Source organism: Eptesicus fuscus, chromosome 23, assembly GCF_027574615.1.
Source record: "Eptesicus fuscus isolate TK198812 chromosome 23, DD_ASM_mEF_20220401, whole genome shotgun sequence".
Taxonomy (NCBI): domain Eukaryota; kingdom Metazoa; phylum Chordata; class Mammalia; order Chiroptera; family Vespertilionidae; genus Eptesicus; species Eptesicus fuscus.
The window spans coordinates 1,412,839-1,662,079 of record NC_072495.1 but is presented as its reverse complement, the minus strand read 5'-3'; the positions used below and the strand labels follow the sequence as shown (position 1 = coordinate 1,662,079).

Genomic DNA, 249,241 nt, shown 5'->3' with positions numbered 1-249,241 from the left:
TTTCATGCACAGTCCCTGGCCTCCAGGCGTGCACAGTCAGGTGGGGAGGCAGGTGGATAGGACTGAAGGATGCGGTGGCCATACTAAGCGTATAGGAGAGGAGCGCTAGGCCAGCCCGGAGTTCAGCAGTTTACCGGCGCGTGAGAGAAATGCTCACCTGTCCGAATTCAAATAATGGACCCAGAGACAGAAGTGTGGCAAAAAGGAGACCTTGAATGCGTTCTTGCAAATGCCGGTGTCGGGTTGAACAGGCACACGGAGCAGATGGAAGGGTCCCAGGTTTGATTCTAGTCAAGGGCATGTGCCTGGGTTGCAGGCTCCATCCCCAGTAGGGGGCATGCAAGAGGCAGTCAATCAATGATTCTCTCTCATCATTGATGTTTCTATCTCTCTCTCCCTGTCCCTTCCTCTCTGAAACCAACCAATCAATCCTATCTAATAAAAGGGTAATATGAAAATTAACCGTCACTCCGCTACAAAGATGGCGGCGCCCATAGTGGCCAGGGTGGGACGCTGGCATCGTAGCCCCGGCAACAAGGCCAGCTTCCCAAGCCAGGCTGTGGAGGGAGAGAGAGCCTCTGGGCAGTGGGCACACGCCAGGGGTGGGGGCGGCTTGCAGACAGGGCTCGGCAGCGAGCGAGCAGCGGAGAGTGTGGTGGGGAGTGTGGTGGCCCGGCTGCCAGGAGGCCGACTTTCAGCTGCTGGGGCCTGCGCTGAGGCGACTGGTGGTGCGGCCAACTGCGGGGGCACGTCCGAGGCTGGGGCACTGGGAGACATGGGATGGCAGCCCAGGAGGCGATGCCCATAGGATCTGGCTGCCGCCGCCGCTGCCTCCTACGAGATGTATCCTAGCCTAGGTGTGTGGGAAGCGGGTTCAGGAACCTCTCCCTTTGCCGCGCCCAGAGCCCAGGCCTGCCAGCGCCCCAGAGGAGACCCCCGCCAGGATCCGGAGGCATGGTTGGCCTCCAAACCGCGGTAGGCCATTAGCTCAGGCCGGCCAGCACCCCAGAGGAGACCCCTGCCAGGATTGGGGTCATGGCCAGCCTTCAAACTGTGGTGGCCCCTAGCCCAAGGAGGCCTCCTGGCCGAGGATGCCCGAGTCTGTTCTTGACCTAGGGCCGGGCTCTCCCCGCAAGGGACTCAGAAGCCGCCAGAGTCTAACTGTCAGTCTCTGGGAGTGCATCCACTGTTCACCAAAAAGTAGGGCCATCAAAACATTCAGTCTCAGTGCAGGCACAGGTCCGTGGCTGACGGGGTGGAGGCCAGACCAAAACAAAACAGCAGAAACACCCTGCCCACCTGGGCGAGTGCACTTGCGGTCCACGTGGCCTGGGCAGTGTAGAAAGCGCTACCTTCTCCCGGGGCCTGTGCTGGCACCGCTGCCTCGCTCACCCTCAAGCCTCCCCGAGTCCTGACAGGGAAGTGTGTGGGGCATTCTGCAGGAGTTGTGCCGTTGTGGGTGCTTTTGCCCAAAGACACACTTTGGGATGAATTCGGAGCCACATCTCACTTCCCACGAGACTGAAAGAACCATGTGAAAGGATTTTGACAAAAGCTTTCCACATCTCTGTTTATTCTTTTGAATCCATAAAACGACCTTGAAAAAAGCATTCGGGCCACCTAAGAAAGAATGCACTTTCTGGCCAGAGCACGCAGGATTCTTTTGCCCAACAGGTTAAAGGGAGCAGAGCTGGCACAGTGGGAATGGCCCTGGTGCCCTATGAGGAGACCGGGGGAATGGGGTTGCAGAAATTCCACAAGCCTCTTGCCACCTTCTCCTTCGCAAACCACACCATCCAGATCCACCAGGACTGGAGGCAACTGGGAATCACAGCCGTGATTTGGGACATGGTAAGCAAATCTTGAGGGGCCTCTGAAAACATCTGCAATTGATTATAAGACTGGTCTTTATTTAAAAAGAAATAAAAGAACAGCTTTGTTGAGATATAACCCATATACTGTACATGTCACCTAAAGTGTACAATGAACTGATTTTTTAAAGTAAATTCAGAGTGATACAACCATCACCATGCTCAATTTTTAAATATCTTCACGACCCATCCCCTCCAAAAAAAACTTCTACCCACTGGAATCACTTTCCTGATCATCTTCCCCAAAATAGACTGCACTTTAAAGGTGGGTAAAGGAAAGTTGAGGGAAGTTAAAATACTGCACAAAGGATATTGTAAGATGACAAAGCCCAAAGTGACGATCATGTGTTTTCTTTAAAATAAAATTTTTTTTAAATTTATTTCAGAGAGAAAGGGAGAGGGAGAGAGAGATAGAAACATCAATGATAAGAATCACTGATCAGCCCTAACTGGTTTGGCTCAGTGGATAGAGCGTCAGCCTGTGGACTGAAAGGTCCCAGGTTTGATTCCAGTCAAGGGCATGTACCTTGTTTGCGGGCACATCCCCAGTGTGTGCAGGAGGCAGCTGATCGATGTTTCTCTCTCATCAGATGTTTCAAACTCTCTATCCCTCTCCCTTCCTCTCTGTAAAAAATCAATAAAATATATATATTTTAAAAAGAATCACTGATCAGCTGCCTCTCATAGGCCCCCTACTGGGGATGGAGCCCACAACCCAGGCATGTGCCCCTGACCAGAATCAAACCTGGGACCCTTCAGTCCACAGGCTGATGCTCTCTCCATTAAGCCAAACCAGCCAGGGCCATGTGTTTTCTTTAAGTTCTGCGTGGTTGTAATGGTCCCCAAATCTATACTAATAAAAGGGTAATATGCTAATTAGAGTGGTTGTCTTCCGGACATCCTTCCAGACAAAGCCGCAGGGGCTGCAAGAGCTGAGGCTCAGGCCAGCAGTGGCAGCAGCAGCGGCATAATGGGGGCGGTGCCCCCAGAGGGAGGCCAGACTGGGGGCCAAGGCACAGGCAGTTTGGGGTGATCAGGCCGATAGGGGAGGGCAGTTGGGGGCTATTGGGCAAGCAGGAGAGGGCAGATGGGGGTGATCAGGCTGGCAGGGGAGCAAGGTAGAGGCGATCAGGTCGGCAGGCAGTGGGGTTAGGGGCAATCAGGCAGGCAGGCAGGTGAGTGGTTAGGAGCCAGCAGTTCCGGATTGTGAGAGGGATGTCCAACTTCCGGCAGTCGGAAGTTGGGCATCCCCTGAGGGATCCCAGATTGGAGAGGGTGCAGACTGGGCTGAGGGGCACCCCCCCACCAGTGCATGAATTTCGTGCACCAGGCCTCTAGTCCTACCTAATAAAAGAGAAACATGCAAATTGACTGTACCTCAGCCATGCCCACCAGCCAATCAGGAGCAAGTATGCAAATTAATCCAACCAAGATGGTGGTGGCTACGGAGTTTCAGCAAGCAGGAGGCTTGGGTTGTCCCCGGCGATGGAGGAAGCCAAGCTTCCCGACCGCCCTGGCCTGCCCTGGCCTCCACTCAAGGCTACAAAGTTTCAATTATAGAAGATAAATAAATCCCAGATACCAGGGCCTATGCTTGGATCACCGGGGGGGCATGGCTGGCCTTCATACCACCATAGGCCCCTCACCTAGGCCACCCCAAGGGAACCCCCACCCTGATCCAGGACACCCTTCAGGGTAAACCAGCTGGCCCCCACCCGTGCACCAGGCCTCTATCCTATCTAATAAAAGAGTAATATGCAAATTGACTGTCACACAAGATGGCTGCCCCCATGTGGTTAAAGATGGTTGCCCCCATGTGGACACAAGATGGCTGCCACAAGATGGCCAGCAGGGGAGGGCAGTTGGGAGGGACCAGGCCTGCAAGGGAGGGCAGTTGGGGGTGATCAAGCCTGCAGGGAGGGCAGTTAGGGGTGACCAGGCTGGCAGGGGAGGGCAGTTGGGGGTGACTAGGCCTGCATGGGAGAGCAGTTGGGGGGGACCAGGCCAGCAGGGGAGGGCAGTTAGGGGCAATCGGGCTGGCAGGGGATCAGTTAAGCATCGATCAGGCTGGCAGGGGAGTGGTTAGGGGTGATCAGGCTGGCAGGCAGAAGCGGTTAGGGGCAATCAGGAAGGCAGGCAGGTGAGTAGTTGGGAGCCAGCAGTCCTGGGTTGTGAGAGGGGTCCCAGATTGGAGAGGGTGCAGGCTGGGCTGAGGGACACACCCCTAGTATATGTGTGTGTGTATATATATATCTATCTCAATTAGGTCACTTTTTACAGAAATACTTTTGCATGTTATGCATTTAACAAGTCACCTTTACTGTAAAGATTAAAATGATGGGAAGTAAGATGCCCAGAAAACCTGGGCAGAACGGCTGCTTCCCATTGTAGATGTCCCAGCGGCTCAGCCTCAGGTTAGCTGCCCACTGCCTGCTGCCCAGACTCAGGGTGAAGTTGGAGGGAGCCCTGCTTCAGCCTGAACGCCCGCTGTCTTCCCTGGCAGCAGTCCCCCTACGCCCCCACCCCTCCCCCGCGGTTAAGAGCGTGCAGAGCGTTTGCCAGGCTGGGACTGCCTGGGATGACACCGCCATTTGCAAAGTGAAGAGTCTTTCCGAAGACAATGGAAAACCCACTCGGCCCCGCGGGGGAGAACCTGGCCCCTGATTAGCAGAGCAGGTGTGCTTAGCGGGAACTTCTCACGCAGCGGCAGCGGGCGCCGCCTGGATGCCGCTGAGTCTGGGGCATCCCACACACCCACCCTCCCCTGCCTTCCCTCCGAGACTCCACACTCTGTTCCATGCTTCCAAGTCTCTGGATCCACACCGTTCATCAGTTTATTTTGTTAATTAGATTCTATACATGAGTGAGATCATGGGATACTTGTCTTTCTCCGACTTATTTCACTTAGCATGATACTCTCCAGGTCCCTCCCTGATGACTCAAAGAGTAAGAGATTCTTCTTTTTTCACTGCTGCATAGTATTCCACGGTGTAAATGTACCACAGCTTTTTTATCCACTCATCTGCTGATGGGCACTTGGGCTGAAAAATCTGAATCCTTACATTTTCCTGAATAGGCAAGAGAGAACAGCAATGGTTGGGCCTCCATTCACCCCATGGAGGTGCTCTAACATCATTGAAGGTGACTTAAGCCAGAACGGCTGAGTCTGTTACTGAATGCTGATGCTATACCACTGAGGGTGACATAAAGAGAGCAGACCTCTGCATTCATGCTGCTTCTGAACTCTGACTCAGAGAGAATGGTCTCCCTCCTGAAAGGGTGAAGGGCCATTCATAGGTGGGAGCAGCTGTGGATGCTTTACATGACCTCAAACCTCGAGCCCCTGCTCTCCCAACAGGAGCACCGCTGACGTGGCTGAACTCTAAACAGTTCTGTCTGATGCATCAGGGACAATAAGAGAAGAACTGGAAAAAGGAATTATTTTCAACAATAGAAAGTATTCTTAGAACTACAGGCCTATGAGTTTATAATAAGACCAAGCAATATAAACAAAGAGATTAAAAAAAAATGTTTGTGGGCAATTTGAAGAGAAAAAGTTGATCTTTAGAAAGAGGCTTGCCCTAGCTGCTTTGGCTCAGTGGAGAGAGTGTCAGCCTGTGGACTGAAGGGTCCCGGGTTCAACCTGTGGACTGAAGTGTCAGCCTGTGGACTGAGGGGTCAAGGGCACATGCCTGGGTTGTAAGCTCGACCCCCAGGAGGGGGCGTGCAGAGGCAGCCGATCAATGATTCTCTCTCATCATTGATGTTTCTATCTCTCTCTTCCTCTCCCTTCCTCTCTGAAATCAATAAAAATATATTTTTTAAAAAAGAAAGAGGCCTAACAAAGATTACCACAAAAAAAGTAAAGGTAGAAATTGCAAATGACTCTCCAAAATCTCTTCTTCCCCTTTTTCCATAGTAACAGAAACTTCAGCAAAGCTGCTGGATACTATATCAGTTTCCTGTTATGACTGCAAAGAAGGCCACACACTGAGTGCCTACATCAACACAGATTTGTTATTTTACAGTTTGGAGGCTAAACGTCCGAAACCATCAGGTCTGTCTCTGCAGGAGTCTCCCAGGGGAGATCCGCTCCGTGCCTTCCCTGGGTGGCTATAGAGACTGCCACACTCATTGGCTCGGGGCCCTTTTCATCTTCAAAGCCACCAGCATGGCATCTTGAATGTGCCTCTCTCTCTCTCAGTGACCTCTGCTTCCATCCTCTGCCTTCTGATTTCCCGCTTCACTCTTAAAAGAGCCTCTGTGATTTCATCGGACTCACTGAAATTATAAGGACAATCTCCTCATCCCAATATTCTTAACTTAAAGTCATCTGAAAGGCCCTTTTGCTGCATAAGGTGACACATTCGCAGGTTCCAGAGGTTAGAACATGGGTCTCCTGCAAGAGAGGGAGCGGGCATTATTCAGTCCACCTGAGCTACCAAAAGTAAAAGCAAAACTTCCCAGCCTCCCTTGCAGCTAGGTTTAGGGCGTGTGAACCAGGTCTGGCAATGGATATGAGAAAAAGTGAAGTATATCCTGTCTGAGGCATGCCCTGAAATGAAGATGCATGTTATTTGCTAAAATCCGAACGATCATGTTTAAACAAGGCAGACAGAATTATATCCCACTTAATACATTATTCTTGGAGACCAGGGAATTATAATTGACAGAGTACCATATTTTTCCATGTATAAGATTTCCCCATGTATAAGACGGTCCCCACTTATCCAAACCAAAATTAAGAAATGAATATTTTAAACATTTTGCTGGTTTTCCTCTCAAGGCCTTCTTCTTTTTTTGGCATCTTAAGGAGTTGTTCTTCCTGTTTTCTCCACTGTCTGATTGTACACTCAGTGGGAGGAGGTCCAAATTGTCTCTCTGCAGCTCTATGTCCATGCTCTTTTGCATAGCTGATTACATTCAGTTTGAGTTTTGCAGAGTAAGACCATCACTTACCAGGATTTATCTTTTTATTTTTTGACACCTTTATGGGCTCAGAAAGCTCGGTCCCTGTTGCAGCTGCACATTCTCCACCTCCACCTCCACCTTCAATTATGGCATCAGCTGACATCAGTAACAATAAGGCTCGTGGTTGGAGGAAGCCTGTTTGACAAAGTATGAGCAGCTACTCACCCATGCGGCTCCCTCCTCAGCTGACTTTTGTATATAAGATGCCCCTCGATTTTCAGTCTAACAATTAAAAAAAATATAGCGTCTTATACATGGAAAAATATAGTATTTGGGGACTTCAGCAGCATTTATCAAAATCTATGATTTTCCTGTGCTCAAGATAGAAAAATACCCATGGTGTGGGGAAGTGGGTTTTTGATATCTAAATCCAGCCTACCACCAGGAATGTTCAGGGCCTACTCAAGAAGGCAAATAATCCTTTCCACTAATATTTACAGGGTAAAATAAGATTGTTGTTAGAGTAATAAATTTGACAGTAAAATAGTAGTCAAGTTTTCAGGCTAATTTAAATTGGCTAATTGAAACAAGTGAATATTCTAGAAAAATTAATAGTACTGGACAAAAAGCAGTTCCTAAAGTGTTAACTAAATTTTTATTGGTAGTTCATCTCATGATAAAATTGCATAACATGTAATGAACCTAAAGCAGTCATATTATAGTGCAAAAAATTAAAATTTAAAAGCTATCAAGACTACATTATAAAATTTTCAAAAGCCTCCTAATATTTAAAACAAAAAAGGGTGGGATAGTAGAAGAATATCATGTAAGGAAAAATATCCTGTAAGTAAATTACATCTAGAAAATTTGTACTTTAGAAAATTAATTGTAATGCTAAAAGCAAGACACCCATGAAAAACACACATGGTGTCAAAACAAGCCAGAAGAAAATCATTTGGGCAAAAAATGAAAAAGGATCCCAAGTCAAATTTATAGAAAATATTCCTTTATTAACTTTTGGTCAAGAATATGTTTGTATATTTTCAGAAAACAACTCCGAGACCATGTGGATTCCAGCAACAGAGAGGAATCAACAGGACTACTCAAGCCATAAAGACAGAAGAGAAGCAGTCCAGAGATGGAAGACACTGACGTCACCTTGCCATACTAGCAGTCAGCAGCTGTGCGTCACTGCAGGTTGCCCAGGACCAAACCAGAGAGTGTCGGACCTGCATTACCACCATTTGACCACCATCCAGAACTGAAATATCATTGCTGACAAGTGCACATAAGGAACTGTTAGACATTGAAATTGGGTCTCAAAAGAACTGTTGGCCCAGAAAGAAACTCACTACAGACTGATTCATTTGCCTTTCAGCATAACCATTATTGCTTTTCTCATTTTTGGTTCTTATAATTGTATTTCTAATAGCACATGATCTCACTCATCTAGGGGAAATGATAAACAACATAGACTGATGAACAAGAACAGACCCAGAAACAAGGAGGCATCGATCAGACTGTCGGGCCTCAGAGGGAGGGTAGAGGAGGGTGGGGATATAGGGGAGAGATCAACCAAAGGACTTGTGTGCATGCATATGAGCCTAACCAGTGGTTAAGGACAACAGGGGGGTGGGGGCATGCGTGGAGAGGGGTGTGGGATGGGAATGGGGGGATGAGGACAAATACGTGATACCTTAATCAATAAAGAAATTTAAAAAAATAAAATAAAGATAGAAAAATATGAATCAAAGCCAATAGTTAGGTGGGTTTATAATTTACAGATTAATGGGTTGGTATTGATCTCTACAGAGTTTTATTTTTGTTTTTGTTAATCCTCACCCAAGGATATTTTTCCCATTCATTTTTAGAGAGTAGAGACAGAAATATCTATGTGAGAGAGACACATTGATTGGTTGCCTCCCACACACTCCCTGACCTAACCAGCACTGGGGATGGAGCCTGCAACTGAGGTTCATGCCCTTGACTGGAATTGAACCCTGACCCTTCAGGCTATGGGCTGACACTCTATCCACTGAGCCAAACCAGTCAGGGCTACAGGGAAGTCTTAATGTTATGACCTTGTTATAACATTAAGGTCATACAGTCCAGGCTCCGCACGGGTCAGAACACAGCTGAAATGTGCAGCCTTCTCTCGAGGACCTCACTATGGAGACTGAGGCTATGGGACAGGTTGGGGACAGCAACGAAGAGTGAAGGACATCAAACCACATCATAGAAGGAAGAGGGGAAGCAGCAATAAAGGTATGAAAGGCCCTTCAGACATTTACTGACTTTTTTTGAATCCTCACCCAAGGATACTTTCCCATTGATTTTTAGAGAAAGTAGAAGAGAGAGGGAAAGACAGAGAGAAACATTGATTGGTTGCCTCCTGCACTAGCCCTGACCATTGCCCAGACTAGGGAGGAGCCTGCAACCAAGGTATGTGCCCTTGACTGGAAGTGAAACTGGGACCCTTCGGTCCACAGGCTGACGCTCTATCCACTGAGCCAAACCGGCTAGGGCTTTACCGAATGTTCATTAGGTATAAGGCACAATGCTAAGTGGCATGGGGTAGAAAGGATGAGAAGGACACATTTATTTGTCCTGTCCTCATAGTGGATAAAAAGCTTTTATGTAAATACTAGAGGCCCGGTGCACGAATTCGTGTACGGGTTGGGTCCCTCGACCTGGCCGGCAATCAAGGCCTATCGAGGGACTGGCCAGCTGGGGGGAGAAACCCTGGGAGGTTGGCCAGCTGGCCCCCTGATCAGGGCCTATCGGGAGTACTGGCCAGCAGGGGGGAAGGATTGCAGGAGGTTGGCTGGCTGGTTGGGGGGTTGACCAGCCAGGGGGAGGGACCATGGGAGGTTGGCCAGCCGAGGGGAGGGGCCGCGGGATGTTGGCTGGCTGGAGGGTGGGGCTATCGAAGGTTGGCCAACTGGCCCCCCCATTGGGGCTGCTGGGGAGGGGCCCGCTGGGCATGGGGGGGAGAAGGGACCGTGGGAGGTTGGCCAGCAGGGGGCGGGAGGGGCCACAGGAGGTTGGCCGACTTGGGGAAGGGCCCATGGGAGGTTGGCTGTGGGAGCGCACTGACCACCAGGGGGAAGCTCCTGCATTGAGCGTCTGCCCCCTGGTGGTCAGTGGGTGTCATAGCAACTGGTCAACCAGTCATTCAGGTCGTTTGGTCGTAATGGTCGCTTAGGCTTTTATATATATAGATTTACAAGGTTACCCACCATAGACTTTGCTTGCAGAGTGGCCAAATAAAAACCTTATTTTATATGCATTCTTTTGTTTGTTTCTATTTTGTTTATATTTTCTTGCTCTAGCACGAAGTTCTTTATCCATCTTGGTAGCTGAGGACTTGTCAGAAGGTATTGGAAACCTGCTTTCCTCTGGCAAGAAATCAGCTGTTTTTCTAGAAATTGGGTCCTCTCCACATGGACGTTCCAGGCCACCATCAACCATAAAGCTCTGTATGGGAACATTAGGCCCATTTATGTTTTTTTAAAAGTGAATAAAGAAGAATAAGGGCTTTTGAGAGTGAGGCAAAAAAAGGGAATGGGTAGGAAACAGAAGAGAAGATAGGAAAAGGTGTACTGAACTGGGATGTCTGTCCTGAGAGTCAGACCAGTTGGACCATGACCCAGAGACCCAGGGACATGGGCCCCAGGAAGCAACATGGGGAGAAGTTTGATCATGAGTGTCTGAGCCCCGAGACCTCAGCTCCGAAGCCCCCATCATCACGAGCGCAAGGCTGGCCCTGTCTGCACTCAAGGGCCTCTCCTGAAAACCCTCACCCTCACTCTCGGTGCCCCTGGGGAATGAGAGGGCAGCCTTGGTGCTCTCGGTGTGACCTAGGGCGCGTTGCTACACTCTGAGCCGGTGCAAGCGGTGGGTAACCCTGATGCCAATGATTACAGCACAGGGATGGCGTGGGCTCCCAGCGAGTGGCGTGTGCACCAGCCCTGAGGGAGCGCCAGCCTTGTGGGCTGGAATGTCATTCAGGTTCCCTGCATGGGTGGGCTCTGGAGAAGTGTCCCACTCTGTCTTTCTTTTTTTTTTAAATATATTTTTTAAAAAAGAGGCCAGCACTGGAGGGGGTGTCCCTCAGCCCGGCTTGCCCCCTCTCACAGTCCGGGAGCCCTCAGGGGTGGGAGGCAACCCAGCAATCAGCACCCCATCACACCTCTGCTGCTGCCACTGTTGGCAGCACAAGCCTCGGCTGGCCATGGTTACCTGAGCCTTGGGCAGCCCTGGGCAGCTGGGCAGCTGCCATCTGAGGCTTGCCTGCACCTTGTGCTGGCCCTGGGTGGCTGGAGGGCTGAGGGGACTGGGGGGCTCTGTAGGCAGGTACACAGAGTCAGGCCTGGCTTTGCCATGCACCTGCCACCCTGGTGGGGCTGAGGGGACTGGACTGTGGGCACCGCCATCTTTGAGGGCGGGGCAGTCAATTAGCATATTCCCTCCTTATTGGCTGTGGGCACCACCATCTTTGAGGGCAGGGCAGTCAATTAGCATATTCCCTCCTTATTGGCTGTGGGCGCTGCCATCTTTGAGGGCAGGGAAGTCAATTAGCATATTCCCTTCTTATTGGCTATGGGCACCACCATCTTTGAGGGCGGGGCAGTCAATTAGCATATTCCCTCTTTATTAGATAGGATTGATTTCAGAGAGGAAAGAAGAGGGAGAGATAGAAACATCAGCGATGAGAGAGAATCATTGACTGGCTGCCTCCTGCACGCCCCCTTCTGGGGATTGAGCCCACAACCTGAGCATGTGCCCATGACCAGAATGGAACCTGGGACCCTTCAGTCCTCAGGCCGAGTCTCTATCCACTGAACCACACCAGCCAGGGCTGACTTCTGTCTTTCTATGTCTGACTCTTAGAATGTTCAGAACAGTTTCCAGCTGGACAGCACTCTGTCCTCCAGCCCTTCTGTGCCTCCCTGGCCTCAGAACCAGCTGCGTTTCTCTGGGCCCGGGATCCCAGCCTTCCTGGTCGGCCCCCTGTGGCAGGTAAACTGCAGACTGTAGGCAACTGACCAATGCCGTTAGGATGAAGACCCACTAGAGACCATCACAAAGTACTTCGCAGCCTGATGTGGTGGCTCAGTGGCTGAGCATCAAACTACGAACTAGGAGGCCCGAGGTTGTTCCCGGTCAAGGCACATGCCTGGGTTGTGGGCTCGATCCCCAGTAGAAGGCATGTAGGAGGCAGCCGATCAATGATTCACTCTCATCACTGATATTTCTCTCTCTCTCTCCCTTCCTCTCTGAAAATCAATAGATAGATAGATAGATAGATAGATCGATCGATCGATAGATAGATAGATAGATAGATAGATAGATAGATAGATAGATAGATAGATGATAGATCGATAGATAGATTTTTAAAAGAACTTCACAGGAAGAAGAGAATGACCTCCTCCTGGTCCCCAGCTCAGGGCGCAGGTACTCTGCTTCGCTGGTAGACTCCGGGATGGGTGACAAATGGGGCGTGATCTTCCCACCAAGGCCCGCTCAGAGGCCTGCCCCAAGCGGGGCTGCTCAGGAACAGAGCTCATCAACAGAATGAGAAAAATTACCATCTCTTCCAGAAAAAATGTCAAGTGATCTTAATGGCGTTTCCCAGTGTCCGGGTTTCATACTGAGTCCTAAGTTCCACAAACACAGCCTCACCCACTCCCACGAGTTGGGTGCTGCTGGGTGAGGGGCCTCCACGTGTCCCGCAAAGGGGCGCTGCAGTGAGGGGCTCTCCAGGGATGGCAGCGTCCCGGGTTAAGGTGGAAGTGGGATTGGAACCCAGGCTTTGTCTGATTCCACAGCGCATGCTCTCTCCACGATGTGTCTCCAGGAATAGAGTCACAGCAGCAAAGAGAGAAAGGTCTGGGTAGGAGTTAATTTTCCATGTTATCTAACCCATCACCGTCCCTGCCACCCCTTCTGCCACTTCGAAGCATGGTGACGGGAGAGGCCTTACATCAGCCGGCTGGCCTGCCCGTTCGGCATAACACACAGCTACGGACATCCCCGAACATACATTGCCTCCACGTGATTGGTACTTGGTGCAAAACCCACCCTCCCACACAACCTGCAGCAAGCCTGAGTGGAGCAGTTCACACAGGGGCAGCGTCCACTGTCCGTCTGAAGGATCTGACTGCGCTCCGCCCCAGGGGCTGGGAGAGGTGTGGATGGCTGTCAATACCTCAATCTCTGCCTGGCACAGGGAGGAGTTGGACCCCCGGCAAAGGGCAGCAAAGATAACAGTCCCGCTCTTATATGAGCCCCCGTGTCCCGCTCCTCGCAAGGGAGAACCAGGCACAGCACTCAATCCAGGGCCCCGCACACACAGAGAAGCCAGGTGAGGACTCACTGAAGCACGAGGACTAATTAGGCACCCCTAGCACGTGGAGCAAACCGAACCACAGGGCCCAGACTCCCTAACCCTGAGCCCAGAGCCAAGCACGGAGACAGGCCGGAGAGCCGGAAAACCAGGCCATGGGAAGCTACGGCTGCCGTAGCGTCGCTGCCATGTGCCACCATCCTGACCTTCCTCGCTGCCTCAGCTCACTCAGGCGCCGCATGGAGAGTCTGGATCGGGTGATCGCTGAGGTTTCTATCATTTGGGTCTTATGATGTAACATATCATTTTTAGGGGAAATAAAAGACAATTTCTGACCAAGAAAAGGACCTTTTTCCATGAGCTAAAGCAATTTAGGGAATTGGATCTAAATTGCTTCTCATTCAAATTTCTGAGTTTTTTTAAGCAAACTGGCAGAAATGAAGGTTTTTAAAATCAAGAACAAAAATTAAGTTATTTCACAAAATTAGAGCCATATTCTGAGAGGCACATTAATAATGGAGCAAAAGTACTGAATAAATAGCACTAACTTCGTCACTCCATAATAATAAGACACCAACAGGGTGATTACACTGATCTCCCTGACACATTCAACTCCATACCTAACGCAGTGTCATATTGTGTAAAAAATGCTATCCTCCCCTATTTATTTATTTACTAGAGGCCTGGTGCACAAAATTCATGCACGGGGGGGGGGGGGGCAGTGTCCCTTAGCCCTGCCTGCACCCTCTCCAATCTGGGACCCCTCGAAGGATGTCCTACTGCCGGTTTACAGGGATCAGGCCTAAACTGGTAGTCGGACATCCCTCTTGCAATCTGGGACTGCTGGCTCCTAACAGCTCACCTGCCTGCCTGCCAGCCTGTTCACCCCCAAATGGCCCCCCTGCCAGCCTGATCACCCCAACTGCCCCCCGTGCCAGTGTGCTCATTCCCAACTGCCCCCTACCAGCCTGCTCGCCCCCAACTGCCCCCCTACCAGCCTGCTTGCCCCCAACTGCCCCCTTGCTGGCCTGACAGCATGTTCATCATGCCCCACCCCCGCTGTCCTGATCACCTCCAACTGACCCCCACTGATGACCTGCTCACCCCCAACTGGCCCCCCTGCTGGTCTGCTTACCCCTAACAGCCCCACCCCCCACCAGCCTGATCACTCACAACTGCCGTCCCAACCTGGCCTGATCACCCACAACTGCCGTCCCATCCTGGCCTGATCACCCACAACTGCCCTCTCCTCTTGGCCTCTAACCACCTCTACCTCAGCCCCACCACCATGGCTTTGTCCAGAAGAACATCTGGAAGGTCTCCTGGAAGGTCTCCCAGTCTAATTAGCATATTACCCTTTTATTAGTATAGATAGAGGCCTGGTGCACGGGTGGGGGCCAGCTGGTTTGCCCTGAAGGGTGTCCCGGGCAAGGGGCCTGTGATGGTTTTCAGGCTGGCCATGCCCCCATAGGGTGAGGGTCCCTGCTTGGGGGGCATGGCCAGCCTGCGTGAGGGGCTGAGGGCTGTTTGCAGGCTGGCCAAGCTCCCCAGCAGGGACCCTCACCCCATGGGGGTGTGGCCAGCCTGGGTGAGGGGCTTTTTTTCTTTTTTTTCTTTTTCAGCGCCTCCTTGAGTGGAGGTCAGGGCTGGCTGGAAGCAGGTATCTGGGATTCATTTATCTTCTATAATTGAAACTTTGTAGCCTTGAGCAGAGGCCAGGGCCAGCCAAGGCAGGCGGGAAGCTTGGCTTCCTCCATCGCTGGTGGCAACCCAAGCCTCCTGCTTGCTCCAGCTCCATGGCCGCTGCCATCTTGGTTGGGTTAATTTTCATACTCGTTCCTGATTGGCTGGTGGGTGTAGTGGAGTGATGGTTAATTTGCATGTTTCTCTTTCATTAGTGTAGATTTTTAAATTTTTAGAGGGAGAGTAAGGGAGAAGGAGAGAGAGAGAAACATCAATGTGAAAGCCAAACATCAATTGGCCCCTGACCTGGAATTCAACCAGCAACCTTTCAGGGCATGGGACCACGCCCAACCAACTGAGCCACACGGCCAGGGTGGTACCTTCCCCTTCTTGTTCTGCAATGTTAGGTAATGACACTAACAGAACCCACTTGGCATAAGCTTGAGAGTGTAATCTTTCACTGATCTCACTCCACACCTGTCAGTAGTGTCATTCAGTGAGCATGTCCGGGCTTGGTGCTGAAGTAATGGAAACGAATGAGGTGGGGGAAGTTAATGGCCAGTCACGCCAACATGGCAGCATATCAACCAAAGGCCTGTTCTCCTCTCAGACAGAGCCCAGCTCTCACCCCACACAGAGCTTCCCCTCTCTCGCCAGCTGCACCCTCCCTCCAGCTGCAGAGACCCTGAAGGGTGAAGAATCTGGGAGGTGACACCCTTCACAAGTCCTCACACCACAACCTCGGAGTCTCTTCTTGAGTGCAGGCCTGCTTCACGTTTGGTGCGCTTTCTTGCCTTTCTCTTTGTGACACGGACATGCATTTGTTTTATTCACAAAACAGCCTGGTTTCCTAGAGCAATGCAAACAGCATGTTCATCAGCCAGAAGCTGGCCATGCCACAAGGCCCAGGCTGGGGCCCCCGCCGCAGGGGACCAGGCAAAGAAGCCCCAGGCCGGGAAAGGACTCACTCTCTCAGCGGGAAGCAGCGTGGTCGTGATCCGAACTGTGAAGACACGGGCTCCCCAGGTCTCGACGAATAAGCACACGGAACACGGAACTTCCATTTTTGCAAAATCATTGTGGCGGGGCAGGGGGGGGGGTCCCAGTGTGGGGACTGTGGGTGTGGCCCCTGGCCGGCCGGGTGGGGTCTGCTCCTCCCCCTCTGAGAGCTCCTCCAGGGGGCTCTGCCCACGCGGTGGACACAGAGGGGCGCCCACCGTCTCTGTACAGACATGGGGGGCTCCCCGTGAACATGCGCTGGTTCACGGGAGAGACTCGGGGGTTTAGTGAGGGTGGATTACAACAGTGCTTCCTGGTACCCGATTCCGAAGGGTCACGGGAAACTCACGCTCTCTGCACAGAACTCACCTCCGCACAGGCCGCACGCCGGCCGGCTGCCGTCCCCCTGACTGAGTCATGGTTGGCTGATTCTTGTTGAGCCCTGACCGGGGATCGCACCTGCAGCCTTGGTGTCTCAGGACGACGCTCTAACCAACTGAGCCACCCGGCCGGGCTCCAAACTGACTTTTGTGTGACTTCTGAACCAGTTCTAAAGTAAATGCAGTAAACGGAGGGAGCTAGAAATGTCCCCCCTTCCGAAGTGCCCGAATCGGTGAGCAATGACAGTAGTATCTTGAGAATGAGTGCGCATTTCTGCCAGGGTAACCGGCGGCCAAGTTCATTTTCATGCAGTCTCACACTTATGGTTTCAAGGTCTTGAACATTTTTTCTGTTTTCCAGGTCTGAGTTGATGGCAGAGTAAGAATTAGGCTCCCCCCCCCCCACCCCCCGTGGCTAATTTGCAAGATGCCTACAGACAGGAATAACAAAGCGCACTCTGCCAAGGAGAGACTATCTCTCAAAGGGGGCCACATTGCCCTCCCTCCCAACCAGCCTCGCTCCCTCCAGTGTTGCTATAGTGATGGGCAACCTGCCACTCCAGCCCTTCAGCCCGAGTCCAAGGGAAATCGCACGCAGTGGGTGTTGCTGTTCAGAGGCACAGACACGGAGGTAACTGCCCAAGGAGCGCACGCGCTTTGACAAAACTGGGTCTCCACCTTCCCGACTGGGAACCAGCTCCGGGACCTTGGGACTCCCCAGGTGTGGGTCCCGGCGCAGCCTAAGCGCCTGGTGGTCTGACTACCGAAATCCTCTCATCATTTAAATTCAAAAAGGCCTCTGGCCAGAGGAGCCTGGAGCAGACTGAGGAATCGCAGAGGGGGTGGGGTGGGGAGAGATTAACCAAAGAACGTACATGCACATCTGTACATGCACATCTGCATAACCAGTGGACGCAGACAACAGTGTGGTGAGGGGGCGGGGCGGGGAGTGCAGGGTGGAGGGAGTCAGTGGGGGAAAAGGGACATTTGTAATGGTTCCATCAATAAAGATACATTTGTTAAAGCCCTCTGCCCCGAGCTGAGCCCCGGAGACTGGCCCCGCCCACAACCAGCTGGCACTCAGGTGCCAAGTGTTCACTGGCCCCACCTCCGGGGTGGCAGCAACAGTCAGGACCCCCCACCCCCACTCTGCACCCCGCCCCCGCCCCCGCTTCCGGCCGGTGCAACCTCTGTGGCATGGAGTCTATGCCGTTGTTAGTGTTGCAGCAACAGAGGAGATGCTGGAGCTGTGCGCGTATTTCACCGCAGCGAGAGTGTCAACAAGCTGGCCACTTCCGCTTCCTGCCCGTCCTCCCTGCGAAGCCACACGAGGCCGGCGCTCCTGCTCCTGCTGGCAGCTCGGCTCCTGCTCGCGCTCACCAGGCCCGGTTCCTGGCTCAGCTTGGCCTCCTGGACAGACCGCTTCCGCTCTCTGCTCTGGGCGCTATAAAGACGCACGAGGCTGGACGAGGTCGCTGTCCCCGTGTTCAAAGCACTGCCTACACGAGCTAAGACATGGAAACGACCTAAGAACCCTCATGGGTGAATGCATTAAGAAGGGCGGTTCACATGTCACTGGGACACAACGCCCCGAAAAGAGATGGAGAGGCTGCCACTGTGACCACAGGGATGGGCCTGAGGGCCTGGTGCCAAGTGAAATGAGTCAGAGGGAGACATGCTGCATGGGGTCACTGACCTGTGCATTCGGAAAAAAAGGTCAGATCTGTGTTATCCAGGGAGGGGCGGGGGATTGGATGAGGGTGGTGGAAGGTACAAATTTCCAGTTATGGATAAACACTGGGATGCAATGCGCACTGTGCTGACTATTGTTAGCTCTGCTGCCCGGCTGTTCAGAGTAGATCCTAAGGGTTCATCACAAAGAACAATAAATTCCCGCTCGTGTGTCTATACGAGATGAGGGACATTCGCTAAGCCTATTGTGGCAATCATTCCACAATATGTATGTCAAGTCACCACGCTGCACACCGTACACGTACCCAGGGCCACGTGTCCATTTGTGTAGATGTGGATGTGAACAACACTAACTAAAAAAAAAAAAAAAAGGACTTGGCTTGAGTCTCATCTCTCACATCTGGTTGAAAGAAAATGGAAAGTGAGTTCAGAAAAACCTCACTACGGCCTGTTCTAAGTCACTGACGCAGCTCCCAGCGTGCGCTCCCCTTCCTAGCTGTGGGTCACAGACTTAGACCCCCACTCCTGCTCGGCGCCTGCGTCACCTTGGCTTGCAACTCTGAGGATTGAGCAAGAAGGACCCATATTCTGGTTCTCACAGCACTGTTTCTCAAAGCAAGGGTTTCCCCACACAGCCACACGCCCTGAGAGAGGAGGAGAGGATGGAGAAACGAGTTCCTCGTTGGTGCTGAATGTATCTGACATGGCTTTAGTCTATGTAGACTAAGTTACCCAGCAGAGAAGACTAAAACTTCAGCATAACTTGCTACGCTTTTGTTCCTAGCATTTTCTTTGGACCAACCACGTCTTCATGTTTCAACATACTGGATGGCCTACTGTGCTTGCCCCTCAGTGAGAATGAAGCCATTGCCCACTCTCTTCAGTGAACAGTTGCTTCTTGACTCACCACGTCCCCTCATCAGTGTCCCCATAGAGCAGTGGTCCCCAACCTTCCTAACGCCGCGGCCCTTTAACACAGCTCCTCACGTTGTGGTGACCCCCAACCATAACATTATTTTCGTTGCTACTTCATAACTGTAATTTTGCTACTGTGATGAATCGTAATGTAAATATCTGTGTTTTCCGATGGTCTTAGGCTCTACAGCAGCGGCTCTCAACCTGTGGGTCGCAACAGGGTCGCCTAAGACCATCGGAAAGCACAGATATTTACATTATGATTCATAACAGTAGCAACATTACAGTTATGAAGTAGCAACGAAAATAATGTTATGGTTGGGGGTCACCACAACATGAGGAGCTGTGTTAAAGGGCCGCGGCGTTAGGAAGGTTGGGAACCACTGGTGTAGATGGTTTTAGAGTGCATGGCTATAGCTACCTGAGAAAATCAGACACAGAGCAGACGCCAGTCCCTTTAAAATCCTCATGCAGTTTCTGCATCCTTCTGCTACCACTAAAAGTTTTGGTATAAATGGACCTTATGCTCATCCACTAATGATAAAACACGAGTAGGGCGTGACAGGGGCTGACATAGAACGTGGGGACCAGCTACAGCCGTAAGGAACAGTCCTCATGCTCTGCGAGCGGCGACTGCTGTTCTGATGGAAGAAGGCACCTTCTGACCTGGCTGGGAGCAGCCGGGGACCTGGGAGCTCACCTGGAGACGCAGCCTTCCTCCCCATCGGGAGCTGCGCATGATCACGGAAAGATGAACGACTCGCTGCAGAACCCAGAGCCGCCAGCCCTTTGGGGACCCCCCACCCCCAGCCTTTGCATATCACCAGCCCTTTGGAGACCCCAGCCCTTGCATATCTCTACGCTCGTTGAGGGTCCCCAGCCCTTTGTGTACCAGCAGAGCTTTGCCAATCACCAGCCTGCTCACCTGTAAACTGCCCATTTGGCATAGCCTTTGAACACTCTCCCACGCAGTCTTGTCCTTGCACCAATATAAGCAGCGGCTTATGGGGGGCGGAGCAGAGGTTTGTGGGTGACCTGCTGCCCTCCACGCTGCCCGCAGGGTTGGAATGAACGCGCGTATGAGCCACCCCTGCCTCTGCTTGTTGGCTCGAGGAGTGACAGGAGCGCAGACCCCTGGGCTGTCTGGTTCCGGGAGGACTTGGCTGGACCCGATGAGCAGGTCCTGGCGGCAGACGTTGGAGACCTTGGAGCAGGCACTGAAGGTGCTGTGGGCGCCTCTCCCCAGATAACCGGAAATAATGGGAAGAGTTGGTCCGTTTGAGCTGGCTGGAGCATCCCGAACCCAGGGGAAGGGCACCGTGCTTTAGACAATGTCTCCTGGGACACGGCAGAGTGCTGCTGAAGAGCACGGGCTTCGGAGTCAAGCAGACCTGGAAATGAAACCCCGTTCTGTCCCTCACTAGCTGTGACGCCTTGGGCGCGCTACGTAATCTCTGGTTTAATGAAGACTAACAAGATTAATGGACACAACGTGTTTAGCATAGAACCCGGCACCGAGGTGCTCCGTAAAGATCAGTTTCTGCATTTGGGCTTGCGTTTTAGTCATCCCTCTCTCTCAGCCCCCTGCCTGGCACCGTGCAGGCCCGTTCTCAGGAGCCTGGACCTCTCTCCTCTCCAGCCTCAAGCTGTAACTCTCGCTGGCGGTCAGTCACTGAGAGCAGCAACGCGGCGCCCACAGGAGACTGTCACCACGCCATCTCCTCCGTTCCCTCACCTCATGTACAACCTGCTGACAGCTTGACTATTTCTCTTCACTGTTCCAGTTGGAACCACATGTCTGAAGAACTAAATCTTTGCCCTGGCTGGTTTGGCTCAGTGGATAGAGCGTTGGCCTATGGACGGAAGGGTCCCGGGTTTGATTCCCTTCAAGGGCACATGCCTGAGTTGTGGGCTCGATCGATCCCCAGTAGGGGGCATGCAGGATGTAGCCGATCAATGATTCTCTCTTATCTTTGATGTTTCTATCTCTCTCTCCCTCTCCCTTTCCTCTCTGAAATCAATTAAAAAAAAAAAAAAAGAGTTAAGTCTTTGAGGTGGAAGGAACCTTGGCGCCATTTCGCCTGCGGTAAATGCTGTGCCACAGGCAAACCTGGGGTGGGCATGGACCCCTCCTGTGGGGAGCCGTGCTTACCGGGCCTCGCTGGTGCAGAGGGCTCTGCAGAACCTTCGGGGAGGGGCGGAAGTGGATGGGAAGTGGCGGGAGGAGGTTTAGCAAAGGAAAGGTTCAAACACCCACGTCCCTAAGGGACTGAAACAGGGACTGGCCGAGGCCGAGGGCGTGGGTGTCAGAAGGGAAGTAGAGATAAGGCTAGATAGGGAAAGAAGTTCAGAAAAGAAAAACAAACAAAAACACGGTAAAATACTTTAAAGTGTTGGTAGCATACATTTCGCTATCTCTTTTCTTATCTAACTTCCTTACGTCGTTTCCAAGGCAAATTGTCCTATCTTCATCTTCTGAGCACCTCCTGGGAAGAAGATGAAGATGAAGGCAGGTATTGCCTATAGTTCTATCCTACATATCAAGGACTTAAAACATGACGTTTTAAAATGACGTAAACTGAACCTTCAGCCACAGTATCTCTGACAAGTGTTTAGTTGAACTTGGATACTTCCAATGTGAAGGAGCATAATACTGGAAGAGGCAACTCATTTTATCCTTTCGTTCATTTATTGAGTTTACTTTAAGTTGAGGTATAATCACATAGAGTAAAATGCACAGACCTTACCTGTACTTTGATGAGTTTTGACAAACTGTCTGTGTATTTGAAAACGGCCAGCACACCCAAAACGTCCCCGTGCGGCCGTTCCGCCCTCCCCGCCCTCCCAGGCGCCCGCAGTTCTGATTTCTGTCCCCGGGGTTAATGCGCCGCTTCCTGCCTTCACGTGAGTGCAGTCACTCGGTGTGTGTATTCTTCTGTGCCTGGCTTTTTCACAGAACAATTCTTTTGAGATTCATCTGTGCTGCTGTATGTCTTAATAGTTTGTTCCTCTTTATTGCGGTGTGAATATACCTCAATTTGTGTATCCATTCTCTCATTGGCAAATGTCTACATTGTTTTCAAAGTCTGGAACTTAGAAGTAAAGCCATATTCTTATATAATATCTTTTGTAGGCATATGATTTTTTTTTTTTAACTTCTGGATCACCAGATAGGTAAATATTTATAAGAAAATGCCAATTGTCTAAACTGGCTGTATCATTTTGTACTTTCACCAGGAATGTTTAAGAGATCCAGTTGCTCCACAAACTTTCCAACATTTGGCATTGTTAGAATTGAACATTTTTAACTCTTCTAGTGTGTGTAGTGGGGTCATGTCCCATTGTGGTTTTAATTTGCATTTCCCTACTGACCAACGATGATGAGCATCTTTTTTATGTACTTACTAGAGGCCCAGTGCACGAATTCGTGCAGGGGTGGGGTCCGGCCAGCTCCGCCCGCCCCCCCCTAGCCCCATGGGGGCCCATTGGGCCGGCCCAGCCCAGGGGAGGGGCCGCCCCCCAATTGGGCCAGTTGGCCAGCCACAGTGCGTGTCATAGTGACCGGTTGTTTCGGTGTTCCGGTCGCTTGGCTTTTATATATATAGTTGGCCAAGTAAGTGGAGTGTTTGTCCAGTGCTTTGCCTATTTAAAATATTGTCTTTTTGCCTGGCCAGCATGGTTCAGTGGTTGAGTGTCCACCTATGAACTAGGAGGTCACAGTTCGATTCCCAGTCAGGGCACATGCCTGGGTTTCGAGCTCTATCCCCAGTGGGGGTGTGCAGGAGGCAGCCAATCAATGATTCTCTCTCATCATTAATGTTTCTATCTCTTTCTCCCTTCCTCTCTGAGATCAATAATAACATATTTTAAAAATAAATAAATAAAAATTAAAATATTTTCTTTTTATTATTGAACTGTAGACGGTCTTTCTGTATTCTGTTTATGAGTTCTTTGTCAGAAATACACAGGGTAGGCAAAAGTAGGTTTACAATTTTGAGTATGCAAAACACAGAATATATTATTTGCATGACAACCGTAAACCTGCTTTTTCCCACTCCTGTATATTTCTCTCAGTCTGTGGCTTGCTTATTCATTCTATTAACAATATCCGTTGATAGTCATAATTTTTAATTTTAATAAAATATATTGAATCAATTTTTTTATTTTATTGTTACTTGTGTGTTTATGTGTGTCCTTCCTAAGAAATCTCTGCCTGCTCCAATCTGCAAAGAGATCCTCCTCCATTTTCTTCTAGAAGTTTACAGTTTAACGTTACATTTAGGTTTATGGTTTATCTCAAGTTCACTATTGTATGTGAGGCAGAGTAGAGCTGGGCACACCTGGAGTTCCATCTAGGGGCTTTTCAAATGCCACCTCCTCCACACAAATCCCACTCAGGCTGAAAGGGCATATTTTGAAGAAGAAAAGACCTCGTCATCACTCCACCACTTAGGGAATTCCAAGGGTTTCTGTGCCAGAAATGAGATGCAGGCCAAGTATAGAATATTTATGATGAGTTAGAAGAGTTTACATAGCTCTCCTGCTCCACTGATGATGGAAGCTTCTCCTTATTCGCGATTGCTATATTGTCTGTAATTTACTTTAAACACTTCAATGTAAACAATGTCAGGTACTTGTGCATCAAGTTACTTTAGTTAATGTGGGGGTTACTAGTATACAGTCAGCATCTAAGGTCCCTGTTGGCTTCATGCCCGGAGTGTGAATGGCATCCAAAGGGTCCCTGTGGGCTCACGCTCTGAGTGTGGTCAGTGTCTGAAGCACTTGGCAGGAATCCAGCTGCAGAGGTGTTGGCTGCACGGAGAACTTGCCATCTCATTATCTGAATCTGGATCAGATGATGCATGAAACCACCCATTAGAAACCACTGGTGAAACCAGTGCTGCTGTGGATGAAAAGGGGCCACATTCTAACCCTGACCAGCTGGGGAGGCTGCATAGCAGCTGCACACACTCAGAGACCCGCAGTAACCACAGCGGATGCTCTGAAATGAAACTGTTCTAACTGAAAGCAGTTGTGGTGGGGAGTCATGTTCTCGGCCAAATAAAGATCAATCTTCACCTTAAGGGAGTCTGTTATCTTTTTTTGCACCTACCCTAACATATCTGACAACATACCTTTGGCATATCAAGCTAATTTCCCTTTTTCTGGACTCCTCAGAGCACAGGTCCGCATCAGAGCAGAGACCACAAATCCCCTTGTTAACATAAAACACCATTGAAACCTGTAAAGAATTTTGTGAGTTTATTTGAGCAAAACTGCCAGGAAGCAGAACCTCAATGAATTGAGCTAATGCTCTGGAGAATGGTGAGTTACATCTGTATTTATACATTGCAATCAAAGGAGGGACATAGGTGGGTTACATGAAATTCATTGGTGATAGACTAGAGAGGCGGGAGAAAGCAAAGCGGGGAACCCCTGGGATTGGATAAAAAGTAAAATGATGGACACATACTTAGGTGGGTGCAGGAACAATTAACATGATAATGAAGGAATTTGTGGTATCTGTCCTGGCGCCCACCACATTAGGTTGTGCCCCAGGGGCTCCAGAAAAAGGGAAGTTACCAGTTACCCAGACATTTCAAGGGTATGTTATCATAGATGCAAAAAGACAGACAGGCTCAGTTAAGGTGAAGGTTCACCTTGTCAGGGAAGATACCAGCCTAGGACGTAACTGCCCCCATCGCTGCCTTTAGTTAAAGTTTATTTCAGACCACCCTTTGTGGTGACTTTAGGTCTCTGAGTTGGCAAGACCACCATGCAGGCCTCCCCTGAGCCTGTCAGGTCAGCACGGGGCCCCTTTAGTCCACACCCTCATCACTATTGTTAAATTCATTGTTGGCTGTTAACTAACCTGCACCCACCTATGGAGAAGAAGTGTCTACTCGTGTTACTTTTTATCCAATCCCAGAGGTTTCCTCACTTTGCTTTCTTCCACCTCCTGATCTATCACCAATGGGTTTCAGGTAACCCTTCCGCCCTCCTCTGATCGTAATGTATAGAACCAGGTGAAAACTGCCATTCCCTGGAGCATTTTCTCAGTCCATTGAGGTTTTGCTTCCCGGCAATTGTCAACAGTTTGGTTCAAATAAACTCATAACAAATTCTCTACAGGTTTGAACAGTTCTTTTTTTTTTTTTTTTCTTATATATTTTATTGATTTTTTACAGAGAAGAAGAGAGAGGGATAGAGAGTTAGAAACATCGATCAGCTGCCTCTTGCACACCCCCTACTGGGGATGTGCCCGAAACCAAGGTACATTCCCTTGACCGGAATCGAACCTGGGACCCTTGAGTCCGCAGGCCGACGCTCTATCCACTAAGCCAAACCGGTTTCTGCCGGTTTGAACAGTTCTTAACGCTGACACTGCTTAAGAAAGGAGGGTGGCGACGGAAGCTTGCATGGACAAGCTATAGACTCCAGCAAAGGGCAGGCTGCCTTCTCCTCCAGAACTGTGCTCAGGCGGCCTCCTCCGTCTTCGGTCCTTCTGCTTAGTGGAGAGCCTTGTTGCCTGATACCTGGAGTTGGTGGATCCCTGGGCTCAGAACACTGCTGCTCCGTCCTGCGCTCATGTTTTCTGCGGATTCTGGGTGAAGTAAAGGCCTGGGAGCAGGCCTGACCTAAGCTCCCAGGAAAAGGCTTGTATCTGCCTCGCTGCCTGTTTCTAAGACACGTTCTGTGAGTGACAGAGCCAGATTTGAGGTTTTATATCAACACTAGAGGCCCACTGCATGAAATTCGTGCAGGGGAGCAGGGGTCCCTCAGCCCAGCCTACATCCTCTCGCGATCTGGGATTGGGCCTAAACCGGCAGTCGGACATCCCTCTTGCAATCCGGGACCCCTGGCTCCTAACCGCTCGCCTGCCTGCCTGATAGCCCTTAACCGCTTGCCTGGCTGCCTGATTTCGCCCCTAAAACTCAAGCTTCTTCTTTTTAATATTTATATTTCTTCTTTTTTTTATTTTAAAAGTCAAGCTTCTTGAGAACATGAGGCGTTTAACATTATTCCATATTTCCTACAGAGAGCCAAGCATGGTAAACACAGCAAATACTTAATACTTATGGGCTTCTATACAAACACTCACCAACCAGGAACGCTTTAATAGGCAGTCCCCAAACACCTGAACTGGAACACCTAAAGCAGAGCGCTCAGATTTCAGGCACCAGGTGCTGTTAGCAGGATTTCTATCCCAAATGAGCTCTGATTCTGAGCTCTCGACAGTCTGGACAAACTGCCCTTCACTGTCCCCAAAGTTTCTTATTCGTCACTATCCCATTTTCCTTTTTTTTTTTTTTTTTTAGTTCAATGTTTTATATCCACATCAGTACCAACGTACCATACAAAACCCACCTGCCAGCCTAGCTGGGCGGGCAGGAGGGGGTCCATGGCAGCGTAGAAAACCGGGGTTCTTGTCCCAAAAGAGGAGAAAATGGGTTTACAGTCAAGGAAGCAAAGTCAGAGCCCAACATGATCAAGGAGAAGCCTTGAAGCTGCATTGAGCGGGGGTGCTGTGGGCAGCGTGCGTCTCGGCTGGCCCAGCAGCACCCGCAGCAGCCTCGGCTCCTGGGAAGCCTGGGGTCAGACAGGGCCCGCTCTTGAGGTTATTTTTTATAATTTTGCTTTTGGGGGAGGAGGGCTTCTGGGCAGCAGCTCCATGTGGGGGTAACCGGTGCGGGTTTCACTTCAGGGTTTGGAGGGGAAGTTGGGTCTGTGGGGCGGACCACCCGGCCCCAAATGTCACAGCTGAGGTTCTTGGAAGTGGCCCAGCGAAGTTCCTTCCTGCCCTGACCCAGGTCTATGGCTTAAAAATCAGGGCACCAGGCTGGGGCTGAGCACCCAGGGGCCAACTCAGCAGGTACAGGCAGGGGGAGCTGGGGGAACTGCAGGAACTGGTGGGGGCAGCCAGAGCCAGGGGAGGGCAGTGCCCATGGGGAAAGGGGGCATGGGGTGGAGGAGGTATGTCCTGTAACAGAGACTTAGAGGTAGAGAGACTCAGAGAGACAGAGAGGACAGAGATGGGGATAGAGTGACAGGAAGAGAGAGACTCAGAGAAAGCAAGAGAGAAAGATTCACAAAGAAGAGAGAGAGACAGACAGACAGACGGAGTCCTGCTCTGGATGAGTCAGAGGGCTGTGAGGGGGTGCGGGGCCCCAGGGCTCGCACGGGATGTGCAGTGTGACGGTGAGGGCATCGTTCTGTTGCAGGAGGAGGTGTGCTGGTGACGCAGCACCAGCTCCTCAGGGACCCGTACAGGCTGTCAGGCTCCGCAAAACCCAAGCCAGCGGCCGAGCGGTGACACAGGGCTTGGTATGGCCGTCCGGCGCCACGGAGCAGGCACGCAGCCCCGCTGGCTGCTCTCCCGGGAGGAAGGTCCCTCCGCTGGCGCTCAGCATTTCCTCAGCCCGCGGCTGATCTGCCCACACACCAGGTTCGTGCCTGCAGGTCGGGAAGGCCGTCCGCACCCTCCACCAGAGCATTCCGGTCTTCAGGCTCATTTGTGATCCCAACTGGTAGGCTTTCTCCTGCCCGGCGCCCGTCCGGGTGAGCCAGACCAGGGCCTGGCCTCGGTCCCGTGCAGCTGCGTGAGGCCTGGCTTCAGGCTGTGCGTGCTCACCGTCTCCCGGCTGTCCGAGGCCTGTGTCCGCGGCTCCTGTTCCCGCTTCGTGCGAGCGGCTCTCGGACCTCCGCGCTGTGAGACGTGCGCCGCTCTGAGTCAGCGGGGTCCTCTGCACCCCGTTCCCAAGGCCCTCACGGGCAGCTCCAGGTGCTCCTGTGCACGACCCCGAGTCGGCCCTGCTCCTCCAAGACCCGGATGGCTGCACTGAAGCTCCGACGGCTGCGCCCCCTCTGCAGTTCCCGGAGGCGCGTGCGCACCCCTCGGGGAGCTGGTCGTCCTCGCGGCTCTTGTCCTCCGCTTCAAACCGAGGTAACAAAGGAAACCTTTAATTCTCATCTTCCTCGCTGCAAGGGAGCAGCAAACCTCAATGGACATAATTTCCCGCCGGAAGTCACGTCCAAATACTGTCAGACTGAGGGCTACAGGGCTGACTATGCGCATGTGCAATAGCAGGCTCGTGTTCTGGCCTCGGCGCCGGCGTCCCCCACGATCCCACGATCCCACAGTCCTCTGGCCGCCACTTCCGGTCTCTAGCTCCTCCTCCAGTGGCGTCCACTTCCGGTCTCTAGCTCCTCGTCCAGGGGCGTCTCCTTCAGGGGCATCGCAAGCCCCGGGCCTCTGGTTGGAGAGGGTGTTGCTGTTCTTTGGCTTCATTGCTGTTTACTGTTTGGGATCAGGAAGTGTGGGGAGCAGTGCGGCCGCCGAGAACAGGGGTCCCAGGCGCCCTCGTGAAACCGCCGCCCTGCAGCCCACGCCCTGGTCCGCCATGAGGAGGGTCTGTGCTGAGCCCTTGCCATCGGACCTTCCTCTTCCTCCCCCAGCTCACTCCACACCTGCCCCGGCCACCACCCCAACCCGCAGACCCTTAAGACCTTCCCCTATTTCTTCAACCTGCCCCCATCAAACTCGCACCCTATGGCGTTCCTACGGGCGCCCATGACCACTCGGTGGGGGCGAGGCCAGCCTGGGCGAGGGCCGTGGTCGTTATGGGAGCTGGCTTTTTATATATGTAGGTGTCACGGGGTCGTGAGGTCAAAGGGCATATACAAACCTGAATAAAAACCTGGAAGTTGCTGAATGGCCAAAATGATTTCACAACAATATCTCTGACCTGAGCTTTCCGCAGTAACAGTAGGTATCGCTGCATGAACACGTTTTACTGCCAAGGTTTGGTCCAAACCCTTGTCATGCGTAACCATTTAGTGCTCTGACCTGCAGAGGTGGGCGTTCATCACAGGTGAGGGAGGTCAGGCTCTGAGCAGGCGTGTGAGCTGGTCCGGGCACCTCTGGGCTGCAACCTGTGGGAGTTGGCTCCTGGGAGTCAAGCAATGCCTCCCGCCTCTCCATACAGCTCCCGGGGCAGGTTGAGCCAAATCAGCCGCTTGCCCCATTTACGTGATGAAATATGTTCCTGGAAAGATTAAAGCAGGAGGTGGAAGGGGGTGGGGCTTGAACCTGACTGTAGTGGGCAGGAAAGCACGCACACAGTGGGTGCTCCTCTGATGGGAGGTGGCTAACGCAGACGGGGGTGGGGGGTTAGGGGGCTAGGGAGGTGAGGGAATGAGGGGTGGAGGTGGGGAGGATGGGCAGGCACCGTGCTTGGCAGACTGTGCAGTATCCCATGGTGTCATTATCTCAGAATAGAGGCCTTTTAGAATTAGGAATAGTCTTGCCCTGGCCGGTTTGGCTCTGTGGATAGAGCATCGGCCTGCAGACTGAAGGGTCCCAGGTTTGAGTCGGGTCAAGGGCATGCACCTCGGTTGTAGGCTCCTCCCTGGCTGAGGCCGCTGGCTGGGCACGTGCAAAAGGCAACCAATTGATGTGTTTCTCTCACATGGATGTTTCTATCTTTCTCTCTCCCACTCTCTCTAAAATCAACGGAAAAATATCCTCGGGGGAGGATTAAAAAAAAAAAGAATAGTCTTAATTTGCTCTTTTTCGGGAGTTCATTTACACATGAATGCAAAGAAAATTTATACACAAAATTCCCTGCCGATTTAGTATTTAGGTTATTGTTTACATCGCCACTGAGCGGGAGAAGGCGTCCCGGGCCAGCTCAGGCTGCTGGGAGGCTGCCGCCGGCACTGCTGCCAACGCCGTGAGCACCGACCTGCCTCTGAGTAGTCCAAACCCTACTCGCTGGTTCAGCACTCTACTTGGTGAGAAGGATTTGATAAAGTTTGTTTACGCTCAGAAAATTTATTCCTTCATCACGACCTCATCAGAAGCACTTGTCGCTGTGAGTCTGGTGGGATGATGGTCTGAACAGGTGTGAGTTCAGCTGATGGCACGAAGGACAGTTTGTGCGATGGGTGAGAAATGGCAGACAGGGAGGGAGACGGCCTGAGAGCGGCCAGCCCTGTCCCCAGGTGCCTGCAGGTGCTGTGCAGGCCGCGGGGGAGCTGGCCCCGGGAAGTGCTGACGGAGGAAGCGGGGTGCCGGCTGCCTTGTGCACAGCCTGGTCGGCCACCCTGCACCAGGCTCTGGCAGGAACTGAACGCGCTCTCTGTTCAGGGTTCGGCTCTCCCCACGCCGAGCCCTTTGCCTTCCTGCTTCCTGGGCCACCGCCCTCCCTGCTTGCTCCCTGCTCCACCTCGCCTCCACCCTCTACTTTGAAGCCTTATCTCCTTCTCCTCAGACAGGTAAGCCGACCCCCTGCTCCAGGCACAGCTCCCCTCCAGGGCCTGCTTCGCACCCCTGACCCACCTAACGCGCTCCCAGGTCGTTTCTGTGGAAAGTTCTCTCTGTTTCACCCCCATAAACCCATGGAGTATCTTTTTTTTTTTTTTATAAGATAAACTGGGGCATATCATAAATGCTGCGTCTATTTTAGCAAAACTTGATTTGAATCAGGAAGCACCAAACTGGCTGGGAGTGCTCCCCAGAGAGGAGCCAGGGGAGACACTTCTGTAGAAAAAGGTGAAAGCAAAGGAAAGGAAGTCTGGTTGGCTGCAGCGTAAAGCTTGGTTGGCTGCTTGCGACTGGGTTTGCTTAGGTTTTGGTTCGCTTAGGGCCACCGTGCAGTGGAGCCGGTTGAGGCTAATGCCTCCTGTGTAACGACTTGAGCGTTGTCCTCGCACACGCCTGCTGTCCTAGTTGACCTGCGGCCACTGCGGGCTCTTAGCCTCACGCAGGAAGGGAGGGGATGGGAGCGCACCGCGCAGTGCAGGAGGGTTCTTCGTGAGACGGGCAGAGTGGCCCTTCTCATGCCCTGGGGCTCTCCTCTTTAACTGAGGCTCATCCAACCGTGGGGCAGGGCCTCCAGTGAGGGGGAGGAACACTCAGGATTTTCCCACAGGAAGGGGTGGAGACTTCTCAAAAGAGCCCTGGAGGCCATGTTGTGTCCTTATATGGGCTTTCCATTTCTGATTATGGCAGCGTGGAGTGTGTGGTTAGTATGCTAATATATTACAACTAGAGGCCCCAGGCATGAAAATTCATGCAAAAGTAGGCCTTCCTTCCCCCTGGTTGCTGGCACCGGCTTCCCTCTAGCACCCGGGACCCAGGCTTCCCTCCCCCGGCTGCCCACAGGCACCCAGGACCTGGGCTGCTTCCCTCCTCCAGCCACCTGGCTTCACTCTGCCCTGGCTTGGTCAGGAAGGACGTCCAGAAGACGTCTGGTCTAATTAGCATATTACCCTTTTATTATTATAGACTAGAGGCCCGGTGCATGAAATTTGTGCACTGGGGAGGGTGTCCCTCAGCCCAGCCTGCACCCTCTCCAATCTGGGACCCCGTGGGGGATGTCCAACTGCAGGTTTAGGCCTGGGATCGGGCCTAAACCTGCAGTTGGACATCCCTCTCACAATCCGGGACCACTGGCTCCTAACCGCTCGCCTGCCTGCCTGATTGCCACCTAACTGCTCCTCTGCCGGCCTGATGGCCCGACTACCCTCCCCTGCTGGCCTGATCACCCCCAAGGCTTTTATTAATATAGATATGACCCTTCACAGAAAATTTTACTAACCCTGCTTTACAATAAGGGCTTGATGATTGAATCATTGGGACCAGACACCAAGATTTCCTTTCTTGCCCTAGCTGGTTTAGCTCAGCGGATAGAACGTCAGCCTGTGGACTGAAGGGACCCAGGTTCGATTCCGGCCGGGGGCACATGCCTGGGTTGCGAGCTCAATCTCCAGTAGGGGGCGTGCAGGAGGCAACCAATCAGTGATTCTCTCTCATCGTTGATGTTTCTATTTCTCTCCCCCTCTCTCTTCCTCTCTAAAATCAATAAAATATATTTTAAAAAATTTCCTTTCTTTGAATAGTGGAGGGAATAATTATCTTGTCTTTAAGTTGCCCTGAAATTAAAATGAGATAATAACTTTGAAAAGTATAAAAGCACCATATAAAGACAACTGTCTTTTTCATGTACTGAAAAGACAATAAAGTGATAAAATGAAAAACACTATTTTTATTCTCCCCCTTCCTTCCTTTACAGCCTTTATTTAAACTTTGAAATTTATAAAACTTTCACTCCAATTTTCATTCAATATTATTTTGTATTGGTTTCAGGTTTTATATTAGTTACAGAATAGTGGTTAGACAATCATATACTTTACAAAGTGTTCCCCGATATTTCCAGCACCCACCTGGCATCATACCATCATTACAACACTATTGACTATATTCCCTATTTAAGTGACAATGGGTTTACAGGTTCCTTTCAGTCTTTCTTTTGTGTTGCTTGTCCTTCCTTTTCTTTCTCAATTCTTCCCTCATTTTCTTTATATAGTATCTCAATTGGCCCTCAAAGCTCAGTGAAGGCACTGGGACACGCTTCATCCATTTTACAGACCAGGAAACTGAGGCCAATGCCAGTTGGCTGTGGAACTTGACTCAGCACACAGGAAGCCCTCAGAGCCATGCTCTTTGCGCTTCCTAAGGGGCAGCGGCCCAGCAAACAGAACAAACCTTCCAGTCAGGCTTCCCAGCCTCTTTCTCAAGCATCTCTTCATTGCGGATGCTCCACATTCTTTCCTCTCCCCGTCCCCTGCCCCCCATTCTTTACTGCCCCCCCTTCTCCGAAGCAGGTGGGAGGCTTCCCACTCACTGCCTAGGCATGCTCTGCCATGGGGCAGGGCACCGCGGGCTTGCTTTTGGGTCAAGTTGCCTCTGAAGTGGGAAGGCCTCCGGGCGAGGCTGGTTAGCAGTGGGAGCTTCTCTGAATCATGTCAGTCAGTCCAGTACCCTGCAGTGCAGCACCCCTCCACTGAGGTGGCACCGCCCCTCAACCCCCGCCTCAGGGCTGCAGGTCCTTGCCCCTCCCCCTGGACGTCCTTTCATGCCCTTGATCCCTGACCGGACCCCTCCTCCCCCGCCCCCCCCCCCCGTCTTGGGGCCACTGCAGAACCTCTCTCTCTGCAGGCCAGGCAGATCCCTGCCCGCCGGGCCCCTGCCCCGGCCCGAGCTCCCTCCAGTGCACCCCGCCTTGCCCGGTTTTTGCCTTTGATCTGTGGCATTGGTGACAGCACACTCCTAGCAAGCCTGGTACCCAGAGGGCACAGGGTCCGTTCTTTGCCCAGATGCTAGAGGTTGCAGTAGCGTTTGCAGATGTCGCCCAGAGCCTGCTGGCGAAGGCAGCGCCTGTGTGGGGTGTCCTCATAGAGGGATGGCGAGGCGCTGCTCGGCGCCCCTTGGAACACCCGCCTCCTGGCCAGCCGCTTTGCCAGAGCTGTGGCACTCGCCCTGGAGCCGCCCCTCAGGCAGCCCCGCAGTCCTGTTCACAGGCCTCACGGGAGCGGCTAAGCAGGTCCAGCCGGGCCTCCCTGGGGCGGCGATGTTCCCGGGGCCCCATGGGAGTGGCTAGGCAGGCCCGCTGCCCCTCCCGGGGCCTGCAATGGACCCGGACCCTGTGGGTGGCGTCTGGCGCTGCCAACACCGCCTCCCCGGGCCTTGATGGACTGGTACCACGTGGTCAGTGTCTGGCGCTGCCCTACCGGCCTCCCCCGGCCCCCGATGGGCCCGGACCCCCAGGGGCGGGCCATGGCACTGCCCGCCCCGCCTGCATATGCAAATTTACCCTCCATCTTTGATGGGTTAATTTGCATACTCACTCCTGATTGGCTGGTGGGTGTGGCTTGTGGGCATAGTGTAGGTATGGTCAATTTGCATGCTTCTCTTTTATTAGTGTAGATTAGAGGCCCAGTGCATGAATTCATGATGGGTGGGGTCTCTGGGGTGGCCTGCAGAGATTGGGCCCCAGCTCGCGTCCCCCGCTTTGCAGCCCTGCAGCCCCACCTGGCACCCTGCCTTGGCCTGGCGCGGCCCACTCACCTGCTCCACCATCCCGCCACTGTCCCACTCTCATTGGGGCCCATCGGGGCTGGCAGCGCCTCCACTGCGGCCTGCTGCCAGCGCTGCATCGCCAACACCTGCCATGTTCCTCCCTGCCCCCTGGTGGTCAGCGCATGTCACAAGGAGCAGTCAAACTCCTGGTAGCACCATCGCCCGAGGGGATAATTTGCACATTAGGCTTTTATTATATAGGATGAGTGTATAGTGAGGCCAGGGGTCACCCAAAGATTTAGTTGCCATAGTTTCCATATTGGATCAAGCTGATCTTCTGCAGATTCTAAGCCATAAACCAGTTGGAGGTTGGTCTTGCTATCTCCTTTATTGTCTTTGTAGCCCTTATCTGTTTCACCACATACATCAGAAATACTCACTTCTTGCCTGGCTGGTGTGGCTCAGTGGTTGAGCGTCGACCTATGGACCAGGAGGTCTCAGTTGGATTCCCAGTCAGAGCACATGCCGGGTTGCGGGCTTCATCCCCAGTGAGGGATGCCCAGGAGGCAGCCAATCGATGATCCTCTCTCATCACTGATGTTTCTGTCTCTCTCTCCCTCTCTCCCTCTCTCTGAAGTCAATAATAACACACTAAAACAAACAAAAAAGATGACTCACTTCTTGGCCAGGCTGACTCACCTAATGCTGACAGGGCCTCGGCTGTCTTTCTAGCAGCCTTTGACGTAAGCCTGGAGGGGCTGTTTTCTCCCAGGAGCAGTAATTCAAAGTGTTCTTCCTTACAGAGCCAGCAGCGCACGGATGTGAGTAGTGGAGGTGGGGGTAATTCTACCCCTGCCCCCAAGCTGTTTATTTCAATTCAACAGGATATAATCTATTAAGTGCAAGACAGGGAAATAGATCCAAAGACCTAATTATAATTTAGAAAAGGAAGTAGGTACCAAAATAGTTGCTATAATGGAAGTCAGGACATGATCATATCAAGACAGACATAAATCAGGGTTACAGGGCTGTGGGTTGTTGAGGGGAATCAGGGCAGGATCATGAAGTGGCCTTTTAGCTGATGGGTTAGACAGTGGTGGCCGGAGGGGCAGCGTTTTTAACCTGTTTTTCCTGGTGCAGAGAAATGAAGAAGAAAAACCCCAGGTCCCTGTGCGAGTGCACTGCAGAGGGTGGGCCAGAGCCGGCCGGCACACCCAACAGCCCACGCGCGCCTCGGGCGTCTGCGGAGCTAGTCTCTCCGGTGGAGTTGGGTCCACGCGGCTTGGGGTGCCCCTCAGCACGCTGGTGCTTGAAGGTGTGTCAGCCAGTTCTGCACTGCAAAGGCTCACAGGGAAGGCACATACGAAGCTGATATGTAATTTCCAGGGAGTCACAGAATCCCAGTCCACATCAGAGGAAGGAGATAATCTCCTCGTGACCTTCAGCAAACCCGTCTGTGGGCAGGGCATTTGTTCTGGCATCTGCATAACAATAACCAACTCTCAGGTTCCCCTTCACACACCGGCAGGCCGCGGTGCGCTGTTAGACAGTCCAGAAGTCCTGTTTCTGAGAAGCAAGGCTAGACACCAGGTGAGCAGTGGGCCAGCCTTGCACCTCACAGTAATGGCACCCAGGTCCCCATTGAAAATTGAAAACAATCCCTCAGGTTGTCTTCTAGAAAGTGCGGACAACAGGACTGCCTCATGGCGCTGTCACATACTCCCTCTTGTGCATCGCACCTCCACAGGCACCGGGCAGGGACCGTGCCCCAGGGGAGGAGGAAGCGGGAGCAAGCTGTGAAGAGCGAGGGCCTGGGCCCCCACCCGTCTTCCGGCCCGGCCCTGGTGCTCGCTGTCCCGCTGCTCCCGCACCTGAAATACCAGCTTCTCCCCCCTCTTCCCCGGGAGGCATCAGATACGGCAGAGAAAGCCAGGAGACCTGGGTGTGAGTCACCTGACCACGTCACGTGACCATCCTTTCCGCACCTTCATTCTCGGAATGTGCGACAGACGTGTCGGGGATGGCCGCGTTGGCCACTGCAAAGGCTCGCGGTGAGATGGAGTCTGTAGGTGACACAGTTAAATGTTATGCATATGCACATCACTGCTGTGCAAAAGGACTATTTCCAGAACCTTCTCTTTGAAATTCAAGAGATGATAAATTGCTTAATCTAAGTTCTGGGTGCATATGTGTTTTAAACCTCATAAATTACCCCAGACTTTGCCTTAACTAAAGGAATTTTTGGCAATAGCAGAAGAAATGTAAGGGGGCAGAAATAGAATGCTGGAACCAGCTAGTAGTGTAAGAAATATTACTCATGCCCTGTCAACCATGATGGTTTTGTTCTGAGTAAAGGAGGCACTCTACCTGGCCGGAGCTGACCTGGAGACGCAGCCTTCCTCCCCATTTGGAGCCGCCTGTCACCATGGAAAGATGGGCAACTTGGCTGCAGAAACCGGATTCGCCAGCCCTTTGAAGACCCCAGCCCGTTTTGCACACCCGCAGGCCTTTGCAGACCTCCGCCGGCTTACCTGTTAACTGATTCCCCAGGTAACCCCAGCCCTTCATACACTCAGCCCTTTGACGACCCCTAGCCTTTTGCATATCTGTGAACTGCCCTGTTGCCTACTTTCCTTTGTCCTTCTACCCAGTATAAGCAGCCGGCTTACGGTGGGGCAGAGCAGATGTTTGTGGACAACCTGCTGCTCTCCCCCGCTGCCAGCAGGATTGGGGTCAAGGCTTACAGTGATTCAACCCTGTCTCTGCTCACAAGTCGTGACCGGCAGCCGGACCCATTGTTTGTCCCGTCACAGGAAGAGCTATTTCTTGGGCAGGAGGGCATTTCTCTCGTCCCCTGGCTGGTGAGCTGAGTGGGAGTCACTTGACTGAAGTGATGTAGAAAGGGAATGAGTCCCCACTTCAACGCTGGAAGGTCCCTTTCCTGGTTCGGGGACTCAGAGTCTAGCTTGGAAAGGAGTGGCGCAGGGCAGTGAGGTAAGAAAAGTTCTGAAATTCAACTACATTGGCCCCTTAACCCTCACCACAAGGCAAATGGGGGTGGAGCCCCCCCCCATCATTCATGTTCATACATTCTATGAATATCACGGAGGACCCACCATGCGCCAGGATTATGCTGGCACTGGGGACACAGACCTGGGTCAGACAATCCGGCTGCTGCCCTCCTGCTGCTTGTAGTTGAGGAGGAAGATGAGGCTAAACAGGTAATGTGACCAGAGAGTATCCAAGAAGGCAGGGGCCCAGAGCCTCAGCGGCAGGAGGTGTGAGCTGGGCCAGTGAAGGAGGCCTCGTGGAGCCTGAACAGGGGCAGAAGGCAGGCCAGGGCTGGAGGAGAGTGAGCAGACACCCAGCATCGGGGAAGCTCACAAAAGGAGAGAGAACAGAGAGAAGTCCAGTTAGGCTCTGGGGGTCCCCCTGCCCCCCTTCTCTTCGTGGCTGGTCTTGTTGCTATTTTAAACGTGACTCTGTCTGGATAAACACGTGGGACCTTGTGGCCCCCGGGGGATTTCCTCCTACCCTCACCTCCAGCCCCAGCTTAGCCAGGCTGAGGATGGGCAGGAGGACGGAGAAGGGCGTTCAGTGGGACTGGCTCAGACTTGCTCATTGCCAGCTGTGAGTGTAGGACTGCGCTCCTCTGCTTGTTGAGTTTCCTCGTGATGCAGGGCAGCATCGAGAGCAAGGCCCTGCAGGTTGGCGCAGAGGGGGATGGTGTACCGCCTCTGTCTTCGCCCCCACCCAACTTGGATGTTATTTTGGAGGAAGTAGAGGTTTGTTTACGCCCCAGAGATCCGGCTTTGAGGTAGGAGGAACACCCTACGAATTGCACAATTCAGCTCTGACCCCGTCCTGGGAGGCCTCTTCTGTGGCTGCTCCCATCTTACGCCCAGGAGGGGCCTCGAAGGCGGTGGGGGATGATCAGGGCTCAGATCTCTTTTCATTTCACACAGGAAGAAGCCAATGCCCAGGGGTAACCAGCACAACAATCACGCAGAAACTTGGTTGCAAAATTAGGACTAGAATTCATGTCTCCAATGCCAGCTGCATGCAATACTCCTGTCTGGGGCCTTCACAGTTGGCGCTGCGATTTCAGCTCCCCCCATTTTCTCCTGATACTCTCAGGAATTCCGTGCCATCGTGCCATAGGGAGGGATTAAGATCCTTATTTTGCAAATGAAAAAACAGACCCAGAGAGGTTATTTGGCCAAGTCTCCAAGTCAGAAAGTGGACCTTTCTGAGGCAAAACTCAGTGTGCTTTCCACCACGCCTGCGGGTGGACAGAGGCACACGGCTCAGGGTCTGCAGATCACCCGCCTGGAGTGGCTGGGGAGGTAGACAGCGGTCACAGAGGAAGGCTTTCCGCCAGTCCATCACCCTGACCGCGCATTCTCGCCGGTTCAGAATCACCACCAGCAAGTAGCGGGCCTGCACGCAAACATCTGAACCTCAAGCAGCCAGCAGTCTGGGTGGTCAGCCCCCCCCTCCCCCCGAATCCACGCTCCAGGCAGGTGTTTTCTGCAGGGTCGCTGAGGCTGGCTTTTGTAGAGAAGGTTCTCGTGAAGCACACGCCACAAAGCAATGCCTGAGTATCTGTCGGGTCTCCCTGCTCAGCCGCGGCCCCGTTCTCCCTTGGCTGGCGTGGCGGCTGCAGGTGTCTTCGCTGCGGGTCTCGGGAGGCCACAGCCCACTCTTGGGGAACTGATGCTGACTAGACACGCGCTCTCCCTGGGGAGGAGCTGGCAGGGGGTCAGCGGCTTCCTCAGAGGATGAGCAGCTTGTGTGGAGGGGAGAACTGGGTGGTTCTGAGGTTGTGCTGAGACGGAGAGAAAAACGGGGAGAAAAGCGGGGACTGCAGAACCTGAGGCAGGACTCCCGCACGTCTGGCACGGGGTGTGGGGGGGGGGGGGGCAGGAAGCTGGATTAGGGCGGTGGGAAAGGCTCTCTGTCCTGGGCAGGTTGTCACTGGGGTGCTGGGTGGGGCAGGCAGCTCTGCTTGCTCACTGGGGAGAAGGGTAGGAGTCGAGCTGCTGTGGTTCATTGAGTGTGAGGAGCGATTGGGAGGAACTGACCAGGCCCTCCTCCCTCTAGACCCAGGGCTCCCGCAGCTATGGAAGTCATCTCCCTGCAGCCTGCCCCGCTGTCTTCCGCCTCATTCAGAGCCGGGCTCTGGGCTCAGGGCCCAGGGCACCACGGATCCAGGTCCAGGGCACAGGGAACCACAGGGATCCAGGTCCAGGGCCCAGGGAACCACAGGGACCCGTGCCCAGGGCCCAGGGCAGCAGGATGAAACCACAGTGGATAGGCTGTGGTTATTCCCACAAACCTGCAAACATTCTTGATCTGGGCTGAGCCTCCGCAGTTGCAGCCGCCGTTTTATCTCCTGAGGTTGAGGGTCTGGATCTTTGAGCTGAATTTCGGGTTAGTTTGAAGGGTGTACTCCCCATTTCTTGGGTGCCTGCCCCTCCTGCCTCCAGCGGCAAGCCTTACAGCCCTGGCTGCAGGCCGAGGGACCGGGGTTCGCCTGTGCCCACTGGGCTCTGCGCTTGCTCTCCTGGAGGGTGGCGAGCCGGCCCCCTGCGTGTGGCTGTGGCCACAGGACATGCTGGGCCCGGAGGCGCTGACAGTTTCCGAGGGGGCGGCCTCAGTGGCCGCTCCTGTGCGCTCCGTGTCCTCCAGCTCATGCTCTTGGGCCAAGACCCTCAGGGTCGGTGGGGCTGCCGCCGGGGCCCTGGCGGGGGCGGGGCGGGGCGGGGCGGGGGCTGTGCGGTCGCAAAGGAGACGGTGACCGGGCGGCCTGGGCACGACCCCGCGCAGGCACATGCGCCCCGAGGTGGAGCTGGGACTGCGGCGGGGAGTCGGCCAGGTGCGTGCGGCGGGGAGGGCGCACCCCGCGAGCCTCGCAGCCTCGACCTCCCGGTCCCTCGCGGCCTGACTCCCCACCTCCGCCGGGCGGGGCCGCGGGCGCCGGGAGGCCGCGGGCGGGAAGGTGCACGCGGGACGCGGCGGCGGCTTCTCACGTGACAGCGCCGCCCGGGAGCGGGCGGAGGCGGGGGCGGGGGCGGGCGCGGGGCGCGGGGGGGCGGGGCCGGGGCCGGGGCGGCCGCGCTCCCGCTCGCGCTGCGCATTCTCTCCGGGCGGCGGCGCCCCCCGCGCAGCGCGAACATGGCGTCCCCGAGCCGCCGGCAGCCGCGCCTCCTCCGCGTCCTGCTCGCCCCGCTGGCCCTGCTCGCGCTGCTGCCGCCGCCGGCTCCGGGCGCGGCGGGGACGCACACGCTGCCCGGCCGCACGCCCCGGGCCCAGGACCGCGGCTTCCTCGTGGTGCGGGCCGACCCGCGGGAGCTGCGGCCGCGGGCGCTTCGGGAGCCGCTGCGCAGGAGACGGAGCGCCGCGCCGCAGCCGGAGCCCATCCAGGTGTACGGACAGGTGAGCCCGCCCCGCGCCACCCCGCGCAGCAGCCCCCGGCGCGGCCCCGGGGAGCCCCTGGCTTGCACTCGTTCCCCACCCCTCCCGCCCCCAGGAGCACCCCCTCATCTCCCTTCTTCCCGTCGGTTTTGGCAAACGGCTTCCAGGCAGCTGGGTGCGCGTTCCGCAGGGAGAGCGGTGGGCGGGGGGCGGGGGTGCCCTCATTTTGCGTGGGGCGGGGGTGGGCCTCCTGACGGGGCACCCGTGGGCCGTGCGGGCGAGCAGCCGCGGTTGGCGCAGAAGAGCGCGATGCGGGGATTTCCACTCGTTCTGACCGCAGTTTAGGTGAGCAAACCGCAAAGCGGGACCGCAGATGCAGCCCAGGGACACTGTGCGTGAGCGTGTGCGTGTGTGCGTGTGTGCGTGTGTGCGTGTGCGTGTGTGCGTGTGTGTGTGTGTACGTGTGTGTGTGTGAGCGTGTGTGTGTGAGCGTGTGTGTGTGTGTGTGTGAGTGTGTGCGTGTGTGTGTGTGAGCGTGTGTGTGTGTGTGTGCGTGAGCGTGTGTGTGTGTAGTGTGTGCGTGTGTGTGTGCGTGTAAGTGTAAGCTGCTAATCCACCCCACCTCCCTTCAACACATCTGACTTTATTTTGGATGCGACTGTCCCTCATGACCTGAAAGACTGCAAACGTGCTGAGCATCCTTCTGTGATCTGCTTGTACCCAGGCAGGGGGGTGTTAGATCACGAATAACAGGAATTTCACTTTCATGGCCAGACTTCACGCTAGAAGTTGCAGACCGAGTGTGTGGGTTAGTATCCGCATTGGAAACATTAATTGGACTGTGTTATTGCTTCTCGAGACTCCCCAGCCTGCGGTTAAGATTGACATCAACAAAACTAGAAGGTCAGTGGGGAGAAAAGGTGGGACCGTTGGAGGCAGTAAACAGCACGATTTCCACAGTCAAACTGTCCCCTTTTAAATAACAATTAAAAAATCAGTCTGAATTTTGCCTCTCTTCACCGATTTTTCTTTAGCCATTTCTTCAGGAAATAGAGTTAAACATCCAATCCTTGGAGCCATCCGTGGAAGAACCTTATAAACAAACCATCTCACCCTATTGTGTCATCTGAATTTCCTAAATTAAATAGATTGCAGTGACATTGGCTAACCCTCCTGTGTCATTGTGTTGAGGAAGAAACCAAACCCGGGCAGGTGAAGTGACCAGTCCGAGGTCACAGGGCCAGGCTGCCTGCCGGGACTTGTGTCTGCGTGGTCTGACTTTAGGGGGCCAAACAGTTGCCCTGACGTTATGTGAAGCTTCTTACGTGCCTCCTTTTAACTCGTGTGCGTTGGGCCATGAAGGGGGGAGGGATGGTGGTGAGGGGGTGGGAGCATTTGACTTCCGTCTGCTGTCAGCCCCGGGGACCGTGGTGTGTGCCAGCGGGCAGGTCAGAGCCCCCCCCCCCCGCTGAAACGTGTGTGTTGTGAAATCAGCAAGGTCCGTGCTCTCAGCAGAGATGCCAGCATCCTGATGGAGGGGATGGAGGGGGTGGGAGTGGGGTTCCCTGTTCATTGAGTCTCCCCAGTCAGCTCTCGGGGGGCCTGGAGTGGACGTGGGTGCAGGGGGTGAGGATGGGGAGCAGTCCCTCCCTGAGCTCGGTCTGCTGCAGCGATAGTTTTGGTGGAGGGCAGAGCTTTCCGGTCCCAGAAATATGCACACAGGTGCGCGCGCCCCCCCCCCCCCCCCCCGCCCCGCGTGTGGTTTGTGAACGCTCATTGGGGCAAGGTAACGATGAACTGTGCTCCCAAACCCAGGGCTCTTACTGCAGCCAGGCAGGTGAGTCCGTTCCGGTTGGAGGACGGAGAGCCCGCGGCCCAGCACGGAAAGAGGAAGTCCGCCCAGAGCAGGGCCGGGCAGCGCTGCCGTTCCCCGCGGACCGTCTCCGGGCCCTGCTCTCTGATGCCCGCCGTGCATTTGGGTGGTTAGGGGCTGGGCCGGGTGGAAGGAGGAAGCCCTGGTGCTGGGCTTTCTGCCGCGAGGACCCCTGTGCAGGCCCTCGGCTCTGAGCACAGGGATGGTGACCGCAGGGCTGGCCCCCCCGGGCGCTCTGGGGGAACTCACCCTGGTGGAATGCCCTTTCCGGCGAGGGTGACCTTTGCGGTGTCCTCGGACACACCTGGTTTGTAGCTGTCCGTGCTGTTGTGAAAAGCGCTGCCTTCACTGTTGCGAGGTCGGTGTGGACTGTAAACACGTGCCCACCCTGCGTCTAGCCCTCAGCCAGGTCCCACTCGTACCCCTCCCTTAACTTTCAGACCTGGGAGTTCAGAGTTGCCCGTAGTGTTGCTGGAATTGAGTGTGGCTCCAGAGAGGGGCGTGCAGATGGGGAGGGAGCGTTCATCCTGCTTTCAGGGACCTTACAATTGAAGGAGATAAAGCAGATGTGATAAGGCACGTGACTGCAAACCGGAACAAGAAAACGTGGCGCAGTGACTCCTCACAGCTCTACGGCGGGTTGTTTGCTGTGGGAGGGCATGGGGGGTGGCGTGATAAGGGGTCAGTGGGCTCCAGTACTCTGTAGGTTCTGACCTCTGACCTTGGATGAGGTTGAGGCTATCCGGTAGCACAGATTCAGGCTGGAAACAGGAGCCCTAGCCCAGTGGTCGGCAAACTCATTAGTCAACAGAGCCAAATATCAACAGGACAACGATTGAAACTTCTTTTGAGAGCCCAGTTTTTTAAACTTAAACTTCTTCTAACGCCACTTCTTCAAAATAGACTCGCCCAGGCCATGGTATTTTGTGGAAGAGCCACACTCAAGGGGCCAAAGAGCCGCATGTGACTCGCGAGCCGCGGTTTGCCGGCCACTGGCCTAGGCCACCAGCTCCTGGGAGGAGGGAGGCGGGCTTTGCCGGGGGGCCCTGGGTGTAGTCAGTTCTTTTTCTCTGGCTCCACGAACCGGTGGAGTTGAGCCCCTTCTTACAAAGGCCAAGTCCAAGAAAGGGTTCCGTAATTCTTGCCGCACGGAGTCTCTTCTTGGTTTCATGTCGGCTCCGTGCCTCTGTGCTCTCCTCCCGCCTTCCCCTCTGCCCGCACTGGTCTTCCCATTCCGTCCTTCCACACCCGGCAGCTCAGGCTCCGAGGGGAGAGCTCCTTGAGCTCAGCCGCAGCCTCACCAGCCTCGCCTTATGCTGGTTTAACGCTCATCTCCGTGTTTGCTCCGTGGCTGGCTCAGCCGTTCTCTCCTCTGTGTCCGGCTCCTGGGGGCCCTTCAGGAATGGGGGTGGGCCTGCTGCACACCGGGAGAAGACAGCCTGGGTGTAGGCAGCACACCGAGTTCTGGGACGCGTTTCCCAGGAGGGCCCAGTGGAGACGGATGGGGGGTTGGCGCACTTGCCGGGGCGGGCGCGGTGGAGCCCGTTCTTCCTGTGCGATCCGGGGTTCTTTAGAGCGATGAGCTGGGATTCTGTGGCACAGTACCCTCTCTTAGGGGTCCTGTGGTTTGCTAATGTACTGTCCCAGGGAAAAAGCCTTTGGAATGAAGCTCAAAGCCTAACAGGATTTACAGGTTTATTTTCCTGCCAGTGAGTTCTCTCTTTCTAATTCCAGGGAGTATTCCGTGTCCTGATTTGAGGCTGAAAACCAAGTGTCTGTTACAGCACAAGTCCTGGGACAAAGAGCCTCCTTTGGGTGGCGTTCTGCGGAGCTTTGGATCTCTTTGGCGTAGATTCTTGCCCGATACACTTGCCTGGGGAAGAATTGGTTGGTGGGTTCTGAAGTCAGATGTTTGACCTCATGCTTCTAGAAGATGAGAAGGCAAAGCGTTTGCTGTTTCCAGTTGACTTCCAAGCAGGTGCAGAGTTGCCGGGCGTGTTGGGTCGGCTCGATAAGGGATGTGACCTTGAAAAACGTCCTGGTTCCGTTTGGCATCTCTTCTTGCACGCAGCTCAGTGTCTGGCCGCTGCGGAGCTCATTAATTGCTTGCTTGTTTTGGGGTATGTGGGTGGGTAGAGGCTTTAAGATGTGGAGAGAATGGGAGGAAGGGGGACAGGGATGGAGAATTAAAGGGATAAAATGAAGGGTCATCCAGGAGAGCCGTTCCCGAGAGATGCAGAGCTCAGAGGTGCAGGACATCAGAATATAGAGATCGTGGATATTGGTGTGTGTTTTTTAAAAATATATTTTTATTGACTTCACAGGGGAAGGGAGAGGGAGAGAGAGAGAGAAATATCAATGATGAGAGAGAATCATTGGTTGGCTGCCTCCTGCACAGCCCCTACTGGGGATCAGGCCCTTGACCCCCTTGGGCATGTGCCCTTGACCGGACCCTTCGGTCTGCAGGCTGACACTCTACCCACCGAGCCAGACCAGCTAGGGCTGGATATCGGTCCTAGTTCATGTTGTTTCCAGGAACGCTTTCCTTGTAGGGCGTGGACTGGAGTTGACAGTGCGCTCACTGCGGTGCTTGGTGCCCGAGGCCACGGAAGCAGGTCCCAGTAGCAGCGAACACCGGAAGCAAAAGACGGATGTTGTTGGGACATCTCATTGTCACGTTTTGGTCTGTTTCTCCTTAGAGATGGAAGCCACCTTTGTGCTGTTACTGCCTAACAGTCCAGTAATCTGAAGAGATGGCCAAAAAATAAGCTCTTTGCCTTTGGCATGTATTTATTTAGTCTTTAAAACGAAACACACCAATTTACTTTCTAATTAAATTTTGCTTAGACAAGTATTAAAATGAGTTTGCATTTTTGAGCAACTGGTATGTGAAATGGCTGGCATAAACAGAAGCTAGCTTGGAGCTTAGAATTTTTGATAGGTCAGATGCAGACAATTGACTGCCTAACAGTGAATTAAGCTGAGGTATTAGCCTGACCTTTCCTCCATTTTTGAACATCAGTGGAAACGGAAGCGGGCTCCTCCATGTGGGCTTGCCTGTTTGGGAGGAGGACTTTTCCGGAAGTGGTCGGCTGCAGCGGTGAGGCGTCCTCTTTGGTGGTGAGCACAGACCCTCCTGACGGTTCTCTGGAACACCAGGATACCCCCGCACGTGGCATATTTAGGCCAGCCACACGGAGGCAAAAACCAATTTCCTTCCGTTGAAAATGAGCCACAGTTAATTTCGACCTGGTTGACTGGCTTATTGAGCTGTGAGCGTTGGGCCTTTCAGAAGGGGCGTGGGCGGCCTTCAGCATGGAGGCGGGAAGGAGGCCGCTGTAAACCAGAGAGAGTAGGCGGCTGGTGACAGGTCAGGATTTGGGTTTCACTCTGCTATTGTGAAACCCTCAGGCTTTTTTATTATTTTTTTTATTGTAATATAGGAATGTGCATTTCTTTTTTGGGGGGAGAGGGTGTGGGGGTTTCCATGAAGATAGGACTTGACAGCGATCACCATAGTGAGTCAGAAAGGTTTACAGAGTCTGTTCCCTGTGGGAACCGCTCTCCGCAGTGGTCTGTGGCCCCGCTCGGTGCCCGGAGCTGGGAGACGCCCTGGCCGTGATGGAGCTCCCCGCGGAGCACTTTCTTTATTCCTCCTCTGAGGACCTTTTTCCGTTGAATTTTAGGGCGAGGGGAAGAGAGAGGGAAAGACAGAGAGAAACATCCATGTGAGAGAAACGTCGATGGGTTGCCTCCTGCATGACCCCTGACCAGGGCCCGGGCCGGGGAGGAGCCTACAACCGAGATACGTGCCCTTGACTGGAATCGAACCCGGGACCCTTTGGTCGCAGGCCAATGCTCTGTCCACTGAGCCAAGCCGGCCGGGGCCCAGCAGAGGCTTTTAGACACCTGTGGCCAGTTTGTGCACTACCAACAGGTGGCGGTTGAGCCCTTGAAAAGTGGCTGGTATGATTGAAAAACGGAATTTATTTTATTTCATTTAACTTTGTCCAACGTGAATGTAAGCTTAAGTAGCCACGTGCAGCTCTGTCCAGTGTCCGAGGCTCGGGAGCTCTTACCGGCTGTGGGAGGGCTCTTCCAGTGGAGGACAGCCCCTGCCCCCGAAGGCCCGGATCGATCGGTCAAGGGCACCTACCTCGGCGCAGGCTCCTCCTGGCCCGGGCCCTGGTCAGAGACAAGCACAGGAGCTGCATTTGTCCGACCACAAACGGAGGGAAACAGCGGGTTTTGGGTGGCCAGCTCCTCAGGGTATTAGAATGAGGGCTGCCGTCTAACCGGGTTCTGGGGGCTGCTGCCTGCTAGCCGATGGCGGGAGTCGGTCTCTCTCTCCTGGGCAGGGATGCTTCGGGGCTGAGGATGGCACGGGGTGGGGTGCTGGTCTTAGGGGTGCTGTGCACAGCTGCTCCCCCCCAGCAGGGCCTTGGGCGGTGACAGCTGACGGCTGTGACGCACTTCTGACGGGGCCTCTCGTGGTCTTTGCGGAGATGCTGGGAGAGCCGCAGGCCTGTCGAGCCCGGAGAGAGTGGGCAGTGGGGCCTCCCCGCGCCCCGTTTGCCCTGGGCTTGTTGCCCGGCCTCCCCGAGCTGGGTCTGTCCTTCCTCTCCGCAGCCCGGACGGCTGGCGTGGGGACCACCACTGGCCTGTCTCCGCCGCCCTTCACTCGGTGCCGTGGCCGTGACAGCCGCGGGCTCGCGCTCGGAGCACTGGACCTGCCCCAGGAGTTCCCCAGCCCCTTGCAGCAGGTTAGCAACACGCTCCGGATTCTCGGAAAGGCAGGCCGCTGTGCTCAGAGCCCCGACCTGAGTGGCAGACACGCAGTAGAGGTGTATGTGTGTCAGACGCTCTTCCTGCTGTGGAGGGCCGACGTGCTGGGTATGATCCCTCTCCGTTTTAAATGAAGAAAGTAACGAACGGGGCTTCTGTTAGCGAGAGGAGAGACCAGTCTATTGAGTGGAAACCCACTTCCCCCGAATAACTTGCGAGTCAGATGGGGAATAAGCGCGGGTTTGAGCCCTAAGAGGGTCCTGACGGATTTTCATGTTAGTTGGTGCCCTGGTGAGAGCCGGTCCACCTTGCTGAGCTGCGGAGCTGAGTGGTGTCATGAGGAAACTTTTAACTCTTAGGAAACCTTTGTGCCTAGAAACACTAGGGGAAAGCTGGGATGATCTCACTGAATGGGGAGGCCCAGTGCTAAAAGGCCAGGGTGGGGCCTGTCACTGGGAGACTCGGGGGGGGGGTGGCTGTGAGATGAGCCGTGTGTGAGGCCGAGGCCCAGGTGGTCAGGGCCCCTCTTGCTCTGTCAGCCCAGGGACCTGCGAGAGAGCTGCCCGCGGCCTGCCCGTGGGGCCTGGCGAGGGGCTGGGCCGGCTGCCCAGGAGCCGAGAGGAGCCCGCAGTGCAGGGCATGGGACGGAGGGAGGCGGGCGAGTGGCCTGTGAAACGCCAGCATGTCGGGAAGAGACTTGGATGTTTAGTCCTGAGCTCAGTACGTGAGCACGAGACTCTGCCCCTGTCTGTGCACAGGGCTCCCTACGTTCCCTGGCTGAGCGAGAGAGATCGCGGCTAACTGGGCACGTGGCGCTGAGCTCGGCGAGGTGTGCCCTGCTGGGCATGGTCCTGCGGGGTAAGGCCTTGCATCGCGGGAGGAGAAGAGTTACGGGTGGAGGTGGAGAGCTGGACGGAGGTACACGGTCACGGACACAGGGCAGGGAGGTAAGCCAGGAGCCAGCGGGAGGGGACCTGAGCTGGGCTTGACCTGAGCTGGGCTTGACCCGGGCCCGCAGGGTCCGACCTGCCATTGCTCTCCGCGTCCAACCCTGCTGGGCTCAGGGCGCCTTTCTGTGGAGCCGTTTCGTGAAGAATGGCTTACTTTGCTGTGAAGAATACACCATTAACGACCGGGAATGGTGTGTGAGCATTTTGAGGTCCATGACACGTATGTACGGATGGCATCTTGTGATAGTCTGTGCCGTGGGAGGGTGCAGAAGAGTTATCGCTGCTCCTCTCAGCGGGTCCCGGCGGCTGAGGAGGGGAACGTGCCCTCGCCAGCGTCACGCAGCCAGTAAGGCATCGAGACCGACCCCAGCCGGGCCGCTGTCCACCGGCGCGTTTGCCTCCGTTCCCGTCCGGTGCGAGCTCTGCTTTCAGCCAGGGGTCCCCGGCCTTTTTGCTGTAAAAGGGACTCCTTCTCCTTTACAGCATGGAGCTCTCACTTCATGTCACCCTCTTCTTGGTGCTGCTGGCCACGCTCCTTCCTGCTAACTTCCCAGATGTGACAAGTGCCCAGCCCTCCTGGCTCCTGGCGCTGCTCTGCCCCACCCCCACGCCCCTGTTTTCCTAACTCCCAGCTTGGAGTCTGCTAAATATTTATGAGGGAAAGGGGAGCGAGGTAGCAGAGCCAAAGAGGAGAGTTGGGAAAGTCGATGTTCCGGAACCTTCCTAAAGAGCTCCTAGAAGTAGCTTGTGTGTGGTTCGTAGGTGAACCCTCACTTAACACTAGCGCTGGCCCAGGTGCTCGGCAGCGGTTAGCACGGGGTGGGGTGGGGTGGGGTGGGGTGGGGAGGGGTGGGGTGGGGCGGGGTGGGGTGGGGTGGGGCGGGGCGGGGCGGGGTGGGGTGGGGTGGGCCGGGGTGGGGGGGGTGGGGCGGGGCGGGGTGGGGTGGGGTGGGGTGGGGGGGCGGGGTGGGGGGGTGGGGCGGGGCGGGGTGGGGTGGGGTGGGGTGGGCCGGGGTGGGGGGGTGGGGCGGGGTGGGGTGGGGTGGGGCGGGGCGGGGTGGGGGGGGCGGGGCGGGGTGGGGTGGGGTGGGGTGGGCCGGGGTGGGGGGGTGGGGGGGGGTGGGGGGGTGGGGTGGGGGGGGTGGGGCGGGGTGGGGGGGCGGGGCGGGGCGGGGGGGGGTGGGGTGGGGCGGGGGGGGGTGGGGTGGGGCGGGGCGGGGCGGGGTGCCTGCCCTGGCCCCGGGTTGATGCAGGGGCACCGCCCGCTCTGATTGTCTGTGGCTCAGCTTCATCTGCGGGAGGCGGGAGGCGGGCAGATGTGCCGGGTGCTCCCCTGAGCCTGTCGTCTTACCAACGGGTCCCTGGAGGGTGGTTATTTTCGTGACACAGTCCTTCCACAGGTCCCTTTTAGTGGGAGCCCCGCTCCCGGAGCACAGAGCTGTTTGCGAATGACAGTGGGCTCACGGAGGCCGCGCACACGGAAGTGGGTGCACGTAGATTCTGCCGCCGGCATCGTAAGTCAGCGGGAACAGCTCATGGCCCTCGGGTAAAGGGAACCCAGGGTTATCTCCTTTATAAAACCATGAGCTCGCTTTCCCCCTGAAAAGCGATCATGATTTTAGTTAAGGAGATTGTAGTGAAATGCCAAGTTTTTAAGCCGAAGGTCCTCATCTGTGAGATGGGCAGCCACGTTTATCAGCGAAGCAGGTCCTGAGCTCCGTGGGCGAAGGGTCTCGAGCAAACACAAGGAGTGAGTGAGCAAACACAGGAGGTGCCGCGAGCAGGGCGGTGTGAGGCAGCTCTCACCTAGACTCGGCCTCCCTCAGGGCGGGCTCCAGGCAGGCTGGCGAGCTCACTAAACTGAGAACAGTCTTTTTAAAAAACATATTTTTAAAATTGATTTCAGAGAGGAAGGGAGAGTGAGAGAGAGAGAGAGAGAGAGAGAGAGAGAGCTAGAAACATCAATGATGAGGGAGAATCATTGACTGGCTGCCTCCTGCACGCCCCACACTGGGGACCGAGTCTGCAACCCAGGCCTGTGCCCTGACTGGGAATCGAACCGTTGATCTCCTGGTTTTTAGGTCGACGCTCGGAGGGCCATTTGCACGCCTAGCATTTAGGTCATGCAAACGGGTGGTTGGAGAGAGCCTTGTTATTCTCGGGCCTCAGGACTCGGGGCCTGTCCTGAAGCCCAGGGCCTTGCCGCCGCCTGCAGGGACAGGACGCCTGCTGCATGTTGCGCTGTCCGCAGTGCGTTTTACAGAGGCCGCTTTGTGTCTCACTGGCAGTGAGGCCGAGGGGGAGCCAGGCGGCCTGCTTGTCCTCCCAGGACTGTGTTCTGGGAAGAAGCTGTGTCGGAGTGACGAGGATGAGGGTGGTGTCTTTGACCAATTTGAAAGAGTTGATGGCAGAAGAAGTGAATAGAGACGAAATGGGACCCATTCCGTATTCTGGATGAGCCTCAGTGACTGCACTGCGGTTTTATTGTGAGTTTCTCATTACCGTCAGATTTGCAGCACTCATTTCCCCCGGAAGGACTCTGTGCACTTTCGACAGGTGAGAAATGGTTCAAGACCCCCAGTGGCCCTGGCTGGTTTGGCTCAGTGGATAGAGTGTTGGCCTGGGACTGAAGGGTCCTGGGTTCGATTTTGGTCAAGGGCACGTGCCCAGGGTTGCGGGCTCGATCCCCAGTAGGCTACGTGCAGGAGGCAGCTGATGAGTGATTCTCTCTCATCATTGATGTTTCTATCCCCCTCTCCTCCCTTCTTCTCTAAAATAAATAAAAAACATGTTAAAAAGAAAAAGAGCCCCAGTGGGTGCCTGGCACCTAGTGGGCCTCATTGGGTGTGCGGTCAGGAGGGGACACGCGAGCAGTCAGCCTTCACACCGCTCTTGTCCCCTTTCACTGCGACAGCCCAGGGCGGGGCTGGAGCCATCTGCCGCTCCGATGCCCGGGCACGCGTGGCCGGGGACAGCGATGGCGAGGTGTCAGCGTGGGTGGTGACTGCTGTGACTGGCGGCGGACACTGCCTCCCGGCCCGAGGCCGTCCCCAGTGGGACGGGGCCTGGGGCCCGGGGAGCCAGGCCTGCAGGCTGCTGGGCTCTGCAGAGCGGCTGACGGGGGTGACCCGTGGCCTTGGCAGGACCGGCCCTCAGCCTGCTCCCCCGGACTCCGTGCGCTGCGTCACTGGGGGGTTTGAAGGATCCACGGGAGATGAGAGAAGCCGTTCCTAAGGGCGCTCCTCGGTACTGGGTCAGCACGTGAGCCGGTCTGTTCTTTCTAGGCCATAAGTGGAGCCTTTTAAAAGGAGCTGAGTTTCACGTGACCGCTCTGAAGAGCTCAGTCAGCAGCGTTTAGGACGTTCACGGTGCTGCGCAGCCACCGCCTCTGTCCAGTCCTGAACCTTTTCATCCAGGACAAACCCTTTCCCGGGGAAGTCATCCTGCGCCCCGGCCTGTGGCAGCCCCAGGATGCCGTCCATCGCCATGGGCCTCCCGGCCTGGGCAGTTCACGTAAACACTACCATGCAGTACGGCAGCTTCTGTGTCTAAATAGGGGTTTGCGGGTTCCCACTGGGCTTGGATCAGGAGTGATAGAGTTTTAACAGCTACCAAAGACAGCTGCCCCCACGAGGAGTCCTCTGCCGCCCTCAAGGGGAGCCCCGGGTCCTGCCGGTAGGAAGGGGAGTGGGCCAGATCCATTGCTCCCCAGGTAAACTGCATAGGAGACATGCAGGGTGTCTCTGAAAATACTGGTTCCTTGCTCCAGTCATGGGGTTCTGAATGAGTGGGTCTGGGGCGATTCTGCAGCCATGTTCGGGACCCCTGGACCAGGTGACCTGTGCGGCCTGATCTCCCCTCCTCAGCCACCGTAAGCCTAGCGGAGGCCTGAAGCGCCCCGGATGCCTCCGGCGATTGTGCGTGACGTGGCTTCTGTGTACAGGACTTCCTGTGCTGCGATTGTGCTGTGCTTGCCTCTAGGGGCGGCGCTGGGCCCTCCCCGCTGCCTGTACAGCTCCAGGCCACCGTCTCGGCATCGAGCGCCAGCTACGCGCTGTGAGCTGGAGATCGCAGGGGCGTGTGCTGCCCGCCTGGGGTTGCTGTGATAATTGACTGCACATCAAGGCTACCTCCCTGCGAAAGCCACCGCCCACCCTCCCCTTCTGGCTGTGGGACCTGAGTGAGCAGGTGGTCTGGAGGCCTCAGCTGCTGAGGGAGGCCTTAGGAGAGCCGGCGGGGCGGGGGGTGGGTGTGGGGAGAGAGGGGGGGGCGCGGGGAGGGCAGTCCCTGGGGAGGGAGAAGGAATCATACAAATCCCAACCACCAGGAAGGGAGGGACCTGTCCATGTGCTACAGGTGTCACTGCTGGCGGCTGCCCTGGGGGTGGGTTCCTGCTCACTGTCCATGGCGAGCATCTCCACTTCCTTTTTCCCCTGGGCAGGGGCAGGAGTGGGGGTGGGGGCAGGAGTGGGGGTGGGGGCAGGAGTGGGGGCGGGGGCAGGAGTGGGGGCGGGGGCAGGAGTGGGGGTGGGGGCAGGGGCAGGAGTGGGGGTGGGGGCAGGGGCAGGAGTGGGGGTGGGGGCAGGAGTGGGGGTGGGGGCAGGAGTGGGGGTGGGGGCGGGAGTGGGGGCGGGGGCGGGAGTGGGGGCGGGGGGCGGGAGCGGGGGCGGGGGCGGGAGCGGGGGCGGGGGCGGGGGCGGGGGCGGGGCGGGGGCGGGGGCAGGAGCGGGGGCAGGGGCAGGGGCAGGGGCGGGGGCGGGGGCGGGGGCGGGGGCGGGGGCGGGGGCGGGGGCGGGGCAGGGGCAGGAGTGGGGGCGGGGGCAGGAGTGGGGGTGGGGCAGGAGTGGGGGCAGGGGAGATGGGGGGGAGTCAGGGGAGGCCAGAGAACAACGCGGGTCTTCGCTGCCTGCCTGCCACCTCCCCTCCCCTCAGTGGCCTCAGGCTGCCCGACTCCTGTGGCTGACGATGGCTTTTGCCGGGGGCTGGGCACCTGGAGGGTTAGCCATGACTCAGCCAGAGGCTGGGTGGCTCAGCAGGGACTTCCTCACCCAGGAGCTGCCCTGCTGACATGTTGCCAAGGGGAGGAGCTCAGCTGTCGGTGTGCGTTGCCCAGTGGCCGGGATAAGCGTTCCTTGCCAGCGATTTCTTTCCTCCCTGCTGGGCTGCCCTTTCCAGTCTGTTAGGAATAAAAGGGACACATGATAAAATGAGGATCATTTTTATTGACTGGGGGGTATAAAATTTATTGTGTGCATGTGTTTTTTCCTTTAATCTTTATTGTTGAAAGTATTGCGTAGGCCCTCCTTTCCCCCCCCATTAACCCCTTCCAGCCCACTCCCCCCCCCCCGGCCCTCACCACCCCCGTGTCTGTGTCCACGGGTTAGGCACATGTGCACACAAGTTCCGTGGTCCATCTCTCCACCGCCGGGCTTCCTTTGGGACGCGCCCTTGGAGGGTCCGATGTCCTTGTCCTTTGCGCCCCCACTCGCCCTGTAGGATTGGGGGGGCCCCAGGAATCTCACGCTCTGAGTAGAAAGGCTCAGCACGTCCTGTTCAGACCCCTTTCCCACTCTGGTGGCTGCTGGCCTTGTGACCGGCAGAGTCACTTGGTGGTCACCTGCCGGAGGGACTGTTCCGAGGTGTCCCACGTCGAACCTTGGTGGGCGTTCCCACCCAGACCCCCGATGAGCTTGGACGGCTGTTCTAGGCCGCATCCGTTATTGTGCAGATGTTTGCGCACTTCTCTGGTGTTACCCTCTGGTTCTAAGGGGGTGGAGGGTGTTTTTGGGGGAGACTTTGGGCCTGAGACTAGGCTCCTGATCCCCAGATTCTCCAGAGGCCAGGGCTGGAGGAGAAGGGAAGGGAAGGCCGCGGGGATTCTCTTGGCTCCTTTCTCGCTGTGCATTTCGGGTTAAAAGATGTACTTATTTCTATTCTTACGTGTTGGTTTCCGGTGTGCGGCTTAGTGGTTAGACAGCTGTACACTTTACCCAGTGTCCCCTCGGTAGCCCCGTGCCCGCCGGCTCCGTCCATGGTTATCACAGTGTTATCGACCGGGTTTCCTAAGCTTCACTGTCTTCCTGGGACTGTTCGGCACCTGCCACTCGGTGCTTCTGTCCCTTCCCCTCTGTCACCCAGAGCTCTGAGCCCCCACCACCAGTTCTCTGTGCCGCTGAGTCTGTCCAGTTCCATGTGGTCATTTATTTCTTCCTTCGACCACGTGAGTAAGTGAGACCGCGCAGTGTTCGTCCTCCCTGCCTGACTGCCCTCGGCACAGCCCTCTCTGGGAGTGGACGGTCAGGGTCGTTCTCTCCGTGGCTGAGCCGTGGCTGCCGGGTGTGCCGTGTCCGGGACGGGCGCTCGGCGGCCCCTCGGCGTGGCTGCTGCCCCGCAGGTCCTCCCAGCAGCGCCGCGGCTGCTTCGGGCCGCCCCAGAGGGGACTCGCCGGGCGGTAAGGCTACTTATTTCTACTGTTTACTCACGTTTCTCTGTCGATGCCCGGACTTCCCTGAGCAGGAGCATTTTGGAATTGACGTATTTTCCTACAACGGGTCCTTTTCATCTGTTTTCCAAGAGTTTGGATGCAGGTGCTGAGGACCCGGAGGGAGTGTCATGGTGAGCCACTCTCCCACCTGGGGTGTCCGAGAGCTTCCACGCCAGGGGGCTTCCTCCTGCCCCGGACTTCCCCCTACCCCCTGGCGTGGAAGCTCTCGGACACCCCAGGTGTAGGGGGCGTAGGGCGAGGAGTGGGGGAAGGCCCTGCGAAGGAGGGTTCGCTGGAGCTTTGAGGGAAGCCTCTGAAGGCAGCCCGCAGGGGCCGGCTGGGCGGCGGTCAGGGCAGGGGTGGGATGTGCAGGCCGCAGGGGCCGCGCTGGGCGGCGGTCAGGGCAGGGGTGGGATGTGCAGGCCGCAGGGGCCGTGTGGGCGGCGGGCAGGGCAGGGGTGGGGTGTGCAGGCCGCAGGGGCCGTGTGGGCGGCGGTCAGGGCAGTGGTGGGGTGTGCAGGCCGCAGGGGCCGTGTGGGCAGCGGTCAGGGCAGTGGTGGGGTGTGCAGGCCGCAGGGGCCGTGTGGGCGGCGGTCAGGGCAGTGGTGGGATGTGCAGGCCGCAGGGGCCGCGCTGGGCGGCGGTCAGGGCAGGGGTGGGGTGTGCAGGCCGCAGGGGCCGCGCTGGGCGGCGGTCAGGGCAGTGATGGGATGTGCAGGCCGGAGGGGCCGTGTGGGCGGCGGTCAGGGCAGGGGTGGGATGTGCAGGCCGCAGGGGCCGTGTGGGCGGCGGTCAGGGCAGGGGTGGGATGTGCAGGCCGCAGGGGCAGAGGCTGCCCGGAGCCCAGAGCGGACTTCCTCCTGCCCCGGCCTGAGATGCGGGGGTCGCAGAGCCCAGGATCGGCCTCTCCCCGGCTTGCTCAGCAGGAGGGGCCCAGCTCCTGTTTCTGGGCGTTTGTCCCGATTGTGAGTGTTGACAGCAGCTCTCAGGATTTCTGTTAGTGTGGCGATCCGTGTGTTCTTCACACAGACGGCGAAACGGAGTACCCTCAGGGGTTCTAAAATGGCACGGAATAGGAAAGGTGCCCAAGAGACATGAAAACATGCTCCGAGTCACTGATCATCTGAGATGCAAATCCAAACGACAGTGAGCTATCACCTCACACCTGTCGGAAGGCTGCCACCAACAAATCAACCAGCAAGTGCCGGCGAGGATGCGGAGAAAAAGGAAGCCTCGTGCACTGCTGGTGGGAATGCAGACTGGTGCAGCCACTGTGGAGAACAGTATGGAGCTTCCTCAAAAAACTGAAAATGGAGCTGCCCTTTGACCCAGTGATCCCACTTCTGGGAATATATCCTAAGAAAACAGAAACCCCAATCAGAAAGGATATATGCACCCCTATGTTCATAGCAGCACAACTTACCATAGCTAAGACTTGGAAACAGCCTAGGTGCCCGTCAGCAGATGAGTGGATCAGAAAACGGTGGTACATCTACACAATGGAATACTAGAACTTTTACCATTTCCAACAGCAGGATGGACCTGGCGAGCATTATGCTGAGTGAAATAGGCCAGTCAGAGAACGATAAATATCACATGATCTCACTCATGTGGAATCTAGTGAACCAAATAAACGTGATCAAAAATAGACCCAGGGTGGAGAGGAGAGCTCTGGGCCTTATCCCACTAAGGCCCGCCCTCCACGGCGCTGCCCCGGAGCGGCGGCCAAGAGCGCCCACCACCCAGGCCTTTGGAGGCCCAGAGCCAAGACCTGCGGCCCAGGCCCCGCTCTGTGTCAGGGCCCGGCGGGAGGTGGAGACAGATGGTCTACCTGAACCTTCAGACTGTCCGCTGTTGCTGGCCTCACTGCTCCTGGACCCCAGGTCCGCTGTCCTGGATGCGGAAGATGGTCAGTGTCCAGTGCCCGGGTGTCAGCTGTCCGGTGACTGCTCGCGCCGGGATGCTTGTCTTCCTCTTGAGCTCGATCCCGACAGCCCATGGGATGAGACGTGGTGTCCTGAGAGGATGTCTCTGCCGACGAGCGCCTGATTGTCTAGAGCAGTCTGATCCGCCCAGGACCAGATCCCTGTCTTCTGTCCCCACTTGAGTCTGAATGTCCACGGACAGACTCGGACGGCCCGTGCCGGCTGTCTGTCCTCGATGGGACCCAGAATGTCCAGAGCTGGCTCCTGCCTGGCCCGGGCAGACCCAGGGTGCTTTCCGGAAGCAGGCCCTGATCGTCTCTGAATCTTCAGTGTCCTTTGCTATCGCTGTTCTGATCAGTGCTGGACCCTAGGTTTCTGGCTGTTTTATCACTAGAGGTGTAACGGTCATACTTCTTTTGTGACTTTCTGTTGTTCTGACCTGTAGATCTCTCTGTTGTTCAACTTTCCTCTGTTGAATTTAACTCTTAAATTATCAGTATTTTTGTTTTTACCCAATTGATTGTCCTTTTTCCTGTGTTTTTTTTCACGTGCATATAAGTCACTGTGTCTTGTTTTATTCAGTTTTGCACACCGTGATCCCGTGTTTTCATAGCTGATTTCATCATCTTTGCCTCTGTTTCCCGATTGGGCTGACACTTGACTGTCGCCTTCTTCCTTGCGCTTCAGTAGAATTTGACCTACTTTTCTCTTTTCCCTTTTGTCGTGATTCCCCCCCATTTGTGTCTCTGTGTCTGCAAGTAGGGGTGTCACCTTTTTTATTTTTTTCTTTCAGAGCTAGATCCAGGCCTTTCCCTCTTCCTCTTGGGCTCTTGGATCTTGCTTTCTCCCTCCCATCACTCTGAATGCCTGGACTTTCCCTCATCCTCCTCCTCCTCCTCCGCCTCCTCTTTTCCTGTATGTCATGTTCTCCGTGTTTCTTTAGGTGTCCCTTCTTTTTCTGCTTTGGTCTGATGCTTGGAAATTCGTCTCATTTAGGGTCATAGTAGGCTTCAGCCAACTTGAATGCCATCAGAAAGAATTCTTCCAAGTCTAATTTCTGGTTGTGGTCCATGTCAAAGCTATCCATGAAGACGTCGGCAGTGTCTGGGTCAGCTGGATTCTGTGCAGAAGATACACGGAAGGGAGGGCCATGAGGCAGACTCACGTGGTCAAATAAATAATCCAAAGTCAACTTAGGGAATGTGAATTTTTGCTACTTAAATTGACACCAAATCAGGTGTTCTTTGCTTAATATAGTTTAGTTTATTGTGACTCTGCAGAAAATTAGAGGTAATAGAGGAAAAGAAAGAAATGTTAAATACATGTGGTGACATGAAAAAATTTGTTGGCCAAGTTCCTCTTTTCCTACTTCAAATATCAAAATATTATAAAGCCAATAATTGAACTATCTTTTAAACATACTATCTTAATGTTCATTATGTAGGAAGAATATGGTGAAGGTCTAACTAATTGGTATTTATTTCTTTGTCATTAAATATTCATATTATTATCCTTCAAAAGAAAAATAGACCCTGGGCCCTAGCTGGTTTGGCATTTGGACTGAAAGGTCCTGGTTCCGATTCTGGTCAAGGGCACATGCTCAGGTTGTAGGCTTGATTCTCAGTGGGGGACATGGAGGAGGTGGCTGATCAGTGATTCTCTCTCATCATTGATGTTTCTGTCTCTCCCTCTCTGAAATCAATTAAAAAAAATATATATGTATGTGTGTATATATATGTGTATGTATATGTGTGTGTGTGTGTGTGTGTGTATACACACACATACACACACACACACTCACACTGAGTGGCCAGATTATTATGATCTCTGAACGTATAATAATCTGGCCACTCAGTGTGTGTGTGTGTGTGTGTGTGTGTGTGTGTGTGTCTGTATGTATTAGAGGCCCGGTGTATGAATTCGTGCATGGGTGGGGGTCCAGCCAGCCTGGCCAGGGGGAGGGGACATGGGCGGTTGGCCGGCCTGCCTGCTGGTCGAACTCCTGGTCGAGGGGACAATTTGCATATTAGCCTTTTATTATATAGGATATACACTGAGTGGCCAGATGATTATGCGTTCAGAGATCATAATAACCTGGCCACTCAGTGTATATAAAAAGACCCAGAGTCATAGAAGCATGAACAGACGGTTGAACGACAGAGGGAAGGCAGGGAGGCTGGGTGGGAAGAGATCAACCAGTGAACTTGTGGGCATATATGCATCACCTGTGGACACAGACAAAGGGGTGGTGAGGACCTGGGGGGAGAGGACAGGAGCGACTGGAAGAGGTTAATGGGAAAAAGGAGGACCTATGCAATACTTTCAACAAGAAAGATTTAAAAAACAACAACAGTAATGGATTAGTTTTCCATTAGCAGGAACTGTCTAAAGGAAGTGTTCTTTATTCTGGGAGTGTATGTTTCCTCAGGTTTCGGGGATACAGTGTCCTTTGTTTAAGAGTGATGGTGATTACAGAGGGCGCGTGCATGGCTGGGGGCGGGTTAGGAGCATACCTGATGACTCCGAGAAGCTCAGCTGCAGCGTGCCTCCCAGTTATGAGGCCTGAAGAGCGAGGGCACTGATTAGCAGAGGCTCTCCGCTCAGGGACGTGGCCCCTACCTCGGGTGCTGCCCCTCCGGGACGCCAGGGTCCTGAAGGCAGCTTGGGGATAGGAGGAAAGCAGGACCGAATGGGGCGGGGACACCTGACACCTTTCCTCACATTCCAAGGCTGAAGCTCAGTCTCGGGTTCACACCCCAACGCGGGTTCACACATACTGGCCATAGCTATTTCACAACCCAGCGCAGATTTCACACCCACTGCCAGTTCACACCCCACGGCCAGGTTCACACCCACTGCCCATTCACACCCACCGCTGGTTCACATCCCACTGCCAGTTCACACCAACCGCCAGGTTCACACTCAGTGCTAGTTCATACCCACTGCTGGTTCACACCTCACTGCCAGGTTCACACCCACTGCCAGTTTATACCCACTGCCAGTTCACACCAACTTCCAGGTTCACACCCCATTGCCAGTTCACACCCACTGCCCATTCACACCACCACTGGTTCACGTCCCAATGCTAATTCATACCCACTGCTGGTTCACACCTCACTGCCAGGTTCACACCCACTGCCAGTTTATATCCACTGCCAGTTCACACCAACTTCCAGGTTCACATCAACTTCCAGGTTCACACCCCACTGCCAGTTCACACCAACTCCCAGGTTCACACCCTACTGCCAGATTCACACCTCATGCCAGTTCACACCAATTGCCAGGTTCACACCCACTGCCAGGTTCACACCAACTGCCAGTTTATATCCACTGCCAGTTCACACCAACTTCCAGGTTCACACCAACTGCCAGATTCACACCTCATGCCAGTTCCCACCAATTGCCAGGTTCACACCCACTGCCAGGTTCACACCAACTGCTAGTTTCACACCCATTGTCAGTTCACACCCATTGCTGGTTCACACCCCACTGCCATTTCACACCAACTGCCAGGTTCACACCCCACTGCTGGTTCACACCCACTGCCACAGCTGTGTTCCACCCCACTCAGCCTGCTATGTCCTCAGGAAGCATGGAAACAGCAGTTGAGTTATGCTCTGGCACAGTGGCTGTTTCTGTTCTTATCCTATCTAATAAAAGAGTAATATGCAAATTACCATCACCCACAAGCCACGCCCACCAGGATATACAAATTAACCCAGCCAAGATGGCTGCGGCCATGGAGCGAGCAGGAGGCTTGGGTTTCCACGGCAATGGAGGAAGCCAAACTTTTTGCACACCCTGGCTGGCCCAGGCCTCTACTCAAGGCTACAAAGTTTTAATTATAGAAGATAAATAAATCCCAACAAAAATGGCTGCAGCCATGGAGCAAGCAAGAGGCTTGGCTCTGCTCAAGGCTACAAAGTTTCAATTATAGAAGATAAATTAATCCCAGATACCAGGGCCTCCGCTTGGGTCGCCGGGGGGCATGGCTGGCCTGCAAACCACCACAGGCCCCTCGCCCAGGCCACCCCATGACCCAAGGGAGCCCCCCTGATCTGGGACGCCCTTCAGGACACCCTTCACGGCCTCCACCCATGCACCAGGCCTCTATCGTCCTATCTAATAAAAGAGTAATATGCAAATTGACCATCATTCCAACACACAAGATGTCTGCCCTTATGTGGTCAAAGATCCTGTCCCCATGTGGACACAAGATGGCCGCCACAAGATGGCCAGCAGGGGAGGGCAGTTGGGAGGGACCAGGCCTGCAAGGGAGGGAAGTTGGGGGCGACCAAGCCTGCAGGGAAGGGCAGTTAGGGGGCGACCAGGCCTGCAGGGGAGGGCAGTTAGGGGTGACCAGGCCGGCAGGGGAGGGCAGTTAGGGGCAATCAGGCTGGCAGGGAGTGGTTAGGGGGTGATCAGGCTGGCAGGCAGAAGTGGTTAGGGGCAATCAGGAAGGCAGGCAGGCGAGCAGTTGGGAGCCAGCAGTCCTGAGGGATGTCCGACTGCCCATTTAGGCCCAATCCTTGGATCGGGCCTAAACGGGCAGTCGGACATCCCTTGAGGAGTCCCATATTGGAGAGGGTGTAGGCTGGGCTGAGGGACATCCCCCCCCCCTGCACAAATTTCGTGCACTGGGCCTCTAGCCTTTCATAAAAGGAGTGGCCATCAACCTCCTGTTGGCCTTTCTAATTTACTTTCATTTTACTGGTTTACAAAATTCCGAAGCATGGGAACGACTGCTAGCAAAACTCCAAAGGCCATTTCTTTGGAGTCCTGGGAAATAGTTCCTTATTTGGGACACTTCAGACCTCTCTGAATAAAACTGCTGTTTTAATGACCATTTTCGCGTTTGCCCTCGCTGTGAGCTGAGGATGAGCCGTGCCCCCGGGGGCCCAGGAAACACTCGTTCAAACGAAGGTTTGAAAGCACCTTTCTGGCCTGTGCTCTTTCTGGACGGGGAAGAGGTTCCCGTGTTTTGGAGCGCGTGTCCCGTGTGTGGAGTGAGGGTGAGAGGGACCAGATGGGTTTCACAAATCAATGAGAGCCCGAGACCTTTGCAGTTCTGTTACATTACGAAGAGCAGAGGACTGGAGTTCTTGGGGAAGCTGAGTGTGGTGGAATCTGTGTGTGGGGGGGAGAAATAGGCCACCCCCTCCCCGCCCGGTGCTCCAGATACAAGGATCGTAGTCGTTTCTGAGTGACAGGCGGCGTGACGTCACGGCCCTAATTGCTGTGTTGTTTTGTCTCTCAGGTGAGTCTGAATGATTCCCACAACCAGATGGTGGTGCACTGGGCCGGAGAGAAGAGCAACGTGATTGTGGCCTTGGCCCGAGACAGCCTGGCCTTGGCCCGACCCCGGAGCAGCGACGTAAGTCTCGGTGTTTCTCGGGCTTCCTCTTCCTCTGTGCCGCCAGCCAGCATGTCCCTTTGGGACCTGCCAGGGTTCTCGTTCCAGAAAACAGCGGGTCATTGGAGAATGGATGGCATGAGTTACATCCAGAGAAGATAATCCAGAAAATAATAAATGCCCCCTATTTGTTGACCACAGGGTCATGCAGTCAATTGCCAGCAGATCATGTGACATGAGATTACTCTTGCGAGGCGACAGGGTGCGGTCTGGTGGTCGTGTCTGTTCAGGATGCCGGAGTGCCTTCCGGGCAGAGTGTAGGTCTGCTCACAGCCGGGGAGAGCTCATGGCCCTTCCGTCCTCATTCTCCCAACACCTTACAGTTGGGTGCACTGTTCAATCAGATTTGCTCATATTTTTTAAATTTTTATTTTTAAAATTTTTTCCTTTTGTTAATCCTCACCTGAGGGTGCTTTCCCATTGATTTTTAGAGAGAGTGGAAGGAAGGGGGAGAGCCAGAGAGAGAGACGTCGACGTGAGAGACACACACTGATTGGTTGTCTTCCACACGCCAGGGATTGAGCCTGCAACCAACACACGTGCCCTTGACCAGAATTGAACCTGGGACCCTTCCGTCCCAGGGCCGATGCTCTATCCACTGAGCCACACCGGCCGGGGTGATTTGCTCACGTTCTTATTCCCATAGTTGCCTTACACCAGGCGTCCTCAAACTACGGCCCGCGGGCCACATGCAGGTGTTTTTGCCATTTTGTTTTTTTTATTTCAAAATAAGATATGTGCAGTGTGCATAGGAATTTGTTCATAGTTTTTTTAAACTATAGTCCGGCCCTCCAACGGTCTGAGGGACGGTGAACTGGCCCCCGTTTAAAAGGTTTGAGGACCCCTGGCTTACACAGTGCTTAGCAGGTAGGTGCTGTGAAGACCCAAGACCAAGCGCCACGCACGCGCAGTCGTGCGGGAGGCGCGGGGGACGGGCAGGCCGACACTGTCTCCAAGCTGACGGCGTCCTTTGCCGCCACCGAGAACATGGTCTCCTCCATCTTTGTTGGAGTGCACGCCCGCTGGGGCAGTAAGCCATTTGTCCTCTCCGTGGAGCTGCAGGTTCCGGAAACACCCCTGAAACCCAGTCTGAACGTGTGACTGCCCTTGGCCTCGGTGTCCGGGACGCTGGGGCGCGGAAAGGACTTTGCGAGCTGGAGCAGAAAGACTGCCCGGGCCGAAGCGCTCTGGATGCCGAGCGGGAAGCAGGAGCAGGGCCCCGTGTTGCCAGATCTTCCGAAGTTTCGGGAGAAGCTCAGAGATCCGGATTTTTACGTGAAAACTGCTGATTCTTATAGTTGGCACCTAATGTGTAGTTCTTCACACAACCTGTAAGCCACGTAAAACGCATGAGGCCAGCTGGCCCTGGGCCTCCCGGCTGTGCCTCTGCTCCAGACTCCCCCTCGCGGGTCAGGGCGGCGGCGGCGTGGGGGGCGGCGTGGGGGACAGGTGTTCTGGCCAGAGGACGCCTCCTGGGGACGAGCCAGCATGTCACGTTAGCCTGAGCACACAGTCGCCATGCCTGAGTCTAGGTTTGGTTCTGTGAGGTCCCTCATGTGTCCACTCTCTGAGTTGGATGTGCTCTTGGGGGTGGGGGAGGGGCGCCTGGAGGAGCCCCAGGAGCTGTTTCCCAGTGGAATCGGGGGACCTGCGGGCAGGGAGGGACCAATGCCCAGGCGTGTCGGTGGGGGGTCGGAGCAGGAGTCCGTGAACGCCTGGACCTGACAGCCACTCTGGGTGTGGTGGCTGCAGCAGGCGAGCCTCGTGGGGCCATCCCTTTAGCCTGTTTACAGATGCGACGGGTGTGAAGCCCAGTCACAGCGTGCCCACGCCCTCTGGCCCGTGGGGGTCAGCACAGTCTCTGCCACAGACGTCGCCTCCGAGCGCAGGACATGGCTCTGTGCCCTGCTGTGCTGAGAAAATCCTCCTTGGAGAATTTTTGTTGTTAATCCTCACCTACGGATATTTTCCCCATTGATTTTTAGAGAGGAAGAGAGAGAGAGAGAGAGAGGAGAGAGAGAGAGAGAGAGAGAGAGAGAGAGAGAGAGAGAGAGAGAGAGAGAACATCTATGTGAAAGAGACACATCTATTGGTTGCCTCCTGCACACACCTGGACCAGGGCTGGGGATCAAACCTGCAACCCAGGTATATGCCCTTGACCAGGAATCAAACCGGAGACCCCTAGGTGCGAGGGCTCACGCTCTAACCACTGAGCACACCAGCCAGGGGTTTCTTAGAGTTTTTATGCAATCAAAATTTTTTGCCTAGATAGTATTTTCTTGTGAGATAGGTAAAGACCTTCACGTTGTTGTATGGTTTTGCTGGACAAACAGGAAATAGAGATACTCAGTGACTCCCATGAGGTTACCCTGCATGTCTGGGAGGTTTGGGGCTAATGAGAGTTGATACTTGCCATGTGAGGATGTAGTGTTGCTACGGGTGACCCGCTGGCCCGGGTTCCAGCACTGGGAGTCCCCAATGGGACCACCCTCCGTCCCAGGTGAGCCAGGGTGGTTGGTCACCGTGGTGTTGCCAGTCCCCAGCCCGGTTCTTCTTCTGTCTGAATATTTGAGTGTATCTGGGAGGAACCATGGGACATGTGAAGCAATACACTGTTCTGGAATGAAGGGTACCAAGAATAAGTGGGTAGGAAATTACTGCTCGGGGATCTACACTAATAAAAGAGAAAGATGCAAATTGACCGTACCTTTGAGATGCCCACCAGCCAATCAGGAGTGAGTATGCAAATTAACACAACAAAGATGGCAGGTTAATTTGCATACACAGGCGCTGAGCCACCGGGGCGGGACGCTTGTGTTGTTGCCATGGCGACGACACAGGCGTTCCGCACCACCCCAGCCACTCCGGGCCTCTGGGCAGCGTGGGAAGGCGGAAAGGCGGCTCTGGGCCGGAGTGAAGGTGGTGCTGGCAGCCAGGGGAAGGAAGGCCCATGAATCTTCGTGCATCGAGCCTCTAGTAATAAATACGGAGGGCGTGTGCACAATCTGCATTAAGGAATTGGCAGATGAAATTGAGATGTTCTGATGTGAAAAGTTAATGCAAAAATGAACGATGGCTCAGGCAGGAGCTGGTGTCAGATAGTGACAGTCACATCTCCTCTGGAGGAGCCTGGGGTGAGGCCGGCGGCGCCCGGGGAAGGGAGCCGTGAGCTGGGATGGCCAGCGTGTGCACATTCAGAACAGAAAGGGGCTGGGCCTGGGGCTGGGATGGAAGCTTTGCTATTAAACCAGGAAATCGGTGGGGGAACATGACCTTTTTCTGTAACACTTACCCGTTCTGACTAAGTGATGGTTAACATCACGGTGAACTGTCAGGCTTGCTTTCACCCACTGGTTATGCTCAGTATGTGTCACGTTGCACAGGCAGTGAAGTCCAGGTACAGGATGTCAGACGGCCCACCTGCCATCCTTACCTGAGGTGGAGCCCCTGGTCACCTGTGTTACTTCCGCAGGTGCCTCCTCTGCTGAGCCCGCCGTCTTCCCGGGAGGTGATTTCACAGCTGCACTTGGTCGCAGGGTCGTGGTGGGAGCCGCCTGAGCCCCTAGGGCAGTGATGGGCAACCTTTCGAGCTCGGTGTGTCAAACTTGGCCAAAAAACTGAGCATAACTCGGGTAGTGTGTCACTTTGAGGAAAAAACTAACTCCAAGACTCTAGTCGCAAATGTTTCATCCTCAGCATGCGGCCGCGTGTCATCAGAGATGGCTACGCGTGTCAGTGCTGACACGCGTGTCATAGGTTCGCCATCACTGTCCTGTGGGAAGGCGTTGGGATGGGACCCGCCGTGAGCGCTCAGCGAGCAGCCTCCTGGGTTCTCACTGCGGGGGCTCCCCTGGGCTCACCACGCCGGCTTCACCTCCCAGCACCGCATTTCCATCGCGGTGGGCGCCTCTGTGGAGACCACGAGGAGTTGTCCGTCTTCTGGAATGTTGTAGCACAGACTTCCCAGCGGGGGGTGAGGCGTTGGGTGACCTTTTGGGGACATTTCCACAGACGGGAAAACGCTCTCTCAGTCCCTCCCCAGACCACCGCGCTCTGCCTCCATGCGGTTTGTCAAACACGGACTCGGCCTGCGGAGCCGCTTACACGGTTTCACTCGCCTGGCTTCCTCTCCAGGGACTGTCTCCCCCAGGCTCCCGCCCCCGGGCCAGGCAGGCGCCCCGCTTCTCCTCTGGGTCATCCTGTCACACCCGGAACCATGGGCAGAGCAGGCAGGAGCCGCACAGGATCGAGGCAGGACGTCCGGAAGGGCCGGCTCTTCCCGCCACGTTTCTCACCCGCTCTTTCCCTCCCGCTTCCCTGTCCCAGGTGTACGTGTCCTACGACTACGGGAAATCGTTCCAGAAAATCTCCGAGAAGCTGAACTTCGGTGCGGGGAACGGCAGCGAGGCGGTGATCGCCCAGTTCTACCACAGCCCCGCGGACAACCGGCGGGTGAGGAGGCCGGCTGGAGTCCCGGGCTGCGCTTCGGGGAGAGCCTGCACTGGGGCGGGCGGGCCCTTTGTCGTCTTTGCAGCGTGACTGGTGGCCGGTGACGCTTTTTCCGTTTCCCTGGGAGTTTGACAGAGTCCAGTGCTCAGGTGGAACCAACATCCCCAAGCCGGCCAGGTGCCGGCCGGGCAGGGTCCAGGCCAACCGTGGCTGTGACGGCACAGAAAACCGGCCAGCTGGTAACTGGGGGCTCCTAGGTGCCAAAAGGGTTACCAGTCCCCAGGCCTTCTCTTGCAGTCTAATCTAGACTGGCAGCTGCGTGCTCTTCCTGGCATCACCAGTGCATGTGTGTGTGCGTGTAGGTGTGCGTGTGCACTTGTGCGTGTATGCATGTGCGTGCGTGTGCGTGTGTGCACCCTCCTCCCTCCAGCCTGTCCTGGTGCAGAGGTCACCAAGGCAGTAGATGGTGCTCTGTCTCCTGATCCGCCTTCCCAACTGGTCTGCTGCTTGTTTCTGCAGAAGACCCCCCCCCGCCCCGTCCCCCACCACAGTGTGACGTGGCGGAGGTTGCCCTGGCCCCAAGGGAGGCAGGAGGAGGGGAGAGGACGGTGCAGGAGTCTGCCCCCCCACAAGTTGTATTTGCTGCTTTCGTCCCCACTGCCCTGATCCCTCGCTCTTTTCCAGGTAGGATGGCTGCTCTCAGGATGCTCCTCTTCCCGCCCCGAAAGGGGACCAGGGCGGGAGACGCCCAGGGGTCCCCCAGTGCCTGCGGCCGGCTGCCTGTGCTGTGGGCAGAGGTGGTATTGAAAGTATTTAGCCGCTGGGTTGGCACTGACCAGTCAGACCTGCCTGATGTGGGAGCTGGTCCTGAGGGCCGCCCTGCGGTGGGCAATAACCCCTTAGCTGCTGGGCTCGGGAGAGGTCTTGGGGAAGAGGCCAGCCCACGGCAGCTTTGGGAGGAACACCCACAGGTTTCAGGGAGGTGAGGTACGGAAGCAATTTTTAAAAATATATTTGTATTGATTTCAGAGAAGAAGAGAGAGGGAGAGAGAGAGAGAAACATCGATGATGAGAGAGATTCATTGATTGGCTGCCTCCTGCACGCCCCACACTGGTTACAGCTCAGCCCTGTGCTGTCAGCCCTGCTTAATCTCAAAGTGGAGTGGCCAACACGCCTCTTGCCTAACTTCTTACCTCCCTGCAGGTGACAGGACACCCCTCCCCCCTTACCTCCCTGCAGGTGACAGGACACCCCTCCCCCCTTACCTCCCTGCAGGTGACAGGACACACCCCTCCCCCTTACCTACCTGCAGGTGACAGCACACCCCTCCCCCCTTACCTCCCTGCAGGTGACAGGACACCCCTCCTCTTACCTACCTGCAGGTGACAGGACACCCCTCCCCCCTTACCTCTCTGCAGGTGACAGCACACCCCTCCCCCTTACCTACCTGCAGGTGACAGCACACCCCTCCCCCTTACCTCCCTGCAGGTGACAGGACACCCCTCCCCCCTTACCTCCCTGCAGGTGACAGGACACCCCTCCCCCCTTACCTCCCTGCAGGTGACAGGACACCCCTCCCCCCTTACCTCCCTGCAGGTGACAGGACACCCCCCTTACCTCCCTGCAGGTGACAGGACACCCCTCCCCCCTTACCTCCCTGCAGGTGACAGGACACCCCTCCCCCCTTACCTCCCTGCAGGTGACAGCACACCCCTCCCCCCTTACCTCCCTGCAGGTGACAGGACACCCCCCTTACCTACCTGCAGGTGACAGGACACCCCTCCCCCCTTACCTCCCTGCAGGTGACAGGACACCCCCCTTACCTCCCTGCAGGTGACAGGACACCCCCCTTACCTACCTGCAGGTGACAGGACACCCCTCCCCCTTACCTACCTGCAGGTAACAGGACACCCCTCCCCCTTACCTCCCTGCAGGTGACAGGACACCCCTCCCCCTTACCTCCCTGCAGATGACAGGACACCCCTCCTCTTACCTACCTGCAGGTGACAGGACACCCCTCCCCCCTTACCTACCTGCAGGTGACAGGACACCCCTCCCCCTTACCTCCCTGCAGGTGACAGGACACCCCTCCCCCCTTACCTACCTGCAGGTGACAGGACACCCCTCCCCCCTTACCTACCTGCAGGTGACAGGACACCCCTCCCCCCTTACCTACCTGCAGGTGACAGGACACCCCTCCCCCTTACCTACCTGCAGGTGACAGGACACCCCTCCTCTTACCTCCCTGCAGGTGACAGGACACCCCTCCCCTTACCTCCCTGCAGGTGACAGGACACCCCTCCCCTTACCTACCTGCAGGTGACAGGACACCCCTCCCCTTACCTACCTGCAGGTGACAGGACACCCCTCCCCCTTACCTACCTGCAGGTGACAGGACACCCCTCCCCTTACCTCCCTGCAGGTGACAGGACACCCCTCCCCTTACCTCCCTGCAGGTGACAGGACACCCCTCCCCCCTTACCTCCCTGCAGGTGACAGGACACCCCTCCCCTTACCTACCTGCAGGTGACAGGACACCCCTCCTCTTACCTCCCTGCAGGTGACAGGACACCCCTCCCCCCTTACCTCCCTGCAGGTGACAGGACACCCCTCCCCCCTTACCTCCCTGCAGGTGACAGCACACCCCTCCCCCTTACCTCCCTGCAGGTGACAGCACACCCCTCCCCCTTACCTCCCTGCAGGTGACAGCACACCCCTCCCCCTTACCTCCCTGCAGGTGACAGGACACCCCTCCCCCTTACCTACCTGCAGGTGACAGCACACCCCTCCTCTTACCTCCCTGCAGGTGACAGGACACCCCTCCCCCCTTACCTACCTGCAGGTGACAGGACACCCCTCCTCTTACCTACCTGCAGGTGACAGGACACCCCTCCCCCCTTACCTCCCTGCAGGTGACAGCACACCCCTCCCCCTTACCTCCCTGCAGGTGACAGCACACCCCTCCCCCTTACCTACCTGCAGGTGACAGGACACCCCTCCTCTTACCTCCCTGCAGGTGACAGGACACCCCTCCCCCCTTACCTACCTGCAGGTGACAGGACACCCCTCCCCTTACCTCCCTGCAGGTGACAGGACACCCCTCCCCTTACCTACCTGCAGGTGACAGGACAATGCCAGGCAGGTGACTGGGACTCACAGCACCTCTTGTGAGTTGGCGCCCTGCCCAGGGTGCAGCTGACCTCGGTGTCCTTCTCCCGGGGGGTCGATCTGTGTGCCCCCTGCCTCCCCAGAATGGAATGGCACTGGATGACGCAGCGTGCCAGATTGGACCTGTTGTGCTGTTCTTACACGTTGTCCCAGACCTAACACTGGCTCATGCTGTGGCCCTGACACCATCTCTCCGTCACTCTAGAGCCTTCCTTTCAGCTCACCTGTCCCTCCTCACTTCCCGCCACAGGGCACAGGTGTCCGGGGCAGGTGCGTCTTCCACCCTTCTTGGCGTGGGCTGTGGCGAGCGGCTGCTGAGCCACAGGTCGGGGTGGCCAGAAGTCAGGCGGGATGATGTCATGGGTTTGCGGGGAGGTTTAGTGCAGGGAGAGGTGAGGGCCTTTTTGAGCATTAAGTCTGGAGAAGGAGCAAGGCAGGGGCCACGACGCTGGGCATGGAGGTGCAGGGTATGAGGTGCTGCGGGTGAGGGAGCAGCATGCGTACAGCTCTGGGTGCAGGGCGCGTGGCGCTGGGTGCAGGGCGCTGGGTGCAGGGCGCGCGGCGCTGGGTGCAGGGCGCGCGGCGCTGGGTGCAGGGCGCTGGGTGCAGGGCGCTGGGTGCAGGGCGTGCCGAGATTTCTCAGGTGGAGCTGGACGGGCTGGGAGCTGCTGGGAGTGAGAAGGGGCCGCCTTCTTGGCGAACTAGGGACAGAGGCCTGGGCTGGGGCAGGCTGCGGCTCTCTCCCGGCTCCCAGTTCCCCAGGGAGGCTGGTGCCCTCCTAGACTTCTCAGGAAGGAAAGGACGACTCTCCTTTGGGGGTTAGTTTTGTTACTTTTGCTCCTGTGTCTTGGAAGGCAGTTTGCTCCCAGACACATCCCAGAAGACTGGCGTGTGCTGTCCACAGCGCACGTGTGTGGCCGGTCAGGAGGCTGTCACAGAGTAGGCTCCGAAATGGTTGAAATGACCGTCAGCATCTGCTCTGCAAAGTGAGTGTCACAAAGGGCGGAGGAGAGGTGTGAGGGGGTGTGCCTGGAGTGGAAAGCAGGTCCTGGTTTGGGGCCAGCTCTGTCAGGTGACAGGCCGTGTGGGCGTGAGGACGTGGCTGTGTGGTGAGGACGTGGCTGTGTGGTGAGGGCATGGCTGTGTGGCAGATGAGTGTGGCTGTGTGGTGAGGGTGCGGCTGTGTGGTATGTGGGCATGGCTGTGTGGTGAGGGTGCGGCTGTGTGGCATGTGGGCGAGGCTGTGTGGTGAGGAGTGGCCGTACGGTGAGGAGCGGCCGTACGGTGAGGAGCGGGTGTGCAGTGAGGAGCGGGTGTGCGGTGAGGAGCGGGTGTGCGGTGAGGAGCGGGTGTGCGGTGAGGAGCGGGTGTGCGGTGAGGAGCGGGTGTGCGGTGAGGAGCGGGTGTGCGGTGAGGAGCGGGTGTGCGGTGAGGAGCGGGTGTGCGGTGAGGAGCGGGTGTGCGGTGAGGAGCGGGTGTGCGGTGAGGAGCGGGTGTGCGGTGAGGAGCGGCCGTGCGGTGAGGAGCGGCCGGGCGGTGAGGAGCGGCCGGGCGGTGAGGAGCGGCCGGGCGGGTGAGGAGCGGCCGGGCGGTGAGGAGCGGCCGGGCGGTGAGGAGCGGCCGTGCGGTGAGGAGTGGCTGTGGGGCGGGTGAGCTGTGGGCGGGTGAGCTGTGGGCGGGTGAGCTGTGGGCGGGTGAGCTGTGGCAGGTGAGCTGTGGCAGGTGAGCTGTGGGCAGGTGGGTGTGGGCAGGTGGGTGTGGGCAGGTGAGCTGTTGCAGGTGAGCTGTGGGCGGGTGAGCTGTGGGCAGGTGGGCGTGGGCAGGTGAGCTGTGGGCAGGTGGGTGTGAGCAGGTGAGCTGTGGGCAGGTGAGCTGTGGGCAAGTGAGCTGTGGGCAGGTGGGCGTGGGCAGGTGAGCTGTGGGCAGGTGGGTGTGAGCAGGTGAGCTGTGGGCAGGTGAGCTGTGGGCAGGTGAGCTGTGGGCAGGTGAGCTGTGGGCAGGTGGGCGTGGGCAGGTGAGCTGTGGGCAGGTGGGTGTGAGCAGGTGAGCTGTGGGCAGGTGAGCTGTGGGCAGGTGGGTGTGAGCAGGTGAGCTGTGGCAGGTGAGCTGTGGCAGGTGAGCTGTGGGCAGGTGGGTGTGAGCAGGTGAGCTGTGGGCAGGTGAGCTGTGGGCAGGTGGGTGTGAGCAGGTGAGCTGTGGCAGGTGAGCTGTGGCAGGTGAGCTGTTGGCAGGTGGGTGTGAGCAGGTGAGCTGTGGGCAGGTGAGCTGTGGGCAGGTGGGTGTGGGCAAGTGAGCTGTGGCAGGTGAGCTGTGGCAGGTGAGCTGTGGGCAGGTGGGCGTGGGCAGGTGAGCTGTGGGCAGGTGGGTGTGAGCAGGTGAGCTGTGGGCAGGTGAGCTGTGGGCAGGTGGGTGTGAGCAGGTGGGGTGTGAGCAGGTGAGCTGTGGCAGGTGAGCTGTGGCAGGTGAGCTGTGGGCAGGTGGGTGTGAGCAGGTGAGCTGTGGGCAGGTGAGCTGTGGGCAGGTGGGTGTGAGCAGGTGAGCTGTGGGCAGGTGAGCTGTGGGCAGGTGGGTGTGAGCAGGTGGGGTGTGAGCAGGTGAGCTGTGGCAGGTGAGCTGTGGCAGGTGAGCTGTGGGCAGGTGGGTGTGAGCAGGTGAGCTGTGGGCAGGTGAGCTGTGGGCAGGTGAGCTGTGGGCAGGTGGGTGTGGGCAAGTGAGCTGTGGCAGGTGAGCTGTGGCAGGTGAGCTGTGGGCAGGTGAGCTATGGGCAGGTGGGTGTGAGCAGGTGAGCTGTGGCAGGTGAGCTGTGGGCAGGTGGGTGTGAGCAGGTGAGCTGTGGCAGGTGAGCTGTGGCAGGTGAGCTGTGGGCAGGTGGGTGTGAGCAGGTGAGCTGTGGGCAGGTGAGCTGTGGGCAGGTGAGCTGTGGGCAGGTGGGTGTGGGCAAGTGAGCTGTGGGCAGGTGAGCTGTGGGCAGGTGGGTGTGAGCAGGTGAGCTGTGGCAGGTGAGCTGTGGCAGGTGAGCTGTTGGCAGGTGGGTGTGAGCAGGTGAGCTGTGGGCAGGTGAGCTGTGGGCAGGTGGGTGTGGGCAGGTGAGCTCTGGGCAGGTGGGTGTGGGCAAGTGAGCTGTGGCAGGTGAGCTGTGGCAGGTGAGCTGTGGGCAGGTGGGTGTGAGCAGGTGAGCTGTGGGCAGGTGGGTGTGAGCAGGTGAGCTGTGGCAGGTGAGCTGTGGGCAGGTGAGCTGTGGGCAGGTGGGTGTGAGCAGGTGAGCTGTGGGCAGGTGAGCTGTGGGCAGGTGGGTGCGGGCAAGTGAGCTGTGGCAGGTGAGCTGTGGCAGGTGAGCTGTGGGCAGGTGGGTGTGAGCAGGTGAGCTGTGGGCAGGTGAGCTGTGGGCAGGTGGGCGTGGGCAGGTGAGCTGTGGCAGGTGAGCTGTGGCAGGTGAGCTGTGGCAGGTGAGCTGTGGGCAGGTGGGTGTGGGCAGGTGGGTGTGGGCAGGTGAGCTGTGGGCAGGTGAGCTGTGGCAGGTGAGCTGTGGGCAGGTGGGTGTGGGCAGGTGAGCTGTGGGCAGGTGAGCTGTGGGCAGGTGAGCTGTGGGCAGGTGGGTGTGGGCAGGTGAGCTTGGGCAGGTGAGCTGTGGGCAGGTGGGTGTGGGCAGGTGAGCTGTGGGCAGGTGAGCTGTGGGCTGGTGAGCTGTGGGCAGGTGAGCTGTGGGCAGGTGGGTGTGGGCAGGTGAGCTGTGGGCAGGTGAGCTGTGGGCTGGTGAGCTGTGGGCAGGTGGGTGTGGGCAGGTGGGTGTGAGCAGGTGAGCTGTGGGCAGGTGAGCTGTGGGCAGGTGGGTGGGCAGGTGGGTGTGGGCAGGTGAGCTGTGGGCAGGTGAGCTGTGGGCAGGTGGGTGTGGGCAGGTGGGTGTGGGCAGGTGAGCTGTTGCAGGTGAGCTGTGGCAGGTGAGCTGTGGGCAGGTGAGCTGTGGGCAGGTGAGCTGTGGGCAGGTGGGCGTGGGCAGGTGGGCGTGGGCAGGTGGGCGTGGGCAGGTGGGCGTGGGCAGGTGGGCTGGAGTCTGTTCTTTGCGGTGCCTACAGTCCTACTTCCTCCTCCTCTGTCTGCGTTGCCAGGTGCAGCCCCGGTGCCTGCAGGTTCCCGGCCTCAGAGCACAGTCGGGCCGGGTCTAAACACACCCTGAGCGCACAGTCAGGCCTCAGGGCCTCGGCCAAGCAGTGGTCCTGGGTGAGCGGCCAAGGCCGTCCCCGGCCCCTGCCTCCCGGAGGTGTGCGCCTTCGTCTTGTTTCCTCCTGTCATTGCTCCCGCGGGAGGGCGGCTCCTCAGCCCACGAGGAGGTAGTTCTGTTGCTTTCCTTGCTGTCTTCCCAGAGGTGTTTGTGGATTCAGAGGCGAGGCCTGAGCTGGCGGGTGTAGGCAGGGCTGGGCACTGGGTGACTGAGGCCGGGACCTGCCCCTGCGGAGAGGTCAGCTGGCAGGACTGCGGGTGTGGGTGCAGGAGGCCTGAGCCGGGAAGAACCGGCGCTGCCATGCAGAGCAGACGGCGGTGCAGACGGCGGTGCTTCCTCCCACAGACGTGGAGGATGGGGCTGCTCACAGCTCGGAAGCCGCGCTGAGTGACGCGTGGGCCCTGCCGGTGGAGCGGGGGTGGGCGCAGGAGAGCCGGCACGTAGGTTAGAATGGAAGCTGCAGGCCGACTGGAGCGAGCTGGTGGGAGCCCTGGGGGGGGGAGAGGCGAGGGCGGACTCCAGAGTGCAGCGTGGCCTGCAGGCCGCAGGGGGTGCTGCTGGGGTGGAGGGGCGCAGTGAGGTGCCTGGGGAAGGTACCCCAGGCTCCTGTCTGAAAATGGAGAGCTTGCTTTTTGCCTTGAAGACTGTAGGGAGCTCTAGCTGGTGTGGCTCAGTGGATAGAGCATCCTCCTGTGGACTGAAGGGTCCCGGGTTCCATTCCAGCCAAGGGCACGCGCCCAGATTGCGGGCTCAATCCCCAGTAGTGGGCGTGTAGGAGGCAGCCAATCAGTCATTCTCTCTCATCATTGATGTTTCTCTCTCTCTCTCCCTTCCTCTCTGAAACCAATAAAAATATTTTAAAAAAGGAAAAGGACTGTGGGGCGCTGGGGGAGTCTTTGAGGAGGGACGTCACTGGGAATAGGTTCTCAGGGAAACGTGGGCCCTGGAAACCTGCAGGAGGCTGGAGGGGAAGACGGAGGAGTCGACACGTGTGGGAATGCAGCACCAAGCTGCTGGTTCTCAGCCCGAACACCCCCTCTCCGTGCTGCTCATCCCCTGGTCTCAGGAGGCCCGAGGCGAATGCCCCACGCTGCCTCCAGCCGGGCCGTGGGCCGTGGGCCGCACTGGGAGCTGAGAGACAGACGCGGGCTGTGACCGCTGCGTTAACGGCAGACAGAGCAGGGTCAGTGCTGGTGGGGGCGTGGGCTGAAGCAGGCAGAGGCGTTCACCCTCCGCTCTGCTTGTGAGCTGCGCTGGGAGAAGGTGTCGTGCGACTAGAATCCAGGACACGGAGCGAGAATTGGGCTTTGGGGGCGGTGTCGGAGAATTCCATTTTCATGGTGACATACCTGGCACGGCAGAGTGGAGATGCTGAGGAGACAGGGTTTGGCGCGAGGCTCCCGTGAGAAGTCGGGGTAGGCGGTGTATTGGAAAGTCGGGGAGGCAGCGGTGAAGCTGTGGGGAAGGATTAGCCGAGGTGTCGGCCGAGGCTGAGAGAGGGTGGAGCGTGGACCAGGACAGAAGAGCCAGCAACGTGAGTTGGGGTCAGAGGTGGTGAGGGCTGGTGATGGGAGTGGAGGTAAGACGCGTTTCCAGAAAAAGGAGGGGTTACGAGGAAGGCACGTACCTGAGTCCCATAATCCGACCTGAGACTGTGCATCGCGTTCAGGAGGTGCTGCCCTTTCGGCGGAAGCAGAGGGGAGGCGGGTGGACTGTTAAGAGAGGTGAACGCGCCCACTCCTGGGTCCCCTTGGGGCTGACTTCTCGAAGCTTCAGTGACCTCGTTATACAGAGGCGACAGAATCACCGCTGGAGACCGAGTAGCTGGGCGTGCTCGGTGCCCCGCTGAGCGAGGCCTGCAGAGCCCAGCGCGGTGCCTGGCAGAGCAGAGGCTCGCGCCCACGGCAGCTCTGTGACCGGGTGCAGGTTCGCCGGCTCTAAAACAGGAACCGCAGGAAGCGTGGGAGAAACTTGGAGCCTCGGACCCCTCCCCAGTCTCCACGATGGTTCCGGAGCGGGAGGATGGGCGGCGTTATTTCTAAGGAGCGCTTTTCTGCAGAACCTGATGACGGTGCTCATAGGGTCCTCCGGTGGTTCCGATCCGGTGGTTCCGATCCGGTGTGTGCTTAGCGCAGCGCTTCCTCTCAGAGCTTTGCCGGCCTCGAGAGGGAGCTTCCCTGGCTTCTGCGGGGCTGGAGTTTATGCTGGAGGAGGCACAGGGAGGGCCATGAGGAACACCTTCCTGCAAGCCAGCAGCTGAGGCCAGCCTGGGGAGAGGGTGCACAGGGACAGGAGCAGGAACGTATGGGAACGGCGTGGGGAGGAGGCCGGCGTGGGGAGGAGGCCGGCGTGGGGAGGAGGCCGGCGTGGGGAGGAGGCCGGCGTGGGGAGGAGGCCGGCGTGGGGAGGGGGGCCGGCGTGGGGAGGGGGCCGGCGTGGGGAGGGGGGCCGGCGTGGGGAGGAGGCCGGCGTGGGGAGGAGGCCGGCGTGGGGAGGAGGCCGGCGTGGGGAGGAGGCCGGCGTGGGGAGGGGGGCCGGCGTGGGGAGGGGGCGTGGCGTGGGGAGGGGGCCGGCGTGGGGAGGAGGGCCGGCGTGGGGAGGGGGCGTGGTGTGGGGAGGGGGGCCGGCGTGGGGAGGGGGCCGGCGTGGGGGCGTGGGGAGGAGGCCGGCGTGGGGAGGGGGCCGGCGTGGGGAGGGGGCCGGCGTGGGGAGGGGGGCCGGCGTGGGGAGGGGGCCGGCGTGGGGAGGGGGGCCGGCGTGGGGAGGGGGGCCGGCGTGGGGGCGTGGGGAGGAGGCCGGCGTGGGGAGGGGGCCGGCGTGGGGAGGGGGCCGGCGTGGGGAGGGGGGCCGGCGTGGGGAGGGGGCCGGCGTGGGGAGGGGGGCCGGCGTGGGGAGGGGGCCGGCGTGGGGGCGTGGGGAGGGGGCCGGCGTGGGGAGGGGGCCGGCGTGGGGAGGGGGGCGCGGCGTGGGGAGGGGGGCCGGCGTGGGGAGGGGGCGCGGCGTGGGGAGGGGGCGTGGCGTGGGGAGGGGGCCGGCGTGGGGAGGGGGCCGGCGTGGGGAGGGGGCCGGCGTGGTGCTCAGAGGCCTCTGAGCCGGGCTCTGCACCAGCTGGAAGCATGTAGGGACCGGTTAGCACTGACTCCGTGGGGTTGTGGTTTCTAGGGCTTCAGTGACTGGTTCCCTGCTCTAGTTTCGGGTTCACAGTGTCCCCTGAGCCCCTTGTGCTCCTGGGAGCAGGGTGCCATCCAGCCCCTGTGGGTCCCGCCTGCTGCCGTGTGAGTTTTCAGCCTTCTTTTTACTTATTTTTTTAATTTTAAACTAGAGGCCGGTGCATGAAAATTCATGCACTGGAGGGGGTCCCTCAGCCCGGCCTGCCCCCTCTCACAGTCCAGGAGCCCTCAGGGGCAGGAGGTGACCCGGCGATCAGGGGAAGGTGACACCCCATCACACCTCTGCTGCTGCCACTGCTGGCAGCACAAGCCTCGGGCGGCCCTGGTTACCTGAGCCTCGGGCGGCCCTGGGCGGCTGGGCAGCCGCCATCCGAGGATTGCCTGCGCCTCAGGCTGGCCCTGGGTGGCCGGGGGGCTGAGGGGACTGGGCGCTGCCATCTTGTGGCTGTGGGCGCCGCCATATTTGTGAGGGTGTGATGGGCAATGAGCACATTCCCTCTTTATTGGATGGGATTCTTTAGTGTTGAAAGTATTACATATGCCACTGGTGCAGCCACTGTGGAGAACAGTATGGCGTTTCCTCAAAAATCTAAAAATGGAACTCCCATTGGACCCAGTGATCCCACTTCTAGGAACATATCCCAAGAAACCAGAAACGCCAGTCAGAAAGGACATGTGCGCCGTGTTCGTAGAGGCACAGTTCACCACGGCTGAGATTTGGGAACAGCCCAGGTGCCCCTCAGCAGACGAGGGGTAAAAACTGTGGTCCATCTCCACAATGGAGTATACGCAGCCGTATTTTTTATTTTCTAACCGTTAGTCCAGGCTCGCACGAACTGCTGTCAAACCCACGCTATGTTGTTCTCCTCTCCTCTCTGCCTGGGACTTGGAATGTTCTCTCTGACAGCCTTGCCTGCCCTTCAAGGCCCAACTCTTACACGGCGTCATTTCTGGTCTTGCAGACGGTAACCGATCGTAACCTCCGCTCTCCTAGGATGCACCACGTCCTCAGTCTCACCTCCCCTGACTTAGAGTCAGCGTGGGCCTGCGTGCCCCCCCCCCACGTAGATCCCGGGCCACCCACAGAAGGGCCTGTGTTTTCGCCGTGGCACCCCGTGTCTGGTCCCTGGTGAATACTCAGGTGCACGTTTGTCAAACCGTCGCCTCACTCCTTCCCCTCGAAGCTGCCTAGGCTGCAGTCCTTCTCTCGCTCAGAGCGTCACTCGGCTGTGCGGGAGCCGGAGGTGCGGCCCGGCTCCATGGAGCTCCTTCCTGCCGTGTCTCCCAGGCCTGTGCACCCATGCCCGCAGGTGTTAGCGCTCCCTCGCCTGGCATGGTGGGCAGAGGCTGGAGCTGGTTTCCCCGAGGGTGTGGCTTTCCTGGAAGGCGTGCCAGAGACAAGTCCCAGCTGTGTGCTGCCAGTCAGAGGGCAGGACTTCCTGTCTTGGCTCTCCGTACATCTTTCGATTGTGGCCGAGTGGTTCACCAGAGAGAGAATGGCTGTGTCATCTGAAAAAAACTAGGCTTGACTATGAGAGAAATGCTCACCTGTCCGAGTTAAAATAACGGACTTGGAGACAGAAGTGTGGCGAAAACGAGACCTTTAATACGTTCTTGCAAGAGCGGGAGTGGGGACAGGCCAGGAGCAGTGATCACAGGCTGTTATCTGGAGGCTGTGAGTCCCTCCTCCGGCTCCTCATTGGCTGAGCTCCAGGGGGTCACCTGTTCCCTCCTAGGTCGCCTAGGTCCGCTCTCTCCCATTGGGCCATTTAAAAGAACGGGCTGAGGCCTTTTCCAGTTGCCTCCCCCTCCCCCTGTCTCCTTGAGGTGGGCACCTCGGGAGTTTCCTCCATGATGCTGGCCACGCCCACAGTTCTTGGTTCTCACATCCTCTACCTCCTCCCCACGTCCTGTTTGCCCTGGGGACGCAGTGACCGCTCCCATCCAAAGCTGGCCCTGCTGGAGGGCCCACAGCGGCCCACTTCCCACAGAGGGCCATTCTCTGGTTAAATGCAAGCTCTGTCTGGCTCGCCCGCCCGCCCCGCACCCGTGCCTTTGCTGAGGCATTCTGGGCGTGCACCTGCCTCCCCCAGTGCGGGAGAGGGTGCGAGCGGGAGGGGGGTGAGCCCTGCAGGCCTGGGCACTGCGCTGGGGCGGTAGGCCGTGTGCCGGGCGCTCCCTGCGGGAGGGTGTGGGCGGCTGCCGGCCGCTCTAGCTGCCTCCTTCCTCTGCAGTACATCTTCGCAGACGCGTACGCCCAGTACCTCTGGATCACGTTCGACTTCTGCAACACCATCCGAGGCTTTTCCATCCCGTTCCGGGCAGCCGACCTCCTCCTGCACAGCAAGGCCTCCGACCTCCTCCTGGGCTTCGACCGGTCTCACCCCAACAAGCAGGTGAGAGTGTCCGGAACTGGCGGGGGGGTGGAGGGGGGCTCCGCCAGGTCCCCCTCCTGCCTGGCCTGTGGACTGCGTGCCCTCCCTCGGCCCTTCCCTCCTTCGCCCTCAAGCTCAGCCTCGGTAGCTGTGGTGCTCTCCCTGGTTCCCGAGTGCGACGCCCTTCTCGGGTGGGCTGGAGCCTTTGTCCGCCTCAGAGAGCTGTGCTGGCCCGCCTGCCGCGTTTCTGTTGTGCCCCCCCGCCCCCCGCCTTACACACTGCCGCTGCCCGCCGCGTACCTGGATCTACCGCACACATTCGTATTCTCTTCTGGTGTGCGGGTGCCTCTGCACGTGACGTAACTGTGGCGCTTCCCTCTGTAAGCCGGCTTGCGGGGGGGGGGGGGGGGCGAGGGGGAACGAGCGGAGCAGCACACATTTCGAGGCTGAAGCTGGCCGAGCTGTGACGCGTGGTCTGGCGTAGCCCGCGAGCCCAGCCGATCCCGGGGACTGGATCTAGGAGAAGTTTTGAATGGCGTGGCGCAGAACAAGCTTGGAACAGTTCTTCTTCTTTGCCGTGGTTTAGCCAGAACGGGATCTGTTAGCTTCGGGTGCGCAGGGGCCTCGGCGTGGGCGGGCTCAGTTCACCGTGGGCGGGTGTTGCTCTCTGCCTCCTGCTTCTCACCGCGTGGCTGCCAGGCCAGAGGAGCCCGCGGGTGGGCAGGCTGCTCGCTCAGAGCCGCACCCTCCCCGTGTGTTCAGCGGTGCTCAGTCCTTTCTGATCCTGCACTTGGCCAGCATCCTTTCCATCGCCTTCACTGCTGTGGCCGTTGTGCAGTTTTGTTTTGTTTTTTTAATTAATTAGTTAATGAATTTATGTATTTTAATCCCCACCTGAGGATGTTTTTTCGTTGGTTTTAGAGAGCAGAAGAGAGAGGGAGAGACAGAGAGGAACATCGATGTGAGAGAAACACATCGATTGGTTGCCTCCTGCACGTGGGCTTGGGCCGGGGAGGAGCCTGCAACTGAGGCACATGCCCTTGACTGGAATCGAACCCGGGACCCCTCGGTCCGCAGGCTGATGCTTGTGTACTGAGCCACACCGGCTGGGGCTCGTTGTATAGTTTTAAGGACTCTTTCCCAGGCGAGAAGCGCCAAGCTTAGTCCTCTGGTTTTTACCGTTACCGAGGGCTGGTCTTGAGGAAATAGGGCTTCTGATCAGCACAGATGGAAGGCAGGTCCCAGTCCTTTCCTTCCGGTTTCTGTGGAGACCTTGGTAACGACGGAGGAAACAGAGGTGCGGTGGGCCCCCTTCAGGCTGGCCCCGGAGCGACGCGCTGGCCGTGGGGGCCTGGGGCCAGCCTTGGGGGCCCGGCGCTGTCCCCACAGCAGCCAGCCTCTCCGGTGGGCTTCGGTGGGTTTGGCAGAGCCGCTCCGGTCATGCCCCTTCGCGCCTCACAGCCACTCTGTCCCCTTGGTCTTGCAGCTGTGGAAGTCGGACGATTTTGGCCAGACCTGGATCCTGATTCAGGAGCATGTGAAGTCCTTCTCTTGGTGAGTCCCGTCAGCTAAGCACTTTGAACGCCATCCTCTCCTTCCCCAGTTCAGCTCCCGCGCGGGGCACACCTCCCTCCCTGACACGTGGAGCCTGTGGCCGGCGGTGCCCTCTCCAGAGGGAGTGTGGCCGGCGGTGCCCTCTCCAGAGGGAGTGTGGCCGGCGGTGCCCTCTCCAGAGGGAGTGTGGCCGGCGGTGCCCTCTCCAGACGGAGTGTGGCCGGCGGTGCCCTCTCCAGAGGGAGTGTGGCCGGCGGTGCCCTCTCCAGACGGAGTGTGGCCGGCGGTGCCCTCTCCAGAAGGGAGTGTGGCCGGCGGTGCCCTCTCCAGAGGGAGTGTGGCCGGCGGTGCCCTCTCCAGAGGGAGTGTGGCCGGCGGTGCCCTCTCCAGAGGGAGTGTGGCCGGCGGTGCCCTCTCCAGACGGGGTGTGGCCGGCGGTGCCCTCTCCAGAGGGAGTGTGGCCGGCGGTGCCCTCTCCAGACGGAGTGTGGCCGGCGGTGCCCTCTCCAGAGGGAGTGTGGCCGGCGGTGCCCTCTCCAGAGGGAGTGTGGCCGGCGGTGCCCTCTCCAGAGGGAGTGTGGCCGGCGGTGCCCTCTCCGGACGGAGTGTGGCCGGCGGTGCCCTCTCCAGACGGAGTGTGGCCGGCGGTGGGCGAGGAGTGGAGGCTCTCGAGGCTTCGGGCTCCTGCGCCCTCAGTCCCCCAGGGAGCGTGGGGCTCTTAGCGCTCTCGGCGGAGGGAAGGTTTCTGAAGACGCTCACTTTTAGGGCATCGCCTCAGAAGGGCGGAGTTTTCTCTACATGAGACCAATTCATTTGTTCGTTCATAGCAGTGTTTGAATGTCCGCTGATTGTAAAACATGCCGAATATGCTTGAGGGTGACTAATTTATGGATAAACTTGTTAAGGAGATTGCAGTTTAGGAGGTAAGGAAAGATTTTTTAAAAATCTTTAAAAAATTATCGATTGATTTTAGAGAGACGGAGAGAAACATCCATTTGTTGTCCCACTTTTTTACGCCTTGATGGGTTGATTCTTGTATGTGCCCTGACCTGGCTCGAACCCGCCTCCTTGGCAGATAGGGAAGACGCTCTAACACTGAGCGCCTGGCCAGGGCGGGAGACCATGTTTGCACCTGACACACATGAAGCTCAGAGATCGCGGGGGAGGAGGGGCCTGTTCTTTGCGGATGGGCGCTCGTGGACAGAACCGGTCGCAGGCAGCAGGTGGGGGGGGCATTGTGGGGTGCAGGAACAGAATGGCCAGAGCGGAGGCGAGATGACGCGGTGCTGGGGTGCAAAACGCTGAGCTATTTTGGGGCTGTGTGTGGAGTAGAGTTGGAGAGGAATTTGGAGAGGAATTTGGACGGATTCTGAAGCGATGGGAGCCTTTGTGGGTCGCTGAGAAGGAAGGTGACATCGACAGGCTTTTGAAGTACATTTGTTTCCAGTCGTCGTTGCTTTTGGTCTTTTTCTGTTACAGGGTCATTGGGTAAAAGATAGATAGATGTATATATATATATATGTATATTTATTGATCTCAGAGAGGAAGGGCGAGGGAGAGAGAGAGAGAAATAGCAATGATGAGAGAGAACCATTGATTGGCTGCCTCCTGCATGACCCCCCTCCCACCTCCAGTGATTGAGCCCGCAACCTGGGCTCATGCCCGGACCGAGACTTGAACGGCAGCCCCCTGGTTCATAGGTTGGCCTCAGCCGCTGAGCCACGCTGGCTGGGCACGTGGTATATACTCTTGACAGGTGTGCAGGCGGGCACGTAGGACGGAGTCCCAGGGGCACGGACCTGTTCATACACAGCAAGCTTGGTATCTCTCCAATACACTCGTGATCTTCCCCTCAAGACCCGACCCAGCCGTGGTCCTCCCCAGTTCAGTGTCGAGTTGCTCAGCCCAAAACCTTTGTGTCCTCATTGAGTCCAAGTTTCTTTCCTACTTCCCATCCCGCCGACCAGGAGTCCCCAGGGCTCCCCCTTCAGCGTGTGGCCGGGATTCCCTGCTCCCTGCTCGCTCCGCGGCCACGGCCACCGCTGCTGCCGCCTGCTGCCCTGCGGCCCCTCCGCAGCCAATGCTCCGCACAGAGCCAGGTCCGTCCTGTTCCTCTGCTTCGAACCCTCGTGCCATCCTCGCTTCCCTCGGGGCAGATGCCAGGGCACGCGCCCACCACACGCGCGTGGCACTTACTTTCTCTGCCCTGAGCGCTCTTCCTAAAGGGAGGCGGACGGCCGGCTCCCCGATCATCCCAGGCGGCTCAGACCTCCCCTCCTCCAGGAGGCCTGTCCGCAGGTCCCATCGCCATGGCAGCTGCTCTGCTGGTTCCCGCTGCTGTCCCCTGCGGGCTCCCCGCGCGGCCCCGAGGCTGTGACTGGGCTTTTACCTGTCTTGCTCTCTGTAGTAGAAAAAAGCTACACAAGGGCAGGACTTTTGTCAGTTTGGGGCATTGGCATAGCCCCAGTGAATGAAGCTGTGAAATCATAACGTTAGTGGAGATTGCCACATTTCCTATAGAAAGTCTCAAATTTCAGCAGCATAGAACTGTGCCTCTCTCCACGCCTGTGTGTTGGGAAAGAAATGCTGTCTCAGTGTAGTTTCCATTTGCACTTTTCTGGTTATGAATGATTTTGAACATCTTTTACCCTTCTTTAGGTTCATTTTTATATATTTTTTGTGACACGTCTGTTCATGCCATTTGCCCTTTGACTATCGGATTCATCATTGTTTGATTATTGGTTACCAGGAGCTCTTTATATATTTGAGATTAGTTCTTTGTGATATGAGATAGATTGTGTGTATTTATATATTCCAGTATGTCATTCCTTTTAATTTTTAAATGTATTTTTATAGATTTCAGAGAGGAAGGAAGGGGAGGGGGAGAGAGAGAAACATCAATGATGAAAGAGAATCATTGATTGGCTGCCTCCTGCACGCCCCACGCTAGGGGTCGAGCCTGCAACCTGGGCATGTGCCCTTGACCAGAATCGAACCCGGGACCCTTCAGTCCACAGGTCATCACTCTATCCAGAGCCAGACTGGCTAGGGCCGTCTTCTCACGTCTAGTTTTATCTTCATTAGACGTAGCGGCCCAGCAGGAGGGGAGGTACAGCTGTGTTCCTCCCCCCAGGACGTGTGAGCAGGGGTGTCTGCGCGCTTCCCTAGAGCTGCGGCCAGTGCAGAGGGCACCCCGAGCCTCGAGCTGCCTTGGCAGAGGCGGCTGTGCCGGCCATTGGTCATTCTCCTCGGGCAGAGGTCGTGGAGTCTCAGTGAACTAGAACCCCAGCCTCGTCTGAGTGCACCTCCATCAAGGAGCACCCTCAGCTTTCGGGGACTTGACTGAATCTTAAAGGGACAGGCGGCTCTTTCACTTGTTCGAGGCGCCATGTGGTCAGAGGGAACACCGGCTGGATTAGTAAACAGAGGTGCTCTGTGCCTGGGAGTTGGTGTGTGGAGTCTGCCTGCCTGCAGACACGCAGGTCGTTAGGGGAAGGGACGGCTCAGCTCAGTCAGATGCGTGACGGTGTCAGGGCATTTCAGGCCGTTGGGAGGGTTCCCCCGGGCTCCCCACAGGAAGGGCCAGTGCGATCCAACCCCTTGGAGCAGCAGGAGAGCTGGAAACCTACCTCGTGCGCCCAGAGCTGGAGGCTGGCAGGTGGGACCGGGCGGCGCTGTGGGGGGGCCGGGTCCCCAGGGAGCAGCACTGAAGGGCTGTAAGGGGCCCAGGGAGCGGGGGGAGGCCGGGCAGGGCTGGTGACCGCGCGGAGGTGGAGCTAGAGCGCGGCGTGGGCTTTCCCGATGAGGGCGCCCCGAGGAAGCAGGTGTGAGTGAATGTAAGGAGGGGGCTAGGGCTGCAGGACACTAACTCGTAGGGGAGGCTCTCAGGAACGGGAGGTCCTTGTGTGCGTTACAGAACGGAAGCCGCAGCTTTGCTGCTCCATTTCGGGGCTGCCGTGGCCAGGACTGAACAGCAGAGGTGAGCTGTTCGCAGACTCAGTCAAGGTCCCTTCCTCTCTGCCTTTTAAAAATATCCCGCAGCCTCATGCTCGTTTGCATATCGTCTAGAGCAGAGGAGGTGCTTGAACCAGTGCTTCCAATCGTGGAAAAGGAGAGAGCAGGCTGCCCCTCACTGCACAGAGCCTCCCCCGTTAGGACCAAACCCTGGCCTCTCCAGGGACCCTGCCCTCCCGGTTACGGGGCCAAAGGCCTCCCTGTGCAAAGAGGCTCTTCCATTCTCCTGTTCTTAGCTCCTTTCTCTCTTCCTCCCCAACTTTCCCTTCCCTTCCCTTCCCTTCCCTTCCCTTCCCTTCCCTTCCCTTCCCTTCCTTTCCCGCTCCTCTCTTCTGCCTTCCCTTCCATTCTTTTTTCTTTCTTTCTTTTTTCCTGTTAATCCTTGCCTGAGGATATTTTTCCATTGATTTTTAGGGAGAGCAGAAGAGAGAAAGACAGGAATATCAATGTGAGAGAAACACATCGATGGGTTGCCTCCTGCACGAGCCCAGACCGGGCAGACCAGGGCCGGGCCAGGGAGGAGCCTGCAGCTGAGGTACGTGCCCTTGACTGGAATCAAACCGGGACCCTTCGGTCCGCAGGCCGATGCTCTATCCACTGAGCCAAACCGGCCAGGCCATTCTGTTGTCTTTAGAATATGCTCTTGGCAGTGCATCTTGAAACTTTGAGTTTGGTGTCCTAACCTTCATTATCCGAGCTCTGGGCGCATGGAGGAACTCCAGGCACGTGTGCGTGAGCTCTGCCTTCCTCACCTCTGCGGGGTCTCCCAGTTCTCGCTCCTGCTTGGTGCGGGTCTGCCTGCCTTGGTGGGTGGGAGCCGGGGCAGGTGGGTCCCCTCGGCTGCTGTTGGGGCTGCATTTGGGGAACAGCAGTGCGAGGTTCTCCAAGGACCTTGTACTGCTCCCAGTTGGAACAGCCCCTGGAATTATGGCCTGTAGACTCAGTGCAGCAATGACCAGTGCAGGGAGGAGCCCCGTGGGGTAAAAAGAAACACAAGACTTGGTTTTAAAGGCGCTTGTGCTCTCTAGGAAGCTCAGAAACGCAGTGTGGGGACCACCATGCATTGTAACATAGTCTGTTCAGTGTTGAATAATGTAAGAAGCAGGACTAAGGAGTAAGGGGACTGATTCAGAACCCATCCAACCAACGCAGTTTCCTACGTTTGTTTGAACACATATAAAATGAATTAAACCACTTGAAACCCGGCGCCGGGGAGACGCGGTGCGCTCTGGGGAGACGCGGTGTGTGCTGGGGAGACACAGTGCGCGTGCGCGCTGGGAGTGGGAAGCGAGCATGGGTAAGGCTTCCTGCAAGGGAGGCTTGGACTTGGCCCGGAAGGTGAGGGAGACTTAGAGGGGCAGATCAGAGTGTGGGAAGGCCTCCCTGCAGGGGGTGCAGAGCTGACAGAAGTACGGGGGGCGGGGGGGTGGGACGCACCCCGTTTCTGGAGGTCAGTGTGCGCAGAGGTGTGAGGGAGACGCGGGGCAGGAGTGCGTCTCACCGGTGCGGCCGCAGTGGCCTGAGCAGGGGGCGGGGGGGATTGGAAGGACGGGCCTCACCGGGTCCTCCTGTGGTTCCTCCTGATCATCCTTCCGAGGACGCAGCGCCCTGGCAGACTCCTCCGTTCCTCCGAGGTTTGTCACGAGGCCAGACGGTGCTGACAGCCTCGAGCCGGACTTCCTGATTCCCGAGCACCCGGCCTTCACCCCCTTCCCCACGCTGCGAGGCGCGGGAGCAGCCGGGGAAGTGTCCGCAGCACTTCCTGGTCCCGGGTGGCGGGCCTGCTCTGCCTGCCGCCTCCGATGACACGGAAGTGACCAGGACACTGTTCTCTTCCAGGGGCATCGATCCCTACGACGAGCCGAACACCCTGTACGTGGAGCGGCACGAGCCCTCCGGCTACTCCACAGTTCTGCGCAGCACGGACTTCTTCCAGTCCCGGGAGGGCCAGGAGGTGGTCCTGGAGGCAGTGAGGGACTTCCAGCTGCGGGACAAGTATCTGTTTGCCACCAAGGTGGTGGTAAGTCGCAGGTGCCGAGGGAGGAACTGCTCGGACTGTCCCCCTGAGGCTTGGCGTTCGGCGGGAGGCGGGTGAGCTCGCACCAGCAGGGCTGGGCCGCAGGGGGCGGGGGGGGGGGTATGGGGGGCGCCGGACCGGCCCGTGCTGCAGAGACGGACCCTCCCGGAGCGGGTGGAGGTCCCGGGGCTGGAGCCGTGGAGAAGCTCCGAGTTGGTGGTTTTCCATGCATCCTCGGCAAACACACGTTTCGTTGAAATCCAATGAGAAGAACTCAGAGAGGAGGGCGCGCTCAGTGGCGTGTTGCTTTAATTCCACTGCCTGGTTTCCTGTCCGTCAGGCCGATTCCTCTGAGGTTTGGACCCAGTTAAGTTACATGGCTCACAGAATGTGAGGCAGTGGCCGGTGAGAGTTAATGCTCTAAGGAAAGCAGGAATTAAGCTTTCGGCTGTTAGTAAGTAGCTTACCTCCCAGACTTTGGGAAAATTTCCCCTTGCTCTGATGGGTTGGAGCCAGATGCTGAGATGGAGCGTTTGCTCGTCTAACAGCTTAATTACTCAGCAGGACTTGCCTTGCTGCTGCATCAAGCTGCAAGTCGCCACTAGCCTGCCCTGTGTCCGGGAGAGGACAGGCCCCGCTGAGAGCGAGGGCCTGCGTCCGGGGGGCAGCCAGTGGCCGGTGCCGGGGCTCTGAGGCCTCGGGTAACGGGGCGGCTGCTCTGCTTCCCGTCGCTGTTCCCCTCGGGGGCAGTGAGGTTGAGGTTTCCCTCCAGGTCCTCCTCTATGAGATTGCAGCTGGCCAGGCGGAAGCAGGTCAAAGCCCTTGCGATTCTGGGCGGAGAGAGGCCTCCCCAACAGGGAATGAGGGCGTCAGGTTGGAGTGAGGAGAGAAGATGTGGGTGGCTGGATGCAGGAGGGGTTCCCCACTGCATACCTTGGGAAATGTTTTCTTAAATAATGTATTTTTATTGATCTCAGAGAGGAAGGGAGAGGAGAGAGAGATAGAAACATCAGTGACGAGAGAGAATCATTGATCAGCTGCCTCCTGCACGCCTCACACTGGGGATGGAGCCCGCAACCTGGGCCTGTGCCCTGACCGGGAATTGAACCTTGGCCTCCTGGTTCGTAGGTTGATGCTCAACCACTGAGCCATGCTGGTAGGACTTTGGAATTTACACATATTATTCTGGGAACTATTTTCTTATTCAGGTAATCCGCTACATTTTTAATAGGTCCATCACTTCCTTACTGGTCCCACACTGAGTACAGACTATTAACATGGTTTTTAGGGTGCCATTTTGAAGAAGCAGTCTTTTATATTTCTCCCCTGGCTTTGTTAAAACAAAGGACTTTTCACGCTTGTTCAGTGGTGGTTTGAATACGTGGGAAGCGTCAGAGGTGACACGGTGTCTGTGAGCCTGCTCTCCACACGGTGCTCAGGGGCAGCAGCGAGCACAGCTCCGGTGAGGAGACAGGTGTGCTCCCTGTTCCATGGGAAGATGGAATCCATAATGCACAGCGGTGAGCAGTCCAGGAGGCAGCCGCCCAGCCCGCAGGGAGTCTGCTGGCCACGCGTGTGAGGGTGTCACATGAGGTGTCTCCCTCTCAGAAGTGCACCACCGCAGAAAGCCTCCGTGCTGCTCGCCCTTTCCTCAGTCACCGAGGGTGCACAGGGCGGCCCCGCCCTAGCAAAACGAATGAGTGCGTGTGCACGTGCTTACAGGATCCTGGGCCATTTAAAGCCCCAGGGAGAGGCCCCAATCCGATTCAGCTGCTGGTTTTGTAGTTAAATGAACGAACCTAGGGAGATGTAGTGATTTCCTCTTAACTGGTGTTTTACACTGATTTTCATGGCTCCAGCCGTGGTTTCATATCTGCAGAGCACGATGGGACATGGTCAGCGTCCATGGTAGAGGGGAATACTCTCTACCAAAAAACCCAAACAGACACCATAAAATATTAAAAGACGGGAAAATGGAATCAATGGAAATTTCCCCCATTCTTGGTACCAGTTAAGGCCTGTAAGTCCCGTGTCCTTACAATCTGGAGTGGGCCTGGGGCGGAGGAGAGAACATGGTTGTGTGCCTGGTGCGTGCTGAGCTCGCCCGGCGGTGGTGTGGGCTGGAAGCTCTGCCCACCTGTCTCCGGCCTCGCCCCACGGCCTCCCTCTCTCTGCTTACGCGGGGTGGGCGGCCCTCCCCAAGCCCCCGCCCCCACCTCACGGCAGCGTCCTCCGCCGCCAGCACCGGAGGCCCAGGCTCGGCCCAGGCTCTTTGCTGATCCGGCTCGGAGAAAGCTGAGCCGACGCTGCGAGCGGCATGTCTGTGCAGCCGCGCTGCTGGGTGCTTCAGGTGGAACCCGGGGTCCCACGCCTCTGGCCCCGTTGCACGTGTCTGAGGGGCTGAAGCAGCACCGTGACGGGCCTCCTCTTCCTCGGCAGCATCTCCCGGGCCGCCCGCAGCTGCCGTCCGTGCAGCTCTGGGTCTCCTTCGGCCGGAAGCCCATGCGAGCAGCCCAGTTTGTCACCAGACATCCCATCAACGTAAGTGGGCTCTGGAGGGCTGGGCAGAAGGGTCGCTGCTCCCTGCAGGCCAGCACGGGTGCTGTGGGGTGTCCTGTCAGGTGGACATCTGACCAGCTCCCCGAGTCACTTTCCAGAAAGGTCTCGAGAGCCGTTGTGCTCTGGGCAGGGGGTGGGTTTCTTCTCCTGCGTTTGCTGTGAGTGGGAGAGGGCACGCGGGCAGAGGCCGGGCCGTGCCCACGGACAGCCGCGCTTACTCAGTGCCTGCTGGGTACACACCCTGGGTTCAGAGGTGTCAGTGCGGGCCCTGCCGTTCCGGTGCAGCGGGCGAGAAGCCCCGGGACCACGTGCCGTCAGAGGCCGTGCGTGGTGCGTAGCGTCGCTCGGAAAGGTCGGGCTGAGTTGTCAGAGAAGTGGCCGCCGGGGAGCCGTCGGCGTGGAGGGCTGGGGCTCCGGGGTGTCTGGTGGGAGCACTGCTGCTCCTGGCTTCCTAGGCCAGCTCCCTGCAGCCGCCTGGGAGAGAAAGGGAAGGTCGTTCATGGTCATCTGGGCTGCGTTTTGCACTGCGGGTAGGTCTAGGGGAAAGAGGGCGGCCCCGTTAACTAAAAGAGGGTTTAGGTCACGTATGGCGTTCGTGACCCATTTTCCAGTGAGACCCCTTCCAGCGGCAGAGCGGCCTCCGGGTCCCCGGGGAGGAGAAGCCTCTGCCGGGCTGGGGGGCGTTCGCTCTGTGGGCCCAGGAGGGGACGTCGCCCGCGGCCGCTCGCGCTGCGAGGTCATTGGGCCTGGCCCTGCCAACATGGTGAGCTCACTGAAGGTTTGGCCGAGGACAGCAGGCCAGTCTTCAAGGTGACGAGAGGGATGCCGCCATGTTAAATGCAGAGGAGGGAGGAAGCAGCACTTGGTTAAGGACCCGCTGCGGGAGGCACAGCTGTGGGTTCGGAGGGTTAGGGTTTGGGGGAGGGAAGCTCCCGGCGGCTCCGGGGGAGGGAGCGCCCGGACGTGCGCGGCTGACGCCTTCTTCCCCTTCGTCCCAGGAGTATTACGTGGCGGACGCCTCCGAGGACCAGGTGTTCGTGTGTGTCAGCCACAGCAACAACCGCACGGACGTGTACATCTCCGAGGCCGAGGGGCTGCGCTTCTCCCTGTCGCTGGAGAACGTGCTCTACTACAGCCCGGCGGGCGCCGGCGGCGACACGCTGGTCAGGTGAGGGCCGAGTCCTGCCCTTCTGAGAGCCAGGCCCCTTCTGAGAGCCACAGGGCCCTTCTGAGAGCCACAGGCCCCTTCTGAGAGCCACAGGCCCCCTTCTGAGAGCCACAGGCCCCTTCTGAGAGCCACAGGCCCCCTTCTGAGAGCCACAGGCCCCTTCTGAGAGCCACAGGCCCCTTCTGAGAGCCAGGCCCCTTCTGAGAGCCACAGGACCCCTTCTGAGAGCCACAGGACCCCCTTCTGAGAGCCACAGGGCCCTTCTGAGAGCCACAGGCCCCCTTCTGAGAGCCACAGGACCCCCTTCTGAGAGCCACAGGCCCCTTCTGAGAGCCACAGGACCCTTCTGAGAGCCACAGGACCCCTTCTGAGAGCCACAGGACCCCCTTCTGAGAGCCACAGGGCCCTTCTGAGAGCCACAGGCCCCCTTCTGAGAGCCACAGGCCCCCTTCTGAGAGCCACAGGACCCCCTTCTGAGAGCCACAGGCCCCTTCTGAGAGCCACAGGCCCTTCTGAGAGCCACAGGACCCCTTCTGAGAGCCACAGGACCCCCTTCTGAGAGCCACAGGCCCCTTCTGAGAGCCCCAGGCCCCTTCTGAGAGCCACAGGCCCCGTCTGAGAGCCACAGGACCCCCTTCTGAGAGCCACAGGCCCCTTCTGAGAGCCACAGGCCCTTCTGAGAGCCACAGGCCCCTTCTGAGAGCCACAGGACCCCCTTCTGAGAGCCACAGGACCCCCTTCTGAGAGCCACAGGCCCCCTTCTGAGAGCCACAGGCCCCCTTCTGAGAGCCACAGGACCCTTCTGAGAGCCACAGGCCCCCTTCTGAGAGCCACAGGCCCGTTCTGAGAGCCCCAGGCCCCTTATGAGAGCCACAGGACCGGCCTCTCGTTGGTTTCCAGCCATAGCTGCACATTTGCACTCAGTTGGGGTGTTTCCACCCCCCCCCCCTCCGGCTCACGGTCCCAGCTAGTTTGACTGGTTTGGGGGGGGGGGGGGGGGCGCGTCCCGGGTGATGTCAGCTGATGCCAGGCTAGCACCGCGGCTGTAGGCGCCATTCAGTGTCTGAGACCCTGTCCGCCCCTCACTCAGCCCTTGTTGAGGTGTCCGGTTTTGTGTGAGGTATTGTTCTGTCTATGGAAGGACACTAACGTCATTGATCCTTTATCAGTAAACCACCTGGTGAGTTGATGGTTCTGCAATGACGGGCTCTCTGGGCTTCGGAAGGCCCTGGGGCTGGGGGTCGGCCGTGGTGCGTGGGCGCACCGATCCGAGTGCCACCAGGTCACTTGCTCTCCTTCGTCCTGTGACAGCCAGAATTCGGGGAGATGCCCGACTGATTCGGGTCCCCTCTGCTCTTGGAAAGTGTCCTCGGGTGAAGCTGACGACCAGTCTGCGGGGGGGTCTGGCTGTGGCCCCGGGTCAGAGGGCACGTCCCGCTGTCCACGTCCACTGTCCCTCCCGGCTGGCAGCTCATTTAGTCAGCAGTTCATTCAAGGCAGGGACACTGCTGCCCCGAGCAGACCCGGTTTTAGGTCCAGCAGCGAGGTCCCTGTGCGGGGAACTCCTGGCCTCCTGAGGAGGAGACGGAATAGAAACAGATTGGTCACGTGCCTGGCCCTGGTGAGTGCTGACGAACAGGAGAGGGTTACGTGGGTATCATCTCATATTGGCGGATCCTGGAAGTCTGCTCCGGAGGTCACGGTTAGCAGTGCCTGAGTTACAGGAGGAGGGAGCCAGGCAGACACCTGGCCTGAGATGCGGCCACAGGGACTAGCAGGAACCTTGACTAACTGGGGCTCTGTGGTTTATGTGAGGATTGGTGAGGAGGCCGGGAGGCGCAGACTGAAGGAGGGAGAGAGAACCCCCGAGGATCAGAGGCAGCAGGGCCTTAAAGGGGACGGAAGACATTTAATTTTTTCCTTCTTAGTAGAATGCAGGGTTTTGAGCAGAAGGTGGACATTATTTTACCATTTAAAAATTGTGAATTGCATTATATAAAGAAAAGTGCATTCCACAGAAATGGACAGCAATGGAACCCTTCATGAGTTTGCATGCCATCCTTTTGTGGGGGCCGTGCTAATCTCAGTATTTCCAATTTTTGCGTGTCTGCTGCTAAAGTGACTGATAATAGGAACGGTCACATTCTGGCCATTTGCTAATAGGTTTGCTGACAGATTGGATGAGAGAAGGAGGAGTCCAGAGGCCACAATCCAATGTGACTGGATCGTGCAACTTAAAACGGCTAAAGTTGATGTTATTTAAGCAGAAGCATCCTGAGGAGCGGACGTCACGCCGCCGCTGTTCGTTTTCTCTGTAGGTATTTTGCGAGTGAGCCGTTTGCTGACTTCCACCGCGTGGAAGGGCTGCAGGGCGTCTACATCGCCACCCTGGTGAGCGGCTCCCTGAAGGAGGAGGACATGAGATCAGTCATCACCTTTGACAAAGGGGGCACCTGGGAGTTCCTCCAGCCTCCGGCTGTCACGGGATACGGAGAAAAAATCGATTGTGAGGTACGGATGCGTTCATCTCAGTTGGCCTTTTACTGCAAAGCGTTATCTGTCGTTCTACACGTACAGTTCCCAAAGTCCGTACGAGGCACACTGAGGTGCCGTCACGGACACACGGGGCACCTCGGACAGGGGGAGCCTGAGGAGCCTCTGTGATCCTGGACAGCGAGCTGCTGGCCCGTGAGCTACTGTCCCAGCGTTGGCTCACACCGCAGTTCCTCGGATGACGTCATACCTCTGACACTGAGTTCTCAGCAGTTGAGGTGATGGAGGGGAGGCGAGGAAATGAAGTGGAGGGCCAGCAGGCTCACACATCCCATTATGACGTGCCTGTGGGCATTTAGGAATGAAATGGAAGTCTCATGCTTGCTTTTGCTGTTTCTGTAGAGCACTGTTACTCGATCTGCTCTGAGCTCTTAGGACCTGTGCTATTGGCATTTCTTCTGGCTGATTCGTGCTGTCAGACGTGACTGAGGCACCGTGGTGCTTTGCACCAGGAACATCTGTCAGCCTCTCCCATCGGAAGTTATTTCTATAGAATTTCTTTGAAAATCCCTCTCTGCATATAATTTAGGGTTGTATGACTTTATCTGTGGCTTCGTCAGAAAAGTTAAGGGTACTGAAATGCATTATTTGGTCCCATTAAATAGTCCCGTGTACCAGCAACTCCTTTCTTTTCCCGCAAAAGAACAGGTATGGTCCCTGGCTCTGTCCAGTCATCGCATCTCTGTTCATCTCACGTACGGGACCCAGGGTGTGAAGTGGGCAGACAGAGGGGCTCAGACAAAAACAAGTAGTACTGATTTTTGGAGAAATTGTAACATCTTAGTGAGACAGTTACTTGGTCTTTTGGGTTATTGAATTTTGTTTGTCTGTGGTTAAACACATACTGTATCTGTGGTCCTGGGGAAAACTTCTTGGGACATTTTGCTAAAAAAAGGTACTTCCTGATTTATCTTCTGATTTGCACCAACTCTTGACTGAACACTTCACATCTAACTTTGCACAGAGGCAGGAAAACAGTACATGCAGACCCTCATTTTCTCAGCAGTGTCTTTGAGATCTCTGAGCTGGGCACGAGTCGGATGTGAATGGGGCAGGGTTTTTTAGCATGTGGCGGGTCTAAGCCTGGTTATAGAGAATCAGTGGCATTGTTAAGAGTCAGCTTCCTGTGTCATGGACTGGTCACTTTACGAATGAACTGTATGATGTTACTCGGCTTTTAGTTTCTCCTTCTGATTTTAGGTGGTGAAAGAAAAGGAGAAAGGTGGAAGAGGTTGGCAGATATTTCTTTGGGACCCAACTCGATTTGCTATGGTTTTCACTTGCCTAACTGTGATGCTAGCCAGATGGATATTTGTTAGTGATCCCTTTATTATAAAAATTGGTATATCCCGCAAACCAGGTCACAGTTTTGACCGTCCGTTAGCACCCACAGAGTGATCCTGTCCAGAACACATCTGATAACCGTTTCTGGCCAAGAGCGTCAGGCATGCCCTACGGCAGAGGCCTTGTCTGCAGAACCTAAGCCTGCAGCGCAAGTGCTGCAGGTCAGTTTGAAGAACTTGAAGTCTCCGGTGAAATCTGTAGGCGATGTGCTTTGTACAGATGTGGCACTCTTGAAACATTTGTTGTGGCTACTTCGGTGCCGCGACTCATGCCGTGTACGTGGGACTCACAGGAGAATCCCTGGGACGTGGAGAGATTGGTGGCTCTCCCGTCTCCTTGAGCTGATGCTGATTTCAGGTTGCTGTTTTGCTGAGTCCCAGTGGACTTTTCAGCACTTTTCTCCTCTCCAGTGAGAGGCACCTGCGGGCTCAGCAGGTCCTGCCGTGGGTGCGGTGTGGGGCAGCGGCTGGCACTGGCGTCCTTGGGGCCAGGCCCCTTCCTCTGCCTCGGGCTGCAGGGCCCACTCCCAGGCTCCGGTGTCTCGGGAGACGTAGGCTTCGCGCACTTGCTGACAGAGCCCGGAACTTGTGTTTGTAGCTGTCCCGGGGCTGTTCCCTGCACCTGGCCCAGCGGCTCAGCCAGCTGCTCAGCCTCCAGCTGCGGAGGATGCCCATCCTGTCCAAGGAGTCGGCTCCTGGTCTCATTATTGCCACCGGTAAGTGTGCTCTGCCTGTTCTGCCCGGGTAAGCGGCTGCTCACGTGCAGCCGACTGCATGGTGGCCACCGACATCTGCCGCAGTGACTGCTGTTCTGTGGGCTTACGACATTCTTAGTTGCTGGATCCTACTCAGAATTTCTGGTTGGACGGGTGTTGGTCACCTGACATGTTCCTGAAGTAAAAAGTCATTGTTCCTCCTGTGTTTCAGGCTCAGTGGGGAAGAACTTGGCCAGCAAGATGAGCGTGTACGTCTCCAGCAGCGCGGGCGCCCGGTGGCGCGAGGTCAGGCCACCTCGGGTCTTGTGTGAGCATGTGCACTGAGCCAGCATGTCAGGGACACGCATGCTTGTGGTGCAGGCACCCATCCCACCTGTGATGATAAACAGAGGAACACCTGGGCCACCCACGAGGGGCAGCCGCCTGATCTGTACCACCCCTTGTAGTGCGCTTGTGATTCTGCAAAAACGCTACTTTGAATCAAAACAGACTGGCCCTGGCTGGTGTGGCTCAGTGGACAGAGCGTCAGCCTGCGGACTGAAGAGTCCCGGGTTCGATTCCAGTGAAGGGCATATGCCCGGGTTGCGGGCTCGATCCCCAGTAGGGGGCGTGCAAGAGGCAGCCAATCAATGATTCTCATCATTGATGTTTCTCTCTCTCTATCTCTCCCTTCCTCTCTGAGATCAATAAAACGATATTAAAAAACAAAACAGACTTAAAGAAACAAATGTTCTAAGGCAGTGGTCGGCAAACTGCGGCTCGCGAGCCACATGCGGCTCGTTGGCCCCTTGAGTGTGGCTCTTCCACAAAATTCCACGACCTGGGCGAGTCTATTTTGAAGAAGTGGTGTTAGAAGAAGTTTAAGTTGAAAAAATTGGGCTCTCAAAAGAAATTTTAATCGTTGTACTGTTGATATTTGGCTCTGTTGACTAATGTGTTTGCCGACTACTGTTCTAAAGTTATAAGTTCCCTGAGCACAAGGCAATGTCCGTTTTGCTCGCTTTAAAAAATATACTTTTATTGATTTCAGAGAGGAAGGGAGATGGGGAGAGAGAGAGAGAAACATCAGTGATAGAGAGAATCATCGATCGGCTGCCTCCTCCACACCCCCACACGGGGGATTGAGCCCGTACCCCAGGCATGTGCCCTTGATCGGAATCGAACCCGGGACTCTTCAGTCCTCAGGCCGACACTATCCACTGAGCCACACCAGCCAGGGCTGCTCACGTTTTTGTCCCGGGGCCTCGCAGTGACTGGCAGGGTGTGGGCGTTCAGTAAACAGCTCCCGATCCGTTGGGAAACGATCATGCGGTTGCGGTGTGTCAGGCCCACGCCTCCTGATTTACCACTTTGGTGTATCGTTGGCGTTGAAATCGAGCCTCGTCACTGAGCGTGCTCGGCAGGTGCTGGCTCCGCGTTCTGTGAGGAAGCCGGCTTTGCCTGCGGCTGGTGTCGTTAACCTGTGTCCTTAGTGCTGGCGATACCACTCTGAGGGCACAGCTAGTTCTCTGGTCCTTGGACTTTGGGGATTCCCAGACGTGTAAACAGGAAGCTCTTCACCAGCTGCCTGACGCACAAGGGCCAGGGGCGGGCCTCTGCTCTCATCCGGTGGGGTTGCTTTCCGAGGCGCCCTGCTGCACGTGGGATAGGGAGGGAGGGGAGCCCCCAGAACGCAGTCAAAGCCTCGGTCAGAGCGCCGCCTGCAGGCTGAGCGTGATGTCCGGAGGGATGTGGAGCTCTCAGAAGAGCTCACGCATAGGTCCCATCCTCATGGCACTGCTTATTGGGAATGCCGTGTGCACGTTCATATTTAGACATGCAATCCTATGTAATAAAAGCCCAACACGCAAATCGACCAAATGGTGAAACAACTGGTCGCTGTGATGCGCACTGACCACCAGGGAGCAGATGCTCAACACAGGAACTGCCCCCTGGTGGTCAGTGCACTCCCACAAGGGGAGCACCGCTCAGCCAGAAGCCTGGCTCACGGCTGGTGAGCGCAGCGGCGGTGGTGGGAGCCTCTCCCGCCTCCACGGCAGCGCTAAGGCGCAGCGAGCAGGCAGGCGGTAAGGTGCGAGGGGTCCCGGGCTGCGAGAGGGTGCAGGCAGGGCTGAGGGACCCCCGCCCCAGTGTACGAATTTTGTGCACCGGGCCTCTAGTATATAGATTGTCATACAGCCCCCCATTGCTTGGCTTTTCAGTTACAGAGAACTGCCACACACCTCACCTCTAGCTGACAGGTTGGAGACCGGACACTACCTGTGTGTGTGTGTGTGTGTGTGCTGTGTACATGTGTGCATGCACATAGATGTGTCTGAGTGCGCGTGTGGCATGCATGCGTGTGTGTGTTGTGTGCATTCTGCTCGTCACTCCCCGCAGTGATGTCAGTGCTGTCCTCCTCCCAGGCGCTGCCCGGCCCGCACTACTACACCTGGGGCGACCACGGCGGCATCATCGTGGCCATCGCCCAGGGCATGGAAACCAACGAGCTGAAGTAAGTGTCTGAGGAAGCTTCTCTTTTAACCCGCACTGTCCTCCCAGAGCATCCGAGTCTGGTGATAACCGGCCTCTCGGCCGCACTGGGTGTGACAGCACAGCTGTGACGTGAAGAAACCACTGAGCTCGCTTTCACACAATCGGAGTAATGACCTGCCCGTCCCAGCTCCCGGGCGCCACGAGGAATAATGAGATAATCTCACTGATGTGAAAAGCTACAGCTCCATTACGTATAAGTCCCTCATGATTCACAGTACACTGCCGACCCTTCACACTGCTTTCCACTGCCCCGTGTGTCGCACAGACGGACATTACTCCCGCAGCCACTGACAATTAGTACTCACGATCCGTGAGCAATGATTTTAGGGTCCATGCAAAGTGATGGCCAGTTGACTTGTAGTCATACATTTGGTTTTAGGGGGGACAGTTGGGGTTAACCACATCATTTGACAGACGGGAAACCGAGGCTCAGCGACATAACATGACTTGCCCAGCGTCTCCCGTTCATTAGCGACAGGGAGACTGGCACTCTGGTCTTTAAATCATGTTCTACGCTCTTCAGTATGTTGCTCCGAAAAGCAAAAATGTCGGGAGTTTGAAACTTCTGGCCCCTGAAGTCTGATTTTATCAAGACCAGTCCTTGGATGCTTTTGTCCCCGAGGACGGGAGTGCATTCTGTCCGCATTCGGTGGGGAACTGGCCTCACTGCGCTGCTCTGCGGAGCACCATGCGGGGAATCCCGGGGGGGGGGGGGGGGGGGGGGCGTCGTGCCCGTCATGCTCAGTGCGGGGAGGAGAGCCTGCTAGAAGCAGGGCCGGCACTGCGAGCGGCAGATGGGCCCCCTGTGGTGAATGTGGCGTGTGCCGAGCAGCCCAGCCTTGGGGCAGAGAGAGCCGGGTCCCAGTGCCGGGCGTGGCCCACACGGTCCCGGGCCGTGGGCACTGCCCACAGAGAGGCTGTGTGCGCGGCACTTGGTATCTACTTTCCGATGGCACTTGCTCAGATGAGGCGGCCACAGAGCGCACTTCTCCCCACACGTAGCTGCCCTGTATCTACCATCACCTTATCAGCTCCCTCCCACCCATTCAGCAAGCACGGGTCCTGGGAGGCAGCGTGTCCAGCGATGAGTAGGCTCTTCCCCAGGTCTGAAGGAGCTCCTACTGTGTGTGGTGTTGGGCAACGACTGAGAGAAACAGAGTAGGGCCGTAGTCTGGCTTCCTAGGAACACTTATCCTTCCCGTGGCCGGCAGACCGTGGTCGGTGCCAGGGGTTCGGAGTGAAGCTTCTACAGGTTCCATTTGCACTCCAAGCTGGCTTCCCCGAGTGGTCATGAGACTCCTGTCCCCACCTCCCGCCGGGGCTCAGGGAGCAGGGTCCTGGCGGCACCAGCTGGCGCTAGATGTGACCAGGAAAACCGGTGGCGGGCGCCACTGCCTCCCGGACACGTGGAAGGGGCTCGCTGTGGAGTGTGGGGACCACGGACACGGTAGCGTTGCTCTGTTTGGATGGGCCATGGAGGTGTCAGTGTGTGTGGGTTAGGTATTTGCAGATAGGATGCCTCTATGGACAGGTGCACGTGTCCCAGATATCAGTCTGAGCGTGGCCTGACTGGGTGGCCACCTGGCACTGACTCGGTCTGTTGCTCCCAGTTCTTTTGCTTCTCCCGCGGCTCTGCTTTGCCCTGGTGCTGCGTGCGGGCAGCTTGCTCAGCTGAGACGCAGGAAGTAACATGGAGTCAGTGCACATCCTCAGACCACGTCGCCATCCCAGGCATGCGCGATGGCTGCTGGCCCCCTGGATGCCAGAGGCGTCCGAGGCTCCAGGACTCCTGAGCCGGGCCTCCTCCACAGCCATCGCTCGCTCCTGAGTTTCACAGCGTTTATCGGCCGTCTCATTAATTTGCCATTGGCCACCAACTGACTCCTTTTGTCAGTTCCTTTTAATTACATGCCCAAATCCTTATTCATTCGCACAAGGAATACCATGACCGTGACGGTCAGTGGTCAGGGCCCACGCTGGAACGGGGCCTATTCTGTTAGGCAGAGTCTCAGGACAGTTACACCAGCACTTGTTGAACGTCTGTAATGAGCCAGGTGTTCTAGGTACCAAGGATACGAGGGTGCGGGAGGCATCGTTGGGAGCTTCCTGTGTCCACCGTGACTGTTGTGCTTTGAGCCAGCTGGATGGAGAAAGAGGCTAGATGAAGGGAATGCGTTTTTGTGGTTTTTTTTTTAAAAAATACGTTTTTATTGATTTCAGAGAGGGAGGGAGAGATAGAAACATCAAAGATGAGAGAGATCATTGATCGGCTGCCTCCTGCACGCCCCCTACTGGGGATTGAACCCACAACCTGGGCATGTGCCCTGACTGGGAATCAACCGTGACCTCCTGGTTCATAGGTCAGTGCTCACCCACGGAGCCACGCCAGCCGGGCAGAAAGGGCCTGTTTTGAAAGGAAGCTTTCTGACCCAAAGCCTTAGGGAGGACGCAGAGTAACATCAGAAACTACTAAGGTTCAGTGGGGACACCGCCCCAGGTGATTGCTGTGTTCTTTGAATCACCCGTGTCTCTCTCTTCCTGGGGAGCACAGGTAACTAAGAGTGCCTGTGGCTTGTTTCAGCTTCTGCCCGGTTCTCCCTGAGGCTGTGACCTTTGTCAGTGTGAACTGAAATTGAGACAAAAAGTGGGTGCTTTGTTTTGCTCGTGTGGACACGTCTGAAACGGTAAATCAGAGCCCGTTGGGGGATTCGCTCCCTCCCCGCGCAGCACGCTGCCAGGACTGCTCAGGGCAGGCTTCCTGCCCACAGAGGACTGTCTGCGCACTGACCCCGAGGACCCGGGCGGGCTGCTGACTCGGTCGTGAAGGACGCATCGGTGTCCGGGCGCCTGGCAGGGGGCTGCGCTGTTGGTGGCCACTGAGAATGCTTTGTACTTGCACAAGCGCCACCCTCCTCCCGGCGGCTTCCGGTTGGGAAAGGTTCCCTCTGGGAGCCCAGCGAGGGCACTGGGGAGGCCACCGAGCACAGTTTGGACTGAGGTCTGGAGGCAGCGCTGCAGCTTCCGGGTGTAGGAGGCAGTGGTTAACGGTTGACGTGGTTACGCTTCCTGGGAGAGCTGCAGGGAGCCCCGCACCCCTCCTCTCACCCTCATGTGGTTCTCCACCGCTGAGTTAGGAAGGGGCAGCGTTCTTCCCCTCTGCACTGTGGTTGGCATCGTTGTATTGTCTGTGTAACTAGCCCGTTCCCTCTGCAGATCTGAGAGCTCTGCCTGCCTTCTTGTTCTCACGCGGCTCACTGACCAATGGGTCCCGCTCGTGGGCACTAGGTGTCTTGTTTTGGGTTGAGATCAAACCATCCATCAGCACACGGGATTTGTTTGTTTCCCTGGCCGTGAATGTATTTAACTGTGTGGTCCACGAAGATTCTCCTAAAAAATAATGTCCGTCATTACCCTGCTTCAGAAGTGGCGACGGGTTCGATTCCTGGTGAGGGTACATGCCCAGGTTGTGGGTTTGATCTCTGGTCGGGGTGCGTACAGTAGGCAGCTGATGGGAGGCAGCTGATGGATGTTTCTCTCTCACATCCATGTTTTGATGCGATCTCTCTTCCTCGCCCTCTCTTCCTTGTCTCTAAAATCAATGAAAGTGCTAAAAGTGGTACTAAGACTTGCTCTAGGTTGAGAGACTGAAGAGGTGTAACAGCCCAGGGCAATGAGTAATCCTTGACTGAATCCTGAACTGGAAAAAGAAAGTAGCTACAATAATACGGAACCAAGGAAAAATGAATAGTCTGTAAGTAACACTGAGTTCGTGTGAGTCTTCTTAGATGTGATACCTGAGCACGTCACGTGGTGCAGGAGCCTGAGGAGTCAACTTACTCCCATGTCAGCCTCAGAATTATCTCAAACCGAAAGCATACCCGCCCGACGAGGAATTCTCTTCAGACGATCTGCCAAGAGGAGACCAGTCCGTCCCTCTCGACATTCTCGTGTTGCCCTGCAAACCGCTGAGTGGTTTAGCGCGTAGCCTTCTCGCAGAAGCACCAGTTCTGGTAATCTCAGTATGAGAGGAAGTGATGATGCCATGAACAGATTTATGTCAAGGATTAAGATCCTGAGTGAGTAATTCTGAAATCTCAGAAACATGTGAAAAGTGAAAGGAAAGTTTTGTATATAATTGGGACCTAAGAGGAACCGCAGTATCTTTGTGATTCTAATGAAAGATCTAATTGAGTGGTTTCTCATGTTGAACCTCTCACCAGCTTCCTGGGTGATGAAGCAAATAGGCACATTTTCTCCTCCTCCTTTTCAGTCCTCCTATGTAACAAAAGCCTAATATGCAAATTGTCCCCTTGACCGCTCGCTATGACGTGCGCTGACCACCAGGGGGTGGCGTGGAACATGGCAGGCATCGGCGATGCTGCGCTAGCAGCGGGTGGCAGTGGAGGTGCTGCCAGCTCCAATGGGCCCCAATGAGAGCAGGACTGCGGCGGGATGGTGGAGCAGGTGAGCGGGCGGCACTAGGCCAAGGTGGGTGCAAGAGGGGCCCAATCACCCTGCAGATGGTGACCAGTGGAGGCAGTGGGGGTGGGGCCACTGCCCGGCTCCCAGGCACTGAGGGAGCCAGGCGGGAGCCCAGTCACCCCACAGATGGGGCCTGATGACTCAGATGGAGGGGGACACGTGGGGGCCTGGAGGCCCAGGTGCTGCCCAGGGCCCAGAGGTCAACTGGCACCTGCCCTGCCACCCCAGACGCTCACACTTCAATTGCCAGCCAGGCCTAGGGACCGCACCCATGCACGAATTTCGTGCACCAGGCCTCTAGTATAAGTGATAATTTAAAGTCATTACAGCCTGGCCGGCGTGGCTCAGTGGCTGAGCATTGACCTATGAACCAGGAGGTCATGGTTCGATTCCAGCCAAGGGCACATGCCCAGGTTGTGGGCTAGATCCCCAGTGTGGGGCTTGCAGGAGGCAGTCAATCAATGATTCTCTCATCATTGATGTTTCTCTTTCTTTATCCCTCTCCCTTCCTCTCTGAAATCAATAAAAATATATTTTAAAAAGTAAAAGTAAGTAAAATTGTTATAATTACTTGGATGCTGCTCCGTTTCTCAAGGGCTCACTTTTTCATCCTGATGTAGTCCGCCTTGGAGACCTTCCTCCTCATATACTTTCCCTCCAACTTTTTAGTCTTTAGGACCTCAGGAAAAGGTGAAAGAATTACAGAAACATCACTCACGTAACTTCACCTAGGATCACCAATGGCAAATTTTCTCAACTTCCGTCTGTCACCCATCTATTTATCTAGCCTGTCTGTCTGTCTGTCTGTCAATCCATACTTCTCCAATCCATAAAGGTATTTTTCCATACAGTCAGCATGCCATTGTCACATACAAGGAAGTTCACATGACCTCGGTGTTACTTGTAGACTATGGCTCCATATTATAGCTACTTACTTTTTCCAGCCCAGGACTCAGTCAGGGGTTACTCCTTGCATTTGGCTGTTACGCCTCTTAACCTATAGCAAACCCTCTCCCTTTCCTGTTTGTTTTTCATGACCTTGATTTTTTTTTTTTTTGAAGACTCCAGACCAGTTGTCATGTGGAGTGTCCCGAGTTGCGGGTTTATTGCATAGAATAGCACATAGATGACTGTTGTCCTTAGTGCTTTATTGGCAGCACACAGTGTCAGGTTGTCCTGCTGTTAGTGATGCCAAGTTTGGAGAAGGTTGTGATTCTTACAAGGTCCACTGTAAAGTTTTTATTCATGGGGAGCTCTCCCTGTCCTCACTGGTTGCTGGTAAGTGGGCTTCTTGGGATGTCCTGAGAAAAAGAAGTTCCTGAGACTTGCATGGGAGAGTGAGTGGCACTTATTTGCATGGAGTTCAATCCATGGGTTTCCAGGGTTCCATTTCCCTTCGTCCTGCCCTAGAGGAAGCGTAGCTGTGGCTTCAGCAGAGCTGGGATTAAAGCTGTTGCCCAGAGGTTCCGGAACATTCCGTGTCTGCACAGAAGCGGGAAAGACAGCATCAGGCTGGCTTAGCCTGTGTTCCCCACTGCAGTCCGCCCGTCCAGTGTGTGTGGTCTGCAGGATCAGATGGGCCAAGAGAGCGAGCACCTTTCTCTAGGGGACTGTATTCCCAAATGTCCGCAGGCTGCATTGGCCTTGCCTTGCGTAGCCAGTGATTTCTGCTCCGAGGTGTGACTGATCGGCACCTTCCCTACGTCACCCCAACTCGGCTTTGTGGAGCCCCTTCCCCCCGTGGCCTGCAGGGAGTGGACAGCAGTTCCCTGGGGAGGGTGAAATAGCAGCTTGTAGGTTCTGGCCTTCCCTTCGCTCCTTCCTGCTCTCACTGCGGCTCGTCACAATGGTTTCAGATTACATTTCCCTGTTTGGAGCGAACGATGCATCTGTGGGTGACACCTTCACACCATGGGAACATCCGGTCCCCAGCTCGTTTCACCCGGTGATTTGAGCATCTAATGATGATTTCGTCTGAAGCAGTGATTACACTTTGGGTTACAGAATGGCCAGTTTCTCATTCTGTCATTGTTTTCAACATTTCCTCCTCCCTTCTCTCCCAGTGTTTGTGCCATTTAGATCCCTGGGCTCTGTCTTCAGTCAGTGCGTTCTCTGCCATCACCGTTTTTCTTCTTTATGTTCACATCAGTGCCCCGCTGCACGATTCGTGCACATTGAAAGGAAATTAATCAGAAGGTGGCCGGCGGGGCGGGACTGGGTGAGACGGGCCGGTCACGCCCTGGAGTCAACCTCCTGTGGTCCCTCCCCAGCCAGTTGCACCTGGGGTGGCGCTACGGCTCGAAGGGCGTCTGCGGAGTGAGCGGGGTCCCTCCGACAGGTGGGGTCCCTCAGCCTGGCCTGCGGGGATTGGGCTGAAACCAGCTCTCCGACATCCCGAGGGGTCCCAGAGTGTGAGAGGGCGCTCTGCAAAGTTGCTGTCCTACAGGGTGCGGAAAGCAAACGCAAGTGTGCAGTAACCAGATTCGGGGTGACAGTGCAACAACATAACCCACGGCCAAAGGTGGAATCACGCAGCCCGCGAGGAATCGGGCTCCCTCCTCTCTGGTTCCGGGGTGTGTCACCCGAGAGCCGCTGCTGCCTCAGTCACTGCAGCTTGGCAGCTCCTGCGATGAGCGTCTGCCCCCTGGTGGTCAGTGTGCATCATACCTACCAGCCGGTCAGCCGGTCGGGTGGTCGCTTAGCCTTTAATATATATAGGTTTTCCTAAATTCAGCCGGTGGGGCCCCATCGAGCTGGCTCCTGTGTCCTCGGTGCTGACTGCATTGTCGCTGCGCGCGTCCTTGCTCTCTGGCACAGCCGGACACTCTGCTCTAGCCGGGACCCCTGCCTCTCCGGCAGCGCTGGCTCCTGTCACGGTGAGTATGGCCGGGAGCCCGGCCCCTGCCCTGAGACGCTAACCGCCAGGTCCTCTCGTTGCCTTTGGGCAGATACAGCACCAACGAGGGGGAGACCTGGCAGACGTCCGTCTTCTCCAGGAAGCCCGTGTTCGTGTACGGGCTCCTCACGGAGCCCGGCGAGAGGAGCACCGTCTTCACCATCTTTGGTTCCGACACGGAGAATGCGCACAGCTGGCTGATCCTCCAGGTCAACGCCACTGACGCCCTGGGTGAGCCCGCCTCTGCAGCCTGCTCGGGGCGTGTTTACTGGCCAGAGCCCCCGCTTCGGCGCTCTGTCCTCAGAGGGTTTGTGACTGTTTGAATGAGGTGGGCACATACACAATATGTGAGTGAGAAATATACGGCTGTTTCTTGGGCAATTATTATTATTTGAATCCTCACTCAATATTTTTCCATTGATTTTTAGGGAGAGTGGAAGAGAGAGGGAAAGACAGAGAGAAACATTGATGTGAGAGAAACACATCGGTTGGTTGCCTCCTGCACGTGCCCTGACCAGGGCCCGGGCCAGGGATGAGCCTACAGCTGAGGTACTTGCCCTTGACCAGAATCAAACCCGGGACCCTTTGGTCCTCAGGCTGACGCTCTCTCCACTGAGCCAAACCCACTAGGGCTCGGGCAGTTCTTAATGTGGGTCCGTGTGCTATTCTTTGATTCCTCATTTTGTTGTGGTCATTAGCACATAGTGGCTTTAGGTATACCTGTACTGAATATGAATGAATGAGTGATTTAATGAATGAATTAATGAATGGAAAACATTCTTTCAAATGAGCGGTTTGACAAATTTACCCGTAAGGGCTGTGCGAAAGGAGTGCCCACGGCGGCAGGCCTCGCCGTGTCTGGGCCCTCAGCGCGATCTGCTGGTCTAGGCAGAGAGAAGTGACTCGTTCCTCCCTGTCCCTTCCCTCTCCTCCTCCTCTGCTTGGCTGATGTGGTCTCAGCTGCGGGGATGCCCCCAGGCCTCCCATTCAGCCTCCACCAGGTCTTCCATGTTTCAGGATCCAATGGGCTTGGCTGCCAATAACGGGAAGCCTTCTCCCCCCCCCCCCCCCCCCCGCCCCCGCCTGTGTCGGAGCGTTGCGTGCGATCTGCCTTGAGTTACAAATTTGTGTCTCCCCTCGGTGTCTGCCGTTTCCCGTCAGCTACATCGTAAGGTCCTTAGAACCAGGGCCTGTCCCCTGCATCTTCACTCCTCATGAGCTACACAGTCTGACCGCCCTCCAGGCGGAAGAGCTTCACACGTACTTGCTGGTTTGAATGGAACTGAACGGACAGTCCATTTTCAGGCAGCATCGAATCTCACCGCGGACACGCATATATAAGAACGACATGAAGTACCAATGTTGACATAGGTTGGCTCTGGAATTCCTGTGGAACCCACTCTGCCTACATTTTGAGTGAATGCAGGCAGATTAAGTGATCGTCCAGGTTGGCTTATCTTTCTCAGCCTCCTTCACAAAGACCCTGTGCCTGCCAAGCAGTGACAGAAAGACCTGCATTGCTCTCCGGCCATGCTGCCTCGTGTGCCCACACCGGCCCGGAGGCAGGCAGGGCCCTGTGCTCCTGAAGATCGATCTGCACGGACTCAGCCTTTTCCCAGCTCCTTAGGAGATAGACCCTCCAGGTAGCTGACTCACCAGGACCCAGAGAGAGAGGACCAAACAAAGTCAGAAACGAAAGGGGTGAAGTGACAGCTGACCCCAAGAAATACAGAGGAGAGTAAAAACATATTATGAAAGACTTTATTCCAACAAATGGGACAACCTGGACGAAATGGACATATTCCTAGAAAAATGCAACCTTTCAAAACTCAATCAGGAAGAATCTGACAACCTGAATGGGCCGATAACTACTGATGAAATTGAAGCCATAATCACAAAACTCCCAGCAAACAAAAGTCCTGCTCTGGACGGCTTCACAGGGAGTTTTACTGAACGTTCCAAGAAGAAGTAACACCTCTTCTCCTCAAACTATTCCAGAAAATTCAAGAGGAAGGAACACTTCCAAGCTCTTTCTATGAGGCCAGCATTACTGTAATTCCAAAACCAGATAAAGATACTAAAAAGAAAGAGAACTATAGGCCAATATCTTTGATGAACATATAGAGGGAAAGACAGAGAGAAACATCAATGCATTAAAAAGTTCATACACCATGACCAAGTGGGACTTATTCCAGGGATGCAAGGCTGATACAATATTTGCAAATCAATAAATGTAACATATCACATAAATAGATTGCAAGACAAAAATCACATGATCATATCAAATTGATGCAGAAAAAGCTTTGACAAAATCCACCACCCATTTTTGATAAAAACTCTCAGCAAAGTGGGAATCAAGGGATCATCTCAACATGATAAAGGCCATATATGACAAATCTACAGCCAACATCATACTCAATGGGCAAAAACCAAAATCATTTCCCCTTAGAGCAGGATCAAGACAGGGATGCCCACTTTCACCATTCTGGTTCAAAATAGTACTAGAAATCCTAGCCATAGTGATCAGACAAAAAGAAGAAATAAAAGGTACCCAAATTGGAAAGGAGGAAGTAAAACTCATTCACAGATGTACATAGAAAACTCCATAAAAAAATCACTAGATTAATAAATTAATTTGGCAACATATTTGGATACAATATTAACACCCAGAAATCTATGGCATTTTTACACACCAATAATGAACTCTCAGAAAAAGAAACAAAAACAAAAAAATCACATTCACCATTGCAACAAAAAAATTAAGATACTTAGGAATAAACTTAACCAAGGAGGTAAAAGACCTGTACTCGGAAAACTACAGGATATTGAAAAAAGAGATAGAGGAAGATATAATAACTAGAAGAATGTACCGTGTTCATGTATTAGTAGAATCAACATCATTAAAATATCCATACTACCCAAAGCAATCTATACGTTCAATGCAATTCCTATTAAAATACCAATGACATATTTGACAGACCTAGAACAAACACTCCAAAAATTTATATGGACCCAAAAAAGACCCCAAATAGACACAGCAATCTTGAGAAAGAAAAACAAGGAAGAATAACAATACCAGACATCAAGTTATACTACAAAGCCACTGTACCCAGAACAGCCTGGTACTGGCACAAGAGCAGGCACATAGACCAATGGAACAACAGGGAACCCAGGAATTGACCCAAGCCATTACGCTCAGTTAATATTTGACAAAGGAGGCAAGAGCATACAATGGAGTCAAGACAGTCTTTTCAGTAAATGGTGGTGGGAAAATTGGACAGATACATGCAAAAAAATGAAACTAGACCACTAACTTACACCATATACAAAAATAAACTCAAAATGGATAAAAGACCTAAATGTAAGTCATTAAACCATAAAAATCCTAGAAGAACCCATAGGGAACAAAATCTCAGACATCTCTCATAGCAACACGTTTACAGATACATCTTCTAGGGCCGTGGTTGGCAAACTGCGGCTCGCGAGCCACATGCGGCTCTTTGGCCCTTGAGTGTGGCTCTTCTACAAAATACCACGGCCTGTGAGAGTCTATTTTGAAGAAGAGGCATTAGAAGAAGTTTAAGTTTAAAAAATTGGGCTCTCAAAAGAAATTTCAATCGTTGTACTGTTGATATTTGGCTCTGTTGACTAATGAGTTTGCTGACCACTGTCCTAGGGCAACGGAAACTAAGGAGGAAATAAACAAATGGGACTACATCAAAATAAAAAGCTTCGGCACAGCGAAAGAAACCATCAACAAAAGGAAAAGGGAGCCCACTGTATGGGATAGTACATTTGCCAATGATATATCCAATAAGGGGTTAATCTCTAAAATATATAGGGAACTCTAAAAGGAAGACAATCCAATTGAAAAATGGGCAAAGAACTTAAATATACACATCTCCAAACTGGACATACAGATGGCCTAGAGACATATGAAAAAATGCTCAGTCACTGATCATCGGAGAGATGCAAATCAAAATGACAAGGCGGTATCATCTCACACCTGACAGAATGGCTATCATCAACAAATCAACCAATGACAAGTGCTGGCGAGGATGTGGAGAAAAAGGAACCCTCGTGCACTGCTGGTGGGAATGCAGACTGGTGCAGCCACTGTGGAAGACAGTATGGCATTTCCTCCAAAATTAAAAATGGAACTTCCCAGTGATCCCACTTCTAGGACGGACTATATCCTAAGAAATCAGAAAACCAATCAGAAAGGATATATGCCCCCCTGTGTTCATAGCAGCACAGTTTATCATAGCTAAGATCTGGAAACAGCCTGGTGCCCATCAGCAGACGAGTGGGTAAAAAACGGATACATCTACACAACGGAATACTATGCTGCAATAAAAAAGGAACTTTTACCATTTGCAACAGCATGGTTAGACCTGGAGAGCATCATGCTGAGCGAAATAAGCCAGTCAGAGAAAGACAAGTATCACATGATCTCACTCATATGTGGAATCTATGAACAACATAAACTGATGAACAAAATAGATCCAGAGGCAGAGAAGCATGGAGCAGACTAGTGATCCTCGGAAGGAAGGCTGGGGCTGGGCGGGGCCGGGGTGGGAAGAGATCAACCCAAGAACGTGTGCATATCCACGACCCATGGACACGCACAATAGTGTGGGGAAGGCCTGGGGTGGGGGGACAGGAAGGGTCAGTGGGGCGGGGAGGGGACATATGTAACACTTGTGACAGTAAAGAGGAGAGGAGACCCTCTGGTACCTGTTCCTGAAGGGACTGGAGCGGTGGGAGCGTCCACGTGCTCAGGGTCTAAGATGGCGGCCCAGCAGGCGGAGCCTCCCGCCTCCTCCCCGGACCCGAGTGGAATCAGGACGACAGCACAGAACAGTCCGCCGGACAGAGTGCCGGGACCCAGGGGGACAGAAGAAGCCGCCTGGAGCCTGGGAACGCCCAGCGGCTGAGAACACGGAGGCCAGCTCAGTGCTCACCCCCGTGCTGGGCTCCCCAGCTGGAGCCCTGGTGCCGGGAGGAGGACCCGGATGACGCCCCTGAGCCCGAGGACATCCGCTGCTCGCCTAGAGGGCAGGACTCGCACCCGGGCTCCAGCGAGACAGCAGCCCGGCAGGACCCGAGCCGCACAGGGGAGACTGGCTTTCAGATGCGGGCCATCTTCTCTTCACGCCATGACCAGCCTCCCTCCACGCGCCACACCTTCCCGTCATAACCTGAGGACCCCTGCTGGCCTCCCCGGGAGGACCCCGAGATCCCACCCACCACACCGTCCTCAGACCCCAGGGGGTGGCGCTGACCTTGGAGAGACCCAGAGTGAGTTTGAATCCGTGTTAACCTGGTGAGCACCACTCGCCCCCCTGGAGACTCATGGGAGCCTCTCACACGACTCGAGTGTCGTCAGCCATTTCTGTGGCAGAGCCTGACCAGCAGCTGCGGAGGGAGGCCGCAGGCGGAGGCGGGTCTTGGGGTGCCCTGGGTCTTAGGCCGACCTGCCCAGGCTCGGTGCTGGGGGACGTCTGCCTTACTCACTTGGCCCCTCCCATGCCCACTCTGGCCAGCAGAGGCAGCCACCAACTGTGGGACAATTTGTGGCTCTTACCGGGCTGGTCAGACAGCATCTGACCTTGAGCTGCCTGAAGTCCCTCCCAAGAGGCCCCAGAACCCACACACGGTTGCGGGGATGAGACCCCGTGGGAGCAGGTCCTCTCAGCAGTCTGAGGCCAGTCTGCCCACGGACTGGCAACAGCAGTGAAAGCCCGCCCTCCCCGGCGGCCACACAACCCGCAGGAGGAGCCTTCCTGAGCCCCCAGCCCAAGGACTCCCGCTGCAGCCCCCTCCCCGGCGGCCACAGCGGGCCACCCTCACCGGCGGCCACAGCGGGCCACCCTCACCGGGCCACCCTCCCCGGCGGCCACAGGGGGCCACCCTCCCCGGCGGCCACAGCGGGCCACCCTCCCCGGCGGCCACAGCGGGCCACCCTCTCCGGCGGCCACAGCGGGCCACCCTCCCCGGCGGCCACAGCGGGCCACCCTCCCCGGCGGCCACAGCGGGCCACTCTCCCCGGGCGGCCACAGGGGGCCACCCTCCCCGGCGGCCACAGCGGGCCACCCTCCCCGGCGGCCACAGGGGGCCACCCTCCCCGGCGGCCACAGCGGGCCACCCTCCCCGGCGGCCACAGCGGGCCACCGGCCTCGGACACACCCAGGGCACCAGGAACCCTGGGGGCGGGGGGGGGGGGGTTAGGTCCCATGGAGGCAGACAGGCTCCCAGAGGCGGTGCGGACGCTGGTCCTGAGGATGCTCAGGAAGCTCCGTGGGGAACGCCCGCGGGGGCCTCCGCAGACTGAGCCTCAGGGCGGGACCCTAGGGAAGCCCGTCACACACAGGGCCCGCGGGGCTGCCTCCAGCTCCTCGCGAACATCCGTGTTCCGGGGGCCGCTTTCCTTTGTGTGGGGGCCACCCCGCCCGACAGGCTGGCCAGGGGCTTGGGACGGCCCCGGGCGGGGGCCTGGGCAGGGGCTGCCGGGCGGCAGGGCGGGGACCTCCCGGGCAGCGGCTCATGCTGTGTCCTCCGCAGGGGTCCCCTGCACCGAGAACGACTACAAGCTGTGGTCCCCGTCCGACGAGAGGGGCAGCCAGTGCCTGCTGGGCCACAAGACGGTCTTCAAGCGCCGGACGCCCCACGCCACGTGCTTCAACGGCGAAGACTTCGACCGGCCCGTGGTGGTGGCCAACTGCTCCTGCACCCGCGCCGACTACGAGTGGTGGGTGCCCGCGCCGCCTGGGGTGGAGGGTGCTGCCTGCTCGGCCGTGTGGGTCGGGAGCCGGCGTGGCCCTTGCCCTGAGGAGAGGAAGGAGCCACAGGAAGCAGATAGTGACGGAGCACCTTTCGTGGCGGCCGTGCCCGGCACTTCTTCCTCGGCTCGTCCCTCAGCTGCAGGGACGGTGATGTGGGCGGAGCGCTCCACCCGGGGATGGCAGCCACCATTCCGCAGGGGCACTCGGCTTGTGTCCGTGTGGGCGCCCCAAATGGCACGTACTGGGGGCCACGGGGGCAACTCCTGGTTCCTAGGAGCCCTGCTCTAGAGGGAGTTTCTTTCCTTATTTGAAACGTGGGAATGTTAGCGTGCACACACGCGCGCGCACACACACACACACACGCTAGTTCTTGAGCAGAGCATGGAGGACTGTTGAGAATGCAGGTGCGGAGCAGTGACACGCACACAGTAACTAACGGGGTGGAGCTGCTGGCCTGGGGGGCACCTCCATTGTGAGTACAGGTGGGAAGGAGGAGACGGGATGGCTGCTGGGCAGAGAACTTCTGGGGGAAGCCTCGTGGGCGATGGCCTTCGGGAAGGCCCAGATGTGAGGGCAGGAGCGTTCTGAGAGGAGGGCGCAGCAGCGTGGGGGCAGGGAGGTCGCTGGGGCTCTTGCTGGGTGTCTGGTTGGCGGGAGCGGGGCGGGGACGCGGGGGCGGTGTCAGTGCGTGGAGATGAGCCGAGAGCAGGAGGTGTCTGAAGGCTCCGCAGAGAGCTGAGGTCGGAGCCCTGAGGCAGGCGCTCGGGTCTGTGACCCGCACCAGGTCCGCACGGAGCAGCAGGCCTGTCCGCTGAGCTCGGATACTGAACTCAAACAGCTGACTCATGTTCCAGCAGCTGCTGAGGCCCAAGGAAACGCACAGCCTGGAGCCGGACACCCAGGTGCCTCTGGTCCAAGGTTGGATCAGGCCGTCCAGGGGATGCTTTAGGCCTTGCAGCCCGTGGTCTCTGCAGCTGCTCGCCCGGGTCTGGGCAGCAGGAACAGGGCCCGGTGGGTAGGCGTGGAGGGACCCAGTAAGTTCTCTTTACTGAAACAGCTGCCACCCTGGGCACGCCTCTGCGGACCAGGCTTCTGAGACTGACTGTGCGCATGGGTCGCCGGGGTCACGCTAACGTGCGAGGCTGACTCCCGAGTGGGCACCTCATGCAGCCGTGGCGATTCGGACGCTGCCTCCCCACACCCGCTCTGGGAGCAGGGGCTTTGGGCAGCCCAGACGCACATTCCCTTCGACAGCGTGTGGTCCCAGTAGCGTGGACGCTCCATAGCACCCCAAGCTGGGTGGTGCCCCCATGCTGCCAGGGCAGTGCCCACTGGCCTCTGATTAACCTGTAGCTGATCCGAGAGCCTTGCTGGCCTGAGTGAGTGGTCCCCTGACTGTAGAGGCCCTAGTCAGGGAGAGGGCCCTCTCTCTCTCCTCTATCCCCACGAAGTACTTAAAACGCAAACAAAACAACAAAAATACGCCGGGCAATCTAACAAATCTGACTTTTTCACTGTTATTTTTTCACTGGATGGTCACTGTTGGCCTTTTCTCTAAAATCCGCCACCAGGCAGCAACTCCAGAAACCAGGTCCCAGGGGCTGGGGGGCTGTCAGCCCTGGCCTGGCTCTCCTGGTCCATACGCCCACCACACCGACCAGAGACCCCGGGTGCTGAGTATTACAGACCAGGAAAGCCACCGCCCCTGCGCCCATGGAGTAGGGCTTCGGGCCAAGTGAGACCGTGAGGGTGAGGGTGAGGGTGATGGCCCGCGACAGCGCTAAAGGGAGTGCGGGTCTCGGCCGTCCGGCTGCTGTGCATCCCTCTGTCCGCTCGCTGCAGCTGCAGGGGAGGCACCCGCGCCCGCTGTGCGGACCTTGCGGTTGTGTGGCCCTGGACGTGGCAGTGGCCAGTGCGACGGCCTGAAGGTGGACCGCAGGAGAGGGAGTGAGAGCAGGTGACTGGTGGGATCTGCCGTCAGTGCAGCTCCCGAGTGGCACCTGCACTGGAGCGAGAGGTTGCTTCTGAGCCCTTCAGCTGCCCCCCTGCCCCTCCCCCCTCCGGAGGCCCCACCACTGGCCCACAGTGCCCTGGCTCAGGGTATGGCTTCTTTTATGTCTTTTTATAAATGCAAAAAGGTGGTTATCAAAGTATAGCAGACTCTTGTACATCTTTACGTTTCCCCACGTTGTCAAGAAGTGTGGCTTTCGAACTCCTGACGCAGCTCCTGGGCACACATGCATTTCTAGTCTGACCCGGTGCCCACACATCTTTGTACATGTAGATGCATGCACACACGTGACTGAAACAAGTTTTGTGAGGTGCCAGCCCCTGGTGAGTGGGCTGCGTTTTGCAGCCTTCTGTGTTTTAAGGGAGTGCGGGAGCTGCGGGGTGGGGAAACCCGCCTGGCAAGGGAGCTTGGCCGTTGGGAGACGAAACAGGAATGAGCTAACGCTGCAGCCAGCCCCCAGAAGGTGTACAGCAGCCCCTCAGTCAGAGGGTCTGCTTTCATGAGTAAGCCCTGCCTGGCACAGTAATAAACGTTTTCCTGAGCAATTCTGTAGGAAGGGCTACGTGTGAATTCTGGCAGGATACACAGACCACTGCCCGCACCTGGTCAGTGTTTTTCACGTAGTAGCTGTGTACGAAGTGTTTGTTGGACCGAACAGAGCAAACGAAGCCTTTCGGGAGAGCGAGCAGCTGGAAGTGCCTCTGAGTTTCCAGTCACGGTTTGGGCGGGGCCTGGACACGCGTGTGGCGAAACTGCCTCCCCTGGGAGTCCTTCAGTGCAGCCGGGAGAAGTCACGCTCCGGCAGAGCCTCGGCAAGAGCGAGACCCGCTTCCCTCTGCTCCCGGAGCGGGTGGGGTGGAGGCGGCATGGCCCCACGTGGCGGGGGGTCTCGAAGACCAAGGCGCTGGGTCCTGAAGGACAGGAGGGACACCGGTGATGCTGGGTAGTATGTGGACATGACCTTAAATAACATGGGTTTTAAAAAAGGGGGACATTTATTAACTCCTCTCTCTTTTTAATCCTCACCCGAGGATATTTCCATTGATGTTTAGAGAGGAAGAGAGAGGGAGAGAGGGAGAGAGAGAGAAACATTCATGTGAGAGAAGTGCATCGATGGTTTGCCTCCTGCATGAGCCTTGACCAGGGCCCTGGCCAGGAAGGAGCCTGCAACTGAGGTACGTGCCCTCGACCGGAATTGTATCTGGGACCTTCGGTCCGCAGGCCCACGCTCTACCCCCTGAGCCACACTGACCAGGCCTACTCTCTCTCCGAAGTCTCCCCGTCGTGTCCAGAAGGCGCACTAGGTGCTCGTGCTCTGAACGTTCGCTCTCCTTCCCGCGGCGAGCGGCAGGCGCAGTCTTCGGGTGGGTGCGGGATCTAGCTAACGTTCTGCTATTCTGTCTGGAGCATAATGATCGCGTTGGTTTTATCTCCTCGTGGCACGTGATAGTGGTTTACGATTCTGGTTCTGATGTAAAGGTCTGGAACGTGTCAGTGCAGAGCTGTGCGCAGTCTGTAACGGGGCGTGGAAGGAGCCCGTGATGCCGGTGCAGGCGGCGTGCGGGAGGCGCAGCGTCGGCCCTGAGGTGCAAACCGCGGCCGTGACCAGCCCTCGTTGCCTTTCAGTGACTTCGGCTTCAAGATGAGTGAAGACCTGCTGCTGGAAGTCTGCGTGCCCGACCCCGAGTTCTCTGAGCAGTCCTATTCCCCTCCTGCGCCCTGCCCTGCCGGCTCCACTTACAGGAGAACCAGAGGGTGCGTCTCACAGCGGCTGCAGCTCGGGGACTTGGGGTCCGCACTGGGTCTGAGAGCCCCGGGTGCCTTTCGTACTGGAAATGCCAGACTCCTCGGCGAGCAGGTGTCTTTATTTTTTTTTACTCCTCATCTGAGGATATTTTTCCATTCATTTTTAGAGAGAGTGTGAGAGAGCAGGAAAGAGAGAGAGAAACATCGATTGGTCGCCTCCTGTACTCGCCCGACCAGGGACCGGGCTGGGGAGGTACGTGCCCTGGACCAGAATCTGACCCGGTCCCTTTGGTCTGCAGGCCGATGCTCTATCCACTGAGCAAACTGGCTAGGGCTGGCAAGCAGGTTTCAAGTAGCTCGGGCAATATTTAACGTTAGGATGTTTGCAAACTCTTCCATCCGCAGTGAGAGAAAAAGGCAAGTCTGTAAGTTCCTCCACAACTTTACTTGTATCTGAAGTCATACATTTAGCACGCACATCGTCAGAGGAGCTTGTGGGGAAATGGGTGTAAAAGCTGTGCAGGATAGCACCAGTTGGTCTGAGCTGCTTCCTGATTCCGGCAGCGCTGGGCCTGACCTGAGGGATCCATGGGAAATGAGCAGGTGAACCCTGCTGTGCATGCTGGGAATGCGTTCCAGTCACAGAGCCTTTTTTAAAAAACATATTTTTATTGATTTCAGAGGGGAAGGGAGAATCATTGATCGGCTGCTTCCTGCACGCCCCCTACTGGGGATCGAGCCCACAACCCAGGCATGTGCCCTGACCGGAATCATTCCCCAGACCCTTCAGTCCGCAGGCCGACGCTCCATCCACGGAGCACCCCGGCCAGGGCTACAGAGCCCGCACGGCTGTTCTCTGACGTGTCTCACCTCTTGCTCTTGGGGTTGGGGGGACAGCTATCGGAAGATTTCCGGGGACACGTGCAGTGGAGGGGACGTCGAAGCGCGACTGGAGGGGGAGCTGGTCCCGTGCCCCGTGGCAGGTAAGAGGTGGCGCTTCCCTTGGCTTCTTGAGCCGTCGTTGGGACGTGGTGGTGATCTCGCAGCCTGTCCTGGGTCATCGAGAAAGAATGGCGTTAACGTTTCTCAGCGCTCCCTAAACCTGATCCAAACTCAGCTTATAGTACCCGTATGACTTCACAGGAATGAGAAGTGTTTTTGAAGGAAATCCCCTGTGTTCGTGGAGAAACGCTCACTCAGCACCCGCGGTGGTCCAGGGGGCCTGCCAGTGGTGCCCGGTCTCTTGTTCTTGATCTGCTTGGCAGAGCTGATGGGAAAGAGGCTTTTGCGGAAGTAGCTAGTGGTCTACCTTATTTTTGTGTTACTTATTATAAATAATACTAGTAGCCCTGCGCACGAATCCATGCGCCAGTAGCTCGCTGCCGCCCTCCAGTAGCTCTCCACCCATTGCCCTGCCCTCCTGTAGCTCCTCCCCTCTCACCGCCCCTCCCCCCCCATAGCTTGCTGCCCTGCCTCCTCCTGTAGCTCGCTGCCCCACCCTCCTGCTGATCCGTGATCCAGTCGTTACACGGTCGGTCATTACGCTTCACGGCGTAACGACCATTTGCTTATTACATCTTTATTAGATAGGATTGTAGTGGAATTTTACACATTTCAGTGTGCTTTTCCATGTGTTGTCATTTTAACTCCTGAAACATAATTAGCTCCGTTTTTTAAAAATGTGAGGAGGCCTGTTCAGAGGAGAGGATGGAATGACTTCCTTGAAGGCCACACAGCTGGTCAGTGAAGCAGAGAAGCACGCTCAGCTTCAAGGGAATGTGCTTCCTGTGAGCGCATGCGTGCTAACTAAGGAAATGGAGTGTGTGCACACGCTATACATGTGTTCCAACATGTTTAAGTCGATTTAGTGGTGATGGCACACGTTGAGGTATTTGTAGTAGAACACGAAGTTGTCCCTTTGCAAGGTGCTCATCTGAGCATCATTCCCCCTCGCTCTTCCCGGCTCTCATTCATGGGAAGCTTCCTCATTGGCCCTGAGCCCTGCCTCCTGCTCAGGCCTTGGGGAGGGCGATGATGGGCCTGGCTCCACCCGCAGGTGGACGCTAACTGAGCAGCCAAGAGTCCAAGCGAGTCCCGAGAGAAGCCGGTGTCCGCGCCAGCAGGGAGCGTGGCCTCTCGTTGGCTCACTGCTCGCCTGCTCGCCCTGTGTTTTGCACGCTTAGCTCCTTGGGCCTCTGACAGTCTTCCATCCTTGCCAGCGCTCAGCACGCCTCCCTGTGGAGACGGGGAGGACCAGGCTGCTGGGCCGCAGCAGCTCACTGGGGCTTCAGTGATTGCTCCGGGGGGCTGGAGTCGCACTTCTGTAATAAACGTTCCTGAGTAATTCAGCAAGGGGCCAAACTGCGTTTAAAGCCCTTTAACTGGTAGGAAAGCTGTTTTCTTTTCTGATGGAGGAGAGGCTAGAACAGGGAGTGAGGCGGACACATCTTCCTCGCAGCGGAGGCCTCCTCACAGCTGTTTGTTTTGATAAGTCTGGGGCTGAAGGCAGGCTTGTGCCAAGAAAGGAAGAGGGTGTAGGACTGATGGGACCCCACAGCGCTGCAAAGGTGAGGCACCTGGGCACCTGGAAGGCTTCCAAAATGAAGTCCATTTTCCCTTTATGGTACGAGTGCTGTAAGAGCACAGGTGGCTGCCCTGTGCCCGTGCTGGGACTGGCCGGCACCCTGTCCTTTCCTAAGGGAAGTTTCCATGGAAGGGCTGCGCTCCCAGAGCTTCCCTGGACACGGGCTCCACCGAGGCTTAGTGAGAGCAGGAAAACCAGCGCAGCAGTCAGGCTTGTGGGTGTTCGAGGGGGGCGTGGGGTCGAGGCTCGCTGCAGTGGCTCTGTTCTCCCCTGCGCAGCTTCGGGGAGTCCCTGGCTCTGGTGACATTTAGGGGCTCAGCTGTCTCCTCCTGACCGCCCTTCCCTGGGAATGTTTTCCTGAAAACCGGAAGGAGAAATTGGTTGTCATGCGGTGGCAGCTTAGATACTCGAGAAGTGAAGTGAGACCCGAGGAAAAGAGGCGAACTTGCCTTTATTAGAGTTGCAGGCAGATCCATGTCGGTGCATTATCTGTGTGGAAGCCTCTGTGAGGCTAGTGCGTGTTGCTCATCGAGGGAATGGAGTGGGGGGAAGGGGGCGGGGGGGGAGGGAATGGAGTGGGGGGAAGGGAGCGGGGGTGGGAAGGGGGCAGGGGGGAAGGGAGTGGGGAGGGAATGGAATGAGGGGGAAGCGAGCGGGGCGGGGAGCAGAGGGGAAGGGGATGGGGAGGGGAAGAAGGTGGGGAGGGAATGGAGTGGGGGGGAAGGGAGGGGGGAAGGAGCGGAGGGGAAGGGGAGGGGGGGGGAAGGGGTGGGGGGGGGGAGGGGCGGGGGGGAGGGAATGGGGGGCCACCAGGAACCGTGCAGACGTGCAGCAAAGGGACTCGGGTTTGCACGTGGGCCGTCGCAGCGCCTTGTCCAGGAGGGCGCGGGCAGGGCCTGAGCGTGTGCTCGCTCCCCTCCCTGCGAGGAACCCGATGTGTGCCAGGCTGTTCCCGACTGGGGGAGAGGGAGACACTAGCTTTTTATTTTTTTCAAATACATTTTTATTGATTTTAGAGAGGGGGAGAGAGAGAGAGAGAGAGAGAGAGAGAGAGAGAGAGAGAGAGAGAGACATCAGTGATGAGAGAGACTCATTGATTGGCTGTCTCCTGCACACCCACACTGGGGATTGAGCCAGAAACCTGGGCATGTGCCCTGAACCCAGGACCTCAGTCTGCAGGCAGGCTCTCTGTCCACTGAGCCACACCAACCGGGGCAGAGGCACGAGCTCTTTAGTGACTTCTGGGACGTGAAGCAAACCTCCTGGGGATTCCCGGCCTCTCCATAGCTTGAACATGGCCCCGTGAGTGTCTGCTTACCGCAGAGCGCGGTGTGGGGGACGCTGTGGACAGCACCGCGGCCCGGGCCTCGGATCGGAGCTTATCAGTCGTGGCCATGGGTGAATCACTTGACCTCGCTGCTCTCCGTTTTCTGATTTGTAAAACTGTGTTAATAGTAGGCCTTTCATTAGACAGTTGTGTGGATTAAATGATGCCTGGTGCACAGTCTGTAGGTTGTGGATAAGTACTTGTTAAAGAAATAGAGTTTATGATGATTGCGTCGTAAAACATTGTCGGTAGTGAAGCACAAATGTGTTATTATTGTCTCAGAAATAGAGTGGGGCGGTGAGGTTGCCTCATGCCGTGGTGAACAATACGTAGCAGGTGAGCTAGCGGTTGGCGAGCCTGGCTGCACGTCTTCAGTGGCGAGCGGCTGTGGCCCCTGATGGCGGGCCGCGTGCTGACGGTGCCGGTCCTTGTCAAGTGTGACTGACGGCCTGAGGCTGCGCTCGGCCTTTGGGTGGTGAGCCTGCCCCCTGCGGGGTCCAGATTAAAAACAAGGAACCGCTGGAAGGTCATGGGAGTTTGTCACCTGCCCGAGCGGGAGGTGAGCTCCAGTCCACGTCCGCGGCGCCTGTGCTCGGGGGGGACCCCCGTGGGCCCGCGTGCCAGTGGCTGAGGTGTGGGCCCCGGCCGGAGGCGGAGACCGCTCACCCCGCCTGTGGTCTGTGCAGAGGAGAACGAGTTCATCCTGTTCGCCACGCGCAAGTCCATCCACCGCTACGACCTGGCCTCCGGCGCCACCGAGCAGCTGCCGCTCGCTGGCCTGCGGGCCGCCGTCGCCCTGGACTTCGACTACGCGCGCAACTGCTTGTACTGGTCCGACCTGGCCTTGGACCTCATCCAGGTGAGTGGGCCCGGCCGGCTGGGGGCCGTGCTCGCACCCGCCCGACAGATACACTTCTTTCCGAGTGGCCGGAGGAGGGGGGAGCAGAGGGTTCAGTCTGCCCACCTCGGGGCTGACGGACGCAGCGCTGACCGGGAGCCCCAACAAGGCCTTTCCTGCTGGGGAGACTGGAGGACGCCGGTGCAGACTGGGGTCCCTGGGCTCGTGGTGGTTATGTACTCGCCCACGGTGGCGTTCTGCGCAGTGAGGACGGAGCAGGCTGTGCCGGCCCCCAGGCCACAGAGAGGCGGGCCTGAAGCCTGCATTTCCAAGCAGAGCTGTTTGATCTTCAGTCCTTTTAGAAAAGCGAGTTCCACGAGTTTTATCTGGACTTCCAACCCACAGAGATCTCATGGGGCTCGGGCGTTTGACGGGTGGGCGCGGGTGGCGGCTGAGTGTCTCCCAACAATAGCACCTGATGGCCTCGAGCCTCTCAAGGGAGAGAAACTGTGAAAAGCAGACAGGGGCTTAAAGGTACTGCCAGCCCGGGGTTGCTGATCTGAAAAGCAGACACCGCACGCCCCGGGTCCCGGCTGCGGGCGGCGCGGCATCGCTCAGCAGTCCGCCCAGGATCACAGACTCCTGCAGGGTTCCATGCTGCTCGTTCCTCTGCTTCGCACAGGAAGCGTCCACTCTAGAAAGCCATCACTTAACACCCGCCGTTTTCATCAGGAGAGCTCACGGGTGCAGAGCCTCATCCTCCCCGGCCGGCAGGCCCGCTGAGGGAGGGTGTCCGTCCGTGGGACTCGCTGGGCAGGAGGTCCCTGCGCATTCACAGAATTGCTGCTTCTTCCCTCGCCAGCGCCTCTGTCTGAACGGGAGCTCCGGGCAGGAGGTGATCATCAGCTCCGGCTTGGAGACCGTGGAGGCCTTGGCCTTTGACCCCCTCAGCCAGCTGCTCTACTGGGTGGACGCCGGCTTGAAGAAGATTGAGGTATGTGTGTCCCCTGGCCTAACGCAGCGGGTAGGACTCCGGCCAGATGGGACAGAGACGGGGCCAGGGGGCCATGTTTTACTGGAATTCCCAGACCCCCGAGGATGGGCGCTGGGCCTCGAGAGGAAGGCGAGGGCTGGTCGCGGAGCGGCTGCTCTCTGCTGTGAGGGTCCCGCACCCAGAACCCGGGCACCTGCCAAACGCCTCCTGAGGTGCCTGAGAGGCTGCATTCGGTAGAGGAAACAGAGCAGTCACGACGACAATAATAGTATCGTAGCATTATTATGACTATTTTTAACATTTTTATTGATTTCAGAGAGGAAGGAAGAGGGAGAGAAACATCAATGAGAGAAACATTGATTGGCTGCCTCCTGCATGCCCCCTACTGGGGATCAAGCCCGTAACCTGGGCATGTGCACCGGAATTGAACCTGAGACCCTTCAGTCCACAATCCCACGCTCTGTCCCCTGAGCCAAATTGGCTAGGGCTGTAGCATTATTATATGCTCCGCCATCGGCACTCGGACAGCATGGTGGTCGGTCATGGCGGTCGGTTAGAGGAATAATGACAGCAGCATTGTCATCGTCACCAGGGCGATGAGGCTCGCACTGTGCCCGCCCCTGCGGGAGCCACCTGGCAGGACTGACTCAACAACCCAGCACGGTGGCTCTCCTCGTTCCCCTCACCTCCTGTCCGCGCTCAGCTGCCCGGGCACATGGAGCTCCGCAGTGGCCGCTGAGTGCCCCGTCAGCCTCCAGGTGCGGGTGCTGCTGGCCTGGACCTGCCTCTGCTCTTACTCCCTGTGGAGGGTGGGCGTGGGGCCAGGGGAAGCAGGTAGACACAGCCCAGGGAGGCTGAAGACATGAGCCACAGGTGAGGGTCGGCCTGGGCCCCTGCATTCCCGTGGCCGAGGGACTTTGGCGTCAGGTCCATCCGTCCATCGCCATTGGCAAACGCAGTGCTTTCCGAGTGCGTGGCGCCTGCCGGCGCAGCTTCGCCTTTGGACGACACAGCGGAGGCGAGGCATGTAGGCTCGGGTGAAGGATGGAGTTTATTTTTGTTGTTTATCTTTTATTTTTTAAATATGTTTTTATTGGTTTCAGAGAGGAAGGGAGAGAGAGATAGAAACATCAATGATGAGAATCATTGATCGGCTGTTTCCTGTCGCCCACACCGGGGATCGAGCCAGCAGCCCAGGCACATGCCCTTGACCGGAATCGAACCTGCAACCCTTCAGTCTGCAGGCCCATGCTCTATCCACTGAGCCAGCCAGTGAGGGCTGAAGGATAGAGTTTAGTGGAGAGGCAACAGAATGAGGACATGGGCCAGCCCTTTCTGTGGCGGTGCGTGCTGCAGTGGGGTGCACAGCGGGGGGCAGAGGAGGTCGGGGACGCACAGCGGGGGGCAGAGGAGGTTGGGGACGCACAGCGGGGGGCAGAGGAGGTTGGGGACGCACAGCGAGAACATCGGACAGGCAGTGGGCAGGCACTATGTTGCTTCTCCACTCGTGTGACCACGAGTCCATTACGTTGCTTCTCCACAAGCCCTGACCAGGGCCCAGGCCAGGGAGGAGTCTGCAACCAAGTAGGTGCCCTTGACCGGAATCGAACCTGCGACCCTGCGGTCTGCAGGCCAAGGCTCTATCCACGGAGCCCAGCCGGCCAGGGCTGCTGCTGGTGGTGTTCGTGTCTCTCTCCTTTGTGGTGCGTGGCCCGTGCTCTCTGGCAGCAGGACGCAGGCAGAGCCGTGCTCACACTCGCTCAGGCACTGCTGGTGCAAACTGGTGTAAAACCAGAGCCCCGTGAGCAGGGTGTTCAGAAGCCGTGGAGGGAGGGGCCTGAGGTGAGCCTGAAGGAAAGACAGGCTTTGGTTAGAGAGCGGAGGACGGGCAGGGCGATGGCGGAGGCCGGTCAGGGAGCGGGGGTGGGGGGGGGACAGGCCTGCTGACGTCGCGGGAACTGAAGGAGAAGCCTGTGGAGACGTCACTGCAAGGCTGTGGCACGGCGACTTGGCTCTGTGGACGCGTGGCGCCGGGCGCCGGGGACCTGGGCAGCAGGCGGGCTGAATAAGTAAACACAGGAGTGCCGTGCACATCGCGTGCCTGGGCGCGGGGCCAGGGTGTTGGTGCCTCCGCCAGAGCGTGCGTGTCGGGAGCCAGAGGAAAGGCCATTCTGACTGGAAAAGGGGAGGATGTCCCAGGTCCGCCCGGAGCGGAGCGGAGCGGGCGGCCTCGAGGGGCCGGTCTGCAGGCAGCAGCTGGTCGGAGGCTGCAGCAGCTCTGACCCATCTCGGCCCTTTTCTCTTCCTTGGTGTCTGTCAGGTAGCTCATCCGGATGGCGACTTCCGACTCACCATCGTCAATTCCTCTGTGCTCGATCGGCCCCGCGCTCTGGCCCTCGTGCCCCAGGAGGGGTAAGTGTGGCCCCGTGGAAGACGGTGTGAGTCCCAGGCTGCAGCGGACAGACTCACGGAAATGCAAATTGCTGGGCAAAAGCTGCTTCTCAGGACTGTGGTTGTAGTAAGCTGTTAACTGAGTTTTGAAACCATAGTCTTTGTCAGGTAACTTTTCACCAGCAGGCATCCAAATTTCTTAGACATCCAGATGTCTCACATCTGTGGGAACTTTCTCCAACAAAAGGTAATATTAAGGCCCGGCCAGCATGACTCAGTGGTTGCGCATCGACCTATGAACCAGGAGGTCACAGTTTGATTCCCTGTCAGGACACATGCCAGGTTGCAGACTCGATCCCCAGTGTGGGGAGTGCAGGAGGCAGCTGATTGATGATTCTCTCTCATCATTGATGTTTCTCTCTCTTCCTCTCTGAAATCAATAAAAACATATTAAGAAAAGATAATATTAACCCTTTGCACTCGCTTGCTTTTTTCTCGATTCCTTTATTCTACTCGGGATTTAATTTTTTAAATACCCCAGATTTTACAAAGCGCAGCAGTAGAATAAAAAACTGGAGTTTCTTTTCATACAAACTTACTTATTTGGATTTTTTTATATTTCAAATTATTGATACATTCAATAACCATCACACTCGACATCCGAGTGCAAAAGGTTAAAGCTTCTCTGTAGACATAGTTAGGTCTGATTGGATAGTGTGAGGATTCGTTTTCTTTTAATACCACACACACATTTATTGTAGCATTTTTTATTTTTTTAAATTTATCTTTATTGTTGAGAGTATTACAGACGTCCCCCCATGTTACCCTCATTGCTGCCTCCACCAGCTCCTGCCCCACCCCTGCCTTCACCACATGTTGTCTGTGTCCATGGGCAATGTGTTTCTTGTACGGTGCAAACATTTAAAGAATATCCTCGGATGAGAATGAACAACAACAAACATCTGGAAGTTATGCACTTGATTTAAAAGAGAAGAGAAGTTTATGAAGTGAACAATACTTGTTTCTCCTTTCTCACTATTAACTCTTCACCTCACATTCCTAGGGGTTAGTAGTTAGTTGTGTCTCGTTCAGAATTTTTTAACCCATGTACAAGCACATATCTTTAAAACACTCAGACACATACACGTATTTGCCAAATAGAGTACTAAGATATGTATTGTACTGTTCTGCATATGTTAATTTTTTAAAATTAATTATAGAGAGGAAGGGAGAGGGAGAGAAAGATAGAAACATCAGTGATAAGAGAGAATCATTGCTTGGCTGCCTCCTGCATGTCCCACACTGGGGATTGAGCCCACAACCCAGGCATGTGCCCTGACTGGGAATCTAACCATGACCTTCTGATTCATAGGTCGACGCTCAACCACTGAGCCATGCCGACCGGGCCATATATTAAAAGTTTAAAATGTTTTGAAGAGGGTTTCATATGAGTACCTATAGACTTTAGGCTGCATAATTTTCTTTTGTATGTATCATAATGTACCATATTTTCCGGCGTATAAGACGACTGGGCGTATAAGACGACCCCCAACTTTTCCAGTTAAAATGTAGAGTTTAGGATATACCTGCCCTATAAGATGACACCCGGCGTATAAGACGTCCCCCGACTTTTGAGAAGATTTTCCCGGGTTAAAAAGTCGTCTTATATGCCGGAAAATATGGTATTACTTTTTCTACAGATTAAAATACATATATGTATACACACACAAAAATACATACATGTTTTATTTAAAAAACTAGTGGCCCGGTGCACGAAATTCATGCACGGGGGTGGGTGTGTCCCTCAGCCTGGCCTGCACCCTCTCCAATCTGGGACCCCTCGGGGGATGTCCAACTGCGGTTTAGGCCCGATCCCACAGGCAGTCGGACATCCCTCTCACAATCCGGGACTGCTGGCTCCTAACCGCTCACCTGCCTGCCTGCCTGCTTGCCTGATTGCCCCAACCACTCTGTATGCCGGCCTGCTCGCCCCCACCTGCCCTCCCCCCCCCGCCAGCCTGATCACCCCCAACTGCTCCCCCCCACCTGATCACCCACAACTGCTGTCCCATACTGGACTGAACACCCACAACTGCCCTCCCCTCTTGGCCCCTAACCGCCTCTACCTCGGCCCCGCCACCATGGCTTTGTCCAGAAGAACATCCGGAAGGTCTCCTGGAAGGTCTCCCAGTCTAATTAGCATATTACCCTTTTATTAGTATAGATAGAGGCCTGGTGCATGGGTGGGGGCTGGCTGGTTTGCTCTGAAGGGTGTCCTGGATCAGGGTGGGGGTTCCCTTGGGGGGCGGGACGGCCTGGGTGAGGGGCCTGTGGTGGTTTGCAGGCCGGCCATGCCCCCATGGGGTGAGGGTCCCCACTGGGGGGGGGGGCATGGCCAGCCTGGGTGAGGGGCTGAGGGCCGTTTTCATGCCAGCCACACCCCTTTCAGGGTGGGGGTCCCCACTGGGGTGCCTGGCCAGCCTAGGTGAGGGGCTGAGGGCCAAGCCTCCTGCCCACTCCGGCTGGCTCCATGGCCACCGCCATCTTTGTCCCGCTAATTTGCATATTCCCTGCTGATTGGCTGTGGGCATTGCTGAGTGATGGTCAATTACCATATTTCTCTTATTAGTATAGATTATTTTTGCTAGTATGAACAGTCTTTGCTACGATGACCATCTTTTTTATGTTATCTTTGCATTACTTGATTATATACATAGAAAACGCCCAGTACAGGAACTTGTGGGTCAAGGAATGAAATGGTTTTGGTATTCTGATTACATATTGTGATAATAAGGCTGAAATAACCCACTGGTGGGAGGGCCTCCCCCCGGGGAGCAGGGCTGGTGACACGTGCTCTCTGGTTGGACAGAACTGGTGACACGTGCTCTCTGGTTGGACAGGGTGATGCTCTGGACCGACTGGGGAGACCTGAGGCCGGGCATTTACCGGAGCAACATGGACGGCTCTGCTGTGCGCCCCCTAGTGTCAGAGGACGTGAAGTGGCCCAATGGCATCTCCGTGGATGAGCAGTGGGTCTACTGGACGGACGCCTACCTGGACTGCATCGAGCGGGTCTCCCTCCACGGCCAGCGGCGCTCAGTCCTCCTGAGCGGCCTCCCGCACCCCTACGCCATCGCCGTCTTCAAGGTGGGGCTGCCTCGCGGCCCGCCCTGTCCCAGGGTGTGAGCACACTGCTGTGACGATCGGGCTGGGTTTGCAGAGCGGCTAGTCCAACTTCCGGAAGAGAGCTCATTTCCAGACTTGAGGCTGTTTGTTTCAGCCCATGGGTGCCCGTCCCTGGTTTCAGCTATGGCCTGCGGCTCCGGGAAGCTTTGCCCGGCCTCTCTGTGGCCCCCAAGGAGCCTGTGCCTGGGGGGGGGGCCGGCCACCCCGCTTGGCTCTGTGGAAGGAAAGGTTCTCCCAACGTGGAGAAGCAGATTTCAAAGGGAAGGGGTGGGCTTGTGGGCAGGCGTGAGTGCGGACCGAGTAGTCTCGTTGGGGCAGTGCCTCGGTGCGGGTGGGGCTGCGGTTCGGGTGAACTCGCGTGGCGTGGGGTCCAGAGGAGCCGGCGGCGGCCAGTGCCCGCCGTGTCCCTCCCCGGCAGCTCTCTTCGCCGGGGCCCGGAGGGAAGCCCAGAGCCACACTAAAGAGCCGATGTTTTCTTTTCAGAACGACCTCTACTGGGACGACTGGTCACAGCTCAGCATCTTCCGAGCCTCCAAGCAGGGCGGGTCGCAGGTGGCGCTGCTGGCCAGCCAGCTCCCGGGGCTGATGGACATGAAGGTTTTCTACAAGGGGAAGGCTGCTGGTAAGGCCTCTCCTCCCTCATCTTGGTGGTGGGTCCCAGAAAAGGGCTGGTGCTGCAGCCTCTGCCCCAGCAGCTCCGTAGCCTCAGCCAGAATCAGTCAGCCACAGCCAGTCTCAGCCAGTCTCAGCCAGCCACAGCCAGTCTCAGCCAGAATCAGTCAGGCACAGCCAGTCTCAGCCAGCCACAGCCAGTCTCAGCCAGTCTCAGCCAGTCTCAGCCAGCCACAGCCAGTCTCAGCCAGCCACAGCCAGTCTCAGCCAGAATCAGTCAGGCACAGCCAGTGTTAGCCAGCCACCGCCAGTCTCAACCAGCCACAGCCAGTCTCAGCCAGAATCAGTCAGCCACAGCCAGTGTTAGCCAGCCACCTCCAGTGTGATCCAGCCACAGCCAGTCTCAGCCAGTCTCAGCTAGCCACAGCCAGTCTCAGCCAGCCACCATCAGTGTTATCTAGCCACAGCCAGTCTCAGCCAGTCTCAGCTAGCCACAGCCAGTCTCAGCCAGAATCAGTCAGCCACAGCCATTGTTAGCCAGCCACCTCCAGTGTGATCCAGCCACAGCCAGTCTCAGCCAGCCACCATCAGTGTTATCTAGCCACAGCCAGTCTCAGCCAGTCTCAGCCTGCCACAGCCAGTGTTACCTAGCCACAGCCAGTCTCAGCCAGCCACAACCAGTTCAGCCATCTCAACCAGTCACAGCCAGTATTATCTAGCCACAGCCAGTCTCAGCCAGTCACAGCCAGTCTCAGCCAGCCACAGCCAGTGTTATCCAGCCACAGCCAGTGTTATCCAGCCACAGCCAGTGTTACCCAGCCACAGCCAGTCTCAGTGGCAGGCACATTGTTCACTTCTTCCTGACGGCATCGTGATTCCTATCCTAATGAGACACAAGCAGCTGGAAGAGGCATGTGTTGCCTGCCCGGAGTGCTGGTGATTGGTAGGTAATTACAGCCTCCCCTGCTTTCGTCCCCTCACTGAGAGGACATGCAGGAGGGGCCCTGCATGTGCTTCGTTCCTGCCTCACACTTGTCCCAGGGGCCACACCACCCCGCACACCCAACCAGGGCTGCGCCGTTTCCCGGGCCGGGCTGCGCTGGGGGTGCAGGCAGTGCTGCTTCCTGGCAGGATCCCCTCTGGGCCTCGTGGCTCAGACGAGCACGCATCTGCCGTGGTTCGAGGTGCAGCTCTGTGATGACTCGCTGTGTGCCCACCAAGAAACGCCAACCCCCAGGATGAACATTCTCTCTTCGTTTTGCTCAGTGGTTTTACCGGTGCCTGGCACTTCGTAGGTGCCCACTTCATGTGTGTTGGAAGAAGAAGGGATGGGAAGGAGGTGCAGTCAGTAGCTTTCTTAAAGATGGTTGGCTGTGGCTTCTGAGCTGCTCGGAGGCTCTGGCCTCCCGTCCTGGCAGCGAGGCCGCTCTGTGGAAAGCTGCCCTGTCCCAGATGCCTTCCCTCTGTTGACGTCCTCCGCGCACGGTGGGCACTAAGGGGAGAGGTCAGGCTCTCCGAGGACAGCCCGTTCAGGAAGCGCCGCCTCGGCCGCAGGGTTAGGCGGCCCCGGGTCGGCTGACTCCCTGGCAGGACACACTGCCGGGCTCCGGTTTGAATTAGAATGCGCCATTGTCCTGCCGGCTTGGCAGGCCGTGCTGAGAGAAAACTGACAAAGGGAAGTAATACGGTTAGAGATACCATGACCCTCCTGGGGCCAAGGAGGGCGCATGAGAACTGTAAGTCAATATTGTTATGTCCTCACGGCCGACCTGCGCGGGCAGGGCTGGAACAGGATCCGTGGAAGATTCGGGAGTGACATCTTAGAGAGGAATTGGTTTTCCCAGACGCCCCTGGCAGCCCAAGAGCTGAGTTTGGTTCCAGTTCTGCCACTCGGTGGAGAGGCCACGTTTGTTAGAGGAGGTACCTGGCCTGAACTGGGGCGATGAAGGGCTCAGCTCCCAGATCGTGACTGGGCTCTCGGGGCCTTGGCGAGGATACCAGCCCGCTGACCACCATCTCTCGGTTCCCGCCTGGCCCAGGAGGCTGGCCTGCATCTTGACGAGTCCCTGGGAGCGTGCGCGTCCCCGTGAGCACAGGCCGCTCCTGAAACACTGTGGTCAGCCGAACCGCAGGCCTGGCCCTCACGCCCGTGTTGGCAGGTCGCTTCCTCCCAGCTGACCTGCGGCCACACTTCCAGGGAAGGGAAATCGTGGCTGGCTGCTGCCTCCCGGGACCTCCTGCCGCAGTCCTGGGCTGGGATCTCTCCGACAGGCCAGTGTGGGTTAGTTACATCGAGGCTTTTGCCAGGGCATCTGGCTGCCGGCACAGCTCACGTGCAGTGGGGTGTCGCCTGGTCTTGAGCTTGCCCGCTCGAGCCTGCCTGCCCCTTTGGACGCTGAGTATTGCAGATTCCTGGTCTGGGTGACAATCCTTGGTGCCAGGCAGTCTGTTGTTTTTGTTGTCTGCTCTTGACACGTGGAGGACTCCCTGTGAGTGTAAAGTAAAGATGATGATAATAACTACATCTATTAAGGCATTGTGATGTCATAATGTGAGAAATGCTCACCTGTCTGAATTCAAATAACAGACTCAGAGACGGAAGTATGGCGAAACGAGACTTTAATGCTCTCTCGAGAGTGGGTGTCCGTCTGGTCGTACAGGCTCACCTGGGGCAGCGTGCACAGCCCATTTACTCAGTCCCTCCTCCGGCTCCTCATTGGCTGAGCACCAGGGGGTCACCTGTTCCCTCCTAGGTCGCCTAGGTCCGCTCTCTCCCATTGGGCCATTTAAAAGAACGGGCTGAGGCCTTTTCCAGTTGCCTCCCCCTCCCCCTGTCTCCTTGAGGTGGGCACCTCGGGACTTTCCTCCATGATGCCGGCCACGCCCACCGTTCTTGGTTCTCACATCCTCTCCCTCCTCCCCACGTTCTGTTTGCCCTGGGGACTCAGTGACCGCTCCCATCCAAAGCTGGCCCTGCTGGAGGGACCTCAGAGGCCCACTTCCCACAAAAAGCACCCATCAATGTGCTTGATGGGCGGTGTGACCTCAGTTCGTCTTCCCCAAATCCATGTGTCCTGTCCACATCTCCCTGTTGTGGACGAGGACAGGAAAGTCGGGCTGAGGAACTCTGCACTGCGTGCTGAGTAAGTGCTAAGAATCTGAACTGCGGCTGCGCTGACTTCGCTCGGCTGCCGCTGTCGCCCCCGAAGCCACCAGGCCCTCCTGGGACACGGCTGACTTCGAAGCTTCATTGGTTCTTGTCTGTGATGGAACTTTGTTGATTTGGAACTTTTGTCAGTTTGAGCTATTTGCTTTGCGACAGATGCATTTTTCATCTTTACACCTGGCTGATTTGTGCGTAGTGTTGCTGGAATTCGTTCTTCACAGAGTCTTTCTTCCTTAAGCAGCTTACTTTGCGAGGCTGTTGATGTGTTTAGTTGGTGCTGCAATGAGCTAACGTCTGTGGGAGCCCTTGGAGTTCTTCTCAGAGCCTGCAGGAAGCGCATGCTTTTAACTGTGTATAATGAGGGCAGGTATGTGTCATGGGGTGGGTTTGAGTTCAGTAGATAACTAAATAAGATGGTATGTTTGGCTCCAAACTGGCTCTTACAGGCCCAAGGTTCGTGTGCCTGGTGCTGCAAAAGCCAGTGTTGAGTAAGTCAGTGTTTGGAGCAGGCAGAGGTGTATTGATTGAGAAGGCCTTGCTAGCGGAGGCGGGAGAACTGATTCTCACATCCTTCTTAGAAAGACTGGGCTCCGTCCTCTCTTACTGTTAAGGGACAGGAGGGGGGCACGGCGAGGGGCGCTTGCTGGCCAGGGCGGCCAGACCCAGGGGTGGAGGGGAAATGTGGGCTTCCCAGGCCCTTTGTTCCAGCCGCAGGGACGTCTGTGAGTCTGAGGACAGTCGTCACTTGTGCTGTTGCCTCGCGGCGGAGCTGACAGGGGCTGCTCTGGTCCGTCAGCCTCTCGCAGCAGGTGCAGCCTGCAGGCCGTCTGAGGGAGGGAGCGTTGCAGTCCAGTACCTTCTGGAAGAACTTTCCAAAGAGGAAGTCAGGGAATGTTCTGACTCTGACAGACATCACAGGGCTGTGTTTGGTCTCCTAAGGGGACCCCTTCACATTGGGGTGGTGCCCTTCCTGCTCCCCATTCTCCCACACAGACTGGCCCCGTGGGAGGGCCAGGCTCGTGCTTTGTTGAACTGCACCCTGCCCTGCAGGCTCCCCCTGGCACGTGACCCTGTTCTCTGCACGCGCTCTGTCCCAGCCCCGCACTCCTGCCCCGCCTGCCTCTTGGGGTCAGTGACCTGGTCAGCATGGTTTGGGGTTGACCCTAAGACTGGTTTCATGCGTCTCTGCCCAGCCCGGGCTCCTGAACGCTGCATCCGGTGCTGGGCTCTGTGCCTTTGGCTATTGCCTCTTTGCATAGGAGCGTTTGCTGTGTGTGGAAATGTTAGTATTTTATAGACACAACCCTGTGAAAATATCCTGTGACCGAGTGTTCTCCAAACATCCGATTGTTGTTCAGTTTCTTGGCCTGTTGAGTGAGGCGTCCTCTTCTGTTACAGGATAGGAGAGGGGCTCGTCTCCCCCGTCTGGTGGAACTGGGGTTCTTGGGGTCCCACTGGAACGAGTATTTCAGGGGCCCCGGGGCGTGAGCAGGGCAGAAAGCTGTGTTTCCGTGGGACGGGCCCTGGGTTCCCAAAGCCCCACCTCCCTTCGTCCCGTCATAGACGTGCAGCTGGGCGGCAGCAGAGCGAGCAGCAGGGCCCCTGTCCGGGGGGTCTTGCCCTGTGGGAGCCGGGTCCAGCCCAGCACCCGCTGGCTCAGCTTGTGTCCCCGCAGGCCACCGTCCATTGCGTGTGGGGTCCGCATGGCCACATGGCTGTGGAGGCAACACAGGCAGGAGCCAAACCAGGGGGCGTAGGAGCCAAAAGCCACGCAGGGCGTGAGCTCAGAGCCTGGGAGCGAAGTCCTTGGTCAGGGCTCCTCTTCTCTCCCAAGTGCGCTCGGCGGGCGGGGCCGCACCCGCTCCGGCCAGCCAGGTCTGTCCCGGAGCGACCGACACGCCGGCACTTCCCTGGCACCGGCATGTGGCCCCGGGGCGGGCAGAGCTGCGGCTGGTGAAGCTGCCCAGGGACACGGCTGAGGGTCTGGCTTTCCCGGCTCCTTTCCCGCGAGGAGCGGCGAGCGGACGGCAGCGGCGTCACCGTGAACACCAAGCCGGGCTGTCCTGGTGGAGTGGTTACCCGAGTGGCACTCCCGCCGCAGCCGTGGCCCCTGAGGACGGGACGGCTCCCTGTGGACGGGGCGGCTCCCTCCCTGTGGACGGGGCGGGTCCCTCCCTGTGGACGGGGCGGGTCCCTCCCTGTGGACGGGGCGGCTCCCTCCCTGTGGACGGGGCGGCTCCCTCCCTGTGGACGGGGCGGCTCCCTGAGGACGGGGCGGCTCCCTCCCTGAGGACGGGGCGGCTCCCTGAGGACGGGGCGGCTCCCTCCCTGAGGATGGGGCGGCTCCCTGAGGACGGGGCGGCTCCCTCCCTGAGGACGGGGCGGCTCCCTGAGGACGGGGCGGCTCCCTCCCTGAGGACGGGGCGGCTCCCTGAGGACGGGGCGGCTCCCTCCCTGAGGACGGGGCGGCTCCCTGAGGACGGGGCGGCTCCCTCCCTGAGGACGGGGCGGCTCCCTGAGGACGGGGCGGCTCCCTCCCTGTGGACGGGGCGGCTCCCTGAGGACGGGGCGGCTCCCTGTGGACGGGGCGGCTCCCTCCCTGTGGACGGGGCGGCTCCCTCCCTGTGGACGGGGCGGCTCCCTGAGGATGGGGCGGCTCCCTGTGGACGGGGCGGCTCCCTCCCTGTGGACGGGGCGGCTCCCTGAGGATGGGGCGGCTCCCTGTGGACGGGGCGGCTCCCTCCCTGTGGACGGGGCGGCTCCCTCCCTGTGGACGGGGCGGCTCCCTGAGGATGGGGCGGCTCCCTGTGGACGGGGCGGCTCCCTCCCTGTGGATGGGGCGGCTCCCTCCCTGTGGACGGGGCGGCTCCCTCCCTGTGGACGGGGCGGCTCCCTGAGGACGGGGCGGCTCCCTGAGGACGGGGCGGCTCCCTGAGGACGGGGCGGCTCCCTCCCTGAGGACGGGGCGGCTCCCTGAGGACGGGGCGGCTCCCTCCCTGTGGACGGGGCGGCTCCCTCCCTGTGGACGGGGCGGCTCCCTGAGGACGGGGCGGCTCCCTCCCTGTGGACGGGGCGGCTCCCTGAGGACGGGGCGGCTCCCTCCCTGAGGACGGGGCGGCTCCCTGAGGACGGGGCGGCTCCCTGTGGACGGGGCGGCTCCCTCCCTGTGGACGGGGCGGCTCCCTCCCTGAGGACGGGGCGGCTCCCTGAGGACGGGGCGGCTCCCTCCCTGAGGACGGGGCGGCTCCCTGAGGACGGGGCGGCTCCCTGTGGACGGGGCGGCTCCCTCCCTGAGGACGGGGCGGCTCCCTCCCTGTGGACGGGGCGGCTCCCTCCCTGAGGACGGGGCGGCTCCCTGAGGACGGGGCGGCTCCCTCCCTGAGGACGGGGCGGCTCCCTGTGGACGGGGCGGCTCCCTCCCTGAGGACGGGGCGGCTCCCTCCCTGTGGACGGGGCGGCTCCCTCCCTGAGGACGGGGCGGCTCCCTGTGGATGGGGCGGCTCCCTCCCTGTGGACGGGGCGGCTCCCTCCCTGTGGACGGGGCGGCTCCCTCCCTGTGGACGGGGCGGCTCCCTGTGGATGGGGCGGCTCCCTGTGGACGGGGCGGCTCCCTCCCTGTGGACGGGGCGGCTCCCTGTGGATGGGGCGGCTCCCTCCCTGTGGACGGGGCGGCTCCCTCCCTGTGGACGGGGCGGGTCCCTCCCTGTGGACGGGGCGGGTCCCTCCCTGTGGACGGGGCGGCTCCCTCCCTGTGGACGGGGCGGCTCCCTCCCTGTGGACGGGGCGGCGCGGCTGGGGTCTGGCACGGCGGCCGTGGCGGCTGTTCTGTGTGGTGCCTCAGCCGTTGGGGTGTGAGGTTATTTGGGGGCGCTGTGGAACGCTCACCCTGTGGATTTCCCTCCGAGGGGGGTGTTTTCTGTTTGTAGCGTCTTGTAACCCGTGGGCCTGAGCTCCGGGCGATGGCGGTGTTTATTTGGTGTGGGGTGCCGTTCGCACGGGTAAGGCGCCCACCACCCAGGGGCAGTGAGGGCCCGGTGAGCCCATCTCCCGGCCGGAGGGCGTCGCGGCGGAAGGGCCTGGGTGCGGGGAAGCGGCTCCTCACCGCTGAGCTTCCTCAGAGGCTCACGCTCGTTCCTTCCGTGTTGGCGCTGGCTGGCCCCACGGTCCGGCCCACGCTGCTGCTCACGGCGTGCCCGTCGCTGCACAGGGCTCACGCCTCCTCTGGCTTCCGCATCCCCGGAAAGAGCTGCCCTGGGGAGTACCTAGTGCATCCTGTTCACCGTCTCCTCTCCGCCAGGGAGGCTTAGGGACTCCACCCGCCGCCCTCAGAGAGCCGCGGCAGGAAGTGGGGAAACAACCGGGGATGGACGCACAGGAATGGTCTGCGTGTGGATTGGTGGTGTGGCAGGCAGCGCCAGTGAGGCCTGTGACAGGCTCCTCCCCCTCCCCCTATCCCTCTCCCCTGCCTCTCCCCTCCCCCTCCCCCGCCTTTCTCCTCCCTCATCTTCCTCCCCTGCCTCTCCCCTCCCCCATCTTCCTCCCCTCCCCCTCCCCCGCCTCTCCCCTCCCCGTCTCCCCCCTGCTCTCCCCTCCTTCTCCTTGGCCTCTCCCCTCCCCCTCTCCCCGCCTCCTCTCTCTCCCACCTCCCCTGATTCTCCCCTTCCCCCCCCCTCCCCCCCCCCCCCCCCCCCGCCTCTTCCAGGTCCCTGGTGCTGTCCAGCCCGGACTCCCTCCTCTGCATCCCCCGAGTTTGTCTGCGCCGCTCTGGCCTCCAAGGTTGGGCTCGCCCTGCACCACCGGACACCCGCCCAAAGGACTTGCCTCCCGCTGAGCTCCCCGGTCCCCGTGGGTGGCCGTCAGCATCCCATTCTGAGTCCCGGGAGAGACCAGCTCCTCGGGGACTCTGATCTGCGAGGCTGCGTGTGGGCAGGGGCTTCCGAGGGCTCTGAGCAGAGGGGTCCTCCCAGGAGGGCCCAGCTCGGCCACTCGCCTCTCAGCCTCGCGCGGTGGAGTCTGCGGAGGGGGAGCTGCTGGCGGCCTGCGGGTGTGTGACCTGTATCCCTGCCTCTGCCTCCTCCAGGGAGCAACGCCTGTGTGCCCCGGCCCTGCAGCCTGCTGTGCCTGCCCAGGGCCAACGGCAGCAGGACCTGCCGGTGTCCAGAGGGGGTGCCGGCCACCGAGCTCCAGGCCGGGGACCTGCGGTGCGAGTGCCCCGCGGGCTATCAGCTGAAGAACAACTCCTGCGTGAAAGAAGGTACGCGCCTTCCCTTCCTCCCCCTCCCGTCCCCTTCCTCCCCCGCCCCCCCCCCCCCCGCCCCCTTTCCTCCCCTTGTGCCCTGTGCTCTCTGTTCCCTGATGTCTTTGAGTTCTTGAAATGCCCTCGGTGGAAACAGCACCACTCAGCGCCTGCACGCACCTGGCTCAGGGTCCACCTGGGATTTCAGTCCTCATTCAGGACAGCCCTGAGCTGTGACTTAAAAACTAGAGGCCTGGTGCACAAAACCGTGCAAGGGGCTCGGCCCTCGCAGCCACAGCGGCTTGCCTCAGCCCTTGCAGCCCCAGCTTAATCCGGAAGGTCATCCAGAAGGATGTCTGGAAGGTCGTTTAACTGACCAGTCTAATTAGCATATTACGCTTTTATTATTATAGATAAGAGCTTGTGCTTTGGTTTAATGTTGTGAGAAATGCTCACCTGTCCGAGTTAAAATAACGGACTTGGAGACAGAAGTGTGGCGCAAACGAGACCTTTAATACGTTCTTGCAAGAGCGGGAGTGGGGACAGGCCAGGAGCAGTGATCACAGGCTGTTATCTGGAGGCTGTGAGTCCCTCCTCCGGCTCCTCATTGGCTGAGCTCCAGGGGGTCACCTGTTCCCTCCTAGGTCGCCTAGGTCTGCTCTCTCCCATTGGGCCATTTAAAAGAACGGGCTGAGGCCTTTTCCAGTTGCCTCCCCCTCCCCCTGTCTCCTTGAGGTGGGCACCTCGGGAGTTTCCTCCATGATGCCGGCCACGCCCACCGTTCTTGGTTCTCACATCCTCTCCCTCCTCCCCACGTCCTGTTTGCCCTGGGGACGCAGTGACCGCTCCCACCCAAAGCTGGCCCTGCTGGAGGGCCCACAGAGGCCCACTTCCCACAATGCCATGTGGCAGGCCCTTGAGGCTGCCTTTCTCTGGTCTGGCCACTTGCTGTCCTCGCTCATCCCTCACCCACGCTCTCCAGCTTCCTTAAGGGGACCGACTGGATTGGGAGAAAGAACTGGTTTGACTCCCCCTCCCTCACCCCACCCACCGCCTGAAGTGCCCTGAGCTTCCGGCTCAGTGCCTCAGGGCCTGGCGCCCCTGTTTCCCGGTGCGGCCAGTGGCTGCTGCAGCCTCCCCCCTCTCACCCTTTGAATTTGAATGCACAGATCCTGAACTTTTTCCTGTCTAATTTTACCCTCCCCACTTCCCTGGTCCTCAGCCTCTGTTTCTGCCCGCGAGGTGAGTCCTGGGGGCCTTGCTGGGAAGCACCCAGTTCAAGGCCCGAGTTTCCTCTTCCTTGGGCTCCAGGCTCTTTGCTTTGTGAGGTACCCCTCCCCCCCCCGCCCCCACAGCCGCTTAGTGAGGTCACCTCTGGTCTCTGAGAAAGACAAATGGAGGAGGACGAGCCTCCCTTCAGGCTCAGGAAGCTCTTCCAGGCTCTGGAGGGCGTTTGGGAAGAGTTGACACCAAGTCCCGGGAGAAGGGTCCAGGCTCTGTGTCCCGTTAGAACACCCGTGGTCCCCAGACTGAGGCCGGTGGTCACGGGTTCTGGACCTCACTAAACAACGTGCTTTTTGTGGAGGGTCACACTGCTTGCTTTAAAGAAAAACCCTCACGGCTTGTAAGGAAAGCCTTTATAACACACTTGGTTGGTAAATTGAATGCGTGTAACTACATAGGGTACATGTAGCCATGGAGACATGGAGCACGTGTGTTTGAATACCGTGCAGATGCCGTGTGTGCAGGAGTAATTAGTGTTCTGACATCGGTATATGGTTTCTCTCCCACGAGGCCCAGTTGGTGTCATCACTGTCCTTGTTCACCATCGGGCCCGCTGCACAGCCCCTCCTGGCCTCTCCTTGAGGTGTGACTGGACGAGCGAAGAGGCCAGCGAGGCCCCGACCTGCGTGCCCCTCCCTCCTGCTTTACCCCCAGGCATGCCACTGAGGAAGAGAAATGGACTCGGAGAGAAGGGCCGGTCCCTGAGTGGGAGTAACCCTGGCTTTGTTTCTCCCGCCTCCCGCCCACAGAGAGCGCCTGTCTCCGCAGCCAGCATCGCTGCAGCAACGGGAACTGCATCAGCAGCGTCTGGCGGTGTGACTTTGACAACGACTGCGGAGACCTGAGCGACGAGAGGAACTGCCGTGAGTCCCTGCGGGCCGAGTTCTGAGACGTTAGGCGTTTCCTGTTACACAGAAGGCTGCTCAGCTCCTGGGTGGGACTGGCCATCTAGGGCAGTGATTGTCGATCTTGTTCAGCTCATAGCACCACAAACTAAACCAAAAGACTGTGTTTTGCTGACCTGACAAAAGCAGCTGTAATTTGGATTCATTCACACCGTGCCGGGTGGCTGTGTGTTGGCTGTTGTTGTGTTTTTGTTGGACAGTCTAAGGGAAGAGAGGCCGGTGCCCCTGACTGACAGGTAGTGTGTGCTGTAAAAATGCCTTTGGCATACCGGCCGAGAATCGCTGGTGCAGGGTGCTGGCTCGCCCGTCATGGGTGGTGATGCATGTAAGCCATCCAGAGAACACACCTTTGTATACCCAACTAGATACGTATTGTTATTTAAAACAGACCCGCACGTATCAGTTGACTCCATCGTTGTAAGAGGTTACAGATAAGCATCACGTGGCGGAAGGCAGGAGTCGGGCAAGCTGGTGGCGGGCAGTGACCAGGTGGCGCCTGGATCTGTGAGCTCGATGCTCGCCTTTTTGGAGGTGGGCCAGGTGCCACCACAGGCAGCGGGTGCTGGCTGCCTGGGCTCCGGCGCCATGTGCCATCCCAGTGTGGTCTGGCAGGTGGGGACGTTGGTGTGTGTGCACATACGTGTCGTCTTTGGACAGTGTAAGTTCTACGGCCTCCCCGCTGAAGTATCCGATTCTGTTGAGCAGGGTTTACAGACAGATTTAGCCTCTTTAGTCAGTTGTTGGTAGCTTTGCCCTCTGTAGTCAGTAAAATGTTCACACCTTCCTCAACAGTATTTACGGAAGACCTTGTTCCGTCTCTGTATGGGGCCCAGGGGCTACTGGGAGCTGGATGGGCACCGTTTCAAGTCTGAAGGGGAATTATAAAGCAAGCAGCCTGCCCTGGCTGGTTTGGCTCAGTGGATAGAGCGTCAGCCTACGGACCGAAGGGTCCTGGGTTCGATTTCGGTCAAGGGCACATACCTTGGTTGTAGGCTCCCCGCTGGGCCAGGCCCTGGTCGGGCCTCGTGCAGGAGATAATCAATCGATGTGTTTCTCTCACATAAATGTTTCTCTCTCTCTTCCACTCTCTCTAAAAAAAAATCAATGGAAAAATATCCTCGGATGAGGATTAAAAATAAGTAAATAAATAAATGAGCAGCCAGCTGCCCTGGAGAGATGAATGTGAGGACGGGGAGCATGGGGCACCCAGGTCAAACTTGGGTAGGTCCTCCCACAGAGCTGCAGGTGAGCAGAGGTGACGCGAGCGTAGGTGGGGGAGCAGCAGGGATGAAAGCTGCAGGGCAGAGTGGATGTGGCCTGGCCTGGGAACGGGGGGTCGCAGAGACCTGGCCGGGAGCCTGGGCCGGGGCGTGTGTGGGGCTGGAGCAGCAGGCGGTGAGAGCTCGCCGGAGGGAGGGGACCGTCGGAGGGACGGAGGGACATTCCCTCTGGAGAAGTGAGCCGCGGGCAGAGGAATCGAGGGGAAGGACCAGCGCTGGGACCCGGCAGCGCATGGTCACTGTTCTGAGGAGGGTGCTGGCGGCTCTGGCTCTGTGTCACCTGGTCTCTGGCAGGTGTGCACGGCGGGCATCCACTGCAGAGGCCGTGCTGGTTCCCAGCCGCTCCGGGACGCAGTTTGAGAAGCAGGGAGCGCCCCACACTGCTCCCCCTGCAGGTCGGGCACACAGACCAGGCTCCCGGAGCAGCCCGGCCTCGGGGCACGCCTTGCACACAGATCAGGAGAGCACCAAAGGCCGACTTCGGGGAGCACTAGCTCTGCCTGTGGTTTCTGTTCTGCAAACCGGCACTGAGAACCCCCTCTCCCTCCAGAGGCTCAGGAAGGTCTGATGTCTGTGGGGGAGGAGCCAGAGCGCCTTAAAAAATGACAATAAACTCAGCAGCATCTGAGCTGAGCTGGAGCGGAGTCTGTCAGAGCAGGGGGAGGGCCTGCTCCCCAGAACCTGCACCCTGCAGGCACATTGCCGCCCTGATGCGGCGCCGTGGAGGCAGAGGGAGGGGGGTTTTGTGACCCGTGTCCGGGAGCAGGGACTCCTCCTGGGTCTCCGTGGAGGCAGAGGGAGGAGGGTTTTGTGACCCTGGGTCTCTGGGCTGTGGTTCTGGCTGCGTAGACTAGTAGGTCTCTTGGGCTCCGGTTTTGAGAGAAAGACCTCCCGGCCTCTTCAGGGGCGCTGCCTCCGCCAGCCCGAGCTCTGCCACCAGGGAGGGTGCAGCGGGCCCGGGTCCTGTTGGTGAGAAGGTCCGCCTGGTGACCTTCCCGGGCCTGAGACTTGCTTCCCACTGGGCTCAGCCCAACCAGTGAGGTGGGTGCGGGCTGAGGAGCAGGGAGCGGAGCCTCTGCCGTCTGCTTCCCCACTGAGGAGGCGGAGAGCAGCCGAGGGCACGAGGACCCACTGGGAGGTTAGGGAGGCCTCCTGCCCACTGCGGGGGGGGGGGGGGGGGGGGGAGGAGGAGTGCCGGAGGGAGCCGGGGAGGGGCTGCAGCGCGCCGCCCTCCCTCAAACAGCTCCTGTTTGGGCTGTGTCGGGAGCTCGGGGTTAGATGTGCAGCCCCCCAGCCTTGGCATCGTGGCATGTGCCCTGCCTCCCACCACACGCTCCGTCACAGAGAAGACATGGAGCCTCAAGTGAGAGTGCCGGGCCGTCCACCGCGGCGCTGCCACAGCTTTTCACCTCATGGCGTTCCCCCCCCACCCCCCGCCCCTCCCCGAGAGCGCCCCTCCCCAGGCCTTTCCTGCAGGCTCTGCTCCCAGGGGCTGTGCTCCAGCCGAGACAATTGCTGTTTAAAGGGGGAAGCTAATTCCGTCTCACTGAGGCCGAGGGCACAGGGATGGTGAGGGGAGCAGTGACGTTATGTTTCACCCCATTTGGTGCCTCTGACCCACACGTTTTCTCACCCACCATCATGGGGAGGCCGCGGGGGGGTATTGTCTTCGTTTAACAGGCGAGGGCGGGAGCCAGGCTGACCCGCGTGCCTCTTCTCCTGTTGTTGGGCATCCTCCCCAGGATCTTCCCTCTGACTTTTAGGGAGAGAGGGAGGAGGGCGAGACAGAGGAAGCCTCCACGTGAGAGAAACACATCAGTGGGTTGCCTCCTGCACGCACCCGACCAGGCCCGGCCAGCCTGCAACTGAAGTACGTGCCCTTGACCGGAATCGAGCCCGGGACCTTCGGTCTGCGCGCCGATACTCTATCCACTGAGCCACACCGGCCAGGGCTGCCTTTCCCCCCTTCACTGTGGAGCGACAGAGGCTCGGGGTCACAGTGAACTCTTGGGGGCGGCGGAGCCAGGGGTGACACCCGACTTGACTGCAGAGCCCGTCGCTGCTGCAGATCCCACCTCCCCTCGTCCTGTGTGCACAGGCGGAGGGGCAGCTCCCGGGGTTTTCTCGGTAAAGGACTTCCGGCCACTTCCTTGGGCACCTCCCATCTGAGGGGTCTCGGAGGTACCCCGCCCGTCACTTGCTCTCCCAGCCAGACGCGCCCGGACGCCGTGGTGGTGAACACGGGCTCCCGGGCGCTTCCTCCCTGAAACTCCCCTCCCAGCGGGCGCTGGTGTTCGGGGAGTGAACGCACCGGTGAGTGTGTCCTCTCTCTCTGTCTCAGCCACCACCGTCTGTGACCCGGAGACGCAGTTCCGCTGCCAGGAGTCGGGGACCTGCGTCCCGCTCTCCTACAAATGCGACCTGGAGGACGACTGTGGCGACAACAGTGACGAGAGCCGCTGTGGTGAGGGACGGAGGCCGGGGCTGCTGGGAGGCCGCCGGGGATCTGACAGCCACGTGGGAGTAGAGGCCCCGCGGCCGGACCCGCCGTGCACGCAGCGGGCCGGGCTGGCTCTGGCGCAGCGCCCGGCTCACCGCGCAGGGTGCCGTGCGTGTGGCCGCAGCAGTGAGGGGGGTTCTGAGCGAGCCCAGGGCTGGTCAGAGCCCAGCAGATGCCACGCCTCCGGGCGGCTGGGAGGTGAGCCTCCTGAGGACACAGATCCGCACCTTTGTCAGCTGTGTTATTTTCTTTTTATTTACGTTTTATTTATTTCAGAGAGGAAGGCAGAGGGGGAGAGAGCCAGTCCGGGGGCCGAGCTTGCATCCGCAGGGCCTGCTCAGCAGCAGGTGCCGCCTCACAGGGACTGAGGCTCCTGTCTGCCTCTCAGCGCGTTTTGGGGTGAATTACACACATTTTTCCATCTTTGTAGAAACATGAAGTTCCAGAGCAGTCTTTGGGATGCACACTGTTTCCCCTTCATCCCGCCACCTCCTCCTCCACACGAGGGGTTCAGTGCGGGGAGTTTTGCTCTGGGGGGAAGGAAGCTGTGTGGTTGCATTGCTGGCGGCCTCTCCCTCCCTCCTGGCACGTGTTTGACCATTGAAGCCACAGCAGCGTCAGATCCCCGCCCCGTTAGCGGGTCCTCAACCGCCGGAGGGCGGGGGCCACGGACCCTCTGCAGGCCCAGCCTCTTCGTGCGTCACCAGCGAGGCCGCCACCCTGGGCCAGAGGCTTGGCTGCTTCTGTTGTTGAAGCTGTTCTAAAATTCCATTTCTTTTTTAAATGTGTGTTTATTGATTTCAGAGAGGGGGAGAGAGAGATGAACGTAAGAGAGAATCATCAATCGGCTGCCTCCTGCACGCCCCACACTGGAGGTTGAGGCCGCATCCCGGACATGTGCCCTGACCAGGAATCGAACCCGGGACCTCCTGGTTCACAGGTCGACGCTCAACCACTGAGCCACGCTGGCCGGGCTAAAATTCCATTTCCAGGCGCTGCTTCACTGCTGTGCTCAGGACACCGACCCGGCGGCGTAGCCTCCTTCCAGGGCCTGGCGGGCCTGCTGCCCCCTCCCTCCGGCACAGCCGCAGCCAAGCAGCAGCCCCGCCCCCTCTGTGGGCAGCGTCAGCACTGACCCTCCCCGAGCTGAGCGCCCTCAGGACTGTTCATTGCTCCTTTTCTGGGCCACAGGCTCCGTCTCTGGAAGCTTCTGTGTCTTTAAAGTTCTGCTTTGTGGGCAGCGGGGGGTGCTTCCCATCCTCCCCCCAACAGGCGTTGGAACAGGTTTGTCAGGTGCACGGAGCCGGTGGCCGGCTCTTCCCCAGAGGCAGGCGGTGAGGGGCCTCCTCGTTCTCGCCTGCCGCCGGCCGTCGGGGGCTGGGTGCGCTGTGACCCCCGGACTCCGCAGCCGGGCCGGACCCGCGCTGTCCTCACACCTGGCTTCACCCGCAGAGACGCACCAGTGCCGGGACGACGAGTACAACTGCAGCTCGGGCCTGTGCATCCGCGCCTCCTGGGTGTGCGACGGCGACAATGACTGCAGGGACTGGTCCGACGAAGCCAACTGCACGGGTGAGTGTCCGCACGCGGTCCTGGGCCCTGCTCCGCTCGTCTTGGAGCCCTGCGGGGGCCCAGATACCACCCGCTCAGTGCTCTCCACAGCGGGCCGGCCGCCGCAGGACGCATGCAGATCAGCCGTGTCCTGCAGTGAGGGCGTCTCGCTGCGAATGGTGCTCAGTGAACGGAACGTGTCCCGAGTGACACGGCGTTGGGTTGTGTGCTGGCTCAGGCTGCGCTTCCTTTAGGGCCAGCAGCTCACAGCCGGCCCCTCATTGGGGGCCAAGTGTGGGGGCACTGAAGTGGCTCCTGTTTCTGAATCTCGGTGCATCGGGGTTCCCCGACATTGAGAACCTAAACGGTGCTTGCATCTCTTTGGGGTGAGAGTTCATTAAACATGAACTTGGAGACAGCACGTGTGTCAGCGGGAGGCTGACGGTGTGGTGTGAGGTCGAGGTGCTGTCCTCATTCTGCTGAGTAAGGGTTCCTCCTGTGGATTGCACAGCTGTTGTGGCTGGCGGAGTGCATGGAGGCGTGTGCAGCACGGTGGATGGGGGAGAGCAGGTTGGGGAAGTTGTGGAGGAGTGAAAAAGTACTTCATTGCCTCGTGGGGATTTTCCCCGCACCCAGCGCGCAGCTGTCCTTCAGTCCACCTCGGCGCCCTCCGTCCCGTGGCCGCGCTTCCACACCGCTTCCCGACGACTCGCCTTCCTCGCCGCCCATTGTCGGAAGTGGGTGTGAGCTCGTTGAGACGTGTGGCCTGTCACTTCACTGCCCCACCAAGTCAGCTGTGCTGAGCCCAAGATCACAGGTCAGGGCAGCTGACCTGCCGACCCCAGCTGCTCTCGGTCTGTGCGGGCCGTGCTCCTTGCTCTTCCTCTCCCCCCTCTGCTTCCCACCCCTCTGGCCGGTTTGACCTTGAACACTTGACTTGTGTGCTGTTACTGCTGCTCTCCGTGTGTGCTTCGCCCGCTCCCTCTGGCCCGGACCTGCCCGGCTTCAGCATGCTTTCGTCCTGACTGCACGCAGTGCCCACACTTACACGTTAAACACTGACTACTTAGTGTTTTGTTTCACAGTTCAGAAGCCTGGAGTCAGTGGTTCTTGCTGTTTCCTAGTAACAACTTCCTCAGGGCACCTCCCTGTGCTCCGGGTACCTTCGCTCTGTGAGCAGCGCTCCCCTGGCCGGCAGTGTAGCGGAGCGGGAGCTCTTAAGGTTTCGTTGGTGCAGTTGCGCCTTCGCTTCACTCGCGAGCCTGGCTGCAGTCCCTTTCCATGGCGTCTCCCGGCGCTCTGTTGGCTCCCGGCCTCCTCCGGGCTGACGTCAGTCCTGGTGCGTTACCTGCTGAGCAGTGATCGGCACCGTGTCCCGGTTCTCGGCAGCGTTTTATCTCGTGTGCGTGTGGTGGGCCGGCTGTTGTGATGCAGTGTCGCTGCCGCGCTGTGGAACCTTCCTCGGCTGGTTTCTTTCTAAAGTGGGAGGGTTTGCCGTTTTCCTTGGTCCTGGACATGGCAGCCTCGTCCTCGCGGCTGTGTCTCCCGCTCGCTCAGGGCTCGTCCCGTGGCCGCAGCCGGACTCCCTTCTGCCGCTCACGCCTCCGGGGCCTGTGCTGTCACTTCATTTCCTTTCTCAGATTTCCCTTCTAGCTCAGCCGTTCTCTTCCGCTACACCTCATCTGCTCTCCCACACCTCAGCGGAGCTGTTTTTACTTCCTGTCTTCCGTCTCCAGAATGTCTGTCCGATTCTCGTTAGATAGAACCTGACCTTTGTTTGTCCGCGCCCTCGATGCTCTGTGTTGATCCTAGCGTGTGGCCCGGCTCACGCCCCGGGGGTGCGGGTTTGTAGCCATGAGGCGCGGCTCCCGCATCGCAGCAGTCAGGGTGCCCGCCTGCGGTTCCTGGGACGGGGTTGCGGAGCCCGTGCTGAGTGTGGGACAGCGGCCTCCGGGAGGAGCGCGGAGTGTTCTGATTTCACGACTGTGACTCCTCAGCTCTCCCAGTCGTTCCGTCACCGTCATCTTGCCGTGCGAAGGATTGTTCTTGACCCTCCCCGCAGTCCTTAGTCTGTATCAAAGCCAGTCCCCTCACCCTTACCTTCAAAGAAGTTACGAACTGAGCACACCCGGTGTACCGGGCCCTCGGTCTCGGGGAGCTCGGGGTTCCTCGGAAGACGGAGAGGCAGGAAGGAGCGTCCCGGCGCGCGGGATCGTGCGGACCGTCAGGCTCTGCGCTCGGCCTCGGTGGGGTCTGGCGGGCTCCACTCGCCGCTCAGAATTCCTGCCTGGAGACTCCGAGAGCCCTCCAGAGTGTTTCAGTTCGACATGAAGCGCGTGGGCCGAATGCAGCGAATAGTCCAGTGGAAATGAGCTCCGGCGAGTGTCCGTGAGCATGAGCGAGGCTTTGTTTAAGGGCTGTCAGACCTGGAAAGCCAGCAAATCAAGATGTTTCCAGGCAGCGGCTGTTCCCGGGGCAAAAGCTCCTGTAACGTGCATGCCACACGTACCCCTCTTAGCAGAGGGAGGTCGTTGTAAAGACCTGCAGTGGACTCCGGGTGCGAAGTCGGATCCTGAGGCGTGTGTGGCCTGGTGTGCATGCCGTCAGGCACAGCGTGACCTTCAGAGCGGTGAGGAGGCAGGTACGGCCACCTGGCGGGAAAGGTCAGGCTTGTGTTTCAGACGATTGCAGACCGTAGCCCAGCTCCAGGAGGCGTTCTCGAGGGCATGGGACCCATCTCCCAGCCGTGGGTAGTGTGTTACGCACCATCTCGCCTGGATGAATGGCCGCCGTTTGCGCCCCACGGCCTGTGTGTTGGTTGGTTTCTTTGCCTCCTCCCGTTGTGAACGTCCTAGCCGGTAGTTAAACCGGCAGCAAGCCCGTCCGGCTCGGTTAGGCTGTTCGATGCCCGTGGCAAAGGGGCGGGCCTGGCCGCCGCAGGAAGGGGCAGACAGGAGCACTGGCGGAGGGGCAAGTAGGGGTGCTGGTCGGGTTTAAGGCCGAGAGCGTACATTTGACCCAGGCTTTTTTAAAGTTTATATATTCTTATTGACTTCAGAGAGGAAGGAGAGGGAGAGAGAGAGAGAAACATCAGTGATGAGAGAGAACCATGGGTCAGCTTCCTCCTGCACGCCCCCTGCTGGGGGTCTGCAGCCCAGGCGTGTGCCCCTGGCCGGACTGAAACACGGACCGATGCTCTGTCCATTGAGCCAGGCCTTGCCCAGGGCTCGGAGCTGTTCCTGAGTGACGTCCTGTGGCGCAGTCCACGCGGGCCCAGGAGGTGTCCGCGGACCACGCGCCCGCCGGCCCTGCCTCTGCTCTGCGGTGGCTGCGGGGGGTGCCGGGCATCCTGGTTGCCGGGCAGACGTTGTCTCGACGGTCCCGGTTCTGGGGCTCACTCGCCTTGTGATTTTGGAAAATCTCTTATGCTTTTTGGACGTGAGGTTTCCACGTTTGGAATTGGGTAGTTTATTGAGAATTCTAAAGTCACGGCCCTTCCGAGTGGACAGGTCCTTGGATGGCAGGACAGCGGATGACACACCCTGGAGGGTGCTGGGGGTCCGGCCGGGCTCCTGACACCGCGGGAGTCTCCGGGCGGCGGAGCCGGCAGGAGCGAGGGGTTTACGTGGGAAGTAAAGTAGCGAGGACGAGTGGAAGCGCGGGCTCGGGCCCTGGGCAGCCTGGCCTGTGTCTCAACCTCTGCGCCCCGTTCAGTGGCAGCAGGGAATGCCACTCCCCCTGGTGGTGGGAGCGCAGGCTGGTAGCAGGTACGTCTGCTGGTGTAGCACTGGGGTCCCACCGCCTCAGCTCGCCGCCCTGCAGGAGGCTGCGCCCGCCCCTCCCTTCAGGCCCCAGGCAGCCCCCTCCTGGGCAGCTCCTGGCGGTCGAGGGTCGAGGGGGAGCGAGAGGAGGGTGCTGACTGCTCTCTCTCCTCATTGCCGGCAGCCGTCTACCACACCTGTGAGGCGTCCAACTTCCAGTGTCGCAACGGGCACTGCATCCCCCGGCGCTGGGCCTGCGACGGGGACCTGGACTGCCAGGATGGCTCCGACGAGGACCCCGTCAGCTGCGGTGAGTATGCACGCCAGTCCCTCCTGCGTGTCTCTAGCATCCACCGCTCAGGGAGAGGCAGGACATGAGCACTGCCCTGCTGTGCCCGGGCGCCCACGCCAACTGCTAAGTGTGCCCACACTGACAGCTAAGTGTGCCCACCTGACAGCTAAGTGTGTCCACGCCGACAGCTAAGTGTGCCCACCTGACAGCTAAGTGTGTCCACCTGACAGCTAAGTGTGCCCACGCTGACAGCTAAGTGTGTCCACGCCGACAGCTAAGTGTGCCCACGCTGACAGCTAAGTGTGCCCACCTGACAGCTAAGTGTGCCCACCTGACAGCTAAGTGTGCCCACCTGACAGCTAAGTGCCGTAGGACACACGGGTGTGGTGCAGCCAGTCCCGCAGGCACCTGGCGCACGGCTTTCTGTGCGGCTTTGAAGGACGCAGTGGAAGTAGCTGGTACTTTGTGACTCGGGCTTCTCTGCTGCGGCCTCAGAATGGCTCACTGGCCCCAAATAGACCTTTCTCCGTATAATTGACGTAAAAAGAATCCCGAGATGGCCAACCGCCTTCACCACAGAAACTCCCACAGAATGGCTGCCACAAAAGCACGAACAGAGAATGCTGCTTGACACCAGGGTGTCCAGGCGCCCGCCCTGCCTCCGCCCGCCGTCTGCAGAAGCCTCCCGTGCTGCCTCGGCTCCGGTGCTCATAGAATTCTTGGCTTCCGGACAGTTGTCCAGCACCAGCGGGGTCCGCTGGCCTGACTGGCACTGTTTTCCCCGAGCTACTTGCCTCGGACCGCGCAGGTTCAGGGCTCAGTCCTGCAAGCCCCCTACCCCCCACTTTAGTGCCGGTCCCAACCCCAGCTTCCCCTCCTCTCCTGCGCAAAGCTGTGAGCCTGGGCTCCCAGGATCCCTGCCTGGGTTTGGTCATTTGCTGAAACGTCTCACAGACCTCAGAGAAACACTGGTTATCATGGAAGGGGTGACGGAGGGTGGAGGCGAGTGTTGGATGGAAGAGGGGCACGGGGCAGGCGTGGGAAGGCGGGCAGAGCTCTGTGCCTCGCCCCAGCCCCCAGCCCACCAGCGCTCAGCAGCCTGGACGCCTCTGAGGCCTAGACTCTGGGTTCTATGGAATCTTCACCACACGGCCCACCTGGCGCTCTCCCCGTCTCCATCCTTCTCTCCTCCTGGAGCAGGGTGGTGGGTGGCCCCGACTCTCTCCCGTGGCTTCCTGATGTTGTCCAGGAGCCGCCCAGTGTGATCTAAGAATAGGACACTCGTGTCACCCAGGAAAATGCAAGGGTTTTAGTAGCTCTGTGCCAGCAACCAGAGGCAGAGACCAGTGTATATATTCCCACTATAGGCCCGGTGCATGAAACTCGTGCACAGGATGGGGCGGGGGCGGGATCCCTCAGCCCGGCCTGCACTCTCTCCAATCTGGGACCCCTCAGGGGATGTCTGACTCGCAATCCAGGACCACTGGCTCCTAACCACTCACCTGCTTGCCTGCCTAATGCCCCAAACTGCCCTCCCCTGCAGGCCATCTTGGGTCCACATGGGGGGGCCATCTTTGACCACATGGGGGCGGCCATCTTTGTGTTAGAGTGATGGTCAGTTTGCATATTACTTCTTTATTATATGGGATTATTTACACCGTACGCTCCAAATCCCCATGGAATGGGAGTTGTCTACACGTTGTTGCGTGTCTGTGTTTCTGCCGTGAGCACTCTGATGGCAGAGGTGTGTCCCGCTGTGTCACTGTAGCTCACTTAGCTGCACCGGGTGGACTTCAGGTGTGTTCGGTGTCACACTGGTTTGCACAGTGAAACTGCTTATGTCCTTGGAAACCAAGGTGTATTTTTCCTTTGAGATGTAGCCGTCCCTTAGTCTCGCAGGGGTGGTCCCAGGACACCAGGACTGTGGCTGCTGCAGGTCCCCAGCCTCAGCGCCCCCTCGTTCGGGCGTCTCCAGGTGGTCTGGTAGGGTCCACGTTTTCACTGGTCCCGTGTTCTCGATAGCGTTTCCAGGCGTTATTTCCAAGTCGTCATACTGACAAGCATGTCCATCCATGATGTGCTGTGTTCCCTGTTGCCCTCGGCATCACCTTGACCCTTTGCTTTCACAAGCTTCACGCGTGGGAGTCATCTCATGTCGTCTTAATTCTATACTCTTCTTACCTGTGACTATGTCTCCATCTGCGGTGCTCGTTAGCTGTGTCTGTTTGATGTCTTCCAAGTAATTTCTTAGGAATGATTACTTTTCACAGGATTAAAGCATATTTTCTTTTTTTTTTTTTAATCTGCACCTGAGGATTTTTTTTTTTCATTGATTTATTGATTTTTAGAGAGAGTGGAAGAGAGAGGGAAAGACAGAGAGAAACATCGATGTGAGAGAAACATATAGATTGGTTGCTTCCTGCAGGCTCCCCGACCAGGATCCAGGCCGGGGAGGAGCCTGCAACCGAGGTACATGCCCTTGACTGGTATCGAACCCGGGACCCTTTGGTCCGTAGGCCGACGCTCTATCCACTGAGCCAACCGGCCAGGGCTTAAAGCACGTTTTCCTGCCTTACACCTGACCCTCCTGGTGCGGGCCACCGCGGCTGTGCGCCTGGCCACCGGGGACCTGCTGGCGTGGCTCTGCTCGGGAAGCTGACCTGGGCTGGATTCGGTGCTGAGGCGGAAACCCACGTTTCTGAACGTTTCTGGGACACACTATCCAAAAGGGCTTTGGCTTAGAATGCATGAAGAATTCAGAGTGAGTGACGTAAGAGAACTTTCAGAACCAGGGTTTCTAATCAGGAGTTAGTTTTCTTTTCTCTTCACGGAAGCCTTTACTTTTTAAACAATACGCACTTGAGTTTCTTGAGTGGGTAACACGCTCACATGGTTTGAAATGGGGAAATAGTGACGCTATGCAGTGAACACTTCCTGCCGGCTCCCACCCTGTGCGCCCAGGACACCGCACCGTGGGCCTCACACAGTCCGAGCACACGTGCACGGTCAGGTCTGTGCACATCCTGCTGGCTGTTCCACGAGGGGTGTGCTCGCCTGTCGTCCGCACCTTGTTCTTCACACACCTGTCCCCAGGCCATATTTTCACCGCGTTCCTTCACCTCTTCATGGTCAGGGCCCCTGGGGCACACGAGGGGGGCTCCGTCCAGGCCAGGGTCTCGGTGAAGGGCGGTGCTGACCTTGTTTTTCCCTGTGGGGGCAGGCCCCGTTTCTCCAGGCAGCTCTGCTGGTCACCGCGCACACACCTGTCACTGTGAGGGCGCGTGGCCAGCTGCCCTCGGGGCGGGCCAATCCGGGCCTCGCGGCGCTGCGTTTCCTCATGGCCGCGCTCTTTCCATTCCAGAGAAGCGGTGCAACGGCTTCCGCTGCCCCAACGGCACCTGCCTCCCCGCCAGCAAGCACTGCGACGGGCTGCGGGACTGCGCCGACGGCTCCGACGAGCAGCGCTGCGGTGAGTGTGCCTGCCCGCCCGCCCGGGGAGCGCCGGGGGTGGGTGTGAAGAGGGCACCCCTCGGACGGATCTCCGTGGTACCTACGTTGCCCCCGACTGTGGGGGAAGCAGTCTCCCGAGAAGCAGAGCCACTGGAGGTGCATTAGGTGAAGGGTGATGAAGGCTGGCGAGTCAGAGCCTGCGGGCGGCTGGGGGGGTGCCCGGGTGGCCTCTGCTCTGGGCTCCCATCTCCGGTCTCTTCTTGTAAGAACACTGTTCCTGCCTGGCCGGTGTGGCTCAGTGGTTGAGCATCTCACCTACGAACCAGGAGGTCACGGTTCAATTCCCCGTCAGGGCACACGCCCAAGTGGTGGGTTCCATCCCCAGTGGGGCATGCGAGAGGCAGCCGATCAATGATTCTCTCTCATCGTTGATGTTTCTCTCTCTCGCCCTCTCCCTTCCTCTCTAAAAACCAATAAAAATGTATTTAAAAAAAGAAAGCAAAAATAATACTGGTCCTATTGGATCTAAGCTCTGCCCTGGCCCCTTTAGCACCCATCTGCCTCTTTTAACTGTATTTACTTGATTTACCTTATTGCCCCTTTAAAGGCCTGTCTCCAAATACAGTCCCATGGGGAGTGCGGGCTTCAGCGTACGCGTGGGGGGCGGGGTACAGTTTAGTCGGACACGGGGCCCTCCCAGCAGCGTGCCAGCCCCGGGTGGGTCACTGTTGCACTAACAGTGACGGGGGTCCTGGGCCTGGATGTCAGACAGCTTTGGATTTCGGCTTTGGCTCCGCCTCCTCCGCCTACCGAACACTTGCTGGCACGGCTGCCGCCGTTTTCCCATTGGAAAGCAGGACAGAAACCTCATCGTATTGTCTGGAGACTCAGTCCTGGCCTTTTGCATCAGGGGCTCGGGTCAGGGCTTGCCATAAACCACGTGCTCAGTACATGGTGGCCCTCGCTGCTGCTCCCCGGGGGCACTTGTGCCAGGTGCGCTGGCCCGGGGCCCGTGAGCGCCCACCCCGTGCTCAGGACCCCTCCTCCGGCCCCTTTCAGAGCCGCTCTGCACCCGCTTCATGGACTTCGTGTGCAAGAACCGCCAGCAGTGCCTGTTCCACTCCATGGTGTGTGACGGGGTCGTGCAGTGCCGGGACGGCTCGGACGAGGACGCCGCCTTCGCAGGCTGCTGTGAGTGGCGGGCCCTGGGGTCGGGGTCCCCGTGGTGAGGTGCTGCTTCTGGTCACAGATCTGACTTTACATTTCCAGTCTTGCATTTCCTTTTTTATTTTCAACATTTTAATATATTTTATTGATTTCAGAGAGGAAGGGAGAGGGAAAGAGAGAGAGAAACATCAATGATGAGAGAGAATCATTGATCGGCTGCCTCTTGCACACCCCCTACTGGGGATTGAGCCCACAACCTGGGCATGTGCCCTTGACTGGAATTGACAGGCCGATGCTCTATCCACTGAGCCAAACCAGCTAGGGCCGGTCTTGCATTTTCTGAGGAAGACACGTTTCCTGCTTCAGGAGTCATGCTTATAGCTGCTGGTGCACACACAGGAGAGAGGGGGCGTGGCCGGGGTCTGACGGGCCCTCCTGCCCATCCCTGGAGGCCTCGCCTGCTCGTGGCTTCACGGCTCTTGTCCCATGTGGCACAGTGTGCCAGCCTTCCTGCCTGTCTCCTGGGGCCGAGGGTGTCCCGAGCAGGCAGAGTCTGGTGTCTGCTGGGCCACCCTGCGGGACGGCCCCACAGGAAGTGCGTGCAGCATTAGTCGGCGTGGGCGGCCCCAGTGAGGCACCACGGGCTGCGGCTTCCACGTCAGAAACGCCTTTCCTCCGGCTCGGGAGCCGGGACTCAGGCTCAGAGTGTTGGCAGGTTTGCTCTCCTCCGAGGCCTGGCTCCTCGACGTGTAGGCGCCCATTGTCTCCGGGTTCTCACGTGGTCTCCCTGTGCCTGTCTGTCCCCGTCTCCTCCCCTGCCAGTCACATTGAGTCCGAGTTTCACCCTAATCACCTCACCTTAACTTCAGGCCTTATCTACAGCCCTGGCCGGTGTGGCTCAGTGGATAGAACGTCGGCCTGGACTGAAGGGTCCCAGGTTCGAGTCTGGTCAAGGGCACCTACCTTGATTGCAGGCTCCTCCCCAGCCCGGGCCCTGGCCAGGGTGTGTACAGGAGGCAACCAATCAATGTGTTTTTCTCACATCGATATTTCTCTCTGTCTTTCCCTCTCTCTTCCACTCTCCCTAAAAACCAATGGAAAAATATCCTTGGGTGAGGATTAACCAAAAAAATAATAATAATCATCCTATCTAATAAAGAGGGAATATGCTAATGGACCCTCATGCCTCTCAAAGATGGCGGCACCCACAGACAATAAGGAGGAAGTATGCTAATTGACTGCCCCGCCCTCAAAGATGGCAGTGCCCACAGCCAATATGGAGGGAATATGCTAATTGAATGCCCCGCCCTCAAAGATGGCGGTGCCCACAGCCAATAAGGAGGGAATAGGCTAATTGATTGCCATACCCTCCAAGATGGCGGTGCCCACAGCCAATAAGGAGGGAATAGGCTAATTGATTGCCATACCCTCAAAGATGACGGTGCCCACAGCCACAAGATGGTGACGCCCAGTCCCTTCAGCCCCGCCAGGGTGTCAGGTGCATGGCAAGGCGGGCCCGGCTGCTCCGCACGCCTGCCTCCGGGGTCCCCCAGTCCCTTCAGCCCCCCAGCTGCCCAGGGCCACCCGAGGCTCAGGTAACCATGGCCGGCCGAGGCTTGTGCTGCCGGCAGTGGCAGCAGCAGAGGTGTGATGGGGTGTCACCTTCCCCTGATCACTGGGTCGCCTCCCACCCCTGAGGGCTCCCGGACTGTGAGAGGAGGCAGGCCGGGCTGAGGGACCCCCCGTCCCGTGCATGAATTTTCATACACCGGGCCTCTAGTCCTCTGTAATAAAATGGTAATATGCAAATTAACCATCACTCCGCTACATAAGCCATGCCCACCAGCCAAGCCACGCCCACCAGCCAATCAGGGTGAGTATGCAAATTAACCCCAATCCAAGATGGCTACAGCCACAGAGAGCAAGGTTTCCCAGGTAACAGAGGAAGCCAAGCTTTACATAGCCATTGCAGGCCTAAGCCTCCACTCAAGCTACAAAGTTTCAATTATAGAAGGTAAACAAATTCAAACAAATGGCAGCAGAATGGAGCTTGAGAGAGCAGGCCAGGGTTGCTGGCGGCAACAGGGGAAGCAAAGCTTTCTGCACACCCTGGCAGGGCTCACCCACTTAAGGCTACAAAGTTTCAGTTGTAGAAGGTGAATTAACTGCCACAGAAATGGCTGCCGCCGCAGAGGGAGCAGCAGGCTTGGCTCCACTCCAGGCTACAAAGTTTCAATTGTAGAAGGAAAATAAATTCCAGATACCAGGGCCTCCCCTTGGGTCGCCAGGGGGCGTGGCCGGCCTGCAAACCACCACAGGCCCCTCGCTCAGGCCGCCCCAGCCCCAAGGGAACCCCCACCCTTATCTGTGACACCCTTCAGGGCAAACCAGCTGGCCCCCACCCGTGTACCAGGCCTCTATCCTATCTAATAAAAGAGTAATATGCAGATTGATCATCACTGCAACACACAATATAGCTGCCCCCATGTGGTCAAAGATCCTGCCCCCATGTGGACACAAGATGGCCACTACAAGATGGCCAGCAGGAGAGGGAAGTTGGGAGGCACCTGGCCTGCAAGGGAGGGCAGTTGAGAGGGACCAGGCTTGCAAGGGAGGGCAGTTGGAGGTGATCAACCCTGCAGGAGAGGGCAGTTAGGGGTGACCAGGCTGGCAGAGGAGGGAAGTTAGGGGCAAACAGGCTGGCAGGGGAGCAGTTAAGCACCAACCAGGCTGGCAGCGGAGTGGTTAGGGGGTGATCAGGCTGGCAGGCAGAAGCGGTTAGGGGCAATCAGGAAGGCAGGCAGGCAAGCAGTTGGGAGCCAGCAGTCCTGGATTGTGAGAGGGATGTCCGACTGCCCTTGAGGGGTCCCAGATTGGAGAGGGTACAGGCTGGGCTGAGGGACAACCCCCCGCCGTGCACGAATTTCGTGCAACAGGCTTCTAGTATATAATAAGAGCCTATCCTATTGAATAAAAGAGTGATATGCAAATTGACCATCACTCCAACACAAGATGGCTGCCCCCATGTGGTCAAAGATGGCCACCCCCATGCGGACACAAGATGGTCACCACAAGATGACCAGCAGGGGAGGGCAGTTGTGGGTGTTCAGGCCAGCAGGGGAGGACAGTTGGGAGGGACCAGGCCTGCAAGGGAGGGCAGTTGGAGGTGATCAGGCGTGCAGGGGAGGACAGTTGGGGGGGAACCCAGGCCTGCAGGGGAGGGAAGTTAGTGGTGAACTGGGCTGGCAGAGGAGGGTAGTTGGGGGAGACCAGGCCTGCAGGGAAGGGCAGTTGGGGGAGACCAGGCCGGCAGGGGAGGGCAGTTAGGGGCGACCAGGCTGGCAAGGGAGGGCAGTTAGGGGCGACCAGGCTGGCAAGGGAGGGCAGTTAGGGGTGACCAGGCCAGCAGGGGTGGGCAGTTAAGGGCAATTGGGCTGGCAGGGGAGCAGTTAGGTGACGATCAGGCTGGCAGGGGAGTGGTTAGGGGGTGATCAGGCTGGCAGGCAGAAGCAGTTAGAGGCAATCAGGCAGGCAGGTAGGTGAGCATTTGGGAGCCAGCAGTCCTAGATTGTGAGAGGGATGTCCTAGATTGGAGAGGGTGCAGGCTGGGCTGAGGGACACACACCCCCACCACCGTGCACGAATTTCATGCACCGGGCCTCTAGCGTATAATAAGAACCTAATATGCTAAGTGTCCGACTGTTCAACCAGTCGCTATGATATGCACTGACCACTAGAGGGCAGATGCTCTGACCAGTAGGTTAGCTTGCTGCTGGGGTCCGGCTGATGGGGACTGAGTGAGATGGGCCAGACACGCCCTGGGGCCCTCCCACGGTCCCTCCCTGGCCCTGACCATGCACCGGTGAGGTCCCTCGGCCTGGCCTGTACCCTCTTGCAATCTGGGACTCTTCAGGGAATGTCAAAGAGCCCGTTTCGCCTGATCCCCACAGGCCAGTCCGAGGGACCCCACTGGTGCACAAATCCATGCACCAGGCCTCTAGTAAATAAATAAGGACCTTATCTCAAATTCTGTGTTACGGGGGATGCCTTCTCCACTGACCCGCTTTCAGGACTTCTCCAGCGAGTCTCTGGATGGAGACTTTCCCTCTTCCTCTTGCCGCAGCTGCGTCACTAGGAACTCTTCGGTGACGAGGTAGCCAGGATCTCACGGGCGTTTGTCTCTTGTCCAGCCCAAGACCCCGAGTTCCACAAGGATTGTGACGACTTCAGTTTCCAGTGTCAGAACGGTGTGTGCATCAGCGTGGTCTGGAAGTGCGACGGCATGGACGACTGCGGCGACTACTCGGACGAGGCCAGCTGTGGGGGGGCCGCAGGTCCGTGTCCTCTCGCGCCTGCTCGGGGGCCGCGGCCCCTGCGGTCGAGGAGGGTCCCTCACTAGCGCCCTTGCACCCCACCTTTGCTGCCTCCTCCCTCAGCAGTATTTGAATCTTGAATCTCCATGTAGGAAACTGAGTGTGAACTGGCCCTGACCCCAGCAGGGTGAGAGGTGGCTTACTCCATGTCACTCTGAGTCGGGGACGGGCGCTCTGTATAGCGTGGTAGGGAAGGCATGAGAGGTAAATATTTCGGAGGAGGCTTCCCTCTGCTCCTACAGGTTGTTGAACCCGTGGAACAGCACCCGTTACCGTCGTGTTATCCTGGGAGCAAGGCCATTCCCTTGGTAAAGGGTTAAGGTTAAACACTCGGTGTCATTTACAAGATACGTAGACGTGTGGGTCAGAGACCCCTGAGTCGGGTCCGGGAAGGCGGGCTCTGACTGAGTGTGTCACCCACTGGGTCCCAGAAGCTGCCTAATGCACCGGTGGCAGGCGGCTGCCCTGGATGCGGTGTGGAGGCGGCTGTGTGTATGTCACAGCTTCACGTTCGTGCTGGTGCGGGGCCCACACCGATGCTGTGTTTTCCCCAGAAAACCCCACCGAAGCCCCCAACTGCTCCCGCCACTTCCAGTTCCGGTGTGAGAACGGCCGCTGCATCCCCAGCCGGTGGAGGTGTGACCGCGAGAACGACTGCGGGGACTGGTCCGACGAGGAGGCCTGTGCAGGTAGGCGGTCCCGGCGCTGCCCACAGCGGCCTCGGAGGGGCCCGACCCCTGTCATGACTCCGGGGGGGAGAGGGTGTAGCTCACTGAGTTCTGTCCCTTCCTATTTGGGGTACTGGAGTGGCTGCTGCCTCTGTTTCGGGGCTGCGCATCCCACCGCTCGCAGGTGCGGGCAGGACGCCGGGGCCTGCAGACCAGCAGCTTGGTCTTTCCTCGGCGCCGTCAATTCCCAGCCTCACCAGAGCCTGCGTGTTAGCAAGGCCTTCAGGGGCCACGTGCCTCGGGCCACGTGCCCAGTGCCTCAGTCCACGTCCACCCAGGTGCCTGGTGCCTCAGTCCACGTCCACCCAGGTGCCCGGTGCCTCAGTCCACGTCCACCCAGGTGCCCGGTGCCTCAGTCCACGTCCACCCAGGTGCCCGGTGCCTCAGTCCACATCCACCCAGGTGCCCGGTGCCTCAGTCCACGTCCACCCACGTGCCCAGTGCCTCAGTCCACGTCCACCCAGGTGCCCAGTGCCTCAGTCCACGTCCACCCAGGTGCCCGGTGCCTCAGTCCACGTCCACCCAGGTGCCCGGTGCCTCAGTCCACGTCCACCCAGGTGCCCGGTGCCTCAGTCCACGTCCACCCAGGTGCCCGGTGCCTCAGTCCACGTCCACCCAGGTGCCCAGTGCCTCAGTCCACATCCACCCAGGTGCCCGGTGCCTCAGTCCACGTCCACCCAGGTGCCCGGTGCCTCAGTCCACGTCCACCCAGGTGCCCGGTGCCTCAGTCCACGTCCACCCAGGTGCCCGGTGCCTCAGTCCACGTCCACCCAGGTGCCCGGTGCCTCAGTCCACGTCCACCCAGGTGCCCGGTGCCTCAGTCCACGTCCACCCACGTGCCCAGTGCCTCAGTTCCACGTCCACCCAGGTGCCCGGTGCCTCAGTCCACGTCCACCCAGGTGCCCGGTGCCTCAGTCCACGTCCACCCAGGTGCCCGGTGCCTCAGTCCACGTCCACCCAGGTGCCCGGTGCCTCAGTCCACGTCCACCCAGGTGCCCGGTGCCTCAGTCCACGTCCACCCAGGTGCCCGGTGCCTCAGTCCACGTCCACCCAGGTGCCCGGTGCTCAGGGCCCTGGAGCCATGTGCCTGTGCCACGTGCCACATGCCTCGGCGCGTGGGGAGGCACTGATGGGGAGTGCGTGCCGTCCCGTTTGTTTTGGGTTTTCTTGCCCCTAAGCCCGGCCTCTGGTGGCTGTGGTGGGTGGAATTAACCAGAACAGTGGTCGGCCCCCACCTGTGCGTCTGAGTCACGTTCCTTTCGAAGCAGACGCACCGGTGTGATCAGCTCAGATCAGACACAGCATGAGGCGGCTGCTGCGGAAAGGAAAGGCACACAGGGCGGTGATGAGATGAGCTGCGTCTCGGACCCTCGCTGGGCCCGGGGCTGGGCGGTGCGGCTGAAGCGGGCGTCCACACGAGCTGGGGACCCATTTTGGTCTCAGATTGACCTTCTTGTAATTCTTTTGTTTTTCTTGGTATTTCCTCAGATTCCCACATTCTTCCCTCCCCCACTCCCGGGCCCTCCACATGTCCACCCAATTACTTCCGCTGCAGCGGCGGGGCCTGCGTGATGGACATCTGGGTGTGCGACGGCTACCGGGACTGCGCGGACGGCTCAGACGAGGAAGCCTGCCCTCCGCCTGGTGAGTGCAGCGCCGTCTGCCCGGCTCCTGCCGTGAGGGGAGGACCTCCGGTCACTCTGATACCTGCTCTGTGGGGAGGACCTCCGGTCACTCTGGTACCTGCTCTGTGGGGAGGACCTCCGGTCACTGTGGTACCTGTTCTGTGGGGAGGACCTCCGGTCACTCTGGTACCTGCTCTGTGGGGAGGACCTCCGGTCACTCTGGTACCTGTTCTGTGGGGAGGACCTCCGGTCACTCTGGTACCTGTTCTGTGGGGAGGACCTCCGGTCACTGTGGTACCTGCTCTGTGGGGAGGACCTCCGGTCACTCTGGTACCTGCTCCGTGGGGAGGACCTCCGGTCACTGTGGTACCTGCTCCGTGGGGAGGACCTCCGGTCACTGTGGTACCTGTTCTGTGGGGAGGACCTCCGGTCACTCTGGTACCTGCTCTGTGGGGAGGACCTCCGGTCACTCTGGTACCTGTTCTGTGGGGAGGACCTCCGGTCACTCTGGTACCTGCTCCGTGGGGAGGACCTCCGGTCACTCTGGTACCTGTTCTGTGGGGAGGACCTCCGGTCACTGTGGTACCTGTTCTGTGGGGAGGACCTCCGGTCACCGTGGTACCTGTTCTGTGGGGAGGACCTCCGGTCACCCTGGTACCTGTTCTGTGGGGAGGACCTCCGGTCACCGTGGTACCTGCTCTGTGGGGAGGACCTCCGGTCACTCTGGTACCTGCTCTGTGGGGAGGACCTCCGGTCACTGTGGTACCTGTTCTGTGGGGAGGACCTCCGGTCACTGTGGTACCTGTCTGTGGGGAGGACCTCCGGTCACTCTGGTACCTGTTCTGTGGGGAGGACCTCCGGTCACTGTGGTACCTGTTCTGTGGGGAGGACCTCCGGTCACTCTGGTACCTGTTCTGTGGGGAGGACCTCCGGTCACTGTGGTACGTGTTCTGTGGGGAGGACCTCCGGTCACTCTGGTACCTGCTCTGTGGGGAGGACCTCCGGTCACTCTGGTACCTGCTCTGTGGGGAGGACCTCCGGTCACTGTGGTACCTGTTCTGTGGGGAGGACCTCCGGTCACTGTGGTACCTGTTCTGTGGGGAGGACCTCCGGTCACTGTGGTACCTGCTCTGTGGGGAGGACCTCCGGTCACTGTGGTACCTGCTCTGTGGGGAGGACCTCCGGTCACTCTGGTACCTGCTCTGTGGGGAGGACCTCCGGTCACTCTGGTACCTGCTCCGTGGGGAGGACCTCCGGTCACTGTGGTACCTGTTCTGTGGGGAGGACCTCCGGTCACTGTGGTACCTGCTCTGTGGGGAGGACCTCCGGTCACTGTGGTACCTGCTCTGTGGGGAGGACCTCCGGTCACTGTGGTACCTGCTCTGTGGGGAGGACCTCCGGTCACTGTGGTACCTGCTCTGTGGGGAGGACCTCCGGTCACCCTGGTACCTGCTCTGTGGGGAGGACCTCCGGTCACTCTGGTACCTGCTCTGTGGGGAGGACCTCCGGTCACTGTGGTACCTGTTCTGTGGGGAGGACCTCCGGTCACTGTGGTACCTGCTCTGTGGGGAGGACCTCCGGTCACTGTGGTACCTGCTCCGTGGGGAGGACCTCCGGTCACTGTGGTACCTGTTCTGTGGGGAGGACCTCCGGTCACTGTGGTACCTGCTCTGTGGGGAGGACCTCCGGTCACTGTGGTACCTGCTCTGTGGGGAGGACCTCCGGTCACTGTGGTACCTGCTCTGTGGGGAGGACCTCCGGTCACCCTGGTACCTGCTCTGTGGGGAGGACCTCCGGTCACTCTGGCACCTGCTCCGTGGGGAGGACCTCCGGTCACTGTGGTACCTGCTCTGTGGGGAGGACCTCCGGTCACCCTGGTACCTGCTCTGTGGGGAGGACCTCCGGTCACTCTGGTACCTGCTCCGTGGGGAGGACCTCCGGTCACTGTGGTACCTGCTCTGTGGGGAGGACCTCCGGTCACTCTGGTACCTGCTCTGTGGGGAGGACCTCCGGTCACTCTGGTACCTGTTCTGTGGGGAGGACCTCCGGTCACTCTGGCACCTGCTCCGTGGGGAGGACCTCCGGTCACTGTGGTACCTGTTCTGTGGGGAGGACCTCCGGTCACTGTGGTACCTGTTCCGTGGGGAGGACCTCCGGTCACTCTGGTGCCTGTTCTGTGGGGAGGACCTCCGGTCACTCTGGTACCTGCCGTGTGGGGAGGACCTCCGGTCACCCTGGTACCTGTTCTGTGGGGAGGACCTCCGGTCACTCTGGTACCTGCTCCGTGGGGAGGACCTCCTGTCACTGTGGTACCTGCTCTGTGGGGAGGACCTCCGGTCACCCTGGTACCTGTTCTGTGGGGAGGACCTCCGGTCACTCTGGTACCTGTTCTGTGGGGAGGACCTCCGGTCACTCTGGTACCTGCTCCGTGGGGAGGACCTCCGGTCACTGTGGTACCTGTTCTGTGGGGAGGACCTCCGGTCACTCTGGTACCTGTTCCGTGGGGAGGACCTCCGGTCACTCTGGTACCTGTTCTGTGGGGAGGACCTCCGGTCACTGTGGTACCTGCTCTGTGGGGAGGACCTCCGGTCACTCTGGTACCTGTTCTGTGGGGAGGACCTCCGGTCACTCTGGTACCTGCTCCGTGGGGAGGACCTCCGGTCACTCTGGTACCTGTTCTGTGGGGAGGACCTCCGGTCACTGTGGTACCTGCTCTGTGGGGAGGACCTCCGGTCACTCTGGTATCTGTTCTGTGGGGAGGACCTCCGGTCACTCTGGCACCTGTTCTGTGGGGAGGACCTCCGGTCACTCTGGTACCTGTTCTGTGGGGAGGACCTCTGGTCACTCTGGTACCTGCTCTGTAGGGAGGACCTCCGGTCACTCTGGTACCTGTTCTGTGGGGAGGACCTCCGGTCACTCTGGTACCTGTTCTGTGGGGAGGACCTCCGGTCACTCTGGTACGTGTTCTGTGGGGAGGACCTCCGGTCACTCTGGTATCTGTTCTGTGGGGAGGACCTCCGGTCACTCTGGTACCTGCTCTGTGGGGAGGACCTCCGGTCACTCTGGTACCTGTTCTGTGGGGAGGACCTCCGGTCACTGTGGTACCTGTTCTGTGGGGAGGACCTCCGGTCACTCTGGTACCTGCTCTGTGGGGAGGACCTCCGGTCACTCTGGTACCTGATCTGTGGGGAGGACCTCCGGTCACTCTGGTACCTGGTCCGTGTGGGGAGGACTTCTGGGTCATCCTGGCACCGCAGGGCCAGGCTGGTGCCCGCTCTCTGGGACTTGAGCTCAGAGGCCCGGCTGCTCCTCACTCCAGAGCAGGGGGACTCGTGGGAACTGGGGACTGGGGTGTCGCGTCTCCTATCAGTGCTCTCTGATCGTCCTGCGAGAGGGGGCGGCTTCCCCGAGTCCCACCCGCTGCGTTGGGCACCTTCGCTCTCTTCCCTGGACTGACATGGGAAGCAGGGCCGTGTTGGTGTGAGCGGGCCAGGTTCCCTGCTTGTGGGTGGCTCTCCCTCCAAAATGCGGGGAGCACTGCCATCTAGTGGCCGGACCAGAGGTGGCTGGTTGTGTGCAGGGGCCCTGCTGCTGGAGGCTGGGGTGCAGGAGACCCCGTGGGGCGCGCCCTTAGCTGCATCCAGAGGCACGGGGCCCTTCCGGCTCAGTTATCCTCAGGGTTGTTGGCCAGGCGTTGGTTGGCACACTCCTCGGCTGGCCCTCGGCTTTCCTCCTCCCAGAGGAGGTCCCCGCCGCTGCCCGCCCCAGTTGAAGGCATCAGCGCTTCCTTCTGTCCTCGGTCCTGGGCTAGACCGGCCCGAGCAGTCCGGTCACTTCTCACACCCGTGCTGGGCCGCTGCGGCTCTGCGCCTGCTCTCTGCGTCCTTCAGCGGGTTGGCTTGTCAGAGTCCTCTGTCCTCTTGACCTTGGGGGACAAGGTTCCCCACTTCCCTCCGGTGACGCCCACCGCCCAGCACCGACAGGGCGTGGGTTTCACAGCCGGGGAGACGGGGACGTGGTCAGAGTTTCTCCGAGCGGCCCCAGCTCACCTGCGACGGCATCCCGTGTGGTGGCCGTAAAGGCACAGGCTCGGTTCCAGGTGAGCCGGGAGCTCACATATGCTCCCGGGTCACTGAGAGGGATTCCTCCTTCCAGCAGGCGGGGGGCGCTCTCCCTTGCCAGCCCCTCCTCACGGGCCTTCACTGAGCCTTTACATGATGTCCCTCTCTTTCCCAGCCTCAAACAAGTACCTTCTGATTCTTTTTTTTTTAAATTTCTTTATTGAGAAAGGTATTACATATGTGTCCTAACCCCCCATTCCCCCCCAACCCCCCTCATGCCCTCACCCCCCTGGTGTCTGTGTCCATTGGTTAGGCCTATATGCATGCAGACAAGTCCTTTGGTTGATCTCTTTCCCCGCCTCCCCAGCACTCCCCAGCCTCCCGCTGAGGTTTGACGTCTGCTCGGTGTTACTGCCTCTGTGTGTATCTTTTTCATCCGGTTACAAGACCTCCTTTTGTGACTGATCGGCTGGCCGTTGCTTCCTACACATTTAATGTGTGTGAATACCTCTTCCCATAGCGACGCGTGTGCCTGTGTGTGGGGTCACGCATACTAAGTTGACTCCACCACTGTGCGTATCACAATAATAGGCAAATAATTAGGTGTCCCATACGTGCTTCTCAGATTAAAACTGATCGTAAAAACCCCAAAACAAAATAAAACACTTTAATCTCCGCTTCCCCCCAAGGCCCGCCTCCCTTTTCACACTTGATTACCTTCCCTTAGAAGTGTATTTGGACGTTCAATTCGGATGAGAGGCTAACAGACTCTAGCGTTCCGACCGGTCCCGTGGAGGAGCAGGCTCCCGTGTGGCTATGCCCTTCGGCGTTGGTCCGGATTGGTGTGTTCAGTGCACACTCAGCTCGGTGGTGTCGCAGGCTGTCGACGTCCCCGCGTGGGACAGTCGCCTGCTGGTTCCTCTCGCCTTGCGGTGTATTTCCCCGGAAGCCACACACTGATGTGAGATTGTGCCCTCCCTGTACTAGAACCTTCTAAAGGCTCCCTGTGGTCCAATGTGAGAGCCAGGACTTCCTGTGACCGAGCTTGTTAGCCTCATTGTGCCACTCTTCTCCTCATACGTGTTTCAGCAGAGTTCCTTGAAAATCAGTTAAAACTAAGAAGACACGTATGTAAAAGTTTAATGATTGCTGTGTTGTTTGTCTGTTAGCTGGGTTATTTTGTACCATTTGCTAGTGCTTTCCACCTGTCAGTAGCCTCTCAATAATTTCCCAAAAGTCAGCACATCAGATGATCCTCAGCTCCAGTGGGCCTGGCACTCCCCCTCGCCCCTCTGGGTCTCTCTCCTCCCACCTGGGTCTCCCCCTCCCCCACCTGGGCCTCCCCCTTCCCCACCTGGGTCTCCCTCAGCTGGGCCTCTTCCTCCTCCCACCTGGGTCTCCTTCCACCTGGGCCTCCCCCTCCCCGACTTGGGCCTCTCTTTTGGGCAGCATGCCCAACTCTGGGACTTCACTGCCCTCCTGGGAATGCTCTTTGACTTTTCCCTGATTTAGATGCTCTGTTTTCTGGATCGTGTGTCCTGCTTTTTCTTGGTTCACTCCCTTGTTTTGCTGAAGCACACCCTCCAGTAGCTTTGTCAGGTGAATGTGATGGTACAGGAGCCACGGACACAGTGAGAAACGCCTCAGTGTTTTTCTCTGTTGAGTTTTGCTGTGTGAATTCATTCTGGTTGCCCTCTGCCCGGGACACAGGTGTACCTTCTCTGTGCTGTTACTTCTCCGTCACCCTGAGGACTCACTTTTCCTCCTTGGTGTTGGAGTTCCAGTTTTCTATCCCAGGATGAGATGCCGATTTCAGGCTTTTTGAGGATCCTGTGAGGTGGATCTAGCTGGTTCTCAGCTTCCTCCCTGGCAGCTTAGGAGAGGCTGCGGCCTTCTTGGTCTCCAGGCGCCCATCACTGGCTGTCCGCTTCCCAGCTCTCAAAACCGGGCTGCTCTTGTCTTTTTTCGGGTCCTGTGAGAGAGCAAAATGAGATGCCTGTGTCTAGTCAGTGTCTTTTCCAGAACTCACATGGTCTCTGGTCCTTGTAGTAATTCCTAAAACGCCGTAAGCTCTCAATACCTGGAATTGGTTACTGTTGCTGGCCAGCTCCCTCCATTCTAAAAGGTAAATTGTAAAAATCTCTTTTTCTAGCCAATGTTACTGCTGCCTCCGTGCCCACCCAGCTTGGGCAGTGTGACCGGTTTGAGTTCGAGTGCCACCAGCCAAGGAAGTGCATCCCCAACTGGAAGCGCTGTGATGGCCATCGCGATTGTCCAGGAGGCCAGGACGAGGCCGGCTGCCGTGAGTTGGGAGGGGCTCAGCCCAGGGCGGGGTTCTGGAAGCATGACCTCCCATTACCTGTGTCCTTTGTCTGACCTTGTCATGTTGGTATCATCTCTACTATAGGATAGGAAAATTAAGCTTCAGAGAGGTTACACCGTCAGTAACAGACTGGAGTATTTATTTAGTTTTGGGTACAAAGTTATCTGTTTATTATTATTTTAATTGATTTCAGAGAGGAAGGGAGAGGGAGAGAGAGATAGAAACATCAATGATGAGAGAGAATCATTGATTGGCTGCCTCTTTCACGCCCCCTACTGGGGATCGAGCCCACAACCCTGGCATGTACCATTGACCAGAATCAAACCTAGGACCCTTCAGTCCACAGGCTGATGCTCTATCCACTGAGCCAAACCAGCCAGGGCCAAAGTTGTTATCTTTTTATCATGTCTTATTGGAAGTTCTTATCCGGTGAGTACTCCAAAATAACACGGAGAAATTAGATAAGGATTAGGATAAAATTTTACATTTCATTAGAAGAACAAACAAAGTGTATACCATTGGGACATTAAGATAACAGGTCAGATTTAACCCACACTGAGCTGAGGAATTAATCCCAATAAGATGGAAAATAGTTAACAACAAGGAATTGGAATAGGACCTTCCTCCTGGGTGAGATTAACTCTGGACTGGTATTCATCTTTAAATAAGTTTAGCCTGTTTTAAACCTGCCTGTTCTTAAGGATGTTGCTTAGTTAAGGATCTTAAAATCCAGATGTGCTCTCCGGTGAGGCTGTGGGACTCGCTGATCTGGGAGCCGTGAGAGGAGGAAATGAGACGGGTGTGGCCTGACTGCGCTCAGAGGCGCGGCCCGAGCACCCCGCGCCCTGTTCTGCGTGCCCGTCAATTACGTGTTTAATCGTCAGGTCAGCCTTTCCAACCTAAAACCTATGCTTTCCCACTTTCAAAATGTCGAGGCATGCTTCATGAACTCGACATCTCCCAGCGTCACTGCTCGGCTGTGGGTGTGTGCTATGACATGCTTACCATGTGGGATCATTCTGCGATGGGACCTTGGACTTTTCCAGCCAGTCCTCTCCTGAGCAGAGTTCTCCCCTGCCTGTCTGTAAAATGACACTCCCCCCACCGCACCACGCTCGTACTGTTACTCTCTTTGTGTTTCTTTGTAGCTCTTATTACTACTAGTATCCGGAGTAACGTATTTGTTTGCTTCTTTGCTCTCTCTCAATAGAAGATAAGCTCTTTGAGGGTAGGTCCTGGGTCTGTTTTACACATCACCTCTTCATCTTAAACAGTCCCTGATTCATCGGGAGACGTCCATGAATGTTCGTTGGATGGAGAGATGGGTGGATAGGTTATGGGTGGGTAGATGGATAATGGGTGAGTGGATGGATGGATGGATGGATGGGTGGGTTAGTGGTGGGTAGATGGATGGGTGGGTGGATGGATGGATGGCTGGATGGATCGGTGGATCGGTGGCTGGGTTAGTGGCGGGTAGATGGATGGATGGATGGGTGGCTGGGTTAATGGTGGGTGGATGGATGGTGGGATGGATGGGTGGATGGATGGATGGATGGATGGATGGATCGGTGGCTGGGTTAGTGGCGGGTAGATGGATGGATGGATGGATGGATGGGTGGCTGGGTTAATGGTGGGTGGATGGATGGGTGGATGGATGGATGAATGGATGGATCGGTGGCTGGGTTAGTGCTGGGTAGATGGATGGATGGATGGATGGATGGGTGGCTGGGTTAGTGGTGGGTAGATGGATGGGTGGATGGATGGATGGATGGATCGGTGGCTGGGTTAGTGGTGGGTAGATGGATGGGTGGATGGATGGGTGGATGGATGGATGGGTGGCTGGGTTAATGGTGGGTAGATGGATGGCTGGGTGGCTGGGTTAGTGGTGGGTGGATGGATGGATGGGTGGCTGGGTTAGTGGTGGGTGGATGGATGGGTGGATGGCTGGGTGGCTGGGTTAGTGGTGGGTGGATGGATGGGTGGATGGCTGGGTTAGTGGTGGGTGGATGGATGGCTGGGTGGCTGGGTTAGTGGTGGGTGGATGGATGGGTGGATGGCTGGGTTAGTGGTGGGTGGATGGATGGCTGGGTGGCTGGGTTAGTGGTGGGTGGGTGGATGGATGGTAGAAGGATGAATGAGACGTTACAGCAGTGGTTCTCGGGCCTTTTCTAAACACTCCAGTGCAGTGTTATCCGTAACAGCTTCCTTCCCACCTCCCCAAGGAGAACCACCTCCATCTCAGCACGTGACACCCACATCGGAAGGGGACTTTCCGGGAGATGGGGATTGTAGTTTGTAATAAGCCTCCCAAGTGGTTTTGATATTTCCCTTCTCTCACTGAGAATTAGAGGGTCTTTTTAAATCTATTTAACTGAAGTCTGGACTTCCTAGAGACATGCGTAGATGGCTTAGTTCTTCTTTCACATGAGCACTCATCAGCTGAAGACAGTGCTGTAGCGTTTTATCTTCTCCCCCAGCCCCTGTGCCCTTTCCTCTCCAGTTACATTCCCTGGGTGCTCATCCATCCTCGACTCGCGTGTGAGCATCACCCAGGTCCTGCCGGCATCTCGGAGCAGATGCAGTGCTTCCAGTAGGAGACAGCGTCCCCTGTCCGTGTTCTAGAACCGAAGTCCCTCCCCCCGGCTAATTCTGACGAATTGCTGTGGAGCTGGTGAACACTGCACATGCTCAGCTCCCTGTGTCTGCCTTGGGGGGGGGGGGGGGTAGGACTTTGTGATCTTTAGAAGCCCCAGAAGGATCTGTTAAGAATCTGTCTATCAATTCTCTGCTCTCGGATTCTACATGCTTACTGATCTCTGGTACTTTCTGGTGGTATCGGGAGAGCCATCGCCTGGAACACAGTGCATTTTGCATGGGGCGGGGGGCGGGGCGGGGAGAGGAGCTGGGAGGGGTTGGTCTTGAGTCCCGATAGAGAAATGAGAATGTGAACGCGGGAACCCAGTAGTCTCGCCACGTGCAGAGGATCGAGTGTGTGAAACAGTCACACAAACCTGACATCTCAGAAAGCACAGTTGCTTCCTGTAGTTGTGGGTCAGAAGTCGGACGTAGGTTTTCCTGACAAAACCAGCAGGTGGGCAGGGCTGGTTCTCGGGCGGCGGCAGGAGAGATTGGTTCCTTGCTGTTCCTCCTGTCTGACCAGCGGGTCCGTCTCAGGTGCTGCTTCTGACCTCACTCTCCCCGCTGAGCGCAGTCTGGAGGGTCTCTCAGGGCCTGCACGGTCGGATTGCCCTCCCCCCCGCCCCGCCCCCGCATGATCCCGGATGCGCTTCTTACGTCAGGGCCATTAACTCAATCACGCCTGTGACCTTCGGCGTGCCTCACAGATAACAATGTGGACATCTCTGGCTGGAGGAGCAGGAGGATTGTAGGGCCTCCTCCTGGTGGGTGGGTTCTGACGCCTCCCGTCCAGCTGGGCAGGCCCCTGGGCGTCTAGAATGAAGGCTGAACCGCTGCACCTGGGTCAGCCCAGACTCACCTGGGCAGGAGGTTTACCGCTTTTCCGTAGCCTTCCTCCTCTTCTCCCTTTCTAGAATCATCTGCTCTTCCGTGGTCACTGGTGCTTTTTAGAGCCTGATGCAGCTCACCTCTCCTTTAGAGCTGAGAGAATCTGGTTGTGGTTCGTAGTCACGTCACTCAGTGACTGTGAGCGCTCTTTCATTTTCTGGTAAATACTTTGAAACCGATACAGTTAAACTACCACACAGTGAGGGTGTGCCTGTCATGTTGTGATCATCTCGTTATTGTCAGCATGACTCACACCGGAAATCAGTGTGTCATTCCCACTGCCAGCCGGTACAGAAAGAGCGATTACTGTCGGCATCCTGCCAGCCAGGGCTGCGCCGGGCACTGGCGTCTCTCCGGAAGTAACCCTGATCTGGGGCTGCAGCTGGGAAGAGGCCAACGTGGGAGGAGGCTCCCTCACCTGAGAAACGGGCTCAATGACTGCAGGTTTGGGAGGCTAGGGAGAGAGCCCTTAACCAGTTAACTGCCACGGTATTTTGAATTAAATTTAAAAAGGTCCTCCGCTTGTGTCTGTAGATGCTTATGGCCTACAGATGGTTAAGCATCCTGACCTGCTGCTGCCCCTAGATCCTGGGAGACAGGACTGATGGAATTGTCACCCGGTTTTATCGACGGGAACTGAGCTCGGTGCTGTCCGGTGGTTTGCCGCAGATCGAGCAGAGCCGGGACGAGCCCAGTGTGCCCCCGGGCTCCGTGTGTCCCGGAGCCGATGCCAGTGCCCGTCAGAACCAGGCCCCGTGGTGCCTGCTCAGCCACCGCTCATCCTCGGGGCGTGTTCTTTCAGCGTGCAAACCCTGTTCCTACACCTGACAGACCTTCACACAGCATGGCCCCCTGTGTTGCAGCCACACGCGGTGCCCTGACCTGTGCGAGCGGCGAGTTCCCATGCGCGGACGGCGAGGCCTGCCTGCAACCCTTGGAGCGCTGCGATGGCTTCCTGGACTGTGCGGATGAGAGCGACGAGCAGGCCTGCAATGGTGAGTGCCCCAGCCTGGTCTCCCCCTTCACCCTCCTTCCCCATCCCTCCCCCCAGGGCCCAGCCTCGTCCCCCGGCCCAGCCTCGTCCCTTGGGGCAGCTAGAGAGAACCCTCTGAGTTTGTCCTCAGTCTGAACCAGCCCCTGGCATGACTCCAGCTCCCCATGCCTGTGGGAAAGCTCCCAGCTCCCCATGCCTGTGGGAAAGGCTCCCAGTTCCCCATGCCTGTGGGAAAGGCTCCCAGCTCCCCATGCCTGTGGGAAGGCTCCCAGCTCCCCATGCCTGTGGGAATGCCCCAGCTCCCCATGCCTGTGGGAATGCTCCCAGCTCCTCATGCCTGTGGGAAGGCTCCCAGCTCCTCATGCCTGTGGGAAAGGCTCCCAGCTCCTCATGCCTGTGGGAAAAGCTCCTCATGCCTGTGGGAAAGGCTCCCCATGCCTGTGGGAAAAGCTCCCCATGCCTGTGGGAAAGGCTCCCCATGCCTGTGGGAAAGGCTCCCCATGCCTGTGGGAAGGCTCTCAGCTCCTCATGCCTGTGGGAAAAGCTCCTCATGCCTATGGGAAAGGCTCCCCATGCCTGTGGGAAGGCTCTCAGCTCCTCATGCCTGTGGGAAAGGCTCCCCATGCCTGTGGGAAAAGCTCCCCATGCCTGTGGGAAAAGCTCCCCATGCCTGTGGGAAAGGCTCCCCATGCCTGTGGGAAGGCTCTCAGCTCCTCATGCCTGTGGGAAAAGCTCCCCATGCCTGTGGGAAAGGCTCCCAGCTCCCCATGCCTGTGGGAAAGGCTCCCAGCTCCCCATGCCTGTGGGAAAGGCTCCCCATGCCTGTGGGAAAGGCTCCCCATGCCTGTGGGAATGCCGCAGCTCCTCATGCCTGTGGGAAAGGCTCCCAGCTCCTCATGCCTGTGGGAAAGGCTCCCCATGCCTGTGGGAATGCTCCCAGCTCCCCATGCCTGTGGGAAAGGCTCCCAGCTCCCCATGCCTGTGGGAAAGGCTCCCCATGCCTGTGGGAAAGGCTCCCAGCTCCCCATGCCTGTGGGAAAGGCTCCCCATGCCTGTGGGAATGCCCCAGCTCCCCATGCCTGTGGGAAAGGCTCCCAGCTCCTCATGCCTGTGGGAAAAGCTCCCCATGCCTGTGGGAATGCCCCAGCTCCTCATGCCTGTGGGAAAAGCTCCCCATGCCTGTGGGAATGCCCCAGCTCCCCATGCCTGTGGGAATGCTCCCAGCTCCTCATGCCTGTGGGAAAGGCTCCCAGCTCCCCATGCCTGTGGGAATGCCCCAGCTCCCCATGCCTGTGGGAATGCCCCAGCTCCTCATGCCTGTGGGAAAGGCTCCCAGCTCCCCATGCCTGTGGGAAAGGCTCCCAGCTCCCCATGCCTGTGGGAAAAGCTCCCAGCTCCCCATGCCTATGGGAAAGGCTCCCAGCTCCCCATGCCTGTGGGAAAGGCTCACAGCTCCCCATGCCTGTGGGAAAAGCTCCCCATGCCTGTGGGAAAGGCTCCCCATGCCTGTGGGAAGGCTCTCAATTCCTCATGCCTGTGGGAAAAGCTCCTCATGCCTATGGGAAAGGCTCCCCATGCCTGTGGGAAAGGCTCCCCATGCCTGTGGGAAAGGCTCCCCATGCCTGTGGGAAAAGCTCCCCATGCCTGTGGGAAAAGCTCCTCATGCCTGTGGGAAAGGCTCCCCATGCCTGTGGGAAAAGCTCCCCATGCCTGTGGGAAAGGCTCCCCATGCCTGTGGGAAAGGCTCTCAGCTCCCCATGCCTGTGGGAAAGGCTCCCCATGCCTGTGGGAAGGCTCTCAGCTCCTCATGCCTGTGGGAAAGGCTCCCCATGCCTGTGGGAAAGGCTCCCCATACCTGTGGGAAAGGCTGGTCTTGAGCCTGTTTTCCTGGCTCCCCACCCCAGGCTGCTGCACCGTTGCTTCCACAGGGCCTGGCACTTCTGTCTGGAATGAATTGAGTAGTTGCCTCAGGCCCTTCGGCACCACACAGAGCACGCAGACTGGGTGGCTTACAAACAGCAGGCATTTAGTTTTCAGTCTGGAGGTTGAGAGTCCAAGACCCAGGTGCTAGCAGGTTCCCTGTCCATCTCCTGGTTCCCACTGAGTCCTCGGGGAGGTGACGAGGGAGCTCTCTAGGTCTCCTGCGGATACTCAGCTCATTCATGTGGCTCCAGCCTCATGACCTAACCCTCCCAAGGCCCGACCCGCTGAACCATCCTGGGGTTAGTGTCCAGCACGTGAGTTCTGAGGGAACACGTTTCGTCTGCAGCGGCAGCAGCCCTGCTGCGACACAGCCTGTACCCCAGCCCCCTCTATTGAGAAGTGGCTTTAAATGAGTGTAGACAAGGAGGGGACAGCTAGGAAGCCCGGGGGGTGGGGCTGCATAGGAAGGGCTCCTCTGTTGTCTCGGGCATCCTTAAGGTGACCGTGTGGCCTGGCCCTCTAGGTCATGGAGGTCTGTCCACATCAGGAGTCTCTGGACTCTTCTGATGTCCCAGAAGGTGTGAGATCTCCTCCCTGTGTCTCTTATCTCCAGATAAACTGACTGTGTACAAGGTGCAGAACCTGCAGTGGACAGCTGACTTCTCCGGGGACGTAACTTTGACCTGGATGCGGCCCAAGAAGATGCCCTCTGCTTCCTGCGTGTACAATGTCTACTACAGGTGGGTCCTCCCCGCCTCCGCGCCCTGTCTCCTGCGCGTAGAAAGCAGCTCTGCGCTGTGCAGGGAAGGGCTCTGTTCACGGCGTGGACATGTCGCCGCCCCGCCTCCGTGTGACCTCCCTCTGTCTGTTGGCCAGGGTGGTGGGGGAGAGCCTCTGGAAGACCCTGGAGACCCACAGCAACAAAACCAGCACGAGGCTCCGCGTCCTGAAGCCGGACACCACGTACCAGGTGAAGGTGCAGGTGCAGTGCCTGAGCAAGGTGCACGGCACCAACGACGTCCTGACGCTGCGGACCCCCGAGGGGCGTAAGTGCTGCCGAGTCTGCGCCCGACAGGCCTGGCGTGGCGTCTCGGTTTCCTGGGGGTCCTCAGGGCGGGCGCGGGGCCACATGCCTCAGGCGGAGATGCAGGGCGGGTGCTCTGCAGTCCGGCCTACGTTGCTGGACATTTATTCTTCCCTTTAAATGTATTTTCCTGATTTCAGAGAGGAAGGGAGAGAGAGACATCAGTGGTGAGAGAGAATCATTGATCGGCTGCCTCCTACATGCCCCTGCTGGGGACCAAGCCCGCAACCTGGGCATGTGCCCTTGACCGGAATCAAACCCAGGACCCTTGAATCCACAGGCCAGTGCTCTATCCACTGAGCCAAACTGGCCAGAGTGGACATTTATCCTTATCATGTCACATAATTAGCTTACGAAGGTGCGTTCAGATTCTGCCCACCACTGCCCTGTTGTGCATTTCTTACCGAGTCTGTGTCTGCCTCTGTCTTCAGGGGTTTCCCAGTGCTGCACTTAAGAGCTCATCGTCATTAAAACACGAGGCATGTCAGAGATGTGTGGCTCAGTGGTAAAGACACTGCCCGACACGCATGTGTCCGAGGCTCCTGCTTCCACAGCTCGTGAGCTCTGTTTGCAGCTGCCACGAGGACCTTGTGTGAACGCTTAACATTTACCGTGTTCAGGGGGCCTGGCGTTGAGCCGCTGATAGAGTCCGCGGGGAAGCCAAGTGGAGAAGGTGCCCCTCAGACCCTCAGGAGGCCCCGTGTGCCTCGGCCACTCGGGAGGTCATGACAGTGCAGGCCGAGCAGCGGGGCCTGGATTGGGGTTCCTGGGTGGAGTGCCCCGAGGTTCCCAGCTAAGGCGATTGGTTCAACCCAAACCAAAAGCGGGGGCTTTGGAAGCCTTGCTGGGGTCTTTCCCAAGGGGTTCATCACGGGGAGGCCCTGGGAGGTGGGGAGACCCGGTGGGGGAGGCTCGGCCCTCGTGGGCACAAGCCTAGTGAGCCACGAGCAGGCCGAGACCCGCCGCCGGCCGTGCACGCTGAGGGACAGGCTTCCTGTCGTTGGGGACCCGCAGCAGCCTGCCCGGTGGAGAGGTCCCAGGCCGGTCCAGACCCTTCCTCGTCCTGTGTGAAGCTCAGGGACGCCCCCAGGGGCCGGTGTGCAGACGTGTTTAACCCCTGCCTCTCTCCTAGTGCCCGACGCCCCTCGGAACCTCCAGCTGTCCCTGCCCCGGGACGAGGAAGGAGCGATTGTGGGCCGCTGGGCCCCTCCCGCCCACAGCCAGGGCCTCGTGCGCGAGTACATTGTGAGTGCCCCCTGGGCGCCTTGCGAGCAGCTGTGTCTTCTGTGTGACGGATTCGGTGTGATGTGACCTCTCAAGATGGTCATCCCTTAGGGCGGCCCCACCTCCCCGTCTGCTCCCTGGTCCCTGTCAGGGTGCCCGCCCTGTGACGACCTTCTGCCAACACATCTCTTCGCACGGCAGGTGGAGTACAGCAGGAGCGGTTCCAGGGCGTGGGCCTCCCAGAGGGCCGCCAGCAACGCCACGGAGATCAGGAACGTGCTGGTCGGCGCTCAGTACACCGTCAGGGTGAGCGGCGCCCCTCCCGCCGGGGCTCGGGCCGGGCCGTGGGGAGGCGCCCGGCTGGCCTTCCTGAGACCTTCGTTCCCGGCCCCGCCCTGGCGTTGCTGTTTCTCTCTGTCTCTGACCGGCGTCGGGTCCCAGAGAACTTGAAGTCAGACTCCCCTCAGGGCCGAGGGCCCCGGGTAGCGCTGCTCTGCCCGATCCTCTGCTAGCTCTCCGCTCGTGCGCTTCTGCACGACCTCTCCTCGCCTGTGGCAGCCTCGGGGCCTGCAGAGCTGTGCGAGGCCTCTGCAGACGGATGCTGTGAAGTTCGTATAAAGCACGCTGTCAGTGTCCCCAGCAGAAAAGAGAGATTTTGTGCAAACATGATGTGCATGCACAGACTCCCTCACACTGTAAGGCTCAGGGTCCGTTTTCACATATATGCACGTGTGCATGTATGGGGGCACACACTCACTCGCTTGCTCCTCAGGAAAACCTGGCTTCATCGTCACAGTCACGTCCCGACCTCAGTGCTCGCGGCTCCTTCCCCCGGGCCCCCCGCCCCCGCCTCTTTCCCTCTTCTTTCAGGTGCGGGGCCTCCGAGTGTCCTGGCCCCTGTCTGTGCCTGTGACACCCACTGCCAGGCCTCTCTCCTTGGCCCCCTGGGAGTCTGGCTGTGGCCGCGGCCTATGTTTCATGCCGAGTTCACTCTGTTGGAACAGGTGGCTGCGGTGACGAGCCGTGGAATAGGAAACTGGAGCGACTCCAAATCCATCACCACCACACGGGAGAAAGGTAGGTGGTTCCAGGTCGGCAGATTCAGGGAAGAGAGCGCCTGCAGAGGCAGCTCAGTGCCTGGGGATTGGGGGGCGGGATTCAAGCATCACACGGCCTTTCCTCCGACACGGCGGTGCGCCTGGGTGACGGGAGTGCATGCCTCCTCTGGGAGCTGGCGCTTCTTAGGATGGGGGTTTGCAGAGGCCGCCAGGCCTGGCCGGCTGCGTTTATGCCGACACCCCAAACAGAAGGCACCCTCCTCTACCCAAGGGGACGACCTTGTATACATGTCCGCCTGGCGCTGGGCCGTGTCCCGGCAGCTCCTCCGACGTGCAGGTGCCCGTGTCCAGCCAGGAGCTGGTAGGGACAGCCGCTGCCCTCATCCAGCTGGCCCCTCAGCACACCTGTAGGCACAGGTGAGGGACTGCAAGGAGGCCGCGTCACGTGTCACCTAGTCGGTGCCAGCGGAGGGGAGCCTGACCCGCTGCCCCACGCCTGTGCCGGAGCCGCCGTGAACCGCGGCAGCGAGACGGGGCCTGTGGCCTGCGTGCTGGGGGCCGGCACGCCCTCTGGCGTGTGTGCCTTGTGAGGGCAGAGGCCGCTCTGCTTCCTCTGATCTGCGCTGGCCCCGAGCAGGAACTAGGAGAAGGCTGAGGAGAGGGGACGGAGCCCGGAGACGGCTGAGGAGAGGGGACGGAGCCAGGAGACGGCTGAGGAGAGGGGACGGAGCCCGGAGACGGCTGAGGAGAGGGGACGGAGCCCGGAGACGGCTGAGGAGAGGGGACGGAGCCCGGAGACGGCTGAGGAGAGGGGACGGAACCCGGAGACGGCTGATGAGAGGGGACGGAACCCGGAGAAGGCTGATGAGAGGGGACGGGGCCCGGAGACGGCTGAGGAGAGGGGACGGAGCCCGGAGACGGCTGAGGAGAGGGGAAGGGGCCCGGAGACTGCTGAGGAGAGGGGACGGAGCCAGGAGAAGGCTGAGGAGAGGGGACGGAGCCAGGAGAAGGCTGAGGAGAGGGGACGGAGCCGGGAGACGGCTGATGGGAGGGGACGGAGCCCGGAGACGGCTGAGGAGAGGGGACGGGGCCAGGAGAAGGCTGAGGAGAGGGGACGGAGCCCGGAGACGGCTGAGGAGAGGGGATGGAGCCCGGAGACGGCTGAGGAGAGGGGACGGAACCCGGAGACGGCTGAGGAGAGGGGACGGAACCCGGAGACGGCTGAGGAGAGGGGACGGAACCCGGAGAAGGCTGATGAGAGGGGACGGGGCCCGGAGACGGCTGAGGAGAGGGGACGGAGCCCGGAGACGGCTGAGGAGAGGGGAAGGGGCCCGGAGACTGCTGAGGAGAGGGGACGGAGTCCGGAGACAGCTGAGGAGAGGGGACGGGGCCCGGAGACGGCTGAGGAGAGGGGACGGGGCCCGGAGACGGCTGAGGAGAGGGGACGGGGCCCGGAGACGGCTGAGGAGAGGGGACGGGGCCCGGAGACGGCTGAGGAGAGGGGACGGAACCTGTAGACGGCTGAGGAGAGGGGACGGAACCCGGAGACGGCTGAGGAGAGGGGACGGAACCCGGAGACGGCTGAGGAGAGGGGACGGAACCTGTAGACGGCTGAGGAGAGGGGACGGAACCTGTAGACGGCTGAGGAGAGGGGACGGAACCCGGAGACGGCTGAGGAGAGGGGACGGAGCCCGGAGACGGCTGAGGAGAGGGGATGGAGCCCGGAGACGGCTGAGGAGAGGGGACGGAACCCGGAGACGGCTGAGGAGAGGGGCAGGAACCCGGAGACGGCTGAGGAGAGGGGACGGAACCTGGAGACGGCTGAGGAGAGGGGACGGAGCCCGGAGACGGCTGAGGAGAGGGGACGGAACCAGGAGACGGCTGAGGAGAGGGGACGGAGCCCGGAGACGGCTGAGGAGAGGGGACGGAACCCGGAGACGGCTGAGGAGAGGGGACGGGGCCCGGAGACGGCTGATGAGAGGGGACGGAACCCGGAGACGGCTGATGAGAGGGGACGGAGCCCGGAGACGGCTGAGGAGAGGGGACGGAACCAGGAGACGGCTGAGGAGAGGGGACGGAACCCGGAGACGGCTGAGGAGAGGGGACGGAACCCGGAGACGGCTGAGGAGAGGGGACGGAACCCGGAGATGGCTGAGGAGAGGGGCAGGAACCTGTAGACGGCTGAGGAGAGGGGACGGAGCCCGGAGACGGCTGATGAGAGGGGACGGAACCCGGAGACGGCTGAGGAGAGGGGACGGAACCCGGAGACGGCTGATGAGAGGGGACGGAACCCGGAGACGGCTGATGAGAGGGGACGGAGCCCGGAGACGGCTGATGAGAGGGGACGGAACCCGGAGACGGCTGAGGAGAGGGGACGGAACCCGGAGACGGCTGAGGAGAGGGGACGGGGCCCGGAGACGGCTGAGGAGAGGGGACGGAGCCCGGAGACGGCTGAGGAGAGGGGACGGAGCCCGGAGACGGCTGAGGAGAGGGGACGGAACCCGGAGACGGCTGATGAGAGGGGACGGAACCCGGAGACGGCTGAGGAGAGGGGACGGAACCCGGAGACGGCTGAGGAGAGGGGACGGAGCCCGGAGACGGCTGAGGAGAGGGGACGGAACCCGGAGACGGCTGAGGAGAGGGGACGGAACCCGGAGACCGCTGAGGAGAGAGGATGGAGCCCGGAGACGGCTGAGGAGAGGGGACGGAACCCGGAGACGGCTGAGGAGAGGGGACGGGGCCCGGAGACGGCTGAGGAGAGGGGACGGAGCCCGGAGACGGCTGAGGAGAGGGGATGGAGCCCGGAGACGGCTGAGGAGAGGGGACGGAGCCCGGAGACGGCTGAGGAGAGGGGACGGAGCCCGGAGACGGCTGAGGAGAGGGGACGGGGCCCGGAAAGCGCTGAGGAGAGGGGCAGGAAGCGATGAAGTGGAGGCCTGCGCACGGATGGGGCAGAGGCGGCTCCCCGGATGTTGCCGTGGCGCCGGGGCTTTTGCTGATGGACTTGTGGGCGTGGACGTGCAGTCAGGGGGTCGCATAGAATGTGCTAGGGTTCCCTACCTTCGCCTGAACCTGTGAGAGGCCGGCTCCGGGTCCGAAGAGTCCCTGTCCGGTCGAGATCCGGCTGGGAGGCAGCCCGATCCAGTGGAGGCTCCGGAGCAGGCGCTGCGGGGCCTGGAGAAAGGGGGCTTCAGGTGGCGGCGTTTCCTTGCACAGAGCAGGGTCGGACCAGGGCTGACTGGATGCCCTACAACAGGGACTTGGGAAGGTCAACGGTCCCACGCCTTGAACTCCCGGGCACAGTCACATCTGCCTTTGCTTCTCGTAACGTCCTCCTGCACGACTTTGAGGACCTGGGCTCCCGGCCCGTGTTCTGGTTCGGGGACGTGCAGGAGGCAGCCATGTACTGAGTCAGAAGCACTGGTTGTGAAAGATGTAATGGTAAGAAGGTGAAGGTCCTGGCCGGCTTGGCTCAGTGGGTAGAGCATCGGCCTGCAGACTGAAGGGTCCCAGGTCCGATTCCTGGTCCAGGGCACGTACCTCGGTTGCAGGCTCCTCCCCAGTCCGGGCGTGTGCAGGAGGGAACCCATCGATGTGTTTCTCTCACATCAGGATTTCTCTCTGTCTCTCCCACTCTCTGAACGTCAGAGGGAAAGCATCCTCAGGAGGAGGACTAAGAGAAAAGAAGACGGAGGGAAATAGTGCGTCGTCCAGAGCACCAAGTTAGTGGTGGGATGTGGGGTGAATAGGAAGTGAGGGAAGCCGTGTTCAGCAACACTTTTTGTGGCCTGAGAACCGCTTTGTTCTTTGATGTGAATCGATCTCTGATTCTCATTGACCACGGGCCTGACGGAGCACCTGCTGTAGCTGAGGGCCGTGTCCGCAGCGGTGCCTGCAGCACGGTGGGCACGCAGGGAGCGGCCCCCGGCCCTGCCGCCTGGCGGTGTTCCTTCCCCCGGCTGCTTCCTCCAGCCCGGCGTCATTAACGGCTGGTGATCTGGGAACGCCAGGCTCTGCCGGCTCTGCCAGCAGGTGGTGTCCCTCCGGAGTGTCTCCGCGGCTCCAGAGGAAGGTGCTGAGACTGCCTGCCCCGCGCACCCCTGAGCCCCAGGTCGGGCAGGAGCCCGGCAGCTGGTCCGGGACGTGGAGGCCAGGCTCCCACGGGGGCTTCGCCGGAAAGGAGAGGGGGTGTCGAGAGCTAGACCCTCCGGCGTCTGCGGGATGCCCGGCCTCTGGGGTGTCGATCGCCTCTCAGGCTCTGGCTGTGGACGATGAGCGGCTTCTCCTGGTTAACGTCGGAGCGGGAGGTTGGACTCGGGTTCGCCAGACTCTGGACCAGGTTCTTTCCGTTTGCCACAGCTGCTGTTTGTTCTGCTGTCGTCCTCCCAGAGGGACGAGGCCCCGGGGTCGTTGTTCGTGCCAGTGAAGGGGCGCCGTGGCCTCTGCCCGGGGGGTGGGGGGCGGCTCGGGTTGTTGGGCATCGACATAAAGGAACTTTCCCGCTCGGCGGCGTAGCTGCCAGGAGAGCTAAGGGCGCCCCGTTAGCAGTGGTCGCCGGTGCCCGGGACCCCGCAGCCTCGGGGGCGGGGTGAGAGGCGGACGCGGTACCAGCAGCCCAGGAGGCGGCCTCTCTCCTCCACCGGAGGGTGGCGTGGTCTCGGTGGAGACGGTTCATCCTGCGTCCTCACTCTGCCGTCTCTGTTGGACTCTTGCAGTGGTCCCGCCTCCGGACATCCGCATCGACGGCTGCACGGAGAGTTCTGTGAGCTTCACCCTGGCCATGCCGAGCGACGTCCAGGTAACGCGGGCACTCCGGCTGCCGGCGGGCGAGGGCCCAGTGCCACGAGGGAACAGAGAGGGACCTGGGCCCGCAGGTCACTCCCCCATGGAGAGCCTGAGCCTGCCCCGGGAGGAGGCGCCTCACCCACGTCATGTCCTTCAGTGGCTCACGGCCCAGGGCCCACAGACCGGTGCTGACAGGAGCAGCCGCAGTGTCGGCGCCTTGGGTTTCCTGGTGCTGGTGCTGGTGCTGGTGCTGGTGCTGGTACAAGGGCTCCACCGTGGACACATCTTCCGAGAGTCAGCTGCTTGCAAGCACATCCACCACTCCACCCCTCCCCCTCCCCCTCCCCCTCCCATCTCCCCCTCCCTCCCCCATCACCCCCTCCCTCCCCCATCACCCCTCCCCCTCCCATCACCCCTCCTCCCCCCCCCCTCCCCCTCCCATCCCCCTCCCCCTCCCACCCCCCCTCCCCCTCCCACCACCCCCTCCCCCTCCCACCCCCCTCCCCCTCCCATCTCCCCCCTCCCATCTCCCCCACCCTACCCCATCACCCCTCCCCCTCCCATCACATCCCCTCCCTCTCCCATCACCCCCTCCCCCTCCCATCACCCCTCCCCCTCCCATCACCCCCCATCCCTCTCCCATTACCCCCTCCCTCTCCCATCACCCCCTCCCTCTCCCATCACCCTCTCCCTCCCCCATCACCCCCCGTCCCTCTCCCATCACCCCGTTCCTCCGCTCACCCTACCCGCACGGCCACTCCCCATAGTCATTGCGCCCCAGGTTCTCGGGTTCTTTCTTGCCTGTTGCTCCTCACATCATCCTGTCTGAGAAGTGTGGGGGGGACAGATAGCGGGACAGACAGACGGAAGCCTCAGTCTCTGCCGTTCACTGCGCTGCAGCTCGCTGTCAAGCCCTCCTCCCGAGATGGCCGGTGCAAGAAACAGCCTCACGTGGAGCTTGTCCGTCTCTCTTTGGTCTTGAAACGTTCTTGTTGTTGGTTGTCTCGTATTTAGAGGTCTTAGGGCAGCTTCTCCACGAGCCCAGGACCTGGAGAAGCTCGGCCTCCCTGCGCCTGGGCACGCTCGCTCCTGGGAGCACCGAGGTCTACCCAGACCTCTTGGCCTTGTCTGCAAGGACCAGCTCGCGTCACGTGTCTTTCATTACCAGGACCTTTTCCGATCCCCTCCTGCCTTTATGCATTGGTTCCTGTCCGTTTATCTGCTCAGCTTTGGCTTTACTCAGTGTGCACTTCACACAGTAAGAGGCCTCCCACCGGCTTTGGAACGGGGAGAGCACAAGCAGAATTCGTGCCAAGGCCAAGGGGACGGCCGCCCTCCGGGAAGGTGGCAGCCAGCGCCGCAGGCGGGTGCCTTCTCGTTTGGGGGCTCGGGGGCTCCCCTGTTGGTGACCTGGTTCTTGGTCGTGGCAGGTGAATGGCTACGTGGTGAACCTCTTTTGGGCATTTGACACTCACAGACAAGAGAAGAGGACTTTGAACTTTCGAGGGAGCATGTCCCACAAAGGTAACCCCTCGGAGCTGGGCTGAGCGGAGGCGTGGGCTAGGCCGTGTTTCCTGCAGCAGAGCCGTGAGGGACGCGTGGGAGAGCGTGTGCACGGGGCCTCCGTTCGGGGGGCAGTGAGGACACTGGAGTGACTCCGACTCCAGGGAGGGATCCACAAGCCCCTCTGCCCTAGGGGCTCTTAAGGGAGGTTGGAGACTGAAAAGGAAAGTCACGGGAGTGAAGCCAGATGAACCTCGTGCAGATGCTGTTTAGTTCCAGGGAAAGAGCTCCGACATTAGTCCCCGTCTCCCTCCTGCTTTCACTTGCTCTTCTTGGCTGACACGAGGTGCGAAGGGCCTGGGGCATAGCCGTGTGCAGTTTCTATGGGCCGAGTGAACGAGGACAGGCCGGGCTGAGGAAGGAAGGGCATCGTCTTACTCCCGACATCGTGTGAATTCCGAGTCTCAGTAAAACGCTCATGTTTGAAAATGGGCTCGAGGAGAGGTTTTTTTTTTAATCCTCCCCAAGGATATTTTTCCCTGGGTTTTTAGAGACAGTGGGAGAGAGAGGGAAAGACAGAGAGAAACATTGATGTGAGAGAAACATGTTGATGGGTTGCCTCCTACACAAGCCCTGACCAGGGCCCGGGCTGGGGAGGAGCCTGCAACCGAGGTTCGTGCCCTTGACCAGAATCGAACCCGGGGCCCCTCAGTCCACAGGCCGACACCCTATCCACTGAGCCAGACCAGCCAGGGCTCCAGGGAAGATTTAGATCCTGTCAGGGAAGACCCCCAGGACGAAGGCTGCCTGTGGGTCCTGGGGAGGGCGTGGGGGCATCCTCCCCCCCCCCCCGGCCTGTTTGCAGAGCTGTCGGTCTGCCTGGTTCCTCGCGGCTGACCCAGGACGGTCTGTGTGGGGGAGGGGAAAGCTGCCCAGGAGGCTGCAGAGAATGAAAGTGATGTCGGCACCTACTGTGCGCAGGCGCTTGCTTGCCTCGGGCGCGGGGGTAGTGGGGGCGGGCGAGGGGGTGTTACGTGACCCCAGTCACCAGTCTGTGGCTGGTTTAGTTCACTGGTGAGAGAACAAGGTCCGGAGCCGCAGTAATTCCCTCATCTTTCTACTTCCGGAGCCCCGGGCTCAGGCCTGCGCACACAGGAGTCAGCAGGTCGGCAGGAAGGCTCGGCCGCCTGGGGGCGCGGAGGGCCGGCTGGATGCTGGCATCACGCCGAGCAGTCCCAGCATTCTCTTCAGAAGTGCTGCTCGGCTCTCTCGCTAAAGAAGCGGGCTCAGGGAGTCTGACCGCTGGAGTCTAGGCACGCCCTGCGCGCTGCAGCTCCGGTCCCGCTGCGCTCCGTCAGACGCGGCCGCCTACGGAGAAAGGGCCCGCTCGTGGCAGGACGTTTGGAACACAAGGCCGTGTAGTGACAACTCGAACTTCCCGAGAGTTCACTCCCCAGGAAAACCACCTGAAACTTCAGACGCCTCCTAGATGAAGAGTGATCCTTTCTCACTTAACGTACAGCGGCAAAGAGTGTTCCCTTCTCATTAGATATCCTTGGAACAGCTTGGAGGGGCTCCGTAATAGTTGGTGGAACATGCATGACGTGTGTGGCAGCACATGATTTCATGATGGCCCATCCCTGGGCCATCGATTGTGCGCAGTCTTTCTGCTCTAATAAACACGGTCCTGAACGTGTTGGTTGGGGCCCCTCGCTGAGTCCGTGGGAAAGCTGGGTTGAAGGTTAGGCTACTTGTAGGCTCATTAAGAAGTAACTCTGGATGCTTCTGTGCAGTCACGGAAGCCCGCCGCCTGTGGGTCTCCCTGAAACAGAAAGGACGTGCCTGGCAGGACACAGGTTCTCGACTCCCACCCCGCTCCCTCCCGTTTCCCGCTCCTGTTTCCACAGTGAGCAACCTGACGGCTCAGACATCGTACGAGATCTCCGCCTGGGCCAGGACCGGCCTCGGGGACAGTCCCCTGGCATTCGAGCACGTCGTGACCAAAGGAGTCCGCCCGCCGGCTCCCAGCCTCAAAGCCAAAGCCCTTAACCAGACCGCGGTGGAGTGCGCCTGGACGGGGCCCCGGGATGTGGTGAGTGAGCCAGGAGTGCGCACCCCGATTCCAGCTCGGGGACAGCCCTGGGCTCTCCCCCAGTGAGTGTGCACCCCCTGATGCTAGGTCTCGGGCCGCCCTGGGCTCTCTGCTCTGTTGCCGTTTCATCCTCTCTCACCCCAAGCTCGGCTCCCCTCCCGGCCAGCTCTGGGTTACCTGGAGGCACCCGCTGTCCCAGCCCAGCATCCCTTTCTCCCCGCGGCCTGGCCCCGAGAGGAAGGGCCTTGCTGTGCGGAGCGTGCGTGGGAAGAGCTGCTCCAGTTCCTGGGACTCCCCTGGGCCCAGGTGGAGGCATGGTGACACATTTCCATCCCCTTCCCCCAGGTGACCCACCCCAGGCCGCCTTCTCTGCGTGGTCCTCCGGATTGTGCCCCCCCCCATTCCAGCGTCCCCACTGCACGTGAATGCTGGCCTCTGTGCTTTGTTCTTACACGTGCGCTGTGATCCGCTGTGATCCCACCTCTCTCCAGTGTGGCCTTCCCTAAGTGTGAGGGGGCTCTTCCCAGGGCTGTGCCCTCGCCTGCCGAGTCCTCCCTCCTGCTCTGCGTCAAATCCCGCTCTCGGCTCCTTGGTCTCTTACCTCGGGGCTCCGGGAACATTTCCAGTTGGTTCCATATGGAGTGATGTTTCATTAGCGACTGCTTGATCCCATTTGATGCTTTCTCTCTTCTTCTTTAAAGATGCATTTATTGATATCAGAGGTGAAGAGAGAGAGAGAGAGAGAGAGAGAGAGAGAGAGAGAAACATCAGTGATGAGAGAGAATCATTGATTGGCTGCCTCCTGCAGGCCCCACACTGGGGACCGAGCCTGGGGCATGTGCCCTGATGTGGAATCGAACCGTGACCTCCCGGTTCATACTAGTAGGTCGAAGCTCAACCCCTGAGCCAAGCCGGCCGGGCTATTGGATGCTTTCTAGCGGTTCTCTAACCTCCTTGAGGAGTTTGCAAGCTCCTTGCAGGGAAGCAGTGTTTTCCGGGTTTGCCGAGTGGAAGAGGACGGGGAGCTAAGTCTGACATTGAGAATTAGGGCGTCCTCAGTGACGGCGGAGGGCGCACGGCCTGCGGCTTGTCTTCCGTGGGTGTCCGTGTGCACGGGGTGCGGGGCTGATTCCTGGGGACGGAACAAAGTCTGCAGGTACCTGAAGCTCAGCCATGAAGAAGGAAGGGAACAGGTGACTGAGTGCCCACCGGTGCCGGGCACCACGGACCGCACACGCCTCCTCCCCCTGCCTCCTGTCAGCAGCTCGGGGAACGTGCTCCTTTTCCCAGTGAGGAGGGGGCCTGACTGAGGACTGGCCGGCGTGGGAGCTCTCGGGAGCGGGAGACAGGGTCCGGCTGGTTTCATAGCCCGTCTCCTGTGGCTGCCGAACCCAGTGCCGGGCGGGCGGGGCGGGGACAGGAATGCCCAGCCGTCCCAGGGCCCCCTTCACCTCGAGGTGGGCTCTGCTTACAAAGGGCCTTGTTTCCGGTACACCCCCGAGGGACGCCCTGGTCACCCAGCTGCCCCCGTGCTGGCTGATGCGCGGGGCGCTGGGGCAGGGCCTGGCTCTCTGGTCCCGGAATTGGGCCCAGGTAGGCTACTCGCCTTCTCTTGCTGAGGGAGCTTCGGAGGGCGAGGGCCCGGACCCAGGTACCTGTGGAGGCCATCACCTCCTTTGCTGTCCCCAGGACTCGGGCATCTCCCTCATTGTGCCCACCCCTGTGCTGAGCCGGCCTCTCACACTTGGCCTTGGCTCCTGGACCCTTTTCCCCCCCGCGGTGCCCCCGGGATGGCCCTCCCCCCGCGGTGCCCCCGGGATGGCCCTCCCCCCGCGGTGCCCCCGGGATGGCCCTCCCCCCGCGGTGCCCCCGGGATGGCCCTCCCCCCCGCGGTGCCCCCGGGATGGCCCTCCCCCCGCGGTGCCCCCGGGATGGCCCTCCCCCCGCGGTGCCCCCGGGATGGCCCTCCCCCCCCCCCCCCGTGCCCCCGGGATGGCCCTCCCCCTCCCCCCGCGGTGCTCCCGGGCTGGCCCTTCCCCCCCCCCCCGTGCCCCCGGGATGGCCCTCCCCCCGCGCTGCCCCCGGGATGGCCCTCCCCCCGCGGTGCCCCCGGGATGGCCCTCCCCCCGCGGTGCCCCCGGGATGGCCCTCCCCGGGTGGTGGTCAAAGGCTCGTCCTCACTGCGCTCAGGCCCGTTCTGGCCTCCTCCTCCCGTCTCATGCTTGGAGCCCCTCATTTTCTTGGTCCCACTCTATTCATAATTGCTTTCCAGCCCCTTGGAGCCCCTGATTCTTTCTCTCCTCACTGTTGTGGGGTCGAACCCTGGAGTCAGAATAAGACCACCGGAGGCTGCTGATTGATTAAAAAAGCAGGCGAGGATTTATTGAGCTGGCCAGGACGGCCGCGGGGCACCACACGCAGGCGGCCACCCTCACGACCGCGCTGTCCCAGGTGCAGGCAGTCCTTTTAAAGGTCCAAACCACAAGAATTTTCCTTTGTTCTAAATGCTAAATTCTAAATTCTGGACATTGGAATGCAGACTTATCTTGCGAAAGCAGATTGTACAAAAGCAGGACTGAGCAGGGTTAATGACCTCTAAAGGTAGTCGACTCCTGGAGCCACTGAGTCAGTGGGAATCCATCTCCTGTGGTTCTGGTCCACGGGCACAGGAAAATGACCTTTGTGAGGTGGGATGGATTAATGTGAGTTTCCAGGCCTCAATCTGGAGCTGAGGTAACTACCCTATTGTTTAAGCAAGTGAGTGAGTGCAGAAGCCAGAAGAGCAGGGTTAAAATTTAAACAGCAGTTTTTACCGAAGTATAGTTGCTACCATATTTCACTCACCTCGAGTCTGTCCGCCTCGGGACTCCCGGCTCTCCCCTCCCTGTCCTGGCTGCAGGCGGTGCCAGAGGAACATGCTGAGCTGCTGGGATGGGAGGGACCCTTGCATAGCTTGATGGCTCCCTCCCCTGGCTGCCCTGACCTTCCCGTTCCCTCTTTTCCCGCTGAAGAAACCGCTCTTAGAGACCATGCTTTGTGGCTTTACTTACAAAGAAGCGTACTTGGCACCTCCCACTATCAGCTCCCAGCTCCCACTCCCGCCCCTCACATTCTCCCTTCCCCGCTGTAACTCTGTCCCTTTCCTGCGTGTATCAGTGAGGGTCCCGCTGCACAGGATGGACGTGGAATGTCACGTGGCCGTAAACCTTCCTGTTCCGTCCCAAGTCCAGCCACCCTGGCTTCCGCAGCAGCAGCCTGGTTTGATCCCATCTCCCCCCCAGCCTGCAACCTCCTCCCACCTCCCCCCAGCCTGCAAGCCCCCACCTCCCCCCAGCCTGCAAGCTCCTCCCACCTCCCCCCCAGCCTGCAAGCTCCTCCCACTTCCCCCCCAGCCTGCAAGCTCCTCCCACCTCCCCCCCAGCCTGCAAGCTCCTCCCACCTCCACCCAGCCTGCAAGCTCCTCCCACCTCCCCCCCAGCCTGCAAGCTCCTCCCACCTCCCCCCAGCCTGCAAGCTCCCACCTCCCCCCCAGCCTGCAAGCCCCCACCTCCCCCCAGCCTGCAAGCCCCCACCTCCCCCCAGCCTGCAAGCTCCTCCCACCTCCCCCCAGCCTGCAAGCCCCCACCTCCCCCCAGCCTGCAAGCTCCCACCTCCCCCCCAGCCTGCAACCTCCTCCCACCTCCCCCCCAGCCTGCAAGCTCCCACCTCCACCCAGCCTGCAAGCTCCCACCTCCCTCGGTGTCCACTGGGCGGCCACATTCCTGCTGCACCTGGTAGAGGGCTGCGGCTCCCTCTGAGAGCTCCTGACTCTGTTGGCAGCTTGCTGCTTACCGGCTTTCCCTCTGCCTCTGTGAGGACGGAGCCCGCGCCTCCTTTACCTCCGGTGCAAGTACGGTGCGCGGCCCAGGTGCCTTCGCCGTAAACGCTCATGAAATGGACGTGCAGTGAAGACTGCTCTCGGCTCTGTGACCTGGTCCCAGGGTCTGCGTTAGGATTTCAAGGGAACGAACGGTACGGTAGGTCCTGGCCACGGAGCTGACGCCCCTCCTGTTCTCCTTCTGTCAGGTGTACGGCATCTTCTATGCCACGTCCTTCCTTGACCTCTATCGGAACCCGAAGAGCCTGACGACTCTGCTCCACAACATGACAGTCATTGTCGGGAGGGACGAGCAGTACTTGTTTCTGGTGGGTGTCCCGTGCCAGAACGTCCAGGGGGTTTCTCTGTACGGGATGGTTGAGTTCCCAGGCTCCCAGCTCAGACCAGGCCTGGGGCGCTGAGGTGAGGTCCAGGGCCCGGTGTGACGGGGATTGGCCTCGGGCACATGAGTTGAGCTCATGATGGAGCCACAGGAGGATGAGCCACAGGAGGATGAGCACTCGGCGAGCAGCCACAGCAACTGATGAAGCCCCTTGTCGCATTCTCCTTATAGGAATTTAGCCTGCATGCTCTTCCACGTGTGCCGTGCTGTTAGCCTGCATGCTGTTCCACGCGTGCCATGCTCTTAGCCTGCATGCTCTTCCACGCGTGCCGTGCTCTTAGCCTGCATGCTGTTCCACGCGTGCCATGCTCTTAGCCTGCATGCTCTTCCACACGTGCCGTGCTCTTAGCCTGCATGCTCTTCCACGCGTGCCGTGCTCTTAGCCTGCATGCTCTTCCACGCGTGCCGTGCTGTTAGCCTGCATGCTGTTCCACGCGTGCCGTGCTCTTAGCCTGCATGCTCTTCCACGCGTGCCGTGCTCTTAGCCTGCATGCTCTTCCACGCGTGCCGTGCTGTTAGCCTGCATGCTCTTCCACGCGTGCCGTGCTGTTAGCCTGCATGCTCTTCCACACGTGCCGTGCTGTTAGCCTGCATGCTCTTCCACGCGTGCCATGCTGGTAGCCTGCATGCTCTTCCACGCGTGCCATGCTGTTAGCCTATATGCTTTTCCATGTGTGCCATGCTATTAGCCGACATGCTTTTCCACATGTGCCATGCTCTTAGCCTACATGCTTTTATACGTGTGCCAAGATATATGGAAAAGATGTGTAACATACTATTGCTTGTGATAGCAAAGTATTTGAAACAAATGTCTATCAAGGAAAGACTGTCTTATTAAGTGAAAGATGCTAAGAACATGGCGTGTAAAAACATTTTTAGAAAAGTTGGTTACATATACACACATGCACAGAAGTCTGTATCTATGCACACACCAATATCTGTGTTTCTATATGAGCACATGTCTGTACACATACACATAAGACGTTTCTGGAAGGGAGTACACAGCTGCTCCTCTGAGGAGATAAAGCAGACGCTCAGGGTACGTGGGAAATGGGTTCACGTCGTGTCTCTTCCTGTGACACTGCATTTTGGTTGTGCACGTGTGTCACTGTTTTGTTGGGAAATGAGTGGCTGGCGATGGCTGAGGGCACGTGGTGTCGGCCGCAGGTCCGCGTGGTGGTGCCTTACCAAGGGCCGTGCTCGGACTCGGTGGTGGTGCGGACGATCCCGGACAGCAGGCTCCCGCCCCGCCACCTGCACACGGTGCGCACGGGCAAGACGTCGGCCGTGATGAAGTGGGAGGCCCCTTATGACGCCCCTGACCAGGACTTGGTGAGCGCGCGGCCCGGAGCCCTGGCTGTTCCCCCGGAGCGTGGTGGGGGCGGGTGAGGGCGAGGGCGCCGTCCTGGGCAGGCCGCAGAGGCCGCCTTTCTGTCTCACCGAGGATGGGGTGGTTATGGGGCCTCTGCTTATTGTCACCGCCCTCATCGCCAGCTGTGATCCTGGCCGACCCTCCCTTCTCTGCCTTCTCCCTCTCCTTCCCTGGCCTCCCAACGCGGGCTGGCAGACAGAGGCCTGCCGGCCGGGCCAGCTCTCACCTGGTTTTGAAAATGGTGTGATTAGAACCCAAGTGTGCCATCGTCTGCGAGTGACCTCGGCGCTGTTGCGCTGCGCAGTGCGGGGTCGAGCCTGTGGCGCTGACCGTCTGCCTTCACAGCCCCGCTGTGTCCTCACGGCCCCACACACACGTGTGCTGTCCCTGATCTAAACGGAGAGGCACCGAATCCGGAAAAACTCCTGTTTCCTCTTGCCCGCTGCCCTCACCTCCGTGCCTCTGCCCTGCCCGCCCCGTCCAGGGGCACTTAAAGCGTGGCGGCTCGGATCTTCTTGTCTGTGGCTCCTCCCTGCGGAGTGAGTTTCTGCGCTCACTGCCTGTCCCCGTCCGTGCGTGCGAGAAGCAGCGTGCGGGGAAGCTTCCTGTCCTGTCCTCGCCGCCTCCCTCAGGCCTCCCGTGAGCACCTGGGCGCCCCAGAGGTGGACGCAGCCGCCCGCACCCACCCGGGCTCGCCTTGCCGGTGCCTGTACTGCTGCTGCCACGGCGCATACGGCTTCCCCTCAAATGGCTTTTTGAAAAAATATATATTTTTTTATTTCAGAGAGAGACAGAAACGTCAATGATGAGAATCACTGATTGGCTGCCTCCGTCACAGCCCCTTCTGGGGATCAAGCCCACAGCTCGGGCATGTGCCCTTGACCTGAATCAAATCTGGGACCTTTCCGTCTGCAGGCCAGCGCTCTGTCCACTGAGCCAGGCCGGCCAGGGCTAGAGTTGCTTTTGGGGTTGAAGTGTAATTCTGTGCACAGTCCGGGGATTGAATACTTGTTGTGAGATTGGGTCCAGCCACCAGCGGGCTCCCAAAGAGCAGCGTCAGACTGCTGAGGGTCACAGCCACCGACACGGCGCGTCACCGGGGAAAGGCCACGTTTCCGTGTACCTTCCCTTGTCCAGCTGTATGCAGTTGCAGTCAGAGACCTAATAAGAAAGAGCGACAGGAGCTACAAGGTGACGTCCCGGAACAGCACCGTGGAGTTCACCCTGAACAAGTTGGAGCCCGGGGGCAAATACCACGTCGTCGTGCAGCTGGGGAACATGAGCAAAGATGCCAGTGTGAGAGTCACCACAGGTGAGCGGGAGGGCCACCGCGGGGGGCGCCGCGGGCGCTTCTGAGGGGCTGGCAGACGCTGCCCACAGGGTCCACGCGGTGCGAGGCCTCGCCGGCTGCAGCGAGACAGCTGGCGCTGGGAGCTGGGAGCGGCCGTCCATTCCATATACTCTCTCTCTCTCTCTCTCCCCCTCTCTCTCCCCCTCTCTCCTCCTCTCTCTCTCTCTGAATCTGTGCTGCTGGTGTTGACGCTTCTAGGGAAATAGAGGGGAAATGCCCAAGACAGTTAGGAACTAAAATGGAGCATTCTCCACTGAAGCCAGGCATCGCCAGGGGCCTGGATGCAGCCACCTGGTTCCTGGTGGCAGTGTGACGGGTAGAAACGGGGGGAGCCCAGCGCCGGGCAGTCAGCGAAGGGGCCTTCCTGCCAGGGGGCTGCGCCGCAGTCCGGTCGCGTTCGGACAGCAGGGCGGAGCTGGGTCCCTGGCCACGGCCGCGTTGGCACTGACGGCCCAGAGCAGGGGCCTGGCCGTGCTCTTCTGGGCGGAGGGAGCGCCCTTGCCCTCGCCCTCGCCGGGCTGGGCTCCCCTTCTGGCTCAGGACCGAGGAGAGCAGGCCGGCCAGCAGGAGCCCAGGGCAGCCCCTCCCCGCCCTCCAGCCTGCTGCCTGGTCTGGCTCCCGGGTGGAAGGGCTCCTGTGGTGGACACGGGCCACGTTTCCGGGCTGAAAGCGATGCCAGCTCCAGGGTGTCTGCCCTGTGCCCTGTAGGCTATGCACTAAGCAGTGCACGTGTTTATTTCCTCCTCAAGCGAATCAGTCCTTCCGGTGAGCGTCTTCAAGCTCCATTTGACGTAAGAAAACGGCAGCTCAAGCAGACGGCCACTAACTGCATCCTGTTTCCTCGTTTTTTCAGTGTCGCTGTCAGCACCTGATGCCTTAAAAATCATCACGGAAAATGACCACGTCCTTCTGTTTTGGAAAAGTCTAGCTTTGAAGGAGAAGTATTTCCAGGAGAACAGGGTGAGCCCCCCTCCTCAGTGCCGGACAGCGGGCTGCGAGGCCGTGCTGGGCGTTCCCGCTGTTCCCGCTGTTCCCGCTGTTCCCCGCTGTTCCCCCGCTGTTCCCCGCTGTTCCCCCGCTGTTCCCCGCTGTCCCCGCTGTTCCCCCGCTGTTCCCGCTATTCCCCGCTGTTCCCCTCTGTTCCCGCGTTCCCCCGCTGTTCCCTGCTGTCCCCGCTGTTCCCCTCTGTTCCCACTGTTCCCCCGCTGTTCCCCGCTGATCCCCGCTGTTCCCCCGCTGTTCCCCGCTGTTCCCCGCTGTTCCCGCTGTTCCCCGGTGTTCCCCCGCTGTTCCCGCTGTTCCCCGCTGTTCCCCGCTGTTCCCCGCTGTTCCCCCGCTGTTCCCGCTGTTCCCCCGCTGTTCCCGCTGTTCCCCGCTGTTCCCCGCTGTTCCCCGCTGTTCCCCGCTGTTCCCCCGCTGTTCCCCACTGTTCCCCGCTGTTCCCCCGCTGTTCCCCGCTGTTCCCCCGCTGTTCCCCGCTGTTCCCGCTGTTCCCCGCTGTTCCCCTCTGTTCCCGCTGTTCCCCCGCTGTTCCCCGCTGTTCCCCGCTGTTCCCCGCTGTTCCCCCGCTGTTCCCCGCTGTTCCCCCGCTGTTCCCGCTGTTCCCGCTGTTCCCCGCTGTTCCCCGCTGTTCCCGCTGTTCCCCGCTGTTCCCCGCTGTTCCCCGCTGTTCCCCGCTGTTCCCCCGCTGTTCCCGCTGTTCCCCGCGGTTCCCCGCTGTTCCCCCGCTGTTCCCGCTGTTCCCCCGCTGTTCCCCCGCTGTTCCCGCTGTTCCCCGCTGTTCCCCGCTGTTCCCCGCTGTTCCCCCGCTGTTCCCCGCTGTTCCCGCTGTTCCCCGCTGTTCCCCGCTGTTCCCCCGCTGTTCCCGCTGTTCCCGCGGTTCCCCGCTGTTCCCCGCTGTTCCCCGCTGTTCCCCGCTGTTCCCCGCTGTTCCCGCTGTTCCCCGCTGTTCCCACTGTTCCCCGGTGTTCCCCCGCTGTTCCCCGGTGTTCCCCGCTGTTCCCCGCTGTTCCCCGCTGTTCCCCAGCTGCTCCCGCTGATCCCCGCTGTTCCCCGCTGTTCCCCGCTGATCCCCGCTGTTCCCCGCTGTTCCCCGCTGTTCCCGCTGTTCCCCGCTGTTCCCCCGCTGTTCCCCCGCTGTTCCCCCGCTGTTCCCCGCTGTTCCCCGCTGTTCCCCCGCTGTTCCCCGCTGTTCCCCCGCTGTTCCCCGCTGTTCCCCGCTGTTCACCGCTGTTCCCCGCTGTTCCCCCGCTGTTCCCCGCTGTCCCCGCTGTTCCCCCGCTGTTCCCCGCTGTTCCCCCGCTGTTCCCGCTCTTCCCCGCGGTTCCCCGCGGTTCCCCGCGGTTCCCCGCTGTTCCCCGCTGTTCCCCGCGGTTCCCCCCTGTTCCCCCGCTGATCCCCGCTGATCCCCGCTGTTCCCGCTGTTCCCCCGCTGTTCCCCGCTGTTCCCCCGCTGTTCCCGCTGTTCCCCGCTGTTCCCCCGCTGTTCCCCGCTGTTCCCGCTGTTCCCCGCTGTTCCCCGCTGTTCCCCCGCTGTTCCCCGCTGATCCCCGCTGTTCCCCCGCTGTTCCCGCTCTTCCCCGCGGTTCCCCGCTGTTCCCCGCTGTTCCCCGCTGTTCCCCGCTGTTCCCCGCTGTTCCCCGCTGTTCCCTGCTGTTCCCCGCGGTTCCCCGCACGCAGCAGTGAGGGAAGCATCTCGGCAGGGCGTGGGCGTGGGTGTGGGGCTGGGACCGCTTCTGCGGGTGCTGCCTGGTGACGTGCTGACACTTCCTGGAGGATACGCGTCTCCTTGCTGGGCCTTCCTTCCCAGGCTGCGCCCTGCTGGGCTTCCTGGCGCGGCCGCCCCACAGTCCGCCCAGCGCTGGGTCCCAGCTGCTCCCCCCCGCCCCTCCCGGCCTCTCGGCAGCTTCCTCCAGTGAAGGTCAGGGGAGCAGAGGCACCTGAAGGTCGTCTGTCTCGTCGGAGACCGGTTACTCCGCTCCAGCAGGCGGGAGCGGGGCCGTGTTGGGGCCCGAGGAGGGCAGGCCGTCGCCGGCAGAGCCTGAGCGTCGCAGACGAACGCCCGGGCGGCCTGGCGGCCGGTGTGCCGAGGCCCAGGTTCTGGACAGGCACAGCGTCAGGGCGGAAGCGAAGCTGAATTACAGCGGGGACGTCCTCACGGCCCCACAGCGGCTGTGCAGGGCTAGTCCACGGGCACATAAAGAACGCTCTCCGAGCACCTCCAGCAGAAATACCGACGTTGAGAAGGGCACCGGAGAGAAGTGAAAGGCCCGGCAGCGGGTTAAGCACAGGAGAAAGGTTCAGCCTCTCCAGTGACCTAAGCAACAAAGGCTGCTCTTCCTCCGACGGGCAGAGTGGGGGAGGGGCTCCCCGCGGGGGAGGGGCCGTTAGCCCCCGGAAGTGAGTCGGGTCAGCCTCCTGGGTCACAGGTTAAAGCATTAAGTGTTCGCCCTCTGACCCAGCAGTTCTTTCCTCTCCTCTGCCCAGGGCCATTGGATATTTATGACATCACCCGCAGGCCACACAAAATTACCACCTTAGAAATTAGCCTGCTGTATGTTTTTTACAGTATATTTTTATGATTTTATTTATTTTTTTAAAAATATATTTTATTGATTTTTTACAGAGAGGAAGAGAGAGGGATAGAGAGTTAGAAACATCGATGAGAGAGAAACATCGATCAGCTGCCTCCTGCACACCCCGTACTGGGGATGTGCCCGCAACCAAGGTACATGCCCTTGACTGGAATCGAACCCGGGATCCTTGAGTCCACAGGCCGACGCTCTATCAACTGAGCCAAACCGGTTTCGGCTATTTTTATGATTTTAGAGAGGAAGGGAGAGGGAGAGAGATGGAAACATCAGTGGTGAGAGAGAATCAGTTGGGGACCAAGCCCTCAACCCGGGCCTGGGCCCTGGCCAGGAGTCGAACTGGGACGTCCTGATTCACAGGTCGATGCTCAACCGCTGAGCCACGCCGGCTGTATTTGGTCAGACAGTTAATTCCCTCACCCTCTGCCCGGGCAGGGCCAGACCACGTGACTTCGCCGGCCTTGTCCGGCGGGGCAGTGCCCCCTGCGCTCTAAGGAGACTGACGCGTTCTCACGCGAGGCGCAGGGCAGTTTGTGTTTGAGCGAGGAGACCTGCGCCCCCCAGGAGGCCTGCCCAATAGGGCGTGGGTGGCGGGTGCTGTGACATTCACGTCTTTTCTCTACGCCTTTGTGGACTGCGCACGAGCTGCCCGGATCCTCGGTAGAACGTGAGGAACGCCGGGGCGTGCAGAGGACTGGCGTTAGGGGCTTGGTTGGCGGTGGCTGTCACCGGGCCCTCCTGGTGGCAGGAGCCCCGCTTCTCGGCTGGGGCTGCAGCTCAGCCGCCCAGCCCGGTGGCTCTGGCCCGAGCCCTGCACGTCCTCCCTCCCCTGACGTAGAGCTCCCCGAGTAGACAGGTCAGGGCCAGGAGACTGAGGATGCAGTGGGGCCCGCACGGGGGTCTGTTTGGAGCCCAGGCATGTGGGCCAGGGCTGTCCCAGTTGGGATGTTTCCAGCACAGGAGTCGGCCCGTGTCAGTCGCAAGCTTGCTTGTTTCATCCGCCTGCAGAAGCCCTCTCCACACCAAGGCCGGCCCGATCCGGCCCCATCCAACCCGGGGAGGGACCGCGGGAGGGCTCCAGGGCATGTCCAGCCCGTCTCAGTCGGGACTGTCTGGCTCAGTCCCGATCCATCGGCTGGACCCCAGCAGCAAGCTAGCCTACCAGTCGGAGCATCTGCCCCCTGGTGGTCAGTGCATGTCATCGCGAGCGGTTGAGTGGCCTTAGCATATCATTAGCATATTACGCTTTGATTGGTTGAACGGGCGACTGGACACTTAGCATATTAGGCTTTTATTATATAGGATTAGCAGATCCCTTTCCAGCCGCTCGCACTGAATTGTCCAGGTTCTCAGTGGCACGAACATTGCCTGAGACGAGGGGGCTCTGCCAGCGCCTTGGTGTGGCCAGGGTGCCTGTGACGTGGCTGCGGTCGGGCCGCACTGAGGGTGTGGGTGACGCTTGGGAGGGGAAGTGCCTGTTCTCTGGATCCCGGATCCCGGAGGTGACGCAGAGAGCTCCCGTGGGATACCCGGGCGCTCGGACACCTGTGAGCGCGGAGGGCGGGGACACGCCAGGCGCGCAGCCTTCCTCAGCCTCCTGCCCCGCTGTCGGTCCCCAGGGCTACGAGATACACGCGTTCGATAACTCCCTGAACACCACGGCTTACCTCGGGAACACGACCGACACTTTCTTCAAAGTCTCCAACCTGAAGCTGGGTCACAACTACACGTTCACCGTGCGAGCCAGCTGCCTCCTGGGCAGCCAGCTGTGCGGGGAGCCGGCCGTGCTGCTCTTCGACGACTTGGGCTCAGGTCAGTCTGCTTCCAGTTCCCGCCGCGTTCTGGGAAATGCACTAAGCACGTAGCAGCTGATGAAAAGGTGCTTTTCTAAGATACTGACCCTCTCGCTCCAAAGAAAATCAGTGAACTGCCGTTTAACCGGCACTGACTTGTCTGTGCGCACCCTGAGCAGGCGAGGCGTGGGAGCGGCAGGTGTAAGACCACATGCTGAGCGTCGCCCGGGTGCGTTAAGAGGAGGCTCTGTCTGGGGACAGTGGTTAGGAACAGAGCCTTTGAGCCTGGCACTTCCTCCCGTTTAAGGGAGACCGAGATGTGGGGACACCGTTGTGAGGACCCTGCCGCTGCCTCTGTGAACCTGGTTCGCCCTCTCAGTCTGCACCCTGCCCTTGGCTCTCTGCCCTTGGCTCCCTTATCCTGCCCCTTCCACCTGCTGCCCCCCGGACTGCCCCAGCCGTGAGCCACCCCAATGGCCACCTCACAGTTGGGGTTAGGTTGCCACCCATGATGTACGGTCCTTTTTTTTTTTTTTTTGCTAAGTTAACAGTGAAAGAAATTAAAGACACAAATCTGAATTGTTAGATTTGACTGCAGACCCTGCCCCAGGCCTGTCTCTGAGAGACCCTGTAGGGGAATCCCTGGGCAGCTGCCCGTTCTGCCCGAGGCCCAGGCCTCCCCTGCTCCGGGGCAGCCCCAGCCGAGCGGGCTCCGGTCCCACATCCTGCGGCCCTCAGACGCCCTGAGGTTTGTTTCTGAGATAAACAGGCTGGCCCTCGCCAGGGCCTGGCCCTCCCGCCTTCTGCATCTCGGGCGCCCACAGCCCGAGACTGCACTTCTGTAGCGCACCAGAAACCCATCGGACCAGAACCCCCAAAGGTATAATTTTGATTTGTTCGCACCGGATGGCGGCGGTTGTGTTGGCTGTTGCCATTTTTTTGGCAATCTAAGGGAGCAGGGTCAGCGCCCCGACGGCGCCCGATGGCGTGGCCAGGGGGTGCGTGTGGTGCCGGTTCTCAGGGCACAGCAGCGGCGATCGCTGCCCCAGAGCCGTGACGCCGGCGTGAAGCCAGTGTGTGTTGAGGGCGATGGGAAGGGGCACGTGGTCAGGCGGACACTCACGTGGCTGTGCAGAGAGCTGTAAACGTGAAGTACGGAAAGGCGCCCGCCCTCTCGGCGTAAGGAAACCCCGTCAGCTCCCTGGGCTGCTGAGGCTGTGCTGCAGGCAGCAGCGCGTCCGTGTGGCTCCCGGAGCTGCGGGCAGCGCAGCTGGGGATCTGGTGCAGGCGGGGGAGGAACCGCAGTCCGGCTCACTGGCACTAAGCACGTGGCTCCCACACGGTCTGACCCCGTGTCCTCGGCGAGTGCCCCTGGGTGAGCAATAGCGGAGGAACCAGTGGAGATGCCCAGCCAAGGTCTCCCTTCAGAGAGACCCGAATAACCACACGGTGTGGTTAGGAGTCTCGTGTAATTGCCGTGTTTGCATGCACAGGGCTGTGGTCTGTCCGCTCAGGCAGGGAGCCGTGGCCGCGGCAGGGGTCTGCACGGGCGTGGCAGGCCCGTTCTGCGTGGGGGGCGCGGAGGGCTGCCCGCTCCGGCCCCGGCCCCGGCCCTCACCTGGGAGGCTGACGACTGCCTTGCAGGTGGCGACGTGTCAGCACTGCAGGCTGCCAGGGCCCCCGACGTGGCGGCCGTGGTGGTGCCCATCCTGGTCCTGGTCCTGCTGAGCCTGGGCGTCGGCTTCGCCGTCCTGTATGCCAAGCACCGGCGGCTGCAGGGCAGCTTCACCGCCTTCGCCAACAGCCACTACAGCTCCCGGCTGGGCTCGGCCGTCTTCTCCTCCGGCGACGACCTGGGTACGTGGCCCTTCCCCCGGGCGGGGCGGCCCCCGGGGGGCCTTGGTCAGGGAGCACCGACCTGAGCCCATCTTCCGGCTCCAGAGACGCGGTGTTGACCGCGACCCCACTGCTCCGGGGAGAGTGCCCGGCCCTCGTGCGGGCGCCGGCTGCGGCGGCCCGGGGAGCGCTGCTGGGCTGCCAGGCTGCCAGTTCCAGCCCCTCATCCTGAGACCAGTCAAGATAGAGTCTGCTTTCACCCTGGCCAGTGTGGCTCAGTGGATAGAGCATCGGCCTGCGGACTGAAGGGTCCCGGGTTCGATTCCGGTCAAGGGCATGGACCTCCGTTACAGGCTCCTCCCCGGCAGGGCCCTGGTCAGAGCACGTGCAGGAGGCAGCCCATCGATGTGTTCCTCTCACATCGGTGTTTCTCTGTCTTGACCTTTCCACTCTCCCTAAACTCAGTGGGACACATCCTCGGGGAGGATTAAAAGGAGAGAAAGTCAGGCTTCCATCGTGCTGTTTCCCGCCCTGACGGTTAGTGGGCCTCGCCGGCCGGTCCTCTGTGTGCTGGTGGCCTGTAGCCGGGAAACGAGGCGTGTCCCAACTAAAAACGGCTGCACACTCGCCGCACCGAGCGCTCAGCGAGCTGGTGGCGCTGACTGATGAAGTGGGTGGGGGGCCTCCCCCATCTTGGGCCTCTCCAGACCCGGGTTGTGGGAGCTGAGTGTGCACAGCCCTTGTTCTGTGCACGGTTCTGGTTTGTCTGCAAAGACACTGATGCGCTCCCAGCCCCGATCACTGCTCTTCCTCCGCCGGCCGCTCACTGCCTTTCCCGCTGTGAGGCCTTGGGCGCCCCTGCGGCAGGAGGAGCCAGCCACTGCGGTGCTGCCGGCAGGGGGCAGGGGCAGGGGCAGGGAGCAGGGGCAGGGGGCAGGGGGCCGGGGGCAGGGGGCAGGAGGCAGGGGCAGGGGGCAGGGGCAGGGGCAGGGGCAGGGGGCAGGGGCAGGGGGCAGGGGGCAGGGGCCGGGGGCAGGGGGCAGGGGCAGGGGGCAGGGGCAGGGGGCAGGGGGCAGGGGCAGGGAATGCACTGGACAGCCCCCAGGGTCACACCTGGGTCCTGGGAGGGTGTTGGGCTGGGAAGCTGTCCTCCAAACACTCAGCCTCCCCTCCTTCCCTAAAGCCGCGGGCTGGGGGGAGGCCGCGCAGTCAGCTCACGGTGCGGACAGGGTGTGGGTAGCTCCACGGGCCAGCACCAGGACCTGTGAGTAGGGAGTAAGACGCTCCTTCCCAAGCGATCGCTTTACTCACCTGGTTCGGCCCGGCTGTTCTGAGAAGGAGCTTGGCCACCTGCTGATGGGGAGGTGACTCCTCAGAGCAAGCTGGGCTGGGCTTCCGCGTTGGTGGCTGTGCCCGGGGCTGGGGCTTGTGATAGTGGGGGCGGGCGGGGGCGGGGCACGAGGGGACGGAGGGGCACGGTGGCGGGAGGCTGGGCGGACGCAGTGCGCTGCGACTCACCGCTGGCTGTTCTGCTTTAGGGGAGGATGATGAAGACACGCCGATGATAACGGGATTTTCCGACGACGTCCCCATGGTGATAGCCTGAAAGCGCCCGACCTCGCGAGAAACCAAACGGTGTAAATATTTTATCTGATAAAGAGAGTGGATGGTTTATTTTAAAAGATGCACTTTGAGTTGCAATATGTTATTTTTCTATGGGCCAAAATCAAACAGACTGAAAAGGAAAGAAAGGAATGAATGAACTTTGTGGTAATCAGCTGTGAACGTCACACCGGGTGGCTGCAGCCCCGGACGGCTTTGCCGGTGTTGGCGTCGGCTGGCCGGCTCCGCTGCTGGTGTGCGGTTGCCTGGGGATACCTTGTGGAGTAAATCCCATTCGTTTATTTTTCTAAGACACATAACACACTCAATAAACGTGTCAGGAGCGTGGCGGGCGGAGTCCCTCCTCCCGGAAAGGAAGCTCCGGGTTTTGAATTTTGTTTGGGTTTGGCGTGTGGGCGTGTTGGTGGGAAGGTTCTGTTACGTCTCTCTGTGAATTTACTGGGGCTCTGCGTGAGGCGAGGAGCCACGGTGGGAGGGGCCGGAGCAGAGCCAGTTTGGTTCCCTGCGTCACAGGCGGGGCCCCGGGCGCCGGAGGCCTCGCCCCTCCCGCCACGAGCAGCAGCGCCGCGTGCTGAGCCCGTCGTGCCGCCCGCCTCGCTCCATCCGTGCCGGTGGGGCTGCCAGAGCCTCGAGGACACCACGTGGGACACACGGCTGGGTCGTCGCCGCAAAAGCCGCCCGTGCGGGAGAGCGCGGCTCCGTGCGCGTCCTCGGTGTTTGCGGTTCTGTGCGTCGGGCCGCTCGCCGTCCAGGTTTACACTGACGTCTGCGGTCACTTTGAGCTGGGCCAGGGCCTTCTCCTTTCCCTCTCCCCCTTCCCTGCCCCGTCTCTGCCGTGTGAAGGGGATTGGAGACCTGGGAGGCCCGTGATTGGAGGCCGGTCACTGCCATCCGGCAGCGGCCGCGCTGCCCTGTGAAACGCGGGGCTGTTCTCCTCCGGGCGCCACCCCGTCTCCAGATCGTGGCGGCTCGGTAGGTGTGGGGACCATTGCGGGCGGGCCACCCCTAGCTGGGATGTCGTGGGGACTCCTGGGCGGGAGCCCACACCGACCCCCCCTCCCCGGGGCAGGAGCCGCCGCCCAGGGGCCCTCGCACCCCAGCTCCATCAACACCTCCTCTCAGTGCAGGCACCCCTGTCCCACGAGTGTTGCTTTCTTTTAACCAAAACAGTCATCCCTGGGTTATAACAGACTCCTTCTATTAGGAATTGTTTGGAAAACAAAGAGCAGGTGAAAGTGTAGTTTAAAAACACACAGGGTGGGGCAAAAGTAGGGTTACAGCTGTTCCTCTGGGAAACTCCAGTAATTAAGTAATGACGGATCGCGAGCTGTTCCCGCAGCCGAGCCCGCCTTCGCCGCGCCGTGTGTGTGATCTGGAGGAGTTTTCTCTCTTTCCTTTGTTATTTTTTAAAGATTGGCGTTTCTTTCGTTTCCTTAACTTAATCTTGAAGTTGTTCAGACCTGCAAGCCCCAGCCCCCCGGCCCCCAGCCCCCCAGCCCCCCGGCCCCTCTAATCCCCCTGAGTAGCGGCAAGGTCAGCGGTGTCCGCACCATCCAGCGGAGCTGCTTCCAGCTGCCGCGAAAGGCTCTGCGACTCAGTGGTCCCGCGGGCCGGCCTTCACCGGCTCCAGGCGCCGGAGGGAGCTCCGAGGGCCCGTCTGCGGACCAGCGCCTCGGGGAGCCTGCCCTCCGTGCGGGGAGCAGGGGCGGGGGGGCGGGGGGGGGGCTGCGCGGTCAGAGGAAAGCGGCCTTGGGGCCGGACTGTTTCACGCAGAGCGGAGCTGAGTTCCCGCAGACAGCTCGCCGGCAGCCGCGTGCCAGTGTCTGTTCTCAGGAGCATCTGAAGGTGCACGCTTCCCTCCCTCCGCACGGCTTTGGGGTGGGGGGGTGTGGGGGGGACACGTGCTGTCTGTAGGGCCAGAGGTGGAGTGAGTGGGAGACGGAAGCCAAAGCTGTGGGCGCCTTGGAGGGGCCAGGCCGCTGTCTGCACTGGCCCAGTCGGAGCCCTGGCTGTCGGACCCCGTTGGAGATGCCACCTGAAGGTTCGCCGTGAAGGGAAGAGGGTTATCCTCCCAGGGCCTCTGAGAACTTTCTAGAAGTGCACTGTGAACTGCCAAGGACCGCTAACGCGCCACTGGCCCTCGGCAGGCAGTGAGTGTGCGCACATCTCTGGACGCTGCCTGCCTCTGCCCTGAGCCTCCTGAGACCTGGGCTCCTGCAGACACGCCAGAGCCCGTCCCCGGGTCCCGGGAGGAGCCGCGCGGTGCAGCCTGCTTCCCGGCCCCCGGGGAGCGCGGGGGCCACGGGCCGCCCGGCCAGCGAGGGCACGGCAGGCCGCGTGGAAACGCCGCCTTGGGAAGAGGGGTTCGGGGCTCCCCTCTGGGCGGTGGTGCGAGGGGCACACGACCACGTCCTCCGCCCGTTGGGGGTGCTCCCCTGGGTTAGGCTCCGCTTGGTCTTGGGAGGGTCTGGGCGAGTGATGGTGTGCGAGGCCCTCATCCCGGAGACCAGCACCACTTCCTGTCCGTCGCGGCCTCCGGGCGGAGCCCCCCCCCCTCCCCGCCAGGCCCCGGGGGCCCCTGCAGAGGTCTTTCTGCTCCTGCCGGGGGTGGGAGGTCCTTGAGGGAGAGCCACGGTCACAGGAGCAGACGAATGCCACCTCCACACGGTGCCAGGCATCCCCTCGAGGAGGCAGGGCCTCGCCTTGGGCGGGAGGGCGGCTGCCTGGGGCCGTGTCTGCGTTGAGCAGTGCGTTTCCCTCGCACAGGAGACTCTGTGCCGGCCGCTGGGAGCCGGGACGGTGGGCGGGCTCAGGGCTGCGGGAAGAGGCTGCGGTTTGGCACTGACCTGAGCGCCATGTTGGGGGCTAGATCAGCTCACGCGGAGTCAGGCTGTGCGCCCAGGGGCCAGGTGCTCAGGTAGCCACTGCCATTTCCATTAAGGACTCTGGTTACGAATTAGGAACTTTAGGCAAAATCAAGTCTTTGCAGCAAAAAGGTCTGTTCTGCTCTTACAGTGAAGCCCGGGCGCTCGCTTCCAGGGTGAAGAGGCCTTCATGACGTCAGCGGCCTTGATCGGCTTCCAAACCTCTGACTGCTGAAGGTCTTACTATATTGTTGCACAGTTTTAAGATAATTTTTGTCTCAATATCAACTTTTTTCAATGAATAAAAATTGAACTGGGTCACGAAAACGCCTGTTTGAAAATCTCCGCTGCCGGTGTCCGGGGCTCTGGCCTGGGTCAGGGTGTTCGCCTCACCGATGAGGCAGCGCTACCCCGCGGCTGACCAGCGGTCTCGGGTGGCGGCTCCGTGAAGAGTACGTGCCCCTGGGGCGCTGAGGGACGGGAGAGGCTGGGGGGCGGTGGAGGGACGACGTGTGGGGAGGGTCCCTCTGAGCTGTGGCTCCGTTTGCTAAGAGAGGCATGGAGAAGGCAGTTTTCACACCTGGAGAGGGAACGGGAGGGAGGGCGTGAGGAGCCGCGTGTCCAGGAGGCTCTGGGGGGGGGGCCAGGCGGGGAGGTCCCAAGAGCGCGCACTGGCCTCTGCTTGCCAGCGGCCGATCAATCGATCGATCAGCAAATGAACCTCCGAGTCAGGAGGCAAGTGTGGGCCTGGGGGCGGGCAGGTGCTGCTGGTTCCACAGACCTCCCGGTGCTGCTGGCGTTGGAATGTTGAGCCCGAATGAGACTGAAATGTCATCCCACCAAAAAAGAAGACAGCATACACGTGGGCGTAAGAGTATAAGGCAGACGCAGAAGACGGGCTGCAGATATGGTTGTCACATGAAGCTTGTTGGTCTGATGATAGCCTGACCAGCCAAGAAGGACGAGTCTGAACTCCTAAGGAACAGGGTGCAGGGCGGGGGCCGAACGATGGCTAAGGGTGAGGTGATGGATGTGTGTGTGTCTGTGTGATGGGGTGGGAAGACATGAAGGAGATGGAAGGAGCTTGTTATATGTTACTGTATGACTTTTACTGTTCCTCACGGCTGCAAAGTTTGATGCTACATTGAACAGATTAGGGTGAAGGACACATTTCCACAATGTCGCAAACTTTCTGAATGAGGGCCCGACTGAGTTAGTCCTTTGGGGCTCACACTTCCTAAAATGTATTCCAAGTTCAAGTGAGCTTTTTTTCCACACAAAGACGTGGGGCAGAAGTGGCTCTGATCATCCCCCTGAGAGAGGACCCAAAACAGAGCAGAGTCGGCCCTTCCCTGGAGACACTCCCCTGGAGGCAGAGCTCCCGCTGGACATGCCATCGCACCCAGAAATAGACTGTCACTCATCACCCAGAAACTTCTAAATGAGGGTTTATTTCCACAGATTCTTGGACAATCCTTGATTCTTAATAAAACCTGTTGGTGTAAGGGAACAAAATTGCCACCCCAAAATATACCTCTGGCATATTGATTATTTTTAATTAAGGTTACTTAATAAAAAGCTAGTGCATGAAGGACATTCTGACCTGCTTGTCCCCTTGAAGGGAGGAAATAAACCTTTCTTTCCCACACCAGGAGATAGAGGGACAGGGAATTCAGGACTATGTAAACACACTCTGCTCAGCTTTTTCACCAATTAGTACATAAGCCTACGTTTCTTTGCCTTGTCAGTCCTTCACAAATTTATTTTTTAATGTCTCTTACAGTGCTCAAGCTATGGATGGTACTGAACTGGCACTTAGTGTTGGATAATGAACACTTTCTCCATTTCAACTGGGCAGGGAACATGTTAAATGGGGAAACAGTATTCTTAAGTTTTAAATTGCATCACATGGCTATGCCAGAGCTAGAGGGTATAAAATGTGGGTTGTATGTGAATAGCTGCTTATTGGAATTTCTTACACATGTCTGCAGTCTCTAGGCTAAAGGGATATCAAGTAGGGAGAAGGAAAATGCTTAGATACAAGGCAGTGCCTGAAGAAATTAAAGATTAATGTCAAGTCTCAAGGTTTAGGCTGGCAAGATTCAAAACTCCTTGTTCAATAAAACACCTGCTTCATGCATCCTAGAGCAACATTCATTCACGAAGTTCTTATTTAGCACTTCCTCTGTGCTAGGTCCTATATTAGCCATTAGAAGAATAACATAGAATAAACCAGATACAATTCTTGGCCTCTGGAGCAACTTAGAATAAAACATCAGGTTGTAAGGCCATTTTGAATATTATTTATATGTTTAAATGATTTTATAGAAAAGGAAACAGGCTAAGGATGTTAAGTGACTTGCCTAAGAGCTCATCATCCACTCGGTGAATGAATCCGTGTGAACTCTAGAAGCTTGAAGTCAAGCTTGTGCTAGTGGACCCCATTATTACACAGGGGAGAGGTTGGGGCGCCAATTGGGTTTTGAGCCTAAGCCAGAGGTCCAGTTCACTTTGAAGAGATTCCTACTTCCGGTGGAAGAGTGTGTCAGTGAATAGAGTTCAAGATGTCAGCAGAGTAGGTAGAAGTTACACTCGCCTCCTCCCAGGACTATGTCAGAGTAGTGGGTAAAATACAGAACAACCACCCTGAAGGACCATCTGAAGACTAGCTGAACAGGAGTCTTAAAGCTAAGGATTTACAGAGGAACCTGTGTCAAGACTAGTAGGAAGGGCAGAGATGTGAGAAGGGCTGGCCCCACACCCCGATGCAGAGGGATATCTCAGCTTAGCATATCCCCACCCTCCACCCCTGGAGTAACAAGGGGTCTCGGGCCCAAAACAGGCTCCCTTGCCTGGAGCACTAGATCCAGGAAGAGGAGACCGCACAGTATCTGGCTGTGAAAATCAGGGATGCCATTTGCCCTGGTGAGAAGGGGGCTGGCTCTCTTGAAGGGCCTGTGGACAGAAGTCAGGCCACAACAACAGGAGGGCTCACAACCCTCACAGGGGACATTCCAGGAGCACCTAGCTGAAGTGGCCAGTGAGACTGTGCCACTGAGCCCCACAAGACACCTCTGCATAAGGATACCATGCCCAGATGGGGAGACAGTAAATCTTCCTAATCCACAGAAACAAATACAGAGCCGTAGCCTAGATAGGAAGACACACACAAAGGCCCCAAGAAAATAATGAGAAATCACACACACACACACACACACACACACACACCCCAAATGAAATGGAGGTTTTCAAGCACGCTACCAGATACAGAGTTCAGAACAATGGTTCTAAAGATACTAAAGAAACGGGGCAGATGAACCCAGAAGTTAAACAAATAGGAAGCATGAAAAGGACACGGAAAACATTAATACCTGAAGTAAATAATATACTAGAAGGAAACAACAGCAGGTTTGAGGAAACAACTGAATCAGCAATTTGGGGGACAAGATAGCAGAAAACATCTAAGCATAGCAGGGAAAAGAAAAAATATTTTTTAAAAATGAAGAAAATCTAAGGCACCTCTGGGACAACATCAAGTGTAACAACATCCACATATCCACATCGTAGGAGTACCAGGGGGAAAAGGGGAAGAACAAGGAATCAAGACTCTATTTGAAGACATAATGGGAAAATTTGCTAACCTAGTGAAGGAAAAAGACACACAACTTCAGGGAGAACAGAGTCTCAAACAAAATGAACCCAACACAACCCTGACCAGGTGGCTCAGTTGGTTGGAGCTTCATCCCATACACCAAAAGGTGGTGAGTTCAAGCCACAGTCAGAGCACATGTGGGAGGCAACTGATGGATGTTTCTCACATCAATGTTTCCCTCTTTCAAATCAATAAATATATCCTTGGGTGGAGAGAGGAAAAAAAGATGAACCCAATGAGGCCCACACCAAGACATTATAATCAAAATGACAAAGATTAAAGACAAATAGAGAATCTTAAAAGTAGCATGAGAATGACAGTTAGTTGCATACAAGGGAACTCCCATAAGACTGTCAGCTGATTTCTCAACAGAAACATTTCAGGCCAAAAGAAATTGTCATGAACTATTCAAAGTGATGAAAAACAAGGACCAGAAACCAAGACTTCTCTACTAAGACTATCATTTAAAATTGAAGCAGAAATAGTTTTCCATTAAGAAAAAACTAAAGGAGTTCATCACCAGCAAATGTTAAAAGAAGGATCTCTTAGCCTTTGAGACAGCATGGAGGGACCTGGAGAGTATTATGCTAAGAGAAATAAGCCAGTCAGAGAAAGACAAGTATCACATGATCTCACTTATATGTGAAATCTAATAACAAAATAAACTGATGAACAAAATAGGACCATAGATATGGAAGCATGGAACAGACTGACGAATCTTAGAGGGAGGGTGGGAAAAGATTAAACAAAGAGCTTATATGCATAACCTATGGATAAATACAATAGATGAAGGCCTGGGGTGGCAGTTGGGTGGAGGGAGGCAAAGGGGGGAAATTGGAGACATCTGTAATACTCTCAAAAATAAAATAAATTAATAAAAAATAAAATGCCAATAAATATATACCCATCAATATCACTTTAAATGTAAATGGCTTAAATGCCCCAAACAAAAGACATAGGGTAGCTAAATAGACCAGAAAACAAGACCCATATATATATGGGTCTCAGAACGAAAGACAGAGCGTGAAAGTAAAGTTATGGAAGAAGAAACTTGGTGCAAATGGAAACAAACAAAAAACCCCTAGGGTAGCAATATTGTATCTGACAAAATAGACTTTAAAACAAAGGTATAGCAAGAGACAAAGGCCCTGACCGGTTTGGCTCAGCGAATAGAGCATCAGCCTACAGACTCAAGGGTCCCAGGTTCAATTCCGGTCAAGGGCATGTACCTTGGTTGCGGGCACATGCCCAGTAGGGGGTGTGCAGGAGGCAGCTGATTGATGTTTTTCTCTCATTGATGTTTCTGACTCTCTCCCTCTCCCTTCCTCTCTGTAAAAAAAAAACAAAAGAAAAAAATCCCAATAAAATATATTTTTTTAAAAGGAGACAAAGGAAATTACATAATGATAAAGGGATCAATAAAATGAGGATATAAAAAATATATTTAAAAAATGAGAATATAACCCTTGTAAACATTTATGCACCCAACATAGCACCTAAATATGCAAAGCAAATCTTGAGGGACATAAAGGGAGAGATTGACAGTAATGCAGACATAGTAGGGGATTTTAACACCCCATTGGCATCAATAGATAGCTCTTCCAGACAAAAATCAATAAGGAAGCAGTGACCTTAAATGACACATCAGACCAAATAGATTTAACTGATATTTTCAGAGCATTACAGCCTAAAACTTTAGGATATGCCTTTTTTTTTGTTTGTTTTCAAGTGCACATAGAACATTTTCTAGGATGGACCACATGTTAGGTCATAAAACAAGCCTTGGTAAATTTAAGAAGATTTAAATCATATCAAGCATTTTTTCTGACCAAAATGGTATAAAACTAGAAATCAATTACAAGAAACACACACACACACACTCAGAAACACACAAACACATGGAGGCTAAATAACATGTTACCAAAAAACGAATGGGTTTATAAAATAATAAAGTGTGATCAAGAGAGAAATCAAAAGTTATTTTGAGACAAATGAAAATAACACACAAACCAAAAGCTATGGGACACAGCAAAAGCAGTTCTAAGAGGGGGATTCATAGCAACAGGCCTACATGAAGAAACAAGAACAATCTCAAATTAACAATGGAAGGTAAGCATGGCATGCCTCGAGTTTGACATGCTTGATGTAAGGTTTCACCTAAAGGAACTAGAAAAAGAACAACATACAAAGCCCAAACTGTGTACAGGGAAGGAAATAATAAAGATGAGAGCAGAAAAACAAAACAAAACAGAGTCTAAAAAAAAAAAACACAACTATACAAAAGATCAGTGAAACCAAGAGCAGGTTCTTTGTAAAGATAAACAAGATTGATAAACCTTTAACAAGACTCATCGAGGAAGAGAGAGAGAGAGAGAGAGAGAGAGGAGGGGGAAGAGAGAGAGAGAGAGAGAAAGAGAGAGAGAGAGAGGAAAGACCCAAATAAAATAAAAAATGAAATAAGTAGAAACCAACACCACAGAAACACAAGGGATTATAAAAAATATGCCAGCAAATTGAACAATCTGGAAGAAATGGATCAATTTCCAGAAACATATACGCTGCCAAGACTAAGAGGAATCAGAAAATCTGAACAGACTGATAACAGCCAAAAAGCAGTAATTTTATAAAAAACTCCTAACAAACAAAAATTCTACACTTGATTGCTTGATGGGTGAATTTACCAAGCATTGAAAGAGATACTAAAACCCATCTTTTTCAAACTATTCTAAATAATTCAAGAGAGAAGATTCTCAAGCTCATTTTATGAGGCCAGCATTTCCTAATTCCAAAACCAGATAAAGATACTGCAAAGGGAGAAAAATTGTAGGCCAGTATTCCTGATGAACATAGATGCAAAAATCCTCAACAAAATATTAGTATACCAAATTTAGCAGTACTTTAAAAACACTATACATCATGATTAAGTGGGATTTATTCCTGGGGTGCAAGGATGACTCAACATCTACAAATCAATTGACATGATGCATCACATAAACTAAATGAAGGATAAAAAATCATATGATCATATCAATAGATGCAGAAAAAGCATTTGAAAAAAATCCAGTACTCATTTCTGATTAACACTCTCAGCAAAGCAGAACAGAGGTAACATATCTTAACATAATAAAATCCATATATGACAACTTCACAGCCAACATCATACTCAATGGAGAAAAACAAAGTGTTTTCCTTAAGATAAGGAACAAGACTGGGATGTCCACTTTCACCACTCTTATTCAACACTAGAGGCCCGGTGCATGAAAATTCATGTACTGGAGGAGGGGGGTCCCTCAGGCCAGCCTGCCCCCTCTCACAGTCCGATAGCCCTCAGGGGCAGGAGGTGACCCGGCGATCAGGGGAAGGCGATGCCCCTATCACACCTCTGCTGCTGCCACTGCCAGCAGCACAAGCTCTATCAGCCCTGGTTACCTGAGCCTCAGGCAGCCCTGGGCAGCTGGACAGCCATCATCCAAGGCTTGCTTGCACCTTGGGCTGGCCCTCGGTGGCTGGGCAGCCACCATCTGATGATTGCCTGTGCCTCGGGCTGGCCCTGGGTGGCTGGGGGTCTGAGGGGACTGAGGGACTCTGGAGGCAGGTGCGCGGAGTGGCTGGACCTACTTGGGGGCAGGCCCAGCCATGCTGCGTGCCTGCTGCCCCAGTGGGGCTGAGGAGACTGGGCTCCACCATCTTGTGACTGAGGTTGCCGCCATCTTTGAGGGCGTGGCAGTCAATTAGCATATTCCCTCATTAGTTGTGGGCACCGCCATCTTTGTGAAGGTGTGATGATCAATTAGCATATTCCCTCTTTATTAGATAGGATAGTACTGGAAGTCCTAGCCACAGCAATTTGACAAGAAGAAAAAATTAAATTTATCCAAATTGGAAAGGGAGAAGTAAAATTGTCATTATTTGCATGAGACATGATACTGTTTATAGAGAACCCTAATGATTCCACCAAAAAGTCACTAGAACTGATAAATGAATTCAGTAAAGTAGCAGGATACAAAATGTTCAGAAATCAGTTGTAGTTTTATATCCAATGATGAACTAAGAAAACAATCCCATTTATGATTGCATCCAAATAAATAAAATACATAGGAATACATTTAACCAAGGAAGTAAAAGACCTGTACTCGGAATATTTAAGATATTGAAGTACAAAGTCCAAGGAGATACTAATAAATGGAAACATATACTATGCTCATGGATAGAATGAATTATCATCATTAAAATGTCCATACGGGATTCCAGGACTTCGAAGATGGCTGCCGATGGGAAGGCAGACTGCAAGATAGTGTGTGAGTGAGAAAGCAAAGGGAGAGTGTGTGGTCGCACGGGGAGTGTTTGTTGGTGAGTTGAGGGACAGCTATATTCCAGGAAACTGTGGGGGACTGCTGGATGGGGCTCGCCTGACCAGGCAGCCCCCACTGCTGCTGGGTTCCCTCCCAGAACGACCCGCTTGGACGCAGAGACCACACCATCTTGAAGGGGAAAGTGGATGTTATCTGACACGTGAGAAGCCCGTGGAATCTACAACTATGGCATCCACTGAACAGCTGTGAACCCGAGAACACTGGTCCTCAAGTGCCACAAGCATGTGGATTCAGAGGAGCTCTACACTCCCTCACAAAAAGGAGAGAGAGAACTACATAACCAGACACCCGGAGAAGAGAGATCATGGGGAGACAAAGAAACAGCCCGCATATGAAAGGAAAGCAGGCATCACCAAAAAAAAGTAAACGAAATGGAGGCAAGCAACCTGTCAGAGAAAGAATTCAGAGAAATGATCATAAGGTGGATGAAAAGAATGGAAGACAAATTCGACAATATGTGTAAGAACCAAGAGGAAATGAAGAAGAACCAAGAAGAAATGAAAAAATGACATCGCTGCTGTAAGAACTCAATAGGAAGCATCAAGAGTAGACTAGAAGAAGCAGAGGACCTCATCAGTGAGCTAGAAGACAAGGTCAGAAAAAATACCCAAGTAGAGCAGCTTCTAGAAAAAATAAAATAAAAAGCAGGAGGAGAGCTTAAGGGAACTTTGGGACAACATGAAACAAAACAACATCCGCATAATTGGGGTGCCATAAGGAAAGGAAACTGAGCAAGGAATAGAAAACCCTGTTTGAAGAAATAATGACAGAAAACTTTCCTGATATAGGGAAGAAAAAGCCCACACAAATTCAAGAAGCTCACAGAGTCCCAAGCAAAATGAATCCCAAAAGACCGATGCCAAGGCACATTATAATTAAATTGGCAAACACCAATGACAAAGTAAGAATCTTAAAAGCAGCCAGAGAGAGAAAGAAAGTTACCTACAAAGGATCCCCCATCAGACTAGCGACTGATTTCTCAACAGAAACACATCAGGTCAGAAGGGAATGGAATGAAATATACAAAGTCATGCAAAGGAAGGGTCTGAATCCAAGAATACTGTACCCAGCAAGGCTATCAATCAAAATTGAGGGTGAAATCAGGAGCTTCACAGACAAAAAAGAACTAAGAGAGTTTATTACCACCAAACCAGCAATGCAAGAAATGCTAAAGGGTCTGCTGTAAAAAAAGAAATAGGAAGCGAAGAAGGAACACAGGGGTAAAGAATAAAAATGGCAACAAACAAGTACCTATTAATAATAACTTAATAGTAAATGGATTAAATGCCCCAATCAAAAGACATAGGGTAATGGATTAGATAAGAAAACAAGACCCATATATCTGCTGTCTACAAGAAACCCACCTCAGAAAAAAAGATGCACACAGACTGATGGTGAAGGGATGGAAAAAGGTTTTTCAGGCGAATGGAAATGAAAAAAAAGCTGGGATAGCAATACTTATATATGACAAATTAAATCTCAAAGTGAAGGACATAACAAGAGATAATGAAGGCCACTTCATAATACTAAAGGGAGCAATCCAGCATGAAGAAATAACTCTGGTAAACATATACGCACCCAATACAGGAGCACCAAGATACATAAAAAAACTCCTGGAGGATATCAAAGGAGAGATTGACAGCAATACAATCATAGTAGACTTTAATACTCCACTATCACCATTGGACAAATCCTCTAAACAAAAAATCAGCAAAGAAACATCAATCCTAAATGACTCACTAGACCAGATGGAATTAATCAACATCTTCAGAACATTTCACCCCAAAGCCACAGAATATACATTCTTCTCAAGTGCACATGGGTCATTTTCAAAGATAGACCATATATTGGGTCACAGGCAAAGTCTCTTCAAATTCAAGAAGACAGAAACTATATCAAGCATCTTCTGAGATCACAGTGGCATAAAACTGAAGTCAACTACAATAAAAACAATCCAAAAATATCAAACACATGGAGACTAAATAGCATGCTATTAAACAATGACTGGGTTTCCAGAGAGATCAAGGAAGAAATAAAAAACATCATGGCAACAAATGACAATGAAAACACAACAATGCAAAATCTATGGGACACAGCGAAAGCAGTCTTGAGAGGGAAGTTCATAGCTCTACAAGCCTACTGCAAAAAAAAAAAAAAAACAAGAAACAATGGTAATAAATTACCTAACCCTACAACTCAAAGAGTTAGAAAGAGAGCAACAAGAAAAGCCCAGTGTAAGCAGAAGGAAGGAAATAATAAAGATCAGAGCGGAGATAAACGGCATAGAGACCAAAAAAAAAAAAAAAATACAAAAGATCAACAAAATGAAGAGCTGGTTCTTTGAAAGGATAAACAAGAGTGATGAACCTCTAGCCAGGCTCACCAAGAAGCAAAGAGAGAGAGGACCCAAATAAACAAAATCAGAAATGAAAGAGGAGAAATAACAACAGACCCCACCGAAATACAAAGGATTGTTACAAAATACTACAAACAACTCTATTCCAACAAACTGGACAACCTGGAGGAAATGGACATATTCCTAGAAAAATACAACCTTCCAAAACTCAATCAGGAAGAAACTAAACATCTCAATAGGCCAGTAACTATGGAAGAAATTGAAGCAGTCATCAAAAAGCTTCCGGCAAACAAAAGCCTGGGGCCAGACGGCTTCACAGGGGAGTTTTACCAAACATTCAAAGAAGAACTAAAACCCATCCTCCTCAGACTATTCCAAAAATTCAAGAGGAAGGAACACTTCCAAGCTCCTTCTATGAAGCCAGCATCACCCTAATACCAAAACCAGATAAAGACAACACAATGAAAGAGAATTACAGGCCAATATCCCTCATGAACATAGATGCCAAAATCCTCAACAAAATTCTAGCAAATCAGATCCAGCAGTACATCAGAAAGATCATACACCATGACCAAGTAGGATTTATCCCAGGGATGCAAGGATGGTACAATATCTGCAAATCAATAAACATGATACATCCATGACCAAGTAGGATTTATCCCAGGGATGCAAGGATGGTACAATATCTGCAAATCAATAAACACGATACATCACATAAACAAATTGGAGAGATAAAAATCACATAGTCATATCAATTGATGCAGAAAAAGCATTTGACAAAATCCAACACCCTTTCTTGATAAAAACTCTCAGCAAGGGGGGAATAGAAGGATCATACCTCAACATAATAAAAGCCATATATGATAAACCCACAGCAAACATCATACTCAATGGTCAAAAACTAAAAACCATTTCCCCTAAGAACAGGAACAAGACAGGGATGCCCACTCTCACCACTCCTGTTCGACATAGTACTGGAAGTATTAGCCATTGTGATTAGACAAGAAGAAGAAATAAAAGGCATCCAAATTGGAAAAGAACAAGTAAAGCTGTCCTTATTTGCAGATGACATGATATTGTACATAAAAAACCCGTAAGACTCCATCAAAAAACTATTAGACTTAATTAATGAATTCGGCAATGTAGCGGGATACAAAATTAACGCCAAGAAATCTATGGCATTTCTATACACCAATAGTGAACTTACAGAAAGAGAGACTAAAAATGCAATCCCATTACCATCGCACCAAAAAAATTAAGATACCTAGGAATAAACTTAACTAAGGAGGTAAAAGACCTATACGCGGAAAACTCCAGGACACTGAAAAAAGAGATAGAAGAAGACGTAAACAGATGGAAGAACATACCATGTTCATGGATTGGTAGAATCAACATTATTAAAATGTCCATACTACCCAAAGCAATTTATAGATTTCAATGCACTCCCCATTAAAATACCAATGGCATATTTCACAGACATAGAAAGAACTCTCCAAAAATTCATCTGGAATAAAAAAAGACCCCAAATAGCCACAGCAATCCTGAGAAAGAAGAACAAAGTAGGTGGCATCTCAATACCAGATTTCAAGCTGTATTACAAGGCCACTGTTCTCAAAACAGCCTGGTACTGGCACAAGAACAGACATATAGATCAATGGAATAGAATAGAGAACCCAGAAATCAACCTAAATCATTATGCTCAATTAATACTCAACAAAGGAGGCATACAACGGAGTCAATTCAGTCTCTTCAATAAATGGTGTTGGGAAAATTGGACAGATACGTGCAAAAAAATGAAACTAGATCACCAACTTACACCATACACAAAAATAAACTCAAAATGGATAAGACGGGAAATCATAAAAATACTAGAGGAATCCATAGGCAGAGAAATCTCAGACATATGCCGGAGCAATTTCTTCACCAATACCACTCCTAGGGCAATGGAAGCTAAAGAAAAAAATAAACAAATGGGACTACATCAAAATAAAAAGCTTTTACACAGCAAAAGAAACCATCAACAAAACAACAAGAAAGCCCACTGTATGGGAGAACGTATTTGCAAATTTTATCACTGATAAAGGTTTAATCTCCAACATCTACAGGGAACTTATACAACTTAATAAAAGGAAGATCAATGATCCAATAAAAAAATGGGCAACAGACGTCAATAGAATCCTTTCAAAAGAAGACAGAAGGAAGGCCAAGAGACATATGAAAACATGCTCAAAGTCACTAATTATCCGAGAGATGCAAATCAAAACAACAATGCGGTACCATCTCACACCTGTCAGAATGGCTATCATCAACAAATCAACAAACGACAAGTGCTGGCGAGGATGCGGGGGAAAAGGAACCCTCGTGCACTGCTGGTGGGAATGCAGACTGGTGCAGCCACTGTGGAGAACAGTATGGAATTTCCTCAAAAAACTAAAAATGGAACTCCCATTTACCCAGTAATCCCACTTCTAGGAATATATCCCAAGAAACTAGAAACAGCAATCAGAAAGGATATATGCACCCCTATGTTCATAGCAGCACAATTTACCACAGCTAAGATTTGGAAACAGCCTAGGTGCCCGTCAGCAGATGAGTGGGTTAGAAAACTATGGTACATCTACACACTGGAATACTATGCTGCTATAAAAAAGAAGGAATTGTTACCATTTGCAGCAGCATGGATGGACCTGGAGAGCATTATGCTAAGTGAAATAAGCCAGTTGGAGAAAGACAAATACCACATGATCTCTCTCATTTATGGAAAATAAAGAACATTATAAACTGATGAACAAAAAGATAGATACAGAGGCAGTAAAGCACCGAACAGACTGTCAAATCACAGCGGGAAGGCTGGGGAGTGTTGGGGTGGGGGGGAAAGAGATCAACCAAAGGACTTGTATGCATGCATATAAGCACAACCAATGGACACAAGACACTGGGGGGGGGGGGCGGGATGAGGGCATGCAACAGGGGGTAGGGGAGGCTGGGGGAAGGTCAATGGGGGGAAAAAGGGAGATATATGTACTACTATATATAATACTTTAAACAATAAAAAAATCAACAAAAAATGTCCATACTACCCAAAGCCATCTATAAATTCATATATAATTTCTATTACGATAGCAGTGGTGTTTTTTAGAGAATTAGAACAAATAATCCAAAAATGTATATGAAATCACAAAAGGCGCTGAATAGAGGCAGCGATTTTGAAAAAGGACAAAGTTGGAGGTATCATGCTACCTGATATTAAACTGTATACTACAAGCCATTGTAATAAAAACAACCTAGTACTAGAATAAGAACATACATGTAGATCAATGAACAGGATAGAGAGCCCAGAAATAAGTATACATGTGTTCAACTAATATTTGACAAAAGAGGCAAGAACCTCTAATGGCTAAAGTTGAGCTTTCAATAAATGGTGTTGGGAGAATTGGACAGATACGTGCAAAAAATTTAAGCTAGACCACCTTGTTCACTATATCCTATATAATAATAGACAAATATGCAAATTGACCATACCTCCGACACACCCACAAGCCACGCCCACAAGCCACGCCCACCATCCAATCAGAGCGAGCATGCAAATTAACCCAAACCAAGATGGCTACAGCCACAGAAAGCAAGGTTTCCTAGGTAACAGAGGAAGCCAAGCTTTCTGCCAGCCGTTGCAGGCCTAAGCCTCCACTCAAGCTACAAAGTTTCAATTATAGAAGGTAAACAAATTCAAACAAATGGCGGCAGAATGGAGCTTGAGAGAGCAGGCCAGGGTTGCCGCTGGCAACAGGGGAAGCAAAGCTTTCCGCACACCCTGGCCGGGCCCACCCGCTTAAGGCAACAAAGTTTCAATTATAACCCCAACACAAATGGCTGCCAGCCTCGGAAGGAGCCCCAGGCTTGGCTCCGCTCCAGGCTACAAAGTTTCAATTGTAGAAGGAAAATAAATTCCAGATACCAGGGCCTCCGCTTGCATTGCTAGGGGGCGTGGCCAGCCTGCAAACCACAACAGGCCCCTCGCTCAGGCCGCCCCACGCCCCACCCTGATCAGGGACACCCTTCAGGGCAAACCAGCTGGCCCCCACCCCTGTACCAGGCCTCTATCCTATCTAATAAAAGAGTAATATGCAGATTGATCATCACTGCAACACACAATATAGCTGCCCCCATGTGGTCAAAGATCCTGCCCCCATGTGGACACAAGATGGCCACCACAAGATGGCCAGCAGGAGAGGGCAGTTGGGAGGCACCTGGCCTGCAAGGGATGGCAGTTGAGAGGGACCAAGCCTGCAAGGGAGGGCAGTTGGAGGTGATCAAGCCTGCAGGAGAGGGCAGTTAGGGGTGACCAGGCCGGCAGAGGAGGGAAGTTGGGGGCAAACAGGCTGGCAGCAGAGTGGTTAGGGGGTGATCAGGCTGGCAGGCAGAAGCGGTTAGGGGCAATCAGGAAGGCAGGCAGGCAAGCAGTTGGGAGCCAGCAGTCCTGGATTGTGAGAGGGATGTCCGACTGCCCTTGAGGGGTCCCAGATTGGAGAGGGTACAGGCTGGGCTGAGGGACAACCCCCCTCCGTGCACGAATTTCGTGCACCGGGCCTCTAGTACAAGAATAAACTCAAATGGATAAAATACTTAAATGTAAGAGTTAAAACCATAAAACTCCTGGAGGAAACATAGGCAATAATATCTCAGATATTTCCCTTAGCAATATGTCTTCTTACATATCTCCTCAGGCATCACAAGAAAAAATAATCAAATGGGACTTCATCAAACTAAAAAGCTTTTGCACCGTAAGGGAAAACATCAACACAATAAAAAGACAACTGCTGAGTGGGAAAAGATAGTCAGTAGTGGTACATTGAATAAGGAGTTAACATCCCAAATGTATAAAGAACTCAGACAACTCAACAACAAAAAAACAATTAAAAGTGGGCAGAGGAGCTGAAGAGATACTTCTCTACAGAGGATCTACAGATGCCAATAGACATATGAAAAGTTGCTCAACATACTAATCTTCAGAGAAATGCAAATTAAAACCACAATGAGACATCACCTCACACCTGTCATAATGGCTGTCATCAATAAAGCAGCAAGTGCTAGTGAGGATGTGGAGAACAGGGAACCCTCATGCTCTTTGGGTGGGATGCAGAATGGTGCAGCCACTATGAAAACAGTGTGAAGGTTCCTCAAAAAGTGGAACTGCCTTATAACCCAGGGATTCCACTTTTGGGTAAATATTTGAAGAAACCCAAAACACTAATATATGGTTTATTTATTTGTTTGTTTGTTTGTTTGTTTACTAGAGGCCTGGTGCACGAATTCGTGCACTGGTGGGGTCCCTTGGCCTGGCTTGTGATTGGGGTAATCGGGGCCAAAGGAGGTTGGCTGTGGGAGTGCACTGACCACCTGGGGGCAGCTCCTGCGTTGAGCGTCTGCCCCTGGTGGTCAGTGCACATCATAGCAACTGGTCAACTGGTTGTTCGGTCGTTCAGTTGCTTAGGCTTTTATATATATAGATATTTATATTGATTTCAGAGGGGAAGGAAGAGGGAGAGAGAGAGACAGAAACATTAATGATGAGAGAGAATCATTGATCGGCTGCCTCCTGCACACTCCCTACCAGCCAGTCAGACACTTAGCCTTTTATATATATAGATATTAAATGTAATTGTAGTTGAAAATCAACAAAAAGGAAATAAAATTTGTCATTGGCTGCTTATCCACTTTTTATTAATAATGTGATACCTTGTTTCCTTTAGTCTATTGTTTCTTTTTAAAATATGTTTTTACTGATTTTTAGAGAGAGGAGGGGAGCCAGGAAGGGGGAGAGAGAGAGAAACATTGATCAAGCTGCCTCCTGCATGTCCCCTACTGGGGACAGGGTCAAGACCACAATCTGGGCATGTGCCCTGACCTGGAATGGAACCAGTGACCTCTTGGTGCATGGGTTGATGCTCAACCACTGAGACACACTGCTCGGGCTTGGCTATTGTTTCTTATACTAGTATATAGCCTTCCTCAAATGAAGAGAAGGATGAATGGTAGAATCCTACTCTTCAAATATTATTCTATAACCTAACACTCTTCTTTTATCCTGTAGAAGTGAAAACTAATTATAGCAACTTCAGCCAAATGTACAAAAAGTAGACAAATTTTTTTTACAAACTCACATCCTATAAAATAAAAGCCTAATATGCTAAGTGTCTGGTCATCTGGTCAGCCATGCAACCAATCAAAGCGCAATATGCTAATGACTAGAGGCCTGGTGCATGGGATTCATGCACTGGTAGGGGACGTGGCCTGCGGGGATCGGCCGGCTGTGGGAGTGCCACTTATTCCAGTCAGCCAAGCTGCACTCCCACTGTGGGAGCGCACTGACCACCAGGGGGCAGCTCCTGTGTTAAGTGTCTGCCCCCTGGTGGTCAGTGCATGTCATAGCAACTGGTCGACTGGTCATTCTGGTCATTCCACCGTTTGGTCGCTGGGCTTTTATTATATAGGTCATGCTAAGGCCGCTCAACCACTCGCTATGATGTGCACTGACCACCAGGGACCAGACGCTCGGACCGGCAGGTTAGCTTGCTGCTGGGATCTGGCCGTGGAGCCCTCCGGTGGTCCCTCCCAGGCTGGCCAACCTCCCGCATCCTTCCCTGGCCCCAATCATGCACCGGTGGGGTCCCTCGGTCTGGCCTGTGCCCTCTCGCAATCCAGGACTTCTTGGGGGATGTTGGAGAGCTGGTTTCGGCCCGATCCTGCAGGCCAAGCCGAGGGACCCCACTGGTGTATGAATTCATGCACTGGACCTCTGGTAGAGAATAATTTTTAAAATAATTCACCTTTCAAATTTCTTCCAAGTTTTCCCTGTCACCTTCCTTTAGCACAGATAATGGAGTGCCGGTGATACAACTGTCTTAACCACTCCATTCTGAACTCCACAATTTATACCAACTCATCCCAAAAACAGGCTCTAAAACATGAATTACCAAATTTATCCTTCCTCTGAGCCCATGGGTGGGATTCCTTCCCTTACCCTGCTTTCAGAGAGCCCTGGAAACGGTGGGCCGGCTTCCCTCTAACCCGGCCTGTGGCTGTGAACTAGCGCCTTCCCCACAGGCCACAGGGGTGGCTGCTGCAGCCTTCCCCGAATGCTTGTGTTTGTCAGCTTCTGTGGCAGGGTCAGCGGAGGATGACACGTGAGGCGTGGAGTCCAGCTAGCTTCTCGCCACATGCCACGCTCATATAAAGGGCAGCCTGTTACCGCCGGGCAGGGCTATGTGAAGGGATGGTATATACACATGTGGCTTATTAGTGAAATACATTGCATGGGATGTTTCCTTAGAGAAATTAATTTTCTGATTGCAGGGGTTCATGGCTATTGGGAAGACTTGATGGGAGAATTGTTTTATCTTCAGACTTGGTACAGATTTCCCTAACCCAGTGGTCGGCAAACTGCGGCTCGTGAGCCACATGTGGCTCTTTGGCCCCTTGAGTGTGGCTCTTCCACAAAACACCACGGCCTGGGCGAGTCTATTTTGAAGAAGTGGCATTAGAAGAAGTTTAAGTTTAAAAAATTTGGCTCTCAAAAGAAATTTCAATCGTCGTACTGTTGATATTTGGCTCTGTTGACTAATGAGTTTGCCGACCACTGCCCTAACCCATTGTGGACGGCAGACTAAGCTCCCATCACCCACACGTACTCATCACCTACCCCGGATTTAAGGATATTTGGGAAAAGCTTGTTGGGTGGATGAGTGGGTGGGTGGGTAAGGAGAGCTCCTGTGTCTTTAGTACTGGTGGTGTGCCAGGAACCACCATTTCACTTAACACTAGAGGCCTGATGCACGGAATTCGTGCAAGGAGCTCGGCCCCCTTGCAGCCCCGGCTTCTTCCAGAAGGTTGTCTGGAAGGTCATTCGGCTGTCTGGTCTAATTAGCATATTATGCTTTTATTATTACAGATTAAAAATCCTTTGAGATAAATATACTCACCCTGTTTTACATAGAAGGTAAAGCTAGCTTTGAGCCAGCCTGACTGACCCAGAGGTTGACCCACTGCCCTGGCTGATGGATGGTCAGTGTATGGAATGCACAGGCGCTTTGTGGGTGTTCCCTGTGCTCAGAGCCCTAGAGCCTCCATGGGGTGGGAGAGACAGGAGGAGATAGCAAAGACGATGGAAGAGTGAGCCCAGACGTTAATCTGACTTCCCTATATCCTCCTGAATGAGCGGGGGAGAGCGAGCATGCTTGAAGGTGATAGGACTACACTGCAGGGTAGAGTGAAGCTTGGAAAGCGCATTGGGCAGGGAGGAGGCTGGTTCAAACCTTGCGGGTCTCAGAGAGACAGGTGGGCGTGAGATTGCTATCAGGATGGGGGTGGGGAGGTAGAGAGAGGGGTGGGAATCAAAGCCTGGAGAGTTCAGGAATCTCCCCACGCTGGGAGCCGGGCTGAGCCGAGGGCAGGTGGAGAGGAGCACGCAGGTGCCCAGGTCACAGAGAGGCAAAGAGGGAGCGTTCAGCCCTGGCCGGTTCGCTCAGTGGATAGAGTGTCGGCCTGTGGACCGAGGGGTCCTGGGTTCGATTCCGGTCAAGGGCAGGTACCTCAGTTGCAGGCTCCGCCCGGGCCGGCCCTTGTCAGGGCTCGCGGAAGCAACACATGGATTGCTTCTCTCACATGGATGTTTCTCTCTGTCTTTCCCTCTCTCTTCCACTCTCCCTAAAAATCCATGGAAACATCCTCCGTGAGGATTGAAACAACAGCAAAGAGGGCTGTTACTCCGTCCTGCGAGGGAGGCGGGGCCATGACTGCGGCAGCTCCCGGCAGGCACCCTGTACCGTTCCCGTGTTCCCCTGCAGTCCCCTGTGGGCCCGGCTGGGCTCCCGGATCGCAGCCGGGCAGGTCCTGGCTGGGAGCTCCGACTCTGGGTGTCCGAACCATTTCTGTTCTTCACTTTGTAAATGAGGATCCTCAGCACCCACCTCGTGAGGATTAAATTAGATAATGAAATGCTTAGATCATGCACCCCAAACACCACGACTATAAACATTGCCGGGCGAGTGCCCCTCCATCCTGCCTGCAGCCCTGAGGCAGGCGGGCTCCAGCAGCTGGGACCCAGGGCGGACCCTGGGCTCCTGCAGAAGGAGCAGGGAATGGGGGTGGGAGTGGGGGGCGGGGGGCTTCCTTTCACACGCTGGAGAATTAGATGGAGCTGGGCCCCGGCCGGTCCCAGGTAGCAACTGCAGCTCCATGTCGCTGGTGCACCTGCACCTGCAGAGAGAAGGGGAATCTGGTTCCTGGTGGTGCGGCCCGCAGCGGGGAGGGGCCCATCCCGCCTCCCCGGCATCTGCAGTGGCCTTGGGCCAGGCTCCCACCGCGTCTCTCTCCGGGAGGGAATGGAGGGGCTCTGTCCTCCGCCCCTTTCCTCCGGGCAGTCCCCACGCTGAGCCTGCCTGCCAGGCGGGCGCCCAGGCCACAGGCTAAGGGGCTGGGACAGCCTTGCCGTGGGCGGCGGGGGGAGGCCTCAGGGTGCAGCTGGCACTTGCCCTGGGCCACGCGGAGCCTGGGGTGCGGGGGGAAGGGGGGGTGAGGGGTTTGGCTGCTGCAGGCTGGCACCGGGGTGGGGGCTGTGCTGAGGGCCCAGGCTGGAGGCCCCCTTCGCGGTGCTGTGGGAACAAGGACCCTTACAGGACTGGGGGTTTGAGGTCCTGGGACTTTACCCCTGGCTCATCCAGTCACCCCTTCATTTGCACCAGAAGAAGCAGGCACGTCTGCCGGTCATGACGTGTTCCCATGTGGCAGCTCCTTCCGCGGAATCTTCTAGAACACCAGCCTGTGCTCCCAGCCCGGAGGGGAAGGGCCGGAGCCAGCCTGCAGGCTGGGCCTCGCCGCCGGAGCTGAGCCGGGGTCAGCCCAGCCCTCCTCAGACCCCCACCTTCTCCTCGGCCACGTGGTCAGAGCACTCGCGAGATTTGCCGAGACAGAAATGCGGGCGGTGGGTCGAGTCGTGCAGAGCAGGTACAGACAGTGTTCCACGCCACGGGTGCACCCGGAGATGTGTGTTTGCAAACAATAGAATCTAGAAGCAACGGGTTTGTCGTTTATCGGAGTCCAAGCCTGCCTCTTCCGCACGGGGGTCTCGGTGTGCCGCACACCCCGCCGGCCTCCCCGCGGGCGGGGCCGCTTCCGGTCGGCGGAGGGCGGCACCTCCCGGCGCCGCGGCTGGCGGGGCGTCTCCTCTCCTCCCGCCTTTGTGTGAGCGCGGCGCCGGGGTCTTTGTTCCGCGCACGTGCTGTCTCGGCCGGTAGAGGGCGCCCAGCCAGAGGCCGCCCGAGAATCCCCGTGCAGCCCAGCCCAGACCCCAGCCCACACCCGGATTTCGGAGAGCACAGCGTTCTTGCAAATCGGATTTAACTGGGGAGGGTGGCAGTAGCGTTGATGTTTCTTTTATTTAGGAATCTAAGCATAAAAGAAGCCTCCATTAAAAGAGCAGCTTTGGATTTGTCTGTCTGGAGCTGGAAGGGAGGTGCTGTCTGCGGAAGCGGTCCTGCAGAATCCAGCTCAGCTCAGCTCGGAACAATGCCCTCTGTGTGAGTCTAGTTCAGAGGTTTTGTTTTGCTGAATGTTGAAAACCCCTTAAGTTCCGAGCTCGAAGATGTCAGTGTAGCATGAAAAATTTCATATCGAGTCCCCAATGGATCCAAACACCAACCTGTTGCAAAACCAGGTAAAAATGAGAATTAGTGTCGAGGAAAGAGTCCAGAAAACAAATGTGGGGCAGTGACCAGGTTTCTTCAGTTTGTAAAACAAAGAAAATTCCTCAAATCTTCCCACGGGTCTCAGTGTCAAACCCGGCGAATCTGTCTCCTGTTCTGATCTGAGGCCTGAACAAAGGCTTCGGTGACTGTGCTGATCCACATGGTTCCCTGAGCCCGCGGGTTCCCGCCCAGAGCAGGGCAGCTGTGCGGCCAGCGGTTGGGCGGCTTTGAGGGTCGTTGGGGCGTAAATGTCAGCGCTCAGGGCTCAGCAGGACTGAGCTGGTCTCCCATTATTTGTCCAGCTGTAAAGTGGGCGTAAGTCCTTGTCTGACGCAGCCTGTGAGGTTGACCCATGCACAGAGCATATATTTACTTGCAGGTGAAACGGAAGAATGGGTCCCACAGAGCCTCCGTGTCCCTTTGAACTTGGGGCTCATAGGTAAAGTGGGCAGCCGAGCCCAGGGTGTGACTGCGTTTGACCAGCCCTGCGGTCTGGGCACTGTTGGGCTGCTGCTCGGGATGTGCTCCCGGCCCAGGGCCCAGGCCTGGGGGTGCAGTCTGGGACCTCCCCTCCCTCCGGTTCGGACGGCCCGTTTGGAGGTCCCAGCAGTGAGGTCTCTGGCCCTGAGCTCCCCGGGGCTGTGGAGAAGGCCTCCCGTCAGGGGAACACGCCGAGCGAGTGACTGAAGGCCGCCCCCAGGGACTGGGCTGCGCCGGGGCGACAGGAGCGCCCCCTCTCAGGATGCCCCGACGCAGGCACCACGTCCCCGCAGGCCCGGCCCCCCCCGCCCCCGCCTGGGGCGCCGCCGCCGCCGTGGTTCGGAGCGCTCACTGACACGGAACATGCACCTCTCCCCGACCCGGGCGCGGTTAACGAACAGCTGTGCTGGGAGCAGGAGGGCGCACCTGCGGACCACGGAGAGGACACCACGCGGGGTGGGTGCGGCCGCAGCTGAGAGCGCGCCCCGCGCAGAAGCGCCGCTGGGGCGGGGGGGGGGGGGGTCGCCGAGTCCGAGAGGCCGCGGCCCCTTTGTTCTGGAGGTGCCGCCTGACACCGCGGCCTTCCGGTCCGCGCACCCACCGCACCCCTTCCTTCTCCCGTCCCCGGGCGCTCCCCGGCTGCTCCCCGCCCTCCTCTGCCCGCAGCAGCCCGGGAGCAGCTCTCCGTCAGGAACCCCGGAGGCAGCACGAACTCGCGGGTCTCGGCGCAGACTCGGCCGTGCCCCCGAGAGCGCCGGCCGGGCAGGCACCCACCGCGGCTGGCCCGCCCCGTCGGGCCCGGGGGCGGCCCCCTGCCCGGGCTGGGCGCTGGGCGCTGGGCTTCGCACCGGCCCGGCAGGTGGCGCCCGCGAGCGGCCAGCCGCCCCGCCCCGCCCCGCCCGGCCCCGCGGCCCTAAAGGGAAACAGACGTTCCGCCCCGTCGGGACCCCGCCCGAGCGCGCGTCCTGCTCCGCAGGGGAAACTCCGCTGAAGGGGCGTCCCCACCGCGAGCCCCGCGTGAGCCCGTGGTCCGCTCGCCGGACTCGCGGGCGGAGCCCCCGCAGCCGCCCGGCAGCGGCCCGACTCGAAGTGGGAGCCGGGTGTCTTGTGGTTGTTTTTAAAGAAAAGCCGGGGCGGCCCCCCCAGCCACCGGCGCACCCTGCGGGGGCGGGGGCCGCGGGGAAGGTGCGGGGAGCGGCGCCCTGGGCTGTGACGGGGGCTCTGTCCTGGCCAGCCCCGCACCCCCGCGGCTCCGGGGTGCGTTCAGACGGTCCGCGGCGGGGCCGTTGGGTGCAAGCCCCTCCCGGCTGCGTCCGCGCGCGGACCCGGGGGACCCCGGGCGGCTCAGGGCGCACGCTGGCCTCTCGGAGGAGCGCGTCAAGGAGGTGGATTTCCCCGAACGGAAGGGCGAGCAGCGGGGCCGGGCTGGGGAGGGGCCGCTGGACGTGCGGGGAGCCGTGCCCGGGAGCCCGGGGCTGTTGGCGGAGCTGGGAGGGCCCGCTGGGCTCCGGGAAGGTCGGAGCAAACAAGATTGGGGCGCTGGGTGCTGGCGGGGAGCCCTCTGGCCGCGCAGCAGCCACTGTCAGGCGCACAGCAGCTCCTCTGCGGCCTCTGCGGGCTCTAGGCCGGCTCCTCAGGGCGGGGCGGGAGGAGGGCCCCTCTGTGACAGCCTTGGGGGCGCCCCAGGCTCCGCTCAGCGTGCAGACGGGGCTCCTCAGGCCGCCAGCTCAAGGCCCCAGGGACCCGTTTGGAAGACGGAGGCCCTGAAGCCTCTGGCCTGCAGACCCGCCTCCAGTGCTGCCCGCCCCGGGGGGGCGGGGGTTGGGGGGGGAGGACTGTCCAGGCGGCCGCGGGCCCAACCCGGTGTCAGCGGAGGCTAAAGCCCCTGCCAAGCCCCGGGGGCGGGGGGAGAGGCAGCGCCTGCCACCAGACGGAAAGGGCGCGTCTGCTGCCTCCGAGGTGGAGTAGGCTTGGGGGCCAGCCCCCCGCCCCCCTAGTCCCTCCACCCCACCTCACCCCACTTTAACCCTTTGCACTCGCTTGCTTTTTTCTCGATTCCTTTATTCTAATGCTAACCGTGTTGAGTCACACTCGACATCTGAGTGCAAAAGTTTGTGCTCAAATTCTGCATGTGCCTCTCTCAAGGCCTAGGAAGACCGACCCTGCTGGCCAGCCACAGGCCCGGGGGCTCTGGCTGGACATGGCGCTGACCCCGCCGGTGCCGCCTGCAGCGGCTGCAGGCCCTGCGTGTGGGCCAGTGGCCTCGCCTTGTCCCCTCCCGCCTGCTGCAGTGGCCACCCCCCACCTGGATTAGACACAGGAGAGGGGGGGTCCTCCAGCACCTCCAGAAAGTTTAAGGATCCGAGCTTCCTGCCCTTTTCTTCTCCATTTGAAAAACACCTGTGCCCACAGGTTGCTGGGGAGACGCTGTCAGTGTGGGAGCCGCACCTGGTCCTAGGGGGGAGGGTGCAGCCTGGGGAGCTGTCCGGTCCGCCGACACGTGAGCAGGAGACCGCCATGGTCCCGCCTGCTGCCCTGACCTGACTCCCCTCAGAGCCTCAGGTTGGAGGTCCCAGCATCCAGGGTGGACCCTGACCTGAGCTCTTGAAATCAGAACGGAAATGGAGTGGGAGATTGGCATTGTCATTTTATTTAAAAATATTTTTATTGAATTCAGAGAGGAAGGGAGAGGGAAAGAGGGGTAGAAACATCAATGATGAGAGAATCACTGATCGGCTGCCTCCTGCACGCCCCCTACTGGGGATCGAGCCTGAAACCCAGGCATGTGCCCTTACTGGAATCGAACCCTGGGCCCTTCAGTCTGCAGGCCGATGCTCTATCCACTGAGCCACTCCGGCCAGGGCTTGCCATCGTAATTTTAAACCACGGTCCCCTCACCCCAGCACAGGATTGTAATGAACATTCAGAGGTGAAGGAGTCACTGTGATTCTTTCTCTCCCAACTTGCCTCGTCGTACAGATGAGGCTCCCAGGGTGAGGCGTTCAGCCACGGCCACACGAGGTCAAGGAGAACGCCTCCCTCCGCAGTGATGCCTGAGGCCTTCCCCAGTCTTCTCCCTGCCGGCCGGCCAGCCACCGTTCTCTCTTCAATGAAACTCTCCAACCACAAACCTGTTGCTATTTGCCTTTAAGAAACTTGAAAAGAACGAATGTTCAGATTTGCTGGTTTAAATCAGCGGTCGCCAACTTTTCGGACCTCCGGTTGGCGACCACTGGTTTAATCAATTCTTGTACGTAGACGGTTAGAAACGAGTCTCACCCTTCACGACTTCTTCCTCAGGTACCGCTGACGTTTCCAGGAGACACTTCAGATGGTCACTGTGGTGGTGACACCGCAGTGACCGCGTTCACGGGTGAGGCGGGGGAGCTGCGCGGGAGCGGCTCCGGGTGGGGGGGCAGGCCCCCAGGTGCTGGCTCCGGGGCTGCTCTGTGCCCTCGGCGCCTCGGCCTGCCGTTCCCCACTGCAGGCCGCACGCACCCTCCCAATGACACCCGCAGGGCACGGGCGGTCACTGCCCCCCCTCGGCCTCAGAGGAAGAATCAGATGGTTGATATTTAAAGTTTGAGTCGCTGGGAACGAGAGAGGCAGAGCCTGGATACTGCTGTGGTGAAAGGAAGCTGAACAGGACCGGGCGGGGGGGCCGTGTGTGACCTGAGGGAGCCATTGCAGGGCCCTGGGCCTGGGCTCTCTCCCCTGCGAGGCAGGGAGGGGGACGTGGGCTCGGCCATCTCCTGGCTCTGACTCCCACGAGACGGGCACAAGCCACGAGAGTCCCCGATCCCCGGGACCCTCCCATCTTCAGTCAAATGCGAGGGGCCAGATTCTCTTCTCTCCCTCAGTCACTCCTGAGCCATTTCCCGGGGGCCAAGGCTAGCTCCTGACTCTGGAAGTGCTGGTCTGGAGACGGGCAGCTGCAGACAGACAGGCCTGGCCCGGGCCTCCTCAGCCCGGGGGCACAGAGAACTCTGTTTTAAGAATTAATAAGAAATGCTCAGACCCAGGAGCCAGTCTTCCCGATCCAGAGTAAAGAAGCATCGTAACTCCAGGCCATGTGTGAGCCCTGACAGGTCCTGGATCCAAGGGGGAACGACATTTGGGACAATTGGGAAATCTGAATGGGGACTGCATGGTGGGTGTTCGGACAGAGTTCAGACGGGAGGGTAGGACTGTGGTTTGTAGAAGTCCTTGTCATCAGAGGCATGCTGATCTGTTTACGACGTTTGCCACTTACCTTTAAACAATCGGGTGGGGGGCCGGGGGCGGGGGAGGCAGGGCGCCAGAAAGCCAGCGGTCGGTGGATCTAGGGTGTTTGGGGTGTTCATTGACTAGTAATTCAACTTTTCTGTAGATGGAACATTTTCAAAATAAAAAAACAAGACAAAGAAGTGCCCCTGCCCAGTGAGCTTCCTGTTTGCTCACGGTTACCGACGGCGGAGGGCGCTCGCTGTGGGCCGGCCTGGCGGCCTGGCGGGATAGGCAGTGCGTTTGGAAGCCAGAACAGAGTGCTTTCCTCCCCGGGCGCTGGTGGCGCTGGTGCGGGTGGCGCCAGGGCAGTCTTCCGAGTGGCGCGGTGCATGCGTGAGGAACAGAAAGACGTGTGCAGTCCTGATGGGAAAAGGGCGAGTCGGGGTTCAGGCTGAGGGGACAAGGGGAGCAGTCGCAGAGCCTGGCGGAGTTGGGACAAAGCTCAGTCTCTGCACCTGGGAGACCGTGGGTGTGAAGAAGCCCCGGGTGGAAATTAACTTCCCAATGACGCGCCTTGCCGCCATCCGGACCTTCTAGCCTGGCTGGGGCTCAGCTGTTAGACCGTCGGCCCAATGTGCAAGGTCGCGGGTCCTCCCAGCCAGAGCGCGGAACAAAGCGGCCACGGTGTCCCTGCCTCTGCCTCTCTCCCTTCCTCTCTCTCAAATCAATAAATAAAAAGCCCAGACTCCGATCTCCTCAAGAAGAAACAAACATGTACTTCATTCTGCACTGACAACGTTTTCCTGTGTGACTGTCAACACGCCGTTGTCTAATTAACGAATTTCTGATGGCAAACGCCGACTGATCTTCAAAACCGGCACGGGTGACCCCTCGCGAGCATTTCCCCAACCTCTGCACATGGAGTTACTCACCTGGCCTTCCGTCCTGTCCCTGAACCCACACCCACCACCACGCGGGGGAGGCCAAGGGCTAGTCTTCACAGCTGCGGTTCGGACCGGCTTTTCTAGAATTAACCACCTGCTCCTTAGTCTCACCCTTGGTGGATTTCCTTTGACTCCACACCACAGCTTTTCACACTTGCCTCAGGACCTGCCTTTTAGGGCACCCCCTGATGCTCTCGGGTTCTTTGGTTCCACATGTTCGCTGCATGGGCAGGGCTGCAGGAAGGGGCCTGGCCGTGGCCCAGCTTATGCGCTGGGACCTCCTAGTGGATTCGTGTGGGGCTTCCCAACGCAGAAGGTACGCACTCCCCTTCCAGGTCCTCAGAGCACAGCGACCTGCATCGCATTTAGAACTTCTCTTGTAGGAAAGGTTCCGAGTGGGCCGGGGTCGCGCTCCTATGACATGAGGCCATAATGTATCAAAAGAGATTTTATTCCGGGCACCTGGGTGCAGGTGGGCTGAGACCGGGAAAGGCATCAGCGAAGAGAGCAGGGAGAGAGGGGTTTTTACTCATCCTTGCTGGCTGCAAGCCGCTCTGCTGACATAAGGGTCCGGTCTGTCCTTGGTTCCTCCCATGCCAGGTGTCTCCTGGTTATCTGAGCTGTGCTGTGCTCAAGGCTGCAGGCTTTCTGCAGGATCTCTGCTCAGCACAGTACGTCTTTCTCTGCCCCGTTTATTCTCTTTGACCCTTTCAGCGTTGTGCTGTGATTACTTCTTTGTCCATTTCCCCCACTCCTCCTAAAGGGCAAGTCCTGTCTCAGTCAGCTTGAATCTCCAGGACCCAGCACAGGCCTGGTACGTGGAGCTGCGCAGTAAGCGCTGTGGAAAGAGCGAGGGGTAAATGCATCGGCCGAAAGGGGAGTGTCTTCGTTGGCGTCATTTGGGTTTCTGCCCGTCCGTCCCCACGTGAGTGCGTGATGAGAACGGACTGCTTGTGTGGACACGCGTAGCCATCGCTCTGGCAGAGCCGCCCCTCGAGCTCCGCCTGGCTGCCCGTCTTAGTGTGAGTTTAAGGGCCGCTCCCTAAGACGCGAGCCTCTGATTGTGTTCCCCGGGGAAGCGTTTTCTCCTTAGGCCGTAGGAAGTCAGCTCTGCCTTGGAAACCGCAGTGGGATTCCAGAACCCATCAACACAGAGCTTGGGGGAAGGTTGACCCTCAGGAATGAGCCGTCGTCCTGCACTGGGCCCTCTGCCCAGCAGGGGCAGCGCATAAGCAGCGAACACTGACTCGGAAGGTTGTCAGCTGTGCCCATCAGTCTGCGGGAAACGCATTGTCATCACACCGCCGGGGCACGGCCGTGTCATCTCTGTGTCACACGCCAGTCAGTTGTATGCAGTCACGGGACCCAGGGTCAGAACACAAGGCAATTTCCACGAAGGTCCCAGGCCAGGAACCATGGGGTCTGTTCTGATCACTAATTAACCCTCCTTGGTCCAAAGGACAGATGGCGGGTAATTGCGTTGGCCCGTGTGCTTTGTCCTGGCGGTGTCCGCGTCCCCCCCCCCCCCCCCCCACCCCGTAAGGCCCCGGGAAGTGAGGCCCCAGTTGCTCTCCTAATGTAGGACCAAGCCAGCCACGTCGGCGGGTTCTTGTAGGGAAGGAAAGCTGCGTGCGGGTGGAATGCAGCTTAAACCCCACGTAGGACAACGTGCCATGGCTCTGCTGACCGACTCTGTGACCAAGTGTGGGCCCCGGGAGGCCTGGCTCGGCGCAGGGGCTGGGCCTGAGCGGGAAGGCTCCCCCCTCCCGCGCCCCCGCCTCCCCGCGCCCCCGCCTCCCGCGCCCCCGCGCCCCCGCGCCCCTCAGGGACCCGCGGTGATTGCTTGCTGAGCAGCTCTCCGGAGTGAGCATGGCACCAGGGCTCGGGGCACGATGCTGCACTCAGACGTTGATTCTGCTCCTCAAGCCTCTCCGGGTCTAGGTCCCACGTCTCCCCGCTTTCTGTCGGACCACAGGCCTAAGTTCACCTCCGACTCCGGGAGCTGGGCTGGCGTAGAGCAGGGGAAGCCAGGAAAGGAAGGGCTGGACGACGTGAAGGAGATTATATTCAGTTGAGTGTCTTAGGAGAAAGTAGCTCTGCCAGAAATACCTGGTTGTGAATTCCACTTCCTGTTCATTATTGGGGACATTTCTCTTTCCTCAGCGTTGGTGCCAGGAGTTCACAGACTTCAGCACAGCGCGGGACTGTGGCACGGGGTGGAGTCTTATCAAAAGAGAGAGAGACAAGCAGGATTTTGAAAGTGGCCATGAAAGCAAATGCTCAGTAAGCTTTATCCATGGGCGCTCTGCACCCCTAGATGAAATTTGAAATTACTTTTGCTCAAATTTCCCAGAGTTCTTTGCTGCAAGGGCCTTTTCTTGAGTTACCGAGACTCTAGAAGGTTCTGTGTTCAGTGTTGTAATGAAGGGCCCACCTGGGGTCTTGCCACCCGGCCCCCCTGATCAGGTGGTACACTGCCCGCCTGCCCGGTGAGCAGCGCCGCGCCCCCTGCTGGTGGTGCGAGCCGGCCGCCCTCAAAGAAGGACTCCCCGCTGGTTGCTGATAACAGCATTTTCTACCCTTGGGGCCCCGAGTCCCTGTGCCTGTCCATCGGGAATGTTCCTAGTACTTGTGGCCTCCAGGAAAGAATAAGCGAAACACTGGGACAAGCCCTGGCAATTGGTAGATGCCAATAGCCCGCATCCCCTCCCTCTCCCTTACTTTACCTCTGAAGCGCAGCATTGCAAAATATACTCCAGGGTAGGGCAGCGCCGCCTTCCCCGGCAGTTCTACGAATTAGTGAGAGAGCCCAGGTCACAGAATCCCGGCAGTGCTACGGATTAGTAAGAGAGTCCAGGTCACAGAAGCCCGGCAGTTCTACGGATTAGTGAGAGAGTCCAGGTCACAGAATCACGGCAGTTCTACGGATTAGTGAGAGAGTCCAGGTCACAGAATCCCGGCAGTTCTACGGATTAGTAAGAGAGTCCAGGTCACAGAAGCCCGGCAGTTCTATGGATTAGTAAGAGAGTCCAGGTCACAGAAGCCCGGCAGTTCTACGGATTAGTAAGAGAGTCCAGGTCACAGAATCCCGGCAGTTCTACGGATTAGTGAGAGAGTCCAGGTCACAGAATCCCGGCAGTTCTACGGATTAGTGAGAGAGTCCAGGTCACAGAAGCCCGGCAGTGCTACGGATTAGTAAGAGAGTCCAGGTCACAGAATCCCGGCAGTTCTACGGATTAGTGAGAGAGTCCAGGTCACAGAATCCCGGCACTTCTACAGATTAGTAAGAGAGTCCAGGTCACAGAAGCCCGGCAGTTCTACGGATTAGTAAGAGAGTCCAGGTCACAGAATCACGGCAGTTCTACGGATTAGTGAGAGAGTCCAGGTCACAGAATCCCGGCAGTGCTACGGATTAGTAAGAGAGTCCAGGTCACAGAAGCCCGGCAGTTCTATGGATTAGTAAGAGAGTCCAGGTCACAGAAGCCCGGCTGTTCTACGGATTAGTAAGAGAGTCCAGGTCACAGAATCCCAGCAGTTCTACGGATTAGTAAGAGAGTCCAGGTCACAGAATCCCGGCAGTTCTATGGATTAGTGAGAGAGTCCAGGTCACAGAAGCCCGGCAGTGCTACGGATTAGTAAGAGAGTCCAGGTCACAGAATCCCGGCAGTGCTACGGATTAGTGAGAGAGTCCAGGTCACAGAAGCCCGGCAGTTCTACGGATTAGTGAGAGAGTCCAGGTCACAGAATCCCGGCAGTTCTACGGATTAGTGAGAGAGTCCAGGTCACAGAATCCCGGCAGTGCTACGGATTAGTAAGAGAGTCCAGGTCACAGAATCCCGGCAGTTCTACGGATTAGTGAGAGAGTCCAGGTCACAGAATCCCGGCTGTGCTACGGATTAGTAAGAGAGTCCAGGTCACAGAATCCCTGCAGTTCTACGGATTAGTGAGAGAGTCCAGGTCACAGAAGCCCGGCAGTTCTACGGATTAGTAAGAGAGTCCAGGTCACAGAAGCCCGGCAGTTCTACGGATTAGTGAGAGAGTCCAGGTCACAGAATCCCGGCAGTTCTACGGATTAGTAAGAGAGTCCAGGTCACAGAATCCCGGCAGTGCTACGGATTAGTGAGAGAGTCCAGGTCACAGAAGCCCGGCAGTGCTACGGATTAGTGAGAGAGTCCAGGTCACAGAAGCCCGGCAGTTCTACGGATTAGTAAGAGAGTCCAGGTCACAGAATCCCGGCAGTTCTACGGATTAGTAAGAGAGTCCAGGTCACAGAATCCCGGCAGTGCTACGGATTAGTGAGAGAGTCCAGGTCACAGAAGCCCGGCAGTGCTATGGATTAGTGAGAGAGTCCAGGTCACAGAATCCCGGCAGTTCTACGGATTAGTAAGAGAGTCCAGGTCACAGAATCCCGGCAGTGCTACGGATTAGTGAGAGAGTCCAGGTCACAGAATCCCGGCAGTTCTACGGATTAGTGAGAGAGTCCAGGTCACAGAATCCCGGCAGTTCTACGGATTAGTGAGAGAGTCCAGGTCACAGAATCCCGGCAGTTCTACGGATTAGTGAGAGAGTCCAGGTAACAGAAGCCCGGCAGTGCTACGGATTAGTGAGAGAGTCCAGGTCACAGAAGCCCGGCAGTTCTACGGATTAGTAAGAGAGTCCAGGTCACAGAATCCCGGCAGTGCTACGGATTAGTAAGAGAGTCCAGGTCACAGAATCCTGGCAGTTCTACTGCCAGGATTAGTAAGAGAGTCCAGGTCACAGAAGCCCGGCAGTGCTACAGATTAGTAAGAGAGTCCAGGTCACAGAAGCCTGGCAGTTCTACGGATTAGTGAGAGAGTCCAGGTCACAGAAGCACGGCAGTGCTAAGGATTAGTGAGAGAGTCCAGGTCACAGAATCCCGGCAGTGCTATGGATTAGTGAGAGAGTCCAGGTCACAGAAGCCCGGCAGTGCTACGGATTAGTGAGAGAGTCCAGGTCACAGAAGCCCGGCAGTTCTACGGGTTAGTGAGAGAGTCCAGGTCACAGAATCCCGGCAGTGCTACGGATTAGTGAGAGAGTCCAGGTCACAGAAGCCCGGCAGTGCTACGGATTAGTGAGAGAGTCCAGGTCACAGAATCCCGGCAGTTCTACGGATTAGTGAGAGAGTCCAGGTCACAGAATCCCGGCAGTTCTACGGATTAGTGAGAGAGTCCAGGTCACAGAATCCCGGCAGTTCTACGGATTAGTGAGAGAGTCCAGGTCACAGAAGCCCGGCAGTTCTACGGATTAGTGAGAGAGTCCAGGTCACAGAAGCCCGGCAGTTCTACGGATTAGTGAGAGAGTCCAGGTCACAGAATCCCGGCAGTTCTACGGATTAGTGAGAGAGTCCAGGTCACAGAAGCCCGGCAGTTCTACGGATTAGTGAGAGAGTCCAGGTCACAGAAGCCCGGCAGTGCTACGGGTTAGTAAGAGAGTCCAGGTCACAGAAGCCCGGCAGTTCTATGGATTAGTGAGAGAGTCCAGGTCACAGAAGCCCGGCAGTTCTACGGATTAGTAAGAGAGTCCAGGTCACAGAAGCCCGGCAGTTCTATGGATTAGTGAGAGAGTCCAGGTCACAGAAGCCCGGCAGTTCTACGGATTAGTGAGAGAGTCCAGGTCACAGAAGCCCGGCAGTTCTACGGATTAGTAAGAGAGTCCAGGTCACAGAAGCCCGGCAGTTCTATGGATTAGTGAGAGAGTCCAGGTCACAGAATCCCGGCAGTTCTACGGGTTAGTGAGAGAGTCCAGGTCACAGAAGCCCGGCAGTTCTACGGATTAGTGAGAGAGTCCAGGTCACAGAAGCCCGGCAGTGCTACGGATTAGTAAGAGAGTCCAGGTCACAGAAGCCCGGCAGTTCTATGGATTAGTGAGAGAGTCCAGGTCACAGAAGCCCGGCAGTTCTACGGATTAGTAAGAGAGTCCAGGTCACAGAATCCCGGCAGTTCTACGGATTAGTGAGAGAGTCCAGGTCACAGAATCCCGGCAGTTCTACGGATTAGTGAGAGAGCCCAGGTCACAGAAGCCCGGCAGTTCTACGGATTAGTAAGAGAGTCCAGGTCACAGAAGCCCGGCAGTGCTACGGATTAGTAAGAGAGTCCAGGTCACAGAATCCCGGCAGTTCTACGGATTAGTGAGAGAGTCCAGGTCACAGAATCCCGGCAGTTCTACGGATTAGTGAGAGAGTCCAGGTCACAGAAGCCCTGTGCCCTGCAAGCACCTGATGCCCAGTGTCTGCTCTTGGCCCCTGCAATGCGATGCCGTGGCCATAGCCCCCCTCAAAGAGCACGCAGTGGTGCTGGGAGGCTGTGACCCCCCTCACACTCAGCGCTGAACCTCAGTGCCCGTGTCTCTGAAGGCCCCTGTGCCCTGCCAGCACCCGATGCCCAGTGTCTTCTGTCGGTGCCCAGGGCTGCCGTGCCTCTAGGCGGCTTGACCTACCCCACATTCCTGCTTCCAACGTGAAACTGGGGCAACAAAGGAGGCCGCCAGGCACCTCTCCGTGATGTAGCGGCCCCTCCCCTGCCCGCCCACTGAGCCACACAGCCCTCTGGAGTGTTGTGTCCCTGCTCCTCCCCGCCCTGGCTCCTGCGCCTGCGTGCCTGTGCCTCTGCGAGCCAGGCCGGCTGCTCCCTTTCACACACCTGCCTGGTCCCGGCCCCTCGGCGTCCTTGCTAGAGCTGGGCCTCACGCTCGGACCGCTCCCTCGCTGTCCATGCCCCTCGCCGTGTGGTCGAGCCACTGTCTGTGTTTGTCTAAACCTGCGTTCTCCAGGACGGCCCTACGGAGGCTGCACGTTCCAGGTGAAGCAGACATCCATGGTGGATGGCGCACTTTCTCCTCACGGTCTGTTCACACAGCTTAGGGGGAGGGGGCCTGGGAGCCGCCTGCAGCCAGAGGCCCGAGGCCCGAGGCCCTCCCGCGGTGCTTCCGGGAAGGGTCCCGCCTCAGAGGCTCAGCACCTGACACTGTCGGGCAGAGAGAAGCTCCTTGCAGCAGCCAATGGCCTGGAACCTGTGGACACCCCCGCCCCCCGCCCCCCAAATACGTGGAAAGGTCGTGCACGCTCTGGGAGCAGGGCTCACAGCCAGCTGAGAGCTGGAGCAGGAGAGGTGGGAGAAGCAGAGGTGCTGGGCTTATTCTGGACTTACTGATGGGCTGGGGAGAACATGGGGGGGGGGGCGGGGGCAGAAGCAAAGGCGCTCGGGCTTTGAGCGTTGGGTGGGGTCCGCCTCGCACCGAGATCGGGGCCTTCACGAGACACGAGGAGCCTGGGGAAGCGGAGCCACCGTAGGCAGTGAGCCGGCCGGGCGGCCGGGAGGCCGGTGCGGTGACAGTGTCGTCTGTGAGAGCTCGGGGAGATGCAGGAAACGTGCATCCGGGGTCATCGGCGTGTGAATGGTGTGAAAACCACCGGGCTAAGTCACCCAGGGGAAGAGGCCCCGGAAGGAGCCGGACATTCTGAGCCGTAGATAACGGAGGGCGAGGGAGACGCTCCCAGGAGACCAGGCGCAGCTTCTCTCCCGGAAACGGGCCCCCTCCGTGTCCGCACCCGCCGGCCTGTGCCTGGCTAGACGGGACTTCTCCGCTGAGGCGTCATATCTTGTTTATTTTAGAATCTCCGGTGCACAGCACATCATCATACTTGCTCACCGTCTAATGAATGGGGCGGGGCGGGGGGGGGGGCCCAAAAGCCAAGCAGGAGAATAAAATGCCCCGAAGCAGAGGCCTGCATGGCTGAGCTGTCATTGCTCCCAGCATGCTTGGCGGGCCATGGGGTGACCTGCCTCCACACAGCGGGGGCAGTGGCATTCCTGTGCCACAGAACGGAGCCTCGGTGCACAGGGCACTTGGGGGGGCAGCCGCTCTTCAACGGCCATCTGCTCAGTGCCCGCCCAGCCAGCCCCAGGGTCACTTGCTTCTTAATTACAGCCTCCCCCCCCCCCCCCCCCCCCGGCTCACTCAGAGCAGCTTTGCCTCCTGTGCATGTTCACTGACCTTGAGACGTCCCTGGCTGACTCCTCTGGGTCGCCTCCAGCCGGGGCTCAGGGCAGCCTGGTGTCCCGGTGGCCGGCAGCTCTGAGCAGGCTGTGCACGCAGGGCAGTGCCCCGGGACCGGCGGCCAGAGGCTCTGGGAGCAGCCGGCACGCGATGGCACACGTCAGAGGGCGCTGAGAGACTGGGCCGGTGCCCTGATCCACCGTCGGTGACGCTCAGGTCAGGCTGATGGGCTGATGGTGGTGCTGAGTCCGGGAGGCTCTGTCCAACGTGGGACATCCCGGACCTTTAGTCAGTTCATGCCGCCCAGGTGACGGCCATTCTTTTTGTTGTTGTTAATCCTCACCTGAGGATATTTTCCCATGGGTTTTAGGGAGAGAGAGGGAAAGACAGAGAAACATCGATGTGAGAGAAACACATCGATGGGTTGCCTCCTGCATGAGCCCCGACCAGGGCCCGGGCCAGGGAGGAGCCTGCAACCAAGGTCTGTGCCCTTGACCTGAATCAAACCCGGGACCCTTTGGTCCGAAGGCGGACACTCTATCCACTGAGCCACCCGGCCAGGGCGATGATGTCCATTCTGGAACTCTGCTCCCCTGAAGGAAGCGGAAGGAGTCTCTTCGGGTGATGGCATCCTCACTTCCGGGCATGACCCCATCGTGGAGCTGTCCTCACAGGGCCGACCACACTTGCCTCCTGCCAGCTAAGGCTTTTCTTTAACTCCTGCCAATGGCGCTTCCCCGTTACCCTTCGTCTAGAGGGAGGCGCCTGTCTTTAGAGGGACTCTGGGCTCTCCCTGTTGCGGGGAGCCTGTGTGCCCTCACAGCGGGAAGGAGCGCGGCGCCTCCATTTCCCGGGGTCAGTCTCATCTGGGAGCGGCAGCCCGTGCTGCAAATGTGGCTCTGCAGGAGGGCTGGGTGAGGGTCAGGGAAGAGGCGCTTTTGTTCAGAAGCCGGCGGAAGATGCGTTTTCCCATCGCGTCCCTTACCGTCTGTGGGTCTCTTCCTCCCTGAGGCACAGAAGGAGAGCTCCTTACCCGCGGGGACGGGAGCTCGGCCTGGCTCCTCGCTTCCCGTGCCAGGCACAGGCTCTGAGGCTGGAGGGACCACAGTGCTTCCTGGTCGTTCCCCTGGGATGGCGACGGCAGAGCTGCCCTGTCAGGGGCTACGGTGCTGCATGTCAGCAAAGGAGGGAGAAGGAGTACTTCTCAAAGACACATCCACTTACTGTCCGTTTAGAAAATAAATGCTTAGACAATAAACCACTTAGCAAACCACTGACGAAATCTCGGCTAACAAGGGATGGGCTACAGAAATGTTGACAAAAAGCTTTATCTCGTTTGTCCTCTGTCTGGACTGGCAAGCACGCTGGCTGGGGCCCGGACAACTGGCACTGAGCAGCCAGCCACTCCTGTGCCAACAGGTGCAGAGGCGGAAGCAGCGCCGTGGGCACAGCCCTCGATGGAGCTCCTGCCACACCGAGGTCTCCGGTGGAGGGGCCCTGGTGAGCTGCGCGGGGTCGCCCCTGCAGGCCCATGCTGTCTAGGGCCTCTGGCCAATTGGAAAAACCCATAAAGGGTGTACGTGCCAGAGAAGGACTCAAAATGAAATGCTGGACGTTGGATTGAACAACATTAAACTATTAGACCTGCTTGTGGAAAAGAATAATTTTGTGAATTATTTGTTCAACATTTGAATGGTAAGTACCTCCTGGGCGCTGTTTCCCGTGTCGAGTGTTGGAAGGCTGAGGTGGTGCAGTAGTCAGGGTTAGCCCGGCTGCCTGAGGGACAGCAGCCCCCGGGTCAGGGCTGACACAGCGCTGGCTGCTCGCTCAGGTAACACACCCACAGGCTCGTCAGGAGCTGTCTGCCCACGGCTTCCACGCTGGGAGAGTGCCGTCCTGCAGCTGCACTTCCTGGAGACGCGCTCCCAGCGCTCCCAGCTCTCTGAGACAGGGGAGAGACGGACGGATGAGGCACCCTGGCTTCTGACCCCCGAGCCTAGAAGTGACATCTGCCAAATCTGCTTATAGTTTGTTGACCTAACCCAGTCATATGACGCCAAGGTCATCCGAGGGAGGCTGGAGAAGAACACATGGAATAGTTGACAAGCACGAACGTTCTGCTGCAAGTGGGGGTGGATCTACAGATAGAACCACGGTGCAAGGCTGAGGTGCAAGGCTGAGGTGCAAGGCTGAGGTGCAAGGCTGAGGTGCACACAGGTGCTGTTGTGCATCATCAGTGTGAGAAGGTTAGGGCTCGTGAGAGTCACGGGCTGAATCCAGGACAGGATTTTGAGGAATTCGGTATTAGAATGGGGCCTACGGACCCATAGATTGATAGACCTTATGAACAACAGATGTGGGTGGAAAGCCGAAGTAGAATAGCGAGCAGTTTGCTGGAGGGCAGGATTGGTGATGGGGAGAAATACATTAATGGCAATAGAATAAGAAACACAGAGCACCGGTATATGCGAGGCCCAGTTCTAAATGCTTCACGTGAATTAACTCATTTAATCCTCTTAGTACTCCTGTTCATGTAAAAACATTCAAACCTGTGAAGAATTTTTGTGAGTTTATTTGAGCCAAACTATCGACAATTGCCAGGAAGCAGAATCTCAATGGATTGGGATAATGCTCAGGAGAATGGCGGTTTTTCACCTTGTTTTATACATTTCAATCAAAGGAGGAGAGGTAGGTGGGCTACAGGAAATCCACTGGTGATAGATTAGGGAGGCGGGGACCTCTGGGATTGGATAAAGAGTAAAATGATAGACACGTGCTTCTTTTACTTAGGGGGTGCAGGATAGTTAACAGTCACCAATTAACATGATAACAATAACTGATAGATCCTCCCTTCCCCCAACTGATGGACAGAGTATGACGTAAACTCCACCTGCAGCTGGACATTCCTGAACACCTTATATGGACTGTACATTGAACCACCAATCAGCACCTGCCATATACCCTAAGCCCCCGATTCCTAATTCCCTAGACCCCTAACCAGGTATCTTACACCAATCAGCATGTGCTGAATGCCCTAAGCCCCGTCCCCTCTTTTCCTCCCCTTAAAAGGCACTCTCACCCCGGCACTCTCTCTCTCTCTCTCTCTCTCTCTCTCTCTCTCTCTCTTTCTCTCTCCCTTTCCTCCTCTGGAAGGCGGCGGCAGGGTGATCGCCAATAAAGCCTGTGTCCTGGTATCCCATGGTCTCCAGCCCTCTGTTTCATCTGTCATCATGGTGCTGAACCTGGGTGAGCATGGACTATCCTCGAACCTAGCCCTGAGCTTCTGACTCCTGCTCTGGCTCTGCTCGGCGGCATGGTTCTGAGTCGATTGGCCTGCTCAGAACACTCCTCAAACCCTGCCGTGCCAGGACACGTGGGAATCTCGTCACTTCCTTCTAACCGGTAGGCTTCAGGGATTTTCCCAACCACCCCCACCCCTGGTTTCCCTTGACCTGGAAAGGCCTCAGAGTTTCCCGTACTCAGCTCTACGTTCTACGTTCTACGTTCAATGTTCTACGTTCTACGTTCTACAGGTCCCGAGCGTGACTCTCCGGGGAAGCAGGAGGAAGGCTTTGTGGAGACGGGGAGCCCGGGAGACTGAGCTCAGAGAGAAACAAGGACAGCTGACCCTGACTGGGAGGCGGAAGTGAGAATGAAGAGGGTTTGGAACAACACAGTGGGCTTTGCTTGACGGACATGGAGTAGGTTTCGGAGTGGGGCCAGATGGGAAGAGCATCCTGGTGAGGGGTTTAAAGTCGGGCGTGAGTCCGGTTTGACTTAGAGGAAGGAAGTGTAACCGGACAACCAAGGGGACTGGGCTGCCTGCCACTACTCCAGCCAATTCAGCAGAATAATGTGAGCGTTCATTCCCATCCCGCCGGCAGCCCGGGAGAGCAGCAGGTCATCCCCAAAATCTGCTCTGCACCCCCCATAAGCCGCTGCTTTTATCAGGTAGAAGGACAAGATTACATGGGAAGTAGACAAAGGGCATGCCAAACGGGCTGTTTACAGGTAAACAGAGGGCTGGGGTCTCCAAAGGGCTGGCGGCTCTGGGTTCTGCAGCGAGTCGTTCATCTTTCCGTGATCATGCGCAGCTCCCGATGGGGAGGAAGGCTGCGGCTCCAGGTGAGCTCCCAGGTCCCCGGCTGCTCCCAGCCAGGTCAGAAGGTGCCTTCTTCCATCAGAACAGCAGTCGCCGCTCGCCGAGCATGAGGACTGTTCCTTACGGCTGTAGCTGGTCCGTTCTTCGTCCGCCCCTCTGAGAAAGACACCAACTGCTGGGAGACACAGCTAGGACTGGGGAGAGGGGCTCCCTGCCCTCCCCTGGCCCTGGCCCACGCCAGCCAGGCCCGGCACTCCTGGGGTTTGGAAGCCGGGGCCCTTTCAGAGGAACCCTGAAATGAAAGTTCCCCTCCGTCCTACCGCAATAGGATGCCTGAAGTCAGGCTGCCGCTTTTTCTTGCTTTTGTTTTTATTTCTACAAGAGCCACTACAAAGGTGTGAGGTACCAGACACCGCTCCGCATCTGTGAGGAAGATTGGAGGCCAAAATGTGTGAGTTCCTGTCTCAGCTAATGAACCAGAACATGGCTTTAATTTTTGAACGGCAAAAATGTGCTGGCTCTTTTAGTAACCCCTACAGAAGACTTCCCATTTTAATAATTCAGTGCAGCCTAATTATTTTAATTAATCGCCTTCTTTTCAGAAATGTCAGTGGGCTTCATTATTTTCTTGTTACTGTAGGTTCTGTTGGGAGTCTTAAGGAATTTAGAAAATGGACATGTAATAACCCAGGTCAGCTCCTTCGCCAGGCCTGGCAGTTCTCTGTGGGGGCGTGGGGCACCCCGGCTCCTCACATTCCTGCCCTAGGACTGGTTAACAAACTCATCTCCGGAGGTTCTGTGCCCTAAAACCCGGTGCTGGAGACAAAAGGAAAATGCTAGTTCCAGCAAGTCAATATTTCTGAGTTTTTCTGGGAACGACAATAGCTTGTAGGGTACAACAGGAATGATTTGCTTCCCGAGCAGGAAAACATCATTAGCCTGTAGCTCACAGGTGCGGAGGAAAACAGCTCTTCTCTGGACTTTGTGGGGGGAGGGTCCTTCTCTGATCAGAATGGGGGTGTTCCCTCTGGCCTCTGACCCCGCCCACTGGGTGTCACGGGGCTGACCTCTTAACTTTCAGGGCCTTTTTAGTTCTTTGCAGCAGGCGATGCAGGGCTTCATGCAGGGTTAGTGATGGCACGTGGGCGCTCCTGGCCTGCCTGGCCGTGCACGCAGTCTGACTGCTTAAAGGAAGAGCTCCAACATGGATGGTTAACCCGGCCACGTTTCTCTCGCTCTTTTTTCTTCTCATGAAAGGGAGGGCTCAGCTCTTATGACTTTACCCATTTCTCCAGTAAATGCAAGATGGCCCCTAACGGATGACTGCACTGATAGGCAGGGCGCGAAGACAGCGTGGACTTCCTTCTCCTCCCCTGGTTTCCCCGCTCAGCCCCCCTCCCCAGGGCGGGCCGCCGGGCACCATCGCTCCCACGGGCACCACCGCTCCCACGGGCACCACCGCTCCCACGGGCACCACGGCTCCCACGGGCACCACCGCTCCCACGGGCACCACCGCTCCCACGGGCACCACCGCTCCCACGGGGCTCAGGAAAAAGGCGTTTATTTTGAAACCGGAGGCCCGATGCATGACATTCATGCAAGAGCAGGCCTTCCTTCCCCGGCTGCGGCACGGGCTTCCCTCGCAGCCCCGGCTTCCTCCGGAAGGACTTCCAGTGTAATTAGCATATTATGCTTTTGTTGTTATAGATTATTATAGACAGATGCTGTCTGAAATCAGACCTGCTCAGCCTGGACGTGGCTCCAGGCTGCAGCACGCAGTTAGTTACCTGCCTCGGAGGTGGGTTTTCGTGTGAGTAGAACCTGCGATTTGTCTGGAAGAGAAAGGCCTTTTTAAAAAGTCTCTCTTTTTGTTTCATCTCCTCCCACTTTCTGCAAAAGCTCCTCCCTCTTCTATCCTCCCAAATCTTCAACCACCTCGTAGGTCACAGAAATCTGCAAGAAAACAATTAATCATCAGATCCATTGGTGCCATGGATCCCATAGAGGCTGGTGGTTGACACCCTGCCCGGTCGAGTCTCCTGAAATCTATTGCAGTCGGAGATGCTAACTGGTTCAAACTGCCTGTGGCCAGGAAGCGCTCCGATTACCAGGAGAAGCCCTTTCAGGTGGCTGATCCCGCCTCGGAGCCTGCAGCCTGGGAGGGAGCTGGCAGCGCCCGCGGCCTGGGGGTAAATAAACGGGCCAGGTCCACAGAAGTCAGTTTATTGCCAGTCTGTTTCCGGTCGCCCCGCCCGAACCGGGCCGCTCAGTACCGAGCAGGCGCGGGCTGCAGCCGGAGCCAGACAATGGAGAGGTCGCGGGCGGGTGGCGGTCAAGTGCACAGTCAGGGGGGACGGGGCCGCCGGGCTGCGGCGTCTCCTCCTGCCCGCGTCCAGCGCAGCGCGGCTGGCCCCGGCACCCCGGCCGCCCGCTCCGCTCGCGGGGGCGGAGGCGGAAAGGCCGGGCCTGGGACCCCGACACTGTCCGCCGCGCCGGGCGGACTGGGTTGTCCTCGGACCGGAGGTTTGCTGGGCGCGACCTCACCGCCCCGGGGGCCGCCCGGCAGCGCGCAGGGGGCGGGGCCGCGCTGCACCCCCGCTTCCGCACTCGGCGGGGTTTCACTCCCTTCGCAAAAGATGGTTTGGGGTTCACCTAATCGTGATCGACACCAGAGGGCGCCTCCGAGCCCCCGTCAGCCCCACTGCAGCCCCGGCCTCCGGCTGCAGGGCGACTGCACCCGCGGGGTGGGCGGCAGGGGGGTGTGCACCGGCCCGGCCTCATTTGCACCCGGAGCTGGACGCGGGGGGGGGCCTTAGCTGTTAGTGAACCCCAGGGCCGGGGGCACTGCCTGTGCGTTGCTCATTTTCAGCATTAGTCCGTCGGACACCACCCGCCTACACCCTAAAAAATAGACTAAAATCCGTACATCTACAGCCCCCACTTGAACACAGCAACCGCAAGGGAGTGTTTTTTGGGGGGTGGGGTGGGTGGGGTTTCCCTCCCATCTCCTCCCTTCCCATTGGCTCCTCCGAAGTCCCGAGAACCAATGGGACGCCTGGTCTTCACCGGAGTCCTAGCAACAGGCCGTCCCCGCTGCGGCCACAGGCGCCCGAGCACTGGCCCCCGAGCTCGGGCCGCGGCGCGGAGAGGCCTGTGCGTTTCATTTGTCGGCGCAGCCGCGGGTCCCGGCGTGTCAGTCCGGGTTCTTAAAGCGACCGCGCCTCGGCGTCTGCCTGTTCCCGGCGCGCTGGTTACTGCAGGGAGCCCCGAGGGAGCCGTGACGGGCAGCCGGGGGCCACACTGTGCTCCCACGTTGTCCCCATTCTTCCTCAGGCCCCGCCTGGGGGGACACGGCACATTCTCTGGGAAGCAACACCCCAAACCCCGGAGCTGCGCCCTCACAGACTGCCCTCCCCGGGGCTCCCCTGCCCATGCCCCAGGCCCTTCCCATTCCTGCTCCGGAGGAAAGGGGCCATTCCATGGAGGGGACCCTGAAGCCGAGGGAGAGCTGCGGATGAGTCCGTGAAAGGCGTGGGGTGTCGCAGCGAGGGCCACGCGTGGGGGTGCTGTGAGCAGGGTGTGTCTGCGGCGCAGGCTGCGGAGGAGAAACGGAGGACAATGAGATCCAGATGGGGGGGAGGGGGCCGTGTGGGAGGGAGGGGAGGGGAGGGGAGGAAGGGGAGGGGAGGGAGGCCTCCTCCCGGCGGGCGCCCGGCTCTCTCCAAAGGTGCGCGGGTTTCTGGTGAAAACGTGGCCGCTTCTGGGCATTTTTCAAGAGGCAGATGCTGGGGCGCCCCTGCCGGCTCCCGCCCACCCCCGGCAGACGGTGCGGGGAGTCAGACACAAAGAGCCCCGGACCCGCTGCCTGGCGCCCCCGCGTGGCCGTGTGCAGCCTGGCACCGAGCCCCTCAGTCCTGGGCACCAAGGCGGGTGCCGGGAATCCTGGTCTCCGTGGGAGCACTCAGGCCTGCTGGGGGCCTTGCTCCAGAAGCGGAAAACAGATATTGTCTTGTTTTAAAATATACATTTATGGGTTTCTGAGAGGAAGGGAGAGGAGAGAGAGAAACCTCAACGTAGAGCCATTGATTGGCTGCTGATAGATCCTCCCTTCCCCCAACTGCTGGGCGGAGTGTGACGTAACCTGCACCTGCAGCAGGGACGTCCCTGAGCGCCTCACCAGGCACCTTGTATGGACTGTACATTGAACCACCCATCAGCACCTGCCAAATACCCTGAGCCCGATTCCTAAGTCCCTAGGTCCCTAATCATGTGCCTTATATGAAACCACCAATCAGCGTGTGCCGAGTGCCCTAAGCCCCGTCCCTTCCCTTCCTCCCCTCAAAAGGCGTGTCCACCCCGCACGTGTGCGCTTTCTCCTGGGAAGGCAGCGGCAGGGTCTTCTCCTCAATAAAGCCCGTGTCCTGGTCTCCTGGTCTCCGGCCCCTCTGTCTCATCTTTCAGCTGCTTCCCGCACGCCCCCTACTAGGAATCTAGCCTGCATCTCGGGCCTGTGCCCTTGACCCCGTGACCGGAATGGAACCCGGACCCGTCAGTCCACAGGCCCACGTTCTAGCCACTGAGCCCAACCAGCTTGGGCAGAAAATAGATCTCTTCCTGTCTGGGCTCCACGCTGAGTCTGCAGCTGGCTTTGGCCATCGCCTGGGCACCGAGTGGCTGGAGGGCAGCCCAGTCTGCACTGGTACTCGAGCGACCACATGACTCTGTAGGACCGGGGAGGAGCGAGGAGGATGCCAGCCCAGCCCAGGGCAGGGTCCCAGGATGGAAAGATGAGCGCAGACCACAAGCCAGAGACTGGCCTTGGCCCACCCCACAGAGGGCAGGGATACCTCCTCCCCAGGACTTCCAGGACCTGCTTCGGAATGTCGGGGGGGGGGGGCTGGGGGGAGAGGGGCTGCGGGATAACACAGAGGGGTGGGGTGGGGGGAGGGGCTGTGGACTGACTAGGAGGAGTGGGGGGTGGGGTGGGAGGGGCCACGCCAAGGGGAACAGCTGCTCTTCTCTGGAGGCTACCTGGCAGCTGCCCCTCCTCTGGCCTAAGAGTCCCTGGGCTTCGGGGTCGGGGTCGGCCAAGGAAACCCACAAATCCTCAGTCTCAATACCTTGACCCCAGCTGGTTTGGTGGATAGAGCATCGGCCTGCGGACTGAAGGGTCCTGGGTTCAATTCTGGTCAAGGGCTCATGCCCAGGTTGTGGGCTTGATCCCCGGCAGTGGGCATGCAGGAGGCAGCCAATCAATGATTCTCATCACTGATGTTTCTCTTCTCTCTCTCCCTCTCCCTTCCTCTCTGAAATTAATTAAAAAATGGTGTGTACCGCATTCCAGGTGCAGAGGATTTGGAACCCATAGCCTGAGGGCACTTTTGGAGACCTAGAGAGTGAGGCGGACTAGGCCAGGGAAAAGGTGGTGGAGGCACTGGGATGGGAGCCAGGAGTGCCTGGGCGGAGGGGGGGGGGGGGCAGGGGCGGGCGAGCTAGGGCGGTGAACCCCTCCCCCCACAGCTGCTGTGGCGGCTTGTGAAGTCTCCGAACAGTGTCTGGAATGCGCAGTAAGTGCTCTTCAAGTTACACTCAGGATGGCCCTCTCGCTGGGCTTATGCCTGCAAGGGATGCCACCCCCCTGCATCCTCCTTCAAATGCTCTCGCCCCTCTTTTTCTTCCTTTAATCCTCACCTGAGGATATTTTTCCACTGATTTTTAGAGAGAGTTGGAAGAGAAAGAGAAAGAGAAAGAGAGAAACATCGATGTGAAAGAAACATGGATTGGTTGCCTCCTGCACGTGCCCTGACCAGGGCCTGGGCCAGGGAGGAGCCTGCAACCCAGGTTCATGCCCTTGACCGGAATCGAACCCAGGACCCTTGTGTCTGCAGGCCGACGCTCTGTCCACTGAGCCACACCGGCTAGAGCTCCTCCCTTTTTTAGCTTCTGTTTTTCTTCCCACTTCTTGGACAGTACTCATTGTTCGTGTGTGTGTGTGTGTGTGTGTGTGTGTGTGTGTGTGTGTGTGTTTATTGATTTCAGAGAGGAAGGGCAAGGGAGAAAGAGATAGAAACATCAGTGATGAGAGAGTTTGCCTCCTGCACGCCCACTGCTGGCGATTGAGCCTGCAACCTGGGCATGTGCCCTTGACTGGAATAGAACTGTGACCTCCTGGTTCATAGGTCAACGCTCAACCAGTGAGCAACCAGCTGGGCTGTGTGTTTTAATAGGCTTCATTTTGTAGAGCAGTTTTAGGCTCACAGTAAACTTGTGGAACCTGCTTCCCCGGGGCCAGGCCTTCAACATCTGTTCTCTCCCAGACCCTGTCCTGGGTCCTGCTCAGCACCCCAAACACCTGTGTCTCTGAGTGCATCCTCCCAGAGACCCTGATGATCGCTCTCTCCAAGGCACGGTGCAGCCCAGATCTCCCCGGCTCCGGGAGGGGGAGGCCCGGCCCTCACACACGGGCAGGCTCAGTTTGCTCCTCGCCTTTGGGGAGCTAGCTCAGTGAAGAGTGCTTCTCCCATGCAGGCGTTCAGGCAGTCCTGCTGCCAGCCTGGACGCCCCCGCTCATCGCCCCACACCCCATCTGCCATCCAGAATTGGCGATTTTATCTTCTGTCAGCGCAAGCACACACTTCTCTCCCTGACCAGGTCCATCAGCCAAGCGGCCAGTCCTCACACCCGGACTGTGGCCTGGGCGCTGGCCCTCCCCTCGGCGGCCTCGCCTCTCCTCCCTCCGCCTCTCCTCCCTCAGCGCCTTTCCCTGCATTCGGGGCGAGGCCCCGACCTGGCTCCGCCTTTCCTCCTTCCTCCCATTCCATTTCGCCCTTGTTCAGTTCCTTCAAAATGTTCCCTCTCCCACACAGGACTTTCTAATGCAAAATGCGCCCCTAAATTAGACAAGTCTTACCCACTTGTCCTTAAGCTCCCAACGTAAGAGTGGGAGTCTATCCCTGCCGGTTTGAGTGTCAGCCCTGGACTGAAGGGTCCCGGGTTCGAGTCCGGTCAAGGGGAGGAACCCTGGTTGCAGGTTCCCCAGCCCTGGTTGGGGCACATGCAGGAGGCAACCAATCGATGTGTCTCTTCCTCTCCTTTCCACTCTCTAAAACTCAATGAAAAAATAGCCCTGGGTGAGGATTAACAAAAAAATAAAAGAAAAAAGGGGAGGAGAGAAACCAAGATGGCGGCATAGGTTAAACACCTAACCTACAGCCTGGCACAACAATTTCAAAAATACAACTAAAAGTCAAAACGGACATCATCCAGAACCACAGGAAAGCTGGCTGACTGAAATGCCCACAACTAGAAGGAAAGAGAAAACCACAAGGAAAATCAGAGGAGCCGTAAAAGCCTGAGGTATGGAGACACGGGCGGAGACACGAGCACGCGCGCGTGCGGGGAGGACGGAGCCAGAGAGGACGGGGCGGCTGACGGCCTGGCCGGCGTTCTCTAGCGGGAAGGAGATAAAAGCTCCAGATTGCGCTGAACCAGCTCCGACTGCACTGAACCCCAGTTCCGGGCGAGACCCTGGGAAGCCAGGCTCAAACTGGGGGAATCTGGGCTGTGAGGTGGAAACACAGAGGAGCGGCGAAAGGCAGAGCTCTGGAGGCGCGCATGTGAATGCGCACAGAGGACGGACTGTTGACTGTGCCGCTGAATTGCCCTAGCAGTAAGGAGACAAAAGCTCCGGACTGTGCTGAACCCCAGTTCCGACTGCACTGAACCCCAGTTCTGGGCAAGACCCTGGGAAGCCAGGCTCATACTGGGGGAATCTGGGCTGTAAGGCGGAAATGCAGAGAAGCGGCGAAAGGCAGAGCACCGGAGGCGCGCACGGGAATGTGCGCAGAGGATGGTCTGTTGACTGTGCTGCTGAATTGCCCTGGTGGGAATGAGACAAAAGCGCCAGACTGCGCTGAGACCCAGTTCAGACTACACTGAAACCCAGTTCCGGGCGAGAATCTGGGAGTCCAGATTCATTGGGGGAGAGACTAGACTGTTTGGCAGCGGGCAAAACTCCAGGGCGCGTTTCTCTCAGAGGTGTTTGCAAGGAGTACAGAGGGACACAGACACAGGAACCTCATAGGGCGGGGCTGACAGGAAGCCAAGGTTGTAGGCTCCACCCTGTAGCTCCGCCCCATCCAAGCTGAGCAGAGGCTCTTCCCTGCTGAGTGCCTCAGGCAGTAGCTGACCTACACTACATTGGAGACCCAGAAACGAGGGCATCTAGTGGTCGGTGTGAGATGACACCAGATTTCAACCACGCGCACAAGGGACACATTCAAGAGGCAGACTCAGTGAGCGCCAAAGCATTGCTGGATCAAGACCCGGCCCATAAACATGTCTCCTGCACAGCAACTCTTCATATATAGACAAAGAGGGTCCTCACGGCCAATTGGCCTGGAGGACAATTCCTCCCAGTGACACCAACAACAATCAAGACTTAACTGTACAAAGGAGGACCAAGATGGAGGCATAGGGCAGAAGCCTGATCGTTGCCTACCACAACAATTTTGAGACTACGACGGGAGAGCAGAGCAGACACCATCCAGAACCACCGGAGGGCTGGCTGAGCAGATGCTCTACAACTAG

At 57.5% G+C, this 249,241-nt stretch overlaps 1 protein-coding gene across 1 annotated transcript; it reads left to right on the top strand.

Moving 5' to 3' along the window:
- The first annotated feature begins 39,822 nt into the window (after positions 1 to 39,822).
- On the top strand, positions 39,823 to 199,289 carry SORL1 (sortilin related receptor 1). The gene is made up of 48 exons (XM_054712585.1): positions 39,823 to 40,101; positions 61,355 to 61,471; positions 65,837 to 65,962; positions 78,752 to 78,913; positions 80,379 to 80,446; positions 86,300 to 86,480; positions 88,917 to 89,018; positions 90,035 to 90,204; positions 92,523 to 92,715; positions 94,699 to 94,816; positions 95,028 to 95,101; positions 97,222 to 97,310; positions 104,782 to 104,960; positions 111,294 to 111,480; positions 115,152 to 115,280; positions 116,169 to 116,254; positions 119,869 to 120,041; positions 120,883 to 121,014; positions 123,335 to 123,426; positions 126,306 to 126,552; positions 127,075 to 127,213; positions 135,450 to 135,623; positions 137,639 to 137,752; positions 141,416 to 141,538; positions 143,027 to 143,146; positions 147,071 to 147,196; positions 150,540 to 150,647; positions 151,688 to 151,819; positions 155,986 to 156,129; positions 156,723 to 156,857; positions 158,385 to 158,540; positions 164,735 to 164,884; positions 169,294 to 169,425; positions 171,961 to 172,087; positions 172,224 to 172,393; positions 173,564 to 173,676; positions 173,857 to 173,961; positions 174,660 to 174,732; positions 179,429 to 179,511; positions 180,929 to 181,022; positions 182,909 to 183,093; positions 187,159 to 187,278; positions 188,520 to 188,684; positions 189,862 to 190,036; positions 190,929 to 191,035; positions 195,285 to 195,477; positions 197,103 to 197,315; positions 198,833 to 199,289. The coding sequence occupies exons 1-48, from the start codon at positions 39,841 to 39,843 to the stop codon at positions 198,898 to 198,900; spliced, it is 6,630 nt and encodes a 2,209-aa protein (XP_054568560.1). The 5' UTR covers positions 39,823 to 39,840; the 3' UTR covers positions 198,901 to 199,289.
- Positions 199,290 to 249,241: the final 49,952 nt, after the last annotated feature.

What these genes read in the sequence shown, in the direction of transcription:
- SORL1 (XM_054712585.1), top strand. Translation starts at nt 39,841, where the DNA reads ATGGCGTCCCCGAGCCGCCGGCAGCCGCGCCTCCTCCGCGTCCTGCTC. An exon ending in GGCGGCGACACGCTGGTCAG is followed by an intron (nt 90,205 to 92,522) that starts GTGAGGGCCGAG and finishes TTTTCTCTGTAG; the next exon opens with GTATTTTGCGAGTGAGCCGT. An exon ending in AGTATTTCCAGGAGAACAGG is followed by an intron (nt 191,036 to 195,284) that starts GTGAGCCCCCCT and finishes GTCGGTCCCCAG; the next exon opens with GGCTACGAGATACACGCGTT.